Below are 288358 nucleotides of genomic sequence, written 5' to 3' on the forward strand. Positions count from 1 at the left end.
ATGAATCAAATGAATCAAATGAATCAAATGAATCAAATGAATCAAATGAATCAAATGAATCAAATGAATCAAATGAATCAAATGAATCAAATGAATCAAATGAATCAAATGAATCAAATGAACCAAATGAATCAAATGAATCAAATGAATCAAATGAATCAAATGAATCAAATGAATCAAATGAATTAAATGAATCAAATGAATCAAATGAATCAAACGAATCAAACGAATCAAATGAATCAAATGAATCAAATGAATCAAATGAATCAAATGAATCAAATGAATCAAATGAATCAAATGAATCAAATGAATCAAATGAATCAAATGAATCAAATGAATCAAATGAATCAAATGAATCAAATGAATCAAATGAATCAAATGAATCAAATGAATCAAATGAATCAAATGAATCAAATGAATCAAATGAATCAAATGAATCAAATGAATCAAATGAATCAAATGAATCAAATGAATCAAATGAATCAAATGAATCAAATGAATCAAATGAATCAAATGAATCAAATGAATCAAATGAATCAAATGAATCAAATGAATCAAATGAATCAAATGAATCAAATGAATCAAATGAATCAAATGAATCAAATGAATCAAATGAATCAAACGAATCATATGAATCATATTAGGTTTTTTACTGACACAGTTAACCTCACTTTTCTTGACAGTTCGCTTGAATTGTTTACATGGACTTGGAAAAATTTGTGGACGACTAGATTCGCTAGAAGCGAAGAATTTTTCTAAATACATGTAAACAGTACAAGCGAACTGTCAAAAATGAACACCCAGTTCATTTGTGATGTCACCGTAAAGCATTCAATGAATCAAATGAATCAAATGATTCAAATGAATCAAATGAATCAAATTAATTAAATGAATCAAATGAATCAAATGAATCAAATGAATCAAATGAATCAAATGAATCAAATGAATCAAATGAATCAAATGAATCAAATGAATCAAATGAATCAAATGAATCAAATGAATCAAATGAATCAAATGAATCAAATGAATCAAATGAATCAAATGAATCAAATGAATCAAATGAATCAAATGAATCAAATGAATCAAATGATTCAAATGAATCAAATGAATCAAATGAATCGAATGAATCAAATGAATCAAATGAATCAAATGAATCAAATGAATCAAATGAATCAAATGAATCAAATGAATCAAATGAATCAAATGAATCAAATGAATCAAATGAATCAAATATAACAAATGAGTCAAATGAATCAAATGAATCAAATGAATCAAATGAATCAAATGACTCAAATGAATCAAATGAATCAAATGAATCAAATGAATCAAATGAATCAAATGAATCAAATGAATCAAATGATTCAAATGAATCATAGGAATCAAATGAATCAAATGAATCAAATGAATCAAATGAATCAAATGAATCAAATGAATCAAATGAATCAAATGAATCAAATGAATCAAATGAATCAAATGAATCAAATGAATCAAATGAATCAAATGAATCAAATGAATCAAATGAATCAAATGAATCAAATGAATCAAATGAATCAAATGAATCAAATGAATCAAATGAATCAAATGAATCAAATGAATCAAATGAATCAAATGAATCAAATGAATCAAATGAATCAAATGAATCAAATGAATCAAATGAATCAAATGAATCAAATGAATCAAATGAATCAAATGAATCAAATGAATCAAATGAATCAAATGAATCAAATGAATCAAATGAATCAAATGAATCAAATGAATCAAATGAATCAAATGAATCAAACGAATCATATGAATCATATGAATCATATTAGGTTTTTTACTGACACAGTTAACCTCACTTTTCTTGACAGTTCGCTTGAATTGTTTACATGGAGTTGGAAAAATTTGTGGACGACTAGATTCGCTAGAAGCAAAGAATTTTTCTAAATACATGTAAACAGTACAAGCGAACTGTCAAAAATGAACACCCAGTTCATTTGTGATGTCACCGTAAAGCATTCAATGAATCAAATGATTCAAATGAATCAAATGAATCAAATTAATTAAATGAATCAAATGAATCAAATGAATCAAATGAATCAAATGAATCAAATGAATCAAATGAATCAAATGAATCAAATGAATCAAATGAATCAAATGAATCAAATGAATCAAATGAATCAAATGAATCAAACGAATCAAACGAATCAAATGAATCAAATGAATCAAATGAATCAAATGAATCAAATGAATCAAATGAATCAAATGAATCAAATGAATCAAATGAATCAAATGAATCAAATGAATCAAATGAATCAAATGAATCAAATGAATCAAATGAATCAAATGAATCAAATGAATCAAATGAATCAAATGAATCAAATGAATCAAATGAATCAAACGAATCAAACGAATCAAACGAATCAAATGAATCAAATGAATCAAATGAATCAAATGAATCAAATGAATCAAATGAATCAAATGAATCAAATGAATCAAATGAATCAAATGAATCAAATGAATCAAATGAATCAAATGAATCAAATGAATCAAATGAATCAAATGAATCAAATGAATCAAATGAATCAAATGAATCAAACGAATCAAATGAATCAAATGAACCAAAAGAATCAAATGAATCAAATGAATCAAATGAATCAAATGAATCAAATGAATCAAACGAAATCAAATGAATCAAATGAATCAAATGAATCAAATGAATCAAATGAATCAAATGAATCAAATGAATCAAATGAATCAAATGAATCAAATGAATCAAATGAATCAAATGAATCAAATGAATCAAACGAATCAAACGAATCAAATGAATCAAATGAATCAAATGAATCAAATGAATCAAATGAATCAAATGAATCAAATGAATCAAATGAATCAAATGAATCAAATGAATCAAATGAATCAAATGAATCAAATGAATCAAATGAATCAAATGAATCAAATGAATCAAATGAATCAAATGAATCAAATGAATCAAATGAATCAAACGAATCAAAAAATCAAATGAATCAAATGAATCAAATGAATCAAATGAATCAAATGAATCAAATGAATCAAATGAATCAAATGAATCAAATGAATCAAATGAATCAAATGAATCAAATGAATCAAATGAATCAAATGAATCAAATGAATCAAATGAATCAAATGAATCAAATGAATCAAATGAATCAAATGAATCAAATGAATCAAATGAATCAAATGAATCAAATGAATCAAATGAATCAAATGAATCAAATGAATCAAATGAATCAAATGAATCAAATGAATCAAATGAATCAAATGAATCAAATGAATCAAATGAATCAAGTGAATCAAACGAATCATATGAATCATATTAGGTTTTTTACTGACACAGTTAACCTCACTTTTCTTGACAGTTCGCTTGAATTGTTTACATGGACTTAGAAAAATTTGTGGACGACTGGATTCGCTCGAAGCAAAGAATTTTTCTAAGTACATGTAAACAGTACAAGCGAACTGTCAAAAATGAACACCCAGTTCGTTTGTGATGTCACCGTAAAGCATTCAATGAATCAAATGAATCAAATGAATCAAATGAATCAAATGAATCAAATGAATCAAATGAATCAAATGAATCATAGGAATCAAATGAATCACATGAATCAAATGAATCAAATGAATCAAATGAATCAAACGAATTAAATGAATCAAAAGAATCAAATGAATCAAATGAATCAAATGAATCAAATGAATCAAATGAATCAAATGAATCAAATGAATCAAATGAATCAAATGAATCAAATGAATCAAATGAATCAAATGAATCAAATGAATCAAATGAATCAAATGAATCAAATGAATCAAATGAATCAAATGAATCAAATGAATCAAATGAATCGAATGAACCAAATGAACCAAATGAATCAAATGAATCAAATGAATCAAATGAATCAAATGAATCAAATGAATCAAATGAATCAAATGAATCAAACGAATCAAACGAATCAAACGAATCAAATGAATCAAATGAATCAAATGAATCAAATGAATCAAATGAAACAAATGAATCAAATGAATCAAATGAATCAAATGAATCAAATGAATCAAATGAATCAAATGAATCAAATGAATCAAATGAATCAAATGAATCAAATGAATCAAATGAATCAAATGAATCAAATGAATCAAATGAATCAAATGAATCAAATGAATCAAATGAATCAAATGAATCAAATGAACCAAATGAATCAAATGAATCAAATGAATCAAATGAATCAAATGAATCAAATGAATTAAATGAATCAAATGAATCAAATGAATCAAATGAATCAAATGAATCAAACGAATCAAACGAATCAAATGAATCAAATGAATCAAATGAATCAAATGAGTCAAATGAATCAAATGAATCAAATGAATCAAATGAATCAAATGAATCAAATGAATCAAATGAATCAAATGAATCAAATGAATCAAATGAATCAAATGAATCAAATGAATCAAATGAATCAAATGAATCAAATGAATCAAATGAATCAAATGAATCAAATGAATCAAATGAATCAAATGAATCAAATGAATCAAATGAATCAAATGAATCAAATGAATCAAATGAATCAATTGAATCAAATGAATCAAATGAATCAAATGAATCAAATGAATCAAATGAATCAAATGAATCAAATGAATCAAATGAATCAAATGAATCAAATGAATCAAATGAATCAAACGAATCATATGAATCATATTAGGTTTTTTACTGACACAGTTAACCTCACTTTTCTTGACAGTTCGCTTGAATTGTTTACATGGACTTGGAAAAATTTGTGGACGACTAGATTCGCTAGAAGCAAAGAATTTTTCTAAATACATGTAAACAGTACAAGCGAACTGTCAAAAATGAACACCCAGTTCATTTGCGATGTCACCGTAAAGCATTCAATGAATCAAATGAATCAAATGATTCAAATGAATCAAATGAATCAAATTAATTAAATGAATCAAATGAATCAAATGAATCAAATGAATCAAATGAATCAAATGAATCAAATGAATCAAATGAATCAAATGAATCAAATGAATCAAATGAATCAAATGAATCAAATGAATCAAATGAATCAAATGAATCAAATGAATCAAATGAATCAAATGAATCAAATGAATCAAATGAATCAAATGAATCAAATGAATCAAATGAATCAAATGAATCAAATGATTCAAATGAATCAAATGAATCAAATTAATCAAATGAATCGAAAGAATCAAATGAATCAAATGAATCAAATGAATCAAATGAATCAAATGAATCAAATATATCAAATGAGTCAAATGAATCAAATGAATCAAATGAATCAAATGAATCAAATGACTCAAATGAATCAAATGAATCAAATGAATCAAATGAATCAAATGAATCAAATGAATCAAATGAATCAAATGAATCAAATGAATCAAATGAATCAAATGAATAAAATGAATAAAATGAATAAAATGAATCAAATGATTCAAATGAATCATAGGAATCAAATGAATCAAATGAATCAAATGAATCAAATGAATCAAATGAATCAAATGAATCAAATGAATTAAATGAATCAAATGAATCAAATGAATCAAATGAATGATATAAATCAAATGATTCAAATGATTCATTTGAATCAAATGAATCAAATGAATCAAATCAATTGAATGAATCAAATGAATTAAATGAATCAAATGAATTGAATAAATTACATGAATCAAGTGAATCAAATGAATCAAATGAATCAAATAAATCAAATGAATTAAATGAATCAAAAGAATCAAATGAATCAAATGAATCAAATGAATCAAATGAATCAAGTGAATCAAATGAATCAAATGAATCAAATGAATCAAATAAATCAAATGAATCAAATGAATCAAATGAATCAAATGAATCAAATGAATCAAATGAATCAAATGAATCAAATGAATCAAATGAATCAAATGAATCAAATGAATCAAATGAATCAAATGAATCAAATGAATCAAATGAATCAAATGAATCAAATGAATCAAATGAATCAAATGAATCAAATGAATCAAATGAATCAAATGAATCAAATGAATCAAATGAATCAAATGAATCAAATGAATCAAATGAATCAAATGAATCAAATGAATCAAATGAATCAAATGAATCAAATGAATCAAATGAATCAAATGAATCAAATGAATCAAATGAATCAAATGAATCAAATGAATCAAATGAATCAAATGAATCAAATGAATCAAATGAATCAAAAGAATCATATGAATTTTTTTACTGACACAGTTAACCTCACTTTTCTTGACAGTTCGCTTGTATTGTTTACATGGACTTAGAAAAATTTGTGGACGACTAGATTCGCTCGAAGCAAAGAATTTTTCTAAGTACATGTAAACAGTACAAGCGAACTGTCAAAAATGAACACCCAGTTCATTTGTGATGTCACCGTAAAGCATTCAATGAATCAAATGAATCAAATGAATCAAATGAATCAAATGAATCAAATGAATCAAATGAATCAAATGAATCAAATGAATCAAATGAATCAAATGAATCAAATGAGTCAAATGAATCAAATGAATCAAATGAATCAAATGAATCAATTGAATCAAATGAATCATATGAATCAAATGAATCAAATGAATCAAATGAATCAAATGAATCAAATAAATCACATGAATCAAATGAATCAAATGAATGAAATGAATCAAATGAATCAAATGATTCAAATGAATCAAATGAATCAAATGAATCAAATGAATCAAATGAATCAAATGAATCAAATGAATCAAATGAATCAAATGAATCAAATGAATCAAATGAATCAAATGAATCAAATGAATCAAATGAATCAAATGAATCAAATGAATCAAATGAATCAAATGAATCAAATGAATCAAATGAATCAAATGAATCAAATGAATCAAATGAATCAAATGAATCAAATGAATCAAATGAATCAAATGAATCAAATGAATCAAATGAATCAAACGAATCATATGAATCATATTAGGTTTTTTACTGACACAGTTAACCTCACTTTTCTTGACAGTTCGCTTGTATTGTTTCCATGGACTTAGAAAAATTTGTGGACGACTAGATTCGCTCGACGCAAAGAATTTTTCTAAGTACGTGTAAACAGTACAAGCGAACTGTCAAAAATGAACACCCAGTTCATTTGTGATGTCACCGTAAAGCATTCAATGAATCAAATGAATCAAATGATTCAAATGAATCAAATGAATCAAATGAATCAAATGAATCAATCGAATCAAATGAATCAAATGAATCAAATGAATCAAATGAATCAAATGAATCAAATGAATCAAATGAATCAAATGAATTAAATGAATCGATTGAATCAAATGAATCAAATGAATCAAATGAATCAAATGAATCAAATGAATCAAATGAATCAAATGAATCAAATGAATCAAATGAATCAAATGAATCAAATGAATCAAATGAATCAAATGAATCAAATGAATCAAATGAATCAAATGAATCAAATGAATCAAATGAATCAAATGAATCAAATGAATCAAATGAATCAAATGAATCAAATGAATCAAATGAATCAAATGAATCAAATGAATCAAATGAATCAAATGAATCAAATGAATCAAATGAATCAAATGAATCAAATGAATCAAATGAATCAAATGAATCAAATGAATCAAATGAATCAAATGAATCAAATGAATCAAATGAATCAAATGAATCAAATGAATCAAATGAATCAAATGAATCAAATGAATCAAATGAATCAAATGAATCAAATGAATCAAATGAATCAAATGAATCAAATGAATCAAATGAATCAAATGAATCAAATGAATCATAGGAATCAAATGAATCAAATGAATCAAATGAATCAAATGAATCAAATGAATCAAATGAATCAAATGAATCAAATGAATCAAATGAATCAAATGAATTAAATGAATCAAATGAATCAAATGAATCAAATGAATCAAATGAATCAAATGAATTAAATGAATCAAATGAATCAAATGAATGTAATAAATCAAATGATTCAAATGATTCATTTGAATCAAATGAATCAAATGAATCAAATCAATTGAATGAATCAAATGAATTAAATGAATCAAATGGATTGAATGAATTAAATGAATCAAGTGAATCAAATGAATCAAATGAATCAAATGAATCAAATGAATTAAATGAATCAAAAGAATCAAATGAATCAAATGAATCAAATGAATCAAATGAATCAAATGAATCAAGTGAATCAAATGGATCAAATGAATCAAATGAATCAAATAAATCAAATGAATCAAATGAATCAAATGAATCAAATGAATTAAATGAATTAAATGAATCAAATGAATCAAATGAATCAAATGAATCAAATGAATCAAATGAATCAAATGAATCAAATGAAACAAATGAATCAAATGAATCAAATGAATCAAATGAATCAAATGAATCAAATGAATCAAATGAATCAAATGAATCAAATGAATCAAATGAATCAAATGAATCAAATGAATCAAATGAATCAAATGAATCAAATGAATCAAATGAATCAAATGAATCAAATGAATCAAATGAATCAAATGAATCAAATGAATCAAACGAATCAAATGAATCAAATGAATTAAATGAATCAAATGAATCAAATGAATCAAATGAATCAAATGAATCAAATGAATCAAATGAATCAAATGAATCAAATGAATCAAATGAATCAAATGAATCAAATGAATCAAATGAATCAAATGAATCAAATGAATCAAATGAATCAAATGAATCAAATGAATCAAATGAATCAAATGAATCAAATGAATCAAATGAATCAAATGAATCAAATGAATCAAATGAATCAAATGAATGTAATAAATCAAATGATTCAAATGATTCATTTGAATCAAATGAATCAAATGAATTAAATCAATTGAATGAATCAAATGAATTAAATGAATCAAATGGATTGAATGAATTAAATGAATCAAGTGAATCAAATGAATCAAATGAATCAAATGAATCAAATGAATCAAATGAATCAAATGAATCAAATAAATCAAATGAATCAAATGAATTAAATGAATCAAAAGAATCAAATGAATCAAATGAATCAAATGAATCAAGTGAATCAAATGAATCAAATGAATCAAATGAATCAAATGAATCAAATGAATCAAATGAATCAAATGAATCAAATGAATCAAATGAATCAAATGAATCAAATAAATCAAATGAATCAAATGAATCAAATGAATCAAATGAATCAAATGAATCAAATGAATCAAATGAAACAAATGAATCAAATGAATCAAATGAATCAAATGAATCAAATGAATCAAATGAATCAAATGAATCAAATGAATCAAATGAATCAAATGAATCAAATGAATCAAATGAATCAAATGAATCAAATGAATCAAATGAATCAAATGAATCAAATGAATCAAATGAATCAAATGAATCAAATGAATCAAATGAATCAAATGAATCAAATGAATCAAATGAATCAAATGAATCAAATGAATCAAATGAATCAAATGAATCAAATGAATCAAATGAATAAAATGAATCAAATGAATCAAATGAATCAAATGAATCAAATGAATCAAATGAATCAAATGAATCAAATGAATCAAATGAATCAAATGAATCAAATGAATCAAACGAATCATATGAATCATATTAGGTTTTTTACTGACACAGTTAACCTCACTTTTCTTGACAGTTCGCTTGTATTGTTTACATGGACCTAGAAAAATTTGTGGACGACTGGATTCGCTCGAAGTAAAGAATTTTTCTAAGTACATGTAAACAGTACAAGCGAACTGTCAAAAATGAACACCCAGTTCATTTGTGATGTCACCGTAAAGCATTCAATGAATCAAATGAATCAAATGAATCAAATGAATCAAATGAATCAAATGAATCAAATGAATCAAATGAATCAAATGAGTCAAATGAATCAAATGAATCAAATGAATCAAATGAATCAAATGAATCAAATGAATCAAATGAATCAAATGAATCAAATGAATCAAATGAATCAAATGAATCAAATGAATCAAATGAATCAAATGAATCAAATGAATCAAATGAATCAAATGAATCAAATGAATCAAATGAATCAAATGAATCAAATGAATCAAATGAATCAAATGAATCAAATGAATCAAATGAATCAAATGAATCAAATGAATCAAATGAATCAAATGAATCAAATGAATCAAATGAATCAAATGTATCAAATTAATCAAATGAATCAAATGAATCAAATGAATCAAATGAATCAAATGAATCAAATGAAGCAAATGAATCAAATGAATCAAATGAATCAAATGAATCAAATGAATCAAATGAATCAAATGAATCAAATGAATCAAATGAATCAAATGAATCAAATGAATCAAATGAATCAAATGAATCAAATGAATCAAATGAATCAAATGAATCAAATGGATCAAATAAATCAAATGAATCAAATGAATCGAATGAATCAAATGAATCAAATGAATCAAATGAATCAAATGAATCAAATGAATCAAATGAATCAAATGAATCAAATGAATCAAATGAATCAAATGAATCATATGAATCATATTAGGTTTTTTACTGACACAGTTAACCTCACTTTTCTTGACAGTTCGCTTGTATTGTTTACATGGACTTAGAAAAATTTGTGGACGACTAGATTCGCTCGAAGCAAAGAATTTTTCTAAGTCCATTTAAACAGTACAGGCTAACTGTCAAAAATGAACACCCAGTTCATTTGTGATGTCACCGTAAAGGATTCAATGAATCAAATGATTCAAATGAATCAAATTAATTAAATGAATCAAATGAATCAAATGAATCAAATGAATCAAATGAATCAAATGAATCAAATAAATCAAAATGATTCATTTGATTCATTTGATTCATTTGATTCATTTGGTTCATTTGATTCATTTGATTCATTTGATTCATTTGATTCATTTGATTCATTTGATTCATTTGATTCATTTGATTCATTTGATTCATTTGATTCATTTGATTCATTTGATTCATTTGATTCATTTGATTCATTTGATTCATTTGATTCATTTGATTCATTTGATTCATTTGATTCATTTGATTCATTTGATTCATTTGATTCATTTGATTCATTTGATTCATTTGATTCATTTGATTCATTTGATTCATTTGATTCATTTGATTCATTTGATTCATTTGATTCATTTGATTCATTTGATTCATTTGATTCATTTGATTCATTTGATTCATTTGATTCATTTGATTCATTTGATTCATTTGATTCATTTGATTCATTTGATTCATTTGATTCATTTGATTCATTTGATTCATTTGATTCATTTGATTCATTTGATTCATTTAATTCATTTGATTCATTTGATTCATTTGATTCATTTGATTCATTTGATTCATTTGATTCATTTGATTCATTTGATTCATTTGATTCATTTGATTTATTTAATTTATTTGATTCATTTGATTCATTTAATTCATTTGATTCATTTGATTCATTCGATTCATTCGATTCATTTGATTCATTTGATTCATTCTTGATTCATTCTATTTATTTGATTCATTCAATTCATTTGATTAATTTGATTCATTTGAATCATTTGAATCATTTGATTTATTTGATTCATTTGATTCATTTGATTCATTTGATTCATTTGATTCATTTGATTCATTTGATTCATTTGATTCACTTGATTCATTTAATTCATTTGATTCATTTGATTCATTTGATTCATTTGATTCATTTGATTCATTTGATTCATTTGATTCTTTTGATTCATTTGATTCATTTGATTCATTTGATTCATTCTTGATTCATTCTATTTATTTGATTCATTCAATTCATTTGATTAATTTGATTCATTTGAATCATTTGAATCATTTGATTTATTTGATTCATTTAATTCATTTGATTCATTTGATTCATTTGATTCATTTGATTCATTTAATTCATTTGATTCATTTGATTCATTTGATTCATTTGATTCATTTGATTCATTTGATACGATGTAGATCAGTGATTCTCAACCTGGGGTCCGCGGACCCCTAGGGGGCCGCGAAGTCATTGCTGGGAGTCCGCGAAGAAAAATATATTTTCCGAGTGCATATTGAAATTGCAAGTCATGTTTCCTAACAAATTTAAAATAACATATTGATAGCATACAAAATTGATGTTTATCTATGGGGGTCCGCAGCAACTCAGTGTGATATCTAAGGAGTCCGTGGTACAAAAAAGGTTGAGAACCGCTGATGTAGATCATGACCGTTTTACAACGGAATGGACATCGAACAACGGTTTCGGGAGAGCAATCACCGCCAGGGAACTCTCCGCAGGAATAGCTAGATTCACCGCCGAGGACTAGTCGAGTAGACTGCAACAGAGCAGCGAGTATGAGTCGTCGAAACGCCAGCGATCCGGACGTCACGCTCCATGCGAATTCGTCAGACCGACCACGGCACCCCACCGGTTGTTCCGATAGAAAAACAGCGAAAACCAAAGAAGAATCGATATTGGGAGAACTTTTTTCGCCAGGGAACTCTCCGTTAGCGTAAGCTAGATTCACCGCTGGGGACTAGACTGAGTAGACAGCGACGAGACACCACTAGTCGCGGGTCATCGGCGCACCAGTGTACCGGACACCCTGCTTCACCAGAATCGCCGAACTGACCTCGGCACCTAGCTGATTAGCTCGATCTCGGAAGAACTTCTCTCGCCGGGGAATTCTCTGTCGGAGTAGGTCAGGTCCATCGTCGGGGACTAGACCGAATTGTTCGCGAACAAGTCGAGGAGCTGAATGGATCATCAAGGAAGTAGTGCTAAATGGCCCAAGAAGAGAACTAAAGGGCTTAAAGGAGTTGCGGTGCTAAATGGCACCGGTCACGGAGCCAAAGGGCTCAAGAAGTTGTAGTACTGAAGAATCGGTATCGGGAGAATTTCTTTCGTCTGGGACCTCTCCGTCAGCGTAGTCAGATTCACCGCCGGGAACGAGACCGCGTAGATCGCGACGATACACCACCAGCCGCGCCGGGGCTCCAGCAAACCGGATGCCCTACTCTACCGGAATCGCCGAACTGACCGCAGCACCTGGCTGGTAGGCTCGCTTTCAAACTTCTCTCGCCGGGGAACTTTTCGTCGGAGTAGGCTAGATCTATCGTCGGGGACTAGACCGAGTAGTTCGCGAACCAGTCGGAAGCTCAACGAAGAAGTGGTACTGAATTGCACAAGGGAACTGAAGGGCTCAGTAAATTAGACAGTCTGAAGTTTGCCGCCCAGATTGTCCTCGTAGGGGAAGAGTATTAATTCTATACCAACAGCTAGCTTTCCTACCTTGACTACCCAAACCCTTTCCCTGAGTTGTTGGTTTTGAACATTTTTTTCCTGCTCAGAATGTTTTTGAACATTTTTTCATGTATATATACAAAAAAAATTCATATATAACACCACCCACCCCCCCCCCCCCACCCGAAAAATTTTCTTACTATGCCACTGTCAGTTTTTCTTACAATATGTAACTATGAAACTATTGGATGGAAGTATAGTATAAGATATATCCAACAACTTTGCCGAAGACAGCATGGAACCCAGGCAAGAACCCCATATCAGAGTATCGATGACGAAACAGTAGATAGCAGACGTCTCGTGCTGCTTCTCGGACCACCGACGTTTGGCATGATTCTCGCTATTACGTTCGTTGCCTTCACCGACTTTTCACAGACGTTGTCGACGTGGTTGTTGAAGCTCAACCGGTCGTCGATTATCACTCCCAATTGCTTCCGTGCACGCTTCGATGCAATCATTTGCTTCCGACGTCGATCTGCATACGCTTTGCAGTTGCTGACCAACACTTCCGTCTTGTGGTGAGCTATTTGCAGCTTGGCCCCGTTCATTTAGCTCTCAATCGCGGCTATTGTCTCTGTCACCTCCACTTCTTCAAGTGAGACACTTCCCTTTGCCAGTCTAGATCAATAATAACTAACCAAAGTCGCTTTGACCACATTGGCCAACTTCGACAGTGATTCCATATAAGCAGGAACTGAAAAATGCTCAAAGGAAAATTTCAAAATCGAATTTGTATTGTTGGTGCCAAACGTCTTTAAAATGCATGGATATTTGATGTAATCTCGAAAAAAATTTGTTTGGCGAAAATTGACTTTTTGCAATTTGGCGTATTCTTTCCTTTCTCATATAGAAAGGTATGCAATCATTCTGAAAATCGCCAACCTAATCCCGAGGGCCATTTTTTTTTTTTGAATTATGTAGGTTTTCCGTATTTTAACAGGGGCTTAGCTAGGGGTATGCGCCGCCCACATTACACTCCACCCTTTCATAAACCCGCTCTCCGCACAAGCCACCCGCCCTCAAAGCCCCCCAACAGATTCCCCTCAAACGACCACCTCATTCATCCTCTTCAGACCCACCGCTCTCTCATCCTAATCACCTTCACCCAGTAGGCATACCGAGATAGGTTAGGGGTGGTTCGGTTGTGGGTTATTCATCCCCTTCACACGCACACCCTCGCATGATAATATAAGTTAGCCGAAAGGCAACATAGAGCTAGTGCTAATTAAGCTAATTAAATATATATTTTCGCTTCAAGCAGAGGCGTATCCAGAATAAAATTTCATAGGGGTCGTACACAAATGACGCAGCCTTTTTCGGCGATTTTGGACCCCTCCCTCTCCCCTCGTAGCATTTTGTGTGTGTTGTGTGTGTTAACCTTCCAAATCCCACTGGCAGGCAGCGGTATTATGAAAAAAAGTTTTCTGCATATGGTCTGGCTTCCCCACGTAAACAATTTGATTTCGGGATGTTGGAGGTGTTAGGTCTACCGATTTTCCAATGACCCATTTCAGAATGACAGAGACCTAGCGGTACCTTCCGAGGTCATTTTCCCGCCCCGCTCAACTATAATACGAGTATCAAATTTATATCAGAATTATTATAAAACTTTCGATTCCTTGTCACGAATAAGTGCGCATGGAATTGACGCGTTTTCAGTGCATCATAAAATTTTATTTAATTGCTTTCAAGGCTTACCGTTTTACCTTTATACCTTATACTGGTAGTCATTTATCTTTGAGTGGATTATATATAAGGAAAAGAAACGACCTAACACAATCCTGACGCTGCCAAGGATTCTAAGAAGCATACGTTCAACTGATATACTAAATATTGTTTGGTTGAATCCGAAGAGAAAATTTAATTAAGTTTCCAAACTAAGCTTACTAGTTAGCAAGATTAGCTAACTAATGTAGCAAGGGAAGTCCACATATAAAATCTTTTCGTTTTTTTTTGCTAGCTTGCAATTCCGCGAATCGATAAACTTACCACATGAAAAACCTCGTGAATAGTTACTTGTGTGGATTTAAATTTATTTCGCATAGGAATGGAGGAACAAAAAGTTGATTTATCAAGTTAATATGTTTTGATACCTGTCAAAAGAAATTAAACTTAATGCTACGTAGCACAACTTCTGACACTACCCTTCTCCTCATCACATGTTGTCACAAATTTGGTATACCCCTCCTACCCCCAAAATGCTACGTCATTTATGCATGGCCCCAGAAATTTCGATTTCAAAATGAACACATTACGTAATACACAATAAATGAATTTAATAAAAACCAGTGAAATTTAGTTTGAAATGATTTTGAGTTTTAACTTTTTTAAAATTGATACTATTTTAAAATTTCTTAACAAGTTGAAAATTTTCGGTGGGGTCCGGACCCCCCGGATCCTCCTCCTGGATCCGCTGCTGGTTTCAAGTGTTTCAGCGTCGATACATAGCATCTCGTACTGAATATGTAATATACATTTCCACCATTGCACAGTGGTCAAAATGTAAAGCAGCAAGAGAGCGTGTTTCGACAACCTGTGTGAGAGTGCCAACGCGAATCGGTGGGGTGACGCCGACCGGATTGTGATGACCAAGACCAAAGGGGGCTCCTCACCCCCAGAACGGTCTCCGGACCGGTTGGCAACGATTATCGAAGTACTCTTCCCGTCTCGAGCAACAAGCCTCTAGCCACCTGCACTACGAGACAGTGCGGGCACGGTCGAAATGGTGGCTACAGTGACGAATGAAGAACTACTCGCAGTGGCTAAATCCCTAGCAATGAACAAAACTCCAGGGCCGGATGGAGTTCCAAACAACGCTCTCAAGGCAGCTATCATAGCGAACCCGAACATGTTCAGGCTAGCTATGTAGAGATGCCTTGACGAGTGCCGTTTCCCCGATAGATGGAAAAGGCAGAAATTGGTGCTGTGGCCGAAGTCCGGGAAGCCGCCAGGCGACCCATCGGCGTACAGACCAATCTGTCTGATCGACACGACTGGCAAACTGCTTGTAAGGATCATCCTCAACAGGCTAACCCCGTACGCGGAAGATACGGACGGTCTGTCAAGCAACCAATTTGGCTTTCGGAAGGGTAAGTGCACAGTGGACGCTCTCAACTCAGTGATAAATACTGCCGAGATAGCGATCCAACGGAAAAGGCAAGGTATTCGATACTGTGCGTTAGTGACACTTGACGTGAAGAACGCATTCAACAGCGCAAGCTGGGATGTCATCGCGCTCTCGTTACACCGGCTTAACCTACCGGTGGGTCTGTACCGGATCTTGGAAAGTTACTTCCAGAACCGCGTACTGCTATACGAGACCGATGCCGGTCAAAAAAGGGTTCCGATTACCGCCGGAGTCCCGCAGGGCTCGATCCTAGGCCCGGTGCTATGGAACCTCATGTATGACGGGGTTCTGAGACTGAAGTTCCCTCCTGGTGTCAAGATCGTCGGCTTTGCTGACGACGTAACCTTGGAGGTCTACGAGGAGTCAATTCCTGAGGTAGAACTAACCGCAGAACACGCGATCAGCACGGTGGAGGAATGGATGAGCGCGAGAGGCCTGGAGCTCGCTCATCATAAGACGGAGGTAGTTATCGTCAACAACCGCAAGTCGGCACAACATGCAGTTATCCATGTGGGAGAAGTCGCGATCACTTCACAGCGAAGTCTGAAGTCTCTCGGAGTCATTATAGACGACAAGCTGACCTTCGGCAGCCATGTCGACTATACATGCAAGAGAGCGTCGACTGCTGTTGCGGCTCTATCGAGAATGAAGTCCAACAGCTCAAAGGTGTGCGCCAGTAGACGTAGGTTACTGGCAGGCGTTGCCGTATCTATCCTCAGGTACGGCGGCCCGTCATGGTCAAGAGCACTGAGGGTAACCAGTTACCTACAGAAACTGGAGAGCACCTACCGCGTGATGTGCCTCAGAGTGATATCTGCCTACCGCACGGTATCACACGATGTATCCTGCGTGATAGCGAGCATGATGCCAGTCGAGCTGGTCATTCGGGAAGATGAGGAGTGCTTTGAGCTACGTGGAAATAGGGGAGCCCGCGAGCGCACCAGGATGACCTCGGTCGCCAGATGGCAGCGTGAGTGGGACAACTCCTCGAAAGGTAGGTGGACCCACCGGCTGATACCTAGCATATCGAGCTGGGTGGGAAGACCCCATGGGGAAGTTCACTTCCACCTGACACAATTCCTGTCAGGCCATGGCTGTTTCCGACAGTACCTCCACAGGTTCGGGCTCGCGGAGGTCCCAGTCTGCCCGGACTGCCCAGGTGTAGACGAAACTGCCGAACACAAACTGTTCGTATGTCATCGGTTCGACGTCGAAAGAAGAGCAATGCTTGACGTCTGTGGCTGGGACACAACCCCTGATACCCTTATTCAGCGGAGGTGTCAATCGGTGGAGAAGTGGAACGCAGTCTCGGCTGCTACCATCCAGATTGCCAGTAGGCTACAGGTAATCTGGCGAACCGAGCAACAGACGACGGGCACGGCTAACTAGTGATTGGTTAGCTGGAGCGAAAAAGGCCAAGCGCAAAAAAGGGAGTGAATGGTCTGTTCATGCCGAGGCAGGTTTGGCGCAGCGAATGGCAACCGCGTAAGGGGTAAACCCAGCCACCCCGAAGCAAGACAGAAGAGTGAGTGTATAGGCGTATAAGTGGACTGTCTCATGCCAAGATGGGAGGGTCGTAGCGTAGTATGTTGGGACTTAGCTATCGATACCTCATGGCGTGGCAGAGGAGTGAAAGGGTGAGCATCCAAGTCAGTCTCACACGGCATGTTAAGGGTGAGCACAAAAGTCAGCCTCACATGGTATGGTAGAGGCTAGCACAAAAGTCAGCCTAGCAAGGAATGAAAAAGGTGAGCGCACAAGTCAGCCTCGCATGGTATGTCAGAAGTAGGGCCTAAGAAAAATGTCCCACATGGGATGCCAGGGGGAGTGACAAAGGTACAATAGAGTGGCACGATTGAGAGTGAATCAGGTGATAGGGTGAGCACCCAAGTCAGCCTCACATGGTATGGGTGGGGCGAGCACAAAAGTAAGCCTAGCAAGGAATGAGTAAGGTGAGCACACAAGTCAGCCTCGCATGGAACGTAAAAGGTGAGCACAAAAGTCAGCCTCATGTGCGAGTGTTTGAGAGTGAATCAAAGTGCGATTGAGAGAGCACCCAAGTAAGCCTCATACAGGATGTATGAACGCGTGAGTGAGTGAATGAGTACATTTAGTACAGCCATCCCCCAGAAGTTATTCCGAGAGGTAGTTCCTGGGCGGAATGGTGGCGAAGCCCAATGAAGTTTAGTAGGTATTAATGGCTGGTCACCATTCGAGCCCGACACGCCCCCAGTGCACCCCGTGTGGTAGATTGGACCCTACCAATAGCACGTGTACTGGGCTAGGACGTAAAGGTCTTCTCCATTGTAAAATAAAAAGCAGTGGTCAAAATATGCAAATTCATGCCTTTAATTAGTAAGGGTTAGTGGTTTGGTGACTTCAGACAAGTTTTTGGAGTTACTAAGACGAATTTTCAGAAGTAGACGGTCATGTTGCGAAATGAAGTGGAAAGGCATTACTGTAGTATAAATTTTTACTGGAAAGACATAGACAATTTGAGTCTTAAGTTAAGTTGTAGAGAATATTATTTTAAATAATCCAACTGATGATACTAACTCTCTAACTACAGCCGTTTCGTTGATATGAGATGTTTTCGTTAGCACCCTTCAAAAATCAGTTATTTTTTAAAATAACCTTTGTCGTATTCATTTCTCTACAACAATGTTCACTGCAATGTTTTAGGTATTATAAAAACCCACAATTATGTTGAACATTTTAAAACACTATGATGTTTATAGAAAGAATTAGAGGTGTTTCTTTGATAAAAATGTCATATTTCTTAGCCAATTTTGTAACAAATTTGGAAAATATGCAGATGAAATAGTGCCTCTCCCAGGTTGAGGGGTTTGACGGTATTGCAAACATCATCAAGCATATTGCGTACATCAGTGCTAAAGAACCTCTGACAGACAATTGCTTTTTGATGGTTATTGCATTACGCCACGATAGCGGTGCATCGTGTATAGATGCCTTGACGAGTGCCGTTTCCCCGATAGATGGAAAAGGCAGAAATTGGTGCTGTGGCCGAAGTCCGGGAAGCCGCCAGGCGACCCATCGGCGTACAGACCAATCTGTCTGATCGACACGACTGGCAAACTGCTTGTAAGGATCATCCTCAACAGGCTAACCCCGTACGCGGAAGGTACGGACGGTCTGTCAAGCAACCAGTTTGGCTTTCGGAAGGGTAAGTGCACAGTGGACGCTCTCAACTCAGTGATAAATACTGCCGAGATAGCGATCCAACGGAAAAGGCAAGGTATTCGATACTGTGCGTTAGTGACACTTGACGTGAAGAACGCATTCAACAGCGCAAGCTGGGATGTCATCGCGCTCTCGTTACACCGGCTTAGCCTACCGGTGGGTCTGTACCGGATCTTGGAAAGTTACTTCCAGAACCGCGTACTGCTATACGAGACCGATGCCGGTCAAAAAAGGGTTCCGATTACCGCCGGAGTCCCGCAGGGCTCGATCCTAGGCCCGGTGCTATGGAACCTCATGTATGACGGGGTTCTGAGACTGAAGTTCCCTCCTGGTGTCAAGATCGTCGGCTTTGCTGACGACGTAACCTTGGAGGTCTACGAGGAGTCAATTCCTGAGGTAGAACTAACCGCAGAACACGCGATCAGCACGGTGGAGGAATGGATGAGCGCGAGAGGCCTAGAGCTCGCTCATCATAAGACGGAGGTAGTTATCGTCAACAACCGCAAGTCGGCACAACATGCAGTTATCCATGTGGGAGAAGTCGCGATCACTTCACAGCGAAGTCTGAAGTCTCTCGGAGTCATTATAGACGACAAGCTGACCTTCGGCAGCCATGTCGACTATACATGCAAGAGAGCGTCGACTGCTGTTGCGAATCGAGAATGAAGTCCAACAGCTCAAAGGTGTGCGCCAGTAGACGTAGGTTACTGGCAGGCGTTGCCGTATCTATCCTCAGGTACGGCGGCCCGTCATGGTCAAGAGCACTGAGGGTAACCAGTTACCTACAGAAACTGGAGAGCACCTACCGCGTGATGTGCCTCAGAGTGATATCTGCCTACCGCACGGTATCACACGATGTATCCTGCGTGATAGCGAGCATGATGCCAGTCGAGCTGGTCATTCGGGAAGATGAGGAGTGCTTTGAGCTACGTGGAAATAGGGGAGCCCGCGAGCGCACCAGGATGACCTCGGTCGCCAGATGGCAGCGTGAGTGGGACAACTCCTCGAAAGGTAGGTGGACCCACCGGCTGATACCTAGCATATCGAGCTGGGTGGGAAGACCCCATGGGGAAGTTCACTTCCACCTGACACAATTCCTGTCAGGCCATGGCTGTTTCCGACAGTACCTCCACAGGTTCGGGCTCGCGGAGGTCCCAGTCTGCCCGGACTGCCCAGGTGTAGACGAAACTGCCGAACACAAACTGTTCGTATGTCATCGGTTCGACGTCGAAAGAAGAGCAATGCTTGGCGTCTGTGGCTGGGACACAACCCCTGATACCCTTATTCAGCGGAGGTGTCAATCGGTGGAGAAGTGGAACGCAGTCTCGGCTGCTACCATCCAGATTGCCAGTAGGCTACAGGTAATCTGGCGAACCGAGCAACAGACGACGGGCACGGCTAACTAGTGATTGGTTAGCTGGAGCGAAAAAGGCCAAGCGCAAAAAAGGGAGTGAATGGTCTGTTCATGCCGAGGCAGGTTTGGCGCAGCGAATGGCAACCGCGTAAGGGGTAAACCCAGCCACCCCGAAGCAAGACAGAAGAGTGAGTGTATAGGCGTATAAGTGGACTGTCTCATGCCAAGATGGGAGGGTCGTAGCGTAGTATGTTGGGACTTAGCTATCGATACCTCATGGCGTGGCAGAGGAGTGAAAGGGTGAGCATCCAAGTCAGTCTCACACGGCATGTTAAGGGTGAGCACAAAAGTCAGCCTCACATGGTATGGTAGAGGCTAGCACAAAAGTCAGCCTAGCAAGGAATGAAAAAGGTGAGCGCACAAGTCAGCCTCGCATGGTATGTCAGAAGTAGGGCCTAAGAAAAATGTCCCACATGGGATGCCAGGGGGAGTGACAAAGGTACAATAGAGTGGCACGATTGAGAGTGAATCAGGTGATAGGGTGAGCACCCAAGTCAGCCTCACATGGTATGGGTGGGGCGAGCACAAAAGTAAGCCTAGCAAGGAATGAGTAAGGTGAGCACACAAGTCAGCCTCGCATGGAACGTAAAAGGTGAGCACAAAAGTCAGCCTCATGTGGGAGTGTTTGAGAGTGAATCAAAGTGCGATTGAGAGAGCACCCAAGTAAGCCTCATACAGGATGTATGAACGCGTGAGTGAGTGAATGAGTACATTTAGTACAGCCATCCCCCCAGAAGTAATTCCGAGAGGTAGTTCCTGGGAGGAATGATGACGAAGCCCAATGGAGTTTAGTAGGTATTAATGGCTGGTCACCATTCGAGCCCGACACGCCCCCAGTGCACCCCGTGTGGTAGATTGGACCCTACCAATAGCACGTGTACTGGGCTAGGACGTAAAGGTCTTCTCCATTGTAAAATAAAAAGCAGTGGTCAAAATATGCAAATTCATGCCTTTAATTAGTAAGGGTTAGTGGTTTGGTGACTTCAGACAAGTTTTTGGAGTTACTAAGACGAATTTTCAGAAGTAGACGGTCATGTTGCGAAATGAAGTGGAAAGGCATTACTGTAGTATAAATTTTTACTGAAAAGACATAGACAATTTGAGTCTTAAGTTAAGTTGTAGAGAATATTATTTTAAATAATCCAACTGATGATACTAACTCTCTAACTACAGCCGTTTCGTTGATATGAGATGTTTTCGTTTGCACCCTTCAAAAATCAGTTATTTTTTAAAATAACCTTTGTCGTATTCATTTCTCTACAACAATGTTCACTGCAATGTTTTAGGTATTATAAAAACCCACAATTATGTTGAACATTTTAAAACACTATGATGTTTATAGAAAGAATTAGAGGTGTTTCTTTGATAAAAATGTCATATTTCTTAGCCAATTTTGTAACAAATTTGGAAAATATGCAGATGAAATAGTGCCTCTCCCAGGTTGAGGGGTTTGACGGTATTGCAAACATCATCAAGCATATTGCGTACATCAGTGCTAAAGAACCTCTGACAGACAATTGCTTTTTGATGGTTATTGCATTACGCCACGATAGTGGTGCATCGAGGAGACTAAGAGTGCTTAAGGGCCTTTTTATGTTTTGTGTTTTTTCATACTCTGTACCTCCCCATATTAACGCTCAACCACTAGCCTGTGCGCGCTGGGCCGTGTTTGATGACATTGTTCCACAGTTTAATGGCAGTGTTGGTGGACGGGGCTTACAGTGGAGGTCATTGTGTGTCCATTTATTGGTCGATTTCGTCATCGTGCACACCCTAATAAAAGTCTTATGGCTTTAGTTGGACCAATAAAAAATGACTCTCATATTCACTAGACAACACGTTCCATGGGGACATGACCGGGAATTCCAGTGATATGGGGAAACTGGCTCTCTTCTATTCGTAATCTAACGCTTGATATCTACCGCCAGATGGTAAATTTCTTTTTACATCACTAAAAAATCGTTCTTCCGGGTTCAGTTGCTACTAAAATGATTGAAATCTCGATAGAAAACACGATAGTGGGCGAAAATCACTGGATTAAAGAGAGCAGGTGTTGGCAATCGAGATTATCCACTGATAAATCCAATTTCCAGGTAAACATTTTCCGTATCTAAAACAACCAACCTTGTCTCAACAATACATAAATAATTCTGGATCTCAATAGTTCGCAATAAAATATCGAGTTCGACTGAATGTTTCGGTGTCAAACGAAAGAACGAGTGTTTTCTTATCACTTGCAATTAAACTTTTTGTGAAACAATGTAATGTTTATCTTAAAACAATTAACATAGAATAACCATCCTATTTCATCAATGCAAGAAAATATTTTCATCACCATTTGACTAGTACTAAAAATGAGGTCTAGTTGGCACATCGAGCGAAAAAGTTTCACGTTTGAGAGCCAATCATCTGTACCATACACTAAAAATTAAGCATCAGATTCACGATCCGTGCGCGATCATTCAAGAATACAAGAATCAAGAATGATTATAAAATCGAATTTATACACGCGAAGTCACATTTACGCGACAAACACGTTAACATACAAATGCTTGATCTCTTCGTGACCATCCACGGCACATACACCCGCGATCTCGCAAACATGATAACATCCCGGTGCTAAGGTAAAAGTCTAAGCGCATATAAATTTTCAAACGCGTTTTCAAGCGTGAACCTAAAAACTCCCGTGCTCCCACGACCATGAATCGATTACTTCCGGAAGTCTCTATCCTTGTTATCAGCAGACTAGGTCCATACATTCAATTGGACCAATTCAAAAAAGAAAGCTCTCATGTCCACTGGACAATACGTTTCATGGCAGCATGACCGGGAGCTCCATTCCCTGTCAGAATGTAACTCACTCCCTGTCAGAATGTGAATTGTACACCAAAAACTAAATATCAGAATGACGGTCCGAGTGACCATCCAAGAACGCACGCGAATATGTGAATGGCCACACGGTTACAAAATCGAATTTATACACCCGAAGTTACGCGAGCACACGCGACAAACACGTTAACATACAAACGCTTAAGCCCTTCGCGATTAACAATGAACACCTACGTCCGCGATCGCGCAAACTTGATAACACTCCGGTAATAAGGTGAACGTTTTAGCACTTACGAAGTTTAGGTCCATACATTCAGTTGGGCCAATCAAAAAATAAAGCTCATATCCACTAGACAACACCTTCCATGGCGACATGACCGGGAACTCTAGTGATATGGAAGATCTCACTTTCTTCTAGTATTTGAGCCGTACACCAAAAATTAAGTATTTGCTTCATGATCCGCGCGCGGTCATCCAAGAACACACACGTTTTTACTCTAAAACTGGAACAGCTTACGTTTATTAATATCGATTATAAACAAAATTCTTAACTAGTAAACAGCTACATGAGAAAGTTTGAAAAATAAAAATGGAATACTGGAATGCCCAACATAAAATTTACTGTCAGTAATATATAGCTCAAAAAGAAAGTATCCGATCAAGATTCATTCGGTGATTCATTGCTTTCACTAGTTTTTAAAGATACACAGAGTGTTGGTTACTGCAGTCAATTTCCCTATAATAATGCAACATTTGAACTTAATTTCCCTAATTTTCATTTCAAAATATTGAAAATAATTGAAAGTGAAGCTTCAGGGAAGACTTTACGAAAATCGGTGTGCATCATAACTCACAATCCACTGGACCAATTGTTTCGAAATTTTGTACAGTTCTTCTTTACAAAATTCCTAATGGAACAATGAAAAGCTTATTGTTTAATTATTATATTACTTTTGCAATACATAACTCATTAACCGATTTTTAAAACAATTTTTTTGGATTCAGTGCATATACAATACAATGGTTGAATATAATTTATTTATATATATATATATATATATATATATATATATATATATATATATATATATATATATATATATATATATATATATATATATATATATATATATATATATATATATATATATATATATATATATATATATATATATATATATATATATATATATATATATATATATATATATATATATATATATATATATATATATATATATATATATATATATATATATATATATATATATATATATATATATATATATATATATATATATATATATATATATATATATATATATATATATATATATATATATATATATATATATATATATATATATATATATATATATATATATATATATATAGTTCCAAATCAGTTTCTTTTTTCTTTAATTTTTTTTATTTAATAACGCAACGGATGGTAGCTTGGTCAGCAGAATGTCATACATTTGCGTTAGGAGATGGTGTAAAGCTTAACACAAGCGACAAGCCAGATTGCGCCGCCGACAAAACTCAAATACTCGCAGTTTCATTCTTTCATAACATTCTTGGATACTAACGGATACAAACAACTCTTTCAGAATTTTGTAGTAGATTGTTCGTACTTCTAAGATAACACTATTTTATATACATATTTTTGCAACTTTTTAAGAAAACTGGTTAAGATATATGACGTTTTCAATCAAAGATACAGCTCTAACTCTTTCTATAACCATCGTAGCGTCTTAAAATATTCTACAAAGTTGTTGGTTTTTATAATACCTAAAACATTGCAGAGAACATTGTTGTAGAGAAAGGAATACGACAAAAGTTATTTTTAAAAAACTGATTTTTAAGGGATAAAACATCACATAACAACTAAACGGCTGTTGTTAGAGATAGTATCTTAAGATAAATTGCTAAAAATAATATTTTCAACAACTTTGCTGAAGATTCAAACTGTCTATCTCCTTCCACTAAAAAGTTACATTTCAGAAATGCCTCTACACTTCATTTCGGAACAAGGGCGCCTACTTCTGAAAATCTTATGGTTTAGCCGCAAAATAATTAAAGGTATGAATTTGCACATTTTGACCACTGTGCATTATATTGAACATAACCAGCTACGGAATCGTAATTTGGACAAATGAAAAAGGCACAATTGCACCTGGTGGATTAAAACTAGTTTTTCATAGGGCAATGGAAAATGACCCCTGAAGGAATAATGAAACAATCCGATGAAGCCTGTAGCTCTTTATCGCATAACTAATCCTGAAGTTTTAGTTCTTTGTACGTATTTTAAAAAATATAAGAATCCTGCGCACCACGCAGCCGCTTGTTCCTTATACCACTCTAAAACTTTTAAATTTGAACCAAAGTCGGTCAATAATTTCAGATGTCTAAAAAGTTTGTATAGGAAAAAATTATCAAAATAGGCGGAGAACGCTAAACGGTCTGAGTTAATCTAAAAACTGATTGGGATTTTACTGAAGTTATGTCTGGCGGATAGTAATAATGAGCTTAGCACACTAATACACAAATCCCCCTACCCCATAACTCACAATCTTGCCACATACGACCATCATGGACCTCTGTTGGTTCCGGGGTGGAAATCGATGGTGTGCGGTATGAGGTTGTCGACGAATTCATATATATTGGAACACTAGTGGCGAATAGGACTTTCTATGGTTTGCGTAGTCAACTATAGTCCCGTAGCCTACAGACGCGCATAAAACTTACTCTATACAAAACGTTGATACTCCCTGTTGCTGAAGCAGACTATCGAGTACCCGATGTGTTTGAGCAAAGAATTCTGCGTTCAATACACGGCGGCACAGTAGAAAATGAAGAATTGCGCAGGCGCATGAACAACGAGCTGTACCAAGTATACAAACATGCTGAAATCGAAAGGCTGATAAAACACGGCAGACTAAAGTGGGCTGGACATCTAGTACGAATACCGGAAGAGAGAGAAAATTTTCCGATTGGGTGCTTAAAGATCAACTTTAAACAGTTCTGGCAGTTGAACATTCCTGACATTTTTGACAATAAACTGACGTATTTCTTAAAACTTTCTTACAGGATGGCTTTCAAGTATCAGTATCTCAACAATGAAAACAATGAACACCCTGAAGAAAAAAATGAGCCAAGAATTAGACATAAAAGAGCCGCTCCATCAGGAGAGGCAGATACAAAATTCAAAGTGACAATGGATACAATATTGCAATCGACAGGCCAATCTCCTTGTACTTCGTTTCAACAAGTCATTAATCCGGTGAATCTGTCAAAAAAAAATTATAACTAGTAAGTATGAAACTGTATTAATTTTAGCAGTCTCTATTTGAAAAATGTTAACCCTATATGTGGGTGTCGAACTAGCTGAGCTGGGTCAAGGTAATCTATGCTATGTTCACCCTTATTTTACCTTAACATTCAGGGCTCTATTCTCACAGTCAGAAATTTTCATCTAGTCACTAGGTGACGTGACTGTGAGAATAGGGCCATCAGTCTAAGGCCGTTCTCAGGTTCCCTACACTTGGTCAATCTATCTTGCTCGTTGTGTATTTTTCCTCCTTGTACTTGTCGGATTAGTTTCAAGAAGGGTTGCCATTCTGACGACATGCCCAGCCTACCGCAGCCACTCAATTTTTTGCAGTAGCCAGCAAAATGTAAGGCGCCGTCCATTTACCACGTGTTAAAGTTAAAGCGTAGGTAGGAGGTACGAAAAAGTCCACGCTTGTCAATGAAGAGGGGGGTGGGGGTATGAAAATTGTCCACGCGGACTTGATTTTTTTTATACTTTTTTAGAATGTAGAACAAATTTTCACCTTCATTGGCATAAGCGCTTGCTTTTTTCCTTCCAATTTTTCCCAACAATAAGAAACATTTAATGCAGTTCTGTAGCTGATATCACATACTTTTTCTCTCAGAAACATTCGATTGAATCTTCTGTAATTTTGTTACTTCCCATTTGTTACAATTTTTTGATAACTTGTTACACGGCTCAATCCAAAAATTCAATGTTGCTTTCATTTTGCGTTATTATGTGTGTTTTAGACACAAAAATTTCAAGACCTTTTTTAAAACTGATTTTGTTAAAAAAAAACTACAATTGTATGGATAAAGTTTAAACGAAATATATGTTTTTAGGATAACACTCAGAGTTAATGTAGCCCAATACGTTGGAAAAATCAATAATTTCCTGGAATTTAAAAATCTGTTAGGAAATGACTGGTAAAAAATGGGAAAAGTCCACGTGGACATTGTGGGTTAGCGGGCGGGGGGTAGGTGTTACTACAAAGCCCCTCGTCCACAATAATTCTTCTTTACCCGTACCGTACATGTAAACTAAACGTCAGCCAATAGGCAATGACTCATGAGAATGTCAAATCATAGAATTATAAAAACGGTCTTAGCTTACGTCTTAGAATCTAGTGATCGGTGGTGTTAAAGTGGTAAATTTACTACTAAACTTAAAACTATTTGAAATATTATACTACATCTAACTTATAGTCTACAAGTGAACTAAAATCTAGTGGTATTTAAAGACGGTATTTAAAGTGGATTTAAAGATATTTCTTTATTGAATTGAGGCACAAAACGTGAATTAATTAAACTAAAACTTTATGAACTTACGATCTACTTAAAATTAATGTAGGTATTAAATAGCGGACTGAATTATTTCTATCTCCCCTAAGATATTTGGTCTAGCCTAGAACACGACCAGATTAGAGGTAACATAAAACATGACACAGCAATCCTGTGAATAAACGCTAAAACCTAACCTAACTTACAGTGGCTAATACGTGGAGTAAACTACCAAGGAGGAAACAATTAGAAGCCTAAAAGGGCACTAAACGTAAGAATTTACCTATTGAACTAAATACTAACTAATGTAAATCTAAAATTTTAGGGATTTTGTAATCCTCGTAGAATAAAGATTATAAAATCGTAAAGGCCGTGGTTTCTCTGCAACAACTTATAAAATCCGTTAAAAATGCCATCAAAGAAAGATGGCAACAAATCGGCAAAGATTCCGCCGCCGACGAACGTGAGCTGCAATATGTGCAATTCTCCGGACAATAGTCGAATGGTGCAGTAAGACGACTGCAACAAGTGGTATCACTACAGCTGTGTACATGTAGATGAAGGGATCGCTGATTACGACTGGTGCTGTGACGAATGCGTGACGAAAAAGTCCCAGCCAGCGGGAGCTTCAACTCCAGTCTCCTCTAATGGGCAGGAGCTGCCTGTTACCATCGTAGATGAATCATTGACGGTCGCGCCAACAACAAAAGCTACTAACGTTGGTGATAACGCTCTATCTGCCACCGGGGCCACAGGGCCAACGCTACAATGTACGGATATTTTGACAACGCAAAACTACGTCAAGAAATCGAAGAATTACGCTGCATGTTTCAGACACAGCGTACCAATTTTGAACATCAGATCAATATGCTAGAGGAGCAGAAAAGCACATCGATGAACGAGCGGATCTACAAACTCCAAGCACAATGGAGTGTACGTGAGAATCAGCTACAAAAGGAGATCGCACTTCTCAAGTGAAAGCCTGACAATGTTGCTATAGAGACAAAGTCACAGAGTGAAACAAAGTAAATCGTGTCATCAAAACGAACGACAAAAGACCGTGAACGTCGTCTAATAGCTCTAAAAGAACGGCAAGCTTTGGAAATGAGACACCTTGAAGAACAACTTGTGCTGATGGAAGAATGCAGTAGGGAATACGAGTTCGCAAACGAAGAAGAGGAAAATATCAGCTGTAAGGACTGTCTAAAAGACAAAGCCTTCGATGCAACGCGAAGCTTGCTACTACACCCAGACAATGTGGGTACGGTGGTGTCTACGCTGAAAACCTTGTTCGGGCGACCTAACCTTATCGTTGGGGCAATGATCCAGAAGATTCGAGACATACCACCACCGAGAATCGAAAAACTGAATACAATGATCAATTTCGGCGTATCAGTACAGAACTTATGCGCTACTATACAGGCCTGCGAGTTAGACGAGTATTACTATAACGTAACAATCCTTCAGGAACTAGAAGAAAAACTTCCACCAACAGTTAAACTAAGCTGGGCGCTAACCCGCAAACCTATTCAGAGAGTGAAACTCACAGATTTTAATGAATGGCTTAAAACAATCGTGGAAGCTGCTTGTGAAGTTACTACCCCGGATATGGACATAGTTGGGAAAACAGAGAAGAAGAAGAACCAAGGATTTTTAAACGTCCACTCCGAATGCCTGTCGGAATGCCCGCGTGAGCCAGCGACAGATGATTGTATCGTCTGCAAATCGGATTGCGAGACCGCTGCCAAATGCAAACGTTTTTTGTCTATGAACGTATATATGCGCTGGAAAGTATTAAGAGCCTGCAAACTTTGTCGTAGGTGCCTAAGAAAGCATTTCACGTCCTGCGACGCCAAAGATCCATGTGAGCAAAATGGTTGCACATTTTTACATCACAAATTGTCGCACAATGATAACAAGCACAGGGACGCAAGATTAGCGCCACCATCTCCACCTACAGATTTAAATCAGTGTTGCAACATTCATCGCAGTGGCGTCGGTTCTGTATTCTCTCGGTACGTACCGGTTATTATAAAAGGAAAAGGGAAATCAATTGCAACGTTTGCGTTCCTTGATGATGGGTCATCATCAACCCTGATGGAACAAGAGCTTTACAACGAACTAGGGTTGGAAGGAACCTCCCAGCCACTCTGCCTGAATTGGACGGGGGAAACAAGAGGTGGGAAAAGAACTCGGTTAAGCTATCGGTCGACATATCAAGTGTGCACAGCCCTGATAAATAATATCGCCTATCCGGAGTTCATACAGTCGCAGAACTCAGACTACCAGAACAGACATAGTCGATCGAAGATCTGAGTTAGAGATATAAGCACCTCGAAGGACTTCCTATTCAATCATATTCCAGAATCGCTCCCAGAAAATTAATCCGGATGAACAACTATCGACTCGGGCATGTACTAGATAGTAGAGAAGGCAGAGATAACGAGCCTTCAGCAGCTAAAACTCGACTGGGTTGGATTGTATACGGTCCGTGCTTCAGCTCATCACAACCAAATACAATTATCGATCACGCCGTTCATCGTTCGTATCATATCTGTGCTTGCAACAAAGGCCATGACGAGGACTTACACGCAGCCGTTAAAGAGTACTTCGCTTTAGACAGTATGGGAATAATTTCACCCCGCAAAATTTTACAATCAAAGAAGGATGAGCGCGCCATACGTGCACCACTCTAAATAACGGAAGATACGAAAGCGGTCTTCTTTGGAAGTACAACGACGTCCGGCTTCCGAACACCAGATCAATGGCACTCACGAGAACGAAATGTCTAGAGAAACGAATGGAAAGTGAACCAGAACTAGCTAGTATGCTCAAATCTAAAATAAGCGAATATGAGAAGAAAGGTTATGTACGAAAGTTGACCTCTACAGAACTGAAAATTCATCGCAATCGAGTGTGGTATCTACCGGTTTTTCTGGTTGTCAACCCAAACAAACCAGGCAAGATTCGCATTTTCTGGGATGTAGCAGCGGAGGTTCGCGGAATATCTCTGAACTCGCAACTTTTGAAAGGACCCGACCTACTCAATTCTCTAGTTTCGGTACTGTATAAGTTTCGAGAATATTAGATCGCCATTACGGCGGACATACGCGAGATGTTCCACCAAGTGAGAATGAACGAGAATGATCAACACTGCCAGAGATTTTTTTGACCCGCCGAAGAACCCGGAGGCAAGCCTCATGAATATATTATGACCGTCCTGGGCTTCGGGACAACCTGCTCCCCAGCCACAACCGAATACTGCATGAACCTTAATGCCCAGCGATTCGCCAAAGAATTTCCACGTTCTGTAGAGGCCATCACGAAACAGCACTATGTGGACGATATGCTTACGAGCGTGGAGGAAGTCGAACAGGCCGTTAAGATGGCGTAAGAAGTCCGCCACATTCATTCTCACGCAGGATTCGAGATAAGAAACTGGCACTCAAATTCCGATCACCTACTGAAAACCTATTTTAATCCACCTAGCGGTGCAATTGTGCCTTTCTCAATCATGAATCACGAGAATGTGTGCGTTGTTTATATTCATTAAAAGCTTTTAAATGCATATATTACATTTTATTATTATACATCACATGACAACTATATACAGGAAAATAAATCATAATTCGAGTTCTAAAATTTTGAAAAAGAAAAAACAGCCACGGTAACATTGAACTGAAAAAAGGTGCGAAATCGTCAAAGTCCCAAAAAGTCGATTTGTATAAAAAATTTTTTTTCGAGATAACATAAAATCTCGACGTTTCATGCATTTTAAAGATGTTTGGCATCAAAAATACGAATTCGATTTCTGAAATTTCATGAGGTCCCCCCTTTGAAAAAAAAATTTGAGTTCCGGCTTATATGGGAATTTCATATGTGACCGGACGGTTTAGTCTATATGTCCGGAACCATATAAGCGATCCGTATGAAATTTTATAGACATCTATGGGGATATTATAGCTATCATTTGGGACTAAGTTTGTGAAAATCGGCCCAACCATTTCAGGGAAACTGATGTGAGTTCGTAAATTTTGAAAGATGGCCGCTTTTCCCGGGCACTTCCGGAACCGTCTATGGTGGTCAATGTAGTCAACGAAAGTTTGGTTGGCCGTTGGTGACCTAGAACAGCAAATTTAAGTTGTTTGAGAGACATTTTAGCGAAATTTTTACCTTTTTGCTTTCATCGGAGTATCGGTTTGAATCACAATTTGCTATGTGATCGCACGCCACAACCTGTAACTCTGGAACCGGAAGTCGGATCGGGATGAAATTAAATAGCCATTTACGGGGACGCAATACCTTTCATTTGAGGCCAAGTTTAGTCGAATCGGTCTAGCCATCTCCGAGAAACCGATGTGACTGTTATTCTGAATTTAGATACTTCCGCCGGGGCTTCCGGAACCGATGATGGTGGCCAATGTGGCCAAATAGACTTTAAATGGATGTTAGTGACCTAATACTACAAATCGAAGCAGTTTTGGTCATATTTTGGAAAAAATTTCACCTTTATACATTCATTGCAGAATTTCTTAAAATCGACATTTTCTGCGTGTTCGTACTTATCACCCTGTAATTCCGGAACCGGAAGTCGGATCCATTAGAAATTCAATAGCAGCCTATGGGAATGTTGCACCTTTCATTTGAGACTAAGTTTGTCAAAATCGGTTCAGCCATCTCTGAGAAAAATGAGTGACATTTTTGGTCACATACACACACACATACACACACATACATACATACACACATACATACACACACAGACATTTGCCGAACTCGACGAACTGAATCGAATGGTATATGTTACTCGGCCCTTCGGGCCTCCGTTAAAAAGTCGGTTTTCAGAGCAATTGCAATACCTTTCTATTGAGAAAGGCAAAAAGGTGCGAAATCGGCAAAGTCCCAAAAAGTCGATTTTTATAAAAAAAATTTTTTTCGAGATAACATAAAATCTCGACGTTTCATGCATTTTAAAGATGTATGGCATCAAAAATACGAATTCGATTTCTGAAATGTCATGTGGTCCCCCCTTTGAAAAAAAATTTGAGTTCCGGCTTATATGGGAATTTCATATGTGACCGGACGGTTTAGTCTATATGTCCGGAACCATATAAGCGATCCGTATGAAATTTTATAGACATCTATGGGGATATTATAGCTATCATTTGGGACTAAGTTTGTGAAAATCGGCCCAACCATTTCAGGGAAACTGATGTGAGTTCGTAAATTTTGAAAGATGGCCGCTTTTCCCGGGCACTTCCGGAACCGTCTATGGTGGTCAATGTAGTCAACGAAAGTTTGGTTGGCCGTTGGTGACCTAGAACAGCAAATTTAAGTTGTTTGAGAGACATTTTAGCGAAATTTTTACCTTTTTGCTTTCATCGGAGTATCGGTTTGAATCACAATTTGCTATGTGATCGCACGCCACAACCTGTAACTCCGGAACCGGAAGTCGGATCGGGATGAAATTAAATAGCCATTTACGGGGACGCAATACCTTTCATTTGAGGCCAAGTTTAGTCGAATCCGTCTAGCCATCTCCGAGAAACCGATGTGACTGTTATTCTGAATTTAGATACTTCCGCCGGGGCTTCCGGAACCGATGATGGTGGCCAATGTGGCCAAATAGACTTTGAATGGATGTTAGTGACCTAATACTACAAATCGAAGTAGTTGTGGTCATATTTTGGAAAATTTTTCACCTTTATACATTCATTGCAGAATTTATTAAAATCGACATTTTCGGCGTGTTCGTACTTATCACCCTGTAATTCCGGAACCGGAAGTCGGATCCATTAGAAATTCAATAGCAGCCTATGGGAATGTTGCACCTTTCATTTGAGACTAAGTTTGTCAAAATCAGCCATCTCTGAGAAAAATGAGTGACATTTTTGGTCACATACACACACACATACACACACACATACATGCATACACACATACATACACACACAGACATTTGCCGAACTCGACGAACTGAATCGAATGGTATATGTCACTCGGCCCTCCGGGCCTCCGTTAAAAAGTCGGTTTTCAGAGCAATTGCAATACCTTTCTATTGAGAAAGGCAAAAAGGTGCGAAATCGGCAAAGTCCCAAAAAGTCGATTTTTATAAAAAAAAATTTTTTCGAGATAACATAAAATCTCGACGTTTCATGCATTTTAAAGATGTTTGGCATCAAAAATACGAATTCGATTTCTGAAATTTCATGAGGTCCCCCCTTTGAAAAAAAAATTGAGTTCCGGCTTATATGGGAATTTCATATGTGACCGGTTTAGTCTATATTTCCGGAACCATATAAGCGATCCGTACGAAATTTTATAGACATCTATGGAGATATTATAGCTATCATTTGGGACTAAGTTTGTGAAAATTGGCCCAACCATTTCCGGGAAACTGATGTGAGTTCGTAAATTTTGAAAGATGGCCGCTTTTCCCGGGCACTTCCGGAACCGTCTATGGTGGTTAATGTAGTCAACGAAAGTTTGGTTGGCCGTCGGTGACCTAGAACAGCAAATTTAAGTTGTTTTAGAGACATTTTAGCGAAATTTTTACCTTTTTTGCTTTCATCGGAGTATCGGTTTGAATCACAATTTGCTATGTGATCGCACGCCACAACCTGTAACTCCGGAACCGGAAGTCGGATCGGGATGAAATTAAATAGCCATTTACGGGGACGCAATACCTTTCATTTGAGGCCAAGTTTAGTCGAATCGGTCTAGCCATCTCCGAGAAACCGATGTGATTGTTATTCTGAATTTAGATACTTCCGCCGGGGCTTCCGGAACCGAGGATGGTGGCCAATGTGGCCAAATAGACTTTGAATGGATGTTAGTGACCTAATACTACAAATCGAAGCAGTTGTGGTCATATTTTGGAAAATTTTTCACCTTTATACATTCATTGCAGAATTTATTAAAATCGACATTTTCGGCGTGTTCGTACTTATCACCCTGTAATTCTGGAACCGGAAGTCGGATCCATTAGAAATTCAATAGCAGCCTATGGGAATGTTGCACCTTTCATTTGAGACTAAGTTTGTCAAAATCGGTTCAGCCATCTCTGAGAAAAATGAGTGACATTTTTGGTCACATACACACACACATATACACACACACATACATACACACATACATAAACAGACGGAGGTGCCAAACCCCTTCGCAAGAGGTGGTTTGGCGAGGTCTCCCCCCCGTGGGGAGAGTAGTGGAACGATGAGTGCTGCACTCGAAAGCACCAGTGACCCCCCAGCAGCGGTAGGCAATACCCCTACCAATGCATCGGAGGGGCCAATAGCTGCGATGCGCAAAGTAGCGAAGCAACTCGATGCTATAATCGACTTCGCTAGCGCAAAGCAGAACATAGCCAAGGAGTTGAAGTTGAGCCTTCTGGAGCTCCGGAAAGCTGTTCGTGTCGCAAGACAGGAACAGCAGGCATATGTTGAGAGGGTGGAATGTCGGGAGAGGCCCGACAGAGAAACCCAGACAGTGGCCTCCAATAGGGAGGAAAGAGAGAAGGTTAATAGAGGTTCACAGACAGTGGCCTTTACCTTCTACGGAGCAGCCACGTCGATCGGAGCGGCGACCGAGTTCCCCTCGAAGGGAAAGGGAAAGGGCAATCGCAAGACGGCATCGAATGCGAAGCGCCCTAGGAAGTCGCCAGGAGGGGGTGCCAAAACCGACACCACTCGGCGTGCAACCGTCAAGGTCAAACGCCGCCTGGGTGAGGTAAGCGAGGGCGAGAGTGACCTCGCTGTGGAGAGCGATGGTACCAGCAACCCGACACGACCGGGGCAGGGGGGCTCAAACCCCTGGACGCTGGTTACCAAGAAAAAGCCGGCACCGAAACCGGAGGTACCGCGGCCTGCGAGGAAGGCCAAGGACAGAGGCGAAGCCTTGTGGTTAAAAACCGACAAGGACAAATACGCCGATGTCCTTAAATCGATGAAGGCGGCCGAAAGCCTCTCGGCCCTTGGGCAGGATGTGCGTAGCGTAAGACGCACCAACACGGGAGAGATGCTCCTGGTGCTGAAGCGAGGCGCACAATCAAGTGCAATATATAAGGCCTTGGCTCAAGAGGTCCTTGGCGAGGGCGCCCAAATCAGGTCGCTAGGTGCGGAAACAACTCTCCAGTGCAAGCACTTGGACGAGTTCACGACCGCAGAAGACGTCGTCGCAGCCGTCAAGGAGCAATGCGGCGTCACAATCGAGCGGGCCTCTGTGCGATTGAGGGACGGACCCTCTGGCACCCAAGTAGCCTACCTCAGGCTACTGAATGCGGATGCCAAAAAGGTAACCGAGAAAGGGAAGCTGAAGATCGGCTGGTCGGTATGCCCTATTAGTATACCCCAGCCGCCTTCAGTGGACAGGTGCTATCGGTGCCTAGAATCCGGCCATAAAGCTTATGAATGCAAAGGCTTAGACAGGAGTAAGCTATGTCGTCGATGCGGCGAGGAGGGGCATAAAGAGCGGGGGTGCACTAAGGTATATAAGTGCCTTATCTGCACCTCTAAGAAGCAAGCCCATAAACATGCTATGGGCGGACCTTCGTGTCCCTTCGGCGAGTTAAATAAGAAGAAGCCGTGAGAGTCACACAGCTAAATCTTAACCATTGTGCAGCAGCCCAACAGCTGCTGTGGCAGTCGGTCTCGGAGTCGAGGACAGATGTCGCCCTCTTATCAGACCCGTACAGCATCCCCGCCGGCAACGGCAATTGGGTGTCGGACGGGTCTGGAATGGTGGCAATCTGTACAACGGGAAGGTTCCCGGTTCAAGAGGTAATACACCCCTCCGCCGAGGGTGTGGCGATTGCCAAGATCAATGGTGTGTTCTATTGCAGCTGCTACGCCCCACCAAGGTGGCCAATAGAACAGTTCTACCAGATGATCGACAGGCTCTCGTCGGACCTCGTGGGCCGGAAACCGGTAGTAATAGCGGGAGACTTCAACGCTTGGGCAGTGGAGTGGGGCAGCCGCTGTACAAATAGCAGGGGTCAAGCGCTAATGGAAGCGTTTGCGAAACTCGATACTGTGCTAGCTAATGATGGCTCCGCTAGTACATTCCGTAGAAACGGAGTGGAGGCGTGGATTGATTTGACCTTTGCCAGCCCGAGTCTGGCTCCAGGCATGGAATGGAGGGTAGACGAAGGCTACACCCATAGTGATCATTTAGCAATCCGCTTTAAGATCAACTATGGTGTGCAGCATCCGAGGGCGGGAGATCCCTGTCAGGTACGCGGGTGGAAGTCCAATCACTTCGACAGCGAAGCTTTCACCGCGGCCCTGGGACTGGACACCGACAGTCTAAGCGGGGATGCGCTGGTAGCTGTTCTATCACGCGCGTGCGACGCCACTATGCCGAGAAAAACACTGCCAAGAAACGGTAGATGCCCGGTATACTGGTGGAGTGCCGAGATTGCGGCTCTACGGTCAGCCTGTCTCAGAGCTAGACGTAGGATGCAAAGAGCTCGCACCGAGGATGCAAGAGAGAACCGCCGTGAAGTGTTTCGAGCTGCGAAATTAGCCCTTAACAAGGCTATTAAAAGCAGCAAGAGAGCGTGTTTCGACAACCTGTGTGAGAGTGCCAACGCGAATCCGTGGGGTGACGCCTACCGGATTGTGATGGCCAAGACCAAAGGGGGCTCCTCACCCCCAGAACGGTCTCCGGACCGGTTGGCAACGATTATCGAAGTACTCTTCCCGTCTCGAGCCACAAGCCCCTGGCCACCTGCACTACGAGACAGTGCGGGCACGGTCGAAATGGTGGCTCCAGTGACGAATGAAGAACTACTCGCAGTGGCTAAATCCCTAGCAATGAACAAAGCTCCAGGGCCGGATGGAGTTCCAAACAACGCTCTCAAGGCAGCGATCATAGCGAACCCGAACATGTTCAGGCTAGCTATGCAGAGATGCCTTGACGAGTGCCGTTTCCCCGATAGATGGAAAAGGCAGAAACTGGTGCTGTTGCCGAAGCCCGGGAAGCCGCCAGGCGACCCATCGGCGTACAGACCAATCTGTCTGATAGACACGACTGGCAAACTGCTTGAGAGGATCATCCTCAACAGGCTCACCCCGTACGCGGAAGGTACGGACGGTCTGTCAAGCAACCAGTTTGGCTTTCGGAAGGGTAAGTCCACAGTGGACGCTCTCAACTCAGTGATAAATACTGCCGAGATAGCGATCCAACGAAAAAGGCGAGGTATTCGATACTGTGCGTTAGTGACACTTGACGTGAAGAACGCATTCAACAGCGCAAGCTGGGATGCCATCGCGCTCTCGTTACACCGGCTTAGCCTACCGGTGGGTCTGTACCGGATCCTGGAAAGTTACTTCCAAAACCGCGTACTGCTATACGAGACCGATGCTGGTCAGAAAAGGGTTCCGATTACCGCCGGGGTCCCGCAGGGCTCGATCCTAGGCCCGGTGCTATGGAACCTCATGTATGACGGGGTTCTGAGACTGAAGTTCCCTCCTGGGGTCAAGATCGTCGGCTTTGCCGACGACGTAACCTTGGAGGTCTACGGGGAGTCAATTCCTGAGATAGAACTAACCGCAGAACACGCGATTAGCACGGTGGAGGAATGGATGAGCGCGAGAGGCCTGGAGCTCGCTCATCATAAGACGGAGGTAGTTATCGTTAACAACCGCAAGTCGGCACAACATGCAGTTATCCATGTGGGAGAAGTCGCGATCACTTCACAGCGAAGTCTGAAGTCTCTCGGAGTCATTATAGACGACAAGCTGACCTTCGGCAGCCATGTCGACTATACGTGCAAGAGAGCGTCGACTGCTGTTGCGGCACTATCGAGAATGATGTCCAACAGCTCAAAGGTGTGCGCCAGTAGACGTAGGTTACTGGCAGGCGTTGCCGTATCTATCCTCAGGTACGGCGGCCCGTCATGGTCAAGAGCACTGAGGGTAACCAGTTACCTACAGAAACTGGAGAGCACCTACCGCGTGATGTGCCTCAGAGTGATATCTGCCTACCGCACGGTATCACACGATGCATCCTGCGTGATAGCGAGCATGATGCCAGTCGGGCTGGTCATTCGGGAAGATGAGGAGTGCTTTGAGCTACGTGGAAATAGGGGAGCCCGCGAGCGCACCAGGGTGACCTCGGTCGCCAGATGGCAGCGTGAGTGGGACAACTCCTCGAAAGGTAGGTGGACCCACCGGCTGATACCTAGCATATCGAGCTGGGTGGGAAGACCCCATGGGGAAGTTCACTTCCACCTGACACAATTCCTGTCAGGCCATGGCTGTTTCCGTCAGTACCTCCACAGGTTCGGACACGCGGAGGTCCCAGTCTGCCCGGACTGCCCAGGTGTAGATGAAACTGCCGAACACATACTGTTCGTATGTCATCGGTTCGACGTCGAAAGAAGAGCAATGCTTGACGTCTGTGGCTGGGACACAACCCCGGATACCATTATCCAGCGGATGTGTCAAACGGTGGAGAAGTGGAACGCAGTCTCGGCTGCTACCATCCAGATTGCCAGTAGGCTACAGGTAATCTGGCGAACCGAGCAACAGACGGCGGGCACGGCTAACTAGTGATTGGTTAGCTGGTGCGAAAAAGGCCAAGCGCAAAATAAGAGAGTGAATGGTCTGTTCATGCCGAGGTAGGTTGGCGCAGCGAATGGCAACCGCGTAAGGGGTAAACCCAGCCACCCCGAAGCAAGACAGAAGAGTGAGTATATAGGCGTATAAGTGGACTGCCTCATGCCAAGACGGGAGGGTCGTAGCGTAGTATGTTGGAACTAAGCTATCGATGCATCATGGCGTGGCAGAGGAGTGAAAGGGTGAGCATCCAAGTCAGTCTCACACTGCATGTTAAGGGTGAGCATAAAAGTCAGCCTCACAGGTTGGTAGAGGCTAGCACAAAAGTCAGCCTAGCAAGGAATGAAAAAGGTGAGCACACAAGTCAGCCTCGCATGGTATGTCAGAAGTGGGGCCTAAGAAAAATGTCCCATATGGGATGCCAGAGGGAGTGACAAAGGTACAATAGAGTGGCACGATTGAGAGTGAATCAGGTGATAGGGTGAGCACCCAAGTAAGCCTCACATGTATGGGTAGGGCGAGCACAAAAGTAAGCCTAGCAAGGAATGAGTAAGGTGAGCACACACGTCAGCCTCGCATGGAACGTAAAAGGTGAGCACAAAAGTCAGCCTCATGTGGGAGTGTTTGAGAGTGAATCAAAGTGTGATTGAGAGAGCACCCAAGTAAGCCTCATACAGGATGTATGATCGCGTGAGTGAGAGTGAATGAGTACATTTAGTACAGCCATCCCCCCAGAAGTAATACCGAGAGGTAGTTCCTGGGAGGAATGATGGCGGAGCCCAATGGAGTTTAGTCGGTATTAATGGCTGGTCACCATTCGAGTCCGACACGCCCCCAGTGCACCCCGTGTGGTAGATTGGACCCTACCGTTAGCACGTGTACTGGGCTAGGACATAAAGGTCTTCTCCATTGTAAAAAAAAAAAAAAAAACACATACATACACACACACAGACATTTGCCGAACTCGACGAACTGAATCGAATGGTATATGTCACTCGGCCCTCCGGGCCGCCGTTAAAAAGTCGGTTTTCAGAGCAATTGCAATACCTTTCTATTGAGAAAGGCAAAAAGGTGCGAAATCGGCAAAGTTCCAAAAAGTCGATTTTTATAAAAAAAATTTTTTCGAGATAACATAAAATCTCGACGTTTCATGCATTTTAAAGATGTTTGGCATCAAAAATACGAATTCGATTTCTGAAATTTCATGAGGTCCCCCCTTTGAAAAAAAATTGAGTTCCGGCTTATATGGGAATTTCATATGTGACCGGACGGTTTAGTCTATATTTCTGGAACCATATAAGCGATCCGTACGAAATTTTATAGACATCCGTGGAGATATTATTCTACATGACATGACAACTATATACAAGAAAAGAAATCATTCGAGTTCTAAAATTTTGCAAAAGAAAAAAAACAGCCACGGTAATATTGAATTGAAAAAAAATGTGCGAAATCGGCAAAGTCCCAAAAAGTCGATTTTTATAAAAAAAATTTTTTCGAGATAACATAAAATCTCGACGTTTCATGCATTTTAAAGATGTTTGGCATCAAAAATACGAATTCGATTTCTGAAATTTCATGAGGTCCCCCCTTTGAAAAAAAAATTGAGTTCCGGCTTATATGGGAATTTCATATGTGACCGGACGGTTTAGTCTATATTTCTGGAACCATATAAGCGATCCGTACGAAATTTTATAGACATCCGTGGAGATATTATTCTACATGACATGACAACTATATACAAGAAAAGAAATCATTCGAGTTCTAAAATTTTGCAAAAGAAAAAAAACAGCCACGGTAATATTGAATTGAAAAAAAATGTGCGAAATCGGCAAAGTCCCAAAAAGTCGATTTTTATAAAAAAAATTTTTTTCGAGATAACATAAAATCTCGACGTTTCATGCATTTTAAAGATGTTTGGCATCAAAAATACGAATTCGATTTCTGAAATTTCATGAGGTCCCCCCTTTGAAAAAAAATTTGTGTTCCGGCTTATATGGGAATTTCATATGTGACCGGACGGTTTAGTCTATATTTCCGGAACCATATAAGCGATCCGTACGACATTTTATAGACATCTATGGGGATATTATAGCTATCATTTGGGACTAAGTTTGTGAAAATTGGCCCAACCATTTCCGGGAAACTGATGTGAGTTCGTAAATTTTGAAAGATGGCCGCTTTTCCCGGGCACTTCCGGAACCGTCTATGGTGGTTAATGTAGTCAACGAAAGTTTGGTTGGCCGTCGGTGACCTAGAACAGCAAATTTAAGTTGTTTGAGAGACATTTTAGCGAAATTTTTACCTTTTTTGCTTTCATCGGAGTATCGGTTTGAATCACAATTTGCTATGTGATCGCACGCCACAACCTGTAACTCCGGAACCGGAAGTCGGATCGGGATGAAATTAAATAGCCATTTACGGGGATGCAATACCTTTCATTTGAGGCCAAGTTTAGTCGAATCGGTCTAGCCATCTCCGAGAAACCGATGTGACTGTTATTCTGAATTTAGATACTTCCGCCGGGGCTTCCGGAACCGAGGATGGTGGCCAATGTGGCCAAATAGACTTTAAATGGATGTTAGTGACCTAATACTACAAATCGAAGCAGTTGTGGTCATATTTTGGAAAAAATTTCACCTTTATACATTCATTGCAGAATTTCTTAAAATCGACATTTTCTGCGTGTTCGTACTCATCACCCTGTAATTCCGGAACCGGAAGTCCATTAGAAATTCAATAGCAGCCTATGGGAACTAAGTTTGTCAAAATCGGTTCAGCCATCTCTGAGAAAAATGAGTGACATTTTTGGTCACATACACACACACATACACACACACATACATACATACACACACAGACATTTGCCGAACTCGACGAACTGAATCGAATGGTATATGTCACTCGGCCCTCCGGGCCTCCGTTAAAAAGTCGGTTTTCAGAGCAATTGCAATACCTTTCTATTGAGAAAGGCAAAAACTTGACGTTAAACCGCACATCGAAACGAGCCTCAGCATAGATTCAGAGACAGCCATCGAAAAAATACTCGCCTCAGAAAGAAATGTTCCCCAAATACTATTCACTGGCTTTACACCCTATCAAAGCAAATACACAAAAGCGTCCCAAAGAAAAAGGTCAGCTGTCAAAACTACATCCCATAATGGACGAAAGCCAAGTTTTACGCATTCCAAGGAAGAATAGACGAATGTAACTTTGTTGGCGATCTCGCTAAACGACCAATATTCTTGCCCCGGCAACACCACATAACAACACTTATAGTTCGTGAGGTTCATAAGCTCCATCACCATCAAAATCATCAAACGGTTCTGAACGAACTGAAGCAGAAATACTATATTCCCAAAGTACGTACACAGTGCGATCGCGTTAGGCGAAACTGTCAATTTTGTAAAATACGAAATACAACGCCACAGCCACCAATGATGGGCAGTCTCCCTGCAGCCAGGTTAGCAGCCTACGCGCAACCTTTTTCGTAGATAGGTATAGACTACTTTGGCCCACAAGAAGTACTAGTAGGGCGCCGTGTTGAAAAACGATGGGGTGTGCTAATAACATGCCTCACTATGCGCGCCATCCACATTGAAATAGCACACAGTCTTACGACGGACTCCTGTATCATGGTCATACGCAATTTCATGTCTAGAAGGGAAGTTCCGCTCAAAATTTATAGTGATCGAGGGACGAACTTCATCGGTGCAGATCGGGAGCTGAAAGAAATTTTGAAAACAGTTGACCAGGATCACATGGTGAGAAGTTTTACAACATGTTCTACGCGTTGGATCTTCAATCCACCTGCCTCTTCCCATATGGGAGGGAGTTGGGAATGACTGATACAGTCGGTCAAGAAAGGACTGGCGCAGATAAAGCCACGAAGACTGCCTGCGGACGAGGTTTATCTGAATATGCTAATGGAAGTTGAGATGGTCGTAAATTCTAGGCCATTGACATACGTTTCAGCCGACAATGAATCAGCACCAGCTCTAACACCAAACCATTCCTCTTGGGAACATCGAATGGCCTTAAACCCTTCATCCTATTCGACGACGGCACACAAGGGATGTCCGATTAGTTCTCGATTAATCGAACCAATCGATTATTACGGAAACTAATCGATTAATTATTAATCGATTAACGCATTTAACGATTATCGGATAATCGATTAGTTAGCGTCGATTATTGGTCGATTACATTTTTTTTAATACGTGTAAAATATCAATAGTGTGCTGCCAATTATAACTTTTAGGGGGTTTTGAAACACCAAAAACTTACGTTTTTATAATTACGCTTTACATTCACGATCATATGTTTGAATTTTGAACAAATCAGTTGGAAAGATTAGATCAATCGCGGGATTACGAATTGAACGTTGGCATTCGCGCCGGATTCGCTCTATAATTACTCTTAGGTTGTCTTGAGTTCAAGCAAGGAAAGGCTTAAAACAGTACCGCCAGTAAACGGTCTGAGGAGAAGGAATGGTTTAGATACACTATATGCGTTTTCCAGCAGACGCTATATCTATGAGCAGTTCTATGAATTCTGGTAAAGGGTTCTTTAAATTAAACTTGGTAGAATCAGTACCGTATTTACGCGTGGGCACACTGGGTCAAGGCCAGGGACCCCGGGATTTTGGGGGCCCACACCTAGCATATAAAATCATTCTAAAGACTATATTTAAAAAAAACGTCTCACTAAAATCAGTACAAGTTTCAATTTATTTTTAATAAAAATGCAACGTTTGGGACTCCACGTATACAAAGATTGAAAGTAACCGGACTTTAGCCAACCAGCAAAAAACAAGCGAACTGCGGATGTGGCAAGCTATCCATTTCTCAATCGCATCTTGGTCTTTCAACGGACATATCCACCTAGAAGCGTCAAAACGCAATTTCTTGAGGTCTTACGAAGACTCGACACTTTTTGGACGGATTTGGCATGTTTCACTCTGCCCGGTCAGTCTTAGACTGGTACAGAACCACTACTGTTATTTTTGTATAACGCTGCCGTACAAAAAGCCGTCATGAAGGTAAACGTTCGTGAAATCCCAAAAAAGAAGTTAAATAGAGCCCTTGTGCAAGGGTCTTTACGTATCTACCCTAGCTTTACCCTAGATTTGACTAAATAGGTCATGACAAATGTGCATGCATTTTGAGGATATTTGAAGAACCTTGGCCATTGGGTAGCGTAAATATTTTTATAAATATTGAAAGTATGCTTCACACAAGCAAAATATTCTTGTAGTGCTGAAATAAAATGTATTTAATTTAGCTTCCCTTGCTAAATTCAAAACCTCCGTTGATGGATTCTCGGCATCTCTTATATTCCGACTGTTTTACATTACTGGTTCAAGGGAATGATACCGATCATACTGATGGATTTGAGTAATTTTTATGTTTCGTTTTAAAAGTCATTTTAAACAAACTTTACGCGACAACTACAGTATTGACCTCTTCTAATATCGAATAGTGATCATGTTATGGCTGTCTTCGACACAAAAGTTTGTTGAATAGGGATACTGTTATTAGTATATCACATTCGGCCATCTGTAAACGACGTGGAATACTGGTTGGATGCTCAAATTACACCGTCTGGGAAGACTATAGCGTAGTTGGTATGTCAACTACACTGTACGCGGCTCACCCGAGTTTGAACTCCCACCATCGCATATAGTGTGTTTGGCCGTTTGCCACTACCGGTCAGATCGGTCAGGAAAACAAATATCTTTTTAAGATGCACTCAGATTACCTTTCTTTTTAGATGATATTTGGACATCAGCAACACCAGGTTGAGAAAATCTGGAATAGTCTTTGTTCTCCATATATTTTGAATACCACATATTTTGTTAAATATGTTCAACGCGGTTGACTGATTTGGGTCAAACATGAAAGAGTGTCTCAGCATGGCATAAGATAGAAGTGGTTCCTTAAGGTTGGACAGAGAAAGGGTAAAATTCGCAAACGAAAAATGCAGTTTTTTCCACATTTATGAAGATCTGACATACGGTGTGGAAAAAACTGCTTTTTTCGTTTGCGAATTTTGTGCATTCTCTGTCCAACCTTAATACTGGGAATCAGTTTTGGATCATACTCATTCTCGACAGTTTTTTTACCTATTTAATAAAAGGGACTTCTTAGCTCAATAGTGCTCAGGAGCCCCGAATAATCTGGGAGCCCTGGGTAGAATATTGTGAAGCCAGCGTCAGCCATTCGCCGAAATTCTACTATATTCCGAATTCAATACGATCGTCATAATCACAATCACACAACAATAACAAAATCCTAGCTACAGAAAACATTCATGTTCGTACAAATAAGTTTTTAATATTTGTGTAAACAATTGAATGAACATCCGTTAAAACAGTAGCGCTGCCATATCATCATATCGCTACTAGCTTATTGTTTTTTAATCTCTATGCGATCAGCTGCGAATTCAATCAAGTTCACTAGCGCACCTGACAGTGATCTTCCATACACTTTCAAATAAGACGCTAACTTTTACACAACTTTAACGCTCGAGATGAACGTTTTTGATTTCTGGAATTGCTCTCAGTAAAACTTTTAAACTAATCGATTACTTCGATTAATCGATTATTTCTTGGTTTTAATCGATTACGATTAATAGCGATGTAAAAAATAATCGATTAGCTACTAATCGATTAATTGAAAAAATCGGACATCCCTCAGATACCTTACGCAAAACCTGGAAAATGTCTCAAGTTTACGCAAACATTTTTTGGAAACGTTGGAAAACGGAATATCTTCCCAGCATTACGCGCAAGACTAAATGGTTCCAGCCGGTAAAACCTATTAAGACGGGAGACATCGTAGTCATCGTGGACCCCGCATTACCAAGGAACTGCTGGCCCAAGGGTCGTGTGGTTTCCATTTCCCAATCGAAGGACGGGCAGGTACGAGGTGCTACAATCCAAACATCCGGACGGTTGCTGGAACGGCCCGCTGTAAAGATTGCAGTTCTGGACGTTGGACCAACATAGAGTAGGCTGCTTCCACGACAGCATACTGGGGGGGAGGGGATTGTTACTACAAAGCCCCTCGTCCGCAATTAATCTTCTTTACCCGTACCGTACATGTAAACTAAACGTCAGCCAATAGGCAATGACTCATAAGAATGTCAAATCATAGAATTATAAAAACGGTCTTAGCTTACGTCTTAGAATCTAGTGATCGATGGTGTTAAAGCGGTAAATTTACTACTAAACTTAAAACTATTTGAAATATTATACTACATCTAACTTATAGGCTACAAGTGAACTAAAATCTGGTATTTAAAGACGGTATTTAAAGTGGATTTAAAGATATTTCGATATTGAATTGAGGTACAAAACGTGAATTACTTAAACTAAAACTTTATGAACTTACGATCTACTTAAAATTAATGTAGGTATTAAATAGCGGACTGTATTATTTCTATCCCCCCTAATATACTTGGTCTAGCCTAGAACACGACCAGATTAGAGGTAACATAAAACATGACACAGCAATCCTGTGAATAATCGCTAAAACCTAATCGCTAAATTTACCTATTCAACTAAATACTAACTAATGTAAATCTAAAATTTTAGGGATTTTATAATCCTCGAAGAATAAAGATTATAAAATCGGAAAGGCTGTGTTTTCTCTGCAACAGTAGGGATACAGATATTGTCCACAGAGGGGCAGGAGGGGGTCGAAACCCAAAGTATTTCTGTCCACGTGGTATATGAACGGCCCCAAAACACAAATGAACACTCTGGATGGACCTATTGTCAATTGACATTTCGACGATTTTTGATTCGAGCCAATAATAGGGGCCCGTTAACTCAGCAAAAGGATAGGGGCCAAGATGGAAGAATGGAAGGTATTGTAATTTTAACTCAATTTCTTAAAATAAATTCTCCGCCAATTTACGTAAAAACGTTAAAAAAGCTCTTTACGTCAGCTGTATAGCAATAGCTTAGCTAAACTTAGATAGACTGCCCGTAGTTGCACTTCGTGATTGATCGAATGAGTGAAAATGCACAATGAACCAAAAAAATGATGCTTGGCATAAGCAAATCATTCTCACTGTGCATGTTTCATTGACTCAAAACATTCATATAAATTGTCAATAACGACGCCGACCACGAACAGCATTCTACTGAGGAAGGGGAGGAATGTTAGTTTGACACTCGTTGTTGATAGAGCTTTAACGTCAGCTGTATTGTAATGTATGTACCAAAAACAGCACATGGCTTAATTACCCAATTGGACTTGATTAAGGGGTCGCGCAGATCGGCCAAAGTCAAAAAAATACCCGTGAAAAATCATAAAATATTGCCCTTCTGAAACTTGGAATTTTGAGTTGAGATTAGACTTGAGTTTGGAAGATGGGTGATGTCTGGGATATAACCGGAGTGTCGTGACTACACTTTGGGCTGTCAATTAAAATCTAATGATATTCAACTGAATCATGTTTGAATTTTCAAATGATTATGATAATTATGATGCCAGATTGTTTGGCCTGAACATCGGTTTCGATATCGTAAAATTGTCTACAAAATAGAACAAATCGAGCTAAACAATTTTACATTGATACGCATTGCCATTTAATTAATTACCTATTGTGATTGCAAAAATAGAAATGAATTGCATGTTTTTAAATGAAATGCAAAATTGTTTTACATTCATAGAGTGATCTGCCCTACATTTGTAACGTCTAGTTTATATAGCGGAAAAAATTGTATTTTATTCAAATATTACTATTTCAGTTCCATCAAAGATTCTTTCCGGAAATATCTTAAGCAAAGCTACTGTGAAACAGGAACAGACTCCAGTTATTGCGCACACTGTTAACACTTCATCTTCCTCGAGAGTTTTGTCGTTTGGGCACGGAGAAGAGCGACCGAAGGATGCTACTCAAGAAAACGTCACACTACAGCTACTTATGGAAAAATTGACAACAATGGGTAAGCGTAATTTCTTTCAGCTCTCATCCAAATTTGACCGTTGCACAAACTTCCAAAAATAATTTTACATCATATGTTTTTGTCTATTAAGTGCTTACAAGTCATAATAGTTTTTGCAACCGGCTGAGACGGTTGTGCCTCCAGCTGTAAAGTTTTGTTCTCGAGAGAACGGCAGATTACGAGACGCTATACGCGTTAGTGAAGTGTGAAAGAGATAAAAGTTCGTTAATTGTGAGTCGACAGTTGACACGTCATCGGCAACATTCTCGACAAAAGGTGTTTCAACAGCAAACCGCGGGTAGACACATTAGCCTACCGCGGTAGCAGAATTCGAGTTATCGCGCCTGTAGTATTGGTGTCGTCAGGCAACTGTGTCACAAGTAGATCCATTGGCTCTATTTGTCTACCGCAGAAGCGGCACGACGAGGAAGGCAAGCACTGACAGGTGGGTTTCCACAGCAAGCCACAGGTAACCACATTTGTCTACCGCGGTGGTGGAAACGGAGAGAGCGCGCTAGTGGTGGTGATAACGACTAACAGCTCAAAGGAAAGAGATTGAATGTGTCGCAGGTAGACCTATTTGCCTACCGCAGAAGCAACGCGACAAAGAAGGACAGCAGGTGACACGAAAAAGTGTCACATTATTATAACAGGTAAACGGCGGCTCCACCTTGGTAGTGGTGGTTGAGCTGCGTTCAGGCCGAGCGAGTGAGAGAGGGAGACAGCGTGAAACTGCAGCTCTTCGAAGGAACAGGTAGATTTGTTGTATAATTTTGCTAGGGTTAGTATTTAATCAACTTATTGTGTATGGTAGGCAAGATGGAGGATAGTGAGATGGAATCCTCCATTTCACAAGAACAAAATTCTTCTGATCCCCCTCCCTCAACTCCCCCTAGCATTAAGTTATTCCCTCAAGGGTCTTCTGGACCTTGGCAAGTTTTCTTCAGACGGAAAGGAAAGCCACTAAACCTTGTGCAAATTGCACGGGATCTGACTTCACGATTTTCTGCTGTAACAGAGATCGTGAAAGTAAACAAAGACAAACTTCGAGTTAGCATTGATAACATTAGACAAGCTAACGAGATAGTTGCCTCACTGTCGAGGATATACTTAAGCATGGTGTTGGTTGTTTCAAGAACACCCTGCTTAATACAGTTAAAATATTCGATTGTAAGCAATTGCACTCAGTATCACTTGAAGAAGAGAAAAAAGTTTACCAACCATCCTATTCATTTCGCGTAACTTTTACTGGGTCTGCTTTGCCTAGCCACGTTCTTATTAATAAAATTCGTCTCCCTCGTTCGCCTTTTCGTCCCTCGTGTAATGGATTGCCTTAATTGCAAACAGCTTGGCCACCCAGCCACTTACTGTTCCAATAAGGCACGGTGTGGCAAAATGTGGGGGGCCTCATCAAGATATATATATATATATATATATATATATATATATATATATATATATATATATATATATATATATATATATATATATATATATATATATATATATATATATATATATATATATATATATATATATATATATATATATATATATATATATATATATATATATATATATATATATATATATATATATATATATATATATATATATATATATATATATATATATATATACATATATATATATATATATATATATATATATATATATATATATACATATATATATATATATATATATATATATATATATATATATATATATATATATATATATATATATATATATATATATATATATATATATATATATATATATATATATATATATATATATATATATATATATCACGTATTTTACAGAACATTTCTTTATTTTCCATTGTAACTTTAAATTTTCACAATGAATATCGCATTTCATTATATCAAAATGTTCGCATTTATGTGTTAGACGTGTTTTCAGAACATTATTCATAGTTTTAAAATCACTGCACAAAATAACGTATTCCATAGAACATTTCTTTATTTTCCATTGTAGCTTGAAATTTTCACAATGAATATCGCATTTTATGATGCTAAAATATTTGCATTTACGAAATAGACAAGTTTCGAGAAGATTGTTCATACGTTTTAATTCAATGAACTACAATATCTTCACAAAATCACGTATTTTACGGAACATTTCATTATTTTGAAAACATTGTAGTTCAAATTAAATTAAATTCAATCAACAATGTTCTACAAACTTGGCTACCATATATATACAAACATTTTGGTGTCGTAGCATTATTCATTGTAAAAATTTCAAGCTACCCATGAAAAAAGTGTTCTGTAAAATACGTGATGTTGTGCAGATTGTGTATTTCATTGAATTCAAATATACGGACAATGTTCCACAAACTTGACGACGTCTCGACAATTGATTGTCTGGCGCTACTTTCGTCAGAAATCCAACTAGCTTACGCAAAAAAACAACAAATGGCGCCTGTGTTCTTAGACATAAAAGGAGCATTCGATTCTGTTCCCATTGATGTTCTCTCAGAGAAACTGCATCAATGTGGTCTTTCACCAATATTAAATAATTATTTATACAACTTATTGTCAGAAAAGCACATGCATTTTTCATATGGCGATTTGGCAACATTCAGAATAAGTTACATGGGCCTCCCACAAGGTTCTTGTTGAAGCTCCCTTCTATACAATTTTTACGTGAATGACATTGATAATTGTATTGTCAGTTCATGCACTCTAAGGCAACTTGCAGATGATGGCGTGATTTCTGTTACAGGACCAAAAGCCATAAGTTTACAACAACCATTGCAAGATAGTTTGGATAATTTATCAAGTTGGGCTTTGAAGCTAGGCATCGATTTCTCTACGGAGAAAACAGAGTTGGTTGTTTTTTCAAAGAAGCGTGATCCAGCTCAGCTTTAGCTTCAGTTGGTTGGTAGAACCAGATACAAATATAATAATTTGTATTTGGTAGAACGATAGCCCAAGTCATGACCTTCAAATATCTCGGAATTTGGTTCGATTCTAAAGGTACATAGGGAGGCCACATCAGGTATCTGATAACGAAATGCCAACAAAGGATAAATTTTTTCCGAACAATAACCGGATCTTGGTGGGATGCTCATCCAAGTGACCTGATAAGATTCAAACAACGATACTTTTAGTATTGAAATATTGGTGCTTCTGTTTCCGTTCAGCTGCAAACACTCACATTATTAAATTGGAACGAATACAGTATCGTTGTTTACGAATCACCTTAGGTTCCATGCAATCGACACATACGATGAGTCTTGAAGTACTAACGGGAGTTCTTCCCTTAAAAGATCGATTCTGGGATCTCTCCTCTCGTTTACTTATACGATGTGAGGTTATGAATCCACTGGTAATTGAAAATTTTGAAAGACTTGTCGAGCTTCAATCCCAAACCAGATTCATGACAGTGTACTTCAATCACATGTCACAAGAAATAACGCCTTCTAGTTATGTTATGACATGTGATAATATACTAGATACTCCCGATTCCACTTTATTTTTCGACACGTCCGTGCAAGAGGAAATTCGTGAAATCCCGGATTACCTGCGCTCTCTGGAGATCCCTAAAATATTCATAAGTAAATACCAACACATTGACTACCATAAAATCCAGATCGTATCAATCACTCGGAGTGATTAGTTGAGTTTTTTCTCTGACTCCGTGTTCCATCGAATAAACAAGTGCTCGGCCTACGCCACCAGCCTTTTTTTTTTTAGGGGGGTCTCTGCCATCCGGCACAAATCATCGCGACATTTCGCTAGCTCAGCGATAGTTTACGCAAGTGCAGTGCTCCGAAACCCGATTAGTAGTGTGAAAAACAAGTGTTTCGCAACTCGATCCCCGACGGGTCTCCGGTGCCCTGAGGGACGGATTATCCGCCAAGGCGCTGATTCCTACCGAATTTCGAAGCATACTACGGTTTTTCCGCGGGAAAAAGTGTTGTGAAAATCGTAGCAGGTATCAGGAGTACAGACTTTTAAGAAGGTAAACAACTCGCGCCTCCATCAAATCTCCCGCGTTAAATCGGTGAACTGATCGCGCCTCCACCTAGGCGAAGATTCAAATCAGTAAAAGACTTGCGCCTCCATTGACCTACCGACCGCCGGCGATTTAAACGCGTGTGAAGTATCGAACAGAAAAATCGAATTGGTGTGCGCCTGCGAAGTGACCTCCACGATAGTAAAGTGACGAAAACCAAACGACAATAATGCCACGCCCTCCTCCCCCGGACTGGGGTGAGGAACCCCCCCTAAGTCGATCGCTCCCCGGTTACATGAATTCCGGGGATGTGATAGATCAGCAGACCCTATTATTAAGGGCCGTCAACGAACCAGGAAACGAGGAACAACGACTCCCCGCGGATCCTTTCCTTATTCTAAAATCTGTACAGTCAGTGCTCGGTATCGATCCAAGAAATCTGGTGAGTGCGACAAAGGAGGCAAAGGGATCCAGATATGTGTTGAGAACCCGATCGAAGAAAGCTTTTCTAGCCCTACAGAAGTTGAATCAGCTTATAGGCGGTCAGAAGGTGGAGATTATTCCCCACCCAACCCTCAATAAAGTCCAGGGTGTCATCTACGATCCTGACACCAAAGATTTGGAAGAAGCCAGACTGCTGGAAGAACTAAAGACCCAGGGGGTCACGGAGGTTCGCCGAATATCAAAAAAGATTGAAGGTAAGCCGGTCAACACACCACTGGTCATCCTCTCCTTCTCTGGTTCTGCACTTCCGGAACACGTTTTCATTGGCCTACTCCGCACCAGTATCCGCCCATACTATCCACTACCGATTATGTGTTTCAAGTGCGGCAAATTTGGGCATGGTAGTCGTCCCTGTCCCAACCCCGCCGCTTGCTTGAACTGCAGTGAACAACATGAAACATCCAAAGATAACCCATGTACCAAGACAAGCGTTTGCATCAACTGTGGACAAGGTCACTCCACCCGTAGTAGGACGTATCCCAAGTTTATCGAGGAAGAACAGATAACCAAAATCAGAGTTGACAAAAATCTTACCTTCCCCGAGGCCAGAGCTTTGATAACGAAACGCCAACAAGGTCCCAGTTATGCCAGCGTAGCCACAGGTAACACCAAGGACGACGAACGGGACAAAATCATAGCACAGCTACAGAATGAACTAGTGACTCTGAAAGAAAGCAAGGCCCAAAGTTCAGTTGACGGTAAAGATCAGGAAATTAAACGGCTGAAGGAATATTGTTCCAAGCTTCAAAAACAGCTTCAAGCGGCTACAGCAGATATAGCGAAACTGCGGCATGCCTTCTCCGAGCTTCACCAAAAGTCGTCTATCCACCCTAGGGAGAACACTTCCACCAACGAAAACACCCCAACGGGAACAAAAGCTAAGAAGACTATATTTTTAGAACCAACCTCTGTTGCCGGAGCTCCTGCCGGCCCGGCCAACCAACCAGAACCCAGAAGGTCCAGTCGCCAAAAAGTAAAGGATACCAGAAAAAGTGGTACCGATAAATCCAGAAGCCCCAACTTCAAAACAACTCCCGATATGACCTTGCTTACACCCGATCTTGAAGCCATCATGCCCTGGTCCCGATCCAGTTCAACAACAGCACTCAACACGTCAGGCCAAGAACCTCCAACAACCGTTGACTACTCGGACGTCATCTCAGAGTAACACAACGCACAAACGCTCAACCCAGCAGTCAGCAGAAATCAAAAGCAACAACATTCAATAGCCGAAACCAAACAAACAAACCTCCCGCGTCGACCCCGACCGGGGACGTTCCGGGTTCTCCCGATGCACCCCCGGCGGCTGTTGGCGCGGGCCCGAGTTTAACTCAGGCAAGTACTCATACACAAAATATAACAGAAAACAACCGACTGCCCTCAAGTCCTTCCAGCCAATGCTTACTAGACGTCACCTTGCCGCCAACCATACAAATACAAAAAATAATCAGCAAACGTAGTGCTATGACATCGACCCCTGGACGCAGGGACAACAGCGACACCGATCGGCTCCGCAGCCTCAGCCCCATCGCTGGTTGCTCTTGGCATCCAGTTCGGTTCCACCACAGGAACAGTGACACCAATACTATAGAACGCAACATGTACACCTATTCCACAAGTATAATAGTGGAAGCTACCCACTCACAATCACACCGAGACATCACTAACAAAACCTGCTCTCCGTGCATCAACAAAGCCTCCCTCCCCGCGTCGCCCCCGACTCGGGAGGTACCGGAAACATCCGATGAGTCCCCGACGGTTGCCGGCGCGGGGAACCCGGGGGTTTCCCGGGTAAGTTCCATCAATCCCATAGTTCGATCGTATCCATCTGCCGCACTTTACTCTCGTACAGGATCCTATGGTACATCAACCGAATCAACACCAAGTACTAGAGACTCCGAAGAAAACATCAAAACCTGCTCCCCTTGCATGAGCAAAGCCTCCCTCCCCGCGTCGCCCCCGACTCGGGAAGTACCGGAAATATCCGAAGAGTCCCCGACGGTTGCCGGCGCGGGGAACCCGGGGGTTTCCCGGGTAAGTTCCACCAACGCGTATCCACGATCATATCCATCTGTCGCTTTCTGCTCTCCCTCAGAACCCTATTGCATCAACACAGCTGAACAAACATCAAGCATCGGAGAAAACATACAGCCTTCGGAGGGATACGAACCAAGTAAGGAGCAGCCTTTGCATACACAGGCAGTCGAAAGAGAAGGTTGCGTCCTGGCATTGCAGTGGAATATTAACGGCCTGAATGGAAACCTAGGAGATTTACAAATCCACATTGCAAACAGAACTCCCATATGTCTGGCCATACAAGAGACTCACACAAGAAGCACCACAGACCCGTCTCCATGGTTTGGGCACAAGTATACTTGGGACACATGTCAAGGGAACAACATCTTCCAGACGGTCGGTCTGGGGATCAGGGCGGACATCCCATCGAAAACTATACCACTCGATACAGACCTGATAGCAGCAGCTCGCAGGATCACGTACCCTGTCGAATGTACAGTTGTATCCGTATACATCCCGAGTGGGGTTCGGGAATTGCGAAACAAACTTCTGAACTTAATAAACCAGCTTCCGCCACCCTTCATACTTATGGGTGACTTCAACGCACACCATTGCGAGTGGGGCTCCCAAAGTAGCAATCGGCGTGGAAATGAAATCCTGGAAGTAGCTGAAAAATGCAACGCCATCATCCTCAACACTGGAGAAACCACATTTCTCAGAGCAAGCTCCTCATCAGCCATCGATTTGACGATTTGCTCCAGCTCTATTGCCAATACCTGTGGTTGGTCGGTGGATCTCGACAAAGGAGGTAGTGATCATTTCCCTATATGGATCACTCACGCCAGTCGCCCTATTTCAACAACACGACGTAGGCGATGGCTGTACGAGCGAGCCGACTGGGAGGCGTACGAAGATGCAATCGAAACAGCTCTCGAATTTAACGAGACTCACACACCTGAGGCCATTGCAAAGCTTATTGTTCAAGCCGCCTCCACAAGCATCCCCCGAACTAGCGGAACCCCCCCGCGAAGAGCAATCCACTGGTGGAACGACGAGGTCGCAGCTGTTCTGAAAGCCCGAAGAAAAGCCCTCAGACTTTTTCGAAGAACCCCACAGGAACACCAACTATGGGAGGAACGCGCAGCCAACTACCGAAGGCTTAGAAACCAGGGAAGAAAGGCGATTGAGGAAGCTAAAGCAGCAAGTTGGGGAGAGTTCCTCGATGGCATTAATCCGACTTCCTCCACCAAGGAACTGTGGAGAAGGGTCAACGCACTTAGCGGTAAACGCCGACATACTGGATTTTCCCTTAATATCCATGGAACGACTACCGTGGACCCTACTGAAATAGCAAACCAGATCGGGAAATATTTTCAGGAGCTTTCATCCGACGAATCTCTACCGGCATCCTTTAGGAGGTGGAAAGCCGGCATAGAAGCACACCCAACGAGCTTCGGACTCGACTGTAGTGTACCGTACAATCAACCTTTTTCTGGAATGGAACTCGCCACTGTACTAAGTGCGACACGCGGGAAATCGGCTGGACCCGATGAAGTGGGCTACCCTATGCTCAGACACCTCCCACCAAGGGCGAAAAGAGCCTTACTAGAATGCTTGAACATAGTCTGGGAAGGTGGAGACTTCCCAGAAGCTTGGCGCGAGGCACTGGTCATTCCTATTCCCAAAAAAAGTAGCGGAAGAAAGGAGCCCAGCGACTTCCGCCCTATAAACTTGATTAGCTGTATAGCTAAAACGATGGAGAGACTAGTAAATCGGCGCCTTGTGACCTATCTGGAGGAGGGAAACTTCCTCGACCTCCGGCAGTTTGCTTTCAGAAAAGGACTCGGCTCAGGTATCCATCTCGGTTCGTTTGGAGAGGTAGTCGGTCAGGCACTCGAGGAAAACAAGCACACTGATATCGCGATCCTCGACCTCGCCAAGGCCTACAATACGGTCTGGCGAGAGGGTGTACTGCGACAATTGCATCAGTGGGGAATAAGAGGGAACATGGGCCGCTTCGTCCAGGAATTTCTCAGGAACAGAACCTTCCGAGTGTGCATAGGAGGAAACAAATCTGATACCTTCCGGGAAGCCAATGGGGTCCCGCAAGGATCCGTGTTGGCAGTCACCCTCTTTCTCGTAAGCATGAATACTCTATTCGATGCTTTACCGAAAGGAGTATTTATATTCTTATATGCTGATGATATCATTTTGGTGGCGATCGGAAAAACAAAAGCTAGAACCAGGATAAAATTGCAGGCTGCTGTTAACGCCGTAGGCCGGTGGGCCGAAGCAACCGGTTTCAATATTGCCCCAGAAAAATGCGCTATTGCACACTGCTGCAACTCCCACCACGTTGCTTTCGATCGACCCGTGAAACTCGCCGGTGCAACTATACCATTTCGCAAGGAACCGAAAATTCTCGGAATTAAGGTAGACCGGAGAATGACCTTCACATCCCACTTCCAGCAAATAAAAAAGGATTGCGAAAGCAGGAAAAGACTAGTTCGCACCATAAGCTCCCGCCACACCAAGTGCAACAGAAAAACAGCTCTAAATGTGAGTCAAGCCCTAATACACTCAAAAATATTCTATGGCCTTGAGCTCACCTGCCGAAACTGGGAGGGTCTGGCCACCACACTAGCACCTGTCTACCACGGTGCGGTTAGATTCGCATCCAACCTGCTCCCTAGCACACCGGCGGAAGCCGCCTGCATGGAGGCAGGTATTTTACCATGTCGATGGGCGACAGCGATCAACGTTGTGAAACGAGCACTGAGTTTCCTAGAAAAAACGACAGGGGGAGAATGTCAAATATTAGATATAGCTAAACATATATACTCAGAATTCACTAATACCCAACTCCCTGCAATTGCCAGCATGCGCAGCGTCAGGAATCGCCCCTGGAACAAACGCTGCCCAAACCTGGACACCAAACTGACACGTATCGTAAAAAAAGATGATCCTCACAGCGCAACGCAAGCAAAGTTTCTGCACTTGGTCAACCGCAAATACCAAAATCACCACAAAATCTTCACTGACGGATCAAAGCTAGAAGAAGAAGTTGGAATAGGGATACACGGTATCTGTGAAGGATTAGCTCTACGTCTGCCTCCAGAATGCTCGGTATTTTCCGCAGAAGCAGCCGCGATCGCCGTTGCCATACGCAGAAAATCCGAAGGTATACCAACGGTAATTTTTTCCGATTCTCTCTCGGTCATCTTGGCACTCGAGACCGGAGAATCGAAGCATCCGTACATCCAGGAAATCGAAGATACCTGTGATATTCTCACTACGATTTGCTGGGTTCCGGGCCATTGTGGAATCAAGGGCAACGAGACCGCTGACCATCTGGCCTCTATCGGTCGGCGAACGAGGTCAATGGTTACCCGAGAAGTCCCGGTAAATGATATCACTAAATCATTCAAGCAGAAAGCCTCCAACCACTTCATCGACCACTGGACGAACCTGCGAGGACACCCACAGAAAATCAAGGGATCTCTCCAAAGATGGGAAGACAGAGAGAGCAGAATAGAGCAAAAGGTACTCTCGCGACTCCGTGTAGGACACACCAGAATTACCCACGCCCACACTATCTCACGAGTAAATCCACCACTATGTTCCACATGCAACAGCAGGTTAACAGTCGAACATATACTCGTCAACTGCCCCGTCTACGAGGACCTTCGTCGGCAACACGATGTATCATCATCCATAAAGGATATACTTGGAAATGACCCGTCACGAGAGGAGAAACTACTAATATTCTTAAAAAACGCCAACTTGTTCGCAGAGATTTGAAGAGAAGGGACTACCATGACCGCCTCGGGACCTGGTGCGCATCTCTAGCAATGACTCCCGACTTTAAATAGATGTCCTTAACTGTAACAAATAAAATAGACTAAGAGGTTACATAGAATATAAGCTCCCTTTGGTAGGCGAATGACCACTTCGGTTAAAGCCTATAAATAAATAAATATATAATAAATACCATAAAATGTTCTACACTGATGGGTCACGAATCAATGAGGCCACTGGCTTCGGTATTTTTAACAATAACACCTCGATCTCTTTCAAGCTTGCAGAACCTTGCTCTGTTTACACAGCCGAACTAGCAGCAGTTCACTATAATCTGGACATCATTGATACTTTACTCCCGGGCCATTATTTCATCCTCACAGATAGCCTCAGCACAATTAATGCACTACGCTCATCAAAGCTTGATAATCACGCTCCATTCTTTTTGAAGAAGATACGAGAATACTTAACTAAATTAACAAATAAATCTTATCAATTTACCTTAGTGTGGATTCCCGCTCATTGCTCCATACCGGGTAATGAGAGAGCGGATAATTTAGCCAAAATAGGGGCACTGGACGGTGACATCTATGAAAGACCTGTTGCCTTCAATCAGTGCTGCATTCGCTAAGCGAATTGTTGAATTTGCGTGGTAGATAAAAAGGAAAGAATAATTATCATTGTTTTGTCACTTGACTCGGCTGTCTGCGTACCGTCAATTTTTTTTCTCACTCTCCCTCGTCACTCTTGTTGGTACTCACTAGGGTTCGTCGCGGCGCGGATGTGGGCGGTAAATGGATTGTCCGCACCGCAACCGCAAAAAAAAAAATAATAAAACCGCACCGCTTACCGCAACCGCACTTTATTTACCGCACCGCACCGCGCGGAAATGCGGTAAAATTTTTATATTTTTAAAAAATAGTGTTGGAAAATTGTTCATTTGTGTAACAGTATATAATAAAAAGTTATTTTTATTCACACGAAATTTAACTTTAAGAGATTCCTCAGAATGTGATGTTTATGAAAAAATCAACTTTTGCATTTTCTATTAATAAAATTCCGTTCATTTTAAGGCAAACATTATACATTCAAAAAAGGTTCTACTGCAGTAATAGGAAAACTTTTATTTTAGCAACCCTTCAGTTAATTGAAAAAAAGGGGAATAAAAATGTAATAAGAAATGAAGTTGCATATTTTTTTCTTTAAATTTTCTTATTTTCAATGCTTTTGACATATGAAAATAAAATGGATGATTTTCGCATTTACGTAGTAAAACCACCTTTCATTCTTAAAGGAATTTCACCAACAAAAATTTAAAGTCGAAATACCAGTACTTCTATATAGTAGCGCATATATTCCAATACAGTGAAATAAAAACATATTGTATTTCATCAATAAGAACAGTGGCGTAGTAAGAAAATTTTTCGGGCGGGGGGGATATGAATTTTTATATATATATATATATATATATATATATATATATATATATATATATATATATATATATATATATATATATATATATATATATATATATATATCTATATATATATATATATATATATATATATATATATATATATATATATATATATATATATATATATATATATATATATATATATATATATATATATATATATATATATATATATATATATATATATATATATATATATATATATATATATATATATATATATATATATATATATATATATATATATATATATATATATATATATATATATATATATATATATATATGAAAAAATGTTCAAAACCAACAACTCAAGGAACGGATTTGGGTAGTCAAGGTAGTAAAGCTGTTGGTATAGAATTAATGCTCTTCCCCTACGAGGACAATCTGGGCGGCAAACTTCAGACTGTCTAATTTACTGAGCCCTTCAGTTCCCTTGTGCCATTCAGTACCACTTCCTCGTTGAGCTTCCGACTGGTTCGCGAACTACTCGGTCTAGTCCCCGGCGATAGATCTAGCCTACTCCGACGAAAAGTTCCCCGGCGAGAGAAGTTCGAAAGCAAGCCAAGGACCCAGGTGCTGCGAGCAGTTCGGCGATTCCGGTAGAGTAGGGCATCCGGTTTGCTGGAGCCCCGGCGCGGCAGGTGGTGTATCGTCGCGATCTACGCGGTCTCGTTCCCGGCGGTGAATCTGACTACGCTGACGGAGAGGTCCCAGACGAAAGAAGTTCTCCCGATACCGATTCTTATTTGGTTTCAGTACTACAACTTCTTGAGCTCTTTGGCTCCGTGGCCAGTGCCATTTACCGCCCCAACTCCTTTAAGCCCTTTAGTTCTCTTCTTGGGCCATTTAGCACTACTTCCTTGATGATTCATTCAGCTCCTCAACTTGTTCGCGAAAAACTCGGTCTATTCCCCGACGATGGACCTGACCTACTCTGACAGAGAATTCCTCGGCGCGAGAAGTTCTCCCGAGATCGAGCTAATCAGCTAGGTGCCAAGGTCAGCTCGGCGATTCTGGTGAAGCAGGGTGTCCGGTGCACTCGTGCGCCGATGACCCGAGACTAGTGGTGCCTCGTCGCTGTCTACTCAGTCTAGTCCCCAGCGGTGAATCTAGCTTACGCTACCGGAGAGTTCCCTGGCGAAAAAAGGTCTCCCAATATCGATTCTTCTTTGGTTTTCGCTGTTTTTCTATCGGAACAACCGGTGGGGTGCCGTGGTCGGTCTAACGAATTCGCATGGAGCGTGACGTCCGGTTCGCTGGCGTTTCGACGACTCATACTCGCTGCTCTGTTGCAGTCTACTCGACTAGTCCTCGGAGGTTCGATGTCTATTCCGTTGTAAGACGGTCATGATCTACATCAGCGGTTCTCAACCTTTTTCGTACCAATGACTCCTTAGATATCATACTGGGTTGATGCGGACCCCCATAGTTAAACATCAATTTTGTATGCTATCAATATGTTATTTTCAATTTGTTAGGAAACATGACTTGAAATTTCAATATGCACTCGGAAAATATATTTTTCTTCGCGGACTCCCAGCAATGACTTCGTGGCCCCCTAGGGGTCCGCGGACCCCTGGTTGAGAATCACTGATCTACATCATATCTCTGTTTACTGCGTTCCACGTCTTTACGTTGCTTGTCATTCTGTAGGCTACATTATCCGGGTTGCTGATGGTGAGGACCGTTTTAAGTAGCTCCCTGCACATCACTCCAAACCTCGGACATTCAAAGACTCTCCTCGGACATTCAAAGACTTCAAACCTCGGATATTCAAAGACGCTTTGGTGTCTCCTCGACGATCTCACACTCCAAGCACAGTGTTGACGTTGCGTACCCACACCGGTGAAGATACTCCTTAAGCAGCCGTGGCTCGGTAGGAGCTGTGTCAGGTGGAAGGTCATCTCTCCGTGCTTTCTATTGACCCACGCCGATAGGTTTGGATGAGCCGGTAGGTCCACTTTCCTTTCTCCGTATTGTCCCATTCCTGCTGCCACGTCACCATCGAATCGATTCTCATCATCTTCCTCGCGTTTCTGGCGTTTCATTGTTTGTAGCACTTGATATCCTCCGTCAGGGTAATGCAGATGGGGATCATATCGGCGACAAAGCATACTGCCTCCGGTACGCAATCGCAACTTGTACGACCAGCTAACGAAACATCCTGTTCAACTTTTCGCGGTTTCATTGTCTCCGTCACCGACACCTCCATTTCTTCAAGTGTCTCACCGTTAGTGACACATCGTCCACGAAACCAACGATTTTCACTTTCCTAGGAAGCCGCAGTGTTAAGACCCCATCGTACATCCCATTCCAAAGTGTTGGACAGAGAATGGAGCCCTGAGGAACGCCCGCTGTGACTCGCATTGCATATTGCCCGTTTGTTCGTCTGGTACAGCAGTGCTCTACTCTGGTAGTAGCTCTTCAGGATCTGGCTCATTCTTTTATGTCACGCTGCAGCATTGGTCTATTCGAGGCTGGATGGCCCGGTGACTTCCCTGACTTTAGCAGCAACATCAGTTTCTGCACCTTCCTCATTTCGGGGATTACCATCATCTAAAGACTTCAGCAGTAGCATCCTGAATATGTCCGGATATGCCAGGATCGCAGCTTTCAGCGCCACGGTTGGTATTTCATCCGGACAGGGGGTTTTCTCTGATTTTAGTCACATCGACGCTTCTTTGAGCTCGTCGTTAGTCACTTACCACTCGGCTGTGTTACCTCCTTCTTCTTCGCCGTACGGTGTCGGTGACCGGGTAGTTGAATCGTGATTCGGGAAGAGACCCTCAACGATTATCTTTAGCTTTCCCGGGTATATTTCAGCTGGTGTCGACGGACCCTCGTCTTCGTCATGACGACTCAGTACGCGTCCCCCAGGGATTGGCGTTTATTTCTCAGCACAGCTACTTATGGCAATTGGCTTGCTAAGCTTGATCTCCCGTTTTAAAGAGTCCCTACCTTGTCGAAACGTCGCTTGCGCTCCTCTCTCACTCTCCGTTCTTACGATCTGAGCCTGCCTTCTGGATCTAAGACAAGAAGCGTGTACGCCGTCTACTGCATGGCCCTAGTTTTCGTGACATTGTATCGTCACAAGCCGTCACAATCCTTCTTGTTAGATCAGCCGCATCAACGTACTTGATTACGTTGTTCGCCGAAGTAACTAGGTTTTCGTTAAAGTCTTTCGTCTTCCACTTTAGCTTGCGGCCCGTCCTTCTTCATGCTGCAGCAGGGTTCCATTGGCTGATGCGGTAGCGAATCGCCTGGTGGTCTCTATGGGGATACTTCTCTCACACTCTCCAGTCCATGTTCGCCGTCAGTCAAGGACTACAGAATGTGGCGAAATTTCTCTCGGTACCGATATCCGTTTCGTGAACCAATAAGCTCCCAGCTCCTCGCTTCGCCGCGATCTACTTGTTATAGTCCTCGGCGGTTGAGGTAGCCTCCACACTATGCCGTCAGGTAGGTGTCGAGTCTGCAGCCAATTTTCACTACAAGGAAATATTTTCACAAGATAAATTTAGCAAATGAAGCTTTGAGAATTTTATTTAAAATTTTAGGCATATTTTTGTTTAACATATTGAATTTTTGCAAAGTAACGGGGGGGGGGGGTTTCGTCCCCAAACCCCCCCCCCCCGTTACTACGCCACTGGTTCATCTCTAATTCCTTTAAATTAGTCAAAATTAGCAATTGAAAAATTGATATCGAATACGATTCATAATTCCACGATTACCAACAGAAATCGGGAGAAGTGATGCACTTTTAAATTGGATTTAAGAGTACAAATTTATTGTTTTTAAATGATCTAATAATTTTGTCTCTATTTGGATCTTGCATTTCATGTATTTGAAGTGGTTAGTTTGTGAATTTTTACTTAGAAGTATCAAATAACTAGTCCAAAATATGTCGTAAAAATAATAGCGTCAAAATATTTCGGACACAGCTAGATTTTCTTTCGTAATAGCAGTCTGTTTATCAATTTAGAATAATCAAAATTATCACTTTATCAATAATTTTTTGCGGCGCGGTTGCGGTAAAACCGCGCGGTAAAAGCTCTTTCCCGCACCGCATCTGCGGGAAAAAGCGTCTCACCGCACCGCAGATTTTGCGGTGCGGATGCGGTAAATACCGCGCGGTTGCAGTAATTACCGCAACCGCGACGAACCCTAGTACTCACTATGCTCAGTTTCGGTTGCTCAAGTTCTCTCAACTGAAAAAGACGATCATTTTGATTTGTGACCGAAGCTTTGCGTACATTTTGAAGAAAAAGTGATAGTCATGATTTTGTGCAACTCTGCTTTGCGAAACCGTAAACAGAAAACCTTCCTACACGGTCGCAAGTACTCATATTCGACTCTTTTTCGTATAAGTTCTCACACTGTGACAGCAACATATAGTCTCAGTCATACTACGTGAGTTCCATTGCGAAAAAATGTTCTGTCTTTTCGCTCTTTTGTTCAGTGTTCACTCAGTTTGACTGAAGCCTCTCGATGACAGTCAGTTTTGAAAATTATTGTCATTAAGCCTAGCAAAGGAAATTTTTAATTCTGCACGATGCAAGTCTTGAATTCAATATTACAGGTCTCCGTCACCATTTTGATAAGAGTTGCAAGCCACGTAAATTGCTCATGTAATGTCATATTTATTAATATAATATTCATTCAGTATTCTATGGGATTCCCCAGTAACATAAAACTAACTTCTGTTTATTCGCTGTCTAGAACACCCAATCTCAGTAGGCAGGGGTAAACTGCAAGGAAATCAAAAGAAATATATGTTGTGTTTTGATCATATTCATGTGTTCGGTTAGTTAAAATATGCTCTGTATGTTGATAAATATTTTTTGCAGTAAACCAGGTCAAAAACATGCATTACTAGCAATTCAGGAGTATATAAACTATAAGTATCTTTCAAGTTTAACTAGCAGTTTGTTACTGATTTCGATCGAATTTAAGGCAAGTGCGAAGGGTCAATAAACACTGGCTAGTGATTGAATCGTATATGGTGATTATTTAGTGAATAAAAACTACGCTTGTTGAATTTGCGTGGTAGACAAAAAGGAAAGAATAATTATTATTGTGTTGTCACTTGACTCGGCTGTCTGCGTACCGTCAATTTTTTTTTCTCACTCTCCCTCGTCACTCTTGTTGGTACTCACTATGCTCAGTTTCGGTTGCTCAAGTTCTCTCAACTGAAAAAGACGATCATTTTGATTCGTGACCGAAGCTTTGCGTACATTTTGAAGAAAAAGTGATAGTCATGATTTTGTGCAACTCTGCTTTGCGAAATCGAAAATGAGACAACGGGCTAGGACAAAGCCAGCATGTAGCAGAGCGTTTTCACTATTCTCTCCGCACGCTCGTTTTCGCTTTGAGATTCAGAATGATATAGGTAACTTCGATGTTGAGCTTACTGCTGGGGAAACGAAAATACACTAGTTGTTGGCTGCGGTACACCGACCGACGAGCCCCACACGCCCCACATATAAAACAACCCACACCGACAGTGTACCAAATAAACCCTTGCCAAGGGATCGTTAGCGAATCTGAAGGTGACCCGCCAGGGGATGGCAAGCTGAACGAGCGACCAACGAGAGGAAAAGACAATTGGCAAAGCGAGTGCAGCGTGTTAGCAGACCGTCTCAAAATTATTTTCTTAAATCTAACTTAATTATTATACTACCTAGTGGATTAACTAAAACTTATATCTAAAATGTTACTACTTAGGTGAGAAATGATTATTGAACTTAAATTACTTGAATTAAACCTACAACTTAAACCTAATTACAAAAATTACAGCTAGGGTGTATACCAATCACGAGTATAGTACGGATAGGTTAGTGATTAGTACGTACATGGTTCAAGGTCAGCTTTCTTTAAAATTGCTATTAGTGCTGAGGGTTAAATAATTTCTCCGCATATTTCGAATACAGCAGGATCATATATCGCACGTTAAGGTGCTTACGACTGATTAGGAAAACCACTGTACTAGAGCTACGTCATATCTGCGGGTTAGGATACGCCGTTGCCCGATAGCTAGAAATACTAAGCGTAAGTGAAATTAATCTATACTTAACCTAAATCTTACATTGTTTACTTATATACTAGGAATTTTATAATCCTAATAAAGGAATTCGAGGATTTATAAAACTTAATTATTTCCTGTCGCTGTCGAGCAACATTATAAAATTCGCTTACGCGAAGGATACAGTAGGCTCAATTACTGGTCGTAGCGGGAACAACACTCCACAAATCGCGACAGCACAAACGAACGCTGTACAGCTACAGGAACTAAATTCTCGTCGCAGTGCTGACGCCCCCGTCACAGAGCAAATAACTGCTGTTGAGCTATTTCCTCCGATTATGGACATGAATAGATACACATTCAATAACCCAAAGGGTAACTTTGAGCAAGGAGCAATTCGCAAGTCAACTAGACCGACCTCCGAGCACATTGCTATGCCCACCATCAACAGCTCAAAAATAATTAACGTTAGGCGTAACCCACCACGCCGAGCTCGGAAAGATCATCACTGCGCTCTGTGCTACGAACGAGATAATAGTAGAATGGTTCAGTGTGACAGATGCGATGAGTGGTACCATTTCTCTTGCGTTGAAGTATCTGCTGGAATTGCCGAGGAAAACTGGACCTGTTTAAGTTGCCAGGCAGCGCATACTAACACTCTACCCAAACAACGCGCTGCAGCGGAAACTCAACTCCACTCATCAAATGTTCAACGAGATCCTGTCACACAATAAACTCAATCTGGAAAACTAAAATCTAAGTCAAGATCGAGCAGTAGCTGCTGTTCTAGAAAAATAGTTGAACTGCAGCTGAAAAAAATAGAGGAAAAACGGAAATTCTTCGACGAAGAAGTACGATCTTCTCCAAGAGTTACAAAGCGACGATTCCACATTGGCAAGTGACGTCGACTCAGTGAGCGAGAGAATGTCGAAGATTGGTCAGTGGATAGCCGACACCGACCGTTGTGGTGTAGATGCGGATTCTGGCCTTGCGGGAGAGGAGATCGAATTTCAGCCAGCAGCACCGAAGTCACAAACGGCCACAGAGCACATGGCGCAGAACCTCAGACGGACATCTTCTCGAACCGTCAAACAATCTCAACAAACTATCGGTCAGCTTACTGCCTCTAACTGCCTCGAAACACAACCACCGGGCCCTATTTTTTTCCATGTTTAACACATCAACACAAATGTGTGGCTTCTCGAACGAGGAGAATATGTTGAGACTTCGGAAATGCCTAAAAGGAAATGCCTTGGAGGCAGTTCGATGTCGTTTACTCCATCTTTCCAACGTGACAGGGGTAATATCTACACTAAAAATGTTGTACGGCAGACCAGAGCAATTGTTCAAGCTATCATTAAAAAAATTCGTAGCTTACCGTTCCCTAATATCGAAAAGCTGGAGACGGTAGTCAACTTCGCACTGACGGTAGAAAACTTGGTATCAACCATCCAGGCGTGTGAGGTTAACGATTTCGTGTATAACGCTTCCTTGAGGTACGAACTGATTGAAAGACTACCATCAACGCTGAAGCTTGATTGGGCAAAGCATTCTAGAAACACACCGACATCAAACCTTCTAGACTTCAGCAGATGGCTCTATTCCACCGCAGAAGATGCAAGTGCGGTTATGCACTCTACAAGCAGCGAACAAAGATCTCGCAGTAGCAAAAAAGGCGGATTTCTAAATCTCCACTCAGAAACAGAATCCGATAACTCTGAGCTACCTAAAATCCCGACGAGCCAAGAACTAATCTCCGCGAATGCGTCAAGCCGAGTATGCATTGTCTGCAAGGGAAACTGCCCCTATATAGCAAAATGCCACCGCTTCATTGAGTTTAACTACGACTCCAGATGGGGTACAGTAAGAGAATACAAACTCTGCCGCACATGTCTACGTAAGCATAACGGTTCCTGTAAACTAAAAAGACCGTGTGGTACTAACGGATGTTCCTATTTCCACCACCCTCTTCTTCACGACGAAAAGCAAGGAGCGAGTACATCCATACCGGAAATAACCTCTTTGATGGCAAATTCAGAAACGAGCTGCAATGTTCACCAGGCGCAGTCGGAGATCATGTTTAGGATCGTACCCATTATCGCATACGGCCCGACCAAAGGAATCCGAACATATGCCTTCCTCGACGACGGCTCCGAGTTGACGCTAACGGAGCAAGGCCTAGCTGATGAGCTAGGAGTGAAGGGACCAACTAAATCACTCTGTCTAAAATGGACTGGCGGTACGCGAAGAACCGAAAACATGTCCCAGAAGGTAGGGCTAGAAGTATCCAGCGTAAATAATTCTACGGTAAAATACACACTCTCCGGAGTACAAACTATAGAATCTTTGCAACTTCGCTCTCAGACTCTGCTAGCCGCAAATTTACAGGAAAAATATGAACACCTCTCCAACCTACCCATTGAATCATACTACAATGTTAGCCCGCGAATACTTATTGGCATGGATCACGCAAACCTTGTTCACGCTTTGAAGACTCGCGAGGGAAAGTTGCATGAACCAATTGCCGTAAAAACAAGGCTGGGTTGGGTCGTCTACGGTAGTTGTTCTGAAGATAGACAGCCAGACTACTTCATAAACTACCATAGTTTGAACAAATGCCAATGCCGTAAAGGCCTTGACGAGGATCTTCACCGCACCATGAAAGAGTATTTTTCACTCGATAGCCTAGGAATTATACGTACGGAAAAACCACTTTTATCAAACGATGAGCAACGAGCCTCGAATATGCTGGATACGCTCACTCGACAGAAGGACGGTCGTTTCGAATCTGGACTCCTCTGGAAGTACGACAACATTAGGCTTCCGGATAGCAAGGAAATGGCACTAAGGCGATGGGAGTGTCTTGATCGGAGAATGCAGAGGGACCCCACCAACACACTGAACTAAAAAATCACAGATTATGTGGAAAAGGGATATATCCGGAAGCTGAGCCAAGATGAACTAAAGGCTCCACATTCTCGTACGTGGTATCTCCCTGTGTTTCCCGTCGTTAATCCAAACAAACCTGGAAAAACTAGGCTCTTCTGGGATGCAGCAGCTACCGTTAATGGCGTCTCACTTAATTCAGTTCTTCTAAAAGGTCCCGACCAACTTGTATCTCTACTATCAGTCTTGGTTCAGTTTCGGGAATTTCGAACAGCTATCACTGGAGACATTCGTGAGATGTATCACCAAGTTTTAATGAAGGAAGATGACCAGCACTGTCAGATATTCTTTTGGAGGGAGAACAAGAATGATACGAACCCAAGTTCCTATGTCATGCAGGTCACATTTGGGGCATGCTGCTCACCAAGTACCGCTCAATATGTGAAAAACCGAAATGCATTTAGGTTTCAGCAGTATCATCCTGCAGCCGTTCAGGCTATAACTAAGCGTCATTATGTCGATGATATGCTCGTAAGTGTAGAGTCAGAAGAAGATGCCATAAGTGTAGCTCGTGACGTAAAAATAATCCACAACGCAGCTGGTTTCGAAATGCGAAATTGGATTTCAAACTCACAGGTTGTACTCTCTGCATTAAACGAAGCTACTACAAATGAAAAAGACCTTAGTGTTGGCGAAGATACCAGTACAGAAAAGGTGCTCGGTATGTGGTGGAATACATCCTCGGATAGTTTCACCTACAAAATTTCTCGAGGGACGTGCTCTGTTGGCTTCATTCAGACCATCGAAGATATAGCCAATTCGTCGCGGCCCGTATTAGCGAAATTCTCGAAACAATTAACGTTCATGAGTGGCGCTGAGTACCAACGAAGTTGAATGTTGCAGATGAAGGCACAAAATGGAAAAAGCAACCAGATCTGCGTCCTTCTAGTCGCTGGTTTCGTGGTCCCGACTTTCTTTGGATGTTCGAAGCAGAATGGCCAGCTATTCCAAGAAATGTTGGGTCTACACCTGAAGAGATCCGCCCCCATCTACTCGTCCACAGCGTGGAGACAGAACCAATAATTACCATCGAAAATTTCTCTCAATGGATGTCATTGCTACGACGAATGGCCTACGTTTTCCGAACCGTGGACAACTTTAAAAATAACGCCCAACGAAAGCCACGTACACATGGACCTCTGCAGCAAGTCGAGCTGATCAGATCCGAAACATTCCTGTACCGGTTAGCCCAAGGTAGCGCCTTTGCAGAAGAAATTGCAATTCTTTCACGAAACCGATCCGAAGGCCGCTCAATGCTCCAGATTCCCGGAAATAGCACGATCATCAGCTTCAATCCGTATCTAGACGAAAACGATGTCATGAGAGCAAGAGGTAGAAACAAACTGTGCATGCACATAAACGCGAGTGCGTCCCACCCAGTTATTCTTCCACGCCACCATCATATAACGAGGCTGATCATTTCGGAATCACATCAAAAATATCATCATCAAAACTCGAACCGTAATCGAGCTAAATCAGCGCTACTGCATTCCTCGACTGAAAGCGACCTACCAAAACATACGAACAAACTGTCAGCGATGTAAAATCGAGCGAGCAGCTCCTCAACCCCCGTTGATGGGCACTCTACCTCCAGCTAGACTTGCCGCCTATAGCCCCCCTTTTACACACATGGGAGTGGACTACTTTGGGCCAATGACGGTACAAATCGGGCGAAGAAGTGAAAAGCGTTGGGGGGTCTTAGCGACTTGCCTTACCACTCGCGCCGTTGCAAGTTGCTCATACGTTGACTACAGGATCTTGCATTATGGCCATACGCAATATAATGGCAAGAAGAGGAGTGCCAGCAGTCATATATAGTGATCGTGGAACTAATTTCCAAGGAGCGAGCAAGGAACTACACATCGCCATGCAAAACCTCGACATGGAATGCCTGTCGAAAAAATTCACCACTACACACACTGAATGGAAGTTCATTCCGCCGACCTCCCCACATATGGGGGGAGCATGGGAGCGCCTTATACGCAGCGTTAAACAAAATTTGTACAAGCTGCAAACCAAGGGAGCCCTAACTGACGAAGTGCTTGCTAATATGCTGGCAGAGGTGGAAAATATTATCAACTCGCGACCGCTTACTGACCTTCCCGTAGATGATGATCAATCACCGGTGTTGACTTCTAATAATTTTTTACTGGGATCATCGAATGGCTTACGAGCATGGGTTCCCCATGACGATACAGCCATCACACTCAAAAACAACTGGCAGTTTTCACAAGTCCTAGCAAACTCCTTCTGGAAGCTGTGGCTCCAGGATTATTTACCAACGCTTACACGCAGGACAAAATGGTTCGTAGAAATAAGCTTGCCATCCCATGGTGGGTCACCTTCAGATTCGCTGGCAAGGGTTTATTTGGTACACTGTCGGTGTGTGTTGTTTTATATGTGGGGCGTGTGGGGCACGCAGGACAGGTTCGTAGAAATAAAGCCCATCCAGGTGAACGATATAGTTATTATCACTGATCCAAAACTTCCTCGTAATTGTTGGCCGAAGGAAAGGGTCATCGCCACCACACCATCAGCAGATGGGCAAGTTAGACGAGCAACAGTCCAGACAACCAGCGGTATCTATGAAAGGCCAGCAGTGAAGCTCGCTGTACTCTATGTAGGCGTTCCTAATAATGCGCCATCGAAGGATTCTCAACGCATTGCGGGGGGGGGAGTGTTGGCTGCGCTACACCGACCGACGAGCCCCACACGCCCCACATATAAAACAACACACACCGACAGTGTACCAAATAAACCCTTGCCAGCGAATCTGAAGGTGACCCACCATGGGATGGCAAGCTGAACGAGCGACCAACGAGAGGAAAAGACAATTGGCAAAGCGAGTGCAGCGTGTTAGCAGACCGTCTCAAAATTATTTTCTTAAATCTAACTTAATTAATTATATTATACTACCTAGTGGATTAACTAAAACTTATATCTAAATTGTTACTACTCAGGTGAGAAATGATTATTGAACTTAAATTACTTGAATTAAACCTACAACTTAAACCTAATAAAAAATTACAGCTAGGGTGTATACCAATCACGAGTATAGTACGGATAGGTTAGTGATTAGTACGTACATAGTTCAAGGTCAGCTTTCTTTAAAATTGCTATTAGTGCTGAGGATTAAATAATTACTCCGCATATTTCGAATACAGCAGGATCATATATCGCACGTTCAGGTGCTTACGACTGATTAGGAAAACCACTGTACTAGAGCTACGTCATATCTGCGGGTTAGGATACGCCGTTGCTCGACAGCTAGAAATACTAAGCGTAAGTGAAATTAATCTATACTTAACCTAAATCTTACATTGTTTACTTATATACTAGGAATTTTATAATCCTAATAAAGGAATTCGAGGATTTATAAAACTTAATTATTTCCTGTCGCTGTCGAGCAACACTAGTAATGATATTTCTTTGTCGATACTCGATTCTGTAGATTTGCGAGCTAATGATGGTCTTGTAAGATGGAATCCTGATCAGCGTGCATATTTCTCATTTTAACTATGTTCTAGTTGCATTATTAGATGCACATTGCATTAATTTCATTTAATGAATGAGAATCGCAAATTACTGAGCATGCATCAAAACGAAATTGAAATTTCGGATTGTCATAGGAAAACGAAAGCTGCTGCTGCTACTCGTTTTCGTAGAATCGAGAGAGGAAGGGACATCGCCTTTATTGTTTTATTTTTTCATGTATTTAGCGACGAAAGAGGCAAGGAAAGGACGAAGATGAATTCTCTGAATTTCGTCGTTCATTGAATAGGTATGAGAATTTTAGGCTCTGCTTGTGTCACATCTTTATGTTTGTTATACACACTAATAGCGATAAGCTTGAAGCTAGTTGGTACCGCCACACGGTACTATCTTTGATTTTAAGGGCCCCACACACGTTCAGTTTTCCGGTCAGTTTTTCATGTGTGACGTCATGTCTGTACGATTAACTGAAGTAACTGCGCAGTTCTATCCGGCGAAGCGTCCGGTATTCGGCCTGACGCTTTTGAGCTCAGTTCACTCCGGTTAACTGATAGTTCATTCAGGCAATCGCTCAGTCCTGTTGCATTGAATATTCACGATGTGTACATCAAAATTGAACCGTCTTTTTTCATTCTTGAGTGTACATAATGTGCTATTGGCCGCCTTTTACTGTACAGATTTCTTCTTTCAGGCAATGCTTGTCGCAGGAATGTTTATTTTCGAATCATCGGCAATAAAAAAATCGCTAGGAGGTTTATGTGATTTCGATAAATTGAGGGGGCGGTGGTCAATTATTTCGTCCGCGGCAATATACGGTACTTTTATTAGTAAATATTTTGTACTTGACCAGGTTTATCATTTAAAGCCATTGGATATGCAAATAATTAATATAACTACGCCGTCGGGGATGCTTTAAAGTACTTAAATCGAACCGCTTAGTGTAAATGAATCCATCATTGAACGATAACAAGTAATATCACAATTTCAATATCAATGTTTATTTTTACGTGTGGTGTCTCCGGTAAAGTTACCTCGGGATTTTAGGCGACATTAGATGGCTTACAATTATTGAGGGTTAACGGAGAGACTAATATGAAAGTGGTCCATTAGATAGCATTAATGAATTGTTCGGTTAGTTGAGTCCACTAACAACAACCAAGGAGGTAGTATAGATTGCAGTGATTCTCAACCTGGGGTCCGCAGACCCCTAGGGGCCCGTGAAGACGTTGCTGGGGGTCCGCGAAGAAAAATAAAATTTGCTAGTGCATATTGAAATTTCAAGCCTTGTTTCCTAACCAATTGAAAATAACGTATATATTGATAGCAACCAAAATCAATGTTTATCCGTGGAGGTCCGCCGCAACCCAGGGTGTTTGCCAAGGGGTACGAAAAAGGTTGAGAACTGCTGGATTAGAAAATACAATCACTCAAACCTTGAACTATTATCTGTCTGACAATCAACATGAATTTAATATTTGATGGGGCTTTGGTCCACTACGAGGGTGGCACCAGACTGTGGACAAAACCAACATAGGCTAGGGATTTAGCCACTGCGAGTAGTTCTTCATTCGTCACTGGAGCCACCATTTCGACCGTGCCCGCACTGTCTCGTAGTGCAGGTGGCTTGTGGCTCGAGACGGGAAGAGTACTTCGATAATCGTTGCCAACCGGTCCGGAGACCGTTCTGGGGGTGAGGAGCCCCCTTTGGTCTTGGCCATCACAATCCGGTAGGCGTCACCCCACGGATTCGCGTTGGCACTCTCACACAGGTTGTCGAAACACGCTCTCTTGCTGCTTTTAATAGCCTTGTTAAGGGCTAATTTCGCAGCTCGAAACACTTCACGGCGGTTCTCTCTTGCATCCTCGGTGCGAGCTCTTTGCATCCTACGTCTAGCTCTGAGACAGGCTGACCGTAGAGCTGCAATCTCGGCACTCCACCAGTATACCGGGCATCTACCGTTTCTTGGCAGTGTTTTTCTCGGCATAGTGGCGTCGCACGCGCGTCATAGAACAGCTACCAGCGCATCCCCGCTTAGACTGTCGGTGTTGGCCTCCAGTCCCAGGGCCGCGGTGAAAGCTTCGCTGTCGAAGTGATTGGACTTCCACCCGCGTACCTGACAGGGATCTCCCGCCCTCGGATGCTGCACACCATAGTTGATCTTAAAGCGGATTGCTAAATGATCGCTATGGGTGTAGCCTTCGTCTACCCTCCATTCCATGCCTGGAGCCAGACTCGGGCTGGCAAAGGTCAAATCAATCCACGCCTCCACTCCGTTTCTACGGAATGTACTAGCGGAGCCATCATTAGCTAGCACAGTATCGAGTTTCGCAAACGCTTCCATTAGCGCTTGACCCCTGCTATTTGTGCAGCGGCTGCCCCACTCCACTGCCCAAGCGTTGAAGTCTCCCGCTATTACTACCGGTTTCCGGCCCACGAGGTCCGACGAGAGCCTGTCGATCATCTGGTAGAACTGTTCTATTGGCCACCTTGGTGGGGCGTAGCAGCTGCAATAGAACACACCATTGATCTTGGCAATCGCCACACCCTCGGCGGAGGGGTGTATTACCTCTTGAACCGGGAACCTTCCCGTTGTACAGATTGCCACCATTCCAGACCCGTCCGACACCCAATTGCCGTTGCCGGCAGGGATGCTGTACGGGTCTGATAAGAGGGCGACATCTGTCCTCGACTCCGAGACCGACTGCCACAGCAGCTGTTGGGCTGCTGCACAATGGTTAAGATTTAGCTGTGTGACTCTCACGGCTTCTTCTTATTTAACTCGCCGAAGGGACACGAAGGTCCGCCCATAGCATGTTTATGGGCTTGCTTCTTAGCGGTGCAGATAAGGCACTTATATGCCTTATTGCACCCCCGCTCTTTATGCCCCTCCTCGCCGCATCGACGACATAGCTTGCTCCTGTCTATGCCTTTGCATTCGTAAGCTTTATGGCCGGATTCTAGGCACCGATAGCACCTGTCCACTGAAGGCGGCTGGGGTATACTAATAGGGCATACCGACCAGCCGATCTTCAGCTTCCCTTTCTCGGTTACCTTTTTGGCATCCGCATTCAGTAGCCTGAGGTAGGCTACTTGGGTGCCAGAGGGTCCGTCCCTCAATCGCACAGAGGCCCGCTCGATTGTGACGCCGCATTGCTCCTTGACGGCTGCGACGACGTCTTCTGCGGGCGCGAACTCGTCCAAGTGCTTGCACTGGAGAGTTGTTTCCGCACCTAGCGACCTGATTTGGGCGCCCTCACCAAGGACCTCTTGGGCCAAGGCCTTATATACTGCACTTGATTGTGCGCCTCGCTTCAGCACCAGGAGCATCTCTCCCGTATTGGTGCGTCTTACGCTACGCACATCCTGCCCAAGGGCCGAGAGACTTTCGGCCGCCTTCATCGATTTAAGGACATCGGCGTATTTGTCCTTGTCGGTTTTTAACCACAAGGCTTCGCCTCTGTCCTTGGCCTTCCTCGCAGGCCGCGGTACCTCCGGTTTCGGTGCCGGCTTTTTCTTGGTAACCAGCGTCCAGGGGTTTGAGCCCCCCTGCCCCGGTCGTGTCGGGTTGCTGGTACCATCGCTCTCCACAGCGAGGTCACTCTCGCCCTCGCTTACCTCACCCAGGCGGCGTTTGACCTTGACGGTTGCTCGCCGAGTGGTGTCGGTTTTGGCACCCTCTCCTGGCGACTTCCTAGGGCGCTTCGCATTCGATGCCGTCTTGCGATTGCCCTTTCCTTTTCCCTTCGAGGGGAACTCGGTCGCCGCTCCGATCGACGTGGCTGCTCCGTAGAAGGTAAAGGCCACTGTCTGTGAACCTCTATTGACCTTCTCTCTTTCCTCCCTATTGGAGGCCACTGTCTGGGTTTCTCTGTCGGGCCTCTCCCGACATTCCACCCTCTCAACATATGCCTGCTGTTCCTGTCTTGCGACACGAACAGCTTTCCGGAGCTCCAGAAGGCTCAACTTCAACTCCTTGGCTCTGTTCTGCTTTGCGCTAGCGAAGTCGATTATAGAATCGAGTTGCTTCGCTACTTTGCGCATCGCAGCTATTGGCCCCTCCGATGCATTGGTAGGGGTATTGCCTACCGCTGCTGGGGGGTCACTGGTGCTTTCGGGCGCAGCACTCATCGTTCCACTACTCTCCCCACGGGGGGGAGACCTCGCCAAACCACCTCTTGCGAAGGGGTTTGGCACCTCCGTTTGTTTGTTTTTATTTTTATTTGCCTCCATGTATAGTCCCACGAGTAGCGCGAGAAATATATGTCCGCCACGCCAGAGCTCCGCATTAGCGTGGTAAGGGACGCTTACTGTGGGGGTTGCCCAGGTACCCCACAGGCTCCGTTAACGATCGAGCATCTTTTTCACCCCCTCGATCACTCATCCCTCGGCACGGGTCGCTTCACGCCTTGGAATTGGGGTTATGCCCTACCTTGCTTTACGTGGTGATCTCGGCCCGGATCATCACAACCATCCTCCATTACCAGGGCTTTGGACCTGTAGCTCTGGTTCTCAATAGTTCCATGTACGTATGTTATTACAGACATGCTACTATTGGGATCCGTCATTCGCTAGCGGAGTTGTGTGTATGTATGTATGTGTGTATGTGCGTATGTGTGTGTATGTGTGTATGCATGAAACGTCGAGATTTTATTTTATCTCGAAACATTTTTTTATAAAAATCGACTTTTTGGGACTTTGCTTTTTTTTAATTCAATATTACCGTGGCTGGTTTTTCTTTTGCAAAATTTTAGAACTCGAATAATGATTTCTTTTCTTGTATATAGTTGTCAAGTCATGTATAATAAAATTGTAATGTGTACATTTAAAAGCATTTAATAAATATAAGCAACTAAAAAATTCTCGTGTTCATGATTGAGAAAGGCACAATTGCACCGCTAGGTGGATTAAAACAGGTTTTATTTGTTGTTTTTGATGTCTAGAACGAGAATTTATAATGTTTTCTCGAACAGGACAACCCCAGAAATTCGGTTTATGATTTTCGCTACAATTAGCGCATTTGAACCTTTTTGTCGTTTTTTTCACCGGACAAGTATCGTTCGTGTGCGAGTTGTCACCACAGATCATACATTTGGAATCCAAATGACATTTTTTGTGCCGTGCCCAAAGCCTTGGCATCTACGACACTGGGTCAGATTTTGAATTCTGCCCCCATGTCGTCTATAATGTTGCCACTTTACTCGCACGTGGAACATAAAACGTGCTTTTGCAAATACTTTAAAATTATTAACCTCATTACGGTTAAAATGAATTAAATAAAGCTCCTGGATAATTTCAGAGCGTACAGGCGTGTTATCGCCGCTAGCCTTTCTCTTCATAAAAATAGCTTGTGAAGGAGAAAAGCCACGTAAATTTTTCAATTCGTTGGATATTTCATCCAAACTTTGACCTTGTGGTAGCCTTTCCAGGCCAGCCTTGAATGGTCTATCTGTCTTGAAATCATATGAATAAAATTTAGATAACTTCTCCGTAAGATACTGGAGTAGTCGTTTGTGGCCAATCAGTTCCTCCGCTGTAACTCGACATTCTCCCCAAGTAGCAATTGCAACTTGTTGAAAGTTTTAAATGTTGCACAACTGCTACACAATATTTTTTATTGTTGGATATATTTGAAAAGAATTTCCACGGGTTTTTAAACTGATTGTGCAACTGTATGTGTAATGTAACTATTGACCTGGCCAATAGTGTTAAGTATGCAAACATCAATAACAGTTGTGAAACTAATCCGAAACTTTGCTAACTTGCACAAACAGTCCAACAAGTTGCGAATATCTTTGTTTGCCATTTCACCCTAAAACAGAACTGTCCAACTACCCAGTGCTCGACAAATGGCACAGTCATTGTTTTCATTATTTTGCTGCAATTAGAAACATGTTGCAAAACATACAAACAAAGTGCGCTTTTTCCATAACATAGTTGTTGCCAAGAGAGTTACAAATACTATACAGTAACAAAGCGTGCTACTTGGGTCCTCTTCGGTTAATCTGAAAAGAGACTTTCACGTCCGGAACGAACGTCGAAAGCTCAGTTCGAAAGGCTTTAAAGTCGGAGATCATCACTGTTATAGGCGGAGGTGATTGCGTTTTCTTCTCATTGGCATTATGCACAATGCGAGGAAATTTAGAAATTTCATCACATTCGTATAAAACATCGAATGAGTTGCTGCAGTCAATTGAATTTTCGGGTGGAGAAGATACCCTTTTTCGTTTAGCTTTAATTTTTGGCACACGGCCTTTCTGGGAGGACTCAGGCATGTTGGAAGAATTAAATATTTCTTTAGGTTGAATTATTCTTGGAAAATGTTTTTGTCTTGAAAAAGGCTGATTGAATAGAAAAAGTAGGTAGTCTTGAGAAAGACTGATTGTCAAAAAAATATAGGTAGTCTTGAGAAAGACTGATCGAGCGAAAATATAGGTAGTCTTAAGAAAGACTGTTGCTGTTGAAAAACTCTAGGTAAACCAGGAGCTATCAAGATTTGTGACCGGTTCGAACGAAGGTTCAAGCCGGTATGATTTCTTATGATGTTGATGTGTTTTTCACACCATGTTCGTATGAATTTCATTTGAAAATCATATTTCCCACACTCGAATGGATATTCAAGTGGCAACCGTTGGCATTTCATGTGTTTGTGGTTTCAAATAATTTAATAGATTTCCATATGATGTTAATGTGTTAAGTTTGTTCAGTGTATGATACTGATCAAGGTGCGGAAAACTCGCTCACCGCCATGAGCGTACATGAATTTGTTTCCTTATACATCGTCGGGGGTTTACGCTCTCGTTAAAAAGATACACCCACACAACTCGTTCCACATCACACCGTATGCGATTACGAAGAGAGAGAGAATCGGAAATCGCAAAATTTTTTAACGCGTTCCGCATTTCCGATGCAGTGAGGTAATGAGTGCCATCGAACATGTTCGGCAGCGAACATGTTCGTTCGGAAAAATGATCCAAATCTTCGTGAGCAATCCTGAAACTAAACGATTGAAATATATGGCTGGCCTGAAAATATCGGTAGGAGTCAGTGTCCGCCTGGACACCGCACGAAGTGGCAGTTTCTGCTGTGTGGCAGTCATTTTCTTGCTGCGTGTTAATTCTATCATGCGCATGTTATCACTCGAGTTCAACTCTACCATTGTATGTACAAATGCCGTACTTGCGATGTAAACAAGATGTGTGGTAATGTACATTGGTTTAGATTTGTTCGGATTTAGTTTAATTTTCAATGTTCAGGCGCGTTCGGCTCCTTCCATGCGCTGCATTCGAGAGGAAACTTAGATTTGTCTTCTTTTCTATGCCAATAAATAATCTCGAAAGTTGTGCGTTTTATAGCGTATCATTGCGCGAATATAGCTCACTACTTCCGGTGATATGCATTTGCATAAAATTGACAAAATATCGATTGTCCCTGATCAATTTTCTTGTTTTTAACTGTAATGATAATATCTTTTGCTTCAATCATATGATTATCCACGTTTAGGTGGTTTTGGCTTGAGACGAAGCTGGCCCAGGTTATAACTCAAATTGATGTCAAAATAAATTAAGTGATAACAGTTTCGGTTGAAACCTGACTCAGTTTCGAGATCAAATAAAAACGCATTCGTGCTAGGGCATACGAGTCCGGCGCATAAAATTCATACCTTTTTGTGTGCATGAAATTAGGTGTGAATAAACAGATAGAAAGGGAATCATATGTATCAACTAATAACAATATAATAAAATATAATAGATAAATCGAAATTTTAAAAACAGTTTACCAAGCGAAATTTTCACTGAAATGCTGTTAAGTTTATTAAGTTTCTTGTAACTAATAATTGGAATGTGGATTGCGTGATATTTAGTAACAAGTATCACCGTTCTGGCGGAGTAACTATTGGTGTTTGTTTCAGGCAAGATTTGTTCACAAAATAAATGAGGCTAGTAACTAGGACTATAACCATCAAGAGGGTGAATGTTTTGACGTTTCTTTGAAAAATGAGTGAAGCCAACATAAGCTGGCTTCCTGGCTCGGATAGTTGCCAAAAATGACAGCGAACGCGCTTTAAGCAACGTTCACATCACTAGGAGCCAATGTTGCTAACTCGAAATGAATCTTATCGAATACAAACAAACGTCATTTTAATGTGCTTAACTGGTACTGAGGTGATAAAAGCATTCGGATTTTGTGAAGGAACAACGATGAAAGAGAAAGCGATGATTTCTCATATATTGTTATTAATTACTTGTTTTGAATCCAACTTTTAAACAGTGTCGTACAGTTCATGTGAACAGACCTTGAACATTTGAAGCGTAGCTAGCGCTACTGGCACTTGGTGGCAGCTTCAGGCAACAAACAGTTTTCACGGGGCTGATAACCATTCATGTATGCGCTTACAGTTGTATTATCTATAGAATTGCAGTTATTGATATTAGTCTGAAAGGATTCCGCTGGAGCAGTGCTGCCAAGAACATTTTCAGTTAGCAGTGAAAATGATATTTGTAAAGATATTTTCGTTATATTGCATTATTATTGAAAACTGATAAAAACACATAAATGTAAACAATCTTTGTCTATCTTTCCTGTGCTATGGGCTATTGAACAATTGGGCAGGTCATAGCACTCTGATAGAAGCATCACTCTTGATAATCAGAGGTTTTTAGTGTTTTTTGATACAAACAAACCAAAAAAAGTTTAGCATAAAAGGTTTCGAGTGATCGGTGTGAATGAATTTGTTTATAGACATCATTCAAAAACCGGGGATGGAACACGTGTGCAACTTTCGTAGCCATATATTTTTCCAATCATAATAACTGGCCAACAACATTCGTTTTCGAGCTCTCCATCGAGACAGAGGTTGTTTTTTCTAGTCCGTAGTGCTGTGTGAGGCGATAAAGAATAGTTTTAATCCGCATTCAAGGTTATTTTGCCAGTTCGGTTCGGTCCTCAGTCTTTTGTTCGCGTGTGAGGATTAAACAATAGCCAGCTGTATAAGCTGGATCGGTTCGTCGTTGGACACCAGTTTAAAGCTAAGTGGTTTTTGTCTTTTGTAACACATTTATTGCTTTCTTCCGTCTGCGCGGGCGCATCTGTATCGAATGAGCCAACAAACACGGGACCTACGGCACGAACATAACACGCTTAACTCGAAATGTAGCCGATCCACATCTGAGCCGTACTACGAAATCGTCTGGAAAAACCCCTGCCATCTTGAGGAGGACCACCCGGCGTCCCAGTACATGATTCCCCTGATGAAGGCCACCCGAGTTTGTAATCCATCCGTTGATCACACGATGCCTGAAACTGAAATAATTTTCTCTCCCTGCCATCTTTGTCTACCCTCCCTCCCCTGACTCTTATACCCAGAAGTAACACCCCTACCCCCCCCAATATCATCACGAAGCATTTAGCTCTTCTTGTCTCTTCTAGTTTTAACTATTATATTATATAATCTCGTTGAAATTGCCCAACTCTACTACCCACAAAAATAACTATAATTACGAATCTTTACAAAATTCAATCATGCCCTCTAGTTATGCCTAGTTTTAAGTTAGTCGTAAAAAAATGTCCCCCTTAATTAAACATTATTTGCTCCAATAATCTCACTGATAAAAATGTCAAACCATATTGCCACAAAAACTAAATGACCCCCCTAATCTTACGAAAACAATATTATCCCCTTGTGTAGATATATAAGATAGCTATAAAATCGCATTAGTTTCTTTTTAAAAAAATCAATATGTAATCCCCTAGTTTTAAGCAATTTAAAATGTAAAACAAAACAAAATTGGCACCTTTAAGCTAACGCAACGTGCCTTATCAAATAAACGATTTGAATAAAAAAAACTGGCCAACAACATTTCGATCCGCTTCAAATTGTTTAAAATCACAGTATTTTCAAATCGATTGGAATTTCTGAATCGGACAAGATCAGTTGAGTTTGAATCTAATATTAATAGTAGACCCCATGTTATATAATACTTTCAGAGAAAATTGGTTAAATCTCACGGTATAAAGATACTTTCCTAAGATTCAAATTTGAAAAAATGTTCCATGGTTAATTGTACGAATATGCGAATTTTAATCCAGGTCGCAATTCTATGATTGTGAGTATTGTGTGAATTATATAAGAATTTAAACTAAACTGTTCTCATTAAGTTCAGCCCCAAAAAAATGTGAAAAGCCTTCAGGCAGCATAGAAAAGCTGTTAGGAAAACTTGGAGTCTCAAACCGAATTACATCTTTGAGTTTATATAAAAAAATGTATGTTTAATAATGCTCTTGTGTGGTGTCAGATGGAAGAAGTGATGACAATCCTGCAAAAGCTTAGCTATCTGCTGAGAATGGTGTTCATTGCGATAACTGGGACACTTACGACACAGAACTGCGTAGAACTGAAAAACTTATAAATACTATCAATTTGACCAGTCTTCGGCTATATTTTCCAAGCAACTGGATTTTTGCAAAGATTCTAGGGCAATTCTATTGTGCTTCGGAAAGTAAACATTGAGTAGTGGCTTATTACTGAAAGAGAAGCACATACCACAGAGAACAGACGTCCATCTTTAGCGTTCAACTTGTGTAAAAATCACTAACGTTGTCGAAGCTAATTGGGATATCTCCACCCGGTGCGTTACTGTCGTCATGTTTTTAGTGACCGAGTTCGATAGATTGAAAATCGAATTGTAATGCCTGAAGATATTTAGGTTTGACGAAAACCATTTTTGTTGTAAAAATCACTTTCAACTGTCCAAACAAAAGGTTCTTTTGAAAATTTTCTCCATAAATAATCTTATTATCTAGTGTAGCGCATTCCTCTGTATTTGACTCCTAAAGTGCACAGACTCTGGGTCTTACTATAAAAATTGATTCCGTCAGACACTAGTTACACTATTACCAGTTATATTATACATAAATAATACATTTCTATGCATTGTAATCAATAAATATAACACGTATAGCATAAAATATAGTTAACCCTTAAATGCATAACGCTGTTTTAAAACAATATTACGCAAAGCATCTCAAAATTATTACAGTAATGTATTGAAATTAGGAAACAATTTTCACAAAATTTAAAAAAAAAATATTTGCACCTTTGAGGGTAATATGACTTCCATGTTTGGGAATAAAGTAAAATGTGATATCAATTGATAGAAAAAATATCTATAGCACATTTTTAAAAGACCTATTATGTACAACAATAATGTTGCCAAAAACGGAACCGATTTGTTGCCAAAATCTGAGTGTACCGAAAAGGGAGCATGCAAAAATCGGAACGTGCCAAAAACGGAATCTTACTGTACTATCATTGAACAGCCTCCAAGAAACATAAAAAACACATATCGTCAATACTTCCCCATTCCATTACACGTTGAAAAACCTTGTCAATACGCTCCAGTATTGACAAAACAACTGAACGTGTAAGGACCGCTAATACGGAACACAAACAAGATCAAACATTCTTTACTAGTATATATGATGATTGACAGCAGAAATAACAAAAAGCGCCACAAAAAGCATAAGCAATCAAAACATCGGGAAAAGAATATTTATAACAGATGGATAAATCGTCGTACCCGGAACATCACGTTCCAAATCCATTCTTGACCGCTCATCATTCCGAATTAGATCCACATGACATCACTGTGAACAGCCTAGTGAAAGAAACTGATTCCACGCACCCCGGCTTGGCCACAAAGTCAACTTACTGTACTATCATACTACAAATTATGCAAAACATCAAACTGTCTTGTAAACAAAAACTCCAAAGTCTGTTAATGATTAGCGGTTCTTAAGCGTTCAATAATCCATTGTGGTATTGGCTCTCAAACGTGAAACTTTTTCGCTCGATGCGCCAACTGGATTTCATTTGGCACTAGTCAAATGATGATGAAAACATTTTCTTGCATTGATGGTATAGGATGGTTGTTCTATTTTAATTGTTTTAAAATAAATATCACATAGTTACACAAAAAGCTTGATTACAGATGATAAGAAAACACTCGTTCTTTCGTTTGACACCAAAACATTCAGTTGAACTCAATATTTTATTACGAATTATTGAGATCGGGAATTATTTTTGTATTGTTGAGGTTAGGTTGTTTGTTTTAGACATGGAAAATGTTTATCTAGAAATTGGACTTATCAGTGGATAACCTCGACTACCAACAACTACACTCTTTAATCCAGTGATTTTTGCCCACCATCGTGTTTTCTATCGAAATTTCAATCTCTGAATTTCATTTTAGTATAAATTGAAACCGGAAGAACAAATGTGAGTGAAGTAACAAGAAATTTTCCATCTGGATATTTTTCAGAGGTAGGAAACATATTTTCTTCATCAATATTACTTTTCATTAGAAGAAATAACATTTAATTATAATATTGATTAAATTTAAAAAAATCAGAATTTACTTTCCAATGTGTTTTGACAGACGAAAATAAAAACATCATCATTGCACTTCCATGCTCTCTGGCGGTCGACAACTAGCGTTAGATCACGAATAACAAAGTTGGATTGATGATGTGCATCAAAAATATTGAACGCGTAAAGTCTGCTATTCATTTATACCTATGTGGAATATGAATGATATACAAAGGGACAATCTGCTCGCTTAGCAAATTACAAACACGCACATGCACTCGACTGACACTACACCACTCCATCGATACAAAACACCGCGGCAGCGTCAATGCAAACAATCGCAAGCACCGCTCCCGCTCGCATGCGGTGGGAATTGAATCGATTTTCGATTTAGGCGAACATAGATCGCGATCCAAATTTTTGAGGAAGAATCGCATTGCCGAACGAATCCGATCATCATTGTTCGGATACAGTTCCGAACATGTATCGGAAAGAACCTAAATCACAGCGATCCAAGGTGAGCGTAAGAGAGAAAAAATACGAACGTGTGAGATACCATATTAACTTGGCTTTGGCCGATCGGGCGCTCAACAGATGCACACTCATAAATAAGAAAAACAGAATAAAGCATCGGAGGTAGGTGAGTGCGCATGAGCCTTGAGTGAGCGTAAAACGATGCGATTCTTCCTATCCTTGATACTGATCCAATGTTATTAGTTTGTGAACTTTCAAAATTTATAAAATTAAACATTTTTTCTAGATTCCTTGATTCATTTCCTTCAAAATGCATCTAATCGATTGTTTATAGATCAAATTAAACAAAGATATGAATAAAAGTTAATAATTGATGAAATATGACACATGTGAGTGCGACGTTTGTTTACATTTTTAGTAAAAAATCGCAATGTAGTCCACCAATCTTCATAATATTTGAGAGATTAATACAGAATAAATAGAAACATCAATTGTCTTCTCTGAATTGTTTCTACCGTTTATAAGTTTAAAGATATTCAATCTTAAGTATTAAAAATCGTTTTTCTCGAAATGTGCTAAATGGTGCTTGTCATAAGATAGCACAACAGCGACGATATGAAAAAATATCAAATAAAAACCTGTTTTAATCCACCTAGAGGTGCAATTGTGCCTTTCTCATTTCTCCAAACTATGATTTAATAGCTGGTTCGTACAATATAACATTATGGAAATGTCTTTCATTCTAATTACACTTGGTAAGTATATATAAGAGCACCTTACGTATCACCCTGTAATTCAGGAACCAGAACTCGGATCCACACAAAATTCAACAGCAGCTGACGGACCTTTCATTTAAAATCAAGTTCGTCAAAATCGGTTCAGAAAATTCCGAGAAACCGATGTGGACAAATCAACAAATTTTGTTTTGTAAAAATACTCTTCAACTCGTAGTCCGGAACAAGATGTCGGTTGAAAATGAAATTCAATAGCAACCTATGGGAATATTATACCTTTCATTTGAATCTTAGTTTGTAAAAATCTGTTCAGCCATCTCCGAGAAACCGATGTGGACATCTTGTTAACAAATCCGCACATACATACATACATACATACATACATACATACATACATACATACATACATACATACATACATACATACATACATACATACATACATACATACATACATACATACATACATACATACATACATACATACATACATACATACATACATACATACATACATACATACATACATACATACATACATACATACATACATACATACATACATACATACATACATACATACATACATACATACATACATACATACATACATACATACATACATACATACATACATACATACATACATACATACATACATACATACATACATACATACATACATACATACATACAAACATACATACGTACATACATACATACATACATACATACATACATACATACATACATACATACATACATACATACATACATACATACATACATACATACATACATACATACATACATACATACATACATACATACATACATACATACATACATACATACATACATACATACATACATACATACATACATACATACATACATACATACATACATACATACATACATACATACATACATACATACATACATACATACATACATACATACATACATACATACATACATACATACATACATACATACATACATACATACATATATACACACATACATACACACCGATATTTTGCGATTTCGGCGAACTGAGTCGAATGTTATATGAGACTCGGCCCTCCGGGCCTCGATTGGAAAGTCGGTTTTTGGAGCAACTGCATATTTTGCCTTCCATTTGAGACTTGGTTTGAGAAAATCGGTTCAGTCATCACCGAAGAACCGATGTGACTTTAATTGTAGAATATGCCCGGAATTCCGGACTTCCGGAATCGTCGATAGTGGACAATATATTCATAGAATGTTTGTTGGGCAATCAGTTATCTAGATCTGCGATTAGAAGTAATTTGGTGACACATACACACACAGACATTTGCCGATCTCGACGAACTGAATCGAATGGTGTATGACACGGTTAAAAAGTCGATTTTTACAGTGATTGCGTAGCCTTTCTTTATATGAAAATGGCAAAAAAAGTTGCGTTGTTAAATGAGCTTACCGAAACAAACTACATTTTTGCCTTTCTCATATAAAGAAAGGCTATGCAATCACTGTAAAAATCGACTTTTTAACCGAGGCCCGGAGGGCCGAGTGTCATACACCATTCGATTCAGTTCGTCGAGATCGGCAAATGTCTGTGTGTGTATTAGAGTGACAGGAAAAAAATTACCCCTATCGGCCCACCCCTGAGTCGATTCCTAGTCCCACCAGGAGTACTTGTTCCAAATTTGAAGCGAATCGGACAAGTCTAGCTACCGGACCAACGTGCCTGAAGTTTGTATGAGATTTTTCGACAATTTACATGGAGAAAACCCATTAACTCGCATTTTTGCCACTAGATGGCACTGTATGCATCGTATTATCATTATAAGTGAAAATAAGAAAGATAATTTAATTGTCTACAGCTTTGCCGAAGACTGCTAATCAATCCGGTTTTGTTAAAAGAAGTTATTCAACTTTTAACGAAGTGATGTCTGAGTCAGTTTTCTATGGGGCCTAGCAGTGCATGGTTGTGTATCAGTACTCGATTCCCACGAACTAAACATTTTTGTGAAATAATCGGTGAATTTAGCTCAATAGAATGTTCAAAAGAGTTGTAGTAAATAATACGAGTCATGTTTTGGTTAGAAAATTTTAGTTCCACATTGTACCGCATAGAGGGCACCAACACTAACTTTTCAACGGAAAGAGATAGATATTAGGTGCCTTCTACAAAGTTGTAGAGCAGGCATTTTTCAATAATTCTTCCGAACATTTAGATATTCTATCTCTCTTCTATGAAAAGTTAGTGTTGGCGCCCTCTATGCGGTCACAGTTGGAACTAACATTTTTCAACCAAAACATGACTCGTATTATTTACTACAACTATTCTGAACATACTAATGAGCTACATCTAACGGTTATTTCACAAAAATGTATATTTCGTGGGAATCGAGTACTGATACACAACCAAGCACAACTAGGCCCCATAGAAAACTAACTCAGACATCACTTCGTTAAAAGTTCAATAACTTCTTTTAACAAAGCCGGATTGACTAGTAGTCTTCGGCAAAGTTGTAGACAATTAAATTATCTTTCTTATTTTTACTTATAGTGATAATACGATGCATACAGTGCCATCTAGCGGAAAAAATGCGAGTTAGTGGGTTTCCTCCAAGTAAATTGTCGAAAAATCCCATATAAACTTCAGTAGCGTTGGTCCGGTAGCTAGACTTGTCTGATTTGCTTCAAATTTGGTGCCAGTACTCCTGGTGGCACTAGTAATCGAATCAGGGGTGGGCCGATTGAGTTTTCAAAAATTCATTATTTTTCTGGGCAGTCTAGTGTGTATGTGTGTGTGTGTATGTGCGTGTGTCATTTAAACTCACACAATTTTCTCAGAGATGGCTGAAACGATTTTCGCAAACTTAGTTTCATCTGAAAGGTATAACGCTCCCATAAGCTGCTATTGAATTTTTAGTTGATTCGACTTCCGGTTCCGGAGTTACGGGTTGAAGAGTGCGGTCACACAGCAAATTCCCATATAAACTGGCACCACCATGATGTTCAAATGATGTAAAACATATTAAAATTGATGTAAAATTACTCCAGTTTGCGGGTCTGGATCACTAATGATCAATCAAAGCAGCTTTGACCACATTGGCCACCTATGACGGTTCATAACGCCCCCGGGGAACCCGCCAAGTTCCTAAGCTAATATCACACCCATTCCACAACGAATTCTCTACCGACTTTCACAAACTTGATTTCAAATGAAAGATACAGTAATGCCATTGACTGCTGCTGAATTTCATTCGGTTCTGACTCTTGCTTCCGGAGTTACAGGGGTGTTAGTAAGAATACACTGGAATTTCCCATATAAATCGGTACAATCGTAATACCTCAGAGGCTAAAATGGTCACCAAATTACTTCTAATCGCAGATCTAGATCACTGATTGCCAATCAAACATTCTTTGAATATATTGTCCACGATCGACGATTCCGGAAGTCCGGAATTCCGGGCATATTCCACAATTAAAGTCACATCGGTTCATCGGTGATGACTGAACCGATTTTCTCAAACCAAGTCTCAAATGGAAGGCAAAATATGCAGTTGAGTATTGCGTCGCCGCCCCTCCCTCCCCCGCCTTGCCCTTACACCTCCCTCCTTCATCACTCCCCTCCTCTTGGACCACCCTCACGCCCGCATTTCCTTCATCCACCTCGTATACCGAAATAAGATGAAGGATTTCTGACGCATCCTCCATTCCCAATCTACTAACCCCCCATTCCCTAGACGTTCAAACCCATTCCACCAACACTTCAAATTATAATCACATGAAGATAACATTGAACTCATGCTTATTAAGCTAATTAAATATTATTCTTTTGCCTTTCTCATATAGAAAGGTTATGCAATTGCTCCAAAAACCGACTGTCTAACCGAGGCCCGGAGGGCCGAGTCTCATATAACATTCGACTCAGTTCGCCGAGATCGCAAAATATCTGTGTGTATGTATGTTTTTTTACAATGGAGAAAACCTTTATGTCCTAGCCCAGTACACGTGCTATTGGTAGGGTCCAATCTACCGCACGGGGTGCACTGGGGGCGTGTCGGACTCGAATGGTGACCAGCCATTAATACCGACTAAACTCCATTGGGCTCCGCCATCATTCCTCCCAGGAACTACCTCTCGGTATTACTTCTGGGGGGATGGCTGTACTAAATGTACTCATTTACTCTCACTCACGCGTTCATACATCCTGTATGAGGCTTACTTGGGTACTCTCTCAATCGCACTTTGATTCACTCTCAAACACTCCCACATGAGGCTGACTTTTGTGCTCACCTTTTACGTTCCATGCGAGGCTGACTTGTGTGCTCACCTTACTCATTCCTTGCTAGGCTTACTTTTGTGCTCGCCCTACCCATACAATGTGAGGCTGACTTGGGTGCTCACCCTATCACCTGATTCACTCTCAATCGTGCCACTCTATTGTACCTTTGTCACTCCCCCTGGCATCCCATGTGGGACATTTTTCTTAGGCCCCACTTCTGACATACCATGCGAGGCTGACTTGTGTGCTCACCTTTTTCATTCCTTGCTAGGCTGACTTTTGTGCTAGCCTCTACCAACCTGTGAGGCTGACTTTTATGCTCACCCTTAACATGCAGTGTGAGACTGACTTGGATGCTCACCCTTTCACTCCTCTGCCACGCCATGAGGCATCGATAGCTTTGTTCCAACATACTACGCTACGACCCTCCCGTCTTGGCATGAGGCAGTCCACTTATACGCCTATACACTCACTCTTCTGTCTTGCTTCGGGGTGGCTGGGTTTACCCCTTACGCGGTTGCCATTCGCTGCGCCAACCTACCTCGGCATGAACAGACCATTCACTCTCTTATTTTGCGCTTGGCCTTTTTCGCTCCAGCTAACCAATCACTAGTTAGCCGTGCCCGCCGTCTGTTGCTCGGTTCGCCAGATTACCTGTAGCCTACTGGCAATCTGGATGGTAGCAGCCGAGACTGCGTTCCACTTCTCCACCGATTGACACATCCGCTGAATAAGGGTATCAGGGGTTGTGTCCCAGCCACAGACGTCAAGCATTGCTCTTCTTTCGACGTCGAACCGATGACATACGAACAGTATGTGTTCGGCAGTTTCATCTACACCTGGGCAGTCCAGGCAGACTGGGACCTCCGCGTGCCCGAACTTGTGGAGGTACTGACGGAAACAGCCATGGCCTGACAGGAATTGTGTCAGGTGGAAGTGAACTTCCCCATGGGGTCTTCCCACCCAGCTCGATATGCTAGGTATCAGCCGGTGGGTCCACCTACCTTTCGAGGAGTTGTCCCACTCACGCTGCCATCTGGCGACCGAGGTCACCCTGGTGCGCTCGCGGGCTCCCCTATTTCCACGTAGCTCAAAGCACTCCTCATCTTCCCGAATGACCAGCCCGACTGGCATCATGCTCGCTATCACGCAGGATGCATCGTGTGATACCGTGCGGTAGGCAGATATCACTCTGAGGCACATCACGCGGTAGGTGCTCTCCAGTTTCTGTAGGTAACTGGTTACCCTCAGTGCTCTTGACCATGACGGGCCGCCGTACCTGAGGATAGATACGGCAACGCCTGCCAGTAACCTACGTCTACTGGCGCACACCTTTGAGCTGTTGGACATCATTCTCGATAGTGCCGCAACAGCAGTCGACGCTCTCTTGCACGTATAGTCGACATGGCTGCCGAAGGTCAGCTTGTCGTCTATAATGACTCCGAGAGACTTCAGACTTCGCTGTGAAGTGATCGCGACTTCTCCCACATGGATAACTGCATGTTGTGCCGACTTGCGGTTGTTGACGATAACTACCTCCGTCTTATGATGAGCGAGCTCCAGGCCTCTCGCGCTCATCCATTCCTCCACCGTGCTAATCGCGTGTTCTGCGGTTAGTTCTACCTCAGGAATTGACTCCTCGTAGACCTCCAAGGTTACGTCGTCGGCAAAGCCGACGATCTTGACCCCAGGAGGGAACTTCAGTCTCAGAACCCCGTCATACATGAGGTTCCATAGCACCGGGCCTAGGATCGAGCCCTGCGGGACTCCGGCGGTAATCGGAACCCTTTTCTGACCGGCATCGGTCTCGTATAGCAGTACGCGGTTTTGGAAGTAACTTTCCAGGATCCGGTACAGACCCACCGGTAGGCTAAGCTGGTGTAACGAGAGCGCGATGGCATCCCAGCTTGCGCTGTTGAATGCGTTCTTCACGTCAAGTGTCACTAACGCACAGTATCGAATACCTCGCCTTTTTCGTTGGATCGCTATCTCGGCAGTATTTATCACTGAGTTGAGAGCGTCCACTGTGGACTTACCCTTTCGAAAGCCAAACTGGTTGCTTGACAGACCGTCCGTACCTTCCGCGTACGGGGTGAGCCTGTTGAGGATGATCCTCTCAAGCAGTTTGCCAGTCGTGTCTATCAGACAGATTGGTCTGTACGCCGATGGGTCGCCTGGCGGCTTCCCGGGCTTCGGCAACAGCACCAGTTTCTGCCTTTTCCATCTATCGGGGAAACGGCACTCGTCAAGGCATCTCTGCATAGCTAGCCTGAACATGTTCGGGTTCGCTATAATCGCTGCCTTGAGAGCGTTGTTTGGAACTCCATCCGGCCCTGGAGCTTTATTCATTGCTAGGGATTTAGCCACTGCGAGTAGTTCTTCATTCGTAACTGGAGCCACCATTTCGACCGTGCCCGCACTGTCTCGTAGTGCAGGTGGCTTGTGGCTCGAGACGGGAAGAGTACTTCGATAATCGTTGCCAACCGGTCCGGAGACCGTTCTGGGGGTGAGGAGCCCCCTTTGGTCTTGGCCATCACAATCCGGTAGGCGTCACCCCACGGATTCGCGTTGGCACTCTCACACAGGTTGTCGAAACACGCTCTCTTGCTGCTCTTAATAGCCTTGTTAAGGGCCAATTTCGCAGCTCGAAACACTTCACGGCGGTTCTCTCTTGCATCCTCGGTGCGAGCTCTTTGCATCCTACGTCTAGCTCTGAGACAGGCTGACCGTAAAGCTGCAATCTCGGCACTCCACCAGTATACCGGGCATCTACCGTTTCTTGGCAGTGTTTTTCTCGGTATAGTGGCGTCGCACGCGCGTGATAGAACAGCTACCAGCGCATCCCCGCTTAGACTGTCGGTGTTGGCCTCCAGTCCCAGGGCCGCGGTGAAAGCTTCGCTGTCGAAGTGATTGGACTTCCACCCGCTTACCTGACAGGGATCTCCCGCCCTCGGATGCTGCACACCATAGTTGATCTTAAAGCGGATTGCTAAATGATCGCTATGGGTGTAGCCTTCGTCTACCCTCCATTTCATGTCTGGAGCCAGACTCGGGCTGGCAAAGGTCCCATCAATCCACGCCTCCACTCCATTTCTACGGAATGTACTAGCGGAGCCATTATTAGCTAGCACAGTATCGAGTTTCGCAAGCGCTTCCATTAGCGCTTGACCCCTGCTATTTGTACAGCGGCTGCCCCACTCCACTGCCCAAGCGTTAAAGTCTCCCGCTATTACTACCGGTTTCCGGCCCACTAGGTCCGACGAGAGCCTGTCGATCATCTGGTAGAACTGTTCTATTGGCTACCTTGGTGGGGCGTAGCAGCTGCAATAGAACACACCATTGATCTTGGCAATCGCCACACCCTCGGCGGAGGGGTGTATTACCTCTTGAACCGGGAACCGTCCCGTTGTACAGATTGCCACCATTCCAGACCCGTCCGACACCCAATTGCCGTTGCCGGCAGGGATGCTGTACGGGTCTGATAAGAGGGCGACATCTGTCCTCGACTCCGAGACCGACTGCCACAGCAGCTGTTGGGCTGCTGCACAATGGTTAAGATTTAGCTGTGTGACGTTCACGGCTTCTTCTTATTTAACTCACCGAAGGGACACGAAGGCCGCCCATAGCATGTTTATGGGCTTGCTTCTTAGCGGTGCAGATAAGGCACTTGTATGCCTTAGTGCAACCCCGCTCTTTATGTCCCTCCTCGCCGCAGCGACGACATAGTTTGCTCCTATCTATGCCTTTGCATTCGTATGCTTTGTGGCCGGATTCAAGGCACCGATAGCACCTATCCACTGAAGGCGGCTGGGGTATACTAATAGGGCATACCGACCAGCCGATCTTCAGCTTCCCTTTCTTGGTTACCTTTTTGGCATCCGCCTTCAGTAGCCTGAGGTAGGCTACTTGGGTGCCAGAGGGTCCATCTCTCAATCGCACAGAGGCCCGCTCGATTGTGACGTCGCATTGCTCCTTGACGGCTGCGACGACGTCTTCTGCGGTCGTGAACTCGTCCAAGTGCTTGCACTGGAGAGTTGTTTCCGCACCTAGCGACCTGATTTGGGTGCCCTCACCAAGGACCTCTTGGGCCAAGGCCTTGTATACTGCACTTGATTGTGCGCCTCGCTTCAGCACCAGAAGCATCTCTCCCGTGTTGGTGCGTCTTACGCTACGCACATCCTGCCCAAGGGCCGAGAGGCTTTCGGCCGCCTTCATCGATTTAAGGACATCGGCGTATTTGTCCTTGTCGGTTTTTAACCACAAGGCTTCGCCTCTGTCCTTGGCCTTCTTCGCAGGCCGCGGTACCTCCGGTTTCGGTGCCGGCTTTTTCTTGGTGACCAGCGTCCAGGGGTTTGAGCCCCCTTGCCCCGGTCGTGCCGGGTTGCTGGTACCATCGCTCTCCACAGCGAGGTCACTCTCGCCCTCACTTACCTCGCCCAAACGGCGTTTGACCTTGACGGTTGCACGCCGAGTGGTGTCGGTTTTGGCACCCTCGCCTGGCGACTTCCTAAGGCGCTTCGCGTTCGATGCCGTCTTGCGATTGCCCTTTCCTTTTCCCTTCGAGGGGAACTCGGTCGCCGCTCCGATCGACGTGGCTGCTCCGTAGAAGGTAAAGGCCACTGTCTGTGAACCTCTATCGACCTTCTCTCTTTCCTCCCTATTGGAGGCCACTGTCTGGGTTTCTCTGTCGGGCCTCTCCCGACATTCCACCCTCTTAGCATAGGCCTGCTGTTCCTGTCTTGCGACACGAACAGCTTTCCGGAGCTCCAGGAGGCTCAACTTCAACTCCTTGGCTATATTCTGCTTTGCGCTAACGAAGTCGATTATTGAATCGAGTTGCTTCGCTACTTTGCGCATCGCAGATATTGGCCCCTCCGGTGCATTGGTAGGGCTATTGCCTACCGCTGCTGGGGGGTCACTGGTGCTTTCAGATGCAGCACTCATCGCTCCACTACTCTCCCCACGGGAGGAGACCTCGCCAAACCACCTCTAGCGAAGGGGTTTGGCACCTCCGACTGTTTGTTGTTTTTATTTTTGTTCTCCATGTAAGTACCCACGAGTCGCGCGAGAATAAATGTCCGCCACGCCAGAGCTCCGCATTAACGTGGTAAGGGACGCTTACTGTGGGGGTTGCCCAGGTACCCCACAGGCTCCGTTAACGATCGAGCATCTTTTCACCCCCTCGATCACTCATCCCTCGGCACGGGTCGCTTCACGACTTGGAATTGGGGTTATGACCTACCTTGCTTTACGTGGTGATCTCGGCCCAGATCATCACAACCATCCTCCTTTACCAGGGCTTTGGATCTGTAGCTCTGGTTCTCAATAGTTCCATGTACGTATGTTATTACAGACATGCTACTATTGAGATCCTTCATTCGCTAGCAGAGTTGTGTGTATGTATGTATGTATGTATTTGTGTATGTATGTATGTATGTATGTATGTATGTATGTATGTATGTATGTATGTATGTATGTATGTATGTATGTATGTATGTATGTATGTATGTATGTATGTATGTATGTATGTATGTATGTATGTATGTATGTATGTATGTATGTATGTATGTATGTATGTATGTATGTATGTATGTATGTATGTATGTATGTATGTATGTATGTATGTATGTACGTTTTTTTTTTTACAATGGAGAAGACCTTTATGTCCTAGCCCAATACACGTGCTATTGGTAGGGTCCAATCTACCGCACGGGGTGCACTGGGGGCGTGTCGGACTCAAATGGTGACCAGCCATTAATACCGACTAAACTCCATTGGGCTCCGCCATCATTCCTCCCAGGAACTACCTCTCGGTATTACTTCTGGGGGGATGGCTGTACTCAATGTACTCATTCATTCTCACTCACGCGTTCATACATCCTGTATGAGGCTTACTTGGGTGCTCTCTCAATCGCACTTTGATTCACTCTCAAACACTCCCACATGAGGCTGACTTTTGTGCTCACCTTTTACGTTCCATGCGAGGCTGACTTGTGTGCTCACCTTACTCATTCCTTGCTAGGCTTACTTTTGTGCTCGCCCTACCCATCCATGTGAGGCTGACTTGGGTGCTCACCCTATCACCTGATTCACTCTCAATCGTGCCACTCTATTATACCTTTGTCACTCCCTCTGGCATCCCATGTGGGACATTTTCCTTAGGCCCCACTTCTGACATACCATGCGAGGCTGACTTTTGTGCTCACCTTTTTCATTCCTTGCTAGGCTGACTTTTGTGCTAGCCTCTACCAACCTGTGAGGCTGACTTTTATGCTCACCCTTAACATGCAGTGTGAGACTGACTTGGATGCTCACCCTTTCACTCCTCTGCCACGCCATGAGGCATCGATAGCTTAGTTCCAACATACTACGCTACGACCCTCCCGTCTTGGCATGAGGCAGTCCACTTATACGCCTATACACTCACTCTTCTGTCTTGCTTCGGGGTGGCTGGGTTTACCCCTTACGCGGTTGCCATTCGCTGCGCCAACCTACCTCGGCATGAACAGACCATTCACTCTCTTATTTTGCGCTTGGCCTTTTTCGCTCCAGCTAACCAATCACTAGTTAGCCGTGCCCGTCGTCTGTTGCTCGGTTCGCCAGATTACCTGTAGCCTACTGGCAATCTGGATGGTAGCAGCCGAGACTGCCTTCCACTTCTCCACCGTTTGGCACATCCGCTGAATAAGGGTATCCGGGGTTGTGTCCCAGCCACAGACTTCAAGCATTGCTCTTCTTTCGACGTCGAACCGATGACATACGAACAGTATGTGTTCGGCAGTTTCATCTACACCTGGGCAGTCCGGGCAGACTGGGACCTCCGCGTGCCCGAACCTGTGGAGGTACTGGCGGAAACAGCCATGGCCTGACAGGAATTGTGTCAGGTGGAAGTGAACTTCCCCATGGGGTCTTCCCACCCAGCTCGATATGCTAGGTATCAGCCGGTGGGTCCACCTACCTTTCGAGAAGTTGTCCCACTCACGCTGCCACCTGGCGACCGAGGTCACCCTGGTGCGCTCGCGGGCTCCCCTATTTCCACGTAGCTCAAAGCACTCCTCATCTTCCCGAATGACCAGCCCGACTGGCATCATGCTCGCTATCACGCAGGATGCATCGTGTGATACCGTGCGGTAGGCAGATATCACTCTGAGGCACATCACGCGGTAGGTGCTCTCCAGTTTCTGTAGGTAACTGGTTACCCTCAGTGCTCTTGACCATGACGGGCCGCCGTACCTGAGGATAGATACGGCAACGCCTGCCAGTAACCTACGTCTACTGGCGCACACCTTTGAGCTGTTTGACATCATTCTCGATAGTGCCGCAACAGCAGTCGACGCTCTCTTGCACGTATAGTCGACATGGCTGCCGAAGGTCAGCTTGTCGTCTATAATGACTCCGAGAGACTTCAGACTTCGCTGTGAAGTGATCGCGACTTCTCCCACATGGATAACTGCATGTTGTGCCGACTTGCGGTTGTTGACGATAACTACCTCCGTCTTATGATGAGCGAGCTCCAGGCCTCTCGCGCTCATCCATTCCTCCACCGTGCTAATCGCGTGTTCTGCGGTTAGTTCTACCTCAGGAATTGACTCCCCGTAGACCTCCAAGGTTACCCCAGGAGGGAACTTCAGTCTCAGAACCCCGTCATACATGAGGTTCCATAGCACCGGGCCTAGGATCGAGCCCTGCGGGACTCCGGCGGTAATCGGAACCCTTTTCTGACCGGCATCGGTCTCGTATATCAGTACGCGGTTTTGGAAGTAACTTTCCAGGATCCGGTACAGACCCACCGGTAGGCTAAGCCGGTGTAACGAGAGCGCGATGGCATCCCAGCTTGCGCTGTTAAATGCGTTCTTCACGTCAAGTGTCACTAACGCACAGTATCGAATACCTCGCCTTTTTCGTAGGATCGCTATCTCGGCAGTATTTATCACTGAGTTGAGAGCGTCCACTGTGGACTTAACCTTCCAAAAGCCAAACTGGTTGCTTGACAGACCGTCCGTACCTTCCGCGTACGGGGTGAGCCTGTTGAGGATGATCCTCTCAAGCAGTTTGTCAGTCGTGTCTATCAGACAGATTGGTCTGTACGCCGATGGATCGCCTGGCGGCTTCCCGGTCTTCGGCAACAGCACCAGTTTCTGCCTTTTCCATCTATCGGGGAAACGGCACTCGTCAAGGCATCTCTGCATAGCTAGCCTGAACATGTTCGGGTTCGCTATGATCGCTGCCTTGAGAGCGTTGTTTGGAACTCCATCCGGCCCTGGAGCTTTATTCATTGCTAGGGATTTAGCCACTGCGAGTAGTTCTTCATTCGTCACTGGAGCCACTATTTCGACCGTGCCCGCACTGTCTCGTAGTGCAGGTGGCTTGTGGCTCGAGACGGGAAGAGTACTTCGATAATCGTTGCCAACCGGTCCGGAGACCGTTCTGGGGGTGAGGAGCCCCCTTTGGTCTTGGCCATCACAATCCGGTAGGCGTCAACCCAAGGATTCGCGTTGGCACTCTCACACAGGTTGTCGAAACACGCTCTCTTGCTGCTCTTAATAGCCTTGTTAAGGGCCAATTTCGCAGCTCGAAACACTTCACGGCGGTTCTCTCTTGCATCCTCGGTGCGAGCTCTTTGCATCCTACGTCTAGCTCTGAGACTGGCTGACCGTAAAGCTGCAATCTCGGCACTCCACCAGTATACCGGGCATCTTCCGTTTCTTGGCAGTGTTTTTCTCGGCATAGTGGCGTCGCACGCGCGTGATAGAACAGCTACCAGCGCATCCCCGCTTAGACTGTCGGTGTTGGCCTCCAGTCCCAGGGCCGCGGTGAAAGCTTTGCTGTCGAAGTGATTGGACTTCCACCCGCGTACCTGACAGGGATCTCCCGCCCTCGGATGCTGCACACCATAGTTGATCTTAAAGCGGATTGCTAAATGATCGCTATGGGTGTAGCCTTCGTCTACCCCCCATTTCATGTCTGGAGCCAGACTCGGGCTGGCAAAGGTCCCATCAATCCACGCCTCCACTCCGTTTCTACGGAATGTACTAGCGGAGCCATCATTAGCTAGCACAGTATCGAGTTTCGCAAACGCTTCCATTAGCGCTATTTGTGCAGCGGCTGCCCCACTCCACTGCCCAAGCGTTAAAGTCTCCCGCTATTACTACCGGTTTCCGGCCCACGAGGTCCGACGAGAGCCTCGATCATCTGGTAGAACTGTTCTATTGGCCACCTTGGTGGGGCGTAGCAGCTGCAATAGAACACACCATTGATCTTGGCAATCGCCACACCCTCGGCGGAGGGGTGTATTACCTCTTGAACCGGGAACCTTCCCGTTGTACAGATTGCCACCATTCCAGACCCGACACCCAATTGCCGTTGCCGGCAGGGATGCTGTACGGGTCTGATAAGAGGGCGACATCTGTGTATGTATGTATGTATGTATGTATGTATGTATGTATGTATGTATGTATGTATGTATGTATGTATGTATGTATGTATGTATGTATGTATGTATGTATGTATGTATGTATGTATGTATGTATGTATGTATGTATGTATGTATGTATGTATGTATGTATGTATGTATGTATGTATGTATGTATGTATGTATGTATGTATGTATGTATGTATGTTTTTTTTTTTTACAATGGAGAAGACCTTTATGTCCTAGCCCAGTACACGTGCTAACGGTTGGGTCCAATCTACCACACGGGGTGCACTGGGGGCGTGTCGGACTCGAATGGTGACCAGCCATTAATACCGACTAAACTCCATTGGGCTCCGCCATCATTCCTCCCAGGAACTACCTCTCGGTATTACTTCTGGGGGGATAGCTGTACTGAATGTGCACATTCACTCTCACTCACGCGATCATACATCCTGTATGAGGCTTACTTGGGTGCTCTCTCAATCACTCTTTGATTCACTCTCAAACACTCCCACATGAGGCTGACTTTTGTGCTCACCTTTTACGTTCCATGCGAGGCTGACTTGTGTGCTCACCTTACTCATTCCTTGCTAGGCTTACTTTTGTGCTCGCCCTACCCATCCATGTGAGGCCGACTTGGGTGCTCACCCTATCACCTGATTCACTCTCAATCGTGCCACTCTATTGTACCTTTGTCACTCCCTCTGGCATCCCATGTGGGACATTTTCCTTAGGCCCCACTTCTGACATACCATGCGAGGCTGACTTTTGTGCTCACCTTTTTCATTCCTTGCTAGGCTGACTTTTGTGCTAGCCTCTACCAACCTGTGAGACTGACTTTTATGCTCACCCTTAACATGCAATGTGAGACTGACTTGGATGCTCACCCTTTCACTCCTCTGCCACGCCATGAGGCAACGATAGCTTAGTTCCAACATACTACGCCAGGACCCTCCCGTCTTGGCATGAGGCAGTCAACTTATACGCCTATACACTCACTCTTCTGTCTTGCTTCGGGGTGGCTGGGTTTACCCCTTACGCGGTTGCCATTCGCTGCGCCAACCTACCTCGGCATGAACAGACCATTCACTCTCTTATTTTGCGCTTGGCCTTTTTCGCTCCAGCTAACCAATCACTAGTTAGCCGTGCCCGCCGTCTGTTGCTCGGTTCGCCAGATTACCTGTAGCCTACTGGCAATCTGGATGGTAGCAGCCGAGACTGCGTTCCACTTCTCCACCGTTTGACACATCCGCTGAATAAGGGTATCCGGGGTTGTGTCCCAGCCACAGACGTCAAGCATTGCTCTTCTTTCGACGTCGAACCGATGACATACGAACAGTATGTGTTCGGCAGTTTCATCTACACCTGGGCAGTCCGGGCAGACTGGGACCTCCGCGTGCCCGAACCTGTGGAGGTACTGACGGAAACAGCCATGGCCTGACAGGAATTGTGTCAGGTGGAAGTGAACTTCCCCATGGGGTCTTCCCACCCAGCTCGATATGCTAGGTATCAGCCGGTGGGTCCACCTACCTTTCGAGGAGTTGTCCCACTCACGCTGCCATCTGGCGACCGAGGTCACCCTGGTGCGCTCGCGGGCTCCCCTATTTCCACGTAGCTCAAAGCACTCCTCATCTTCCCGAATGACCAGCCCGACTGGCATCATGCTCGCTATCACGCAGGATGCATCGTGTGATACCGTGCGGTAGGCAGATATCACTCTGAGGCACATCACGCGGTAGGTGCTCTCCAGTTTCTGTAGGTAACTGGTTACCCTCAGTGCTCTTGACCATGACGGGCCGCCGTACCTGAGGATAGATACGGCAACGCCTGCCAGTAACCTACGTCTACTGGCGCACACTTTTGAGCTGTTGGACATCATTCTCGATAGTGCCGCAACAGCAGTCGACGCTCTCTTGCACGTATAGTCGACATGGCTGCCGAAGGTCAGCTTGTCGTCTATAATGACTCCGAGAGACTTCAGACTTCGCTGTGAAGTGATCGCGACTTCTCCCACATGGATAACTGCATGTTGTGCCGACTTGCGGTTGTTGACGATAACTACCTCCGTCTTATGATGAGCGAGCTCCAGGCCTCTCGCGCTCATCCATTCCTCCACCGTGCTAATCGCGTGTTCTGCGGTTAGTTCTACCTCAGGAATTGACTCCCCGTAGACCTCCAAGGTTACGTCGTCGGCAAAGCCGACGATCTTGACCCCAGGAGGGAACTTCAGTCTCAGAACCCCGTCATACATGAGGTTCCATAGCACCGGGCCTAGGATCGAGCCCTGCGGGACTCCGGCGGTAATCGGAACCCTTTTCTGACCGGCATCGGTCTCGTATATCAGTACGCGGTTTTGGAAGTAACTTTCCAGGATCCGGTACAGACCCACCGGTAGGCTAAGCCGGTGTAACGAGAGCGCGATGGCATCCCAGCTTGCGCTGTTAAATGCGTTCTTCACGTCAAGTGTCACTAACGCACAGTATCGAATACCTCGCCTTTTTCGTTGGATCGCTATCTCGGCAGTATTTATCACTGAGTTGAGAGCGTCCACTGTGGACTTACCCTTCCGAAAGCCAAACTGGTTGCTTGACAGACCGTCCGTACCTTCCGCGTACGGGGTGAGCCTGTTGAGGATGATACTCTCAAGCAGTTTGCCAGTCGTGTCTATCAGACAGATTGGTCTGTACGCCGATGGGTCGCCTGGCGGCTTCCCGGGCTTCGGCAACAGCACCAGTTTCTGCCTTTTCCATCTATCGGGGAAACGGCACTCGTCAAGGCATCTCTGCATAGCTAGCCTGAACATGTTCGGGTTCGCTATGATCGCTGCCTTGAGAGCGTTGTTCGGAACTCCATCCGGCCCTGGAGCTTTGTTCATTGCTAGGGATTTAGCCACTGCGAGTAGTTCTTCGTTCGTCACTGGAGCCACCATTTCAACCGTGCCCGCACTGTTTCGTAGTGCAGGTGGCTTGTGGCTCGAGACGGGAAGAGTACTTCGATAATCGTTGCCAACCGGTCCGGAGACCGTTCTGGGGGTGAGGAGCCCCCTTTGGTCTTGGCCATCACAATCCGGTAGGCGTCACCCCACGGATTCGCGTTGGCACTCTCACACAGGTTGTCGAAACACGCTCTCTTGCTGCTTTTAATAGCCTTGTTAAGGGCTAATTTCGCAGCTCGAAACGCTTCACGGCGGTTCTCTCTTGCATCCTCGGTGCGAGCTCTTTGCATCCTACGTCTAGCTCTGAGACAGGCTGACCGTAGAGCTGCAATCTCGGCACTCCACCAGTATACCGGGCATCTACCGTTTCTTGGCAGTGTTTTTCTCGGCATAGTGGCGTCGCACGCGCGTGATAGAACAGCTACCAGCGCATCCCCGCTTAGACTGTCGGTGTTGGCCTCCAGTCCCAGGGCCGCGGTGAAAGCTTCGCTGTCGAAGTGATTGGACTTCCACCCGCGTACCTGACAGGGATCTCCCGCCCTCGGATGCTGCACACCATAGTTGATCTTAAAGCGGATCGCTAAATGATCGCTATGGGTGTAGCCTTCGTCTACCCTCCATTCCATGCCTGGAGCCAGACTCGGGCTGGCAAAGGTCAAATCAATCCACGCCTCCACTCCGTTTCTACGGAATGTACTAGCGGAGCCATCATTAGCTAGCACAGTATCGAGTTTCGCAAACGCTTCCATTAGCGCTTGACCCCTGCTATTTGTACAGCGGCTGCCCCACTCCACTGCCCAAGCGTTGAAGTCTCCCGCTATTACTACCGGTTTCCGGCCCACGAGGTCCGACGAGAGCCTGTCGATCATCTGGTAGAACTGTTCTATTGGCCACCTTGGTGGGGCGTAGCAGCTGCAATAGAACACACCATTGATCTTGGCAATCGCCACACCCTCGGCGGAGGGGTGTATTACCTCTTGAACCGGGAACCTTCCCGTTGTACAGATTGCCACCATTCCAGACCCGTCCGACACCCAATTGCCGTTGCCGGCAGGGATGCTGTACGGGTCTGATAAGAGGGCGACATCTGTCCTCGACTCCGAGACCGACTGCCACAGCAGCTGTTGGGCTGCTGCACAATGGTTAAGATTTAGCTGTGTGACTCTCACGGCTTCTTCTTATTTAACTCGCCGAAGGGACACGAAGGTCCGCTCATAGCATGTTTATGGGCTTGCTTCTTAGCGGTGCAGATAAGGCACTTATATGCCTTAGTGCACCCCCGCTCTTTATGTCCCTCCTCGCCGCAGCGACGACATAGCTTGCTCCTGTCGATGCCTTTGCATTCGTATGCTTTATGGCCGGATTCAAGGCACCGATAGCACCTATCCACTGAAGGCGGCTGGGGTATACTAATAGGGCATACCGACCAGCCGATCTTCAGCTTCCCTTTCTCGGTTACCTTTTTGGCATCCGCATTCAGTAGCCTGAGGTAGGCTACTTGGGTGCCAGAGGGTCCGTCCCTCAATCGCACAGAGGCCCGCTCGATTGTGACGCCGCAGTGCTCCTTGACGGCTGCGACGACGTCTTCTGCGGTCGTGAACTCGTCCAAGTGCTTGCACTGGAGAGTTGTTTCCGCACCTAGCGACCTGATTTGGGCGCCCTCGCCAAGGACCTCTTGGGCCAAGGCCTTATATACTGCACTTGATTGTGCGCCTCGCTTCAGCACCAGGAGCATCTCTCCCGTGTTGGTGCGTCTTACGCTACGCACATCCTGCCCAAGGGCCGAGAGGCTTTCGGCCGCCTTCATCGATTTAAGGACATCGGCGTATTTGTCCTTGTCGGTTTTTAACCACAAGGCTTCGCCTCTGTCCTTGGCCTTCCTCGCAGGCCGCGGTACCTCCGGTTTCGGTGCCGGCTTTTTCTTGGTGACCAGCGTCCAGGGGTTTGAGCCCCCCTGCCCCGGTCGTGCCGGGTTGCTGGTACCATCGCTCTCCACAGCGAGGTCACTCTCGCCCTCGCTTACCTCACCCAGACGGCGTTTGACCTTGACGGTTGCACGCCGAGTGGTGTCGGTTTTGGCACCCTCGCCTGGCGACTTCCTAGGGCGCTTCGCATTCGATGCCGTCTTGCGATTGCCCTTTCCTTTTCCCTTCGAGGGGAACTCAGTCGCCGCTCCGATCGACGTGGCTGCTCCGTAGAAGGTAAAGGCCACTGTCTGTGAACCTCTATCGACCTTCTCTCTTTCCTCCCTATTGGAGGCCACTGTCTGGGTTTCTCTGTCGGGCCTCTCCCGACATTCCACCCTCTCAACATAGGCCTGCTGTTCCTGTCTTGCGACACGAACAGCTTTCCGGAGCTCCAGAAGGCTCAACTTCAACTCCTTGGCTATGTTCTGCTTTGCGCTAGCGAAGTCGATTATAGAATCGAGTTGCTTCGCTACTTTGCGCATCGCAGCTATTGGCCCCTCCGATGCATTGGTAGGGTTATTGCCTACCGCCGCTGGGGGGTCACTGGTGCTTTCGGATGCAGCACTCATCGCTCCACTACTCTCCTCACGGGGGGGGGGAGACCTCGCCAAACCACCTCTAGCGAAGGGGTTTGGCACCTCCGTCTGTTTGTTTTTATTTTTATTCATCTCCATGTATAGCCCCACGAGTAGCGCGAGAAATATATGTCCGCCACGCCAGAGCTCCGCATTAGCGTGGTAAGGGACGCTTACTGTGGGGGTTGCCCAGGTACCCCACAGGCTCCGTTAACGATCGAGCATCTTTTTCACCCCCTCGATCACTCATCCCTCGGCACGGGTCGCTTCACGCCTTGGAATTGGGGTTATGCCCTACCTTGCTTTACGTGGTGATCTCGGCCAGGATCATCACAACCATCCTCCTTTACCAGGGCTTTGGACCTGTAGCTCTGGTTCTCAATAGTTCCATGTACGTATGTTATTACAGACATGCTACTATTGGGATCCGTCATTCGCTAGCGGAGTTATATGTATGTATGTATGTATGTATGTATGTATGTATGTATGTTTTTTTTTTTACAATGGAGAAGACCTTTATGTCCTAGCCCAGTACACGTGCTAACGGTAGGGTCCAATCTACCACACTGGGTGCACTGGGGGCGTGTCGGACTCGAATGGTGACCAGCCATTAATACCGACTAAACTCCATTGGGCTCCGCCATCATTCCTCCCAGGAACTACCTCTCGGTATTACTTCTGGGGGGATTGCTGTACTAACTGTACTCATTCACTCTCACTCACGCGATCATACATCCTGTATGAGGCTTACTTGGGTGCTCTCTCAATCACACTTTGATTCACTCTCAAACACTCCCACATGAGGCTGACTTTTGTGCTCACCTTTTACGTTCCATGCGAGGCTGACTTGTGTGCTCACCTAACTCATTCCTTGCTAGGCTTACTTTTGTGCTCGCCCTACCCATCCATGTGAGGCTGACTTGGGTGCTCACCCTATCACCTGATTCACTCTCAATCGTGCCACTCTATTGTACCTTTGTCACTCCCTCTGGCATCCCATGTGGGACATTTTTCTTAGGCCCCACTTCTGACATACCATGCGAGGCTGACTTTTGTGCTCACCTTTTTCATTCCTTGCTAGGCTGACTTTTGTGCTAGCCTCTACCAACCTGTGAGGCTGACTTTTATGCTCACCCTTAACATGCAGTGTGAGACTGACTTGGATGCTTACCCTTTCACTCCTCTGCCACGCCATGAGGCATCGATAGCTTAGTTCCAACATACTACGCTACGACCCTCCTGAACCGATCTTAATGAAATTAGTTTCAAATGAAAGGCCTAACGTTGCCATTTCGTCACTGTTGTTCTATCTTATGACAAACGCCATTTTGGGGTAAACTGAGTTAGATATGCCACATTACTTGTTTGAAAAATCTCTACAAAGTGGCGTTTTCAGAATTTATAAATTCTACTTAGTTACTTAGATATAGCTAGAAACATGATGAGAAATTGCGAGTTTTTTGCTTCAAATCACTATATTTAGGGATTGGCTCAAGTTATATTGAAGTTTTAAACGGTTTTATGTGTGAAAATATCTGAGGAACACAATGGCATAAACATTTTCGAAAAAAAAATATACGAGTTGTGAGAAAAACACAGTTTTAGTTTTGAACTGGAAATAAAAGATATTTGGCAACACTGTAATCAAGAATAAAATTTTTTTCTAGATTCCCCGACTCATTTCCTTTAAAATGCATTTCATCTAATGTTTATAGACCATATGAACCCAAAGATATGAATAAAAGTTAAAAAGTGATGAATTTTTTCTATGGAAAATTTTCCATGCACGATTATGACACGTCACACAGAGGAGTAACTAGAACAAATTCTTGGCCAAAAACCAAAATATTTTTTTTTCGATCTTTTTGTTTCGTTATATTTTTTTTACTTACCTAAGAACCTACTGTATAACGTGGAAAAATTAGGAGTATATCAAAAATTGTTAAAGAATTTTTGCATGTATGCCCAATGGGGATATTTTAAGGGATATTTTAATCGTTTTCGTTATATATTCAGCAATCTAGTGATGATGACTGTATTAAATAAGATAATATTATAACAAACGTAGTTCAACACAACCGTTTGTTTAACTTCAGCTTAACACTAACTAAAAAAGTAAACTTGCTGTGTATTGCACCAATTTTAAAAAATACCTTGTTTTAACATTTTATTCTAAATTTGAATTATAAAAAAGTTACATTATACGGCTAGATCCGGCAAAGTTGCTGAAGCAGTATTACAAAACAAGATTTCAGCTATACAAAAAATATTCGAACTTCCGATCTTGTCCGATCCACCAATGCCAAGCGATTTGAAAATATTGAAATTTTGACTAATTTGAGGTACACCGAAATGCTGTAGGGCCAAATATTATGTTTGCCAACATGTATCTCTATGAAAATATGCACAGGCGTCTCTTTTCTTCTCCCTTTCCCACTGATCAAATGTTTATGCAACTGGAAAAATAATCAAATGTTTATGCAACTGGAAAAGATCACCTAGAAATTACTAGTATTTGAAAGGATATAGAAAATTGGCCTCTGCACTGGTAAGTGGGTAGATGCCAAATTGTTCCAAAAACTAGTAATTGTCTAGTTTTAGTTCATATTAAGGCTTAATAACAACAATTGCATCAGCAAATAATTTTGGCCAGGATTCGACCCCAACTACTCCCCTGTGCGTCATACAAATTTTGTCATCAATACACGCCTATGACACATGTGGGTGCGACTTTTGTTTACATTCATAGTAAAAACTCGCAAGATAGTCAACCGATCTTCGTAATATTTGAGAGATTAATGCAGAATAGATAGAAGCATCAATTGTCTTCTTTGGATTGTTTATACAATTCATAAATTTCAAGATATTCAATCTCAAACTTTAAAAATCGTTTTTCTCGATATGTGCTAAATGGCGCTTGTCGTAAGATAGCAGAATAGCGACGATTTGACACTATTATTTTTGATTTTCGATATGTTGTTTACTTTCTGAGATCTGGGCGATTTTGTCAAAATACAGAAGGTTTTTTGCAAATAACTTTCGAACAGTACAATATTATCCCACAAACTGCACATAAATAGAAAGCTTGTTAAAATACCTTTCTATTAAGCTATAGACTGTCCGTGCACGAGCGGTGGAGATATTAAACATTTTGTATTTTTAGTCCTCGCTCTCCAATTTTCTCTAACTATAAATGAGATTGTTTCATACAGAGTATTGCTTTACTGGTGTTTTAGGGGCAAAACTAAACCGATTTTGAATATCGGGGTATGAAAACATATCTGCGTGGAATTCAATGTTGAGAACATTTTGTGAATTACTTTTATAATAAATTAACTATTTCTCAAATCAATATATAAGTTCACTTCAAAGACAAAATAATGTGTTGATAAAGAAACAGTGAGTTCTAGTATTTATCCCTTGGATTAGGCATTGCGTTGAATCATGAGGTAAATGTTGGATTGTATAGCAATACACAGATCAACAAGTAATTCACCTAGTAGTGAGATAAAAGATTTCTCATATAATTATACTCGTGGCGTCACCGAAAGCAACTGTATGTTTGAAGCCCAAAAATGTAGCGAAAATTTAGCTCTTTTGCAAAATTTAGATTATACTGGTTATGGTGCAAAAATCACTACTTACATTATTTATGATAAGAATTTAAGAAATCAATATATCATAATAATATACCTATAAAAATAATGTCACTGCATTAACCATCATTTGACATTCCTCACACGCCCCCCCCATCTCTCTCTCTCTCTCTCTCTCTCTCTCTCTGTCTCTCTTCTATCGCATCTATCTAGCTATTTCTGTATCCATTTCTAAGTTGTGTGATAAGATCTTCTGCCAATCTGAAATATTTGTTAATTATAATTGCGAAGGTTTGAGAAAACAAAACTATTTTTTGTGTGCTGCTACATCAACTCAATTTTAATTCAATTGTATTCAAAGCCTGTATCTACACTATAATTAAGGAAATTCATGGCTATATCAGAAAAATATTTGGCTTAACTGGGTAATATGAAAGTTTGACGATGGAAATTTTCAAAAGAGACATTCCACGTGCGATATTTAAACTATTCGTATCTCTATTGAATTTTGAATAAAATATATGCTCAAAGACTGAAAGGTGAGGCCAGCAGGATTGGACTTGCCATCAACGTTTCGAAGACAAAATACATGAGAGGAAGAGGTTCTAGAGACGACAATGTGAACCTCCCACCCGAGTTCGGATTGACGGTGACGAAATCAAGATGGTCGACGAATTCATGTATTTGGGCTCACTGGTAACCGACGACAATGATAACAGCAGAGAAATTCAGAGACGGATCTTGGCGGGAAACCGTGCCTACTTTGGACTCCGAAGGACGCTCCGGCCGAACAAAATTCGCCGCCGCACGAAGTTGATTATCTACAAGACGCTGATTAGATCGGTGGTCCTCTACGGCCACGAGACCTGGACTATGCTCGTGGAGGACCAACGCGCCCTTGTAGTTTTCGAACGAAATGTGTTGCGTACCATCTATGGTGGCGTGCAGATGGAAGACGGAACGTGGCGCAGGCGAATGAACCATGAGTTGTATCAGCTGCACATTCGTTGTATTGGTACGAACTTTCATGAAAAATAACTGATCAAAGACCAAAAATATCCACAAATTAGATCCAGGAAAAGAAGTCTCCCAAAGTACCCACTCTCGATGGGGGATGCAACTACAATGTGTCTTCTAACTTATCGTCGTTCATATCTGGATATACAGAGTGGTTTGAACCATTTCTTTTTCACAGTATTGGTCTGTATAGGACTTATTTATCCATATTTCCTGCACGAGGATTCCGAACGAAACAATATGAATATGGATGTAGGATGAATGGAAATAGACTGCATTGCAATCAACTGAATGCACGGCTTTTATGCTACCGACATAGCCTAGACATTTCACACTATTTACTTCAATGCAAATAAAAACTTTGAAATATCTAAAAACTTTGAAATATCTAAAAACTTTGAAATATCTGTCTCATTCACGAATAGCGTTCTCCCTGTCGTTCTCTGTTCAAGGAACTTGAAAGCACATGTGGCCTTGTCTCACTTCTGTATATTCAATTGCGCGTTAAAATACTGGACCAGTAAATTCTATTCTGTACATAAATCTTTTTTTCGGGAATATGTAACCAAAAAGTAAACTTCGAATTCCAAAGCAAATTGAACGTTCCATGTTCCTGATAACTAATTAAGGTCCAACAATAAAGTAGAAACACCAGATAATCTTAAACGATGTCGTCAAGTAAAGAAGCATGAAAACAAAAAGAATAAAACCAAAAAAAATGAAACCCTAGAAAGTCCATTGCATATTTATTAACCTTTTCTCAGAAGATGGGATTTTCAAAAACATTTCAAAACTTTCTGATGCAATGGTTCTCAAATTCGTACAACCCGGTTTATTCATTTTCTTAATTCAAAAATGTTTTTTAACTTTAAATATATGATCATTTCATTTTAATTAATTATTTCATTCCGCATCTATTTATTCGTTTTGTTCATCTGCGTTCATTTTACTTATTCTATTCGTTTCATTCTTTGGATTCACTCTGATCAGTTTATTCTTTTTGTGCATTTTACTCATATCATGTATTTAACTTATTTTATTCATTGTTTTCATTGTATGCATTTTATTCATTTTTTCCAGTTTATTCATTTTGTTCAGTTTCTTCATTTTAATAATCTGACTACTTTTTCAGTTTTTATCATTTCATCCAAATAATTTATTTGATTCAATTTATTTCTTAATATAAATTTATAACCTTTTACCATTGTTCAATTTTTCATTTTAATCAATGCATTTAATTCTGCTCATTTTCTTCATTTTATTCATTTTATCACTTCAGCTCATTTTGTTTATTTGATTCGTTTGTTTTATTTATGCATTTCATTTATTTTTTACTTTATTCATTTTGTTCATCCATTCTTTTTATTCATTTGATCCATTTCATTAATTTGATTCATTGTATTCACTGGATGAATTAACTCAATTTGATTCATTTAATTCATTTGATTTATTTGATTTTAGGAGAAAATTTTCAATAGGACGTAAGTAACATTGAGAGCCTCTTTTTGTTTACTTTTTCTTTCGTTTATTACGACGTCATTACAACACTTTGTATTAATTTTCCAGTACATATCGAAAGCCGACGGTTTTTACTACAATATTATGCAAAGAGTAGAGTAGTAAATGTTGAAATGGCCGAGTAATGAACAGAAGAGAAAGACCCCAAAGAGAATCTCTCATTGTTACTTACGTCCTATTGAAAATTTTCTCTAGATTTATTTGATTCACGTGATTCATTTGATTCATTTGATTCATTTGATTCATTTGATTCATTTGATTCATTTGATTCATTTGATTCATTTGATTCATTTGATTCATTTGATTCATTTGATTCATTTGATTCATTTGATTCATTTGATTCATTTGATTCATTTGATTCATTTGATTCATTTGATTCATTTGATTCATTTGATTCATTTGATTCATTTGATTCATTTGATTCATTTGATTCATTTGATTCATTTGATTCATTTGATTCATTTGATTCATTTGATTAAATTTATTTATTTAATTCGTTTGATTCATGTGATTCATTTGATTCACGTGATTCATTTGATTCATTTGATTCATTTTCATCCCACTTCTAGTTGGGTGCCTACTTCTCGTGAATTCTGCAAACTAATCCAATAGTGAAATGTGTAAGAAATGTCTCATCTCACTGCTAGGTGGATTAAATCGGTTTTTTACTTATTGTTTTTTTTTAAATATTAAGATACATGCTAAAATGATTTTATAAAAATATTGGAGTGGTATTCAAAATAATTTGCGAGATATTACAATTATAAACTTAAAACAAGGCAATTTTACGCTAAACGCCCAGTGATAGGCCTGTTATAATTGAAATATCTCATGAAATATTTAAAGTTTCATTCTAAAAATTTATGCAAACTCCTCTCGATACAATCATAAATTATTTTAAAACGCCAAAAAAGTAAGGATAGACCCAGGACAATCCGTGCGCAACTGGCATATTTTAGTCCTACCCAGCCATTCAATCCTCTGCACGTTAAAACACCTGGACTGGAGCACTCCTGTTTACAGTCGCCTCTTACGACATTGGAGTAGGATCCAGTGGATAAATTCTTGCTCAGATACTTCAACCCGCCGGATGCCACACGGCCTCTAGCAATGAACAAAGCTCCAGGGCCGGATGGAGTTCCAAACAACGCTCTCAAGGCAGCGATCATAGCGAACCCGAACATGTTCAGGCTAGCTATGCAGAGATGCCTTGACGAGTGCCGTTTCCCCGATAGATGGAAAAGGCAGAAACTGGTGCTGTTGCCGAAGCCCGGGAAGCCGCCAGGCGACCCATCGGCGTACAGACCAATCTGTCTGATAGACACGACTGGCAAACTGCTTGAGAGGATCATCCTCAACAGGCTAACCCCGTACGCGGAAGGTACGGACGGTCTGTCAAGCAACCAGTTTGGCTTTCGAAAGGGTAAGTCCACAGTGGACGCTCTCAACTCAGTGATAAATACTGCCGAGATAGCGATCCAACGAAAAAGGCGAGGTATTCGATACTGTGCGTTAGTGACACTTGACGTGAAGAACGCATTCAACAGCGCAAGCTGGGATGCCATCGCGCTCTCGTTACACCGGCTTAGCCTACCGGTGGGTCTGTACCGGATCCTGGAAAGTTACTTCCAAAACCGCGTACTGATATACGAGACCGATGCCGGTCAGAAAAGGGTTCCGATTACCGCCGGAGTCCCGCAGGGCTCGATCCTAGGCCCGGTGCTATGGAACCTCATGTATGACGGGGTTCTGAGACTGAAGTTCCCTCCTGGGGTCAAGATCGTCGGCTTTGCCGACGACGTAACCTTGGAGGTCTACGGGGAGTCAATTCCTGAGGTAGAACTAACCGCAGAACACGCGATTAGCACGGTGGAGGAATGGATGAGCGCGAGAGGCCTGGAGCTCGCTCATCATAAGACGGAGGTAGTTATCGTCAACAATCGCAAGTCGGCACAACATGCAGTTATCCATGTGGGAGAAGTCGCGATCACTTCACAGCGAAGTCTGAAGTCTCTCGGAGTCATTATAGACGACAAGCTGACCTTCGGCAGCCATGTCGACTATACGTGCAAGAGAGCGTCGACTGCTGTTGCGGCACTATCGAGAATGATGTCCAACAGCTCAAAGGTGTGCGCCAGTAGACGTAGGTTACTGGCAGGCGTTGCCGTATCTATCCTCAGGTACGGCGGCCCGTCATGGTCAAGAGCACTGAGGGTAACCAGTTACCTACAGAAACTGGAGAGCACCTACCGCGTGATGTGCCTCAGAGTGATATCTGCCTACCGCACGGTATCACACGATGCATCCTGCGTGATAGCGAGCATGATGCCAGTCGGGCTGGTCATTCGGGAAGATGAGGAGTGCTTTGAGCTACGTGGAAATAGGGGAGCCCGCGAGCGCACCAGGGTGACCTCGGTCGTCAGATGGCAGCGTGAGTGGGACAACTCCTCGAAAGGTAGGTGGACCCACCGGCTGATAACCAGCATATCGAGCTGGGTGGGAAGACCCCATGGGGAAGTTCACTTCCACCTGACACAATTCCTGTCAGGCCATGGCTGTTTCCGTCAGTACCTCCACAGGTTCGGACACGCGGAGGTCCCAGTCTGCCCGGACTGCCCAGGTGTAGATGAAACTGCCGAACACATACTGTTCGTATGTCATCGGTTCGACGTCGAAAGAAGAGCAATGCTTGACGTCTGTGGCTGGGACACAACCCCGGATACCCTTATTCAGCGGATGTGTCAAACGGTGGAGAAGTGGAATGCAGTCTCGGCTGCTACCATCCAGATTGCCAGTAGGCTACAGGTAATCTGGCGAACCGAGCAACAGACGACGGGCACGGCTAACTAGTGATACCCTTATTCAGCGGATGTGTCAATCGGTGGAGAAGTGGAACGCAGTCTCGGCTGCTACCACCCAGAATGCCTGTAGGCTACAGGTAATCTGGCGAACCGAGCAACAGACGACGGGCACGGCTAACTAGTGATTGGTTAGTTGGAGCGAAAAAGGCCAAGCGCAAAAAAGGGAGTGAATGGTCTGTTCATGCTGAGGCAGGTTTGGCGCAGCGACTGGCAACCGCGTAAGGGGTAAATCCAGCCACCCCGAAGCAAGACAGAAGAGTGAGTGTATAGGCGTATAAGTGGACTGCCTCATGCCAAGACGGGAGGGTCGTAGCGTAGTATGTTGGAACTAAGCTATCGATGCCTCATGGCGTGGCAGAGGAGTGAAAGGGTGAGCATCCAAGTCAGTCTCACACTGCATGTTAAGGGTGAGCATAAAAGTCAGCCTCACAGGTTGGTAGAGGCTAGCACAAAAGTCAGCCTAGCAAGGAATGAAAAAGGTGAGCACAAAAGTCAGCCTCGCATGGTATGTCAGAAGTGGGGCCTAAGAAAAATGTCCCACATGGGATGCCAGAGGGAGTGACAAAGGTACAATAGAGTGGCACGATTGAGAGTGAATCAGGTGATAGGGTGAGCACCCAAGTCAGCCTCACATGGATGGGTAGGGCGAGCACAAAAGTAAGCCTAGCAAGGAATGAGTAAGGTGAGCACACAAGTCAGCCTCGCATGGAACGTAAAAGGTGAGCACAAAAGTCAGCCTCATGTGGGAGTGTTTGAGAGTGAATCAAAGTGTGATTGAGAGAGCACCCAAGTAAGCCTCATACAGGATGTATGATCGCGTGAGTGAGAGTGAATGAGTACATTCAGTACAGCCATCCCCCCAGAAGTAATACCGAGAGGTAGTTCCTGGGAGGAATGATGGCGGAGCCCAATGGAGTTTAGTCGGTATTAATGGCTGGTCACCATTCGAGTCCGACACGCCCCCAGTGCACCCCGTGTGGTAGATTGGACCCTACCGTTAGCACGTGTACTGGGCTAGGACATAAAGGTCTTCTCCATTGTAAAAAAAAAAAATACATACACACACAGACATTTGTCGAATTCGACGAACTGAATCGAATGGTATATGTCACTCGGTCGGTTTTCAGAGCAATTGCAATACCTTTCTATTGAGAATGGCAAAAAGGTGCGAAATCGGCAATCCCAAAAAGTCGATTTTTATAAAAAAAAAAATTTCGTGATGACATAAAATCTCGACGTTTCATGCATTTTAAAGATGTTTGCATCAAAAATACGAATTCGATTTCTGAAATTTCATGGGGTCCCCCCCTTGAAAAAAAATTTTGAGTTCCAGCTTTTATGGGAATTTCATATGTGACCGGACGATTTAGTCTATATTTCCGGACCCACATAAGCGATCCGTACGCAATTTTATAGGCATCTGTGGGGATATTATAGCTATCATTTGGGACTAAAAATCGACCCAACCATTTACGGGAAACTGATGTGAGTTCGTAAATTTTGAAAGATGGCCGCTTTTCCCGGGCACTTCCGGAACCGTCTATGGTGGTCAATGTAATCAACGAAAGTTTGGTTGGCCGTCGGTGACCCAGAACAGCAAATTTAAGTTGTTTGAGAGACATTTTAGCGAAATTTTTACCTTTTTTGCTTTCATCGGAGTATTGGTTTGAATCACAATTTGCTATGTGATCGCCCGCCACAACCTGTAAACCCGGAACCGGAAGTCGGATCGGGATGAAATTAAATAGCCATTTACGGGGACGCAACATCTTTCATTTGAGATCAAGTTTAGTTTAATCGGTCTAGCCATCTCCGAGAAACCGATGTGACTGTTATTCTGAATTTAGATACTTCCGCCGGGGCTTCCGGAACCGATGATGGTGGCCAATGTGGTCAAATAGACTTTGAATGGATTGTAGTGACCTAATACTACAAATCCAAGCAGTTGTGATCATATTTTGGAAAAAAATTCACCTTTATACATTCATTGCAGAATTTATTAAAATCGACATTTTCTGCGTGTTCGTACTCATCACCCTGTAATTCCGGAACCGGAAGTCGGATCCATTAGAAATTCAATAGCAGCCTATGGGAACGTTGCACCTTTCATTTGAGACTAAGTTTGTCAAAATCGGTTCAGCCATCTCTGAGAAAAATGAGTGACATTTTTGGTCACATACACACACAGACGCACACACATACACACATACATACATACATACACACATACATACACAACTCCGCTAGCGAATGATGGATCTCAATAGTAGCATGTCTGTAATAATATACGTACCTGGAACTATTGAGAACCAGAGCTACAGGCCCAAAGCCCTGGTAAAGGAGGATGGTTGTGATGATGTGGGCCGCGGTCACCACGTAAAACAAGATAGGTCATAACCCCAATTCCAAGGCGTGAAGCGACCCGTGCCGAGGGATGAGCGTTCGAGGGGGTGAAAAAGATGCTCGATCGTTAACGGAGCCTGTGGGGTACCTGGGCAACCCCTACAGTAAGCGTCCCTTACCACGTTTCTGCGGAGCTCTGGCGTGGCGGACATTTATTCTCGCGCAACTCGTGGGTATTACTATGAAGATGAACAAAAACAAAACAAATAAACAAACGGAGGTGCTAAATCCCTTTGCTAGAGGTGGTTTGGCGAGGTCCCCGTGGGGAGAGTAGTGGAGCAACGAGTGGTGCATCTGATAGCACCAGTGACCCCTCAGCAGCGGTAGGAAATAGCCCTACCAACGCACTGGACGGGCCACTATCCGCGATGCGCAAAGTGGTGGAGCAGCTCGATTCAATAATCGAGTACACTAGTGCAAAGCAAAACATAAGCAAGGAACTGAAGCAGAGCCTCCTAGTGCTCCGGAAAGCTGTTCGTGACGCAAGACAGGAACAGCAGGCTTACGCCAAGAGGGTGGAATGTCGGGAGAAGTCCGACAGAGAAACCCAGACAGTGGCCTCCAAGAGGGAGGGAAGAGAGAAGATCGACATAGGTACCTTCTATGGAGCAGCCATGTCGCTCGAAGCGGCAGCCGAGTTCCCCTCGAAGGGAAAATGCAAGGGTAGTCGCAAGACGGCGTCGAACGCGAAGCGCCCTAGGAAGTCGCCAGGAGAGGGTGTAAAAACCGAGACCACACGGCGTGCAACCGTCAAGGCCAAACGCCGTTTGGTCGAGGTAAGCGAGGGCGAGAGTGACCTTGCTGGGCAGAGCGGTGGTACCAGCAACCCGGCGCAACCGGGACAGGGGGCGTAAACCCCTGGACGCTGGTCACCAAGAAGTCATCACCGACACCGGAGGTACCGCGGCCCGCGAAGAAGGCCAAGGACAGAGGCGAGGCCTTTTGGTTAAAAATACGCTGACGTCCTAAAGTCGATGAAGGCGGCCAAAAACCTTTCGGCCCTTGGGCAGGATGTGCGTAGCGTGAGACGCACCAACACAGGAGAAATGCTTCTGGTGCTGAAGCGAGGCACACAATCTAGCGCGGTGTACAAGGCCTTGGCCCAAGAGGTACTTGGTGAAGGCGCCCAGGTCAGGTCGCTAGGGGCGGAAACAACTCTCCAGTGCAAGCATCTGGACGAGTTCACGACCGCAGAAGATGTCGTCGCAGCCGTCAAGGAGCAATGCGACGTGAAAATCAAGCAGGCCTCTGTGCGTTTTAGAGGGGGACCCTCTGGCACCCAAGTAGCCTACCTCAGGCTACTGAAGGCGGATGCCAAAAAGGTAAGCTGAAGATCGGCTGATCGGTATGCCCATTTAGCATACCCCAGCCGCCTTCAGTGGATAGGTGCTATCGGTGCCTGGAGTCCGGCCACAAATCCTACGAGTGCAAGGGCATAGACAGGAGCAAACTATGTCGTCGCTGCGGCGAGGAGGGGCATAAGGAGCGGGGTTGCACTAAGGCGCACAAGTGCCTTATCTGCACCGCTAAGAAGCAAGCCCATAAACATGCTATGGGTGGACCTTCGTGTCCCTTCGGTGAGGTAAATAAGAAGAAACCGTGAACGTCACACAGCTAAATCTTAACGATTGTGCAGCAGTCCAACAGCTGCTGTGGCAGTCGGTCTCGGAGTCGAGGACAGATGTCGCCCTCCTATCAGACCCGTACAACATCCCTGCCAGCAACGGCAATTGGGTTACGGGCGGGTCTGGAATGGTGGCAATCTGTACAACGGAACGGTTCCCGGTTCAAGAGGTAATACACCCCTCCGCCGAGGGTGTGGCGATTGCCAAGATCAATGGTGTGTTCTATTGCAGCTGCTACGCCCCACCAAGGTGGCCAATAGAACAGTTCAACCAGATGATCGACAGGCTCTCGTCAGACCTAGTGGGCCGGAAACCGGTAGTCATAGCGGGAGACTTTAACGCTTGGGCAGTGGAGTGGGGCAGCCGTTGTACAAATAGCAGGGGTCAAGCGCTAATGGAGGCGCTTGCGAAACTCGATACTGTGCTAGCTAATAATGGCTCCGCTATTACATTCCGTAGAAACGGGGTGGAGGCGTGGATTGACGTAACATTTGCCAGCCCGAGTCTGGTTCTAGGCATGGAATGGCCACTATGCCGAGAAAAACACTGCCAAGAAACGGCAGATGCTCGGTATATTGGTGGAGCGCCGAGATTGCAGCTCTACGGTCAGCCACGCGGAGGTCGCAGTCTACCCGGACTGCCCAGGTGTAGACGAAACTGCCGAACACATACTGTTCGTATGTCCTCGGTTCGACGTCGAAAGAAAAGCAATACTTGACGTCTGTGACTGGGACACAACCCCTGATACCCTTATTCAGCAGATGTGTCAATCGGTGAAGAAGTGGAATGCAGTCTCGGCTGCTAACACCCAGATTGCCTGTAGGCTACAGGTAATCTGGCGAACCGAGCAACAGACGACGGGCACGGCTAACTAGTGATACCCTTATTCAGCGGATGTGTCAATCGGTGGAGAAGTGGAACGCAGTCTCGGCTGCTACCACCCAGAATGCCTGTAGGCTACAGGTAATCTGGCGAACCGAGCAACAGACGACGGGCACGGCTAACTAGTGATTGGTTAGTTGGAGCGAAAAAGGCCAAGCGCAAAAAAGGGAGTGAATGGTCTGTTCATGCTGAGGCAGGTTTGGCGCAGCGACTGGCAACCGCGTAAGGGGTAAATCCAGCCACCCCGAAGCAAGACAGAAGAGTGAGTGTATAGGCGTATAAGTGGACTGCCTCATGCCAAGACGGGAGGGTCGTAGCGTAGTATGTTGGGACTTAGCTATCGATGCCTCATGGCGTGGCAGAGGAGTGAAAGGGTGAGTATCCAAGTCAGTCTCACACGGCATGTTAAGGGTGAGCACAAAAGTCAGCCTCACATGGTATGGTAGAGGCTAGCACAAAAGTAAGCCTAGCAAGGAATGAAAAAGGTGAGCACACAAGTCAGCCTCGCATGGTATGTCAGAAGTGGGGCCTAAGAAAAATGTCCCACATGGGATCCCAGGGGGAGTGATAGAGGTACAATAGAGTGGCGCGATCGAGAGTGAACCAGGTGATAGGGTGAGCACCCAAGTTAGCCTCACATGGTATGGGTGGGGCGAGCACAAAAGCAAGCCTAGCAAGGAATGAGTAAGGTGAGCATACAAGTCAGCCTCGCAAGGAACGAAAAAGGTGAGCACAAAAGTCAGCCTCATATGGAGTGTTTGAGAGTGAATCAAGGTGCGATAGAGAGAGAGCACCCAAGTAAGCCTCATACAGGACGTATGAACGCTTGAGTGAGAGTGAATGAGTACATTAAGTACAGCCATCCCCCCAGAAGTAATACCGAGAGGTAGATCCTGGGAGGAATGATGGCGGAGCCCAATGGAGTTTAGTCGGTATTAATGGCTGGTCACCATTCGAGCCCGACACGCCCCCAGTACACCCCGTGTGGTAGCTGGGACACCTACCAATAGCACGTGTACTGGGCTAGGACGTAAAGGTCTTCTCCATTGTAAAGAAACACATACATACACACACAGACATTTGCCGAACTCGACGAACTGAATCGAATGGTATATGTCACTCGGCCCTCCGGGCCTTCATTAAAAAGTTGGTTTTCAGAGCACTTGCAATACCTTTCTATTGAGAAAGGCAAAAATGTACCTGCTTCTTCAGGTACACTTCAAGAAAACACGTCCAAACGATTCAAAATAGATTAACAACTTCTTCTACCTCCGTTACACCATCCTGCAATGCACAGTGGTCCGAATCCAGAATTTAGGATGACAAAAACATTTGTGACTAAACTACTGGTTCTAGAAATTTCATGTCTTCGGAACAAATAATCTGTGTCAATTGGTGCATCTTTTGAGATGGGTGCTATTAGTGTGGTCCTTATTGTTTGTACGATCTAGAAATTACTTTCGAAATAAGAAGAGATAGAACAATGAAGTCTTCCGCAAAATTGTAGTACAACCTTTTTCAAGCAACTTTGCTGAGGACGTCATATTTGTAACTTTAATGGTTTTAATTTTACAGCTATTAAAATGTTGTGTGATAGGGTATCCCTAACAAAATCAGTTTTTTCGTTATAACTTTTTTTTCCGTCAATAGCGTCTTCACAAAACTTTTTGAGCTTATTGAGACGAATATTATTTACATAGACATATTTGAGATAGCTCATTTAGTTCAAAAGTTATGAGCATTTTTAGCAAAAAAAACACAACCTTTTCAAATGTTCAAATGGAGCAAGTGAAATTGATCTCTTCTTTTTGCATTCGAAAGATCACAATTGATAGTATGTTTTATGAAAAAATTTCAGAGGTCATTTTTGTTTAACTCATTTTGTTTTAGTTTGAATATTGAGAATATGACTACTATTTGTAGCCTTAAAAGTAAAACGGTCAGTGTAACCTAGCAACTATTTTTAAAATAAGAGCAGATAGATAAACAAAATCTCAAATAAAACTGCCCGAATGTGGCAAAGGGCCCACTGAGTTATTGTTTCTAATGTAGTCGTGTAGCAATCCATCTGAACAGCGGAGAACGTAGTGTGATGTTTGGCTAGCCATCCTAGTCACACATATTTTAATTTACAGTATCAACTTTGTTAGCTATTTTCGGAAAATTTATGAATAAGAGAAACGAAAGATGTTAAAATCGAAAAACAGATAGGTATTCTAAAGTTAATTATTCGTAAACTTAGAACGGAAAGCTAGAGCTAGACAGGATCATATGGGCATGATCGAAAGTAAATGTTAAGAATCGGTGGTCGATGACGACGTTTTGAGAAGGAAACACCAAAGTGGCGTGTTGGAAAGACGACAAATCGTCAAAGAAAAGATCGAGCCTTCAAATTAATGAGCCATTACCCAGTGGAGGCAATTGATGGCAACGCGACAAGAAAAGTTTTTGCTGAATGGAGTTTGTGAGATCACGGGTTTGAATGCAGATTTATTGGAACGATTGCGTATCATTCTCGCCGTTATCAATAGCAAAGCAAAAATATACGCCCAAGTTTTTGCAGGCTACTTGGAAGCAACGAGAATGATTTACGATCACGAGTACGGTTGGTTCCTCTATCTCCAACCCTTCATAAATTTTTGGTACTTAGTTCGTCAATCGTCAAGCATGCTTTTCTTCCTGTTGGTAGCGTATATTCCATGTTGATGTCCGAATCTTTTTCAAAAACAAAAATACCAAAAAACCAACACAATACTCTTGTTCAACATTATTTTTACGTAAGAAACAACTCACTTGATGTTTTTTACGTAGATTAAATGTAATGTACTGAGGACGAAAGACAATTCGTTTCCACAGAACAACACGTGAAAACCTAAACGACGTCGTAACTAATACAGCTGCTTCACGGCAACAGCCGAAATGATAGACGTCAACGATGCTCTCTACCGTGTATCTAATTCACGCAACACGAGCTACCTCTTCAATAACAATGCAAAGATACTGCTCTATACTTATTGTACACCCGTACCTGTTTGACCCCATTGTACTCTATTTATTTCTATGGTTTTCCCGAAACCTGCGGATAGACTTATTCCTCGTTTCTAAGGCCTTTTCACTGATGCATTAGAAACGAGGAATAAGTCAATCGGCAATCGGTTTCGAGAAAACCATTCAAGAAAATTTAGCAGCATTGCCAATATTGAAGATGTATTAAAAAAATTGCTGCTTACTTCGGACCCTATGATCTTGTTGAAAAATAGGTAAAATATTGTTCCAGATTTCTAGATCTTCGGGATGCTACCCGGATCTTGATTACTCGTGACAAATTAACAGCATGCATGGGCCTTTCGCCGCACCTAAGGAAATTTTAAAACAAAACTGTTCGAAATTATAGAAAAGGATTGTTGGGGGACCCCTCGTCGCGGATGATGCAGTTATCGTGTGCTTTCAAGTGAAAACAAAAAAACGAGTTTTTATAGTGTTTATACGGTTAAAAATAGTTGAATTGTGATATAAAAGTTGAGTTTTGCATCGAGCACAAGAGGAATGTGAGGTCGTGGTTATCGAGTGCATTTGTATAGAAAATAGTTCTTATCATTTGACTCACCAACATAACCTCTATCCAGAGACTGTCCCACCGGAGGATCCATTAAACGGGGGAGTATAATTAAACACACTACAAATACGTTCAATTTCAGCCATTATATAAAACGTCATGATCAAATGAATTTATAATGCCTGGCCGAAAAAAAAACTACCAATATTTGATTGAAATCGGGAAAACGGGAGAAATATAGTACATCTCATGACAAAGTTTTTTTTGCATGGAAGATTGCATGCAAGTTACGACTTTGTTTTATACGGTAGTCCTCGATTATTACCGATAGTAAAAAAAAAACCGTTTGCACACCCCTCCCATGACAACTGGTGTCTCCCATCAAAATGTCAATCCACTCCTCCGTAGCAACAGGGTGACCAGAGGTACCGAGTTTAGAACTGCTACCGATTATCAGAAAATGTTTTTTTTGTTCCTGAGTGAGTTACATATTATTATTGCCATAGGGCACCGACGACGCTAGAATTAGTTTTTCGCTTCTGTTAGACATAAAATCTTACAGACCCAACAATATTAAAACTTACCAAAACATTTAGTGGATCTACTGAAATTAAAAAGACTAATCTGGTCACTCTGTGCATAAGTTTTGTTTATCTTTTGACACAGTTATGGAATTAATTTGTGAATGAAGAACTTAACTTTTGATTTAAGTAGATTAGTTCATCATAAATGAAATATTTTTTTTCTGATTGCAGAAGGTGTGAGTGTTTGGTGATCGCTGGATAATGCGTGTAAAAATGGCAAGAAAAAGTGCGGGTGGCTGTGTTTGTATAGGACTGGTGGATTTGTTTTGTGTGAATGTATTTGTTTTGTGTGAATGTGCGATAGATCATCTTTTATAGTAATTATTATTGTTTAAGGGAAATTGCAATTTATTTAAGCAAGATATAACCGAAGACTCCATATCAAGAGGACTGGCAACTCTGTCCAGAATCCGGAGACAGTAACAGCAACGCCACTTGCGGGTAAAGGTGGTACTTTCCATAGTGATGCACACACACATATACATTTATACATAAAGCTTCCTCCCTTCTTCCAATAGAGGCGCTGTAACCTCTGTCGCTTCTCGTTTGTATGGGGGAAGGAAAGAGATGTCAGTCTTCTTGATATGGAGTCTTCGATATAACGGTAATTTCTTTTGTATTTCTACACTAATATTAATAGTATTTTTCAAAGGTCATGGATATCCTCCTCCGTTTCTGTAAGTAATTAAGTAAGGAAATAAGACAAAATAAGAAGTTACTACCCCATCCACTGCTCTCAGATTCCTCTTTATCATAAATGTCCCGAAGTTTTATATGAAACCGTTCTCGGTCTTGAGATAGCGCTTTCCATTCATCGTATGTGAGATCACCATATCTTTCGATATTTTTATTAATACTGTCCCACCAAGTGAAACCAGGGCGACATCGTCGGAGCTTTTCAGGCTTCAAACGAGCAGCAGCATGAAGTGGATGAGTTCTAGGTTGTCTTCTAACGTGTCCCCACCATCTCATCTGATACATTCGAACTTTTTTCGTTATGCGACGTTTTTCAAGCAATAAATTAACCGATTTTGATATATTCGTATCATGGCGACAAAGCACGGCCATTGCTCGCACTATTTGGTGCTCATAGCCTCTAATAGATCTACGGCTGTAGTTCCAATCAATTGATGTATAAATATGTATATGTCATCGCATTGAATTTAAAGTTATAGGGTGAATAAAGGCGTACCAGGCTTGCTTACCGCGGTTCCATTGATTATTCTTTGATAATGCGACAAAACCTGCAGCAGATATGTTGGTCCATGCGGAGTTGCCGGAACGCTAGCTGTTTATGTCTTCAATCCGTTATTTGAAATCCGTGCGCGGCGACGTTCGGCGTGGGATAACTTAGTTACAAATGGGCCATTTTTTCTTTTTTTTTTCTCGACGGCATATTGTTAGTTATTAAAAGTAGTATATGTGGTATTTTTTTTTCGAACCAAAAAGATGCGCAGAACACTTTTTTATTTCATTTTCTTATAAACAATTGTTTAAAAAATATACAAAATTGTAACTTTTTGGATCGGAAAAAATCATGAAGAATCTGTGTCTCACGACAATTTCATTGCTGCTTAGTTCGTTAAAATCGGTCAATTAGTTCGCCCGTAGTGATTTTTAAAAAATAAACGGACTAAAAACTTCAAATGTCAATATTATGGCCAAAAAAAAATTTTTTTTTTCGCTGCATCCATCTGGACTTAGTTTTGCAATGCTAAATACTACCAAAAAATTAGATCTTCTATCGAAATTGCTATATCACCTAATTTGGGTGGCCCACTTGAGAAGTTTTGACTCTATACCATTTCTTATAATAATACCAAAGTTTATGCACCATCAATAATTACACAGGTATTAGCATATCTATTTCGATAAATGTCGCGAGACAGTAAAGGGAATCACGTTTCACTATATCATATTACTCTTGGAATGTCGTGTTTCGCCGGTGTACAAAAATATAGAATAATAAAATCGTTCACATTTTATTCACGTTTGATTCAACTAAACATAAGCAACACTCCCGACAGCCGGCTGTCCGGAGTTAAAGTTGTATCTTTTATAAACTTTGAATTTCCAAATTGAATAAGAAAACGATAAATGATCGAGAAGGTCCATTTGGGTAAACTGGGGGAGTATGAGATGTTCTCGCATGGTGTTGGTTAGGTTTAGAAATGAAAGTTTTAAATGATTGTGTGTTTCGTGAGAAGGACGTATTCATAGTGCAGTGATGAGCGTATTGTGTCTTGTGAAGTTTTGGTAGTGAAATCGGATTCCTAGAGTAGATTGAGTTTCGCTTTATGATCAAATATGGCATTCCTGAGGATCTGATAGTATGCGTGCGCTATGAAATTCCGTTTGAACTAATACCACTACAATTACATAGCATATGTGTTACCATTGGAATGCCTTCCTGTGATGGTGTGCACCGTCCCATATTTAAAGAGGGGAAGACAATTCCAACAGGTCATAACAGTTTTTGCAACCGGCCGAGACGGTTGTGCCTCCAGGTGGAAGGTTTTGTTCTCGAGAGAGTGACGGAGTGCGAGACGCTGTATGCGTTTTTGTGGGAGAGAGAGAGAGACCAGTTTGTTAAGTGTGAGTCGACAGTTGATACGTCGGAGGCGTGGTCAACGGCATCCTCGGTGTTTTGACAGCAAACCGCGGGTAGACGAATTTGCCTACCGCGGTGGCAGAAATCGACAGTGATCGTGCCTGTACACACAGAAAAAATATATTGTATTGGTGTCGTCGGGCAATTCTAATCGACGAGAGGGGAAGCGTCACAGGTAGACCCATTTGCTCTATTCGTCTACCGCAGAAGTGGTACGACGAATAAGGAAAACAAGTGGCACCGAAAAGTGCCGCATCGACAGTGGGATTTTCGCAGCAAGCCACAGGTAGCCACATTTGTTTACCGCGGCGGTGGAAACGGAGAGAGCGCGCTTGTGGTGGTGATACCGACGAGCAGCTTAACCGGAGAGAGTTTTGAAGTGTTGCAGGTAGGCCTATTTCTCTACTGAAGAAGCAACGCGACGAAGAAGGACAGCAAGTGTCACATTGTCAAACAATTCCAACAGGATTATCTATGACATTGCATTAAGTTTCATTCAGCAAAAAATAGGACTTACTAGTGTATTGTGATGCTCGTGTGTTTAATTTCAATAGAACGTGAAACGCACCGGCGAAGGCTACGCGAACGTGAACGAAATTCACACCTTTCCGATCCGATTCAGTGGCGGTACGGTAACGTGTGCGGGTGCCGGTATTCTTTCGTGCGGGACTTGTCCGGGACGGTGTCATATCGGACAGGTGTGGATGCTCGCATTTGAGTTGTATGGACGGCGTCTATGGGCGGTGCTGGACCGGGACTGGGACGGATCGAATAGGTATGAATACAGTTTAAAAGTATAGATTGGGTGTAATTGTTCCATTTCATGCACACCGATTAAGTTGTTTACAGCGTCTGGCGAGAATTCGACGAATTTCTACACGCCGACAGTTATATGCACAGGGTTTCTATTAAAGATAATGCGGTGTTCAATTGTAAGAAATAATGTCACTCACTTTTCTCAGAGATGACTGGGCAAATTTGAATTTTATTTCGATCGGAGTTGTATGAATCGAGTATGACGCCACATAACATATGCTTTGTAGATAATTTTTTTCTTTCTTGTCGAATTTTGGCCATATTCCGCCGTAGGCACTTGAAGCTGAGATTTATTTCTCTTACCAAGATACGTTTCAGATCGTCGAATTGCAATAAACACCTGAATCGCGCGCGGAAATAAGTGCATATAACCCCAAATCTAGAAGATTAACATGTTATGTGCAAAAACGCTGTCATGACACGAAAAAAAATTTAAAAAAATCTATTAGCGTAAAAACTATATGCGTGCGTAGTTGATTGTATGTCCGACGTACAAACTCGGTTGTTTTGGGTACTTGGGTAGTGCTTATTTTATACCACTCAAAGTGTAGTTCAGTCAGCATAATAATTCGCGCAAACATTGATCGCATAAGAGTTGGCATTTTATTCTATCGTTAGTAGAGAAACAGCAATGAAAGTGCATATTAAAAATACTCTTGACTTGTGTTCCTACTAAACAATTCTCAAACGAATATTGATATCAGACTAGCCCGCGCTTTTAGCAATACTCCTACGGCCGGCTGTTTGGAGTTCAAATTGCTGTAGTTTAGGGAAAAACTAAATCACTCTCGATGGCCGGCTATCCAGAGTTTAAATACAAGAAAAATCATAACTAAATATCTTTTTGTTCTGAGAATACGTGTACTCGGAGATTAACCATCCCACCGCATAAAACAAATTCATTTTGTGGTCGCATTGCCTGCTTGTGGCGAATCCTAGACCTGTACCTGTCCTTCAATCCAACTCCGTAATACCTATGGAAGCGTCGCTGAGTCGGGGGCCTTCCTTAAGTAGGTATTACCTCAACATTTCCTACCCTATCCTAAGTATCGGTGAAGATGGTCGTGGCCGGCAATAACGATTCTCATGCTATTGGTTTACTGAACTCATAAGAGATATAGTTCATTCCCGATCATTTATCTCACAAGCAAGATGAGTTGAGCTACCTATAGGCAACATGATAATCGTTAGTATGCAATCTACGAATAGCACCGTGCTTCGCAACGCAACGCACCGCAACGCAACGCATGGGCCTTTCGCCGCACCTAAGCAGGGTACTGGTAACTCCGCTAGCGAATGACGGATCTCAATAGTAGCACGTCTGTAATAACATACGTGCATGGAACTATTGAGAACCAGAGCTACAGGTCCAAAGCCCTGGTAAAGGAGGATGGTTGTGATGATCCGGGCCGAGATCACCACGTAAAGCAAGGTAGGGCATAACCCCAATTCCAAGGCGTGAAGCGACCCGTGCCGAGGGATGAGTGATCGAGGGGGTGAAAAAGATGCTCGATCGTTAACGGAGCCTGTGGGGTACCTGGGCAACCCCCACAGTAAGCGTCCCTTACCACGCTAATGCGGAGCTCTGGCGTGGCGGACATATATTTCTTGCGCTACTCGTGGGACTATACATGGAGGTAAATAAAAATAATAAAAACAAACAGACGGAGGTGCCAAACCCCTTCGCAAGAGGTGGTTTGGCGAGGTCTCCCCCGCGTGGGGAGAGTAGTGGAGCGATGAGTGCTGCACCCGAAAGCACTAGCGACCCCCCAGCAGCGGTAGGCAATATCCCTACCAATGCATCGGAGGGGCCAATAGCTGCGATGCGCAAAGTAGCGAAGCAACTCGATTCTATAATCGACTTCGCTAGCGCAAAGCAGAACATAGCCAAGGAGTTGAAGTTGAGCCTTCTGGAGCTCCGGAAAGCTGTTCGTGTCGCAAGACAGGAACAGCAGGCATATGTTGAGAGGGTGGAATGTCGGGAGAGGCCCGACAGAGAAACCCAGACAATGGCCTGCAATAGGGAGGAAAGAGAGAAGGTCAATAGAGGTTCACAGACAGTGGCCTTTACCTTCTACGGAGCAGCCACGTCGATCGGAGCGGCGACCGAGTTCCCCTCGAAGGGAAAAGGAAAGGGCAATCGCAAGACGGCATCGAATGCGAAGCGCCCTAGGAAGTCGCCAGGAGAGGGTGCCAAAACCGACACCACTCGGCGTGCAACCGTCAAGGTCAAACGCCGCCTGGGTGAGGTAAGCGAGGGCGAGAGTGACCTCGCTGTGGAGAGCGATGGTACCAGCAACCCGGCACGACCGGGGCAAGGGGGCTCAAACCCCTGGACGCTGGTCACCAAGAAAAAGCCGGCACCGAAACCGGAGGTACCGCGGCCTGCGAGGAAGGCCAAGGACAGAGGCGAAGCCTTGTGGTTAAAAACCGACAAGGACAAATACGCCGATGTCCTTAAATCGATGAAGGCGGCCGAAAGCCTCTCGGCCCTTGGGCAGGATGTGCGTAGCGTGAGACGCACCAACACGGGAGAGATGCTCCTGGTGCTGAAGCGAGGCGCACAATCAAGTGCAGTATATAAGGCCTTGGCCCAAGAGGTCCTTGGTGAGGGCGCCCAAATCAGGTCGCTAGGTGCGGAAACAACTCTCCAGTGCAAGCACTTGGACGAGTTCACGACCGCAGAAGACGTCGTCGCAGCCGTCAAGGAGCAATGCGGCGTCACAATCGAGCGGGCCTCTGTGCGATTGAGGGACGGACCCTCTGGCACCCAAGTAGCCTACCTCAGGCTACTGAATGCGGATGCCAAAAAGGTAACCGAGAAAGGGAAGCTGAAGATCGGCTGGTCGGTATGCCCTATTAGTATACCCCAGCCGCCTTCAGTGGACAGGTGCTATCGGTGCCTAGAATCCGGCCATAAAGCTTACGAATGCAAAGGCATAGACAGGAGCAAGCTATGTCGTAGATGCGGCGAGGAGGGGCATAAAGAGCGGGGGTGCACTAAGGCATATAAGTGCCTTATCTGCACCGCTAAGAAGCAAGCCCATAAACATGCTATGGGCGGACCTTCGTGTCACTTCGGCGAGTTAAATAAGAAGAAGCCGTGAACGTCACACAGCTAAATCTTAAGCATTGTGCAGCAGCCCAACAGCTGCTGTGGCAGTCGGTCTCGGAGTCGAGGACAGATGTCGCCCTCTTATCAGACCCGTACAGCATCCCTGCCGGCAACGGCAATTGGGTGTCGGACGGGTCTGGAATGGTGGCAATCTGTACAACGGGAAGGTTCCCGGTTCAAGAGGTAATACACACCTCCGCCGAGGGTGTGGCGATTGCCAAGATCAATGGTGTGTTCTATTGCAGCTGCTACGCCCCACCAAGGTGGCCAATAGAACAGTTCTACCAGATGATCGACAGGCTCTCGTGGGCCGGAAACCGGTAGTAATAGCGGGAGACTTCAACGCTTGGGCAGTGGAGTGGGGCAGCCGCTGTACAAATAGCAGGGGTCAAGCGCTAATGGAAGCGTTTGCGAAACTCGATACTGTGCTAGCTAATGATGGTTCCGCTAGTACATTCCGTAGAAACGGAGTGGAGGCGTGGATTGATTTGACCTTTGCCAGCCCGAGTCTGGCTCCAGGCATGGAATGGAGGATAGACGAAGGCTACACCCATAGCGATCATTTAGCGATCCGCTTTAAGATCAACTATGGTGTGCAGCATCCGAGGGCGGGAGATCCCTGTCAGGTACGCGGGTGGAAGTCCAATCACTTCGACAGCGAAGCTTTCACCGCGGCCCTGGGACTGGAGGCCAACACCGACAGTCTAAGCGGGGATGCGCTGGTAGCTGTTCTATCACGCGCGTGCGACGCCACTATGCCGAGAAAAACACTGCCAAGAAACGGTAGATGCCCGGTATACTGGTGGAGTGCCGAGATTGCAGCTCTACGGTCAGCCTGTCTCAGAGCTAGACGTAGGATGCAAAGAGCTCGCACCGAGGATGCAAGAGAGAACCGCCGTGAAGCGTTTCGAGCTGCGAAATTAGCCCTTAACAAGGCTATTAAAAGCAGCAAGAGAGCGTGTTTCGACAACCTGTGTGAGAGTGCCAACGCGAATCCGTGGGGTGACGCCTACCGGATTGTGATGGCCAAGACCAAAGGGGGCTCCTCAACCCCTGAACGGTCTCCGGACCGGTTGGCAACGATTATCGAAGTACTCTTCCTGTCTCGAGCCACAAGCCCCTGGCCACCTGCACTACGAGACAGTGCGGGCACGGTCGAAATGGTGGCTCCAGTGACGAATGAAGAACTACTCGCAGTGGCTAAATCCCTAGCAATGAACAAAGCTCCAGGGCCGGATGGAGTTCCAAACAACGCTCTCAAGGCAGCGATCATAGCGAACCCGAACATGTTCAGGCTAGCTATGCAGAGATGCCTTGACGAGTGCCGTTTCCCCGATAGATGGAAAAGGCAGAAACTGGTGCTGTTGCCGAAGCCCGGGAAGCCGCCAGGCGACCCATCGGCGTACAGACCAATCTGTCTGATAGACACGACTGGCAAACTGCTTGAGAGGATCATCCTCAACAGGCTCACCCCGTACGCGGAAGGTACGGACGGTCTGTCAAGCAACCAGTTTGGCTTTCGGAAGGGTAAGTCCACAGTGGACGCTCTCAACTCAGTGATAAATACTGCCGAGATAGCGATCCAACGAAAAAGGCGAGGTATTCGATACTGTGCGTTAGTGACACTTGACGTGAAGAACGCATTCAACAGCGCAAGCTGGGATGCCATCGTGCTTGCGTTACACTGGCTTAGCCTACCGGTGGGTCTGTACCGGATCCTGGAAAGTTACTTCCAAAACCGCGTACTGCTATACGAGACCGATGCCGGTCAGAAAAGGGTTCCGATTACCGCCGGAGTCCCGCAGGGCTCGATCCTAGGCCCGGTGCTATGGAACCTCATGTATGACGGGGTTCTGAGACTGAAGTTCTCTCCTGGGGTCAAGATCGTCGGCTTTGCTGACGACGTAACCTTGGAGGTCTACGGGGAGTCAATTCCTGAGGTAGAACTAACCGCAGAACACGCGATTAGCACGGTGGAGGAATGGATGAGCGCGAGAGGCCTGGAGCTCGCTCATCATAAGACGGAGGTAGTTATCGTCAACAACCGCAAGTCGGCACAACATGCAGTTATCCATGTGGGAGAAGTCGCGATCACTTCACAGCGAAGTCTGAAGTCTCTCGGAGTCATTATAGACGACAAGCTGACCTTCGGCAGCCATGTCGACTATACGTGCAAGAGAGCGTCGACTGCTGTTGCGGCACTATCGAGAATGATGTCCAACAGCTCAAAGGTGTGCGCCAGTAGACGTAGGTTACTGGCAGGCGTTGCCGTATCTATCCTCAGGTACGGCGGCCCGTCATGGTCAAGAGCACTGAGGGTAACCAGTTACCTACAGAAACTGGAGAGCACCTACCGCGTGATGTGCCTCAGAGTGATATCTGCCTACCGCACGGTATCACACGATGCATCCTGCGTGATAGCGAGCATGATGCCAGTCGGGCTGGTCATTCGGGAAGATGAGGAGTGCTTTGAGCTACGTGGAAATAGGGGAGCCCGCGAGCGCACCAGGGTGACCTCGGTCGCCAGATGGCAGCGTGAGTGGGACAACTCCTCGAAAGGTAGGTGGACCCACCGGCTGATACCTAGCATATCGAGCTGGGTGGGAAGACCCCATGGGGAAGTTCACTTCCACCTGACACAATTCCTGTCAGGCCATGGCTGTTTCCGTCAGTACCTCCACAGGTTCGGGCACGCGGAGGTCCCAGTCTGCCCGGACTGCCCAGGTGTAGATGAAACTGCCGAACACATACTGTTCGTATGTCATCGGTTCGACGTCGAAAGAAGAGCAATGCTTGACGTCTGTGGCTGGGACACAACCCCGGATACCCTTATTCAGCGGATGTGTCAAACGGTGGAGAAGTGGAACGTAGTCTCGGCTGCTACCATCCAGATTGCCAGTAGGCTACAGGTAATCTGGCGAACCGAGCAACAGATGGCGGGCACGGCTAACTAGTGATTGGTTAGCTGGAGCGAAAAAGGCCAAGCGCAAAATAAGAGAGTGAATGGTCTGCTCATGCCGAGGTAGGTTGGCGCAGCGAATGGCAACCGCGTAAGGGGTAAATCCAGCCACCCCGAAGCAAGACAGAAGAGTGAGTGTATAGGCGTATAAGTGGACTGCCTCATGCCAAGACGGGAGGGTCGTAGCGTAGTATGTTGGAACTAAGCTATCGATGCCTCATGGCGTGGCAGAGGAGTGAAAGGGTGAGCATCCAAGTCAGTCTCACATTGCATGTTAAGGGTGAGCATAAAAGTCAGCCTCACAGGTTGGTAGAGGCTAGCACAAAATTCAGCCTAGCAAGGAATGAAAAAGGTGAGCACAAAAGTCAGCCTTGCATGGTATGTCAGAAGTGGGGCCTAAGGAAAATGTCCCACATGGGATGCCAGAGGGAGTGACAAAGGTACAATAGAGTGGCACGATTGAGAGTGAATCAGGTGATAGGGTGAGCACCCAAGTCAGCCTCACATGGATGGGTAGGGCGAGCACAAAAGTAAGCCTAGCAAGGAATGAGTAAGGTGAGCACACAAGTCAGCCTCGCATGGAACGTAAAAGGTGAGCACAAAAGTCAGCCTCATGTGGGAGTGTTTGAGAGTGAATCAAAGTGTAATTGAGAGAGCACCCAAGTAAGCCTCATACAGGATGTATGATCGCGCGAGTGAGAGTGAATGAGTACATTCAGTACAGCCATCCCCCCAGAAGTAATACCGAGAGGTAGTTCCTGGGAGGAATGATGGCGGAGCCCAATGGAGTTTAGTCGGTATTAATGGCTGGTCACCATTCGAGTCCGACACGCCCCCAGTGCACCCCGTGTGGTAGATTGGACCCTACCGTTAGCACGTGTACTGGGCTAGGACATAAAGGTCTTCTCCATTGTAAAAAAAAAAGCAGGGTGCTGGGAAGGTTTTCCGATTTACGAATGGATTCTACCAAGGCTGTGACTAAAATAATAATTCAGCGGACTCTTCGCCACATTACTTTACGTAGTGCTGGAAAGGTTTTCCCAGAGGCGACGCGTGGTTTCACCGTTAACCTGGTCAATGTACCACAAAGGCCCTCAAAACGTCACAATCATCTCTAATTCGACTCCATGAGGCGTTTTTAGATAAGCTGAGTATTTATTGTTTATCTCTTCTGACGTTACTCGGGTGGGTTCGACGTCCGAAAAAATCGTCGATTCCATCCAACATCTAAAGAATAGGACCAATGAAAGGTGTTCGTCGACGGGTTTTCTGTTCGCAAGAGCTAAGCAAAACAAATTTGTTGTCAGAACCCACCGGTGAATTCTCTTACAAACGTCTGGTAGAATGTTTAAAAGAGCAAAAAGTACACTGAGTGAATATATTTGAAAATCTGCTACGAACAGGTTTCGTACAGAAAACTTTCGTAAAATATATTAATTTTTCGTGCATATGATGAATCATTCGTAGTTCTACGGAAACGTTTTTATTTTCATTAAGAGTTTTTCGTAAAAACCACGAAAAGACTTTCGAACGCTTATTACGAATCTGTTACATTATTCAAACGAATTGTTCCATAAAATACACGAATGTCTTTATAATATCGAACAATTTTTTCTGAAGAATCCCCAACATAAATATGAACCAAAAATTCATATCACTGAACGAATTTATTCGTATATCTGCTAAAAATAAATTAGATGCTTTAATTTTGTGAACTAACTGAAAACATGGCGACTTGATGGACGAAAATTTTCGTAATTTTAAATATTTTATGTACATTGCACGAAATTCATGGTAGAAAACGAAACAACGATGAATTTCTTGAGCAGCTATAAATCATGGTATGATATGAATCAACTTGAATTGTAGAATCTTGTGTTCTATACACAAAGAAATATTCGTCCTTCTGTATAATAAAGATTGAAATATTTGTCAACCGGTTTAAAGTCTTCCCTTAAATATTTCAAATGGGCTATAACTTTAAATGTTCCTCGTGCAATTCATTGAATCTAGAAAAAAAATATTTTTCTCGTGAAATGTCGTAGGAAATAGCGAAGGTACTTTTATCGAGCCAAACGAACTGTCAAAATCCGGAGCCAAACGAGCATGACGTCATTCAATGCAAACAAGCAGAACAAGTATTGCGATTTTATTTAAAAAAAATATATTTTGTTATTCACAGTAGGCTTCATTTTTCGTGTTCGTATTAGTATTTCACAATGTTATTTAGAAAGATATTTATTTTGTTCAATATAACTACACAAAAAGTATTATACTTATGCTCTTTTTCATCAACTTTGTGTTTCTGAAGAAATTGGATTTTTTTCTTTCTTTTCTCAATTTCTTGTTGCTCAGTATCAAACATATAACTTCTCTTTTGATTCATATATTGAGCCACTTGAAAAATGATTTTGATAAAAACAGATGATCGAATACAGTCGAGCACGTTCGAGCTTGCACATTTTTGGGTGATTCCAGTTTAAAATGCTTGTTTTTCTAGTTGCCAGTTTTGCGGTTTTTACATCCGCGAGTCTATTACTATGAGTGTTTATAGTAGAAAACAGTTAGCAGCAAGCTTCCGTGCTGATCGGTTGATTTATCTCGCGTTAAACCGAAAGTTTGCTCACGAACTATACCACTCGTTTATTTGCCAATTTTTCATCGGTGCTTTAAAGCATTGCGCTTTCATCGCGACAGTGCCTCTCCGCCATGCGCGAAAACACGTTTCGCGTAGACTATTCGCAGTTTCCGAAACACCTTTCCCACGATGTAATCTTAAAACTCGTCGGGAAAGAACTCGGTCTCACGCGAGATAATGGGCTGTACCTTCGTGAAGGTCAACAACCTTGCCCTGGCAGAAAAGATCGTCGAAGAACACGATAGTAAACACGAGTTTACAATCGACGGCAAAACACACAAGCTGCGGATTATGATGGAGGACGGGGTGGTGGTGGTGCAGATCTTTGACCTACCCGAAGACATCACTAACGAACAAATATCGGCTTTCCTAGCCGAATACGGTGAAGTACTCAACGTTCGTGACCTCCTGTGGGACAATCGCTATGGCCCTTTCGAAGGTGTGAAGACCGGCGTTCGTGTCGCTCGGATGGTGGTGAAGAAGAATTTTCCTTCTCTCGTCACGATCCAGGGAGAAGACACCGCAGTCGGATACAAGGGGCAGCGGCAAACTTGCCTACACTGCCGAGAATTTGCACACATCGGCATTCCATGTGTGCAAAATAAAAAACTGCTTGTACGGAAACTTTCAGCCGACCAGTCATACGCAAACGTGGCAAAAATGCATGTATAGCAGAAAGGACCGGTAAAACCGAACAAAAACCTACCCAAGTCGGGCGAACCACTACAATCATCGGGATCAAAACCCCCGACACGAGAGCCGTTGACAGCCAGTCAAACAAAACCTCGAGAAGCCATCGAGACACGATCTGCAGCCGCACAGCAGAAAAACACCATGCCTCCCCCTGCGGCGCCAACCACCACCAATCAGAAACCCACAGCAACTCAAGCGACCATTCAACATCTCTCGGCCCTAGCCACAATCGCAAACGTCGTCACACAGCGCAAAAGCGATGGAAACGAGACAGACAGCTCTCAAGCTTCGGTTAGCAACCGACGCTCACGCAGACTGCCGCCGCGGAAGAAAATGCGACACGGCGAAGACGATTTCACTACCATCGAACACGGACGCGTCCAGATCTCCGACGAAGAAATGTAAACAATGGACTTCGTCAGTTGTAACATCGGAACCATCAACATCAACACAATCACCAACACTACCAAACTCAACGCTCTACGCACATTTGTTCGCTCGATGGACCTTGACATCGTGTTCCTACAGGAGGTTGAAAACGAACAACTCACCATACTCGGCTACAACGTCGTCTGCAACGTTTACCATGCGAGGAGAGGAACGGCAATTGCGCTCAAAGAACACATTAAATTCTCACACGTAGAGAAGAGCCTGGACGGAAGATTGCTTGCTTTGCGCGCAAATAACATCACACTGTGCAATTTGTATGCCCCGTCGGGATCTGCTCAACGAGCCGAACGAGAGCGCTTCTTCAACACAACGATCGCCTACTACCTTCGCCACCGAACCGCACACACCATCCTGGGAGGCGATTTCAACAGCGTGCTGCGAGCGTGCGACGCGACGGGAAATAATTCCAGCCCCGCTCTACAAGCGACCATCCAACCGCTACATCTACAAGACGTGTGGCAGCAACTCCGACCCCGAGAGATCGAATACACTTACATTACACACAACTCTTCCTCCAGACTCGATCGCATATACGCCAGCGCAGGGCTTAGAAATCAGCTGAGAACAACAGCCGCCCATGTCTGCTGTTTCTCAGACCACAAAGCAGTCACAGTGAGAATATGCTTTCCTCTCCCCGACCGAGCACATGGTCGCGGGTTTTGGTCTCTCCGTCCCCATCTCTTGAGCACCGCAAATATCGACGAGTTCCAAATTCAATGGCAATATTGGACTCGCCAGCGCCGTAACTTTCCGTCGTGGATGGATTGGTGGCTGTCGTGTGCCAAACCTAAAATAAAATCATTTTTTCGATGGAAATCAAAAATCGCATTCAACATTTTCCATTGCGAGCAACAACGTATTTACGGGTTACTACGGCAGGCATACGACAGCTACCAAAACAATCGTGCAATGCTTCCCACCATCAACCGACTAAAAGCTGAAATGCTTTCACATCAGCGCCACTTCTCAGAGATGTTCGTGAGAATCAACGAAATACGCGTGGCGGGAGAACCTATCTCAACCTACCAGCTGGGGGAGCGAGAAAAACGAAGAACAATCATCGAACACTTACGGAATGAGAGAGACGAAATCATCGACAATTCAACTGCCATCCAGAACCACATGGTTCAATATTTTACTGACCTATACGCACCAGCCGATGTGGAAGAACCACAAAGCGACAGTCCCTTCCAATGCGAACGAGTCATCCCAGAGACCGATATCGAAAATGAAGCCACCATGAATGAAATCACGACTGTTGAAATTCTAACTGCAATCCGCACCAGTGCCTCCAGAAAATCGCCAGGGCCTGATAGATTGCAGAAAGAATTCTACCTACGAACTTTTGACGTCATCCACCGTGAATTAAACTTGGTATTGAATGAGGCTATCAGATCAAACATTCCAGCCCAGTTCGTCGATGGGGTAATCGTACTGGCGAAAAAACGAGGGGCAGGCGACACCGCTCGTGCGTACAGGCCAATAAGTCTGATAAATTACGACTATAAAATTCTCTCTCGGATCCTCAAACAGTGTCTTGAAAACGTTCTTCGTTCCCAAAGCGTGCTGACCGACGTGCAAAAATGTTCAAACCCAAACAGGAATATTTTTCAAGCCACCCTGGCCTTGAAAGATAAGATCGCTCAACTAAAAGCCAACAAGCGAGGAGGAAAATTGGTTTCATTCGACCTCGACCACGCGTTTGACCGAGTCAATCACAACTTTCTGTTTCACACCATGCGATCGCTGGGTTTCAACGCGACTCTGGTAGAGCTACTTTCCCGCATAGCAGCAGCATCATCATCGAGGCTGCTAATCAATGGACACCTGTCGGCACCCTTCCCCATCCAGCGATCAGTTCGGCAGGGTAATCCTCTGGTCAGCCATCTCTTTGGAATCTACCTGGAACCGCTTCTACGACGCCTAAAACAGGTGTGTGGAACGGATCTAATGGTTGCATATGCAGACGACATCAGCGCCATCGTCAGTACCGCAAACCAGCTGAACGAAATGCGGGCTTTGTTCAAGCGATTCGAACGAGTCGCAGGCGCCCACTTGAACGAATCAAAAACAACAGCAATTGATGTGGGGTTCACGGTAAATCAAATATCAGTACCGTGGCTCAGGACCGAAAACAGTATAAAAATCATGGGTATAATTTTTACCAACTCGGTCAGGGAAATGACATCGCCAAACTGGGACATCCTCACGACGAATTTTGCTCGCCAAGTATGGATGCACTCGCTGCGCATGCTGACCCTACACCAAAAAGTCACACTACTAAATACCTTCATTTCATCGAAGATGTGGTACATGGCAGCAAATTTACAACCGACAACAGCTCAAGTGGCTAAACTTACAGCTACCATGCGGTCCTACCTCTTCCGTGGCGCATGTGCGACAGTACCTATGCAGCAACTAGCACGCAGCAAAGATCACGGCGGTTTAAAACTACAACTGCCTGCGATAAAATGTAAAGCGCTGCTGATAAATTGCCACTTACAAGAGATTGAATCCCTCCCCTATTACTCTTCCTTCCTTTACCAAGCAAATCCACCGCGAGCAATTTCTCTTCCCTGCCTAAAAACTATCCTAGCAAACATCCCAACACTTCCTATCCAAATTCTCCAAAGCCCAACCACCGATCTAATTACCCGCTTCTTCATTGAGCGCACCGACAGAGCCAAAGTGGCAATTTCCAACCCGGGAGCAAACTGGAGACGCATATGGAAGAATATATCCTCCCGTGCGCTTCTTCCCGAGCAACGCAGTATATTGTTCATGTGGGTAAACCAAAAAGTCTCACACAGACGACTACTACACACTATGAGGAGAACAGAAGGTGAGAACTGCCTGTACTGTGTAGAACCAGTGGAAACCATACAGCATAAATTTTTCGAGTGCGACAGAGTACAAGAGGTTTACACACTACTACGAGAAAAAGTGCTGGTGGTGACCGGCGGACGGCGTTTACAAAACGACGAATTGATGAGACCTTCATTAGAACGATTTACGGCGACAACAAGAACAAAAGTCCTCAAACTTTTGTTTTGCTACATTTCCTTCATTCAGAACAACCTAGACGTTAGGGTGAATGCAAGTAATTTGGACTTCGAGTTCCAAATTCTTAATTAACATCAAAACAGTTTATTTTGTGATAACATTTTAACTATAACAAAACCGACAAATAAACATATTTTACAAAAAAAATAAGATATTTAACATCAACCCGTTCATTATACCAATAGAACACGAGATCATTCGAACAATCCCTGGTTTGAGTTTATGTCCTTTTCCACTCTCAGTACCAAGAAAGATAAAGAAAGCGTTCGACCGACTATTATGAACATACGGCGCCACGCGCTCAAAAATTATAAATCGCTCTCTCTTGCACACAACTCTAACGCCCATATGGACGCTATAGCAATGCACGCTGGTTCAATATTTGACTTGAACCGGTGAACAAGGAAATAGAAAAAGCCGTCACCCATCGCTGCTGTTCCACCCGTCGCTCATGCAGCTGCTCTATCCAGAGCATGCGGTGAGAGTACGAGATGCGTGCATGGCTGAGATTGAACCGGTCATGGACAGAAAGACAATTTTTGAAATGTACTTGCTTGGTATGCTAGGTTGGTTTTGTCGTTTGGATCAAACTGTCGAACCAACCTTGGGTAGACTATTACTTTCATTTAAATTAATTTGAGTGCTGCTGCTATTAATTTTGACTGAAATGGATTTCGGGTCAGTTTTTGTTTACCTGTTCAATGAACAGGTTGAATGTACCGACGCGTCGCCTCTGGGTTTTCCGCGGATCAGGCGGAACGAAATACATCGGAAACAACTCAGCGGGCCCTTCGCCAAACTCGAGAGGTTTTATTTGAGATGATGTTTATCTATCTGATCTTATTTTAAAAATAGTTGCTAGGTTACACTGACCGTTTTGCTTTTAAGGCTACAAATAGTAGTAATATTCTCAATATTCAAACTAAAATAAAATGAGTTAAACAAAAATGACCTCTGAGATTTTTTCATAAAACATACTACCAATTGTGGTCTTTCGAATGCAAAAAGTATAAATCAATTTCATTTGCTCCATTTTAAGATATCAACATTTGAAAAGGCTGTGTTTTTTTGCTAAAAATGCTCATAACTTTTGAACTAAATGAGCTATCTCAAATATGTCTATGTAAATAATATTCGTCTCAATAAGCTCAAAAAGTTTTGTGAAGACGCTATTGACGGAAAAAATTATTTAAAAAGTTATAACGAAAAAACTTATTTTGTTAGGGATACCCTATCACACAACATTTTAATAGCTGTAAAATTAAAACCATTAAAGTTACAAATATGACGTCCTTAGCAAAGTTGCTTGAAAAAGGTTGTACTACAATTTTGCGGAACACTTCATTGTTCTATCTCTTATTATTTCGAAAATAATTTTCAGATCGTACAAACAATAAGGACCACCCTAATAGCACCCATCTCAAAAAATGCCCAAATTAACACAGATTATTTGTTCCGAAGACATGAAATTTCTAGAACCAGTAGTTTAGTCACAAATGTTTTTGTCATCCTAAACACTGTGCAATGGTGTTTCATATTCTGCATCAGAGGAAGGTAACAAGGCCAAAATAATGGCTGCCGTTACCACGCTCACAAACTCGTTTGCACCCAACGCTTCCTTTCGTCCAATGGATCTAGGTAGCGCAACGGAAGAAAAATTAAAATACTTGCAAGACTCAATTTTACCTATGATGATTGCTATGTTGAATTCTACCTCCATGTTTGAAGCTTTTCAAGCGGCTTGGGAATTTGCTAACAAAATTGTAATGAAATTGAAGTTTAACAATGACTTTAAATAATCATTTAAATTTATTAAATTGGAATGCTCGTTCATTAAAAACGTGCGAAGACGAATTTGTCAACTTCTTGAGGATACATAATGTGTAGGATCAAACATTCCGTTACGCCGTCTCTGCTGCAGCCTATTTGCCTTTTCAGTGCACTGGTGAGCAAATTAATTTCTTGAAAGGAGACTTACAAAAACTTACAAGAAATCGGTCGAAATTCTCCATAATCAGTGATTTTACGCAAAACACCGAGCTTGGAATAATGCTCAAAGCAATTCCAACGGTAAACTAGTTTTTAATGATTGCTCTGCTGGTTATTATTCAATTTTGTTCCCGAATGGTCCTACGTGCTATTCGTCTGTAAGGAATCCATCAACAATTGATTTGGTTTTGACAGATCAAAGTCACCTTATTAGCGAATTGATTACACATGCTGACTTTGATTCCGATCATCGTCCAGTAACTTTTTCACTTTCTGCTGTTTCCAATCCCATTAGCTCATTGTTCAATTATCACAAAGCGAATTGGGAAAGGCACAAAACTTATATTGAGAATAATTTTAATCATGACCTTGATTTACCAAATAAAGCTGACATTGATACGGCATTTCAAAATTTAAGTAATTCTATAGTTGATGCTAGAAATTTATCAGTACAAACAACACAGAAAAAAATTAATACTCCTATTATTGACAACGATCTTCAACTTCTGATTCGCTTGAAGAATGTTCGAAGACGTCAATATCAACGTTCTCGTGATCCTGCTATGAAATGTATCTATCAGGATCTACGAAAAGAAATTAAGCATAGATTCACACTCTTAAGAAATGAAAATTTCGCGAAAGAGGTTGAACAAATCAAGCCAAATTCTAAACCTTTCTGGAAACTTTCTAAGGTTCTTAAGAAACCTCAGAAACCAATTCCAGCTTTGAAGGAAGGTGACCACATACTTCTTATAAATGAAGAAAAAGCTCAAAAACTTGCTCAGCAGTTTGAAAGCGTCCATAATTTTAATCTCAACGTTGTGAGTTGTGAGTTGAGTTGAAACCGAAGTCTTACAAAAATATGAAAACGTTTGAAATCAAGTATTGTCTCTAGACGATATTGTTGAAACAAACTGTGATGAGATCAAATCCATCATGAAAAAGTTAAAAAATATGAAAGCTCCAGGTTATGATGGAATTTTCAACATCCTTCTTAAAAACCTTCCCGAAATCACCATGAGATACTTGGTCAAAATATTCAACAAATAAATGTTTTGAATTAGCATACTTCCCTGAAAGATGGAAAAATGCCAAGGTTATTCCTATTTTGAAGCCAGCTAAAAACCCAGCAGAAGCATCTAGCTATCGACCAATTAGTCTCTTCTATTAGTAAATTATTTGAAAAAATCATCCTAACTAGAATGATGTCACATATCAATGAGAATTCTATTTTTCTTCCTGAGCAGTTTGGATTTCGTATTGGACCTACTCATCAATTTGTGAGAGTAGCATCATCAACATGATAAAGGCAATTATCTCAGAGGGCTATTCCACTGGAGTTGCTCTTCTAGATATCAAAAAAGCTTTCGACAGTATTTGGCACAAAGGTTTAATTGCCAAAATGTGGGATTTCGATTTTCCAATTTACATAATAGAGATAATTAAAAATTCACCAAAAAGCGCCAGCAGAAAGACCGAGATCGCGAAGCGATGGAGCAGCTGTACCGCGCTAAAGACACACGGAAATTCTACGAGAAGTTGAACCGCTCTCGCAGGGGCCACGTACCACAGGCCGACATGTGCAGAGATACAAACGGGAATCTTCTCACGGACCAGTGTGAGGTGATCCAGAGGTGGCGGAGCACTACGAAGAACACCTGAACGGCGATGCAGCAGACGACGAGGATGGCACGGCAACGTACCTGGGAGCACGCGCGGCTCCGGCTCCGGATCTCCAAGAAATCCAGAAGGAGATTAGCCGGCTCAAAAATAATAAAGTCGCTGGGGTTGACCAAATACCAAGCGAGCTACTAAAACACGGTGGCGAGCCACTGGCTAAAGCGCTGCACTGGGTGATTACCAAGATTTGGGAGGAGGAGATTTTACCGGAGGAGTGGATGGAAGGTGTCGTGTGTCCTATCTACAAAAAGGGCGACAAGCTGGATTGCTGTAATTACCGAGCAATCACCCTGCTGAACGCCGCCTACAAGGTACTCTCCCAAATACTATGCCGTCGACTATCACCAATTGCAAGAGAGTTCGTGGGGCAGTACCAGGCGGGTTTCATGAGCGAACGATCTACCACGGACCAGGTGTTCGCTCTTCGTCAAGTACTGCAGAAATGCCGCGAGTACAATGTGCCAAACACCTCATTTGTTCATCGACTTCAAAGCCGCATACGACACTATCGATCGAGATCAGCTATGGCAGATTATGCACGAGTACGGATTCCCGGACAAACTGACGCGATTAGTGAAGGCGACGATGGATCGGGTGATGTGCGTAGTACGTGTCTCAGGGACGCTCTCGAGTCCCTTCGAATCACGCAGAGGGTTACGGCAAGGTGATGGTCTCTCGTGTCTGTTATTCAACATCGCGCTGGAAGGTGTAATAAGAAGAGCAGGGATCGACACGAGTGGTACGATTTTCACAAAGTCCGTTCAGCTACTTGGCTTCGCCGATGACGTTGATATTATTGCACGAAACTTTGAGAAGATGGAGGAAGCCTACATCAGACTGAAAAGAGAAGCCAAGCGCGTCGGACTTGCCATCAACACGTCGAAGACAAAGTACATGATAGGAAGAGGTTCACGAGAAGAGAATGAGAACCGCCCGCTTCGAGTTTGCATCGGTGGCGACGAAATCGAGGTGGTTGAAGAGTTCGTGTACTTGGGCTCACTGCTGACTGCCGACAATGATACCAGCAGAGAGATTCGTAGACGCATCGTGGCAGGAAATCGTGCTTACTTTGGCCTCCGCAAGACACTTCGGTCGAACAGAATTCGCCGTCACACGAAGTTGACCATCTACAAGACGCTGATTAGACCGGTAGTTCTCTACGGGCACGAGACCTGGACCATGCTCGTGGAGGACCAACGCGCACTTGGTGTCTTCGAACGGAAAGTGCTGCGTACCATCTACGGTGGAGTGCAGATGGAAGACGGCACATGGAGACGGCGAATGAACCATGAGCTGCATCAGCTGTTGGGGGAGCCGCCCATCTGTCATACCGCGAAAATCGGACGACTACGGTGGGCCGGGCACGTAGCCAGAATGTCGGACAATAGCCCGGTGAAAACGGTTCTCAATTGCAATCCGACCGGTACAAGAAGACGTGGCGCGCAGCGAGCACGATGGATCGACCAGGTGGAAGACGATTTGCGGACCCTTCGCAGACTGCGTGGCTGGCGACGCGCGACCATGGACCGAGTGGAATGGAGGAATCTTTTGTATACGCACAGGCCACTTCGGCCTTAATATGTTAATAAATAAAATAAATAGATAATTAAAAATTATCTTACTTACCGTACCCTACACGTTTCTTATCAGAATTGTAAATCTAATAAGCTACCCGTTAAGCCTGGCGTCCCTCAAGGATCAAGCGTCGCACCAATCCTATACAATATTTTTACCTCTGATCTTCCAAATCTACCTACAGGCTGTAAAAAGTCACTTTTCTGTGATGATACTAGCATCTCAGCCACTGGTAGGAGTCTTCGTATTATCTGCAGTCGACTGCAACGAAGCTTGAATATTTTCAATGATTACCTGAAAAAATGGAAAATTTCCACTAATGCGACAAAAACACAATTGATTGTGTTTCCGCATAAGCCAAGAGTTTCTTCTCTTAAACCAAATAATAACCATATTATTAAATTTAATGGTTTGAATTTAACGTGGTCAGATCAAGTTAAATACTTTGATTTACGATAAAAAAAAACTCACTTTTAAGGATCATATTGAAGGAATCCAAACAAAATACAACAAATATATAAAATGTTTATACCCTCTTATAAATAGGAATTCTAGGCGCTGCCTAAAGAACAATCTATTATTTATAAACAAATATTTAGACCAGCAATGCTATATGCAGTGCCAATCTGGGCAAATTATTGTGCTACTAGGAAGAAAACGCTTCAAAGGATTCAGAATAAAATTCTGAAAATGTTTTTGAAGCGTCCTCCCTGGTTTAACACAAATGAGTTGCACAGACTCGCAAACATAGAAACATTAGAAATTATGACGAACAGTATTATAAGCAATTTCCGACAAAAATCAATTACAACGCTCTCTTTATAGTTAGTTTGTAAGATTTGTTTAGCTCCTGATTCACAAGACAAGTAGGTTTACAACATCCTACTGAAAAAAAGACTTAACTGCGAAAGCATATTATATCTTAATAATAATTAACTGAATAATGTAAACAATAGGGACGAACAATCACAACGTGTGGCTGAACACCCAATATACTAAATTAGAAATGTAATGCAATCAAAACAATATATTCAAATAGAAAATATTATATAAAAAAAATCATCATAAAAATACCATTGACTAAAATTTAAAAATGAATTACACGTGAGTATCACATTGTTTTACTTATAGATTTCATTGGTAGAAGAACATGTAGAAATGCACTACATGATTTTCAGGCGAAAGTCATGTGTAAAGTTCATACTTTACGATTCAATAGCATGGCAATGAACATTCAATGGATAAATATGTCGTATTCACATGGAATTCGTTTGAATTTAATTTTAAACACCGTGAAATGCATTTTAATGAATTTTCATGTGAAATTTAAAGGGAAATCATTTTTTTTTAGTTTTTAACATGGAAACGTACATGAAAGTGATGTTGAATTGAAAAAGGTTTTATCGTGTCGATTATTTTCAGTGTACTCATCCAAAACAACCCACTGAGAGGCCCAAAAAATTGTTTCAAAATCGTTCAACACGGGTCCAACGATGGACGTTCGTTATTTATTTGGACATTGTCCAAATTGGTCCAACGAACGTCCTTCATTGGACGATTTTGAATCCAACCGTTCTTAGGGGGGAAAATATGTGTCAGTTATTTTTACACTGATAAAAATCCGAACGCTAATTCTATTTGCTTCAAACCACTTAAAATCCATGTGAAGAAGAAATACTAATGTTATCACGCGCACACATATCTTCTATGTATCAGCCAAGGTATCAGCTGTATAAACTATGTATGCAACCACATAAGATATATGTCCGAATTGTTATAGAATCGGGTTTTATGCGCCTTAGTTTTGAAATATGAATGTGGGATTAATATTTCTTAAATTTTAATACACACATTAGGTTTATGAGCCAGGAAATTGCGTGTCTATGCCACCGCTAATTACAAAAATCTGTATAAAATCATTAAACATAACGTCTACATTTTTATCAATGTATGCTACCGCGTTTGTTGCGTGCATGTGACTTCGTGTGCATAAATTCGATTTTGTAACCGTGTGGCCATTCACATATTCGTTTTTGGATGGTCAGTGACCATTGGTCACGCGGATCGTTATTCTGATATTAGGGTTTTCGGTGTACAATTCCCATTCTGACGGAGTGAGTTACCCAGATGCGACGCGTGGTTTCACCGTTAACCTGTTCAATGTACCACAAAGGCCCTCAAAACGTCACAATCATCTCTAATTCGACTCCATGAGGCGTTTTTAGATAAACTGAGTATTTATTGTTTATCTCTTCTGACGTTACTCGGGTGGGTTCGACGTCCGACAAAATCGTCGATTCCATCCAACATCTAAAGAATAGGACCAATGAAAGATGTTCGTCGACGGGTTTTCTGTTCGCAAGAGCTAAGCAAAACAAATTTGTTGTCAGAACCCACCGGTGAATTCTCTTACAAACGTCTGATAGAATGTTTAAAAGAGCAAAAAGTACACTGAGTGAATATATTTGAAAATCTGCTACGAATAGGTTTCGTACAGAAAACTTTCGTAAAATATATGAATTTTCGTGCATATGATGAATCATTCGTAGTTCTACGGAAACGTTTTTATTTTCATTAAGAGTTTTTCGTAAAAAACCACGAAAAGACTTTTGAACGCTTATTACGAATCTGTTACATTATTCAAACGAATTGTTCCATAAAATACACGAATGTCTTTATAATATCGAACAATTTTTTCTGAAGAATCCCCAACATAAATATGAACCAAAAATTCATATCACTCAACGAATTTATTCGTATATCTGCTAAAAATAAATTAGATGCTTTAATTTTGTGAACTAACTGAAAACATGGCGACTTGATGGACGAAAATTTTCGTAATTTTAAATATTTTATGTACATTGCACGAAATTCATAGTAGAAAACGAAACTACGATGAATTTCTTGAGCAGTTATAAATCATGGTATGACATGAATCAACTTGAAATGTAGAATCTTGTGTTCTATACACAAAGAAATATTCGTCCTTCTGTATAATAAAGATTGAAACATTTTTTTTTCAATTTGTTTATTTGATAAGGCACGTATGCGTTAGCTTAAAGGTGCCATTTTTCATTGTTTTACATTTTGAATTTCTTAAAACTAGGGGATTACACATTTCAATGTTATTTTGTTTTATATAATGAAACTAAAAAAAAACTTTACAGCTAACTTATACATATAAAAGAGGGGATAATATAATATTCGTAAGATCAGGGGGACGGGTCATTTTGTGTGTTTTTTGTATAGCAATTCACTTTATGATTTTTAGAAGGGAGATTGTTGGAGAAATTAATTATTAACTAAGCGGAACATTTTACAAGCTTATTAACTAGAAATAACTAGAGAGAGTGGTTCAAGGTTAGGGGGAATTAATTAGGGCTATTTTAAAGTAAAAAAAAAGTGGTGGTACTGTTGTGCATTTCTTAACGAGATTAAATATTGATCAACTAAAACTAGAAGATAGGGGGGCACATAAGTATTGGGAAGATATTCAAGGGGAGAAGGGGGTGAAGTCATATATCTGTGTATCAGAGACATGGGAGGGAGGGTGGACAAGGCTGAAGGGGGAGGGGGAGATATAAACTTTCAGTTTCCGGCATCAGGAATCAACGGCCAAGATTACAGATTCGAACGGATTGATCAACTAAAACTAGAATATAGGGGGGCACATAAGTTTTGGGAAGATATTCAAGGGGAGAAGGGGTGAAGTCATACATCTGTGTATCAGAGACATGGGAGAGAGGGTGGACAAGGCTGAAGGGGGGGGGGCATATAAACTTTCAGTTTCCGGCATCAGGAATCAACGGCCAGGATTACAGATTCATTTATTTATTTATTTATTTATTGTCGTCAAACAAGAGTAGACCGTTTTGTTACAACGATAAAATATAGTATACACTTAAAACATAAAATACTAATAACTAAACTAAACACTATCTGGTTTACATACCACTACTTTAGGATGTTCTTTATAAGCGAATAGAATTGAAATATTTTTTTAATTTGCTTTTTGTCATTGTTAAGTCAATAGCTTCGCAGTGCTTGTTGTAAGTTGCCATCATCTGATTTAATGGTTAAAACTTGGCATAATTTGTACGATAATTGTTTGTTATAAATGTATTTCGGATTCGTAACTGCCGGGAAGGTATATAAAAATTAAGTTTAGATAGAAGTTCGACTGAATCAATACGACACGAAATTATATCGTTTAGAAATGAAACCATTGCATATTCTCGGCGCTCTTTTAGTGTTTGGATGTTAATGAGCATACAGCGAGCTTTATAAGATGGGAGAGGAAATCGTGTCCAACCTATTTTGCGAAGTGCAAACAATAAAAATTGCCTTTGTACTGATTCTATTCTTTCTTCATGTGTGATTGAGAAAGGTGACCAAACTATGCTACAATATTCCAGTATTGACCTTACATACGAGATGTATAATGTTTTAATTGTATATGGATCATTAAAATTGTAACTAAAACGCTTTATAAATCCAAGCATGTTATTTGCTCTATTGATGATTGTGTTGTAATGGTCAATGAATGTTAATTTTGAATCTAGAATGACTCCCAAATCTTTAACTCTTTCGCACTTTTGTACCACTTGATTTCCTAGAGTGATTGAAATGTCAGGTGTATTTCGTTTCCTACTAAAAGTTATTGCATTACATTTTTTTACGTTTAGTTGCAGAAGGCTTTTGTTACACCAGAGGTAAAACATATGTATTTCTTCCTGTAATATCTTTATGTCTTGTTCGTTCCTAATTTCTAAAAAGAGCTTCATGTCGTCGGCATAGATAAGAACTTTTATGTTTTTGAGAATGTATGATATGTCGTTTACGAATAAAATGAACAAAAGAGGGCCTAGATGGGAGCCTTGAGGAACTCCTGATGTGACTTGAATGGGATTCGATTTCTTTCCTTTAAATCTAACTATTTGTTGACGGTTAGTTAAATATGATTCGAGCCATTTTAGAAGACCTGATTCAATTCCTAATTTTTTCAGTTTGAATAATAGCAAGGGTATGTCGATACGATCAAATGCCTTGCTAAAGTCCGTGTAAAGAGCTTCAGTGTAGTTTCCATTCTCCATTGCAATCAATGAGTAGTTAACGAATTCTAGTAAATTTGTATTAGTTGAACGTCCTTTGAAGAACCCATGCTGCATGTTAGTAATTCTGTTTTTGATTTGATTGAATAGTTTTTCGTTAACGATTGCTTCAAAGAGTTTAGGCATACATGACATAATGGCAATTCCACGGTAGTTACATATGTCAGATTTTTAGCCACTTTTAAAAATGGGTACCAGGTACGAGCTTTTCCATAAATTGGGGAAAATGCCAGATTCAAGCGACATGTTAAAAAGCCAAAACAGAGGAGCTGTGAGTTCCAACGCTAAGTTCTTCATAAATACGGGTGGGATCCCGTCAGGTCCAGAACCTTTGGAGGCATCTAGTTTGTTTAGAGCCTCCATAATATCTTGCACACTGACATGATTGACGCCAATGTCTGTGGTGAATTCTGGGAAGAAACCGAAATATTCGCGATCACGATCTTCTTCAGAAAATGTGGTATAGATGTCTTGAAAGAAGGTTGCGAAAAGATTGCAGATTTGTTCCGCGTTGACACCGACATTTTCTTTAAGTTTCATTTTTGAAGGGAAGTTTTCCGATTTTAAATTATTTTTAACATGATTAAAGAAATTTTTTGGGCAAGATTTTATTTGAAGTTCGGTTTTTGAGTTATACTCTTCAAATGCTATTTTAATGGATAGGTTTAGTTGATCGCAAATGTCCAAATAGTTAAATAAGTTCCTTTCATTTCTGATTTTTTTATACTTTTTGTGGGCCTTTTGTTTGCGATTTTTTAAATTTTTAATTTGCTCGTTATACCAAACTGGATATTTTGTGTTGCCTTGTCGCCTAATTTTTTTCAGTGGTACTTGTTCAACTATAATATCAAACAATTTTGTGTAAAAGACGTCTACTGAATTTTCGATACTTGTTTCATTTCTAAACAACGTTTGCCAATCTATACTGCTTAGTCTTTGTTTTATGTTGTCAAAATTTGCCAATTGAAATTGAAAGGCCTCTTCGTACTCGCAGTCATCGGGTCTTTTGTTATCATGTACAAATACAGAAAACTCTATTGCTGTATGAAACGCTTCATTTTTCCATAGTGGAGTTAATGATTCGGTGACACAGAAGTCTTCAAGAATGTTTGTGAATAATAAATCTAAATAACAGTTTTGCTGATTTCTAACATGATTAATTTGGTTAAGTCCTAAACTTGCAGTTTTGTCAAATATGGCCTGCAGAGTTTCGTTATCCCCAACGACTGGAAGTAGAATGCTTTCATTTTCAGTGTCTGGAAAGAAGTCAATGCTTCGTTGATTGAAGTCACCATAAATATGAACTTTTACCTCTGGGGGGAGCTTGGTTATAATGTCTTCGGCAATAAGAAAAAACTTTTCAAATGTATCTTTGCGGGCATTATTTGGGGGAAAGTACACAGAGGCAAATATATGTGTTTCACCTGCCAGATGGGTTTTAACCCACACATGCTCAAATTCTTTAAATTTCCTTGTAGTAATGATTTCTGCATTAAATTTTGATGTAATTGCTATTAAAACTCCCCCTCCTGACTTCTTTTCAGACATATGAATGTCTCGGTCAGCTCTAAACACATTGTAGCTGTTCCCGAAAACTTCTTCACTTCTAACACTTTCGTCCCAACTAGTTTCTGTAGCCAAAATAATTGTATAGGAGCTACTTAAAATATTCTTGTGAATTTCATTCATTTTCGATACACTTTTCATTCTATTAAAATTTTGACAGTAAATTAAAATTTCTACTGACGACTCTACTTGAGGAATCGAGATTACCTCTTTTTGTTGTCGTTCAAATGGCGTCGAATCTTGGCAAACTGCGGTGTCCTCGTCATTTTCTTCTTCTAGGGAATGCGTCAATGTCGTCGAAAACACGAATGTTGAGAATGGCACGCCTTACACAAAACTGTTGACAAGCGCTCCGATGTTGGGTGCATTTGCATCGTCGACCGTGGTAAATCATCCACTGGATAGGGATTCAATGTCGGTCCTCTTTGAAACTGAATTGTTGGCCTATAGTTCGTGGGGGGTCCTGAGAAATGATCTTTTGCAGCCGCAAGAAGCACTCTATCCGGTGGCAGGAAACTATTGTTGTAGTGACTACTCGTATGGTTTTTGTTATAGTGGGTGTTGCCGGCCCTAAACGTGATTCTGCGATTGGTATTACTCGTATGGTTACTATTAACTGGCTGTCGTGAGTGGCGCGCTGCTTGCTCTTGATCAGGTCGAGGAAAATTTGTGGTGCTTTTGTTTTTTTCATTAACGTTATTATTATTATTTCGCCTCAATCTTTTTTTACGTCTTCTAGCCTTTTCGGCCTGTTTTTGCTGGTTCAGGTTTCTTAATTTGCGTGCATCGTAATCGCTCCAGTCTGCTTTCCATACTTTTCTTGTACCCAAAAAGCGCCAACCTGAGTTATCGATATTTTTGTCGTTATTTAATTCGGCTTCCAAACTGGGGCATGAATCAAGCGATGATGTAGCGTTTTGACTTGCCGTTATGTTTAATGAAAGCGCCTTAAGTTCGTCGAGGATATCAATAGTTAGCGCAGAATTTGTGAAGTTTTGACTGGTGGATATGTTCGCTGACAGAGACTTAAGCTCGTCAAGAATATCAATCCCCAGCGTCGGGTTTGACGTCATAGTAATACTAGCCGCTGTGTCCAGAGACAGTTGATTAAGCTGGTTTATTTCATCATTCATGGTGCGCAGTTCAGCTGATAGCTCTGACGTTACCGTTTTCAGCGTGCTATAGACATTATTTTTCGTTGTCGTCATTGCTGTATCGAATAGCGAGGTAATGTGATTTTTAATGCTAACAACACTTCCAGTCAAACTGCTGTTTTTGTTTATTGCTATCAATTCCTGTTTTATTGTTGTAAGCAAAATTTCTAGGCCATCGATCGCTTCGTGAACTATGTTAGGCTTCTCCAGTTGAAACGCGAGCCGGTGCATTACTTCCGTATTGGCTTGCAGTTGTGATTCCAGAAGTTGTTGTTGTTCAATAAGCCCTTTGAACTCAATCTTGGCCTGCATCAATTCTTGACATGATTCACAGCACGGTAATAGATACGAGTTGATGTCCACCCTCTTGTCATTCTTCCGCAGTGATCCCCTCGGAACAGTCACTCCAATGCAAGCGGCGTGGAATTTTCTTGGGCAACCTATACACGTCCACATAACTGTATCGGCGGAAGTGTCGAAAGTGCAAATTTCGCAACTCATTATGATTGATGTACACACACGAAAAGCTGAATTAATAAAAAACTAAATGAAATATCGCGCACGGCACCTGGATCGAACGATAAAAGCGTGCGAACTTGACGACGACTTGTTGTGAACTCCACCACCACCAGATTATCCATTTAAACCTTTTCAAAACTCTGCTGGAAAAACCATCGGCTTAGCTGGATGGTGCTTTTGAAAAAGTGGATGTATCAAGTAGTGGGACGCCGGGCGGTTTTCCTCGAGCCGCCAGGGGTTCCTCCAGACGATTTCGTAGTACGGCTCAGATACGGATCGGAAACACACCGCGCTACGCGTGTGATGTTGTACTGTAGAACTCGTGTTGTTGGTTCATTCGACAGATGTTTTGTCTCGTCTTGGAGTCGTATCAAACCATTGTTGGGGTACGGTAGGTGGAAGAGGGCACTTCTGGGAATGATAAGAGAAAAGATAGGCGCATTTAAATTTGGATATTGATGGTTTTGAGGAACGTGTATATAAGGGACACGTAGAGAATATCGCGGCTTGCTAGTACATCTCGAACCGGGACATTGGGTGATCTTCCTCGGGCCCGAAGGGAATCGAATAGTTGAGATCTGGCAGAACAGTACTCGGCGCATGCCCAGACAACATGTTCGATTTCGTGATAACCGTTACCACAAGCGCAGATACCGCTATCCACGAGCCCAATACGCCGGAGATGTGCGTCCAGCGTGTAGTGATTGGACATGAGCCGAGACATCACGCGAATGAAATCCCGACCCACATCCATCCCCCTGAACCAAGGTTTCGTCGATACCTTAGGGATTATCGAATATAGCCACCTTCCTAGTTCACCATTGCTCCATGAAGTTTGCCAACTTTCGAGGGTTCTCTGATGTGTAATACTGAAAAATTCGCTGAAGCTAATTGGTCTTTCATATATGTCACCTTGTAAAGCGCCCGCCTTAGCTAAAGAGTCCGCTTCTTCATTACCTGGAATGGAGCAATGCGAGGGAACCCAAACTAAGGTAATCTTGTACGATCTTACAGACAAAGCACGCAGGCGCTCCCAGATTTTCCCCAGAAAATATGGAATGTGCTTACTAGGTTTCATTGAACGGAGAGCCTCGATTGAGCTGAGGCTATCCGAGACAATAAAGTAATGATCGGTGGGCAAAGTATCAATGATCCCAAGGGTATACTGAATAGCAGCAAGTTCTGCGACGTAAACTGAAGCAGGATCATTGAGTTTGAATGAGGCGGTGAGGTTTTGATTGAATATACCGAAGCCAGTGGAGCCGTCGAGGCTTGACCCGTCGGTGTAAAACATCTTGTTGCAGTCGACTTCTCGAAATTTACTATGAAAGATGCTTGGGATCACTTGCGGACGTATGTGATCCGGGATTCCACGAATCTCGTCTTTCATGGATGTGTCGAAGAATACAGTTGAATCAGAAGCATGAAAGAGATTGACACGGTTGGGATAGTATGAAGAAGGATTGATATTTTGTGCCATGTAATCGAAGTACAAGGACATAAATCGGGTTTGAGAATTGAGCTCGACAAGCCTTTCGAAATTTGCAATTACTAACGGGTTCAAGATATCGCATCGGATGAGCAATCGATATGAGAGGTCCCAAAATCGATTTTTCAGCGGAAGGACGCCCGCCAGCACTTCTAAACTCATCGTATGTGTCGAGTGCATGCAACCCAAAGCAATACGCAAACAACAATATTGGATACGCTCTAGTTTGATGAAATGTATGTTCGCAGCGGAGCGGAAACAGAAACTCCCGTACTCCATCACCGACAATATTGTTGTTTGGTAAAGCCTGATCAGGTCTCCTGGGTGGGCACCCCACCATGTTCCGGTTATTGTACGGAGAAAGTTGATCCTTTGTTGGCACTTCTGTTTCAGATACCTAATGTGACATCCCCAGGTTCCTTTAGAGTCGAACCAGACCCCGAGATATTTGAAAGTTGAAACCTGAGCAAAAGTTTGACCTATTAATTGAAGCTGTAGTTGCGCTGGTTCACGCTTCCTTGAAAATACGACTAGCTCAGTTTTCTCCGTGGAGAACTCGATACCTAGCTGTTCGTGTTTTCCAGTTTCTGTTCGTGTTTTCCAGTGGATATGAGAGTTTTCTTTTTTTAATTGGTCGATTTGAAGGCATGAGCCTGCTGATACCAAGGATAGAAACTTCCGGAAGTGACCAATTCATGGTCGTGCAAGTGCGGCAGTTTTTAGGTTTTGGTATACATGAGTAATGGAAAAGCAAATTAACAGAAGTATATATATATATATATATATATATATATATATATATATATATATATATATATATATATATATATATATATATATATATATATATATATATATATATATATATATATATATATATATATATATATATATATATATACATATATATATATATATATATATATATATATATATATATATATATATATATATATATATATATATATATATATATATATATATATATATATATATATATAATCTTAAAAAGAGTTTTTAAATTATATACATATCTTTTACAGTTTTTTTTTTGTAATCGTGTACGGAATGTTGTTCTTAATACTCCGAGGAACTCGCCAAGTTTCTGAGCTAATTTTCCAGCAAGCTCTTAACCCTTAAATGCATGAAACTCATTTTTCCTCGGTGTTCATTTTTTAGTTGCATGCGATATATTCCTCTTGTTGAGGCTTTATATCACATAATTCGGTACCTTGCCAAATGGCAACAGTATGCATTTAAGGGTTAACCGATTTTTACAAACTTGATTTCAAATGAAAGATAATACTACTTCCGTTGACTGCTATTGAATTTCATTCAGTTCTGACTTCTGGTTCCGGAGTTACAGTTGTGATTCCTTGGTTGGGCCGCATCCTTTGACCAACTAACGAATTTAATTCGCTAGTTGGACCAACTGACAAATGTCAAAAACTTTCCAAAGAAGACATTAGTAGTGTAAAAGATTGTCAGATGGACTTTTGACAGTCAATTTGACATGAGATTTTGACGCTCAGACGTTTTCTAGTTGGACTATAGTCCAACTAGCGGAGGTTCAACTAAAAAGCGGTCCAATTAAAAAGTGTCCAACCAGCGAATCACGACTGTATAGGTCGGTTAATGCGGTAACATAGAAATTGCTCATATAAACTGGCACAATCGTAATACCTCTTAGGTTAAAAAACTATTTTAATGAACATCAAATTACTTTGATTTGCAGGCCTAGATCACTGATGGGGAATCAAAGATTCTTGGAATATATTGTCCACTATCGATAATTCTAGAAGTCCCGGGTTGCGGGCATATTCCAGGACTAAAGTCACTCAGGTGATGACTAACCTAGTCTCAAATGGAAGGTATAATATGCAGTTCGGTATTGGACCCCCATCTACCCCTCCCTTTCGTTTCTCTCACACTCCTCCCTCCCCTCACTCCTTCACCCCTCTCTCAGACTTACGCCAGCATTTCTTTCATCCACCCCGCATACCAAAATAAGTTGTGTGGTTCCCGACGCATCCTCCCTCTCCCATTAATTATACCCCTTCCCTCCTCAATCACCCGCCCCATTTCAACGAATGTTAATGTGTTTTTGAAACGAATGTTAATGTGTTTTTGAAACGAATGTTAATGTGTTTTTGAAAATATCCTTACAAACACACCTCATTTGAAACTCTGGAAACACATAAACTACATTTTTGGCCGTTCCAAGTCTACAGATCCCATAAGTTTAGTATGCGATGGAATTAGAATAAACGAGACTAGCGCGGTATGCGAAGCGATGAATGACTACTTCGTCAATGTAGGGAAAAAATTGGCCGATAATATACCCACAGCAGATCTCTTTTCTAATACTCAACGTATTTGTGAAACCATCTATTTGCGTCCCACAACTGTTAATGAAGTCATTTTACTAATCAACGGTCTCAAGAAAATCCATAGCAGTGGTCCTGATAATATACCTGTTAATATTCTGAAAAACAACTGTATAGCTTTTGCAAAAATCCTTACCCAAATTTTTAATTTAATGCTCGACACCGGTCAATACCCAATTTTTTAAAAATTGCCAAAGTAATTCCCATTTTCAAATCTGGAAATCCCTGTGATTCGTGCAACTATCGTCCTATTTCAACAGTATCAGTATTTAATAAAGTGCTTGAAAAATTGTTGATCTCTAGGTTACTCGATTTCTTAAACAAACACAATATAATCTATAATTTTCAGTAAGTTTTAGGCAGGGTTGTAGCGCGTTGATTGCAATGACTGAATTAGTTGAGTCTATTGTTGATGAAATTGATCAGAGAAAAGTTGTTGGTGCTCTCTTTCTGGATTTAAAAAAAACATTTGATACATTAGATCACTCTATATTGCTAGGAAAATTAGAACGATATGGCATAAAAGGCTTAGCTAATAATCTAATTCGTAGCTACTTATCTAACAGACTTCAATGCGTGTCTATTGGCAATGTAACTAGTTCGTACAGAGACGTTGAAATAGGAGTACCACAGGGAAGCAATATTGGACCGTTACTATTTCTTCTTTATATCAACGACCTAGGAAGACTTAAATTGAAAGGCACACCACGTCTATTCGCAGATGATACAGCTTTGTTCTATCCAAACAATAGCTCTAGAAACATAGTTTGTGATATGGAATATGATTTGAAATTACTCATCGGATATTTCAACGATAATCTCCTCTCCCCAAATTTATCAAAAACCAAATACATGTTATTTCATTCATCTAGAAAATCCATAGAAGATCATTCGCATCCAATAGCTGAACACTACGAAATTGAGGAAACGAAATGTTTCAAATATTTAGGTCTTTGGTTAGATTCTACACTCTCCTGGAACGACCATCTAAAATCTCTCGAAAAAAAAGTGGCTGCATTATGTGGGGCTATGCGTCTGGTTTGTACTTTTGTACCTCTGCACGTGCTATTAAAGTTTTACTATGCACACATTCATTCATTACTAAACTATCTTGTTTCAGTATGGGGGCGTGCCAGCATATCAAATCTAAAAAAACTACAAACTCTTCAAAATCGATGTCATCTTGCCAATGCTTGGTTTGACGGAATTCCAAACAGCAATGTATGTTTTTAATGCTCTGCATAACCCAATAGCGCATAATAATTTACACTTCACCACAGGCACTCGTGTGTATAGTACCAGGCAAGCCAATAGTTTACAACGCTCCAGGGCCTCCACTAACCTTGGTCAAAAACGTATTTCATTTATCGGGCCAACGGTCTATAATCGGCTTCCTACTGAGTTAATACAAATAACAAATCGCATCCAATTCGAAACAAGGCTGAAATGTTTTTTAAAAATAAAATTAGAGAATTTGTAATATAGAATTAGTTATTCATCAAAAAGTTTTCTTTATGTGCATTATTATAATAATAATTATACCTACTAGAATTTAGAAAAAAATACTTTCTGTATCTATCATAAATACTGTAGCGGGCCCCTTAAAAGGAACATCGTTCCACTGGGTGCTCGATGCAGTTATTTTTCTTGCATTTAACTCTAATATCTTTATTGTGCCGGTTACTTTCACGTATATTTTTTTGTCTTTTTTGTTCTCAGCGTATTCGCGAATAGTTTTTTCTTCTTGTGTTGCCTTTTTTGTCGCTGAGAACTGATGTGTCCACTACCAAGGGGCTCTCTGTGCGAGCCTTTTGGTGTGGGGGTGAGAGGCGGGCCATTAAAAAAAAGAAAAAAAAAAGAAAAATAAAAACTAAAAGACAACATTAAGCTCACGCCGATTAAGAAAATTAAATATTATATTTTTGTTCGAGAATTGATGTAATTGGAAAACAATTTCACGAAAATTTACTTTTTCGGATTTTGACACATTTTTGTCTTTCTCCTACTGCCTCTGAAAATTGTCAACCTAATCCCGACCACATTTGTTTTCGGATGAGGTAGGGTTACTGGATATTCCCCGTTTAAACTCCCCTTGGATCACTGCTTATTACGGCCTTCTCAGACCACCACCATCCCTCTCCTCTCAACCCCGCCCCTCTATCTTTATAGCTCCGCTCTATCACCAGGATTACCAAAATAAGCTAGGGAGTAGTTTGGTTGTGGGTTATTCACCTCCCTCACATACCCACCCCCGCATACGTTAGCAGGAAGACAACCTTGAAATAATGCTGATTAGGTTAATTAAGTATGATATATGTTTGTTTCAAGTATTTCACTGTCGACACGTACCTCATCAAGTTCGTGGCTGGCGAGTGTATGAGTGCAACGTGTACTAAGAATGTTATTATTTTGACATTTCCACAATTATATTGCGCAATTGCACCACTAGATGGATTAAGACAGTTTTTTTGTTGAAAAGCTTTTTAGAATATGTTGACCCATCATTTCTCGAAAATTTAATAATTAGTATTTTTGGGGCAATTAAAAACAGAAAACTTCTATACTTTCTTCAAAAAACATTAACATCTCATGCCTGGTTTCCTTTAATTTGATTTTTTTCTTTAAAGCCCATTTTATAAAAACCATATTTTTCAACATTCCGTACACGATTACAAAAAAAAACTGTAAAAGATATGTATATAATTTAAAAACTCTTTTTAAGATTATATATATATATATATATATATATATATATATATATATATATATATATATATATATATATATATATATATATATATATATATATATATATATATATATATATATATATATATATATATATATATATATATATATATATATATATATATATATATATATATATATATATATATATATATATATATATATATATATATATATATATATATATATATATATATATATATATATATATATATATATATATATATATATATATATATATATATATATATATATATAATCTTAAAAAGAGTTTTTAAATTATATACATATCTTTTACAGTTTTTTTTTGTAATCGTGTACGGAATGTTGAAAAATATGGTTTTTATAAAATGGGCTTTAAAGAAAAAAATCAAATTAAAGGAAACCAGGCATGAGATGTTAATGTTTTTTGAAGAAAGTATAGAAGTTTTCTGTTTTTAATTGCCCCAAAAATACTAATTATTAAATTTTCGAGAAATGATGGGTCAACATATTCTAAAAAGCTTTTCAACAAAAAAACTGTCTTAATCCATCTAGTGGTGCAATTGCGCAATATAATTGTGGAAATGTCAAAATAATAACATTCTTAGTACACGTTGCACTCATACACTCGCCAGCCACGAACTTGATGAGGTACGTGTCGACAGTGAAATACTTGAAACAAACATATATCATACTTAATTAACCTAATCAGCATTATTTCAAGGTTGTCTTCCTGCTAACGTATGCGGGGGTGGGTATGTGAGGGAGGTGAATAACCCACAACCAAACTACTCCCTAGCTTGTTTTGGTAATCCTGGTGATAGAGCGGAGCTATAAAGATAGAGGGGCGGGGTTGAGAGGAGAGGGATGGTGGTGGTCTGAGAAGGCCGTAATAAGCAGTGATCCAAGGGGAGTTTAAACGGGGAATATCCAGTAACCCTACCTCATCCGAAAACAAATGTGGTCGGGATTAGGTTGACAATTTTCAGAGGCAGTAGGAGAAAGACAAAAATGTGTCAAAATCCGAAAAAGTAAATTTTCGTGAAATTGTTTTCCAATTACATCAATTCTCGAACAAAAATATAATATTTAATTTTCTTAATCGGCGTGAGCTTAATGTTGTCTTTTAGTTTTTATTTTTCTTTTTTTTTTCTTTTTTTTAATGGCCCGCCTCTCACCCCCACACCAAAAGGCTCGCACAGAGAGCCCCTTGGTAGTGGACACATCAGTTCTCAGCGACAAAAAAGGCAACACAAGAAGAAAAAACTATTCGCGAATACGCTGAGAACAAAAAAGACAAAAAAATATACGTGAAAGTAACCGGCACAATAAAGATATTAGAGTTAAATGCAAGAAAAATAACTGCATCGAGCACCCAGTGGAACGATGTTCCTTTTAAGGGGCCCGCTACAGTATTTATGATAGATACAGAAAGTATTTTTTTCTAAATTCTAGTAGGTATAATTATTATTATAATAATGCACATAAAGAAAACTTTTTGATGAATAACTAATTCTATATTACAAATTCTCTAATTTTATTTTTAAAAAACATTTCAGCCTTGTTTCGAATTGGATGCGATTTGTTATTTGTATTAACTCAGTAGGAAGCCGATTATAGACCGTTGGCCCGATAAATGAAATACGTTTTTGACCAAGGTTAGTGGAGGCCCTGGAGCGTTGTAAACTATTGGCTTGCCTGGTACTATACACACGAGTGCCTGTGGTGAAGTGTAAATTATTATGCGCTATTGGGTTATGCAGAGCATTAAAAACATACATTGCTGTTTGGAATTCCGTCAAACCAAGCATTGGCAAGATGACATCGATTTTGAAGAGTTTGTAGTTTTTTTAGATTTGATATGCTGGCACGCCCCCATACTGAAACAAGATAGTTTAGTAATGAATGAATGTGTGCATAGTAAAACTTTAATAGCACGTGCAGAGGTACAAAAGTACAAACCAGACGCATAGCCCCACATAATGCAGCCACTTTTTTTTCGAGAGATTTTAGATGGTCGTTCCAGGAGAGTGTAGAATCTAACCAAAGACCTAAATATTTGAAACATTTCGTTTCCTCAATTTCGTAGTGTTCAGCTATTGGATGCGAATGATCTTCTATGGATTTTCTAGATGAATGAAATAACATGTATTTGGTTTTTGATAAATTTGGGGAGAGGAGATTATCGTTGAAATATCCGATGAGTAATTTCAAATCATATTCCATATCACAAACTATGTTTCTAGAGCTATTGTTTGGATAGAACAAAGCTGTATCATCTGCGAATAGACGTGGTGTGCCTTTCAATTTAAGTCTTCCTAGGTCGTTGATATAAAGAAGAAATAGTAACGGTCCAATATTGCTTCCCTGTGGTACTCCTATTTCAACGTCTCTGTACGAACTAGTTACATTGCCAATAGACACGCATTGAAGTCTGTTAGATAAGTAGCTACGAATTAGATTATTAGCTAAGCCTTTTATGCCATATCGTTCTAATTTTCCTAGCAATATAGAGTGATCTAATGTATCAAATGTTTTTTTTAAATCCAGAAAGAGAGCACCAACAACTTTTCTCTGATCAATGTCATCAACAATAGACTCAACTAATTCAGTCATTGCAATCAACGCGCTACAACCCTGCCTAAAACTTACTGAAAATTATAGATTATATTGTGTTTGTTTAAGAAATCGAGTAACCTAGAGATCAACAATTTTTCAAGCACTTTATTAAATACTGATACTGTTGAAATAGGACGATAGTTGCACGAATCACAGGGATTTCCAGATTTGAAAATGGGAATTACTTTGGCAATTTTTAAAAAATTGGGTATTGACCGGTGTCGAGCATTAAATTAAAAATTTGGGTAAGGATTTTTGCAAAAGCTATACAGTTGTTTTTCAGAATATTAACAGGTATATTATCAGGACCACTGCTATGGATTTTCTTGAGACCGTTGATTAGTAAAATGACTTCATTAACAGTTGTGGGACGCAAATAGATGGTTTCACAAATACGTTGAGTATTAGAAAAGAGATCTGCTGTGGGGCTGGTGGGTATATTATCGGCCAATTTTTTCCCTACATTGACGAAGTAGTCATTCATCGCTTCGCATACCGCGCTAGTCTCGTTTATTCTAATTCCATCGCATACTAAACTTATGGGATCTGTAGACTTGGAACGGCCAAAAATGTAGTTTATGTGTTTCCAGAGTTTCAAATGAGGTGTGTTTGTAAGGATATTTTCAAAAACACATTAACATTCGTTTCAAAAACACATTAACATTCGTTTCAAAAACACATTAACATTCGTTGAAATGGGGCGGGTGATTGAGGAGGGAAGGGGTATAATTAATGGGAGAGGGAGGATGCGTCGGGAACCACACAACTTATTTTGGTATGCGGGGTGGATGAAAGAAATGCTGGCGTAAGTCTGAGAGAGGGGTGAAGGAGTGAGGGGAGGGAGGAGTGTGAGAGAAACGAAAGGGAGGGGTAGATGGGGGTCCAATACCGAACTGCATATTATACCTTCCATTTGAGACTAGGTTAGTCATCACCTGAGTGACTTTAGTCCTGGAATATGCCCGCAACCCGGGACTTCTAGAATTATCGATAGTGGACAATATATTCCAAGAATCTTTGATTCCCCATCAGTGATCTAGGCCTGCAAATCAAAGTAATTTGATGTTCATTAAAATAGTTTTTTAACCTAAGAGGTATTACGATTGTGCCAGTTTATATGAGCAATTTCTATGTTACCGCATTAACCGACCTATACAGTCGTGATTCGCTGGTTGGACACTTTTTAATTGGACCGCTTTTTAGTTGAACCTCCGCTAGTTGGACTATAGTCCAACTAGAAAACGTCTGAGCGTCAAAATCTCATGTCAAATTGACTGTCAAAGTCCATCTGACAATCTTTTACACTACTAATGTCTTCTTTGGAAAGTTTTTGACATTTGTCAGTTGGTCCAACTAGCGAATTAAATTCGTTAGTTGGTCAAAGGATGCGGCCCAACCAAGGAATCACAACTGTAACTCCGGAACCAGAAGTCAGAACTGAATGAAATTCAATAGCAGTCAACGGAAGTAGTATTATCTTTCATTTGAAATCAAGTTTGTAAAAATCGGTTAACCCTTAAATGCATACTGTTGCCATTTGGCAAGGTACCGAATTATGTGATATAAAGCCTCAACAAGAGGAATATATCGCATGCAACTAAAAAATGAACACCGAGGAAAAATGAGTTTCATGCATTTAAGGGTTAAGAGCTTGCTGGAAAATTAGCTCAGAAACTTGGCGAGTTCCTCGGAGTATTAAGAACCGTCCTAGGTGGCACCTACTTTGGTGGGTCATTAGCATATATGGGAATTTGATGTGACCACACTCTTTAACCCGTAACTCCGGAACCAAAAGTCCGATCAACTAAAAATGCTACAGCGTCTTATGGGAGCGGTATACCGTTCATTTGAAACTAAGTATGTGCAATTCGGTCTAGCCATCTATGAGAAAATTGAGTGACATTTTTTTGCAACAAACATACAGACGTTTTGCAATCCCGACGAACTGAATCGAATGGTGTTTGATACTCGGCCCTCCGCGCCTCGATTGGAAAGATTTTTGGAGTGATTGCATAACCTGTCTTTATATGAGAAAGGAAAAACATGACGGGGCAATCTTGAACGGTTCTTGAGATAGTCATGGAACCGACCTCGAAACAATGGTTTCGAGAATAAACTTGTGTACGGGTTCTTAAAGTAACCAGTGCGTTCAAAATTATGCATCTCCATAATTAATGGTTCGATTTGCTTGAAATTTTCAGAGAATATTTTCAATATATCCTTATTTTAGAAAACATAAAAAAAATTGTTCAAATTTTTAACTTGGCTCTCAATATTGGGTTCAACGATTTTGTTTGCTTTGTAGTTATATTTGCCTAGGCGGAGCTTGGCACCAACAGCTGCAACTTTGTAATAGTTCGAATTTCCCCAAACGATTTTATTTAATTATTTATTATTGTGCTAAACAAACTGTAAATATGCAAAGAAAAAATTGTTTTTTATGACAAACGCCCCCTAATAATTCTACGCTATAAGTGTAAGTTCCATTTTGGTGAAACTAGGGCTAGTAATAACAAAATATTCTACGCCTTTTAAGCTATTTCAGAATGACTGCGTAGAATGTTGCTGTCTAACTTTGAAAACTAGAATAAAACTAAATTCTTCACTTGTGCTGCATTACATATTACTCAGTGGAAATAAAGAATAAAATACGATTTTTGCCTTTCTCATATAAAGAAAGGCTATGCAATCACTGTAAAAATCGACTTTTTAACCGAGGCCCGGAGGGCCGAGTGTCATACACCATTCTATTCAGTTCGTCGAGATCGGCAAATGCCTGTGTGTGTATTTATGTGTGTGTGTGTGTCATTTAAACTCACACAATTTTCTCAGAGATGGCTGAACCGATTTTCGCAAACTTAGTTTCATCTGAAAGGTATAACGCTCCCATAAGCTGCTATTGAATTTTTAGTTGATCCGACTTCCGGTTCGGGAGTTACGGGTTAAAGAGTGCGGTCACACAGCAAATTCCCATATAAACTGGTACCACCATGATGTTCAAATGATGTAAAACATATTAAAATTGATGTAACATTACTCTAGTTTGTGGGTCTGGATCACTAATGATCAATCAAAGCAGCTTTGACCACATTGGCCAACTATGACGGTTCATGACGCCCCCGGAGAACCCGCCAAGTTCCTAAGCTAATATCACACCCATTCCCCAACGAATTCTCTACCGATTTTTACAAACTTGATTTCAAATGAAAGATACAGTAATACCATTGACTGCTGCTGAATTTCATTCGGTTCTGACTTTTGCTTCCGGAGTTACAGGGGTGTTAGTAAGGATACACTGGAATTTCCCATATAAATCGGTACAATCGTAATACCTCAGAGGCTAAAAACTATTGAAATGGTCACCAAATTACTTCTAATCGCAGATCTAGATCACTGATTGCCAATCAAACATTCTTTGAATATATTGTCCACGATCGACGATTCCGGAAGTCCGGAATTTCGGGCATATTCCACAATTAAAGTCACATCGGTTCTTCGGTGATGACTGAACCGATTTTCTCAAACCAAGTCTTAAATGAACGGCAAAATATGCAGTTGAGTATTGCGTCGCCGCCCCTCCCCCCCACCTTGCCCGGACACCACCCTTCTTCATCACTCCCCTCCCCTTGGACCACCCTCACGCCCGCATTTCCTTCATCCACCCCGTATACCGAAATAAGATGAAGGATTTCTGACGCATCCGCCACTCCCACTCTACTAACCCCCCATTCCCACCACTTTCAAACCCATTCCACCAACATTTCAAAATATAATCACATGAAGATAACATTGAACTCATGCTGATTAAGCTAATTAAATAGTATTCTTTTGCCTTTCTCATATTGAAAGGTTATGCAATTGCTTCAAAAACCGACTGTCTAACCGAGGCCCGGAGGGCCGAGTCTCATATAACATTCGACTCAGTTCGCCGAGATCGCAAAATATCTGTGTGAATGTATGTATGTGTATGTATGTGTGTATGTATGGGTGTTTTTTTTTACAATGGAGAAGACCTTTATGTCCTAGCCCAGTACACGTGCTATTGGTAGGGTCCAATCTACCGCACGGGGTGCACTGGGGGCGTGTCGGACTCGAATGGTGACCAGCCATTAATACCGACTAAACTCCATTGGGCTCCGCCATCATTCCTCCCAGGAACTACCTCTCGGTATTACTTCTGGGGGGATGGCTGTACTAAGTGTACTCATTCACTCTCGCTCACGCGTTCATACATCCTGTATGAGGCTTACTTGGATGCTCTCTCAATCGCACTTTGATTCACTCTCAAACACTCCCACATGAGGCTAACTTTTGTGCTCACCTTTTACGTTCCATGCGAGGCTGACTTGTGTGCTCACCTTACTCATTCCTTGCTAGGCTTACTTTTGTGCTCGCCCTACCCATACCATGTGAGGCTGACTTGGGTGCTCACCCTATCACCTGATTCACTCTGAATCGTGCCACTCTATTGTACCTTTGTCACTCCCCCTGGCATCCCATGTGGGACATTTTTCTTAGGCCCCACTTCTGACATACCATGCGAGGCTGACTTTTGTGCTCACCTTTTTCATTCCTTGCTAGGCTGACTTTTGTGCTAGCCTCTACCAACCTGTGAGGCTGACTTTTATGCTCACCCTTAACGTGCAGTGTGAGACTGACTTGGATGCTCACCCTTTCACTCCTCTGCCACGCCATGAGGCATCGATAGCTTAGTTCCAACATACTACGCTACGACCCTCCCGTCTTGGCATGAGGCAGTCCACTTATACGCCTATACACTCACTCTTCTGTCTTGCTTCGGGGTGGCTGGGTTTACCCCTTACGCGGTTGCCATTCGCTGCGCCAAACCTGCCTCGACATGAACAGACCATCCACTCCCTTTTTTGCGCTTGGCCTTTTTTGCTCCAGCTAACCAATCACTAGTTAGCCGTGCCCGCCGTCTGTTGCTCGGTTCGCCAGATTACCTGTAGCCTACTGGCAATCTGGATGGTAGCAACCGAGACTGCATTCCAGTTCTCCACCGTTTGACACATCCGCTGAATAAGGGTATCCGGGGTTGTGTCCCAGCCACAGACGTCAAGCATTGCTCTTCTTTCGACGTCGAACCGATGACATACGAACAGTATGTGTTCGGCAGTTTCATCTACACCTGGGCAGTCCGGGCAGACTGGGACCTCCGCGTGCCCGAACCTGTGGAGGTACTGACGGAAACAGCCATGGCCTGACAGGAATTGTGTCAGGTGGAACTTCCCCATGGGGTTTTCCCACCCAGCTCGATATGCTAGGTATCAGCCGGTGGGTCCACCTACCTTTCGAGGAGTTGTCCCACTCACGCTGTCATCTGGCAACCGAGGTCACCCTGGTGCGCTCGCGGGCTCCCCTATTCCCACGTAGCTCAAAGCACTCCTCATCTTCCCGAATGACCAGCCCGACTGGCATCATGCTCGCTATCACGCAGGATGCATCGTGTGATACCGTGCGGTAGGCAGATATCACTCTGAGGCACATCACGCGGTAGGTGCTCTCCAGTTTCTGTAGGTAACTGGTTACCCTCAGTGCTGTTGACCATGACGGGCCGCCGTACCTGAGGATAGATACGGCAACGCCTGCCAGTAACCTACGTCTACTGGCGCACACCTTTGAGCTGTTGGACATCATTCTCGATAGTGCCGCAACAGCAGTCGACGCTCTCTTGCACGTATAGTCGACATGGCTGCCGAAGGTCAGCTTGTCGTCTATAATGACTCCGGGAGACTTCAGACTTCGCTGTGAAGTGATCGCGACTTCTCCCACATGGATAACTGCATGTTATGCCGACTTGCGGTTGTTGACGATAACTACCTCCGTCTTATGATGAGCGAGCTCCAGGCCTCTCGCACTCATCCATTCCTCCACCGTGCTAATCGCGTGTTCTGCGGTTAGTTCTACCTCAGGAATTGACTCCCCGTAGACCTCCAAGGTTACGTCGTCGGCAAAGCCGACGATCTTGACCCCAGGAGGGAACTTCAGTCTCAGAACCACGTCATACATGAGGTTTCATAGCACCGGGCCTAGGATCGAGCCCTGCGGGACTCCGGCGGTAATCGGAACCCTTTTCTGACCGGCATCGGTCTCGTATAGCAGTACGCGGTTTTGGAAGTAACTTTCCAGGATCCGGTACAGACCCACCGGTAGGCTAAGCCGGTGTAACGAGAGCGCGATGGCATCCCAGCTTGCGCTATTGAATGCGTTCTTCACGTCAAGTGTCACTAACGCACAGTATCGAATACCTCGCCTTTTTCGTTGGATCGCTATCTCGGCAGTATTTATCACTGAGTTGAGAGCGTCCACTGTGGACTTATCCTTCCGAAAGCCAAACTGGTTGCTTGACAGACCGTCCGTACCTTCCGCGTACGGGGTGAGCCTGTTGAGGATGATCCTCTCAAGCAGTTTGCCAGTCGTGTCTATCAGACAGATTGGTCTGTACGCCGATGGGTCGCCTGGCGGCTTCCCGGGCTTCGGCAACAGCACCAGTTTCTGCCTTTTCCATCTATCGGGGAAACGGCACTCGTCAAGGCATCTCTGCATAGCTAGCCTGAACATGTTCGGGTTCGCTATGATCGCTGCCTTGAGAGCGTTGTTTGGAACTCCATCCGGCCCTGGAGCTTTGTTCATTGCTAGGGATTTAGCCACTGCGAGTAGTTCTTCATTCGTCACTGGAGCCACCATTTCGACCGTGCCCGCACTGTTTCGTAATGCAGGTGGCCAGGGGCTTGTGGCTCGAGACGGGAAGAGTACTTCGATAATCGTTGCCAACCGGTCCGGAGACCGTTCTGGGGATGAGGAGCCCCCTTTGGTCTTGGCCATCACAATCCGGTAGGCGTCACCCCACGGATTCGCGTTGGCACTCTCACACAGGTTGTCGAAACACGCTCTCTTGCTGCTTTTAATAGCCTTGTTAAGGGCTAATTTCGCAGCTCGAAACACTTCACGGCGGTTCTCTCTTGCATCCTCGGTGCGAGCTCTTTGCATCCTACGTCTAGCTTTGAGGCAGGCTGACCGTAGAGCTGCAATCTCGGCACTCCACCAGTATACCGGGCATCTACCGTTTCTTGGCAGTGTTTTTCTCGGCATAGTGGCGTCGCACGCGCGTGATAGAACAGCTACCAGCGCATCCCCGCTTAGACTGTCGGTGTTGTATTCCAGTCCCAGGGCCGCGGTGAAAGCTTCGCTGTCGAAGTGATTGGACTTCCACCCGCTTACCTGACAGGGATCTCCCGCCCTCGGATGCTGCACACCATAGTTGATCTTAAAGCGGATTGCTAAATGATCGCTATGGGTGTAGCCTTCGTCTACCCTCCATTCCATGCCAGGAGTCAGACTCGGGCTGGCAAAGGTCACATCAATCCACGCCTCCACTCCGTTTCTACGGAATGTACTAGCGGAGCCATTATTAGCTAGCACAGTATCGAGTTTCGCAAGCGCTTCCATTAGCGCTTGACCCCTGCTATTTGTACAGCGGCTGCCCCACTCCACTGCCCAAGCGTTAAAGTCTCCCGCTATTACTACCGGTTTCCGGCCCACGAGGTCCCACGAGAGCCTGTCAATCATCTGGTAGAACTGTTCTATTGGCCACAGCTGCAATAGAACACACCATTGATCTTGGCAATCGCCACACCCTCGGCGGAGGGGTGTATTACCTCTTGAACCGGGAACCTTCCCGTTGTACAGATTGCCACCATTCCAGACCCGACACCCAATTGCCGTTGCCGGCAGGGATGCTGTACGGGTCTGATAAGAGGGCGACATCTGTCCTCGACTCCGAAACCGACTGCCACAGCAGCTGTTGGGCTGCTGCACAATGGTTAAGATTTAGCTGTGTAACGTTCACGGCTTCTTCTTATTTAACTCGCCGAAGTGACACGAAGGTCCGCCCATAGCATGTTTATGGGCTTGCTTCTTAGCGGTGCAGATAAGGCACTTATATGCCTTAGTGCACCCCCGCTCTTTATGTCCCTCCTCGCCGCAGCGACGACATAGCTTGCTCCTGTCTATGCCTTTGCATTCGTACGCTTTGTGGCCGGATTCAAGGCACCGATAGCACCTATCCACTGAAGGCGGCTGGGGTATACTAATAGGGCATACCGACCAGCCGATCTTCAGCTTCCCTTTCTCGGTTACCTTTTTGGCATCCGCATTCAGTAGCCTGAGGTAGGCTACTTGGGTGCCAGAGGGTCCGTCTCTCAATCGCACAGAGGCCCGCTCGATTGTGACGCCGCAGTGCTCCTTGACGGCTGCGACGACGTCTTCTGCGGTCGTGAACTCGTCCAAGTGCTTGCACTGGAGAGTTGTTTCCGCACCTAGCGACCTGATTTGGGCGCCCTCACCAAGGACCTCGTGGGCCAAGGCCTTATATACTGCACTTGATTGTGCGCCTCGCTTCAGCACCAGGAGCATCTCTCCCGTGTTGGTGCGTCTTACGCTACGCACATCCTGCCCAAGGGCCGAGAGGCTTTCGGCCGCCTTCATCGATTTAAGGACATCGGCGTATTTGTCCTTGTCGGTTTTTAACCACAAGGCTTCGCCTCTGTCCTTGGCCTTCCTCGCAGGCCGCGGTACCTCCGGTTTCGGTGCCGGCTTTTTCTTGGTGACCAGCGTCCAGGAGTTTGAGCCCCCCTGCCCCGGTCGTGCCGGGTTGCTGGTACCATCGCTCTCCACAGCGAGGTCACTCTCGCCCTCACTTACCTCACCCAGGCGGCGTTTGACCTTGACGGTTGCACGCCGAGTGGTGTCGGTTTTGGCACCCTCGCCTGGCGACTTCCTAGGGCGCTTCGCATTCGATGCCGTCTTGCGATTGCCCTTTCCTTTTCCCTTCGAGGGGAACTCGGTCGCCGCTCCGATCGACGTGGCTGCTCCGTAGAAGGTAAAGGCCACTGTCTGTGAACCTCTATCGACCTTCTCTCTTTCCTCCCTATTGGAGGCCACTGTCTGGGTTTCTCTGTCGGGCCTCTCCCGACATTCCACCCTCTCAACATATGCCTGCTGTTCCTGTCTTGCGACACGAACAGCTTTCCGGAGCTCCAGGAGGCTCAACTTCAACTCCTTGGCTATATTCTGCTTTCCGCTAGCGAAGTCGATTATAGAATCGAGTTGCTTCGCTACTTTGCGCATCGCAGATATTGGCCCCTCCGATGCATTGGTAGGGTTATTGCCTACCGCCGCTGGGGGGTCACTGGTGCTTTCGGATGCAGCACTCATCGCTCTACTACTCTCCCCACGGGGGGAGACCTCGCCAAACCACCTCTAGCGAAGGGGTTTGGCACCTCCGTCTGTTTGTGTTTATTTTTATTTATCTCCATGTATAGTACCACGAGTAGCACGAGAAATATATGTCCGCCACGCCAGAGCTCCGCATTAGCGTGGTAAGGGACGCTTACTGTGGGGGTTGCCCAGGTACCCCACAGGCTCCGTTAACGATCGAGCATCTTTTTCACCCCCTCGATCACTCATCCCTCGGCACGGGTCGCTTCACGCCTTGGAATTGGGGTTATGCCCTACCTTGCTTTACGTGGTGATCTCGGCCTGGATCATCACAACCATCCTCCTTTACCAGGGCTTTGGACCTGTAGCTCTGGTTCTCAATAGTTCCATGTACGTATGTTATTACAGACATGCTACTATTGAGATCCGTCATTCGCTAGCGGAGTATGGGTGTATGTATGTATGTATGTATGTATGTATGTATGTATGTATGTATTTATGTATGTATGTATGTATGTATGTATGTATGTATGTATGTATGTATGTTTGTATGTATGTATGTATGTATGTGTGTGCATGTGCGGATTTGTTAACAAAATGTCCACATCGGTTTCTCGGAGATGGCTAAACCGATTTTTACAAACTAAGATTCAAATGAAAGGTATAATATTCCCATAGGTTGCTAGTGAATTTCATTTTCAACCGACATCTTGTTCCGGATTACGAGTTGAAGAGAATGGTTACAAAACAAAATTTGTTGATTTGTCCACATCGGTTTCTTAGAATTTTCTGAACCGATTTTGACAAACTTGATTTTAAATGAAAGGTGCATCAGCTGCTGTTGAATTTTGTGTGGATCCGAGTTCTGGTTCCTGAATTACAGGGTGATACGTACGATCACGCAGCAAATCCCGATTCTAACGAATTCTGCGATGAATGTAAAAAGGTGAATCCAGAATGTAAACACAACTGTTGAATTTGAAGATCTAGGTCACCAACAGTCATTCAAAGTCTCTTTGGCCACACTGGCCACCATCGACGGATCCGGAAGCATCCAAATTCAGAATAACGGTTATATTGGTTTCTCGAAAATGGCTGGACCGATTTGATCAACTTAGTCTTAAATGAAAGGTGTTGCGTCCCCGGAAACTGATATTAAATTCCATCTTCATCCGACTTCCGGCTCCGGAGTTACGGATTGTGGATGATACCGCGATGAATGCAAAAAGGTGCTTTTGTATATACTTGCCAAGAGTAATAAGAATGAAAGACATTTCCATAATGTTATATTGTACGAACCAGCTATTAAATAATATTAATATTATTATTATTTATTGGGCTTTAACCACACAGGGTCATTCGCCATAAGAAAGGAGATAGTTGTAATACATTTCACTGATTAAGATTTTCTTCTTTGAGATCAATTGGCTATTGAATTGATGAGGTGTTGAGCTCCGGAATGAAGGCAGCTTGCCAGGGCCGCGGGAGAGCCTCCCCAGCGCCCGGTTTTGGTATGTCAGTGGACCCACTGAACGATGGTGGTGGGTGACTTGTTTATTTGCGGTTAGTCGAGAGACCTCCCCAGCACCCGGTTCGGATGTGGCGGGAGGCCCGCTGAGCGTTCCTGATTGATGAGCTGGCAGATTGTCGCAGTCGAAGGGCCGCGAGAGAACCTCCTCAGCACCCGATCGGGGTGTGGCGAAGGGCCCCACTGGGCGTTAATAGCAATTGGGCTGATGAATTGCGATTGTAGAAGGGCCGCGGGAGAACCTCCCCAGCACCCGGTCCGGGCGGTGGCTGAGGGCCCGCTGGGCGGTGGTAGTAGTTGGGCTGACGGATTTCGATTGTAGAGGGGCCGCGGGAGAACCTCCCCAGCACCCGGTCCGGGCGGTGGTGGAGGGCCCGCTGGGCGGTGGTAGTAGTTGGGCTGACGGGTTGCCATTGTAGAAGGGCCGCGGGAGAACCTCCCCAGCACCCGGTCCGGGTGTGGCGGAGGCGCCCGCTGGGCGGTGGTGGTAGTTGGGCTGACGGGTTGCCATTGTAGAAGGGCCGCGGGAGAACCTTCCCAGCATCCGGTCCGAGTCTGGCGGAGGGCCCGCTGAGCAGTAGTGATAGTGGTTGCAGTAGAGGATGGTGTGAAGTTGGCCGGTTCGCGGTCTGTCTTAGATAGATTCGAGAAGATTGGCATCTTTCAGGAAGGCAAGTAGTGACTCTTCGTGCACTGGGTCGTTTGCCAGTGTTTCTCGAATCGTGGAGGGCAAGTTGTGATATCGTCGTAGGTTGTTGAACTCCCTGCAGTTTATTAGTAGATGCTCCACCGTGAGTCTAGTGCTGCAAGATGTACATATTGGAGGGTCGACGCGGGTAATGGTGTGGGCATGGGTGAGCCTCGTATGTCCCACGCGGAGGCGGGATAGTGCTCTTTGTTCGACTCGGTTTTCGCGGTCTGTCCACTTTTCGAGGTCTCCCTTTACCTTTTGAGGGTAGCCTCGGAGAGTCCTCCAGTGAGTGATGAAGTGCTCAGAGGTCTTCGCCTTGAATTCCCTGATGATGTCGGATGACGGTACCTCATTAGAGAGCAGGGCGCGAGAGCGTCGGCCGAGCGCGACCAAGTGGTCAGCATCCTCGTTACCGCGGATTCCGCTGTGTCCGGGTACCCAGCATATGGTAGTTAATGAGTCACAGGATTGTTCTATGGCTTGGACATAGGGGTGCTTGGACTCCCCTGATTCCAGCGCTTTGATGACTAAGAAGGAATCGGAGAAGATCACTGTGGGTGTGTCTTCAGGTTTGTTGGTAACCGCAATGACGATGGCGGCGGCTTCCGCGGAGAACACGGAACACACGGAGAGTAGACGACGGGCGAGGCCCGCTCCGATTCCGCTCACACCCGCGCCCACCCCCTCGCCAAGTTTCGAGCCGTCGGTGTAGATGTGCAGATGGTTTGAGTATTTTTGTTCGACCATCTGTAGGAATTTGGCTCTGGCAGCCCGGGGAGGATCTCCTGCTCTGGTGGATACAGCCAGACTGATGTCTATGTTTGGACCGCGCTCGTGCCAGGCGCGGTTGTTGACCCGATGTAGCTGGGCAACTGTGGGAAGAGGGGCATTGGCAAACATGGTGTGTATGCTCTTAGCTGTCTGTAGTAGATGGCATTCATCACCCGATGTTTTTTCTAGGAACCCCATGGCTCGTTTTAGAACGGCTACTGCCACTGCCCACCGACAGGGAAGGACGCCGGTTTCGACGCAGGCAGCTTCGGCGGGGGTGCTTGGCAGCAGGTTTGAGGCTGATCTGATTGCTCCGTGATACAGCGGTGCGAGGGTATCGATTAAACCCTCCCAGTTACGACTGGTTATTTCAAGGCCATAGAACAGACGACTGTGGATGAGGGCCTGGCTGATGTTAAGTGCGCTTTGCCTGTTCCACCTTGGGTGTCTCGAGCTGATAGTGCGGACAAGACGTTTCCTGCTTTCGCAATCCTTTTTCACCCGTCGAAAGTTTGGAAGGAAAGTCATCTTATGGTCGATTATCACGCCAAGGATTTTTGGCTCCTTACGGAATGGTATTACTGTTCCAGCGAGTTTGACCGGCCGGATGGTGGCTAAGTGGTAAGAGTTGCAACAGTGTGAAATAGCGCATTTTGGGGCGGAGATGCTGAAACCGACCGAGTTGGCCCACCGACCAACGGCGTTTACGGCAGCCTGCAGCTTCAATCTGGTGCGGCCGGTCGTTTTCCCAATCACTACAAGAATCACGTCATCTGCGTAGATGAATACGAATATGTCTTTCGGGAGCGTGGCAAAGAGGGAGTTCATGCTGACTAGGAATAGTGTAACTGCCAGCGCCGATCCTTGGGGTACCCCGTTTGCCTCCCAAAATAGGTCCGATTGGTTTCCTCCAATACCCACCCTGAAGCTTCGATCACTAAGGTATTGTTTTATGAAGCAGCCGAGGTTTCCGCGGATGCCCCATTGATTCAGCTGGCGAAGCACTCCTTCGCGCCATACAGTGTTGTATGCCTTGGCGAGATCAAGGATGGCAATGTCCGCATGAAGGTCGTTGGCTATGGCGTCGCTTAAAATTTCGCCGAGGCAGCCTAAATGAACACTTGTACCGAGTCCCTTTCGGAAAGCGAACTGCCGACGATCAAGAAGATCTTGTTCCTCGAGGAGGGTTAACAGGCGTCTGTTCACCATTTTTTCCATCGTTTTCCCAATGCAGGGGAGGAGACTGATGGGTCGGAAGTCATTCAGGCTTCTGGTTCCTTCGCATTTCTTCGGGATGGGGATCTTGAGGGCAGTTCTCCCGTTGTCTGGTAGAGGCTCGCCTCCCCAGATCCTGCTGAAACCGTCTAGTAGCGCTCGTTTGGCAACTGAAGGTAGATGTCTTAACAGGGGATAATCGACGTCGTCGAGTCCGGCAGAGTTGCCTTTTGCTGTGCTTAGTGCAGTGGCAAGTTCCACCCCGGAGAAAGGTATGTTGTAATTTTGACTCGCATCTGGCGTGAAGATTGTAGGAGTAGCTTCTGTGGCCGTCTTCGTTTTGAGAAAGGAGGGTGGGAGGGAAGAGTCCCCCGAGATCAATGCGAAGTGCTTCCCGATTTCGTTTGCAATTTCGGAAGGTTCAACTGTCGTGGTACCATTGAGCGATAGTGCAAAACCGTTTTGTCTTCTTTTGCCACTAAGGGCATTTACCCTTCTCCACAGTTCCGCGGTCGACGATTCGGAACTTATCCCGCCCAGGAAGGCTGTCCAGCTGGCCTCCTTGGCTTTCGCGATGGCTTGTCTGGCCTGATTCCTAAAATGTCGAAAAACCGCCGATCGCTCATTCCATTGATGATGGTCAGGGGGAGTATTTTTAAGAGCTCGAAGAGCTTTTCGTCGTTCTTTGATTGCCTTCGCTACTTCTGGGTTCTACCAGTGAACCGACCGGTTTGGTGGTGCTCCGCTAGTTCGCGGGATGCATGATTTTGCGGCCTGAGTCATAACTTCTACGAGTTCCTCTGGGGAGTAATTGCGGTCTCGATCGAGGGCATCCGAAATGTTGTCTTCGTAGGTGGGCCAATCCGCTCGATCGTAGATCCAACGGCGGCGTCGCGACGTTAATGGGGGCAATCTACCATGAGAGATTGTGATAGGAAGATGATCACTGTTCCCGATGTCGGCTAGGACCGACCATCCGCAGGCTCCGGCGATGGAGCTAGAGCATATAGTGAAGTCTATGGCGGATGTGGATCGGCCCCGGAGAAAGGTTATACTGCCATCGTTTAGAGTCACGGCATCGCTATCTTCAACTGCGTCGATAATGGCGTTGCCGCGATGGCAACACCTTTTTGATCCCCACACTGTGTGATGCGCGTTGAAGTCACCCATTAGTATGAACGGGGTCTGCAGTTGCTTGAACAGATTCCGCAATTTGTTTCCGACGTCTTTTACTTCTTGGGGGATGTATATGGATGCCACCGTGCATTTTTGAATTGATTGAAATTGAAAATTGATCTTTCTCGCGACGACGATCAGGTCGGTGTCCAGTTTTACCAGCTCGGACGGAAGGTCAGCTCTGGTTCCTAGGCCGACCGTCTGGTAGAGGTTCGATCCTTTAGCTGAATCCCAGGTGTAACGGTACCCGAACCACGGTGATGGATCCGTATCACCTTTTATGTGTGTCTCTTGGATAGCGAGATAGATGGGCGCTGAGCGAGCAATCATGTGTTGGAGGTCACCTAGGTTTGTTCTCAGGCCGTTGGTGTTCCACTGAATGGCGAAGGTGTAGTTTGTTCGTACGGGTAGAGGGTCAGAGCTATGGTTGGAACCACGATTCCTCGCCGGTCGACTGCTGGGCCTTGTCGAAGTTGGTAGAACGGGCGGTGGGGGGACCGCCGGTGTTTTGCTTATAGGGAGCGTTTGGCCTGTTTGTGCTTTTGTGGAAAGGGTAGAGGCGACAGCAATTGGGATCTGTTGAGTTATAGTATGGTGGGGACTTACCCGGGAGGGACCCGGGTTCGCCGCGCCGGCAACCGTCGGGGACTCTTTGGATGTCACCGGCACTTCCCGAGTCGGGGGCGGCGTGGGGAGGTGGGCTTTTTTGATGCACGATGAGCAAGTTGTGTTGTAGGTGGATTGAAGTCTGTTGCTTTCTTTGGTAACGCTGGCGTTCTGCAATGATGCGGCTGATTTTGTACCGTGGGACTCTGTAGAGGAGATGAGTGCGACAGATGGATCCGGTCGGGTTACGGGGTTGGTAGAACTTACCCGAGGAAGCCCCGGGTTCCCCGCGCCGGCAACCGTCGGGGACTCATCGGGTGTTTCCGGCACCTCCCGAGTCGGGGGCGGCGCGAGGAGGGGGGCTTTTTTGATATATGCGTTTTTGTTGTTATTGCTGATCTGGTGTGAATCCAAACAAACGGATTCTGCTGACGAACTAGTGGAACAGGCATTGATGTTCCGTTGCGGCTCGTTCGAATCGCTGTTCCCGTAGTGAAACCGTACTGGGTGCCACGAGCATCCGGCTATAGGGCTTGGGTGGCGGGGATAACGGTTGATGTTGCTGTGGTCTAGGCTTTTGGGGGTGGAGTCCAAGTTGTTGAGTTCTTTGTGTGCTATTGATTGTGTTGGCGTGTCGGGCGAGTGATAGTTCAGGGTTTCGATGATTGACGGCCGGGTGCCGTCTGGTAGGTGTTGGCTGGAAGGGTTTAGGGGCAGTCGGTTGTTTGCTGTTGCATTTAGTCTAAAAGTACTTGCCTGGATAAAACCCGGGCCCGCGTTAACAGCCGCCGGGGGTGCATCGGGAGGACCCGGAACGTCCCCGGTCGGGGTCGACGCGGGAGGGTTGTTTGTTTTGTTTCGGCTGTTGAATTTAATTGCTTTTGTTGTTTGCTGACTACCGGGTTAGGCGTTTGCGAGCTGTTGTGTTTATTCCGAGATGGTGAATGGGTTGTCAGGGTTCGATGAGGGTACCTGATTTAGGTTATTCAGTGATGCTGTTGAGCTGGAGCGGGACCAAGACATTGCGGAGTCATTGTTGGGTGTTAGCAGAGTCATGTCGGGAGTTGCTTTGGAGTTGGGGCTTCTGGATTTATCAGTGCCACTTTTTCGGGAGTGTTTTTCTTTTTGGCGATTGAATCTTCTAGGTTCGGACAGGCTGAACGGGCCGATAGAAGTACCCGCTACGGAGGTTGGTTCAATAAACTTGCCCTTTTTGGCTTACGTTCCCGTGAAAACGTTTTCGTTGGTGTTCTCCGAGGGGTGAGCGGACTGATGTTTGTAGAGCTCGGTTACAGCTTGTCGGAGTTTGGCTATTTCGGCGGAGGCTGCTTGCAGCTGTTTGGCCTGCTTGGCACAGTGTTCCTTAAGAATATTGATTACCTGGTCTTTATTGTCTTCCGCGCTTTGAGCTTTGCTTTCCTTCAGGGTTGCTAGTTCTTTTTGTAGCTGGGCTATGATTGTGTCCTTTTCGTCGTCCTTGGTGTTTTCTTTGATGGTACTGGCATAGGTTGGGATTTGCGATCGTTTGGTTATTAGGGCTCTGGCTTCGGGATAGGTGATGTTGTTGTCGATTTTTGCTTTGGTGATCATTTCCTCCTCAATGAATTTGGGACACTCTCGGCTACGTGTCGAGTGTCCTTGTCCGCAGTTGATACAGAGGCTTGGGTTGACACAGGGGTTTTCCTTTGATGTTTCGTGTTCTTGGCTGCAGTTCAGGCAGGCGGCGGGGTTGGGGCAGAAACGACTGCCGTGCCCGAAGTGCCCGCACTTGAATCACATCATCGGCAGTGGGTAGTACGGGCGAATACTGGTGCGCAGTAGACCAATATACACGTGCTCCGGAAGGATGGAACCAGAGAATGGTTGGTCGGTTTTTTGTCGACCATTTATGTAATTCTCCGAACGTTCGTGACCCCCTGAGTCTTCAGCTCTTCCAGAAGTCTAGCTTCTTCTACGTCTTTTGTGTCGGGATCGTAGATAACGCCTTGTACTATGTTGAGTGTTGGGTGGGGGATGATCTCCACCTTTTGGCCGCCTATGAGCTGGTTCATTTTCTGTAGTGCTATATAGGTTTTCTTGGATCGGGTTCTCAATACGTATCTGTATCGTATTGCCTCTTTTGTTGCGCTCACCAGGTTTCTGGGATCAGTCTCAAGCACTGCCTGTACCGATTTCAGGATAAAGAAGGGATTGGCGGAGAGACGTTGTTCCGTGTTTCCTGGCTCGTCGATTGCTCTTAATAGTAGGGTCTGTTGGTCAATTACGTCCTCGGAGTTCATGTAGCCGGGGAGAGATCGACTAAGGGGTGGTTCCCCGCCCCAATCGGGGGGAGGGGGCGCGGCATTTTGTTATTGTTGGTGGGGTTCGTCACAAAACTCTCGTACAAGTCACTACACACACGAGCACCGGTTTGACTCGAGGGTTCGCTGCTTCACACTCATACAAATCGCCGACGGTCGGCAATTTAATGGGGGCGCAAGTTTTTCACTAGGTTTGAAAATTCGATTTGGTGGAGACGCAAGTTTTTCACTTAGTTTGAATATTTGGTTTGGTGGAGGCGCGGTCGCGTTTATCGATTTGAAATTGAAGTTTCGTTGGAGGCGCGAGTTGTTTACCTACTTGTGAGTCTGCGCTTCTGTTACCTGGTACAACTTTCGATGTCCAATTTTCTCGCGGAAATGCCGTAATAGGCTTGGAATTTTGCTAAATTGGCTCGGGAGTGACCCTTTGGCGGCTCCGCGGCCCCTTGGGGTGGGACGGACCCGTAGGGAAGCGACTTTCGATGCACTTGATATTCGCACCACTGATCGGGAGAATTAACACTGCCCTCGCGTGAACTATCGCTGGGGTAGCGAAATACGATTGGAGCCGGATGGCTGTGGCCGAGATTGAAAGAAAGATCCGGGTGGCGTAGGCCGAGCACTTATTTTCCAGGCAATCACGGGCCAGAACGAGAAAAAGATAAACTCAACCGATCACTCCGAGTGATTGGTACGATCTGAGTTATTAAATAATAGTTTGGATAAATGAGAAAGGCACAATTGCACCACTAGGTGGATTAAAACAGGTTTTATCTTCTTAGCTCAATTGGTGAATATTAAAGTTGAAACAGTTTTTGACAAATCGTTTATAGTAAGGCCACTTCATCAATGGAGAAATTTCTTGCGATGTGGGTATGGACAGAATAACAGTAGAATAATAATTGGATTAAATCATGCTTCACCGATACAGAAGGACATAATGACAGAATTTCCACTAGTGATTTTGAATAACTCGTTCCAGCAGCAGTGGATCGATATTCAATTGAATCTCAATATAAGTCGGATTTTTATGTAAACTGGTTCACTTTTCGTAAATGTCGCATTATCGACAAATTAAAATAAATCGAAAAGTTTACGTAACGTTTTCGGCAGGGGAGTGTGGGGGGGGGGGGGGGTCGGGAGGTTCTGAAACACGGAATTTTAGAAAAAGGGATTAATTCTTTTGAAAACAATCCTAAATTAATTTCACAAAAAATATTTAAAAATCGGAAGGAAGGCTCTAAAATATTTTATAATAAATTTACAAAAACACAACTAACCATACTAACGATGATATAGCGCTCGAGAAACTGACGTTATGGGCGAAGTTAGTATGATGGAACTTATGGCCGCATAGCCGAATTCAATATAATTACGCCACGTCGCTTTTTTGGTGTGCTGTTCGACTTCGTTACCGCTTAGACGGACTCAAACTAGCCGTATGTTTGGGTATAACGGGATAACGAGTGGATCACAGTTATGCTTTCACTTCCGACGACGGGTTTGAGTCCACCTCGTCCGACGGGTCTTCAGCGGTTTTGCGCCGTTTCGGAGCCTTAGATCCTGCTATGCGGCCAAGCCGTATCACACTAATTTCATCCATAACGTCACTTTCACGATCACAATACCACTGTTTATAAGGTTAATTGGAACCACTTATATTCTTATTCCCCCCGATTTATTTCCATTAGTTTTTGTCCTATACCAAAAAGAATCAAACCCATGATCCGAAAAAAACGCAATTCGGAAGAATAATTAACAAATTTAACAAGAAAACAATGTTTTCTATAACAAAAGTGTTGATAAACAAGAATCAGGTAAAGAGTAAACAATGTTTGAAAATTGTTTTCATGTGCCTCCGCTTCTGGTCTCAATTCCCGACATCAACAACGGCAAAGAAAACTGGCAGAACTGAAGTGAAAACTGATGAAACTGAACGCAAAACTGCTGTAGGGCTACACACGCTCAGTTCAGTTAATCGCTCAGTTTTTTCATCCGATCAGGGTTCAGTCCAACTGACCGGAAAACTGAACGTGTGTGGGGCCCTTTAGATGCGGATCGCCAACCACATCCATGCAGAGCACTGTTGGATTGTGGTTCCCAGGTAAATTTTCTCTCCCATTCCTTGGCAAACGTCTTGAACATTAATGTAGAAGAAGTGAGTGTACCAATATCTGGCATTGGTAATATAAGGTGTACAGTGAAGCAATGAGGAACCGATCAAGTGCGTTCCAGGTGCGCAAAATTCTCATTCGCGTTAAATTGTCTAATTTCATCTAATATAACTGGCAATATTCCGCCAGTTCCAATAGAAATCGAAAATTGGAATATACCCTCTGGCATTAAGTTAGCAGATCCGCGTTTTAACAAACCTGACCAAGTGGATATGCTTATTGGTATGGAAATGTTTTACGAGTTAATGCAACCTGGTTACTTGAGACTTTCTGATGAGCTACCCATCTTGCACAATTCCCACCTTGGATGGATAATTGGTGGAAAGTATCGTGAAAATATGCATTCTGAAGTGGTCCTTAGATCGTACGTGGTGAGTGTAGATCCAATTGAAGAGTTAGTTCAAAAGTTCTGGGAAGTAGAAGGTTTATCTTCAGAAGTCGTCCCATCGACAGAAGCGGAGGACTGCGAAAGGTATTTTCAAGCAACACATCGCCGTGATTCCCTTGGCCGATTTATTGTTCAATTGCCTTTGAAAGACACTGTCTCCCAGTTAAGGCCATCGTCTAAAATGGGTGCGCGCGGGTGGTTTTTTGGAAATCTTGATGGTAAATTTGAAGAAAATCTTAAAACCAAAAACATAGCCATCTGCCGTATAAATTTGGCTATCATTTGGTGAAAAAATATTTGGAAAATTCTAAAGATTTTCCGAGAGTTATGCCCTGGAGTGAAGAAAAAATCATTTCCCCGGTTTTCTTTAGCAATTATCTAAAAAATCAAAGCGGTGACATATACTTTTTCATATATAAAAGTTCATTATGTACTATAAGGAGTACATTCCGCTACATTTTTGAGAAAAATTTCCACATTTTCCACGAAAATTTTCCATTTTAGCTATAATATAGGTAATACGTTTTCTCGCGATCTGAAAGTTCCGAATAAAATAAAAATTGTATCAAAACGTAGGGTATAAGTTTTACAGATGGAAAATATGTTGTTTTGGGGAAATTTTTTACGATTTTCTCATGAAAACTCAAGATTTCCAATCAATTTCAAAAATCCATTCGATTCTGTGCGTGGAGCTGAAATTGAAAACTAGAAGTTTTCCATTCAAGCTCTTGGATACAAGATTTTGTCTCATTGGTTGCAGCGCTTCAGGCTCTATAAATATTGGGCATGAAATGTTATGTCATGCATGTGAAATTTTTGAAAATTTTTTTTTATTATTCATTTATACATAATTACATATCACGTTTGCGTAGTATATTCATCAGAATCTACACTTTGGTAGATTTCCGTATATAGAATTCCATAATAGAACTTCGAAAGTAAATTTTGTATTTGTAAATATGAGTTTTCTGGACTATCAAACATTTTTGCGAGACAATAACAATGTTCATTTTTGTCTTTTGGTAAAATATAATTGCCAATAGAAACAAGACGTGTTTTGACATAAAAAAAACTTGTACAGCTACACTTTTTCACAATTTTCGTATTTCCCATATAACAAGTTCATGTGAACCGTGACGGCGAGGACATATATTATTGGTATAATTTGACTAAGCTCAGTATGAATCTAGTATGAATCAACCATTGGTCATTTGAATGAGTATTCGGATGATAGAGTTTCCATTGATTCATAAAAAATATACCACTAAATAATTGAACTGTATATGTCTGCATGTAGGAATGGCGCCTCATATATATGCATATATACATTATGTGCATCGTTCTTTTATGTGCTTATAAATTGAGGCCATTATGATGTAAATGAGAATCCAAATCTATCAACAATAATTGGAACTCTAAATCTAGCTTCCGGTTGCCATAAACAGGTCATATCTGATTACGTCAACATTTCTTAGAGCTTGCATAGTCGTCAGAGGAGGCCAATATGACCAAGATATCACTAATGTCGAGCTACGAAAGAATAACTTTGATACTACCCAAGTAACAAAATAAGTTTTATAACACACTACAAGTTCAATCGCTCTTAGACTTCAAGAGTGTCATAAAACCTCCATTGTTACTAGGGTAGTCACTTGTATCAATAGATCGTCTCCAAATAACCGAGTCAATGGATGATCGTCGAAAGCTCTTCAGGACAGGAAGACTCCTTGAATATTCTCCAAGCTTGGTTGGGGGCACCGTCCAAGGTCATAACGTCCGGGACATTATGATGCACATTCAATTTCGGATCTTCTCTCGCAGTCGATTTGGATATTATGACGCATAAGAACTGCGTCATAATGTCCCTGGTCATATCGTCCCAAAATAATGTGTGTCATAACGTTCGAGACATTGTGACGTACGAGGGTGCGTCGTAAAATCCGAAAATAGATGTACGTCATAAAGTCCGCAATCATTCTAGTATCACAACGTCCTAAATCCGTACTGCGTCATAAAATCTAAGATTATATGACTCACATGATATTGGGATGTTATGACGCAGAAGCACTGCATCAAAAAGTCGAATATTCTATGACGCACTGATTGTTTCGGACATTATGACGTCCAAATATATTGAAAAGTACATCAAATTACTTTGATTTACAGGTCTAGATCACTGGTGGCCTATAAATGATTCTTTGGATATATTGCCCACTATCGATAATTAAAGTTAAAGTCACATCGGTTCTTCGGTGCTGACTAGACCAATTTGCACTATCCTTTTATTATGTTTCTTCTTTTTCAAAATTTTAGCACTCGAATATTAAAATATAATTATTTGTGTTCTTGAATGTAGTTGTCATGTACAATAAAAATGTAATATCTCGACAAACATATGATTTGGTCTCAAAAGCCAACTGTCTAAATACACTTTTATGAACAATTCAGGACGAACCGTTAAGCGCCCTGTACAGCCGTTGATAGCAAACAAAAGAGAACAGTTTTCTTTTCCGTTAACTGCTATGCACCGTGCTTAGGTAATAACGGTTTCTTGAGAATTTTTCCTCAAAGTTAATTTTGACATTTTGCTTTGGAGCCCTAATCATATGTTTGTCGAGATATATGCATTTGAAAATTTATAATGAATGTAACCAACCATAAAATCCTAGTGTTCATGATTGAGAAGGTACTAGGTGGATTAAAACAGCTTTTTAGTTTCGCGGACGTCATCGATATCATTGGATTCGATCACAGTATAGTGGACTGACCATAAAGTTTGGTGGACAGTGTTCTCCGTGGCAGATAGTAAAGATCGAGGCATCAAAAACGATGTTGAAGGTAGAAATTGATTGAGTACAGTATGACTTTGTCGGAGAGTTCTAATATCATGGATAACACTAGTGCAGTGGTTCGGAAATGACTGAATCGATTTACACAAAAAAAATTTCAACTGAAAGGTATAACGCTCCTATAAGCTGCTATTGAATTTTTAGTTGACCCAACTTCCGGTTCCGAAGTTACGGGTTGAAAAGTGCGGTCACACAGCAAATTTCCATATAAACTGGTACCTCCATGATGTCTAAATGATGTAATATATATCAAAATTTATGCAAAATAACTTGGATTTGTGGTCCTAGATCATAAATAAACAATCAAAGTAGCTTTGACTAGAGTTGGCACTATTTTTCAAAGAAAATCTGGCAATTCAACTAAAAATATCTGGCAAAATCTGGCACTTGACAGCGACCTCAAAGTCATCGAAATTTGGCATACATTTTAGTTTTCATCAATCGATTTTTGTAAAATTTTGGACATTATTACTCAAATTTCCAAAATGTGTGTATATGTAGTAACTTCTAAAGCTTAAAAATCTGGCAGAATGAGAGATTTTTCTTTTTGTCAGGAAGCTGCCAAAACATCTGGCTATGCCAGATAACTCTGGCATAATTGCATCCCTGGCTTTGACCACATTGACCACCCATTATGGTTCATGAGGTCCCCAGGGAGCTCATCATGTTCCTAAGCTAGTGTCACATCCATTTCCCAGCGAATTCTTGACCAATTTTTACAAACTTGATTTCAAATGAAAGATACAGTAATGTCATTGATTGCTATTGAATTTTATTCGGTTCCGATTTTTCGGAGTTACAGGTTGATTAGTAAGGTCACACTGGAATTTCCCATATAAACCGTTACAATCGTAATACCTAAGAGGTTAAAACTATTGAAATGGTCACCAAACTATTTCGATTCGCAGGTCTAGATCACGGAATGCCAATCAATGAGTCAGTGGCGTAGCCAGAAATTTGGTTTGGGGGGGGGGGGATGATAAAGAACGGTTTTTTTTTTTTGGAAAATGCTAAAATTTAATATGAGTTTCATAAATTATTGAAAATTCAGAAACGTAAGTAGTCTAACAGATGTCGTTCGAGGCTGCAAATAAGGAGAATCAACAGTTTTCAAACCTTTATAGATCATTTTAATGCATAATATGTCAATAATGTCAAAGAATCTTTTAAAGTGGGATATGTGTTCGAAAAAATTTTCAACGTTCAAGATCACTTAATTAGAAAATCCTTAACTTTGAAGGTTTGACACGTGCGAGAAATTTTCTAACATAAAATAGCGTATACTTTGATATAAACATTTTAGTGATTAATTCGCATAGAGGTAATTACGGAGAAGTAACTTCAAAAATAGAGACTTGGCACTTTCAGTAAAGTTATTGATAATGTCATTTTAAACAATTTTGTTGAAAATATAAAGGATACATGAATGCAGCATATCGGGATATGAAACAACATGCTATATTTCTACTTAGTGGAGTAAAATTTAGGGAAAAATTATTTTTTCTGAACTCAGAAGCCTTTGTTTAAAACCATCATTGCTGGTTGAGGAGACAAAACCTATAACTAAATTAGTTATGAAATTTGCGTTTCGACAGACTTCTCATCTAAATTCGACACTAACTTAGTGACAGGACTAAGCTAGCGCCGAATTTATGCTATCTCCAAAAAACGGAAACACTCTTTGTGTTTCTGGGCAAACCCCTAGTCCTTTTAATATTTGGGAATTTTTTTTAAAACTAGTTCACTTAAATATATCTTTTTTGTAAGCTTCAGAGACTCATACCTTGAATGCAATGTGAATTTTATTGTTTAAAAATCGCAGACGAATGTTTTCAAATACAGTAATATCAGAATAAGTTATTGTAAAGGTTTTCTACCAATACATTTCGATACTCTGAATGTATTTGATATTCATGTCTTCAACAAAATTGTTTGAAATAGCATTTTTGAAAACTTTGCTGGAGACATTAAATCTCGACCTAAATTTACTTGAAGATCATATTCTCTTTAACTACTTCTAGGAGGATTAACCGCCAAAATTATTTTATTATCAAATGGCCAGTTTTCTATTCTGAACTTATTCAATGTAACTTAATATTGAAATTTGACAGTTTCGAATGAAAGTGATCGTGACCGTTAAAAATTTATCGAGAATTTATTTTACTTTTCTTCATTATTCAAGCTCACAGCTTGACAACGAGTCCTAGTACCTAATTCACAAAATTTTGTTACACCATTCAATTAAGCACTCAAATATACACCAGTAAAAAACCAATCCTGCTTAGAGGCTATTCATATAACTGATAATACAATAAAAATCAAATGCTCATAAAAACCTAGCCTAATCTGGTAGAGACAAACTGTAAACGTCAGCATCTTCCAACTATTTTCCGAAATGTTATTCTTGTTATTAACCATATTAAATTTTTGTCTGAACTCTACGCAATCTTAAAAAAACACATTTTCAGCAAATGTTGAAATGTATGCAAATTTTCGGCGAGCAAGTTTATATGTTTCATAGACAATCAACTTATTCAAACTTAGTTTTCCATTCGAAAATTTTTCTCTAATCCATATTTTGCAGCATCTTTTAAAAATGAGCTCTTGATAATTCAGGCTGTTATTTTATTTTACATTGAAGTAAATTGATAACTATGGAATTTCATCTAAGAGATAAATTACATGATCCTCTTCCCACAATTTTCCAAAAGTCCTCATGATGCTTAAAATACGGTTCTCAATATAGTGATCAGAGAATATTCTTCCAAAAATGTTTTGTAGAACATTTATTTAAATTAATCAGCATCAACAATTTTTTTTCAATCCAATTAATTTTGGTTTGTGGGGGGGGGGGGGTCAACCCCCTAAACCTTCCCCCCTCCCCCTGGCTACGCCACTGCTTTAAGTATATTGTCCACTATCGACAATTCCGGAAGTCCCGTACTTCGGGCATATTCCACAATTAAAGTCGCATCGCTTTTTCGGTGATGATTGATCCGATTTTCTCAAACCAAGCCCCAAATGGCTCGCCCAACGATTCGTAAAGTGGAGCAATTGTTGAAGGTGAACATGAAGCTCAACATAGCAGAAGTAAATAATATGCAATTCCATCATTTACGACAAGCCGTATAGATTACGTTTAAAAAATTTAGCCAAGCAGAATCATTCGCTTCGCAGAACAACTTGAAACACGTCGTCGAATGTAATGACATTTTACACAGCATCCCAACGTATGTTGATAATGGCAGTATTGAACGCAGAGCCGCTATCAAACAATTCATGTCAAAATTCGGAGAGGAGGACAGTGTTAAGGAAGATACTTGGAGGAATTTCTTCCCAGGACTTCGCAACAGCGTTCGTGTAGTGTGAATGTGGCCAACAAAACCTATTCCCTCCTATTTGACCATCTCATGCAGATCACTTCAAGGCATTGCATATTCTCAACTAACACCAGTCACGTACCCAGGGCAGATTCCTACGTGCCAATATTGCATCAGCCGCTACACCACGGAAAACCTTGCGCAGAGGCTGCTAAGGAAATTCCCCCTGCTACGACCAAAGCCGGCATATAGTCGTCGTATGCTAAACCACAACCAGTTGGTAAACCAACGACTGCGGACCAGGCAGTAACAACCACCACCTCAACAATGATCGGGCCCAGTACCGCTAAACCAACTGAATATCAATATCGAAGTAACAACGATTAGATCAAATGTCTCCAAACCAACAACCAACAACCACAGTGGCGGATCCAGGATTTCATATTACGTATTGCACAATGAACATTTCAAAGTTGAAATTTTGGACCCCCTCCGAAATTTTTTTCTGGATCCGCTCCTGAACAACCAACACCACTGATAAAGCATCAAACACCGATGAAGGATTTACAACAGCGACCCGGAAGTACAAGAAACAAACAAGAACATCCGACCGTGAGCATCATGAATGCAGTACCGATGACGACATAGACGCGAACGAAAACGCGAAAGCAGACGGACCGAATGATCCCTAATGTGCGGCATACAACGCACCTAATGTCTCACCACCTAGGAAGAAGATCTCACCACGCAGCAGCAAGCTGCATCAACAAGACCCTACGGACAGTTGAATGTTTATTTTAATTTCTACATATTGTAAAAATCTTTAAAAACCCACGGCCCAGTTATGCTAACGCATTGAGCGGTGTCATATGAACAAAAAAAGAAGATAACGTAGAAGTCCTGCTGATTACGTTAATCAAATCTTATACTTTTATATTTAAAGTCAGTCAGCGTCGACTTTTGAGGTAGTCGTCGGATACGTGCTAAGCGTAATAATAATGTAATAGACATTGCCACAATTATATTGAACATAACCAGCTAATGAATGAATAGTTTGGATAAATGAGAAAGGCATAATCGCACCACTAGGTGGATTAAACCAGTTTTTATATATCGGTTCAGTGTGTCAAGAATTGAGCTGCTTACTGAAAGCGCTCAAGAGTAGGTATCTGGTGGTTTGTTAGATTGGTGCAAAACTTTCCAGCATAACTGGTTCCAGGCATGCGAGAACTACACGACTCTACATAATTGTCGACTGAGGGTATTGTCGACGAATATTGCCGAAAGCGCAACGCTGTGTTCATTCCGTAGTTTGTCCGACGAAACTGCAACCGCCGCAAATTCCTGTTCCTCGGTGCTCTGGGGAGCACATTAATTGAATTTTCCTGCAAAACGGCGGAGCAGTCGATTCTATTCTGTAGAACGTCTGCCAAGAAGAGCGCTTTCAAAAGAACTCGTCGGGTTTTCAGGGTTTCCAGATCGATAAGTAAACACCGGCTTCCGTAGCCAGGTAGCTGATACGGATTAAGCCACGGTAACCTGCGCAATGCAAATCGAATAAACCGCCGTTGAATGGATTCGATTAAAGTAGATAGAACTCCACACTGCAGAGCTGTAGTATAGCGACTTTAGGCAATATACGTCGGTGAAGTCTCTAGCTATACGTATGATGAGGCCCAGCGTTTGTGATGCTTTACCGACGATGAACGAGACGTGTTGCTTGAAAGTGAGTTGGTTATCCAGTATGACTCCAAGATCTTTAACGTGAGTGACACGATCGATTTGAACATCCCCCAAGGCATATTGGAAACGAATCGGTTGCTTTTTCCTTGTGAAGGAAATCACCGAGCACTTTCTCGGGTTGACGATCATTCGATTCAAATCGCACTAAGCTGCGAAACTGTCCAGTTGATTTTGCAGGAAATGGGCATCAGCAATCGAACGAATCTGCATATACATTTTCAGATCGTCCGCAAATGACATAATTCACATAGTTGAAAAACAGTACAAAAATTATCGGACCAAGGTGACTTCCCTGTGGGATACCGGAGGTAGCATTGAAACTGTCTGATTGAAAATCGCCTATAGTGACACTCATCGACCGGTCGGTAAAATAGCTGTTGAACCACCTAAGGAGTGAGCCGTGTAGTCCTAGTCTCTGCAGCTTTGCAACAGTTATATCGTGATTAAAGGGCGAACACGAAATTATTGCGACACCGAAAATGTCATGCCAATTTTTTTATAATGTTTAAAATCAAACCAAAATTTTAGGGTAGTTTTATACATATATTTACTTAAAAAATCAAAAGAAAAGTTAATCGATGGAGCCTTGAGTGTAAAATTGAAAGCATTTTCGCTTGATGCCCTCGTCAAAGTCTGTACAGTGTCATTCGGTACCAGTTTATCAGTTTTTTTTTTCATTTTCTTAACATGTCCTTCTCGTCTTTGACTGTCTTCTTGCTCTTCCGAAGTTCCCGCTTCATCATTGCCCAGTACTGCTCCACCGGGCGCAGCTCCGGACAGTTTGGCGGATTCATGTCCTTTGGAACAAAATGGACAGAATTGGCCTCATTCCACTCCAGGACACTTTTAGAATAGTGGCATGATGCCAATTCTGGCCAAAATAGCGGAGCTTCGTCGTGCTGCTGCAAGAACGGCAAAAGGCGCTTCTCGAGACACTCAGATTTGTAAATCTCGCCATTTACTGTGCCCTTTGTCACGAAAGGCTCACTCCTCAGTCCGCAAGAGCAGATGGCCTGCCAAGTGAGATATTGCTAGAACTTGCTCTTGCCGGTGAAAAACTCCAACCCCGGAATTTTAATTTAATAATTTCAAATACTTTATGAAGTTTTGGGTTTCGATCACTGAATCATGCAATTATATACAGGAAACATATGCGTATATTTCCATAAGGGAAAACCCCCTTGGATAAGGACAGTTGGAAAAGGTGACGGAGTGGAGACAGCAAGTAGTCGATATGATGCTTCAAAATAAGGGGCGGTATTCCATCTGGTCCTGGTTTGTGAATTGACTTCAGTTGGCGGGCTGCTCTCGTAATCATCGTATCATCCACGTCCATTTGGCCAAAAGTCTGTATTTGCAAAGGGACGTTTCTAGCGGTGGTGAAAACATGCTCGGGAGTTAATACTTCTGCTTTAAAAACACTGGCAAACTTAATGGAAAAGAGACGACATTTTTCATTTCTATCGGTAGCCATTTAACCATTTAGAGTCATCGACGACGGAAGGCCAGACTCTTTGCGTTGCTCGTTGATATAACTCCAAAAATCGACTGGATGTGAGCATCGATCAACGTATTGTCCCGAATGCGATCCGGAGGAAAATAAACTGCACACAGGAAAACGGTTCGATCACCAAGCTCAATAGCAACCCAGATTTGTTCAACACATTTACATGCATCGTCCTCGACAACTCTAGCTTTCAGTTGTTTGTCCACAGCGACAGCGATGAGGAAGCCTTGCTAGAAACGACATATGAAAGTTTAACAATATGAGGAGAAAGAAGCACCTCGGTGCCGATCACGAATAACGACTTGGGGCGGGAATCTGTTGGCGTTTGGTACAGGAACGGTTGCCAGGTGGAGTTGCTAGTGAACATACAAACGACTAGAATGGCATCAAATGGAGGAAGCAGATTATATGATACCCATGATCGCATATTTGTTCCATTTTCTATGCATTTCTTATATTTATGGGACTGACTTGCGATCATAGGCAGTACAATGCACGGTGTTTGACACTGATAAAAAAACGGCAAACTACAGTAGTCTGAACAAGTAGCGCGAATGGCAGAAGAGAGATCAGCTAAAGTTAGTCTCAGCAGAGAACCTGGAAGAGGTCGTCGATTTCGGGGCAAACCCCGCATTCGTTGGCTGAGTGCTATAGAGGACGACGCGAGTGCGGCGAGCGTTTAAGGAGGCTGCAGCATGGCGACCGAAAATTGAGTAACCTGAAAATCTAGAATTCATTCGGTAATGATTCCGAGCACCCATATTGTTCGAGCACGATGATGATATATTTACGTATTTATGTACTTATGCATTTATGTATTTATGTATTTATATATTTATGTATTTATGTATTTATGTATTTATGTATTTATGTATTAATGTATTTATGTATTTATGTATTTATGTATTTATGTATTTATGTATTTATGTATTTATGTATTTATGTATTTATGTATTTATGTATTTATGTATTTATGTATTCATGTATTTATGTATTTATGTATTTATGTATTTATATATTTATGTATTTATGCATTTATGCATTTATGTATTTATGTATTTATATATTTATGTAATTATGTATTTATGTATTTCTATATGTATGTATTTATGTATTTCTTTATGTATGTATTTATGTCTTTATCTGTTCATGTATTTATGTATTTATGTATTTATGTGTTCCCTTAGAACCTAATCGGTAAATCTGGTAAATGTGAAAGAACGAGTATGCATTGTTTCAGAAGCTCACTTGGTACAAGAAAGGTCCCGCTTGGCCTAACATGTTGAATTCTCAGCACTGAATGTCTTAGATTATGAAACAATATAAAGGAGATGTCGCTAAGACTGACAACGATTTTCGCTTTCAGTATACAATATTCCATCTCGCGAATACTCGGTCGAAATGTACATAAATTGATACCCAAAACCATCGTATGGGATCAGCGCAATGCTTTTTCGTCAACTTCACGGTCCTTCGTTCTCAATACACTAGCTCTAGCCAATGTCAGTTATCGTTCACGTAGCTATTCTGGGGTATAGCCGCTGCAAGCATTCAGTTTCTAGTTTGGTTTTTCTTGTAAGTTGTTCTTTGGCTCTCAGCACCGAACTAACCGTGCCTGTCAGAGTTTATAGTCAGTCGTACTGCTCCTCTGTGATCGACTCCAATGATGTCGCTCTCGATCGCGAAACCAAAAAGATATGTGAGATGTTATCACACCTTCTAGTAATATGTAGCTTTGGTATTGGTACCGTTGCGAAACTTGACCTTCTGTTTTGACAGACTAAGCAATCAGAGCTACAAATATTCAATTTCATTGAATGAAAATTGATCATATTCTGCAACATTCATTTTCATTATTCAGTAACGCTATCGAAAACGTCAAACGAACCAACTGCCAATACTTTCAATGCAAATGCAAGCTAGTTGGTTGCTTCGTTCGTTAGTGAATCGATTGAATACCCAAGCCAACCTGCCTTTGAATTTCGGAAAGCATTACGAGACTCCGATGAAAAAGGTGTGTAAAACTGATCCGGTAGGAGATTAGTGCAACGAGTAAAATGACATAACCAAGTTTGAAAAATATTCAAGGAGTCTTCCTGTCCTGAAGAGCTTTCGACGATCATCCATTGACTCGGTTATTTGGAGACGATCTATTGATACAAGTGACTACCCTAGTAACAATGGAGGTTTTATGACACTCTTGAAGTCTAAGAGCGATTGAACTTGTAGTGTGCTATAAAACTTAATTTGTTACTTGGGTAGTATCAAAGTTATTCTTTCGTAGCTCGACATTAGTGATATCTTGGTCATATTGGCCTCCTCTGACGACTATGCAAGCTCTAAGAAATGTTGACGTAATCAGATATGACCTGTTTATGGCAACCGGAAGCTAGATTTAGAGTTCCAATTATTGTTGATAGATTTGGATTCTCATTTACATCATAATGGCCTCAATTTATAAGCACATAAAAGAACGATGCACATAATGTATATATGCATATATATGAGGCGCCATTCCTACATGCAGACATATACAGTTCAATTATTTAGTGGTATATTTTTTATGAATCAATGGAAACTCTATCATCCGAATACTCATTCAAATGACCAATGGTTGATTCATACTAGATTCATACTGAGCTTAGTCAAATTATACCAATAATATATGTCCTCGCCGTCACGGTTCACATGAACTTGTTATATGGGAAATACGAAAATTGTGAAAAAGTGTAGCTGTACAAGTTTTTTTTATGTCAAAACACGTCTTGTTTCTATTGGCAATTATATTTTACCAAAAGACAAAAATGAACATTGTTATTGTCTCGCAAAAATGTTTGATAGTCCAGAAAACTCATATTTACAAATACAAAATTTACTTTCGAAGTTCTATTACGGAATTCTATATACGGAAATCTACCAAAGTGTAGATTCTGATGAATATACTACGCAAACGTGATATGTAATTATGTATAAATGAATAATAAAAAAAAACTTTCAAAAATTCCACATGCATGACATAACATTTCATGCCCAATATTTATAGAGCCTGAAGCGCTGCAACCAATGAGACAAAATCTTGTATCCAAGAGCTTGAATGGAAAACTTCTAGTTTTCAATTACAGTTTCAATACTATATAAGCAAACAGAATGGAGTGGATTTTTAGAGAATTTTCCTGGAAAATGTGAAAATTTTTATCAAAAATGTAACGGAGCGTGTTCCTTATGGTACAGGATGTACTTTTATATAGGAAAAAGTATATGTCACCGCTTTGATTTTGAAGATAATTGCTAAAGAAAACCGGGAAAATGAATTTTTCTGCACTCCAGAGCATAACTCTCGGAAAATCTTTAGAATTTTCCAAATATTTTTTCATCAAATGATAGCCAAATTTATACGGCAGATCGCTATGTTTTTGGTTTTAAGATTTTCTTCAAATTTTCCAGAAAACCATTTCCAGAAAACCACCCGCGCGCACCCATTTTAGACGATGGCCTTAAAGGATTCACGTTCACTTGCACTGCGTAGATTTTATCTTTTGGAGTCTAAACTGATTCGGCAACCTGATTTGAAATTTCAATATGACAGTTTCATGGACGAGTATGAATCCTTAGAGCATTGTAAAGAAGTTAAAGAATCCAATGATCCACCCCATTTGCTCAAATGGTATCTTCCGCACCATGCCGTTCTCCGTCCTGGTAATTCGACAACGAAGTGTAGGGTCGTGTTCGATGGCTTTGCCAAGATCAATGGTTATTCGCTTATTGATGCATTATTGGTTGTGCCTACCGTGCAGAGTGAATATCTGTCTATCATTCTCTGCTTTCGAAAATATCGGTATGTTCAAAGTGCTGATATAGCCAAGATGTATCGACAAATTCTTGTTGATTCCTGTCATTGTCCACTACAGAGAATCTTCTGGAGAAAGTCACCTAGCGAACCACTTAAAATTTTGGAACTCAACACTGTAACTTATGGAACGGCATCAGCTCCATATTTGGCAACCAGGTCCCTTTTACAATTGGCTTATGATGAAAGAGACAAGTATCCACTTGCGGCGCGAGTGGTGGAGAAGAATTTCTATGTTGATAATGCATTATTTGGCTCCGATACTTTTGAGGAAGCACGCGAGTACTGCTTAGAGTTAATAGAGCTACTGAAATCTGGTGGTATGCATCTTCATAAATGGTTATCCAACGATGAAAAATTATTACAGCCTATAGCTCTCGAAGACAGAGATAGCTATATAGCAGTTGGTGATTGCGGAGCAAAAGACATCATAAAAACTCTTGGGCTAATGTGGAATCATGTAAGTGATGAATTTATTTTTGTTTGTCAGCCGCCAATCGAATGCGATAGGCCAACTAAACGGCAAGTACTTTCTACAATAGCAAAAATCTTCGATCCTCTAGGGCTAATTTCACCAGTCGTTGTACTTGCCAAAATTCTTATGCAAAAACTTTGGATAAGTAAGCTTGGATGGGATGATTTATTAGATGGAGAACACAATGGAAACATTTTTTGACATCACTCCCAATTTCTGATCAGATTCGTATTCCGCGGCAAGTGTTGATAAGTGGAGCGGTATCTTACCAACTGGCGGTTGCGTATACATACGATCTCTACAACAGGACGGTACCGCAACGATGAGACTGGTAAGCAGCAAGTCTAAGATAGCTCCCATTACACCTATGACTATTCCGAGAAAGGAACTATTAGCTGCACTACTCCTTTCGCGATTGACGAGAATGATTTTAACCTCAATTGATCTGTGCATAGTATCAGTCAACCATTGGTGTGATAGTCAAGTTGTATTAGCATGGTTACGAAAGTCCCCACAAAGTTTGCCCATATTCGTTCGTAATATAACTGCCGAAATAAATACATAATAGCCAGGAATTTGTGTGGAGATACGTCAGGAAAACAGATAATCCAGCTGATATTGTTTCGCATGGGCAATCTGCTGCCGAACTGGCGGTGAATGATACTTGGTGGAACGGGCCAGATTTCCTTAGATATATTGATTATCAGATGTGTACTCCTGAGCCCTTGCAAGACTGTGATATTCCTGAGTTGAAAGCTCCGGTTATTGTTCACATTGCCATGAACTACGATGAGTTTCCTATATTGACAAAATATGAATCATTCCGCAAAACCCAGAGAATAGTCGCCTATATGCTTCGATTTGCTTCGAACGCGAGAAAGAACAGAGAAAATCGTATTATCAACCCTTTTCCTACTGTTGTTGAGTTGAGAGAAGCGTTAAAAACGATTGTTGGAGCAATTCAATCTCATGAATTCGCTAAGGAAATTGAATGTGTAGCTAGAGGTGACCCTGAACATCGTCTAAACAACTTAAATCCTTTCATTGATGAAAATCTGGTAAGAGTTGGCGGTAGGATAAGACACGCTTCTCATCTACCTTATGATAGTAAACACCAGTTGCTCCTCCCCAATACGAGCTAAGTAACTCGGAGTCTGATCTCGGCAATTCATCGAGAAAACCTACACGTTGGACCAGCTGGAGTACTCGCCATTCTCAAACACCAGTTCTGGGTACTGAAACCTAGGTCAACGATCAGACAAGTTCTTCGAAAATGCATTGTCTGTTTTAATAGTAAACCATACACCATTGATCAACAGATGGGAGATTTGCCATTTTACCGTTTGAATCCTTCTCCAACATTCTAAAGGGTTGGAATTGATTTTGCTGGCCCTATTCTTATAAAGCAATCAGCACGAAAAGCGGTTCCAGTTAAAGGCTATATCTGCGTATTTGTATGCATGGCAACCAAGGCAATGCATCTTGAAGCGGTTGAAGATTTGTTGACAGAAGCCTTTTTGTCTGCCTTTAAACGTTTTGTTGCCCGAAGAGGTATACCGGAAGCAGTGTTCAGCGATAATGGCACAAATTTTATTGGTGCAAAGTCTGAATTGCACCAACTGTACATATTGTTCAAGGAAGACTCTACCCAGCAGAAGATTTTCGAATATTGCCAGCTGAAGGAAATTGAGTGGAAAACAATACCCCCTAGCGCACCACATTTTGGAGGGATCTGGGAAGCCGGCGTTAAAAGTGTCAAATCGGTCCTTAAGAAGGTGCACAAATCCGCTTCCTTGCATATTATGGAGTTTTCTACTCGCTTGTGTCAAATTGAGGCCATTCTTAATTCTAGACCACTGTTTGCTCACTCCAGCGATCCAAATGATCTGGAAGCGTTAACTCCAGGACACTTTATTGTCAACCGCCCATTAACAAGTGTTCCAGAACCATCTTGTGTGGAAATTCCAACAAATCGATTGTCCCGTTGGCAACATATCCAGAAACTTCGTGAACATTTTTGGAAACGTTGGTCTAGAGAATACGTAACAGAACTACAAGTAAGAACTAAATGGATATCGCAAAGGACGAATGTTCAACCTAACATGGTTGTATTGGTAAAGGAAGACAATCTTCTTCCACAAAGCTGGCGAGTTGGGCGTGTAACAAATGTGTACCCTGGTCCGGATGGTTTAGTGCGTGTAGTAGATGTTAAAACCAAAACCGGAATTTTCCGGCGTCCCATTCATAAACTTGCTCCTTTACCCATAATCGATAATACCGCTCCCATTGAGTTAGAATCGAATAATTCGACGTTTGCCAAGTTTTCTGTGGGGGAGAATGTTCAGTCCGAACGCGGTCTGAAGAAACCGAGCAGCAGCATTTCTAAAACCAGATGATGAACGAAATACACCCTCCACCAGCTATCATCATTGGCGTCATCAAGGCTGATGAAATCTCGGATTAGCATTGCATCATCGTACAGGTATAAAGGTCGCAGTAGCTGCTGCGGGAGATTGATTGTTTTTTCTACCTTTGTGACGAGCGGAACATAAGAATAAATAAGAAATTCCATACAAAGAGTTTAAGCTTTCCATTCAAAGAATAAGAAATTCCTTCCATGTCAAAGAATTCAATTTAGAAATTTTCCATTTATTCTACAAGAAGTACAGTCCACTTGCAGACCAGCCTGCCATTGGTCGACAGTTCCAGCCGGGACTGTTGGAAAAATATTCCGCTGAGCAATTTCACCGAGAGAGAAGCATCAGCAGCGGCAGCGCCGGTTCTCCACCCAGAGGTTTTTTCCTACATGGTCAAGTGTTCGTGAGCGAACAGCAGTAGAAATGTAAGTAAACTTCCACTTGCTTATTGTGTTCTTTGTGAGAAAATATAACTAGAAAGGGGTACAAATTGTGATTATATATTCTTTTCTTTCCTCTTGTTAAACTAAATAAAAAATTGTGGTCAAATTAAACTGCCTCACTCATTTTGATAGCCATAAGTAAACCAACAAACGAAATCAATTTTTAATTAATGCATATCTGCATCCAATTATAAAATTTTGTTCTACAGTTTGTTTCAAAATGATTCGACTTCTGCTAACCTGCAATATAACTCTTCGACGTGGCGTTTTGAAATGAGCGTGTAGCACCTTATAGATAGGACAATGAAGAATATTAGAAAAAAGTAGCATTTAAAACTCGATTATACCTGTTTTTCATACGGAATAAAACTTGCTTACTTGCCCTCATATGGTTTGTGTGCAACGTAGGCCATAATGTTGCACATAAAGGTCGAAAAGTTGATTCAAATTATTGAGATGTATGCAAGAGGAACATGGGGGCCTTTTACATTGTTTTCGTTTGGCTTCAGGATGCAGCCATTTTTGCAATGACAGGTACTAACGTCTTAAGGGCCCCACACTTTCAGTTTTCCGGTCAGTTGGACTGAACCCTGATCGGATGAAAAAACTGAGCGATTAACTGAACTGAGCGTGTGTAGCCCTACAGCAGTTTTGCGTTCAGTTTCATCAGTTTTCACTTCAGTTCTGCCAGTTTTCTTTGCCGTTGTTGATGTCGGGAATTGAGACCAGAAGCGGAGGCACATGAAAACAATTTTCAAACATTGTTTACTCTTTACCTGATTCTTGTTTATCAACACTTTTGTTATAGAAAACATTGTTTTCTTGTTAAATTTGTTAATTATTCTTCCGAATTGCGTTTTTTTCGGATCATGGGTTTGATTCTTTTTGGTATAGGACAAAAACTAATGGAAATAAATCGGGGGGAATAAGAATATAAGTGGTTCCAATTAACCTTATAAACAGTGGTATTGTGATCGTGAAAGTGACGTTATGGATGAAATTAGTGTGATACGGCTTGGCCGCATAGCAGGATCTAAGGCTCCGAAACGGCGCAAAACCGCTGAAGACCCGTCGGACGAGGTGGACTCAAACCCGTCGTCGGAAGTGAAAGCATAACTGTGATCCACTCGTTATCCCGTTATACCCAAACATACGGCTAGTTTGAGTCCGTCTAAGCGGTAACGAAGTCGAACAGCACACCAAAAAAGCGACGTGGCGTAATTATATTGAATTCGGCTATGCGGCCATAAGTTCCATCATACTAACTTCGCCCATAACGTCAGTTTCTCGAGCGCTATATCATCGTTAGTATGGTTAGTTGTGTTTTTGTAAATTTATTATAAAATATTTTAGAGCCTTCCTTCCGATTTTTAAATATTTTTTGTGAAATTAATTTAGGACTGTTTTCAAAAGAATTAATCCCTTTTTCTAAAATTCCGTGTTTCAGAATTTCCCGACCCCCCCACACTCCTCTGCCGAAAACGTTACGTAAACTTTTCGATTTATTTTAATTTGTCGATAATGCGACATTTACGAAAAGTGAACCAGTTTACATAAAAATCCGACTTATATTGAGATTCAATTGAATATCGATCCACTGCTGCTGGAACGAGTTATTCAAAATCACTAGTGGAAATTCTGTCATTATGTCCTTCTGTATCGGTGAAGCATGATTTAATCCAATTATTATTCTACTGTTATTCCGTCCATACCCACATCGCAAGAAATTTCACCATTGATGAAGTGGCCTTACTATAAACGATTTGTCAAAAACTGTTTCAACTTTAATATTCACCAATTGAGCTAAGAAGATAAAACCTGTTTTAATCCACCTAGTGGTGCAATTGTGCCTTTCTCATTTATCCAAACTATTATTTAATAACTCAGATCATACCAATCACTCGGAGTGATCGGTTGAGTTTATCTTTTTCTCGTTCTGGCCCGTGATTGCCTGGAAAATAAGTGCTCGGCCTACGCCACCCGGATCTTTCTTTCAATCTCGGCCACAGCCATCCGGCTCCAATCGTATTTCGCTACCCCAGCGATAGTTCACGCGAGTGCAGTGTTAATTCTCCCGATCAGTGGTGCGAATATCAAGTGCATCGAAAGTCGCTTCCCTACGGGTCCGTCCCACTCCAAGGGGCCGCGGAGCCGCCAAAGGGTCACTCCCGAGCCAATTTAGCAAAATTCCAAGCCTATTACGGCATTTCCGCGAGAAAATTGGACATCGAAAGTTGTACCAGGTAACAGAAGCGCAGACTCACAAGTAGGTAAACAACTCGCTCCTCCAACGAAACTTCAATTTCAAATCGATAAACGCGACCGCGCCTCCACCAAACCAAATATTCAAACTAAGTGAAAAACTTACGTCTCCACCAAATCGAATTTTCAAACCTAGTGAAAAACTTGCGCCCCCATTAAATTGCCGACCGTCGGCGATTTGTATGAGTGTGAAGCAGCGAACCCTCGAGTCAAACCGGTGCTCGTGTGTGTAGTGACTTGTACGAGAGTTTTGTGACGAACCCCATTAACAATAACAAAATGCCGCGCCCCCTCCCCCCGATTGGGGCGGGGAACCACCCCTTAGTCGATCTCTCCCCGGCTACATGAACTCCGAGGACGTAATTGACCAACAGACCCTACTATTAAGAGCAATCGACGAGCCAGGAAACACGGAACAACGTCTCTCCGCCGATCCCTTCTTTATCCTGAAATCGGTACAGGCAGTGCTTGAGACTGATCCCAGAAACCTGGTGAGCGCAACAAAAGAGGCAAAGAGATACAGATACGTATTGAGAACCCGATCCAAGAAAACCTATATAGCACTACAGAAAATGAACCAGCTCATAGGCGGCCAAAAGGTGGAGATCATCCCCCACCCAACACTCAACATAGTACAAGGCGTTATCTACGATCCCGACACAAAAGACGTAGAAGAAGCTAGACTTCTGGAAGAGCTGAAGACTCAGGGGATCACGAACGTTCGGAGAATTACATAAATGGTCGACAAAAAACCGACCAACACACCACTGGTTATCCTATCATTCTCTGGTTCCATCCTTCCGGAGCACGTGTATATTGGTCTACTGCGCACTAGTATTCGCCCGTACTACCCACTGCCGATGATGTGATTCAAGTGCGGACACTTCGGGCACGGCAGTCGTTTCTGCCCCAACCCCGCCGCCTGCCTGAACTGCAGCCAAGAACACGAAACATCAAAGGAAAACCCCTGTGTCAACCCAAGCCTCTGTATCAACTGCGGACAAGGACACTCGACACGTAGCCGAGAGTGTCCCAAATTCATTGAGGAGGAAATGATCACCAAAGCAAAAATCGACAACAACATCACCTATCCCGAAGCCAGAGCCCTAATAACCAAACGATCGCAAATCCCAACCTATGCCAGTACCATCAAAGAAAACACCAAGGACGACGAAAAGGACACAATCATAGCCCAGCTACAAAAAGAACTAGCAACCCTGAAGGAAAGCAAAGCTCAAAGCGCGGAAGACAATAAAGACCAGGTAATCAATATTCTTAAGGAACACTGTGCCAAGCAGGCCAAACAGCTGCAAGCAGCCTCCGCCGAAATAGCCAAACTCCGACAAGCTGTAACCGAGCTCTACAAACATCAGTCCGCTCACCCCTCGGAGAACACCAACGAAAACGCTTTTACGGGAACGTAAGCCAAAAAGGGCAAGTTTATTGAACCAACCTCCGTAGCGGGTACTTCTATCGGCCCGTTCAGCCTGTCCGAACCTAGAAGATTCAATCGCCAAAAAGAAAAACACTCCCGAAAAAGTGGCACTGATAAATCCAGAAGCCCCAGCTCCAAAGCAACTCCCGACATGACTCTGCTAACACCCAACAATGACTCCGCAATGTCTTGGTCCCGCTCCAGCTCAACAGCATCACTGAATAACCTAAATCAGGTACCCTCATCGAACCCTGACAACCCATTCACCATCTCGGAATAAACACAACAGCTGCCCCTAAACCCTTCCAGCCAACATCTACCAGACGGCACCCGGCCGTCAATCAACGAAACCCTGAACTACAATCACTCGCCCGACACGCCAACACAATCAATAGCACACAAAGAACTCAACAACTTGGACTCCACCCCCAAAAGCCTAGACCACAGTAACATCAACCGTTATCCCCGCCACCCAAGCCCTATAGCCGGATGCTCGTGGCACCCAGTACGGTTTCACTACGGGAACAGCGATTCGAACGAGCTGCACGGAACATCAATGCCTGTTCCACTAGTTCGTCAGCAGAATCCGTTTGTTTGGATTCACACCAGATCAGCAATAACAACAAAAACGCATACATCAAAAAAGCCCCCCTCCTCGCGCCGCCCCCTACTCGGGAGGTGCCGGAAACACCCGATGAGTCCCCGACGGTTGCCGGCGCGGGGAACCCGGGGCTTCCTCGGGTAAGTTCTACCAACCCCGTAACCCGACCGGATCCATCTGTCGCACTCTTCTCCTCTACAGAGTCCCACGGTACAAAATCAGCCGCATCATTGCAGAACGCCAGCGTTACCAAAGAAAGCAACAGACTTCAATCCACCTACAACACAACTTGCTCATCGTGCATCAAAAAAGCCCACCTCCCCACGCCGCCCCCGACTCGGGAAGTGCCGGTGACATCCGAAGAGTCCCCGACGGTTGCCGGCGCGGCGAACCCGGGTCCCTCCCGGGTAAGTCCCCACCATACTATAACTCAACAGATCCCAATTGCTGTCGCCTCTACCCTTTCCACAAAAGCACAAACAGGCCAAACGCTCCCTATAAGCAAAACACCGGCGGTCCCCCCACCGCCCGTTCTACCAACTTCGACAAGGCCCAGCAGCCGACCGGCGAGGAATCGTGGTTCCAACCATAGCTCTGACCCTCTACCCGTACGAACAAACTACACCTTCGCCATTCAGTGGAACACCAACGGCCTGAGAACAAACCTAGGTGACCTCCAACACATGATTGCTCGATCAGCGCCCATCTATCTCGCTATCCAAGAGACACACATAAAAGGTGATACGGATCCATCACCGTGGTTCGGGTACCGTTACACCTGGGATTCAGCTAAAGGATCGAACCTCTACCAGACGGTCGGCCTAGCAACCAGAGCTGACCTTCCGTCCGAGCTGGTAAAACTGGACACCGACCTGATCGTCGTCGCGAGAAAGATCAATTTTCCTATAAAATGCACGGTGGCATCCATATACATCCCCCAAGAAGTAAAAGACATCGGAAACAAATTGCGGAATCTGTTCAAGCAACTGCAGACTCCGTTCATACTAATTGGTGACTTCAACGCGCATCACACAGTGTGGGGATCAAAAAGGTGTTACCATCGCGGCATTATCGACGCAGTTGAAGATAGCGATGCCGTGACTCTAAACGATGGCAGTATAACCTTTCTCCGGGGCCGATCCACATCCGCCATAGACTTCACTATATGCTCTAGCTCCATCGCCGGAGCCTGCGGATGGTCGGTCCTAGCCGACATCGGGAACAGTGATCATCTTCCTATCACAATCTCTCATGGTAGATTGCCCCCATTAACGTCGCGACGCCGCCGTTGGATCTACGATCGAGCGGATTGGCCCACCTACGAAGACAACATTTCGGATGCCCTCAATCGAGACCGCAATTACTCCCCAGAGGAACTCGTAGAAGTTATGACTCAGGCCGCAAAATCATGCATCCCGCGAACTAGCGGAGCACCACCAAACCGGTCGGTTCACTGGTGGAACCCAGAAGTAGCGAAGGCAATCAAAGAACGACGAAAAGCTCTTCGAGCTCTTAAAAATACTCCCCCTGACCATCATCAATGGGATGAGCGATCGGCGGTTTTTCGACATTTTAGGAATCAGGCCAGACAAGCCATCGCGAAAGCCAAGGAGGCCAGCTGGACAGCCTTCCTGGGCGGGATAAGTTCCGAATCGTCGACCGCGGAACTGTGGAGAAGGGTAAATGCCCTTAGTGGCAAAAGAAGACAAAACGGTTTTGCACTATCGCTCAATGGTACCACGACAGTTGAACCTTCCGAAATTGCAAACGAAATTGGGAAGCACTTCGCATTGATCTCGGGGGACTCTTCCCTCCCACCCTCCTTTCTCAAAACGAAGACGGCCACAGAAGCTACTTCTACAATCTTCACGCCAGATGCGAGTCAAAATTACAACATACCTTTCTCCGGGGTGGAACTTGCCACTGCACTAAGCACAGCAAAAGGCAACTCTGCCGGACTCGACGACGTCGGTTATCCCCTGTTAAGACATCTACCTTCAGTTGCCAAACGAGCGCTACTAGACGGTTTCAACAGGATCTGGGGAGGCGAGCCTCTACCAGACAACTGGAGAACCGCCCTCATGATCCCCATCCCGAAGAAATGCGAAGGAACCAAAAGCCTGAATGACTTTCGACCCATCAGTCTCCTCCCCTGCATTGGGAAAACGATGGAAAAAATGGTGAACAGACGCCTGTTAACCCTCCTCGAGGAACAAGATCTTCTTGATCGTCGGCAGTTCGTTTTCCGAAAGGGACTCGGTACAAGTGTTCATTTAGGCTGCCTCGGCGAAATTTTAAGCGACGCCATAGCCAACGACCTTCATGCGGACATTGCCATCCTTGATCTCGCCAAGGCATACAACACTGTATGGCGCGAAGGAGTGCTTCGCCAGCTGAATCAATGGGGCATCCGCGGAAACCTCGGCTGCTTCATAAAACAATACCTTAGTGATCGAAGCTTCAGGGTGGGTATCGGAGGAAACCAATCGGACCTATTTTGGGAGGCAAACGGGGTACCCCAAGGATCGGCGCTGGCAGTTACACTATTCCTAGTCAGCATGAACTCCCTCTTTGCCACGCTCCCGAAAGACATATTCGTATTCATCTACGCAGATGACGTGATTCTTGTAGTGATTGGGAAAACGACCGGCCGCACCAGATTGAAGCTGCAGGCTGCCGTAAACGCCGTTGGTCGGTGGGCCAACTCGGTCGGTTTCAGCATCTCCGCCCCAAAATGCGCTATTTCACACTGTTGCAACTCTTACCACTTAGCCACCGACCGGCCGGTCAAACTCGCTGGAACAGTAATACCATTTCGTAAGGAGCCAAAAATCCTTGGCGTGATAATCGACCGTAAGATGACTTTCCTTCCACACTTTCGACGGGTGAAAAAGGATTGCGAAAGCAGGAAACGTCTTGTCCGCACTATCAGCTCGAGACACCCAAGGTGGAACAGGCAAAGCGCACTTAACATCAGCCAGGCCCTCATCCACAGTCGTCTGTTCTATGGCCTTGAAATAACCAGTCGTAGCTGGGAGGGTTTAATCGATACCCTCGCACCGCTGTATCACGGAGCAATCAGATCAGCCTCAAACCTGCTGCCAAGCACCCCCGCCGAAGCTGCCTGCGTCGAAACCGGCGTCCTTCCCTGTCGGTGGGCAGTGGCAGTAGCCGTTCTAAAACGAGCCATGGGGTTCCTAGAAAAAACATCGGGTGATGAATGCCATCTACTACAGACAGCTAAGAGCATACACACCATGTTTGCCAATGCCCCTCTTCCCACAGTTGCCCAGCTACATCGGGTCAACAACCGCGCCTGGCACGAGCGCGGTCCAAACATAGACATCAGTCTGGCTGTATCCACCAGAGCAGGAGATCCTCCCCGGGCTGCCAGAGCCAAATTCCTACAGATGGTCGAACAAAAATACTCAAACCATCTGCACATCTACACCGACGGCTCGAAACTTGGCGAGGGGGTGGGCGCGGGTGTGAGCGGAATCGGAGCGGGCCTCGCCCGTCGTCTACTCTCCGTGTGTTCCGTGTTCTCCGCGGAAGCCGCCGCCATCGTCATTGCGGTTACCAACAAACCTGAAGACACACCCACAGTGATCTTCTCCGATTCCTTCTTAGTCATCAAAGCGCTGGAATCAGGGGAGTCCAAGCACCCCTATGTCCAAGCCATAGAACAATCCTGCGACTCATTAACTACCATATGCTGGGTACCCGGACACAGCGGAATCCGCGGTAACGAGGATGCTGACTTGGTCGCGCTCGGCCGACGCTCTCGCGCCCTGTTCTCTAATGAAGTACCGTCATCCGACATCATCAGGGAATTCAAGGCGAAGACCTCTGAGCACTTCATCACTCACTGGAGGACTCTCCGAGGCTACCCTCAAAAGGTAAAGGGAGACCTCGAAAAGTGGACAGACCGCGAAAACCGAGTCGAACAAAGAGCACTATCCCGCCTCCGCGTGGGACATACGAGGCTCACCCATGCCCACACCATTACCCGCGTCGACCCTCCAATATGTACATCTTGCAGCACTAGACTCACGGTGGAGCATCTACTAATAAACTGCAGGGAGTTCGACAACCTACGATGACATCACAACTTGCCCTCCTCGATTCGAGAAACACTGGCAAACGACCCAGTGCACGAAGAGTCACTACTTGCCTTCCTGAAAGATGCCAATCTTCTCGAATCTATCTAAGACAGACCGCGAACCGGCCAACTTCACACCATCCTCTACTGCAACCACTACCACTACTGCTCAGCGGGCCCTCCGCCACACCCGGACCGGGTGCCGGGGAGGTTCTCCCGCTGCCCTTCTACAACCGCAATCCGTTAGACCAACTACTACCACCGCCCAGCGGGCCCTCCGCCACACCCGGACCGGGTGCTGGGGAGGTTCTCCCGCGGCCCTTCTACAATGGCAACCCGTCAGCCCAACTACTACCACCGCCCGGACCGGGTGCTGGGGAGGTTTTCCCGCGGCTCTCCTTTAACCGCAATCTGCCAGCCCAATTACCACCACCGTCCAGCGGGCCCTCCGCCACACCCGGACCGGGTGCTGGGGAGGTTCTCCCGCGGCACTTCTACAACTGCAATCCATCAGCACTATTACTACCACCGCCCTGCGGGCCCTCTGCCACACTCGGACCGGGTGCTGGGGAGGTTCTCCCGCGGCCCTTCTACAATGGCAACCCGTCAGCCCAACTACTACCACCGCCCAGCGGGCCCTCCACCACCGCCCGGACCGGGTGCTGGGGAGGTTCTCCCGCGGCCCCTCTACAATCGAAATCCGTCAGCCCAACTACTACCACCGCCCAGCGGGCCCTCAGCCACCGCCCGGACCGGGTGCTGGGGAGGTTCTCCCGCGGCCCTTCTACAATCGCAATTCATCAGCCCAATTGCTATTAACGCCCAGTGGGGCCCTTCGCCACACCCCGATCGGGTGCTGAGGAGGTTCTCTCGCGGCCCTTCGACTGCGACAATCTGCCAGCTCATCAATCAGGAACGCTCAGCGGGCCTCCCGCCACATCCGAACCGGGTGCTGGGGAGGTCTCTCGACTAACCGCAAATAAACAAGTCACCCACCACCATCGTTCAGTGGGTCCACTGACATACCAAAACCGGGCGCTGGGGAGGCTCTCCCGCGGCCCTGGTAAGCTGCCTTCATTCCGGAGCTCAACACCTCATCAATTCAATAGCCAATTGATCTCAAAGAAGAAAATCTTAATCAGTGAAATGTATTACAACTATCTCCTTTCTTATGGCGAATGACCCTGTGTGGTTAAAGCCCAATAAATAATAATAATAATAATATTATTTAATAGCTGGTTCGTACAATATAACATTATGGAAATGTCTTTCATTCTTATTACTCTTGGCAAGTATATACAAAAGCACCTTTTTGCATTCATCGCGGTGTCATCCACAATCCGTAACTCCGGAGCCGGAAGTCGGATGAAGATGGAGTTTAATATCAGTTTCCGGGGACGCAACACCTTTCATTTAAGACTAAGTTGATCAAATCGGTCCAGCCATTTTCGAGAAACCAATATAACCGTTATTCTGAATTTGGATGCTTCCGGATCCGTCGATGGTGGCCAGTGTGGCCAAAGAGACTTTGAATGACTGTTGGTGACCTAGATCTACAAATTGAACAGTTGTGTTTACATTTTGGAAAAAAATCACCTTTTTACATTCATCGCAGAATTCGTTAGAATCGGGATTTGCTGCGTGATCGTACGTATCACCCTGTAATTCAGGAACCAGAACTCGGATCCACACAAAATTCAACAGCAGCTGATGCACCTTTCATTTAAAATCAAGTTTGTCAAAATCGGTTCAGAAAATTCCGAGAAACCGATGTGGACAAATCAACAAATTTTGTTTTGTAACCATTCTCTTCAACTCGTAATCCGGAACAAGATGTCGGTTGAAAATGAAATTCACTAGCAACCTATGGGAATATTATACCTTTCATTTGAATCTTAGTTTGTAAAAATCGGTTTAGCCATCTCCGAGAAACCGATGTGGACATTTTGTTAACAAATCCGCACATGCACACACATACATACATACATACATACATACATACAAACATACATACATACATACATACATACATACATACATACATACATACATACATACATACATACATACATACATACATACATACATACATACATACATACATACATACATACATACATACATACATACATACATACATACATACATACATACATACATACACCCATACATACACACATACATACACATACATACATACCCACAGATATTTTGCGATCTCGGCGAACTGAGTCGAATGTTATATGAGACTCGGCCCTCCGGGCCTCGGTTAGACAGTCGGTTTTTGGAGCAATTGCATAACCTTTCAATATGAGAAAGGCAAAAGAATAATATTTAATTAGCTTAATCAGCATGAGTTCAATGTTATTTTCATGTGATTATATTTTGAAATGTTGGTGGAATGGGTTTGAAAGTGGTGGGAATGGGGGGTTAGTAGAGTGGGAGTGGCGGATGCGTCAGAAATCCTTCATCTTATTTCGGTATACGGGGTGGATGAAGGAAATGCGGGCGTGAGGGTGGTCCAAGGGGAGGGGAGTGATGAAGAAGGGTGGTGTCCGGGCAAGATGGTGGGGAGGGGCGGCGACGCAATACTCAACTGCATATTTTGCCGTCCATTTAAGACTTGGTTTGAGAAAATCGGTTCAGTCATCACCGAAGAACCGATGTGACTTTAATTGTGGAATATGCCCGAAATTCCGGACTTCCGGAATCGTCGATCGTGGACAATATATTCAAAGAATGTTTGATTGGCAATCAGTGATCTAGATCTGCGATTAGAAGTAATTTGGTGACCATTTCAATAGTTTTTAGCCTCTGAGGTATTACGATTGTACCGATTTATATGGGAAATTCCAGTGTATCCTTACTAACACCCCTGTAACTCCGGAAGCAAAAGTCAGAACCGAATGAAATTCAGCAGCAGTCAATGGTATTACTGTATCTTTCATTTGAAATCAAGTTTGTAAAAATCGGTAGAGAATTCGTTGGGGAATGGGTGTGATATTAGCTTAGGAACTTGGCGGGTTCTCCGGGGGCGTCATGAACCGGCATAGTTGGCCAATGTGGTCAAAGCTGCTTTGATTGATCATTAGTGATCCAGACCCACAAACTAGAGTAATGTTACATCAATTTTAATATGTTTTACATCATTTGAACATCATGGTGGTACCAGTTTATATGGGAATTTGCTGTGTGACCGCACTCTTCAACCCGTAACTCCGGAACCGGAAGTCGGATCAACTAAAAATTCAATAGCAGCTTATGGGAGCGTTATACCTTTCAGATGAAACTAAGTTTGCGAAAATCGGTTCAGCCATCTCTGAGAAAATTGTGTGAGTTTAAATGACACACACACACATAAATACACACACAGACATTTGCCGATCTCGACGAACTGAATAGAATGGTGTATGACACTCGGCCCTCCGGGCCTCGGTTAAAAAGTCGATTTTTACAGTGATTGCATAGCCTTTCTTTATATGAGAAAGGCAAAAATCGTATTTTATTCTTTATTTCCACTGAGTAATATGTAATGCAGCACAAGTGAAGAATTTAGTTTTATTCTAGTTTTCAAAGTTAGACAGCAACATTCTACGCAGTCATTCTGAAATCGCTTAAAAGGCGTAGAATATTTTGTTATTACTAGCCCTAGTTTCACCAAAATGGAACTTACACTTATAGCGTAGAATTATTAGGGGGCGTTTGTCATAAAAAACAATTTTTTCTTTGCATATTTACAGTTTGTTTAGCACAATAATAAATAATTAAATAAAATCGTTTGGGGAAATTCGAACTATTCCAAAGTTGCAGCTGTTGGTGCCAAGCTCCGCCTAGGCAAATATAACTACAAAGCAAACAAAATCGTTGAACCCAATATTGAGAGCCGAGTTAAAAATTTGAACATTTTTTTTATGTTTTCTAAAATAAGGATATATTGAAAATATTCTCTGAAAATTTCAAACAAATCGAACCATTAATTATGGAGATGCATAATTTTGAACGTACTGGTTACTTTAAGAACCCGTACACAAGTTTATTCTCGAAACCATTGTTTCGAGGTCGGTTCCATGACTATCTCAAGAACCGTTCAAGATTGCCCCGTCATGTTTTTCCTTTCTCATATAAAGACAAGTTATGCAATCACTCCAAAAATCTTTCCAATCGAGGCGCGGAGGGCCGAGTATCAAACACCATTCGATTCAGTTCGTCGAGATTGCAAAACGTCTGTATGTTTGTTGCAAAAAATGTCACTCAATTTTCTCATAGATGGCTAGACCGAATTGCACATACTTAGTTTCAAATGAACGGTATACCGCTCCCATAAGACGCTGTAGCATTTTTAGTTGATCGGACTTTTGGTTCCGGAGTTACGGGTTAAAGAGTGTGGTCACATCAAATTCCCATATATGCTAATGACCCACCAAAGTAGGTGCCACCTAGGACGGTTCTTAATACTCCGAGGAACTCGCCAAGTTTCTGAGCTAATTTCCCAGCAAGCTCTTAACCCTTAAATGCATGAAACTCATTTTTCCTCGGTGTTCATTTTTTAGTTGCATGCGATATATTCCTCTTGTTAAGGCTTTATATCACATAATTCGGTACCTTGCCAAATGGCAACAGTATGCATTTAAGGGTTAACCGATTTTTACAAACTTGATTTCAAATGAAAGATAATACTACTTCCGTTGACTGCTATTGAATTTCATTCAGTTCTGACTTCTGGTTCCGGAGTTACAGTTGTGATTCGTTGGTTGGGCCGCAGCCTTTGACCAACTAACGAATTTAATTCGCTAGTTGGACCAACTGACAAATGTCAAAAACTTTCCAAAGAAGACATTAGTAGTGTAAAAGATTGTCAGATGGACTTTGACAGTCAATTTGACATGAGATTTTGACGCTCAGACGTTTTCTAGTTGGACTATAGTCCAACTAGCGGAGGTCCAACTAAAAAGCGGTCCAATTAAAAAGTGTCCAACCAGCGAATCACGACTGTATAGGTCGGTTAATGCGGTAACATAGAAATTGCTCATATAAACTGGCACAATCGTAATACCTCTTAGGTTAAAAAACTATTTTAATGAACATCAAATTACTTTGATTTGCAGGCCTAGATCACTGATGGGAAATCAAAGATTCTTGGAATATATTGTCCACTATCGATAATTCTAGAAGTCCCGGGTTGCGGGCATATTCCAAGACTAAAGTCACTCAGGTGATGACTAACCTAGTCTCAAATGGAAGGTATAATATGCAGTTCGGTATTGGACCCCCATCTACCCCTCCCTTTCGTTTCTCTCACACTCCTCCCTCCCCTCACTCCTTCACCCCTCTCTCAGACTTACGCCTGCATTTCCTTCATCCACCCCGCATACCAAAATAAGTTGTGTGGTTCCCGACGCATCCTCCCTCTCCCATTAATTATACCCCTTCCCTCCTCAATCACCCGCCCCATTTCAACGAATGTTAATGTGTTTTTGAAACGAATGTTAATGTGTTTTTGAAACGAATGTTAATGTGTTTTTGAAAATATCCTTACAAACACACCTCATTCGAAACTCTGGAAACACATAAACTACATTTTTGGCCGTTCCAAGTCTACAGATCCCATAAGTTTAGTATGCGATGGAATTAGAATAAACGAGACTAGCGCGGTATGCGAAGCGATGAATGACTACTTCGTCAATGTAGGGAAAAAATTGGCCGATAATATACCCACCAGCCCCACAGCAGATCTCTTTTCTAATACTCAACGTATTTGTGAAACCATCTATTTGCGTCCCACAACTGTTAATGAAGTCATTTTACTAATCAACGGTCTCAAGAAAATCCATAGCAGTGGTCCTGATAATATACCTGTTAATATTCTGAAAAACAACTGTATAGCTTTTGCAAAAATCCTTACCCAAATTTTTAATTTAATGCTCGACACCGGTCAATACCCAATTTTTTAAAAATTGCCAAAGTAATTCCCATTTTCAAATCTGGAAATCCCTGTGATTCGTGCAACTATCGTCCTATTTCAACAGTATCAGTATTTAATAAAGTGCTTGAAAAATTGTTGATCTCTAGGTTACTCGATTTCTTAAACAAACACAATATAATCTATAATTTTCAGTACGGTTTTAGGCAGGGTTGTAGCGCGTTGATTGCAATGACTGAATTAGTTGAGTCTATTGTTGATGAAATTGATCAGAGAAAAGTTGTTGGTGCTCTCTTTCTGGATTTAAAAAAAACATTTGATACATTAGATCACTCTATATTGCTAGGAAAATTAGAACGATATGGCATAAGAGGCTTAGCTAATAATCTAATTCGTAGCTACTTATCTAACAAACTTCAATGCGTGTCTATTGGCAATGTAACTAGTTCGTACAGAGACGTTGAAATAGGAGTACCACAGGGAAGCAATATTGGACCGTTACTATTTCTTCTTTATATCAACGACCTAGGAAGACTTAAATTGAAAGGCACACCACGTCTATTCGCAGATGATACAGCTTTGTTCTATCCAAACAATAGCTCTAGAAACATAGTTTGTGATATGGAATATGATTTGAAATTACTCATCGGATATTTCAACGATAATCTCCTCTCCCCAAATTTATCAAAAACCAAATACATGTTATTTCATTCATCTAGAAAATCCATAGAAGATCATTCGCATCCAATAGCTGAACACTACGAAATTGAGGAAACGAAATGTTTCAAATATTTAGGTCTTTGGTTAGATTCTACACTCTCCTGGAACGACCATCTAAAATCTCTCGAAAAAAAGTGGCTGCATTATGTGGGGCTATGCGTCTGGTTTGTACTTTTGTACCTCTGCACGTGCTATTAAAGTTTTACTATGCACACATTCATTCATTACTAAACTATCTTGTTTCAGTATGGGGGCGTGCCAGCATATCAAATCTAAAAAAACTACAAACTCTTCAAAATCGATGTCATCTTGCCATTGCTTGGTTTGACAGAATTCCAAACAGCAATGTATGATTTTAATGCTCTGCATAACCCAATAGCGCATAATAATTTACACTTCACCACAGGCACTCGTGTGTATAGTACCAGGCAAGCCAATAGTTTACAACGCTCCAGGGCCTCCACTAACCTTGGTCAAAAACGTATTTCATTTATCGGGCCAACGGTCTATAATCGGCTTCCTACTGAGTTAATACAAATAACAAATCGCATCCAATTCGAAACAAGGCTGAAATGTTTTTGCCTGCTAATATCACACCCATTCCACAACGAATTCTCTACCGATTTTTACGAACTTAATTTCAAATGAAAGATACAGTAATGCCATTGACTGCTGCTGAATTTCATTCGGTTCTGACTCTTGCTTCCGGAGTTACAGGGGTGTTAGTAAGGATACCTCAGAGGCTAAAAACTATTGAAATGGTCACCAAATTACTTCTAATCGTAGATCTAGATCACTGATTGCCAATCAAACATTCTTTGAATATATTGTCCACTATCGACGATTCCGGAAGTCCGGAATTCCGGGCATATTCCACAATTAAAGTCACATCGGTTCATCGGTGATGACTGAACCGATTTTCTCAAACCAAGTCTCAAATGGAAGGCAAAATATGCAGTTGAGTATTGCGTAGCCGCCCCTTCCCCCCCTCCTCTCCACCTTGCCCTTACACCTCCCTCCTTCATTACTCCCCTCTTCTTGGATCACCCTCACGCCCAGATTTCCTTCATCCACCCCGTATACCGAAATAAGATGAAGGATTTCTGACGCATCCTCCACACCCACTCTACTAAACCCCCATTCCCTACACGTTCAAAAGCATTCCACCAACCTTTGCAAATTATAATCACATGAAGATAACATTGAACTCATGCTTATTAAGCTAATTAAATATTATTCTTTTGCCTTTCTTATATAGAAAGGTTATGCAATTGCTCCAAAAAGCGACTTTCTAACCGAGGCCCGGAGGGCCGAGTCTCATATAACATTCGACTCAGTTCGCCGAGATCGCAAAATATCTGTGTGTATGTATGTGTGTATGTATGTATGTGTGTATGTGTATGTGTGTATGTATGTGTGTGTATGTGCGGATTTGTTAACAAAATGTCCACATCGGTTACTCGGAGATGGCTGAACCGATTTTTACAAACTAAGATTCAAATGAAAGGTATAATATTCCCATAGGTTGCTATTGAATTTCATTTTCAACCGACATCTTGTTCCGAATTACGAGTTGAAGAGTATGGTTACAAAACAAAATTTGTTGATTTTTCCAAATCGGTTTCTCGGAATTTTCTGAACCGATTTTGACAAACTTAATTTTAAATGAAAGGTCCATCAGCTGCTGTTGAATTTTGTGTGGATCCGAGTTCTGGTTCCTGAATTACAGGGTGATACGTACGATCACGCAGCAAATCCCGATTCTAACGATATCTGCGATGAATGTAAAAAGGTGATTTTTTCCAAAATGTAAACACAACTGTTGAATTTGTAGATCTAGGTCCCCAACAGTCATTCAAAGTCTCTTTGGCCACACTGGCCACCATCGACGGATCCGGAAGCATCCAAAGTCAGAATAACGGTTATATTGGTTTCTCGAAAATGGCTAGATTTGCTCAACTTAGTCTCAAATGAAAGGTGTTGCGTCCCCAGAAACTTATATTAAATTCCATCTCCATCCGACTTCCAGCACCGGAGTTACGGGTTGTGGAGGTCGATCACATAGAAAACTCCGATTCAAACCGATACCGCGATGAATGCAAAAAGGTGCTCTTATATATACTTACCAAGTGTAATAAGAATGAAAGACATTTCCATAATGTTATATTGTACGAACCAGCTACTAGATCATAGTTAGGAAAAATGAGAAAGGCACAATTGCACCTCTAGGTGGATTAAAACAGGTTTTTAAAAATAAAATTAGAGAATTTGTAATATAGAATTAGTTATTCATCAAAAAGTTTTCTTTATGTGCATTATTATAATAATAATTATACCTACTAGAATTTAGAAAAAAATACTTTCTGTATCTATCATAAATACTGTAGCGGGCCCCTTAAAAGGAACATCGTTCCACTGGGTGCTCGATGCAGTTATTTTTCTTGCATTTAACTCTAATATCTTTATTGTGCCGGTTACTTTCACGTATATTTTTTTTTGTCTTTTTTGTTCTCAGCGTATTCGCGAATAGTTTTTTCTTCTTGTGTTGCCTTTTTTGTCGCTGAGAACTGATGTGTCCACTACCAAGGGGCTCTCTGTGCGAGCCTTTTGGTGTGGGGGTGAGAGGCGGGCCATTAAAAAAAAGAAAAAAAAGAAAAATAAAAACTAAAAGACAACATTAAGCTCACGCCGATTAAGAAAATTAAATGTTATATTTTTGTTTGCATCAAGTATGGCAGCGTCGACATTAGAGTGGCTTGACATAATTTTTTCAAAATGTCCTTAAAATGCATGAAACGTCGAGAATTGATGTAATTGGAAAACAATTTCACGAAAATTTACTTTTTCGGATTTTAACACATTTTTGTCTTTCTCCTTCTGCCTCTGAAAATTGTCAACCTAATCCCGACCACATTTGTTTTCGGATGACGTAGGGTTACTGGATATTCCCCGTTTAAACTCCCCTTGGATCACTGCTTATTACGGCCTTCTCAGACCACCACCATCCCTCTCCTCTCAACCCCGCCCCTCTATCTTTATAGCTCCGCTCTATCACCAGGATTACCAAAATAAGCTAGGGAGTGGTTTGGTTGTGGGTTATTCACCTCCCTCACATACCCACCCCCGCATACGTTAGCAGGAAGACAACCTTGAAATAATGCTGATTAGGTTAATTAAGTATGATATATGTTTGTTTCAAGTATTTCACTGTCGACACGTACCTCATCAAGTTCGTGGCTGGCGAGTGTATGAGTGCAACGTGTACTAAGAATGTTATTATTTTGACATTTCCACAATTATATTGCGCAATTGCACCACTAGATGGATTAAGACAGTTTTTTTGTTGAAAAGCTTTTTAGAATATGTTGACCCATCATTTCTCGAAAATTTAATAATTAGTATTTTTGGGGCAATTAAAAACAGAAAACTTCTATACTTTCTTCAAAAATCATTAACATCTCATGCCTGGTTTCCTTTAATTTGATTTTTTTCTTTAAAGCCCATTTTATAAAAACCATATTTTTCAACATTCCGTACACGATTACAAAAAAAACTGTAAAAGATATGTATATAATTTAAAAACTCTTTTTAAGATTATATATATATATATATATATATATATATATATATATATATATATATATATATATATATATATATATATATATATATATATATATATATATATATATATATATATATATATATATATATATATATATATATATATATATATATATATATATATATATATATATATATATATATATATATATATATATATATATATATATATATATATATATATATATATATATATATATATATATATATATATATATATATATATATATATATATATATATATATATATATATATATATATATATATATATATATATATATATATATACATATATATATACTTCTGTTAATTTGCTTTTCCATTACTCATGTATACCAAAACCTAAACCATGAACCTAAAAACTGCCGCACTTGCACGACCATGAATTGGTCACTTCCGGAAGTTTCTATCCTTGGTATCAGCAGGCTCATGCCTTCAAATCGACCAATTAAAAAAAGAAAACTCTCATATTCACTGGAAAACACGAACAAAAACTGGAAAACACGAACAGTTAGGTATCGAGTTCTCCACGGAGAAAACTGAGCTAGTCGTATTTTCAAGGAAGCGTGAACCAGCTAGCAACTACAGCTTCAATTAATGGGTCAAACTTTTGCTCAGGTTTCAACTTTCAAATATCTCGGGGTCTGGTTCGACTCTAAAGGAACCTGGGGATGTCACATTAGGTATCTGAAACAGAAGTGCCAACAAAGGATCAACTTTCTCCGTACAATAACCGGAACATGGTGGGGTGCTCACCCAGGAGACCTGATCAGGCTTTACCAAACAACAATATTGTCGGTGATGGAGTACGGGAGTTTCTGTTTCCGCTCCGCTGCGAACATACATTTCATCAAACTAGAGCGTATCCAATATTGTTGTTTGCGTATTGCTTTGGGTTGCATGCACTCGACACATACGATGAGTTTAGAAGTGCTGGCGGGCGTCCTTCCGCTGAAAAATCGATTTTGGGACCTCTCATATCGATTGCTCATCCGATGCGATATCTTGAACCCGTTAGTAATTGCAAATTTCGAAAGGCTTGTCGAGCTCAATTCTCAAACCCGATTTATGTCCTTGTACTTCGATTACATGGCACAAAATATCAATCCTTCTTCATACTATCCCAACCGTGTCAATCTCTTTCATGCTTCTGATTCAACTGTATTCTTCGACACATCCATGAAAGACGAGATTCGTGGAATCCCGGATCACATACGTCCGCAAGTGATCCCAAGCATCTTTCATAGTAAATTTCGAGAAGTCGACTGCAACAAGATGTTTTACACCGACGGGTCAAGCCTCGACGGCTCCACTGGCTTCGGTATATTCAATCAAAACCTCACCGCCTCATTCAAACTCAATGATCCTGCTTCAGTTTACGTCGCAGAACTTGCTGCTATTCAGTATACCCTTGGGATCATTGATACTTTGCCCACCGATCATTACTTTATTGTCTCGGATAGCCTCAGCTCAATCGAGGCTCTCCGTTCAATGAAACCTAGTAAGCACATTCCATATTTTCTGGGGAAAATCTGGGAGCGCCTGCGTGCTTTGTCTGTAAGATCGTACAAGATTACCTTAGTTTGGGTTCCCTCGCATTGCTCCATTCCAGGTAATTAAGAAGCGGACTCTTTAGCTAAGGCGGGCGCTTTACAAGGTGACATATATGAAAGACCAATTAGCTTCAGCGAATTTTTCAGTATTACACATCAGAGAACCCTCGAAAGTTGGCAAACTTCATGGAGCAATGGTGAACTAGGAAGGTGGCTATATTCGATAATCCCTAAGGTATCGACGAAACCTTGGTTCAGGGGGATGGATGTGGGTCGGGATTTCATTCGCGTGATGTCTCGGCTCATGTCCAATCACTACACGCTGGACGCACATCTCCGGCGTATTGGGCTCGTGGATAGCGGTATCTGCGCTTGTGGTAACGGTTATCACGAAATCGAACATGTTGTCTGGGCATGCGCCGAGTACTGTTCTGCCAGATCTCAACTATTCGATTCCCTTCGGGCCCGAGGAAGATCACCCAATGTCCCGGTTCGAGATGTACTAGCAAGCCGCGATATTCTCTACGTGTCCCTTATATACACGTTCCTCAAAACCATCAATATCCAAATTTAAATGCGCCTATCTTTTCTCTTATCATTCCCAGAAGTGCCCTCTTCCACCTACCGTACCCCAACGATGGTTTGATACGACTCCAACACGAGACAAAACATCTGTCGAATGAACCAACAACACGAGTTCTACAGTACAACATAACACGCGTAGCGCGGTGTGTTTCCGATCCGTATCTGAGCCGTACTACGAAATCGTCTGGAGGAACCCCTGGCGGCTCGAGGAAAACCGCCCGGCGTCCCAATACTTGATACATCCGTTCGAATCTGTAATCCTGGCCGTTGATTCCTGATGCCGGAAACTGAAAGTTTATATCCCCCCCCCGTTCAGCCTTGTCCACCCTCTCTCCCATGTCTCTGATACACAGATGTATGACTTCACCCCTTCTCCCCTTGAATATCTTCCCAAAACTTATGTGCCCCCCTATCTTCTAGTTTTAGTTGATCAATCCGTTCGAATCTGTAATCTTGGCCGTTGATTCCTGATGCCGGGAACTGAAAGTTTATATCTCCCCCCCCCCCTTCAGCCTTGTCCACCCTCCCTCCCATGTCTCTGATACACAGATATATGACTTCACCCCCTTCTCCCCTTGAATATCTTCCCAATACTTATGTGCCCCCCTATCTTCTAGTTTTAGTTGATCAATATTTAATCTCGTTAAGAAATGCATAACAGTACCACCACTTTTTTTGCTTTAAAATAGCCCTAATTAATTCCCCCTAACCTTGAACCACTCTCTCTAGTTATTTCTAGTTAATAAGCTTGTAAAATGTTCCGCTTAGTTAATAATTAATTTCTCCTACAATCTCCTTTCTAAAAATCATAAAGTGAATTGCTATACAAAGAACACACAAAATGACCCGTCCCCCTGATCTTACGAATATTATATTATCCCCTCTTTTATATGTATAAGTTAGCTGTAAAGTTTTTTTTTAGTTTCATTATATAAAACAAAATAACATTGAAATGTGTAATCCCCTAGTTTTAAGAAATTCAAAATGTAAAACAATGAAAAAATGGCACCTTTAAGCTAACGCATACGTGCCTTATCAAATAAACAAATTGAAAAAAAATGTTTCAATCTTTATTATACAGAAGGACGAGTATTTCTTTGTGTATAGAACACAAGATTCTACATTTCAAGTTGATTCATATCATACCATGATTTATAACTGCTCAAGAAATTCATCGTAGTTTCGTTTTCTACCATGAATTTCGTGCAATGTACATAAAATATTTAAAATTACGAAAATTTTCGTCCATCAAGTCGCCATGTTTTCAGTTAGTTCACAAAATTAAAGCATCTAATTTATTTTTAGCAGATATACGACTAAATTCGTTGAGTGATATGAATTTTTGGTTCATATTTATGTTGGGGATTCTTCAGAAAAAATTGTTCGATATTATAAAGACATTCGTGTATTTTATGGAACAATTCGTTTGAATAATGTAACAGATTCGTAATAAGCGTTCGAAAGTCTTTTCGTGGTTTTTTACGAAAAACTCTTAATGAAAATAAAAACGTTTCCGTAGAACTACGAATGATTCATCATATGCACGAAAATTCATATATTTTACGAAAGTTTTCTGTACGAAACCTATTCGTAGCAGATTTTCAAATATATTCACTCAGTGTACTTTTTGCTCTTTTAAACATTCTATCAGACGTTTGTAAGAGAATTCACCGGTGGGTTCTGACAACAAATTTGCTTTGCTTAGCTCTTGCGAACAGAAAACCCGTCGACGAACATCTTTCATTGGTCCTATTCTTTAGATGTTGGATGGAATCGACGATTTTGTCGGACGTCGAACCCACCCGAGTAACGTCAGAAGAGATAAACAATAAATACTCAGCTTATCTAAAAACGCCTCATGGAGTCGAATTAGAGTTGATTGTGACGTTTTGAGGGCCTTTGTGGTACATTGAACAGGTTAACGGTGAAACCACGCGTCGCATCTGGGTAACTCACTCCCTGTCAGAATGGGAATTGTACACCGAAAACCCTAATATCACAATAACGATCCGCGTGACCAATGGTCACTGACCACCCAAAAAGGCAGACGAATATGTGAATGGTCACACGGTTACAAAATCGAATTTATACACACGAAGTCACACGCACGCAACAAACGCGGTAGCATACATTGATAAAAATGTAGATGTTTAATGATTTTATACAGATTTTTGCAATTAGCGATGGCATAGACACGCAATTTCCTGGCTCATAAACCTGATGTGTGTATTAAAATTTAAGAAATATTAATCCCACATTCATTCCCCTCCTCGCATGGTCAACGTTGCAGACGACGTTGTAGCCGGGTATGGTGAGTTGTTCGTTTTCAACCTCCTGTAGGAACACGATGTCAAGGTCCATCGAGCGAACAAATGTGCGTAGGGCGTTGAGTTTGGTAGTGTTGGTGATTGTGTTGATGTTGATGGTTCCGATGTTACAACTGACGAAGTCCATTGTTTACATTTCTTCGTCGGAGATCTGGACGCGTCCGTGTTCGATGGTGGTGAAATCGTCTTCGCCGTGTCGCATTTTCTTCTTCGGTGGCAGTCTGCGTGAGCGTCGGTTGCTAACCGAAGCTTGAGAGCTGTCTGTCTCGTTTCCATCGCTTTTGCGCTGTGTGACGACGTTTGCGATTGTGGCTAGGGCCGAGAGATGTTGAATGGTCGCTTGAGTTGCTGTGGGTTTCTGATTGGTGGTGGTTGGCGCCGCAGGGGGAGGTGTTTTTCTGCTGTGCGGCTGCAGATCGTGTCTCGATGGCTTCTCGAGGTTTTGTTTGACTGGCTGTCAACGGCTCTCGTGTCGGGGGTTTTGATCCCGATGATTGTAGTGGTTCGCCCGACTTGGGTAGGTTTTTGTTCGGTTTTACCGGTCCTTTCTGCTATACATGCATTTTTGCCACGTTTGCGTATGACTGGTCGGCTGAAAGTTTCTGTACAAGCAGTTTTTTATTTTGCACAGATGGAATGCCGATGTGTGCAAATTCTCGGCAGTGTAGGCAAGTTTGCCGCTGCCCCTTGTATCCGACTGCGGTGTCTTCTCCCTGGATCGGGACGAGAGAAGGAAAATTCTTCTTCACCACCATCCGAGCGACACAAACGCCGGTCTTCACACCTTCGAAAGGGCCATAGCGATTGTCCCACAGGAGGTCACGAACGTTGAGTACTTCACCGTATTCGGCTAGGAAAGCCGATATTTGTTCGTTAGTGATGTCTTCGGGTAGGTCAAAGATCTGCACCACCACCACCCCGTCCTCCATCATAATCCGCAGCTTGTGTGTTTTGCCGTCGATTGTAAACTCGTATTTACTATCGTGTTCTTCGACGATCTTTTCTGCCAGGGCAAGGTTGTTGACCTTCACGAAGGTACAGCCCAGCCTTCTGCTTGGCTGAATTTGTAACACATTATCTCGCGTGAGACCGAGTTCTTTCCCGACGAGTTTTAAGATTACATCGTGGGAAAGGTGTTTCGGAAACTGCGAATAGTCTACGCGAAACGTGTTTTCGCGCATGGCGGAGAGGCACTGTCGCGATGAAAGCGCAATGCTTTAAAGCACCGATGAAAAATTGGCAAATAAACGAGTGGTATAGTTCGTGAGCAAACTTTCGGTTTAACGCGTCCGAGATAAATCGACCGATCAGCACGGAAGCTTGCTGCTAACTGTTTCCTACTATAAACACTCATAGTAATAGACTCGCGGATGTAAAAACCGCAAAACTGGCAACTAGAAAAACAAGCATTTTAAACTGGAATCACCCAAAAATGTGCAAGCTCGAACGTGCTCGACTGTATTCGATCATCTGTTTTTATCAAAATCATTTTTCAAGTGGCTCAATATATGAATCAAAAGAGAAGTTATATGTTTGATACTGAGCAACAAGAAATTGAGAAAAGAAAGAAAAAAATCCAATTTCTTCAGAAACACAAAGTTGATGAAAAAGAGCATAAGTATAATACTTTTTGTGTAGTTATATTGAACAAAATAAATATCTTTCTAAATAACATTGTGAAATACTAATACGAACACGAAAAATGAAGCCTACTGTGAATAATAAAATATATTTTTTTTAAATAAAATCGCAATACTTGTTCTGCTTGTTTGCATTGAATGACGTCATGCTCGTTTGGCTCCGGATTTTGACAGTTCGTTTGGCTAGATAAAAGTACCTTCGCTGGTCTATTACTATGAGTGTCTATATTTCCTACGACATTTCACGAGAAAAATATTTTTTTTCTAGATTCAATGAATTGCACGAGGAACATTTAAAGTTATAGCCCATTTGAAATATTTAAGGGAAGACTTTAAACCGGTTGACAAATATTTCAATCTTTATTATACAGAAGGACGAATATTTCTTTGTGTATAGAACACAAGATTCTACATTTCAAGTTGATTCATATCATACCATGATTTATAACTGCTCAAGAAATTCATCGTTGTTTCGTTTTCTACCATGAATTTCGTGCAATGTACATAAAATATTTAAAATTACGAAAATTTTCGTCCATCAAGTCGCCATGTTTTCAGTTAGTTCACAAAATTAAAGCATCTAATTTATTTTTAGCAGATAAATTTAGCGAATAAATTCGTTCAGTGATATGAATTTTTGGTTCATATTTATGTTGGGGATTCTTCAGAAAAAATTGTTCGATATTATAAAGACATTCGTGTATTTTATGGAACAATTCGTTTGAATAATGTAACAGATTCGTAATAAGCGTTCGAAAGTCTTTTCGTGGTTTTTACGAAAAACTCTTAATGAAAATAAAAACGTTTCCGTAGAACTACGAATGATTCATCATATGCGGCTGTTCGCCCATCTAAATATGGAAGCTGTTCTTCAATGTCAGCTTCTTTCACCGAACAGCCTAGATAAGCCGTGTAGTGTCGGTAGTGGTTGTTTCAACCGACTAAGAATTACACTACGGACTACCTGTTTCAGTGGTAAAAATCTACCAAACAGGGAACCCCAATTCCATAGTGTCATGCGACCCGTGCTATGGGTAAAATTGTTGGGGGGGTTTAAAACATTCTCAATGGCGAACGGAGCCTGGGAAGAGTCGGGCGAACTCCCCAGTATGCTGCATTACGCAGCGGAACGTTCACTCTACACACCGATTTTTTTTCACCGATGATCCACTTAATTTTGCCGAATTTTTGTTGGCTGGGGGTTTGCTGAGACTCTCGGCTGATGGTAGTTCGGTGAAGTTTTGTTGAGTTTCGATTATCAAATTTCGATGTGTACAGATGAACCTGCCCAGAGGCCGTGTGGTATCCGGCCTAGAATTGAGCCACTAAATCGACTAGGGGAACCCCTTGGTGGAGGGCTGAGCTTGAAAGAATGAAGAAAGTTATGAGAAGAGCATGAAACCGGCGTCAGTGTGATGACTCCAGGGCTTTCAGGTCAGCTCGTAGTGCATATAAGAAATGTCTTAGATCTGCAGAACGGGCTGGCTGGCAAAGCCTATGCACTAATGTCTCTAGTCTGAACGAGGCTAGCAGATTAAATAAAATTCTCTCCAAATCGAATGATTTTCAGATGAACTCCTTGGAAACCAGAGATGGTGTTTATGTGACGGACGAAAAAGATGTTCTTAATTGTCTCTTCGACACACACTTTCCAGGTTGTATCGATCCGGAGTTGAACAATGTTCACCGATCTCATTCTGGTGATTTGGACTCGTGGGCGTTAGCACGCACATTGGTTTCCACTGAATCGGTCAAGTGGGCGGTTGACAGCTTTGCTCCATACAAATCACCCGGAAAAGATGGAATACTTCCCGTGCTACTGCAAAAGGGATTTGATATTCTTAAACATGTCTTGAAAAAGATTTTGCTTTCCAGTCTTGCTACCGGGTATATCCCGAAAGCATGGCGAGAAATAACCTTTAGATTTATTCCCAAAGGGGGGCGCTCAAGCTATGAAGAAGCCAAGAGTTTTAGGCCTATCAGCTTAAGTTCTTTTCTTCTGAAAGCTTTGGAACGGATAATCGATCATCACATCAGGAACGTTAGTTTAGTTGAATATCCACTGCACAAAATGCAACATGCATATCAGTGTGGGAAATCCACGATCACTTTGCTTCACGATGTTGTTTACAACATTGAGAAGGCCTTCTCGCTCAAGCAATCTAGCTTGGGTGTATTTCTAGATATTGAGGGTGCTTTTGACAATGTGTCCTTCCAGTCTATTCTGGAAGCTACGCACGGTCATGGGATACCTGCATGTATCTCAGGTTGGATAAACGCAATGCTTAGTAACCGCATACTATGCTCGTCACTGCGACAGGCTGAGATACGGAAGTTGAGTATTTGCGGTTGTCCTCAGGGCGGCGTTCTGTCACCTTTGTTATGGAACTTAGTAGCTGACGGCTTGTTGAAGAAACTCAATGAGCTTGGATTTCCAACCTACGGGTTTGCTGACGATTACCAAATACTAATTACTGGATTTTGCATCGGAACAATCTTTGACTTAATGCAACAGGCATTAAGAGCTGTCGAACAGTGGTGTCGACAAGTTAAACTATCAGTTAACCCAAGCAAAACTTCAATGGTTCTTTTCACGAAGAAGCGAATAACAACCGGGGTTCGTCCCTTGCAGTTCTTTGATTCTGAGCTGCTGTGTGCAGATCAAGTCAAATACGTTGGAGTCATATTGGATTCCAAACTGAATTGGTCTGCTCACATTGAGTTCAGAGTCAAGAAAGCGTGCATGGCCTTCGGGCAGTGCAGACGAACTTTTGGAAAGACCTGGGGTCTCAAACCTAAATACATCTATTGGATTTACACGACAATTGTACGTCCAATACTATCATACGGATGCCTTGTGTGGTGGCAGAGGGGAGAGGTGGTGACAGTCCAGTCAAAGCTAAACCATCTGCAAAGAATGGCGCTCATGGCGTTGACTGGTGCTTTCACCACGACTCCAACTGCTGCTCTTGAGGCACTTCTAAACATCAAACCATTACACATACACTTAAAACAAGAAGCACTATCATGTGCATACAGATTGCAGGTTACTGGGCTTTGGAACAGTAATCATGTTGATCTTGCTACCAGTCATACACGATTGTGGTCACAAATGGTTACATGGGGTGAAGATATTCTTGCTCCCAGCGATATTACACTCACTTGTAGTTTTCCTTACAGGACATTCCATGTGAAGATTCCCTCTCGAGAGGAGTGGTTGTCTGGCTTTATGGAAAGACAACAACAAACGCAAGTGGTTTGCTACACTGACGGTTCTCTGATGGAGGGACGTGCTGGTGCTGGTGTCTACTGTCGTGAAATGAGATTGGAACAATCTCACTCACTAGGTAGATACTGTACTGTATTCCAAGCAGAAATCTTTGCGATTATGTGCGGGGTGCAATCGGCCCTTCAACTGAGTTTATCCGGCAGATTTATAAACTTCTGCTCCGATAGTCAGGCTGCAATTAAGGCCCTTAGCTCAGACAAATCCCGGTCCAAGCTAGTGATCGCGTGCCGAACCCAAATCGAAGAACTAAGCATTGTCAACACTATCTACCTTGTCTGGGTGCCCGGACATTGCGGTATTACTGGAAATGAATGGGCTGACGAATTGGCCAGGGCAGGTTCAGCGATTGACTTCGTTGGTCCTGAGCCCGCGCTGCCAATTTCGACAAGTTGGATAAGGGAAAAAATACGGTCCTGGGCTTCGTCCGAGCACCGCAATTATTGGAGAAATCTACAAACGTGTCGCCAAACAAAGGCGTTTCTAGAACAACCATGCCCAGTGGTTTCGAAAAATCTCTTACATTTTTCAAAGCTCCACTGCGGCATGCTGACCAGGGCTTTAACCGGCCACTGCAAACTCAATTATCACATGGCAACTATTCAGCGCGCTGGGTCTTTTTCATGTGATCTTTGTGAATCCGACTACGGAACCTCATATCATCTGATATGCAACTGTCCAGCGGTAGCGCAATTGCGATTTCGGGTCTTCAGCCGTCCTTATATAGACGAAACCATGTTTGGTCGACTGAAACTCAGAGACATACTATAGTTTCTTGTCCAATGTGGTAAAGAGCTTTAGGCTTATTCGCAGGCAAGTTGAACTACTTGTGAGTTTAACTTACCTGTTGTTTATTTTTGTTTTGTGCTGTTATTTTTCCCACCCTTCCAATTCTACTTCCCCACACGTCCTTGTCCTTTCCTTCCGCTCAGGAAATGATGAAACACACGGTAAGGCACAAATCCCCGACTATGTACGGGGAACGTGCCATTTGAGCCAATATATTCTGATAATGAAAATAAAAACGTTTCCGTAGAACTACGAATGATTCATCATATGCACGAAAAATTCATATATTTTACGAAAGTTTTCTGTACGAAACCTATTCGTAGCAGATTTTCAAATATATTCACTCAGTATACTTTTTGCTCTTTTAAACATTCTACCAGACGTTTGTAAGAGAATTCACCGGTGGGTTCTGACAACAATTTTGTTTTGCTTAGCTCTTGCGAACAGAAAACCCGTCGACGAACATCTTTCATTGGTCCTATTCTTTAGATGTTGGATGGAATCGACGATTTTGTCGGACGTCGAACCCACCCGAGTAACGTCAGAAGAGATAAACAATAAATACTCAGCTTATCTAACAACGCCTCATGGAGTCGAATTAGAGATGATTGTGACGTTTTGAGGACCTTTGTGGTACATTGACCAGGTTAACGGTGAAACCACGCGTCGCCTCTGGGAAAACCTTTCCAGCACTACGTAAAGTAATGTGGCGAAGAGTCCGCTGAATTATTATTATTTTAGTCACAGCCTTGGTAGAATCCATTCGGAAATCGGAAAACCTTCCCAGCACCCTGCTTAGGTGCGGCGAAAGGCCCATGCATGCTGTTAATTTGTCACGAGTAATCAAGATCCGGGTAGCATCCCGAAGATCTAGAAATCTGGAACAATATTTTACCTATTTTTCAACAAGATCATAGGGTCCGAAGTAAGCAGCAATTTTTTTAATACATCTTCAATATTGGCAATGCTGCTAAATTTTCTTGAATGGTTTTCTCGAAACCGATTGCCGATAGACTTATTCCTCGTTTCTAATGCATCAGTGAAAAGGCCTTAGAAACGAGGAATAAGTCTATCCGCAAGTTTCGGGAAAACCATAGAAATACATAGAGTACAATGGGGTCAAACAGGTACGGGTGTACAATAAGTATAGAGCAGTATCTTTGCATTGTTATTGCAGAGGTAGCTCGTGTTGCGTGAATTAGATACACGGTTGAGAGCATCGTTGACGTCTATCATTTCGGCTGTTGCCGTGAAGCAGCTGTATTAGTTACGACGTCGTTTAGGTTTTCGCGTGTTGTTCTGTGGAAACGAATTGTCTTTCGTCCTCAGTACATTACATTTAATCTACGTAAAAAACATCAAGTGAGTTGTTTCTTACGTAAAAATAATGTTGAACAAGAGTATTGTGTTGGTTTTTTGGTATTTTTGTTTTTGAAAAAGATTCGGACATCAACATGGAATATACGCTACCAACAGGAAGAAAAGCATGCTTGACGATTGACGAACCAAGTACCAAAAGTTTATGAAGGGTTGGAGATAGAGGAACCAACCGTACTCGTGATCGTAAATCATTCTCGTTGCTTCCAAGTAGCCTGCAAAAACTTAGGCGTTTATTTTTGCTTTGCTATTGATAACGGCGAGAATGATACGCAATCGTTCCAATAAATCTGCATTCAAACCCGTGATCTCACAAACTCCATTCAGCAAAAACTTTTCTTGTCGCGTTGCCATCAATTGCCTCCACTGGGTAATGGCTCATTAATTTGAAGGCTCGATCTTTTCTTTGACGATTTGTCGTCTTTCCAACACGCCACTTTGGTGTTTCCTTCTCAAAACGTCGTCATCGACCACCGATTCTTAACATTTCCTTTCGATCATGCCCATATGATCCTGTCTAGCTCTAGCTTTCCGTTCTAAGTTTACGAATAATTAACTTTAGAATACCTATCTGTTTTTCGATTTTAACATCTTTCGTTTCTCTTATTCATAAATTTTCCGAAAATAGCTAACAAAGTTGATACTGTAAATTAAAATATGTGTGACTAGGATGGCTAGCCAAACATCACACTACGTTCTCCGCTGTTCAGATGGATTGCTACACGACTACATTAGAAACAATAACTCAGTGGGCCCTTTGCCACATTCGGGCAGTTTTATTTGAGATTTTGTTTATCTATCTGCTCTTATTTTAAAAATAGTTGCTAGGTTACACTGACCGTTTTACTTTTAAGGCTACAAATAGTAGTCATATTCTCAATATTCAAACCAAAACAAAATGAGTTAAACAAAAATGACCTCTGAGATTTTTTCATAAAACATACTATCAATTGTGATCTTTCGAATGCAAAAAGAAGAGATCAATTTCACTTGCTCCATTTGAACATTTGAAAAGGTTGTGTTTTTTTTTTGCTAAAAATGCTCATAACTTTTGAACTAAATGAGCTATCTCAAATATGTCTATGTAAATAATATTCGTCTCAATAAGCTCAAAAAGTTTTGTGAAGACGCTATTGACGGAAAAAAAAGTTATAACGAAAAAACTGATTTTGTTAGGGATACCCTATCACACAACATTTTAATAGCTGTAAAATTAAAACCATTAAAGTTACAAATATGACGTTCTCAGCAAAGTTGCTTGAAAAAGGTTGTACTATAATTTTGCGGAAGACTTCATTGTTCTATCTCTTCTTATTTCGAAAGTAATTTCTACATCGTACAAACAATAAGGACCACACTAATAGCACCCGTCTCAAAAGATGCACCAATTGACACAGATTATTTGTTCCGAAGACATGAAATTTCTAGAACCAGTAGTTTAGTCACAAATGTTTTTGTCATCCTAAATTCTGGATTCGGACCACTGTGCATTGCAGGATGGTGTAACGGAGGTAGAAGAAGTTGTTAATCTATTTTGAATCGGGTTAACACGTTTGGACGTGTTTTCTTGAAGTGTACCTGAAGAAGCAGGTACATTTTTGCCTTTGTCAATAGAAAGGTATTGCAATTGCTCTGAAAACCGACTTTTTAACGAAGGCCCGGAGGGCCGAGTGACATATACCATTCGATTCAGTTCGTCGAGTTCGGCAAATGTCTGTGTGTGTATGTATGTGTTTCTTTACAATGGAGAAGACCTTTACGTCCTAGCCCAGTACACGTGCTATTGGTAGGTGTCCAAGCTACCACACGGGGTGTACTGGGGGCGTGTCGGGCTCGAATGGTGACGCTGCCATTAATACCGACTAAACTCCATTGGGCTCCGCCATCATTCCTCCCAGGATCTACCTCTCGGTATTACTTCTGGGGGGATGGCTGTACTTAATGTACTCATTCACTCTCACTCAAGCGTTCATACGTCCTGTATGAGGCTTACTTGGGTGCTCTCTCTCTCTATCGCACCTTGATTCACTCTCAAACACTCCATATGAGGCTGACTTTTGTGCTCACCTTTTTCGTTCCTTGCGAGGCTGACTTGTATGCTCACCTTACTCATTCCTTGCTAGGCTTGCTTTTGTGCTCGCCCCACCCATACCATGTGAGGCTAACTTGGGTGCTCACCCTATCACCTGGTTCACTCTCGATCGTGCCACTCTATTGTACCTCTATCACTCCCCCTGGGATCCCATGTGGGACATTTTTCTTGGGCCCCACTTCTGACATACCATGCGAGGCTGACTTGTGTGCTCACATTTTCATTCCTTGCTAGGCTTACTTTTGTGCTAGCCTCTACCATACCATGTGAGGCTGACTTTTGTGCTCACCCTTAACATGCCGTGTGAGACTGACTTGGATACTCACCCTTCCACTCCTCTGCCACGCCATGAGGCATCGATAGCTAAGTCCCAACATACTACGCTACGACCCTCCTGTCTTGGCATGAGGCAGTCCACTTATACGCCTATACACTCACTCTTCTGTCTTGCTTCGGGGTGGCTGGGTTTACCCCTTACGCGGTTGCCAGTCGCTGCGCCAAACCTGCCTCAGCATGAACAGACCATTCACTCCCTTTTTTGCGCTTGGCCTTTTTCGCTCCAACTAACCAATCACTAGTTAGCCGTGCCCGTCGTCTGTTGCTCGGTTCGCCAGATTACCTGTAGCCTACAGGCAATGTGGGTGGTAGCAGCCGAGACTGCGTTCCACTTCTCCACCGATTGACACATCCGCTGAATAAGGGTATCACTAGTTAGCCGTGCCCGTCGTCTGTTGCTCGGTTCGCCAGATTACCTGTAGCCTACAGGCAATCTGGGTGTTTGCAGCCGAGACTGCATTCCACTTCTCCACCGATTGACACATCTGCTGAATAAGGGTATCAGGGGTTGTGTCCCAGCTACAGACGTCAAGTATTGCTTTTCTTTCGACGTCGAACCGAGGACATACGAACAGTATGTGTTCGGCAGTTTCGTCTACACCTGGGCAGTCCGGGTAGACTGCGACCTCCGCGTGGCTGACCGTAGAGCTGCAATCTCGGCGCTCCACCAATATACCGGGCATCTGCCGTTTCTTGGTAGTGTTTTTCTCGGCATAGTGGCCATTCCATGCCTAGAACCAGACTCGGGCTGGCAAATGTTACGTCAATCCACGCCTCCACCCCGTTTCTACGGAATGTACTAGCGGAGCCATTATTAGCTAGCACAGTATCGAGTTTCGCAAGCGCCTCCATTAGCGCTTGACCCCTGCTATTTGTACAGCGGCTGCCCCACTCCACTGCCCAAGCGTTAAAGTCTCCCGCTATGACTACCGGTTTCCGGCCCACTAGGTCTGACGAGAGTCTGTCGATCATCTGGTTGAACTGTTCTATTGGCCACCTTGGTGGGGCGTAGCAGCTGCAATAGAACACACCATTGATCTTGGCAATCGCCACACCCTCGGCGGAGGGGTGTATTACCTCTTGAACCGGGAACCGTTCCGTTGTACAGATTGCCACCATTCCAGACCCGCCCGTAACCCAATTGCCGTTGCTGGCAGGGATGTTGTACGGGTCTGATAGGAGGGCGACATCTGTCCTCGACTCCGAGACCGACTGCCACAGCAGCTGTTGGACTGCTGCACAATCGTTAAGATTTAGCTGTGTGACGTTCACGGTTTCTTCTTATTTACCTCACCGAAGGGACACGAAGGTCCACCCATAGCATGTTTATGGGCTTGCTTCTTAGCGGTGCAGATAAGGCACTTGTGCGCCTTAGTGCAACCCCGCTCCTTATGCCCCTCCTCGCCGCAGCGACGACATAGTTTGCTCCTGTCTATGCCCTTGCACTCGTAGGATTTGTGGCCGGACTCCAGGCACCGATAGCACCTATCCACTGAAGGCGGCTGGGGTATGCTAAATGGGCATACCGACCAGCCGATCTTCAGCTTACCTTTTTGGCATCCGCCTTCAGTAGCCTGAGGTAGGCTACTTGGGTGCCAGAGGGTCCCCCTCTAAAACGCACAGAGGCCTGCTTGATTTTCACGTCGCATTGCTCCTTGACGGCTGCGACGACATCTTCTGCGGTCGTGAACTCGTCCAGATGCTTGCACTGGAGAGTTATTTCCGCCCCTAGCGACCTGACCTGGGCGCCTTCACCAAGTTCCTCTTGGGCCAAGGCCTTGTACACCGCGCTAGATTGTGTGCCTCGCTTCAGCACCAGAAGCATTTCTCCTGTGTTGGTGCGTCTCACGCTACGCACATCCTGCCCAAGGGCCGAAAGGTTTTTGGCCGCCTTCATCGACTTTAGGACGTCAGCGTATTTTTAACCAAAAGGCCTCGCCTCTGTCCTTGGCCTTCTTCGCGGGCCGCGGTACCTCCGGTGTCGGTGATGACTTCTTGGTGACCAGCGTCCAGGGGTTTACGCCCCCTGTCCCGGTTGCGCCGGGTTGCTGGTACCACCGCTCTGCCCAGCGAGGTCACTCTCGCCCTCGCTTACCTCGACCAAACGGCGTTTGGCCTTAACGGTTGCACGCCGTGTGGTCTCGGTTTTTACACCCTCGCCTGGCGACTTCCTAGGGCGCTTCGCGTTCGACGCCGTCTTGCGACTACCCTTGCCTTTTCCCTTCGAGGGGAACTCGGCTGCCGCTTCGAGCGACATGGCTGCTCCATAGAAGGTGAAGACCCCTGTCTAGGTACCTATGTCGACCTTCTCTCTTCCCTCCCTCTTGGAGGCCACTGTCTGGGTTTCTCTGTCGGACTTCTCCCGACATTCCACCCTCTTGGCGTAAGCCTGCTGTTCCTGTCTTGCGACACGAACAGCTTTCCGGAGCACCAGGAGGCTCTGCTTCAGCTCCTTGCTTATATTTTGCTTTGCACTAGTGAACTCGATTATTGAATCGAGCTGCTCCACCACTTTGCGCATCGCGGATAGTGGCCCGTCCAGTGCGTTGGTAGGGCTATTTCCTACCACTGCTGAGGGGTCACTGGTGCTATCAGATGCACCACTCGTCGCTCCACTACTCTCCTCACGGGGGGGAGACCTCGCCAAACCACCTCTAGCAAAGGGATTTAGCACCTCCGTTTGTTTATTTGTTTTGTTTTTGTTCATCTTCATAGTAATACCCACGAGTTGCGCGAGAATAAATGTCCGCCACGCCAGAGCTCCGCAGAAACGTGGTAAGGGACGCTTACTGTAGGGGTTGCCCAGGTACCCCACAGGCTCCGTTAACGATCGAGCATCTTTTTCACCCCCTCGAACGCTCATCCCTCGGCACGGGTCGCTTCACGCCTTGGAATTGGGGTTATGACCTATCTTGTTTTACGTGGTGACCGCGGCCCAGATCATCACAACCATCCTCCTTTACCAGGGCTTTGGACCTGTAGCTCTGGTTCTCAATAGTTCCAGGTACGTATATTATTACAGACATGCTACTATTGAGATCCATCATTCGCTAGCGAAGTTGTGTATGTATGTGTGTATGTATGTATGTATGTGTGTGTGCGTCTGTGTGTGTATGTGACCAAAAATGTCACTCATTTTTCTCAGAGATGGCTGAACCGATTTTGACAAACTTAGTCTCAAATGAAAGGTGCAACGTTCCCATAGGCTGCTATTGAATTTCTAATGGATCCGACTTCCGGTTCCGAAATTACAGGGTGATGAGTACGAACACGCAGAAAATGTCGATTTTAATAAATTCTGCAATGAATGTATAAAGGTGAATTTTTTTTCCAAAATATGATCACAACTGCTTGGATTTGTAGTATTAGGTCACTACAATCCATTCAAAGTCTATTTGGCCACATTGGCCACCATCATCGGTTCCGGAAGCCCCGGCGGAAGTATCTAAATTCAGAATAACAGTCACATCGGTTTCTCGGAGATGGCTAGACCGATTAAACTAAACTTGATCTCAAATGAAAGATGTTGCGTCCCCGTAAATGGCTATTTAATTTCATCCCGATCCGACTTCCGGTTCCGGGTTTACAGGTTGTGGCGGGCGATCACATAGCAAATTGTGATTCAAACCAATACTCCGATGAAAGCAAAAAAGGTAAAAATTTCGCTAAAATGTCTCTCAAACAACTTAAATTTGCTGTTCTGGGTCACCGACGGCCAACCAAACTTTCGTTGACTACATTGACCACCATAGACGGTTCCGGAAGTGCCCGGGAAAAGCGGCCATCTTTCAAAATTTACGAACTCACATCAGTTTCCCGAAAATGGTTGGGTCGATTTTTAGTCCCAAATGATAGCTATAATATCCCCACAGATGCCTATAAAATTGCGTACGGATCGCTTATGTGGGTCCGGAAATATAGACTAAATCGTCCGGTCACATATGAAATTCCCATATAAGCCGGAAATTTTTTTTCAAAGGGGGGACCCCATGAAATTTCAGAAATCGAATTCGTATTTTTGATGCAAACATCTTTAAAATGCATGAAACGTCGAGATTTTATGTCACCACGAAATTTTTTTTTATAAAAATCGACTTTTTGGGACTGCCGATTTCGCACCTTTTTGCCATTCTCAATAGAAAGGTATTGCAATTGCTCTGAAAACCGACCGAGTGACATATACCATTCGATTCAGTTTGTCGAATTCGACAAATGTCTGTGTGTGTATGTATGTATGCGTGTATGTGCGTATGTGTGTGTATGTGTGTATGCATGAAACGTCGAGATTTTATTTTAGCTCGAAACATTTTTTTATAAAAATCGACTTTTTGGGACTTTGCTTTTTTTTAATTCAATATTACCGTGGCTGGTTTTTCTTTTGCAAAATTTTAGAACTCGAATAATGATTTCTTTTCTTGTATGTAGTTGTCAAGTCATGTATAATAAAATTGTAATGCATTTAATAAATATAAGCAACTAAAAAATTCTCGTGTTCATGATTGAGAAAGGCACAATTGCACCGCTAGGTGGATTAAAACAGGTTTTATTTGTTGATTTTGTTGTCTAGAACGAGAATTTATAATGTTTTCTCGAACAGGACAACCCCAGAAATTCGGTTTATGATTTTCGCTACAATTAGCGCATTTGAACCTTTTTGTCGTTTTTTTCACCGGACAAGTATCGTTCGTGTGCGAGTTGTCACCACAGATCATACATTTGGAATCCAAATGACATTTTTTGTGCCGTGCCCAAAGCCTTGGCATCTACGACACTGGGTCAGATTTTGAATTCTGCCCCCATGTCGTCTATAATGTTGCCACTTTACTCGCACGTGGAACATAAAACGTGCTTTTGCAAATACTTTAAAATTATTAACCTCATTACGGTTAAAATGAATTAAATAAAGCTCCTGGATAATTTCAGAGCGTACAGGCGTGTTATCGCCGCTAGCCTTTCTCTTCATAAAAATAGCTTGTGAAGGAGAAAAGCCACGTAAATTTTTCAATTCGTTGGATATTTCATCCAAACTTTGACCTTGTGGTAGCCTTTCCAGGCCAGCCTTGAATGGTCTATCTGTCTTGAAATCATATGAATAAAATTTAGATAACTTCTCCGTAAGATACTGGAGTAGTCGTTTGTGGCCAATCAGTTCCTCCGCTGTAACTCGACATTCTTCCCAAGTAGCAATTGCAACTTGTTGAAAGTTTTAAATGTTGCACAACAGCTACACAATATTTTTTATTGTTGGATATATTTGAAAAGAATTTCCACGGGTTTTTAAACTGATTGTGCAACTATGTAACTATTGACCTGGCCAATAGTGTTAAGTATGCAAACATCAATAACAGTTGTGAAACTAATCCGAAACTTTGCTAACTTGCACAAACAGTCCAACAAGTTGCGAATATCTTTGTTTGCCATTTCACCCTAAAACAGAACTGTCCAACTACCCAGTGCTCGACAAATGGCACAGTCATTGTTTTCATTATTTTGCTGCAATTAGGAACATGTTGCAAAACATACAAACAAAGTGCGCTTTTTCCATAACATAGTTGTTACCAAGAGAGTTACAAATACTATACAGTAACAAAGCGTGCTACTTGGGTCCTCTTCGGTTAATCTGAAAAGAGACTTTCACGTCCGGAACGAACGTCGAAAGCTCAGTTCGAAAGGCTTTAAAGTCGGAGATCATCACTGTTATAGGCGGAGGTGATTGCGTTTTCTTCTCATTGGCATTATGCACAATGCGAGGAAATTTAGAAATTTCATCACATTCGTATAAAACATCGAATGAGTTGCTGCAGTCAATTGAATTTTCGGGTGGAGAAGATACCCTTTTTCGTTTAGCTTTAATTTTTGGCACACGGCCTTTCTGGGAGGACTCAGGCATGTTGGAAGAATTAAATATTTCTTTAGGTTGAATTATTCTTGGAAAATGTTTTTGTCTTGAAAAAGGCTGATTGAATAGAAAAAGTAGGTAGTCTTGAGAAAGACTGATTGTCAAAAAAATATAGGTAGTCTTGAGAAAGACTGATCGAGCGAAAATATAGGTAGTCTTAAGAAAGACTGTTGCTGTTGAAAAACTCTAGGTAAACCAGGAGCTATCAAGATTTGTGACCGGTTCGAACGAAGGTTCAAGTCGGTATGATTTCTTATGATGTTGATGTGCTTTTCACACCATGTTCGTATGAATTTCATTTGAAAATCATATTTCCCACATTCGAATGGATATTCAAGTGGCAACCGTTGGCATTTCATGTGTTTGTGGTTTCAAATAATTTAATAGATTTCCATATGATGTTAATGTGTTGAGTTTGTTCAGTGTATGATACTGATCAAGGTGCGGAAAACTCGCTCACCGCCATGAGCGTACATGAATTTGTTTCCTTATACATCGTCGGGGGTTTACGCTCTCGTTAAAAAGATACAGACCCACACAACTCGTTCCACATCACACCGTATGCGATTACGAAGAGAGAGAGAATCGGAAATCGCAAAATTTTTTAACGCGTTCCGCATTTCCGATGCAGTGAGGTAATGAGTGCCATCGAACATATTCGGCAGCAAACATGTTCGTTCGGAAAAATGATCCAAATCTTCGTGCGCAATCCTGAAACTAAACGATTGAAATATATGGCTGGCCTGAAAATATCGGTAGGAGTCAGTGTCCGCCTGGACACCGCACGGAGTGGCAGTTTCTGCTGGCAGTCATTTTCTTGCTGCGTGTTAATTCTATCATGCGCATGTTATCGCTCGAGTTCAACTCTACCATTGTATGTACAAATGCCGTACTTGCGATGTAAACAAGATGTGTGGTAATGTACATTGGTTTAGATTTGTTCGGATTTAGTTTAATTTTCAATGTTCAGGCGCGTTCGGCTCCTTCCATGCGCTGCATTCGAGAGGAAACTTAGATTTGTCTTCTTTTCTATGCCAATAAATAGTCTCGAAAGTTGTGCGTTTTATAGCGTATCATTGCGCGAATATAGCTCACTACTTCCGGTGATATGCATTTGCATAAAATTAACAAAATATCGATTGTCCCTGATCAATTTTCTTGTTTTTAACTGTAATGATAATATCTTTTGCTTCAATCATATGATTATCCACGTTTAGGTGGTTTTGGCTTGAGACGAAGCTGGCCCAGGTTATAACTCAAATTGATGTCAAAATAAATTAAGTGATAACAGTTTCGGTTGAAACCTGACTCAGTTTCGAGATCAAATAAAAACGCATTCGTGCTAGGGCATACGAGTCCGGCGCATAAAATTCATACCTTTTTGTGTGCATGAAATTAGGTGTGAATAAACAGATAGAAAGGGAATCATATGTATCAACTAATAACAATATAATAAAATATAATAGATAAATCGAAATTTTAAAAACAGTTTACCAAGCGAAATTTTCACTGAAATGCTGTTAAGTTTATTAAGTTTCTTGTAACTAATAATTGGAATGTGGATTGCGTGATATTTAGTAACAAGTATCACCGTTCTGGCGGAGTAACTATTGGTGTTTGTTTCAGGCAAGATTTGTTCACAAAATAAATAAGGCTAGTAACTAGGACTATAACCATCAAGAGGGTGAATGTTTTGACGTTTCTTTGAAAAATGAGTGAAGCCAACATAAGCTGGCTTCCTGGCTCGGATAGTTGCCAAAAATGACAGCGAACGCGCTTTAAGCAACGTTCACATCACTAGGAGCCAATGTTGCTAACTCGAAATGAATCTTATCGAATACAAACAAACGTCATTTTAATGTGCTTAACTGGTACTGAGGTGATAAAAGCATTCGGATTTTGTGGAGGAACAACGATGAAAGAGAAAGCGATGATTTCTCATATATTGTTATTAATTACTTGTTTTGAATCCAACTTTTAAACAGTGTCGTACAGTTCATGAGAACAGACCTTGAACATTTGAAGCGTAGCTAGCGCTACTGGCACTTGGTGGCAGCTTCAGGCAACAAACAGTTTTCACGGGGCTGATAACCATTCATGTATGCGCTTACAGTTGTATTATCTATAGAATTGCAGTTATTGATATTAGTCTGAAAGGATTCCGCTGGAGCAGTGCTGCCAAGAACATTTTCAGTTAGCAGTGAAAATGATATTTGTAAAGATATTTTCGTTATATTGCATTATTATTGAAAACTGATAAAAACACATAAATGTAAACAATCTTTGTCTATCTTTCCTGTGCTATGAGCTATTGAACAATTGGGCAGGTCATAGCACTCTGATAGAAGCATCACTCTTGATAATCAGAGGTTTTTAGTGTTTCTTGATACAAACAAACCAAAAAAAGTTTAGCATAAAAGGTTTCGAGTGATCGGTGTGAATGAATTTGTTTATAGACATCATTCAAAAACCGGGGATGGAAAACGTGTGCAACTTTCGTAGCCATATATTTTTCCAATCATAATAACTGGCCAACAACATTTCGATCCGCCTCAAATTGTTTAAAATCACAGTATTTTCAAATCGATTGGAATTTCTGAATCGGATAAGATCAGTTGAGTTTGAATCTAATATTAATAGTAGACCCCATGTTATATAATACTTTCAGAGAAAATTGGTTAAATCTCACGGTATAAAGATACTTTCCTTAGATTCAAATTTGAAAAAATGTTACATGGTTAATTGTACGAATATGCGAATTTTAATCCAGGTCGCAATTCTATGATTGTGAGTATTGTGTGAATTATATAAGAATTTAAACTAAACTGTTCTCATTAAGTTCAGCCCCAAAAAAAATGTGAAAAGCCTTCAGGCAGCATAGAAAAGCTGTTAGGAAAACTTGGAGTCTCAAACCGAATTACATCTTTGAGTTTATATAAAAAAATGTATGTTTAATAATGCTCTTGTGTGGTGTCAGATGGAAGAAGTGATGACAATCCTGCAAAAGCTTAGCTATCTGCTGAGAATGGTGTTCATTGCGATAACTGGGACACTTACGACACAGAACTGCGTAGAACTGAAAAACTTATAAATACTATCAATTTGACCAGTCTTCGGCTATATTTTCCAAGCAACTGGATTTTTGCAAAGATTCTAGGGCAATTCTATTGTGCTTCGGAAAGTAAACATTGAGTAGTGGCTTATTACTGAAAGAGAAGCACATACCACAGAGAACAGACGTCCATCTTTAGCGTTCAACTTGTGTAAAAATCACTAACGTTGTCGAAGCTAATTGGGATATCTCCACCCGGTGCGTTACTGTCGTCATGTTTTTAGTGACCGAGTTCGATAGATTGAAAATCGAATTTTTGTTGTAAAAATCACTTTCAACTGTCCAAACAAAAGGTTCTTTTGAAAATTTTCTCCATAAATAATCTTATTATCTAGTGTAGCGCATTCCTCTGTATTTGACTCCTAAAGTGCACAGACTCTGGGTCTTACTATAAAAATTGATTCCGTCAGACACTAGTTACACTGTTACCAGTTATATTATACATAAATAATACATTTCTATGCATTGTAATCAATAAATATAACACATATAGCATAAAATATAGTTAACCCTTAAATGCATAACGCTGTTTTAAAACAATATTACGCAAAGCATCTCAAAATAATTACAGTAATGTATTGAAATTAGGAAACAATTTTCACAAAATTTAAAAAAAAATTATTTGCACCTTTGACTTTGACTTCCATGTTTGGAAATAAAGTAAAATGTGATATCAATTGATAGAAAAAATATCTATTGCACATTTTTAAAAGACCTATTATGTACAACAATAATGTTGCCAAAAACGGAACCGATTTGTTTCCAAAATCTGAGTGTACCGAAAAGGGAGCATGCAAAAATCGGAACGTGCCAAAAACGGAATCTTACTGTACTATCATTGAACAGCCTCCAAGAAACATAAAAAACACATATCGTCAATACTTCCCCATTCCATTACACGTTGAAAAACCTTGCCAATACGCTTCAGTATTGACAAAACAACTGAACGTGTAAGGACCGCTAATACGGAACACAAACAAGATCAAACATTCTTTACTAGTATATATGATGATTGACAGCAGAAATAACAAAAAGCGCCACAAAAAGCATAAGCAATCAAAACATCGGGAAAACAATATTTATAACAGATGGATAAATCGTCGTACCCGGAACATCACGTTCCAAATCCATTCTTGACCGCTCATCATTCCGAATTAGATCCACATGACATCACTGTGAACAGCCTAGTGAAAGAAACTGATTCCACGCACCCCGGCTTGGCCACAAAGTCAACTTACTGTACTATCATACTACAAATTATGCAAAACATCAAACTGTCTTGTAAACAAAAACTCCAAAGTCTGTTAATGATTAGCGGTTCTTAAGCGTTCAATAATCCATTGTGGTATTGGCTCTCAAACGTGAAACTTTTTCGCTCGATGCGCCAACTGGATTTCATTTGGCACTAGTCAAATGATGATGAAAACATTTTCTTGCATTGATGGTATAGGATGGTTGTTCTATTTTAATTGTTTTAAAATAAATATCACATAGTTACACAAAAAGCTTGATTACAGATGATAAGAAAACACTCGTTCTTTCGTTTGACACCAAAACATTCAGTTGAACTCAATATTTTATTACGAATTATTGAGATCGGGAATTAATGAGATCGGGAATCTTTAATCCAGTGATTTTTGCCCACCATCGTGTTTTCTATCGAAATTTCAATCTCTGAATTTCATTTTAGTATAAATTGAAACCGGAAGAACAAATGTGAGTGAAGTAACAAGAAATTTACCATCTGGATATTTTTCAGAGGTAGGAAACATATTTTCTTCATCAATATTACTTTTCATTAGAAGAAATAACATTTAGTTATAATATTGATTAAATTTAAAAAAATCAGAATTTACTTTCCAATGTGTTTTGACAGACGAAAAAAAAACATCATCATTTCCTTGCTCTCTGGCGGTCGACAACTAGCGTTAGATCACGAATAACAAAGTTGGATTGATGATGTGCATCAAAAATATTGAACGCGTAAAGTCTGCTATTCATTTATACCTATGTGGAATATGAATGATATACAAAGGGACAATCTGCTCGCTTAGCAAATTACAAACACGCACATGCACTCGACTGACACTACACCACTCCATCGATACAAAACACCGCGGCAGCGTCAATGCAAACAATCGCAAGCACCGCTCCCGCTCGCATGCGGTGGGAATTGAATCGATTTTCGATTTAGGCGAACATAGATCGCGATCCAAATTTTTGAGGAAGAATCGCATTGCCGAACGAATCCGATCATCATTGTTCGGATACAGTTCCGAACATGTATCGGAAAGAACCTAAATCACAGCGATCCAAGGTGAGCGTAAGAGAGAAAAAATACGAACATGTGAGATACCATATTAACTTGGCTTTGGCCGATCGGGCGCTCAACAGATGCACACTCATAAATAAGAAAAACAGAATAAAGCATCGGAGGTAGGTGAGTGCGCATGAGCCTTGAGTGAGCGTAAAACGATGCGATTCTTCCTATCCTTGATACTGATCCAATGTTATTAGTTTGTGAACTTTCAAAATTTATAAAATTAAACATTTTTTCTAGATTCCTTGATTCATTTCCTTCAAAATGCATCTAATCGATTGTTTATAGATCAAATTAAACAAAGATATGAATAAAAGTTAATAATTGATGAAATATGACACATGTGAGTGCGACGTTTGTTTACATTTTTAGTAAAAATTCGCAATGTAGTCCACCAATCTTCATAATATTTGAGAGATTAATACAGAATAAATAGAAACATCAATTGTCTTCTCTGAATTGTTTCTACCGTTTATAAGTTTAAAGATATTCAATCTTAAGTATTAAAAATCGTTTTTCTCGAAATGTGCTAAATGGTGCTTGTCATAAGATAGCACAACAGCGACGATATGAAAAAAATATCAAATAAAAACCTGTTTTAATCCACCTAGAGGTGCAATTGTGCCTTTCTCATTTCTCCAAACTATGATTTAATAGCTGGTTCGTACAATATAACATTATGGAAATGTCTTTCATTCTAATTACACTTGGTAAGTATATATAAGAGCACCTTACGTATCACCCTGTAATTCAGGAACCAGAACTCGGATCCACACAAAATTCAACAGCAGCTGACGGACCTTTCATTTAAAATCAAGTTCGTCAAAATCGGTTCAGAAAATTCCGAGAAACCGATGTGGACAAATCAACAAATTTTGTTTTGTAAAAATACTCTTCAACTCGTAGTCCGGAACAAGATGTCGGTTGAAAATGAAATTCAATAGCAACCTACGGGAATATTATACCTTTCATTTGAATCTTAGTTTGTAAAAATCTGTTCAGCCATCTCCGAGAAACCGATGTGGACATCTTGTTAACAAATCCGCACATACATACATACATACATACATACATACATACACACATACATACATACATACATACATACATACATACATACATACATACATACATACATACATACATACATACATACATACATACATACATCCATACATACATACATACATACATACATACATACATACATACATACATACATACATACATACATACATACATACATACATACATACATACATACATACATACATACATACATACATACATACATACATACATACATACATACATACATACATACATACATACATACATACATACATACATACATACATACATACATACATACATACATACATACATACATACATACATACATACATACATACATACATACATACATACATACATACATACATACATACATACATACATACATACATACATACATATATACACACATACATATACACCGATATTTTGCGATTTCGGCGAACTGAGTCGAATGTTATATGAGACTCGGCCCTCCGGGCCTCGATTGGAAAGTCGGTTTTTGGAGCAACTGTATATTTTGCCTTCCATTTGAGACTTGGTTTGAGAAAATCGGTTCAGTCATCACCGAAGAACCGATGTGACTTTAATTGTAGAATATGCCCGGAATTCCGGACTTCCGGAATCGTCGATAGTGGACAATATATTCATAGAATGTTTGTTGGGCAATCAGTTATCTAGATCTGCGATTAGAAGTAATTTGGTGACACATACACACAGACATTTGCCGATCTCGACGAACTGAATCGAATGGTGTATGACACGGTTAAAAAGTCGATTTTTACAGTGATTGCATAGCCTTTCTTTATATGAAAATGGCAAAAAAAGTTGCGTTGTTAAATGAGCTTACCGAAACAAACTACATTTTTTAAAGAAAGGCTATGCAATCACTGTAAAAATCGACTTTTTAACAGAGGCCCGGAGGACCGAGTGTCATACACTATTCGATTCAGTTCGTCGAGATCGGCAAATGTCTGTGTGTGTATTAGAGTGACAGGAAAAAAATTACCCCTATCGGCCCACCCCTGAGTCGATTCCTAGTCCCACCAGGAGTACTTGTTCCAAATTTAAAGCGAATCGGACAAGTCTAGCTACCGGACCAACGTGCCTGAAGTTTGTATGAGATTTTTCGACAATTTACATGGAGAAAACCCATTAACTCGCATTTTTGCCACTAGATGGCACTGTATGCATCGTATTATCATTATAAGTGAAAATAAGAAAGATAATTTAATTGTCTACAGCTTTGCCGAAGACTGCTAATCAATCCGGTTTTGTTAAAAGAAGTTATTCAACTTTTAACGAAGTGATGTCTGAGTCAGTCTTCTATGGGGCCTAGCAGTGCATGGTTGTGTATCAGTACTCGATTCCCACGAACTAAACATTTTTGTGAAATAATCGGTGAATTTAGCTCAATAGAATGTTCAAAAGAGTTGTAGTAAATAATACGAGTCATGTTTTAGTTAGAAAATTTTAGTTCCACATTGTACCGCATAGAGGGTGCCAACACTAACTTTTCAACGGAAAGAGATAGATATTAGGTGCCTTCTACAAAGTTGTAGAGCAGGCATTTTTCAATAATTCTTCCGAACATTTAGATATTCTATCTCTCTTCTATGAAAAGTTGGCGCCCTCTATGCGGTCACAGTTGGAACTAAAATTTTTCAACCAAAACATGACTCGTATTATTTACTACAACTCTTCTGAACATACTAATGAGCTACATCTAACAATTATTTCACAAAAATGTATATTTCGTGGGAATCGAGTACTGATACACAACCAAGCACAACTAGGCCCCATAGAAAACTGACTCAGACATCACTTCGTTAAAAGTTCAATAACTTCTTTTAACAAAGCCGGATTGACTAGTAGTCTTCGGCAAAGTTGTAGACAATTAAATTATCTTTCTTATTTTTACTTATAGTGATAATACGATGCATACAGTGCCATCTAGCGGAAAAAATGCGAGTTAGTGGGTTTTCTCCAAGTAAATTGTCGAATAATCCCATACAAACTTCAGTAGCGTTGGTCCGGTAGCTAGACTTGTCTGATTTGCTTCAAATTTGGTGCCAGTACTCCTGGTGGCACTAGTAATCGAATCAGGGGTGGGCCGATTGAGTTTTCAAAAATTCATTATTTTTCTGGGCAGTCTAGTGTGTATGTATGTGTGTGTGTGTGTATGTGTGTGTGTCATTTAAACTCACACAATTTTCTCAGAGATGGCTGAAACGATTTTCGCAAACTTAGTTTCATCTGAAAGGTATAACGCTCCCATAAGCTGCTATTGAATTTTTAGTTGATTCGACTTCCGGTTCCGGAGTTACGGGTTGAAGAGTGCGGTCACACAGCAAATTCCCATATAAACTGGCACCACCATGATGTTCAAATGATGTAAAACATATTAAAATTGATGTAACATTACTCTAGTTTGCGGGTCTGGATCACTAATGATCAATCAAAGCAGCTTTGACCACATTGGCCACCTATGACGGTTCATAACGCCCCCGGAGAACCCGCCAAGTTCCTAAGCTAATATCACACCCATTCACAACGACTTTTACAAACTTGATTTCAAATGAAAGATACAGTAATGCCATTGACTGCTGCTGAATTTCATTCGGTTCTGACTCTTGCTTCCGGAGTTACAGGGGTGTTAGTAAGGATTCACTGGAATTTCCCATATAAATCGGTACAATCGTAATACCTCAGAGGCTAAAATGGTCACCAAATTACTTCTAATCGCAGATCTAGATCACTGATTGCCAATCAAACATTCTTTGAATATATTGTCCACGATCGACGATTCCGGAAGTCCGGAATTCCGGGCATATTCCACAATTAAAGTCACATCGGTTCATCGGTGATGACTGAACCGATTTTCTCAAACCAAGTCTCAAATGGAAGGCAAAATATGCAGTTGAGTATTGCGTCGCCGCCCCTTCCTCCCCCGCCTTGCCCTTACACCTCCCTCCTTCATCACTCCCCTCCTCTTGGACCACCCTCACGCCCGCATTTCCTTCATCCACCTCGTATACCGAAATAAGATGAAGGATTTCTGACGCATCCTCCATTCCCAATCTACTAACCCCCCATTCCCTAGACGTTCAAACCCATTCCACCAACACTTCAAATTATAATCACATGAAGATAACATTGAACTCATGCTTATTAAGCTAATTAAATATTATTCTTTTGCCTTTCTCATATAGAAAGGTTATGCAATTGCTCCAAAAACCGACTTTCTAACCGAGGCCCGGAGGGCCGAGTCTCATATAACATTCGACTCAGTTCGCCGAGATCGCAAAATATCTGTGTGTATGTATGTTTTTTTTATAATGGAGAAGACCTTTATGTCCTAGCCCAGTACACGTGCTATTGGTAGGGTCCAATCTACCGCACGGGGTGCACTGGGGGCGTGTCGGACTCGAATGGTGACCAGCCATTAATACCGACTAAACTCCATTGGGCTCCGCCATCATTCCTCCCAGGAACTACCTCTCGGTATTACTTCTGGGGGGATGGCTGTACTAAATGTACTCATTCACTCTCACTCACGCGTTCATACATCCTGTATGAGGCTTACTTGGGTACTCTCTCAATCGCACTTTGATTCACTCTCAAACACTCCCACATGAGGCTGACTTTTGTGCTCACCTTTTACGTTCCATGCGAGGCTGACTTGTGTGCTCACCTTACTCATTCCTTGCTAGGCTTACTTTTGTGCTCGCCCTACCCACCTGATTCACTCTCAATCGTGCCACTCTATTGTACCTTTGTCACTCCCCCTGGCATCCCATGTGGGACATTTTTCTTAGGCCCCCCTTCTGACATACCATGCGAGGCTGACTTGTGTGCTCACCTTTTTCATTCCTTGCTAGGCTGACTTTTGTGCTAGCCTCTACCAACCTGTGAGGCTGACTTTTATGCTCACCCTTAACATGCAGTGTGAGACTGACTTGGATGCTCACCCTTTCACTCCTCTGCCACGCCATGAGGCATCGATAGCTTAGTTCCAACATACTACGCTACGACCCTCCCGTCTTGGCATGAGGCAGTCCACTTATACGCCTATACACTCACTCTTCTGTCTTGCTTCGGGGTGGCTGGGTTTACCCCTTACGCGGTTGCCATTCGCTGCGCCAACCTGCCTCGGCATGAACAGACCATTCACTCTCTTTTTTGCGCTTGGCCTTTTTCGCTCCAGCTAACCAATCACTAGTTAGCCGTGCCCGTCGTCTGTTGCTCGGTTCGCCAGATTACCTGTAGCCTGGTACTGACGGAAACAGCCATGGCCTGACAGGAATTGTGTCAGGTGGAAGTGAACTTCCCCATGGGGTCTTCCAACCCAGCTCGATATGATAGGTATCAGCCGGTGGGTCCACCTACCTTTCGAGGAGTTGTCCCACTCACGCTGCCATCTGGCGAACGAGGTCACCCTGGTGCGCTCGCGGGCTCCCCTATTTCCACGTAGCTCAAAGCACTCCTCATCTTCTCGAATGACCAGCCCGACTGGCATCATGCTCGCTATCACGCAGGATGCATCGTGTGATACCGTGCGGTAGGCAGATATCACTCTGAGGCACATCACGCGGTAGGTGCTCTCCAGTTTCTGTAGGTAACTGGTTACCCTCAGTGCTCTTGACCATGACGGGCCGCCGTACCTGAGGATAGATACGGCAACGCCTGCCAGTAACCTACGTCTACTGGCGCACACCTTTGAGCTGTTGGACATCATTCTCGATAGTGCCGCAACAGCAGTCGACGCTCTCTTGCACGTATAGTCGACATGGCTGCCGAAGGTCAGCTTGTCGTCTATAATGACTCCGAGAGACTTCAGACTTCGCTGTGAAGTGATCGCGACTTCTCCCACATGGATAACTGCATGTTGTGCCGACTTGCGGTTGTTGACGATAACTACCTCCGTCTTATGATGAGCGAGCTCCAGGCCTCTCGCGCTCATCCATTCCTCCACCGTGCTAATCGCGTGTTCTGCGGTTAGTTCTACCTCAGGAATTGATTCCCCGTAGACCTCCAAGGTTACGTCGTCGGCAAAGCCGACGATCTTGACCCCAGGAGGGAACTTCAGTCTCAGAACCCCGTCATACATGAGGTTCCATAGCACCGGGCCTAGGATCGAGCCCTGCGGGACTCCGGCGGTAATCGGAACCCTTTTCTGACCGGCATCGGTCTCGTATAGCAGTACGCGGTTTTGGAAGTAACTTTCCAGGATCCGGTACAGACCCACCGGTAGGCTAAGCTGGTGTAACGAGAGCGCGATGGCATCCCAGCTTGCGCTGTTGAATGTGTTCTTCACGTCAAGTGTCACTAACGCACAGTATCGAATACCTCGCCTTTTTCGTTGGATCGCTATCTCGGCAGTATTTATCACTGAGTTGAGAGCGTCCACTACCTCTCGGTATTACTTCTGGGGGGATGGCTGTACTAAATGTACTCATTCACTCTCACTCACGCGTTCATACATCCTGTATGAGGCTTACTTGGGTGCTCTCTCAATCGCACTTTGATTCACTCTCAAACACTCCCACATGAGGCTGACTTTTGTGCTCACCTTTTACGTTCCATGCGAGGCTGACTTGTGTGCTCACCTTACTCGTTCCTTGCTAGGCTTACTTTTGTGCTCGCCCTACCCATACCATGTGAGGCTGACTTGGGTGCTCACCCTATCACCTGATTCACTCTCAATCGTGCCACTCTATTATACCTTTGTCACTCCCTCTGGCATCCCATGTGGGACATTTTTCTTAGGCCCCATTTCTGACATACCATGCGAGGCTGACTTTTGTGCTCACCTTTTTCATTCCTTGCTAGGCTGACTTTTGTGCTAGCCTCTACCAACCTGTGAGGCTGACTTTTATGCTCACCCTTAACATGCAGTGTGAGACTGACTTGGATGCTCACCCTTTCACTCCTCTGCCACGCCATGAGGCATCGATAGCTTAGTTCCAACATACTACGCTACGACCCTCCTGAACCGATCTTAATGAAATTAGTTTCAAATGAAAGGCCTAACGTTGCCATTTCGTCACTGTTGTTCTATCTTATGACAAACGCCATTTTGGGGTAAACTGAGTTAGATATGCCACATTACTTGTTTGAAAAATCTCTACAAAGTGGCGTTTCCAGAATTTATAAATTCTACTTAGTTACTTAGATATAGCTAGAAACATGATGAGAAATTGTGAGTTTTTTGCTTCAAATCACTATATCTAGGGATTGGCTCAAGTTATATTGAAGTTTTAAACGGTTTTATGTGTGAAAATATCTGAGGAACACAATGGCATAAACATTTTCGAAAAAAAAAATATGCGAGTTGTGAGAAAAACACAGTTTTAGTTTTGAACTGGAAATAAAAGATATTTGGCAACACTGTAATCAAGAATAACATTTTTTTCTAGATTCCCCGACTCATTTCCTTTAAAATGCATTTCACCTAATGTTTATAGACCATATGAACCCAAAGATATGAATAAAAGTTAAAAAGTGATGAATTTTTTCTATGGAAAATTTTCCATGCACGATTATGACACGTCACACAGAGGAGTAACTAGAACAAATTCTTCATACGTCTCCCAACCTTTGAACGGAACGGATCGTTATATTTCACAGTGGTGTTCGGTGTGTAAATTTTAGTGAATCAAGGTCATCCTTTGTTCGTTCTTTAGCTGCCGTTCTGCTGGTGCCGACAGTAAATCCAGTACATTGTTTTCGCTGGTGCGGAACAATCGACGTTGTTTGCAGATAAGTTTTGCTTTATTTTTTTTTCCTCGTTTGCTTTCTTTCCTTTTCCCTACCTTTACTCTACCTTGTAATCAAATAATAAGACACATTCCCGTTTATATAACGCTCTGCCCTCGTGCTTAAATGGCCGAGGGCGAAATACCATCTGATGTAATCATGGAAGTCCCTGATCCCCCTAATACTCGCATTGCTCCCCGTATAAAGCAGTACCCAGAAGGTTCCTCTGGGCCATGGGTGGTATATTTTCGGACCGGAGAGAAACCGGTTAATATATTAAAACTTTCTCGAGATCTGACTGCTAATTACCCGGCTGTAGCTCAGATAACACGTGTTCGGGCAAACAAGATACGTGTTCTAGTGAATGATCTCGGCCAGGCAAACGCGATTGCTTGCTGTGAGCGCTTTACACGGGAATTTAAAGCGTACGTGCCTTGTGTGGCCTGTGAAATCGATGGGGTAGTGTCCGAACCGGGCCTGAAATGCGAAGAACTGTTGGAGCACGGGGTTGGCTGCTTTAAGGACCCCTCTCTTGAACAGATTAAGATCTTAGAATGCAAACAATTGTATACCGCAAACACCGAGGGAGGTAAGACTACCTACTCTCTATCAGGCTCGCTTCGGGTGACATTCGCCGGGTCCTCTCTTCCCAACTACATCCTCCTTGACAGGGTTCGCCTACCAGTTCGCCTACCAGTTTGTACCGCGGGTCATGAGCTGCAGCAATTGCAAGCAGTTGGGCCACACAGCCACATATTGTGGAAATAAGAAACGATGCGGCAAATGCGAAGGAGAGCATGAGGATGACTCTTGCGACAAAGAAACTGAAAAGTGTATTTGCTGCGGGGGCCCTTCACATGCTCTTAAATCTTGTCCTGCGTACAAGCAGCGCGGGGATAAAATTAAGCGCTCCCTTAAGGAACGCTCAAGGCGTTCTTATGCAGAAATGCTAAAGAATGCTTCGCCATCTGTCCTGTCCGAAAATCCCTATGCTGGTTTGGCTAACGCTGAGCAAGAATCTGACGACCCACGAGAGGGAACATCTTTGGTTAACCCAGGGGAATCCAGGAAGAGGAGAAATCCAGCCTCCCCTACATTGCCTCGTAAGGGTGCCAAGGTGTCGTCCACTCAGAGTGTGCCATCTACAACCAATAAATCCAACGGAAGTGATGCACAAAAGCCGAAGCAATTTGCTCCAGGACTTGGAAATATTAATTCTAACAAGGAGTACCCACCACTTCCAGGGACATCCAAAACCCCAAGTGTCCCCTTTTTTCAAACAGATACTCAGTCCAGTAGCAGACTAATGAAATTTTCTGACATAGTGGACTTAATTTTCACAGCTTTCAATGTTACTGATCCTCTTAAAAGCCTTCTGATACGTTTTCTCCCTATAGTGCAAACATTTTTGAAGCAGTTGACTACTAAATGGCCCCTCCTTGCAGCGATCGTATCCTTCGATGGCTAAGTCATCGAACGAGGTCACCGATTCGATCACTGTTCTACAGTGGAACAGCAGAAGTATCCTCCCGAAAATCGATTCCTTTAAATTTTTACTAAATAGTTTAAAATGTGATGCTTTCGCATTATGTGAAACTTGGTTAACTTCCGATATGAATCTCAACTTCCACGACTTTAATATAATTCGTCTGGATCGAGAAAACCCCTATGGAGGAGTACTTTTGGGGATCAAAAAGTGCTATTCTTTCAACCGAATTAACCTCCCTTCGACACCAGGCATTGAAATTGTCGCTTGTCAAGTTTTAATCAAAGGTAAAGACCTTTGCATTGCTTCCATCTACATTCCTCCTAGAGCCTCGGTAGGGCACCGAACGCTTTATAATATCACGGAATCCTTACCGGCACCGCGGCTAGTTCTGGGAGACTTTAACTCGCACGGTACGGTATGGGGCTGTCTTCATGATGATAATAGATCAACATTAATCCAAGATCTTTGCGATAATTTCAACATGACCATCTTAAACACGGGAGAAATGACGCGGATTCCTACACCACCAACACGCGCAAGCGCGTTGGATTTATCGCTTTGCTCGACATCGCTACAGTTAGATTGCATGTGGAAGGTGATCCCTGATCCCCACGGTAGCGATCATTTGCCTATCGTGATTTCAATTGCTAACGGTTCAAGACCATCGGAAACAATCAATGTATCGTATGACCTCACACGGAACATTGATTGGAAGAGTTACGCGACCGCGATATCCGTTAAAATCGAATCCACTCAAGAACTTCCTCCGGAGGAAGAGTACAGGCCAGCCGGCTTGATTCTCGACAGTGCGAATCAAGCTCAGACTAAACCAGTACCCAGCGCGAATACCCATGGACGGTCTCCCACCCTGTGGTGGGATAAAGAGTGCTCAGAGCTGTACGCGGAAAAGTCCACTGCATATAAGGCCTTCCGGGAAGACGGGTTACCCGCTAGCTATCAACAGTACGCGTCGTTAGAAAGGCGAATGAAGAGTCTAATGAAAGCCAAAAAACGCAGTTATTGGCGCCGGTTCGTCGACGGGTTAACGAGAGAAACAGCGATGAGCACTCTTTGGGGTACGGCTCGACGTATGCGTAACCGTAATAGTACCAACGAGAACGTGGAATATTCAAACCGTTGGATATTCGCTTTCGCCAAGAAGATCTGTCCGGACTCTGTCCCGGTACAGAAAACGTACTGCGCCGCGTCTTCTCACGATACCGCGAACGAAACACCGTTTTCGATGGTGGAGTTCTCACTTGCTCTCTTATCGTGCAACAATAACGCCCCAGGGTTAGACAGAATCAAATTCAACTTGCTGAAGAATCTGCCTGACACTGCAAAAAGGCGCCTGTTGAATTTATTTAACAAGTTTCTTGAGGGTAACATTGTCCCTTATGAATGGAGGCAAGTGAAGGTCATCGCCATCCAAAAACCAGGAAAACCAGCCTCCGACCACAACTCGTATCGGCCGATTGCAATGCTGTCCTGTATTCGGAAGTTGTTCGAGAAAATGATCATGTTTCGCCTCGACAATTGGGTTGAAGCAAATGGCTTACTGTCAGATACACAATTTGGCTTCCGCAAAGGCAAAGGGACGAACGATTGCCTTGCGTTGCTTTCTACAGAAATCCAAATGGCCTATGCTAACAAAGAGCAGATGGCATCAGTCTTCTTGGATATTAAGGGGGCTTTTGACTCAGTTTCTATCAACATTCTGTCAGAGAAGCTGCACCAGCATGGTCTTTCACCAATTTTAAATAACTTTTTGCTAAATCTGTTGTCTGAAAAGCACATGCGTTTTTCGCATGGCGATTTAACAACATTGCGATTTAGCTACATGGGTCTTCCCCAGGGCTCATGTCTAAGTCCCCTGCTCTACAATTTTTACGTGAATGACATTGACATTGTCTTGCCAATTCATGCACGCTAAGGCAACTTGCAGACGACGGGGTGGTCTCTGTTACAGGGCCCAAAGCTGCCGACTTGCAAGGACCATTACAAAATACCTTGGACAATTTGTCTGCTTGGGCTCTTCAGCTGGGTATTGAGTTCTCCACGGAGAAAACTGAGTTGGTTGTTTTTTCTAGGAAGCGTGAGCCGGCGCAACTCCAGCTTTTATTAATGGGTGCAACGATCAACCAGGTTTTCAGATTTAAATATCTCGGGGTCTGGTTCGACTCTAAAGGTACCTGGGGATGTCACATTAGGTATCTGAAACAGAAATGCCAACAAAGGATCAATTTTCTCCGAACAATAACTGGAACATGGTGGGGTGCTCACCCAGGAGACCTGATCAGGTTGTACCAAACAACGATATTGTCGGTGATGGAGTACGGGTGTTTCTGTTTCCGCTCCGCTGCGAACATACACTTCATCAAACTGGAGAGAATCCAGTATCGTTGCTTGCGCATTGCCTTGGGTTGCATGCACTCGACCCATACGATGAGTCTCGAAGTGCTGGCGGGCGTTCTTCCGCTAAAAAATCGATTTTGGGAACTCTCATATCGATTGCTCATCCGATGCGACATTCTGAACCCGTTGGTAATTGAAAACTTCGAGAGGCTCGTCGAGCTTAATTCTCAAACCCGATTTATGTCCTTGTACTTCGACTACATGGCACAGAGCATCAATCCTTCTTCGTACAATCCCAACCGTGACCGTTTCCTAGATACTTCTGATTCTACTGCATTCTTCGACACATCCATGAAGGAAGAGATTCGTGGAATCCCGGACCATATACGCCCGCAGGTGATCCCCAATATATTTTACAATAAATTCCGAGAAGTCGACTGCGACAAAATGTTTTACACTGACGGATCAAATCTCGATGGGTCCACTGGCTTCGGTATCTTCAACAATACTATCACCGCTTCATTCAAGCTCAATGATCCCGCTTCAGTTTACGTCGCAGAGTTAGCTGCAATTCAGTACACCCTTGGGATCATCGACACTCTGCCCACAGATCACTACTTCATCGTTTCGGACAGCCTCAGCTCTATCGAGGCTCTTCGTGCGGTGAAACCTAAAAAGCAATTACCGTATTTTCTGGGGAAGATACAGGAGTCCTTGTGTACGTTATCTGAAAAATCTTATCAGATTACCTTTGTTTGGGTCCCCTCTCATTGTTCTATCCCGGGCAATGAAAAGGCCGACTCATTAGCAAAGGTGGGCGCATTAAATGGTGACATATACGAAAGACCAATCTGCTTCAACAAATTTTTTAGTATTTGTCGTCAGAGGACGCTCAACAGTTGGCAAACCTCGTGGAGCAATGGGGAACTTGGACGATGGCTACATTCGATTATCCCAAAGGTATCAACGAAGCCTTGGTTCGGGGGGATGGATGTGGGTCGGGATTTTATTCGTGTAATGTCCCGACTTATGTCCAATCACTACACCATGGATGCGCATTTGCGGCGTATTGGGCTTGCGGAGAGTAGTCTGTGCGCTTGTGACGAGGGCTATCACGACATCGAACACGTTGTCTGGGTGTGCGCCGGGTATTGTGACGCCAGGTCTCAGTTAAAGGAATCCCTTCGGGCCCGAGGTAGACCACCCAATGTACCAGTCCGAGATATGCTGGCAACTCGTGATTTCCCCTATATGTCCCTTATTTATACCTTCATAAAAACGATAAATATCCCAATTTAGCCCCTCTCTTTTATTTCTCGTTTTTAGAGTTTCCTCCTGCCTTGTGGAACCGATCAGCTCCAGAGTGCCACTATGTAACCGCCATCGCCCTTACCACTACGCCTGCATAGAAGGAAACTGAAGCGAGAGCGACTCGAGGTCCGATGACTTTTGAAAGATTCCCCGCGGGTCCGAAGAATACCATCCGCCAATCCGGTACTCGACGACTTACTATACTGAGGCGCAAATTTGATACGCTGATCCCCCTCCCCCCCCCCCGCCGTTCGAGCGAAAGTTGCAAGTTTTGCTCTTCTTTCCCTGTCTCTCCCCTGTCCTTGATACAACTGCTGCTACACTGATGCGGAAATAAGCCTAATATCTTGACCAAGCATAAGTTTTAGTTAAAAAATTCAAATTAGTATTCTGTATTCCTAGTTTTAAGATAGCTATAATTTTTACTCTTGTCCTCCATCTTGTAAATAGAATTGAATCCCTAGTTTTAAGATTTCTGTGAAATTTCTCATAAATATTTGTTCCCCCTTTTGTGTACTAAACTATATTGTTAGTTTTAAGATAACCGTAAAATATTTCGTAAAATACTATTACTCCCCCTCTTGTATATCAAAGTGAATCCCTTGTTTTAAATTTTTTCATAAAAAAAATCTTTTGGCCCTCTTTTGTATATTGAATCTTATTTCTAGTCTTAAGAAAGCTGTAAACTTTCTTTTCCTTTGTAAAAAAAATATTTCAACATTGTAACCTCCTAGTTTTAAGATATCCAAAATGTAAAAACAAAAGCATTTGGCACCGCCAAGCTAACGCATTTGTGCCTATCAAATAAACGAAATGAATAAAAAAAAAATAGAACAAATTCTTGGCCAAAAACCAAAATATTTTTTTTTTCGATCTTTTTGTTTCGTTATATTTTTTTTACTTACCTAAGAACCTACTGTATAACGTGGAAAAATTAGGAGTATATCAAAAATTGTTAAAGAATTTTTGCATGTATGCCCAATGGGGATATTTTAAGGGATATTTTAATCGTTTTCGTTATATATTCAGCAAAATCGCTTTCTAGTGATGATGACTGTATTAAATAAGATAATATTATTACAAACGTAGTTCAACACAACCGTTTGTTTAACTTCAGCTTAACACTAACTAAAAAAAGTAAACTTGCTGTGTATTGCACCAATTTTAAAAAATACCTTGTTTTAACATTTTATTCCATATTTGAATTATAAAAAAGTTACATTATACGGCTAGATCCGGCAAAGTTGCTGAAGCAGTATTACAAAACAAGATTTCAGCTATACAAAAAATATTCGAACTCTTCCGATCTTGTCCGATCCACCAATTCCAAGCGATTTGAAAATATTGAAATTTTGACTAATTTGAGGTACTCCGAAATGCTGTAGGGCCAAATATTATGTTTGCCAACATGTATCTCTATGAAAATATGCACAGGAGTCTCTTTTCTTCTCCCTTTCCCACTGATCAAATGTTTATGCAACTGGAAAAATAATCAAATGTTTATGCAACTGGAAAAGATTACCTAGAAATTACTAGTATTTGAAAGGATATAGAAAATTGGCCTCTGCACTGGTAAGTGGGTAGATGCCAAATTGTTCCAAAAACTAGTAATTGTCTATTTTTAGTTCATATTAAGGCTTAATAACAACAATTGCATCAGCAAATAATTTTGGCCAGGATTCGACCCCAACTACTCCCCTGTGCGTCATACAAATTTTGTCATCAATACACGCCTATGACACGTGTGGGTGCGACTTTTGTTTACATTCATAGTAAAAACTCGCAAGATAGTCAACCGATCTTCGTAATATTTGAGAGTTTAATGCAGAATAGATAGAAGCATCAATTGTCTTCTTTGGATTGTTTATACAATTCATAAATTTCAAGATATTCAATCTCAAACTTTAAAAATCGTTTTTCTCGATATGTGCTAAATGGCGCTTGTCGTAAGATAGCAGAATAGCGACGATTTGACACTATTATTTTTGATTTTCGATATGTTGTTTACTTTCTGAGATTTGGGCGATTTTGTCAAAATACAGCAGGTTTTTTGCAAATAACTTTCGAACAATACAATATTATCCCACAAACTGCACATAAATAGAAAGCTTGTTAAAATACCTTTCTACTAAGCTATATACTGTCTAAATCCGTGCACGAGCGGTGGAGATATTAAACATTTTGTATTTTTAGTCCTCGCTCTCCAATTTCCTCTAACTATAAATGAGATTGTTTCATATAGAGTATTGCTTTACTGGTGTTTTAGGGGCAAAACTAAACCGATTTTGAATATCGGGGTATGAAAACATATCTGCGTGGAATTCAATGTTGAGAACATTTTGTGAATTACTTTTATAATAAATTAACTATTTCTCAAAAATCAATATATAAGTTCACTTCAAAGACAAAATAATGTGTTGATAAAGAAACAGTGAGTTCTAGTATTTATCCCTTGGATTAGGCATTGCGTTCAATCATGAGGTAAATGTTGGATTGTATAGAAATACACAGATCAACAAGTAATTCACCTAGTAGTGAGATAAAAGATTTCTCATATAATTATACTCGTGGCGTCACCGAAAGCAACTGTATGTTTGAAGCCCAAAAATCTAGCGAAAATTTAGCTCTTTTGCAAGATTTAGGTTATACTGGTTATGGTGCAAAAATCACTACTTACATTATTTATGATAAGAATTTAAGAAATCAATATATCATAATAATATACTTATAAAAATAATGTCACTGCATTAACCATCATTTGACATTCCTCACACGCCCCCCCCCCCCATCTCTCTCTCTCTCTCTCTTTTTTTTCTCTCTCTCTGTCTCTCTTCTATCGCATCTATCTAGCTATTTCTGTATCCATTTCTAAGTTGTGTGATAAGATCTTCTGCCAATCTGAAATATTTGTTAATTGTATTTGCGAAGGTTTGAAAAAACAAAACTATTTTTTGTGTGCTGCTACATCAACTCAATTTTAATTCAATTGTATTCAAAGCCTGTATCTACACTATAATTAAGGAAATTCATGGCAATATCAGAAAAATATTTGGCTTAACTGGGTAATATGAAAGTTTGACGATGGAAATTTTCAAAAGAGACATTCCACGTGACATATTTAAACTATTTAAACTATTCGTATCTCTATTGAATTTTGAATAAAATATATGCTCAAAGACTGAAAGCTGAGGCCAGCAGGATTGGACTTGCCATCAACGTTTCGAAGACAAAATACATGAGAGGAAGAGGTTCTAGAGACGACAATGTGAACCTCCCACCCGAGTTCGGATTGACGGTGACGAAATCAAGATGGTCGACGAATTCATGTATTTGGGCTCACTGGTAACCGACGACAATGATAACAGCAGAGAAATTCAGAGACGGATCTTGGCGGGAAACCGTGCCTACTTTGGACTCCGAAGGACGCTCCGGCCGAACAAAATTCGCCGCCGCACGAAGTTGATTATCTACAAGACGCTGATTAGATCGGTGGTCCTCTACGGCCACGAGACCTGGACTATGCTCGTGGAGGACCAACGCGCCCTTGTAGTTTTCGAACGAAATGTGTTGCGTACCATCTATGGTGGCGTGCAGATGGAAGACGGAACGTGGCGCAGGCGAATGAACCATGAGTTGTATCAGCTGCACATTCGTTGTATTGGTACGAACTTTCATGAAAAATAACTGATCAAAGACCAAAAATATCCACAAATTAGATCCAGGAAAAGAAGTCTCCCAAAGTACCCACTCTCGATGGGGGATGCAACTACAATGTGTCTTCAAACTTATCGTCGTTCATATCTGGATATACTGAGTAGTTTGAACCATTTCTTTTTCACAGTATTGGTCTGTATAGGACTTATTTATCCATATTTCCTGCACGAGGATTCCGAACGAAACAATATGAATATGGATGTAGGATGAATGGAAATAGACTGCATTGCAATCAACTGAATGCACGGCTTTTATGCTACCGACATAGCCTAGACATTTCACACTATTTACTTCAATGCAAATAAAAACTTTGAAATATCTAAAAACTTTGAAATATCTAAAAACGTTGAAATATCTGTCTCATTCACGAATAGCGTTCTCCCTGTCGTTCTCTGTTCAAGGAACTTGAAAGCACATGTGGCCTTGTCTCACTTCTGTATATTCAATTGCGCGTTAAAATACTGGACCAGTAAATTCTATTCTGTACATAAATCTTTTTTTCGGGAATATGTAACCAAAAAGTAAACTTCGAATTCCAAAGCAAATTGAACGTTCCAGGTTCCTGATAACTAATTAAGGTCCAACAATAAAGTAGAAACACCAGATAATCTTAAACGACGTCGTCAAGTAAAGAAGCATGAAAACAAAAAGAATAAAACCAAAAAAAATTGAAACCCTAGAAAGTCCATTGCATATTTATTAACCTTTTCTGAGAAGATGGGATTTTCAAAAACATTTCAAAACTTTCTGATGCAATGGTTCTCAAATTCGTACAACCCGGTTTATTCATTTTCTTAATTCAAAAATGTTTTTTAACTTTAAATATATGATCATTTCATTTTAATTAATTATTTCATTCCGCATCTATTTATTCGTTTTGTTCATCTGCGTTCATTTTACTTATTCTATTCGTTTCATTCTTTGGATTCACTCTGATCAGTTTATTCTTTTTGTGCATTTTACTCATATCATTTATTTAACTTATTTTATTCATTGTTTTCATTGTATGCATTTTATTCATTTTTTCCAGTTTATTCATTTTGTTCAGTTTCTTCATTTTAATAATCTGACTACTTTTTCAGTTTTTATCATTTCATCCAAATAATTTATTTGATTCAATTTATTTCTTTATATAAATTTATAACCTTTTACCATTGTTCAATTTTTCATTTTAATCAATGCATTTAATTCTGCTCATTTTCTTCATTTTATTCATTTTATCACTTCAGCTCATTTTGTTTATTTGATTCGTTTGTTTTATTTATGCATTTCATTTATTTTTTACTTTATTCATTTTGTTCATCCATTCTTTTTATTCATTTGATCCATTTCATTAATTTGATTCATTGTATTCACTGGATGAATTAACTCAATTTGATTCATTTAATTCATTTGATTCATTTGATTTATTTGATTTCTAGAGAAAATTTTCAATAGGACGTAAGTAACATTGAGAGCCTCTCCTTATTTACTTTTTCTTTCGTTTATTACGACGTCATTACAACACTTTGTATTAATTTTCCAGTACATATCGAAAGCCGACGGTTTTTACTACAATATTATGCAAAGAGTAGAGTAGTAAATGTTGAAATGGCCGAGTAATGAACAGAAGAGAAAGACCCCAGAATCTCTCATTGTTACTTACGTCCTATTGAAAATTTTCTCTAGATTTATTTGATTCACGTGATTCATTTGATTCATTTGATTCATTTGATTCATTTGATTCATTTGATTCATTTGATTCATTTGATGCATTTGATTCATTTGATTCATTTGATTCATTTGATTCATTTGATTCATTTGATTCATTTGATTCATTTGATTCATTTGATTCATTTGATTCATTTGATTCATTTGATTCATTTGATTCATTTGATTCATTTGATTCATTTGATTCATTTGATTCATTTGATTCATTTGATTCATTTGATTCATTTGATTCATTTGATTCATTTGATTCATTTGATTCATTTGATTCATTTGATTCATTTGATTCATTTGATTCATTTGATTCATTTGATTCATTTGATTCATTTGATTCATTTGATTCATTTGATTCATTTGATTCATTTGATTCATTTGATTCATTTGATTCATTTTGTTGCCGCGCAAATGAGTTAATTATACAATGTCAGCAGTGCATAAGAAATGCATCACTGCTACGCGTAGGGAAGGTTGATGTTGATCTTAAAAACCCGAAAATGAAATGAAAAGAACACAGAAAAAGGGATCACTGTCTATTTATCAACCTCCCGCGCCTAATATACATAAGCGTGCCATACGCAGTCCGATTAGCTAGCTTTGGTTTTTCCTTCTCACTTACTCTGCGGTTAGGATAGTAATAAAATCTTAGAAAGCGGTACAAATGTAACCGCATATTTTGTGAGCCCTTGCGGGACTGGACTAGGATTGAATAGCAGGAATCCGTATTGTGGTTAAATACGTCAGTCATGAAGAGGCAGGGCCAAATATATAAGTAAACAAATAGGAATTGCGCCCTTCTAAGGCCATAGGAAATCTACTCCGTATCTCAGGAGAATAGGGAAAAACTTAAGGACTAAAAGGGACAAATTTTCCCGTAGCGATATATGAATCGCGCGGGCAACATGTAGCTTTAAGATAACTTTTGTAAATATTTTCTGAATAAATTAAGTTTCAAGTTTCAAAGTTCTAAAACTCCAGACGTCCTTCTAAGAAAGAAAACCCAACCACGGAAGCAGGACCACAGCCCAAGGAACATTAGGTGAGATATAAAGTCCACGGCCTCGCTGTGGTAAGCAAAGTGTTGGGAAAACATTCCCGTTGTTTCATGGTGGCTCCAGAGAGGAGCACTGGAGAGTGATAGTTGAAATCTATCACTGAACACTGAAACTTCCGGACAGTCGAAACCTGGCCGATAACCAGAAATAGTGTGATAAGTATAAACGGTGTACAGCATAGAAAGCATTCTCCCAGGATTAAGTGCGATTAGGGAGGTTGCGCGGATGAAGTGGCAGCTTCTGAGGATACAAATGTAAACTAAAGTTCTAATACAGTGTTACAAATACAAGATCCCTAGAAAGTAAACATACATACCAAGTGTATAGTGACTGTAGTGGAAAGTATAAGAGACGCAGCAGACACCTTAGACAAGGGGAATTTGCTGAACCTTTTGACAGCACGCATATTAACACTGATAGACGTGGGTGCGCGGAATCTACATTTGATGCAGTCTGACATTTGTAGTAGTGTTGTGATGTAAAACGTAGGATAACTATCCGTGAAAACGCAAAAGTTGAGTAGTATTTCTTCACGGAAAACTGGAGACAAAAGTTATGTTTTACTGCAACTAGTTAATAGGAAGGAAGAACACAGTCGGTCTCGCGCCGGCACCTGCAGATTAGAAGAACACAGTCGGTCTCGCGCCGGCACCTGCAGATTGGAAGAACACCGTCGGTATCGCACCGGCACCTGCGGACTACGAAGAACACCGTCGGTCCAACACAGAAAAGGAAACAAGTAAGCTAATTTTAAGAGCGTAGCTATGGAGTATAATTTTGTACAAAATCCAAATGGCAACTGTCGCCTATGTGTTAAAGCTAATGATGTAGACAATATGGTGGCCTGCGACGATTGCGATCGCTGGTTCCACCTGAGTTGCGTAGGGTTGAAACATAAGCCAAAGAAGAGCGAGCTTTGGCTTTGTAGGAAGTGCCAGAAAATTAGAGACTCTCTCGCGGAGAAAGAGAGGCAATTAAGAAAATTTAAAGAGAGAAGTCAATTAGAAAATCCCCAAGCGGAAATTTTTGACTTATTAATTCAAAAAATTAATAAAATCAACGTCGGTAACCAGACTACCGCAAATAAGTACGCCCTAAGGCAGTCTCTAATGGACTTGCCTTATTTTGATGGGTCCTGTAAGATGTGGCCCAGATTTAAACAAACCTTCTACGAAACAACTCGTGAAGGGGAATTCACTGATTTAGAAAACCTGCATCGATTGCAAAGATGCTTGAAGGGAGGCGCACTACAAGCAGTTAACGCGCTGCTTTTAGACTCGCGCAACGTAAACAAAATTATCCAAAAATTAGAGGATCAGTTCGGAAGCATCGAGCTGATATATGCAGGCCTTTTACGAGACGTGTTAGAAATTAGGAATCCACGTTTCGAACAACCACAAACCATGGTAGACTTCGTATCTCGAATTGGTAACCTCGTCACCAATATGGACTGTTTGGGACGTAAGGAATATCTCAATGACCAACGTTTAGTCCGTGATTTAGTCAGCAGATTACCACAGGGACTGCACTTAAAATGGCTAACTCACGTTAATGAGGAAAGGGCGCTTTCAACCACTGCAAATCCCTTTGTCGCTCCAACGGTAAGCGATTTATTTGATTGGTTACAGCCCCAGCAAAAGCTAGCTACCATGTTGATAGCTGAGCGGGGATTACAAGATGATAAACCCGTTAGAATAGAAAAATCTAACAGGATTAATTATCACGCTACAAGCTACCAAAAGTGCTTGTTATGCGAGCTTGACCACAGGATAATAGATTGTGGTAAATTTAGAGAACTCTCTCCCGACCAACGGAGGAAGATCGTTAAGGAGAAGAATTTATGCTTCTCGTGCTGCAGACCGAATCACTCGGTAAAGAATTGTAGAACCACTAAAATTTGTAACATAGAAGGGTGCAAAAGTAGACATCACCAACTGTTACATGTTATGGCACAGGAAAAAAGGTCTGATGAAAGCGACAATGAAAATATAAATTACCACCATTCTGGTAAAATAATCCATTATCAAATAATTCCCGTCACTCTTAAGAACGGACCGCATGAAGTAGAAACCTTTGCCTTCATGGATACAGGGTCCTCAGTAAGTCTAGTACAAAGTGACATAGTAGAAAAACTACATTTAAAAGGAATTGAACGTCCTATGACATTAGCATGGACGAATGGTAAGACTCAAAAAGAAAAATCGAGTCAAGAAATTCGTATGAAAATAAGAGGTCAGTTTGATAAAACTTATTCGTTAAATGGCTTGAGAACGATAAAGCAATTATCGTTACCTACTCAAACTCAAGCGCGAGACAAACTGATTAACAAATACTCTTACTTAGAAAGTACAGAGTTACCGCATTATGAAAATGCAACTCCTACATTATTACTTGGATTGCCACATGCGTACTTAATGACTGGATTAGAGGAAAAATCCAGAGGGTTCAATGAACCGGTAGCTAAGAAAACTAAATTAGGTTGGGTTCTTCATGGCACAACACAACGTGGAAAGTTTTCGCCAAAGCATGATGTAGGTCCAAAAAGGGAAAACAAAAAAGAAATGATCCTAAGTCATTTCTGTATTGAATCTGTCAGGGTCAAAGAACCTGAGAAGCCGTTCATCTCAAAGGGCGATGAACAGGCAAAGAGAACAAAGTATGACGATACTTCAGGTCGTCTTCAGAAGTCGGAACAAGGGTTAGGTAGAAAGCCCTACCGACAAACAAAGCAGAAAGAATATTTTAAAAACAAATATTCAAATTCTGAGATGAAACAAGTCGTGTCGGGCGTTGACCCACAGCCTTATACTTTATCGACAACACGTGTTTTGCCAACACACCCTAAAAATGTTAAGAATAAGAATAAGGCACATGAAAGATTGAATAGCCATAAAATTGAAGACAGAAAACAAAAGACCAAAGAGCGAGAGAAAACAAAGGCAGACGCTGCCGTAAATAAACAAATTTGGCTGGGTATTGATTCCAGAACTAGATCACATACCAGATCAGCAGTAAAATTAGTGGGATCGGATTTCAATCCTCCAAACAAAAATCAGCCGGAACTTATCAGGAATAAAAACCAGGCGCTTAAGCAGGTACCTTTTCCGCAAAACATAAATAACGAAGGGTACAAGAAACACTTTATCGAAACGTTGAATGAAATAAAAGAACCTTATGTCTACCGCACACGCAAGCGGGTAGACATTGGGAAAACTAAACAAATTGTGGAAGGAATACTACCACCAAACCCTAGGAAAATGAAGAGCATAACTAGACCTCGTATAAGGGCCAAAGCACTTCCAAGTAGGTGCGCTGATACTCTTCGTATCAGTAGATCAAGTACCAACCTGACGTTTAATGAACAGTTTCGAAGAACTTGTAGTTAAATAGAATAACGTCATGATTTACACCCGTAAGAATAATACTAAGATTTTTGCGCGGTAAAGCGATAATTTGAGTAAACCACTAGGATGATTTACGGGCCCTGGAATGTTGCCGCGCAAATGAGTTAATTATACAATGTCAGCAGTGCATAAGAAATGCATCACTGCTACGCGTAGGGAAGGTTGATGTTGATCTTAAAAACCCGAAAATGAAATGAAAAGAACACAGAAAAAGGGATCACTGTCTATTTATCAACCTCCCGCGCCTAATATACATAAGCGTGCCATACGCAGTCCGATTAGCTAGCTTTGGTTTTTCCTTCTCACTTACTCTGCGGTTAGGATAGTAATAAAATCTTAGAAAGCGGTACAAATGTAACCGCATATTTTGTGAGACCTTGCGGGACTGGACTAGGATTGAATAGCAGGAATCCGTATTGTGGTTAAATACGTCAGTCATGAAGAGGCAGGGCCAAATATATAAGTAAACAAATAGGAATTGCGCCCTTCTAAGGCCATAGGAAATCTACTCCGTATCTCAGGAGAATAGGGAAAAACTTAAGGACTAAAAGGGACAAATTTTCCCGTAGCGATATATGAATCGCGCGGGCAACATGTAGCTTTAAGATAACTTTTGTAAATATTTTCTGAATAAATTAAGTTTCAAGTTTCAAAGTTCTAAAACTCCAGACGTCCTTCTAAGAAAGAAAACCCAACCACGGAAGCAGGACCACAGCCCAAGGAACATTAGGTGAGATATAAAGTCCACGGCCTCGCTGTGGTAAGCAAAGTGTTGGGAAAACATTCCCGTTGTTTCACATTTGATTCATTTGATTCATTTGATTCATTTGATTCATTTGATTCATTTGATTCATTTGATTCATTTGATTCATTTGATTCATTTGATTCATTTGATTCATTTGATTCATTTGATTCATTTGATTCATTTGATTCATTTGATTCATTTGATTCATTTGATTCATTTGATTCATTTGATTCAATTTATTTATTTATTTCATTTGATTCATGTGATTCATTTGATTCACGTGATTCATTTGATTCATTTGATTCATTTTCATCCCACCTCTAGTTGGGTGCCTACTTCTCGTGAATTCTGCAAACTAATCCAATAGTGAAATGTGTAAGAAATGTCTCATCTCACTGCTAGGTGGATTAAATCGGTTTTTTACTTATTGTTTTTTTTAAATATTAAGATACATGCTAAAATGATTTTATAAAAATATTGGAGTGGTATTCAAAATAATTTGCGAGATATTACAATTATAAACTTAAAACAAGGCAATTTTACACTAAACGCCCAGTGATAGGCCTGTTATAATTGAAATATCTCATGAAATATTTAAAGTTTCATTCTAAAAATTTATACAAACTCCTCTCGATACAATCATAAATTATTTTAAAACGCCAAAAAAGTAAGGATAGACCCAGGACAATCCGTGCGCAACTGGCATATTTTAGTCCTACCCAGCCATTCAATCCTCTGCACGTTAAAACACCTGGACTGGAGCACTCCTGTTTACAGTCGCCTCTTACGACATTGGAGTAGGATCCAGTGGATAAATTCTTGTCTCAGATACTTCAACCCGCCGGATGCCACACGGCCTCTATGTTGGTTTTGTCCACAGTCTGTTGCCACCCTCGTAGTGGACCAAAGCCCCATCAAATATTAAATTCATGTTGATTGTCAGACAGATAATAGTTCAAGGTTTGAGTGATTGTATTTTCTAATCCAGCAGTTCTCAACCTTTTTCGTACCCCTTGGCAAACACCCTGGGTTGCGGCGGACCTCCACGGATAAACATTGATTTTGGTTGCTATCAATATATACGTTATTTTCAATTGGTTAGGAAACAAGGCTTGAAATTTCAATATGCACTAGCAAATTTTATTATTCTTCGCGGACCCCCAGCAACGTCTTCACGGGCCCCTAGGGGTCTGCGGACCCCAGGTTGAGAATCACTGCAATCTATACTACCTCCTTGGTTGTTGTTAGTGGACTCAACTAACCGAACAATTCATTAATGCTATCTAATGGACCACTTTCATATTAGTCTGTCCGTTAACCCTCAATAATTGTAAGCCATCTTATGTCGCCTAAAATCCCGAGGTAACTTTACCGGAGACACCACACGTAAAAATAAACATTGATATTGAAATTGTGATATTACTTGTTATCGTTCAATGATGGATTCATTTACACTAAGCGGTTCGATTTAAGTACTTTAAAGCATCCCCGACGGCGTAGTTATATTAATTATTTGCATATCCAATGGCTTTAAATGATAAACCTGGCCAAGTACAAAATATTTACTAATGAAAGTACCGCACTGTATATTGCCGCGGACGAAATAATTGACCACCGCCCCCTCAATTTATCGAAATCACATAAACCTCCTAGCGATTTTTTTATTGCCGATGATTCGAAAATAAACATTCCTGCGACAAGCATTGCCTGAAAGAAGAAATCTGTACAGTAAAAGGCGGCCAATAGCACATTATGTACACTCAAGAATGAAAAAAGACGGCTCAATTTTGATGTACACATCGTGAATATTCAATGCAACTGACAGGACTGAGCGATTGCCTGAATGAACTATCAGTTAACCGGAGTGAACTGAGCTCAAAAGCGTCAGGCCGAATACCAGACGCTTCGCCCGATAGAACTGCACAGTTACTTCAGTTAATCGTACAGACATGACGTCACACATGAAAAACTGACCGGAAAACTGAACGTGTGTGGGGCCCTTAAAACATCGACCAAGGCGGTTAGCAACACCACCTGCGTTGCTGGCTTCGCTGGATGCTGGGTATGTGCCGCAGTTACTGACGAGTGAACCTCCGATTGATGAACTGGGACTGGTAGTGGCGCTATTGAATTCGCTGGTGTCTCCGACGCTTGTTAACCAGGTTCATTTGTAACAGTCGGGGATATAGAATTGACATCGTGATGGAGCAGTGTGTGATGCTTTCTTTAACATTTGGCACATAATCTTTTCGACTGGCAGTCGGTCACGCGATGTCCACGACGCAAACAATTGAAACACACGTTTTTTTCTCGCGCTTTCTCCAGACGTTCGCCAACAGAAAGGTTGTTGAAAATTTGGCACTTAAAAGTCAGTAATCATCACAGAATTCACAACGTAGCTCAGAAGTAGGGGAAACGGTTGCCGCATTGACTTTTGCTAGTGGTTTGCTCATTTTTGACGAACTTCGCAGTTGCTTTGAATGCTGACTTTCGCTCGGTGCATCGCATCGTTCCAACACTGACACACAGTCCTTCTGGAATCTTATAGTAGTTTCATATGACGGTAATTCTCCTTTTTTCACGATTGATTCCCACGCTTTTTTTTGTTTCTTCGTCTAGAGCTTGTGCAATCAGGTACACCACAATTTGCTCCGAAATTCCGGTGAATTCCTGTCCTAGAAATTTCAGGTTCTAGATGTTACTGGTAGCTCTCTCGACCAAAGTTCTAAGCTCGATATGGCTTTCCTTGCCACACTTTTTGATTCTCAAAAGGCCACCAATATGTAGATCGATGAGTCGTCTTTTGTCTTCATATTTTTCTTCGAGCAATTTCCATGCGTGCTCGTAGTTACCGTCGCTAATGGTTTTGGCATCTATTAGCCCGGCAGCATTTCCAACTAGAGCTTTCTCTAAATGGTATAGTTTTATCCGTGGCGATTCACTGGACTTATCCACCACGTCCCGAAACATAACTTTGAACTTCTCCCACTGCTCATAGCAACCATCGAATGAAGGAATGACACGAGGGCGAGATTGCTGTATGATTACCGGTTGGTTTCTGGAAGTTGAATCCGGTACAGTTGTTGAAATGTTCTCGAGCCAGGTTTCGAGAAATAAAGACACTTCATCATGCAGAGCATCACATTCTAAATAGTGTTGGTCGTGCTCCTCACGTTCGTCAGGGGAGAGTTGTTCAACAATGCGCTGATGTACGTCAATAAATTCTGCGTAAGCGGCTTCTAATTTTTTCAAATACACATTCACTTGCGGTTGGTTCAACTCTGGTTGGTCCCCATCCATAAGCGCATTACGAATTCTTGTGACTTTTCCTTAAGCTGTGCCTCGGAGGTGAATAAGTACCCCAAGAGCAGCAGCGTTATCATCTTCGTTATTGGCATCCTTCTTCTTCACTGGTGTCTTTTTTGGCGGCGTTCTTTTTGTCGGCATTTTTAATCACTTTTTTACACTTGCTAGTCAATTGTCACTGTTGCATTCAACGAACGTGTTCGAACACGTATGTTTCCGAACCAACAAGTCCTTTGCACTTTTCACTCACGACGCGTTTCCTCTGGATGACGCCAATGATGATAGCTGGTGGAGGGGGTATTTCGTTCATCATCTGGTTTCAGAAATGCTGCTGCTCGGTTTCTTCAGACCGCGTTCGGACTGAACAACTGCTTTCGAGAGTCCATACTATGATTAAATAAAAGATTGTTATTAAAGCCAAGCCATACAACCTAAGTAATACTTTTAAATATGACGGCAACAATCTGCTACAAATATTCTCATTTTGATCGTTATTTAAATAATATCGAAGCTTGCTTATATTGTTTCACTATTTATAATTTTCCATCAGATCTTGGACGATTAGCACTGTAGAATAAATTGTCGTTTAATTCTTAGTGATAGAACAGAAATGCACAGGGTATGAAAGAAGTTGTGAACGTTGAGACTGGACAGATGACTTGGCAAAATGACACAAAAAGATGTATGCGGAAGAATCGCCTAAATCGTGTCGGAACTTAAGGATGGTTGTGTAAGGTATTATCAGCAAAAAATGGATTCCATTATTTTTTTCGATATAAAGATTGTTTGTCCTTTCAGTCAGGTGCCACGCCGAAAACTAGTTTTGCGGTGTACACAATAACTCAAAATCTGCTGGACCAATCGTTGATACATTTGCATAGTTGTTTTTCACGTCACTCTACAAGTAACTAATGGAGCTCTTATTTCTTGGCCGATTTTCGAACTTTTCGTAGCACTTATTGCTAAAAAAAACGATGAAAATGCTATTGAAAAAATAATAATATAAGACATTTTGCAAAAAGCTCTTGTAGTTACCTGGGCAATGATGTGAAGAAGAAAAACTGTGCAAAATTCAGTACGATTGGTCCAGGAAATTTGGGGTTACGGTTTACACAGCATTTTGTCGAGATGTTTCCTGAAGATTCACTGTCTGCATCAAGTGTCAGGTTCAATTTGTTAAATGATATCTGTCAATTGATTATCAGACAGATTGCAGACTATAGGAAGTAATTAATTGTAATTTATTATTTTGTAACCGGTATTTGAAGCTTTCTCAATTTGTGCATGACGCCGCAAAATTTCGTTGAACTGAACGTTTTAGCAATCCAAGATGTTGACAGCTCAGCAATTTGGATAACCCATTTGACACATTTACTTCGCTGAAAATTAGCGTTTGAAATTGTCAAATTCTCAGCTCAATTACTGAACTTTTGGAATTTCAGGATTGATTAGGTAATCGTACTGATAATTTGAATTGCTTCATTTTCAGCAAAGTAGGTCTGCCAAATTCTATATGCATGGTTAGTGGAATAGTTGGGTAGGATGGTATAATAAGTCCCACCAGGCTAAAATGTCAGATTTCTTTTCCAAGGACTACATAATTATCTGAAACAAATAAATTATTGTTTTTGGCTTTTTCATGTGCTGCAGAACAGCAACTAATACAAACGTTTCCAAAAAAGGTAAGCTTCCATTATTGTTCTGTAAGCATTTGATTTGATTTGAAATAGTCAGATTTGGCTGAACTGTCTGACTCTAAATATAACATTAGAGAAGCTCTTTCAATCCTTGGAGTGGCTAGCGACTAACAATACAACTCTATAACATTCACGATAGTATGCACCATTATTAGCAAAATAGCGAAATAACGTTTTATACCACGTTCACACTACGGAGTTAAAACATGTTATAATAATTAGTAACAAAAAACATTTCATCAAAATAGCGTTAAAACACGTTTTAAGTCGTAGTGTGAACGTAGTATTAGCCATTTAGATCTTAAATAATTCTAATATTACTTTGTTTAAGCTAAATCGAGGATTCCAAAATTGAATTAAAAATATAAATACATCAGACTATCAAATGGCATAAACAGTGAATTTTCAATTAACCTCATTGTACGGTTTTTAACACTGCCGTGTATTGCGGATCAGAACACAGTAATGCAAATGGCAGCATGATGTTACCGGTAGAAGACAAAAATTTGTCATACTTCTTTTGCGCATACTTCGTTATTTTCAACACTCTCTGCGACTTTCTTCTGGATAAATATGGCTCTCTTTGCTCGCAATAAAGATTGCAATAAATAAGCCAGTTTATCAGGTAGGAAAGACAAGCACCGTCGAACTATATTTACCCGGCATTCGAAAGGCAAACAGAGATGAACAGCAGCAATCATCATTGATTGATGCAAATCGTCGAAAGGTTTTCAGTGGTGATCTTGCGTGGCTTAGTTTTTGTCGGTTGTCACGGTAAAGATGGACACGTCTATCTATACCAGGACACATGCTAGTGAACTCGGGTGATTCGCAGTTATGCTGCCTAAGCTCGACCCTTATTAGCAGAAGACAAAGTTTAAGCCCGTACGATATTAAGCCTGCTCTAATGACCCTGCCACTTCTAGTTTTCCAATCTGTTTACTTCACATCCTTGCTCTCACTTGAGTACTATAGTACTAATTTTCTTAACTTTCCCTACCCAGTAATCTCTAGCTAATTAAAATGTCGTTAAAATGTAAAAAAGAAAATGTGACCAACATAGTCGAAATAAAAAAGGAAAAAAGAAAAAGGAACTGATGGGAAACCATCGGGAGCGTTGGGTAGCCGCTGTAGACACAGCCATTGCACAGTGGCAGAAATCCAACCAAAAAGGCAATTAATTGGAAGCCGCTGAAAATGTATCACAATATACATAACAAAAGTTGCGATTTTTTTTAGGTAATAAAATGCAATCAAATTTGTTCACCGCACGCAACTGTGACCGGAGATATGATGCTTTAAAGATCCGGAATATTACCGGTTTTCTTCAAATCTGAGGCCTAATTCGGAAGCCGCTGTAAAAGTACAAATAATTATACCTTTAAAGTTGTGTAAAACTCCAGCGATCAAAATGCAATCAAATTTGTTCACCGCACGCACTTGCGACCGGAGATATGAAGCTTTGAATATCCGGAACATTACCGATATTTATCAAATCTGAGGCCTAATTCAGAAGTCGCTGAAAAAGTTTAAAGGATTTTACCTTAAAGTTGTGGAAAGCTGTATCGAGCAAGATGCAATCAAATTTCTTCACCGCACGCACCTGTGACCGGAGTTATGGGGCTTTAAAGATCCGGAACATTACCGGTTTTTAACAAATCAGAGGCCTAATTCAGAAGCTGCTGAAAAAGTACAAAAAGTTATACCCTTAAAGTTTCAGAAAGCTCTAGCGATCAAGATGCAATCAAATTTGTTCAATTTGTATCTCTTTGAACTTTTTCAGCGGCTTCTGAATTAGGCCTGAGATTTGATGAATACCGATCATGTTCCGGATTTTCAAAGCCCCATATTTCCGGTCGCAAGTGCGTGCGGTGAACAAATTTGATTGCATTTTATTTCCTAAAAATTCCGCAGCTTTTGGTGTATATATTGTCATACTTTTTCAGCGGCTTCCAATTAATTGCCTATTTTGTCGGATTTCTTCCACTGTGCATTGCCTTACACAATATAGCAAACCAGCTACGACTGTAAGCACAGTGACAATAGTCTAATAAAAATCTATCCCGGCATTCGAAAGGCCCAAATAAAAGTATTTTAAAATTGATTGCGAACGCAACGGTGATCAATATATTTGTTCGTAAAAATATATTACTAGGATGCTTAAAAGTTTCATTTCTGTTTTAATGTACTTATTATTTTATTTATAAAATCGTAGAAACTTTGTTAGCAAATGAAATCGTTCCAATCTGCATTGATGTATTACAGAAATATATCTATATTCTCTGTCTGCCACATTGCAAACAAAAATATGAAATATAACACTTGTGAATTTAAAATGATCATTCTGTCAAAGTTTAATTTTTTGTTTGACCTTTGTTTACTTTTTATTTAAGCTTCGCTGAAAAAAAAACGCGTACATGAGTATGATCTAACCTTTTTACATTTCTTATAAAAGAAATGTATAGAATTCGCTCAAACTTTCAAGATTTTTTCCGAGGCCCGGAGGGCCGAGTCTTATATACCAATCGACTCAGCTCGACGATTTGGGACAATGTCTGTGTGTGTGTCTGTGTGTGTGTGTATGTAACGGACAAATTCTCATTCGTGTTTCTCAGCAATGGCTGAACCGATCTTATCCAAACCAATTTTAAATGAAAGAACTACAAAACAGTATGAACGCTATTAATTTGTTTTTGATTCTGATGTTTAGTTTCCAAGATATGAATGTTTGAATGCGTAAAAATGGCTTTTTTTGCAGTTTTTTTGAATTATCTGCCGAAACTGACATGACAGAATAACAATTTATATACTTTTAGACAGCTTTAACGAATACCTTTCGAACAAGCTATAGATTGTTGAAATCGGACTATTATCAAAAGAGATATTAAACATTAAATACGGACGAAAGATTTTTATCATTTCCCATTGCCAGAAATATGACCAAAAACATGTAATCTATTATTAACGCCAAAACGGCTTATTTTAGGTCAATAGTATCTTCGGAGAATTTAATGGAGGTAATATGCCCTTTCTTTTGGTATTGTGCTGTTGCTGATTAATCCCCCTATGAGTGAGATATTTTCACAAATTTTCTTGGAAGTGATTATATCGAAATGATGCCTTCAGCAAATTTGTAGCTCTTACTTTTGCGAATAACTTTACTGAAGACTTCAAATATCTATTTTGAATACTTTAAAAGTTATGGCTTGTTGTTTGTTGCTTACTCTTTGTTGGCTATTTATTGTTCAATATAGTAATAATCCATTGAAATAAGCCAAACATTATTTCGATAAAACGAATTTTGTATTTCATATTTCTATCTACAACCGCTAGAAATAATCACCGAACACTTCCAAGTTGTCTGGAAGGAACTTGATAACTTATCAGTGTAAAAATGTTCATTTGTGCGAACTTTCTGACTGCAATTTTTCTAACTTATAACCATCGGATCGATCTGAAACATATCGAAAAAAGAAAAGCGAAATAAATAACCCCAAGCAACGGCATAGCCAAGAGAAGGTTTGGGAGTTTAACACCATACAACCCACCCCCCACCACACCCAAAAAAAATATTGGATTGAAGTTGAAAATTTATTGATGCAGACTGATTTAATTCAGTAATACAATAACAATTATCTGATCCGTAGATTGATAACCTGTTGTTGTAAACATCATGAGGACTTTTGATAAATTGTCGGAATGGGGTCCTGATATGTAACTGATCTATTGGTCTTGATTTCACAGTTGTCTAATAGCATCAATATCAAATTCCTGCCTGAAAACATTCCAATAGAAAATTCCAGAGTTCTGTAATCAATAATAATCCTCAGATTTCTTTTCAAATTGAGCTCGCTTTTGTAGAGATGTACTGTAATAAGGGTCTTTATTTAATAGAAAGCGAAGTTAAAATTGATTTAATGTCTATGAAACATAGAACTGCTCACCAAAACATTGCATAACTTTCAACATTTGCTAAAAATGTTCTTACCTTTCTCATTCACTCTAAAATTCGTCAATCTAATCCCGACCCGGAGGGCCGAGTGTCATATGCCAATCGACTCAGTTCGTCGAGATCGGAAAATGTCTGTGTGTATGTATATGTCTGTATGCGTGTATGTGTATATGTGGAAAAAAAATTTGACCTCTGTTTCTCAGAGATGGCCAGACCGATTTGCACAAAGTTAGTCTCAAATGAAAGGTACAACCTTCCCATCGGCTGCTATTGAATTTTGTATTGATTGGACTTCCGGTTCCGGAGTTACGAGTTGAAGAGTGCAATCATACAGCAAATTCCCATATAAACTGAAATGAAAATTTTTCAAAATCAAATTTGTATTTTGGATGCCAAATGGCTTTAAAATGCATGAAACATTAAAATGCATGACAAAAATTGACTTTTTTGGACTTTGGTACATTTTTGCCTTTCTCATATAAAAAGGTTATGCAATCACTCTAAAAATCGTCAATCATACCGGCCCGGAGAGAATATGCAGTGAGGGGTTGCTACTTTAAAATTAAAACTAGTTTAAAATTTGTAACAAGTTGAAAATTTTCGGCAGGACCCGGATCTCCCGGATCTTTCTCCATAATCCGCCGCTGGTTTCAAGCGATGTTTCAGTATCACATAGTATCTCAAGATCGTGGCTGTCGATCCGTTGTATGTATGTGCAAATCGTACTGAACATGTAATATTCATTTCCACCATTGTATTGAACATAACCAGCCAAGGAATCGTAGTCTGGACAAATGAGAAAAGCACAATCGCACCACTAGGTGGATTAAAACAGATTTTTATTTTGGGAATGCGTCGAGTTGAGACGAAAACGTAATATGATTAATAACGAGGATAACACTTTCCGAATGTAGAGAGAAATTTATGAAAAATGACGATTTCCATTCGACTCTAGCAGGTCCTGATCGATTTTGATGGGCATTTGATTTTTGTTGTATGACCAATTATATGTATAGGTCAAATGTTCAAAAACAGTAATTTAAGGTCAAGATAGCATCATTTTGAAACCGCCAATTTCGGAGGTTTAGTATCTTCAATGAGTTTTACAAACGTTAAACAGCGCATCATTTGATAAAATAATTTTGACGATATATCGTCCAAGAAGTATTTATGGTGAATTTTCTCGGGTTAATATTCATGACAAGTCTCAACAAATTCGCTAAAGACACGAACTCTGTTACTATTTTCTGAAAAATAATTTCTGCATAATTTTATAACTTCAAAAATTACGGTTTCGGAATTATGCTGTTTGGACAGTAAGATCGATTTTCACCAAACCCCCACCAAACCGAATTTCTGGCTACGCCGCTGACTTCCAGTAAGTAAAAACAAAGTCGTTCTACACTCGTTCACAAGAAACGTCTTCGAATGCTGAATATCTATTATAATACATTAAAACCCCGATTTTATCAGCCAAATATGAACATCTGTTTGATGGGCTCTAGCAGACGAACAAGACAGAATTCGAGTAAATGCTTTCTTGAGCACGTTTTCCTTATCATGGAGATGGAAATATGTAAAGTAAAAAGTTCATCATAATCAGAAATATTTTTCAGACTACATCAAGGGACGGGAAGAATATTTTAACAGCTTCAGTTTATTATAAAGAAAAAAATTGCCCGATTTAGTCAATGTCCCCATTTTGTCAGCCTAAAATGCACCATGAGACTGATAAAAATGGGTCTTTATTGCATGTATTATTCACTGTGTTTCACATTAATAGGTATATTTCACTTTTGGGGATTTTTTATTGCATCGAACTACAACAATTTTTAGGTAGTTTTCAAGGGGTTCTTCCAAAATTTGGCGAACCTATTCCAATTCGTATACCCAGGCCCGACGAGAGGGGGGGTCAGGGGGGGCAACTACCCTGGGGCCCGGGTCTGTTTTGGGGGCCCGCATTTTTAACTGAATTAAATTTATTTTAATTTAATTGATGAAGTTTATTGTTTCTGTCGACACTGCAAATATATTACAATCAACTACTTCAACTTTAGCGGCATTAATTGGGTTCGCAATAATACATCATTTCTGTACCCACACTCATCACACTCATCAACTAACACGTGTATCACTCAGCTACTCGACGGTTACAGCACCGCGGGGCTAGTTCAACTATGTGACGTCACTAATGACAACAACTGTATTTTGGATCTTTGCTTTGGAAGCCAGGAGCTCTCCGATCACTTTGCCGTTTGTCGTGCTCCAGCTCCTCTCGTTAAACTATGCCAACACCACCCTGCTCTTCATTGTTTTCTCCGAAAATGTGTACCTTGTACATTCGAAGATACCACTGAGAAACTGACATATGCCTATCGCAAGACAGATTTTCGAGGAATGCACCTTTTCTTGTCTCGTATCAATTGGAATGAAATCTTGTCACAATCTGATGCAAACGCAGCGGCTGAAATTGTTTCGAACGTACTGATTTATGCTATCGACCAGTTTACTCCTAAAAAACTCAATCATGGCTGTGAATATCCTCCATGGTCGAATCGTACACTAAAAAAGTTTAAATTGGCCAAAAGGTCAGCTCTAAAAAAGTTTTCGAAATACCGAACCGATATGCTAAAGAATCAGAATATTTTTAAATCATTGTTACAAGAGACTTAATAAGCCTCTCTTCAATTCCTACCTTCATTCAGAGCCACCTTCGTAACAATCCAAAAAAGTTTTGGAATTACGTTAATGAACAGAGGCGTGAGTCAGGTTTACCCACTTCTATGTCGCTGGGTGATTTAGAAGCGACTTCATTGCCGGACATCTGTGAGTTATTTCGCCAACAATTCAGCAGTGTTTTTACCAATGATACTCTTAATAATCAACAAGTCTCCGCAGCAGCCGACAACATTCCCCGTAGGACTAGTATTGGACCTCATTTCACGATATCTTCCGATATTGTACAAAAAGCTTGCACAAAACTCAAGTGTTCTAACACTCCTAGACCTGACGGAATCCCATCATCTATCATTAAAAAATGCTCGTCGTCGCTTTGCCTACCTCTGTCCGTCGTTTTCAATATATCGTTAAGTTCCGGAGTGTTTCCTACCATCTGGAAATCATCTTACGTTTTTCCGGTTTATAAAAAAGGATCCAAAAGCGAAGTTCCCAATTACCGAGGAATCGCATCTTTATGTGCACTAACGAAATTATTGGAGCTCATCGTTCTCGAGTTTTTGACACATTGTTGTTCTAGATACATCTCAGAAGCTCAACACGGTTTCATTCCCAGGCGATCTACTTGCACTAATTTAGTAGCCTACACCTCATTTATCGCTCGCTCGCTACAGGATCGATTGCAGGGTGATGCAATATACACCGATCTGTCGGCCGCCTTCAATAAAATCAACCAATGGCTTCGATCTTACTTGTCAGGCCGTAAAATGTCTGTTAAAATCGGGAATCATTTATCCTCATCCTTCGACGTAACGTCCGGCGTACCTCAAGGCAGCCATATCGGTCCTTATATTTTCCTTCTATACATAAACGATCTGGATTCATTGATTAAGTGCTTCAAGGTGTCTTATGCCGATGATTATAAGTTATTCCATATAGTTAAAAGTTACTCTGATGCTTTGTTTTTGCAATCTCAGTTAGACATTTTCGCTAATTGGTGCATGACTAACAGGATGGTTTTGAATGCCTCGAAGTGTTCTGTGATTACGTTTGCACGAAAACGCTCCATCGTAACATTCGACTACACTATCTTGCAAAACAAATTAAAAAGAGAAACTACAGTGAAAGATTTAATGGTTCTTATGGATTCAAAGCTTACATTTAAGGATCACATTGCTTTTATCTCGTCTAAGGCTTCGCGTAATCTAGGAGTTATTTTTAGGGTTACTAAGCATTTCACTAACGTACAGTGCTTAAAAACGTTGTACTGCTCGCTCGTTCGTTCCACACTGGAATACGCCGCCGTTGTTTGGGCTCCTTTCTACAAGAACAGCATTCAACGCATCGAGAGTATTGAGCGTAAATTTGTGCGTTTTGCGCTGCGCCACCTGCCTTGGAGCGATCCCTACAATCTGCCCAGATACGAAGATCGTTGCAACCTCATTGGTCTTGAAACACTGTCTTTGCGTCGCAATGTGACCAAAGCGTCTTTTGTCTCTGATCTGTTATTGTCTCGCATTGACTGCCCTGATTTACTGTCTTCTCAACATTGATATTCGCCTCCGAAACCTTCGTTCCTACTCTTTTGTCCGTCTTCCAGTGTCTCGTACTAATTATGGCAAAAATGAACCCGTCAGTAGCATGTGTAGTGTTCAATCAATGTTACAATGTCTTTGACTTCAATTTGTCTCGCACTTCTTTAAAAAAATTGTTTTCGCGCACACTTTCCCAAACCTGATAGTGTTAGCCAATTTTTTATGTTAATGTTAATACTTTACCTATGTAAGATAGAGTTTAAGAAGTGTTTATTTTAAGCAGTGTTTAGTGTTAGTCATTGTATCATTTGGTTTGTTTGTTAAATGTTGATACCTAAAAGATAGAGGTTTTGTGCCTACGGGAGAAGGAGCTTTTGAAAATCCACTCCCGCGGGTTTTTCCCTCTCAATAATAATAACTACGTTCCAATCGTTCCAATGGTTTTCTGAAGTACGTGAACGTAACCCAATTAGATTCATTCAACAGTGCAATAGAACCATTCTGGTTTCGTTTATCGCAAGTGTTTGTCAAAGTGTACAGTATGAAGTTGTTTACAATTTATCATATTCTTAGCTAATGTTACTAATAAAAGTTGGATATTTTCGGAATGGGGTTGACGAGTAGATGACGAAAATCAATGAATGAAGCCACTTTGAAAACCAAGATGGCGAATTCCAGTTAAGACATCTCTATAACCTAAAATATTGACATTTTCGAAAAAAGATAATCATAGAATAGATATAGGTATATTGATTTGTGATGCGGATGATATGATTATAGAAAACTTCTCTGAACCGCTCATCTACTCGGCAAACCCGCTTAAAAATACCCTCATAGTTTATACAGATATTGTTTGAAATAGCTCCAAGGTACCATTTCTATCATCTACTCATTAAGCCCGTTTCAAAAATTCCCAAATTGTTAGGGTTATCGAGATTATTGTTCAATCGGAAGTCTCCATCCTGGATTTCAAAAAGGTGCCAAATATCCATTTTCATCATGTACTTGTCAAGCCCGTTCCGGAAATACCCATATTGTTAGGGTTATCGATAATGTTGCTCAACTAACGAATTTTGATAAGAATGTGAAGCGAATTTTTTACGATCTAAATCCCAAAAAACGAACTAATTCAATTTACGAACCCTTGGCTTGGTCCGTAAATAGAGGTTCCAGTGTACACATTTGATGCAGAAAAATGTGGGAATTGAACTAGATACTTATTCTACCTATTAGTATTCACCAAAAGTTGAAACTCTTTCTCTCACAACTCTCTGTCTCAGTCTTTCTAACAGCAGACTTCGCTGTTGGATCCCATTCATCGCATTCGGAATGTTTTCTCTCTGAATGTTGGCGCAAATGTAACAACTGATTCCAAAACCGATTTTACCATGTTCAGAAACCAATAAAGAAAATTCGTTCAGGTCATAGTGACAACTGCAATAGCTGCATCCAGTGCCTCAAAATCATCAACATGTACCAACAATAAGAAACAAGGCAGCATCAGTGGTGCGAAATTTTACATTCAGTTGCCTATTTCTGATTAATTTGCTGAATTCAATATTCAGTTTCAATGCTTCCCTCATTCATTCACTTCCAAACTGACTGAAATTTTATGCAGAATCGAATGGTTGAGTGCAGAGGAAATATAAATTCATTCACAAACCAAAGCATTCATTTGTTATTATGTGGACAGTTTGAAGGCAGAAGTTCTTTTACATTTTCGAGCATAACTGAACTGCATAATCTATATCTGGTGCACTTTTGCTTGATGATCTCAGAGCGGACGGACGAGGAAAACAAACAAACCTTCAATTCATCGCGGCGGGCATAAATAGAATTTTATTTCTCTTTCAAGCTCACGAAGGGATGTCAATTTTTCTAAGCTCGGATTCTGAGCAGCATTAACGATGGTAGCATTAACGTGCGTCAAGGGAGCATGAACGATGGCGATATGGACTGTATGGCAATGTCGCAAAAAAGGTTTCCAATTGCAATGGCAAATCGGACGCAAGTCATTCTAATGGCCAGCCACAAACAAATATTCCTTTATTATTTTTATTTTTTTCATCTATTACTTATTTAAAATACTGACGACTCTGGTAAGCTAACGCATTGAATCGTATCAAATAAACAATTTTCATAAAAAATAGTTTAATTGAAACGGTTGCATTTGTATAGTTCCTCTAATCGATGTTGAAATAAGAAGTCATATATGGTACGGCCCGTCAGTACTTCGAACCCCGGGGCCAGGCGCGGCTCTCGACGGCCCTGGTATACCAATTAATCGGTATACTTAAGGGTTTATATGTTGCAGATAGAGAAAATACTGAAATTTTCAGCTTTTTCCTACTCAATAATACGAAAGCAATTTTTCCTAATAAGTTTGTGAAAATTATAAACTATTTGAAATTTTTAAATAGTTTTATTTTTTATTTAACCGTGATTTTTTAATAAATAGTGACCATCGCTTCACAACGTAGTCTATTTTTCATGGCTTACGGTGAGCACGATCTCTCGAATTGTTGAACTGAAAATTATGGAATAGAAATTATTTTTTAGTATTCTTTACAGATTTAACTCGCCGCGCAGATAGCTCTGAATTAGACCCGCTGGTGCCCTAAGACGGTTTCGCTAGATTTTCAGAGCACTGTGCACCCAGTGCATTAACGCAAGTGACGGAAGGTTATCGAAAAGTTTCGTGAAAATGAAAATTTCAGTAATGATGATGATTTTCCCAAACGGTTCGTTTTCGAGAGGTTTTTATTTGTTCTTTGGCATTAGGATTAGCGATAATAATTCCAATCAAGGATACTACTGGGAAGTCACCTTTAGAAAAAGTCGATGTCGAAGTAAAATTTGGAACTATGCACGCATGCACTTCAAAGATAGCGTGATATCAGGAGCTGCGATTTCATTAAATTTTCTTAGTTCTCAGTAGCGTTGGAAATTTGAGTAAAGTATAAACTTCAAATCGATTCAAAAAAAAATTCGATTTTTTTGGCTCAGTGCAATATATAAATTCAGTTTTCCCACCACAATTTAGATATTTAGATATTTTATGGGCTATTTTTTCGCTTTCCCATTGATTTGGTTTGAGATTTCTAGCACTGATGTTGTCCTATGCTGATTTGAGCGATTCTCTGAGTCCTGCCACTATCCCATGTAATATGTGTTATCAAAAACATCGCGAAGCATCACGTTCTAAATGTTCTCAAACGATATAATATCCGAAGAGAGTGATAAGAGTTATAAGAAATGTCTCATCACACTGTTAGGTGGATTAAAAGCGTTTTTATAATTAATATTTATTCCTAACTTGTGAAACTTTGAAACGAATTTAAATATCCTCCCCCTGTGTCGACAGGTATCGTGTTCAATTAGAATGACATTCACAGTTCATTTTGAATTCAAATTGAAATATTTCAACCAATTTTTTAATCAAAGATTAAAATAACTATCATTGCACCAGTTAAAAACCATGGTTCAACCACCTCAAACTTATTTTCTTTTGCGCATTGAATATTATGTCACTACAAAATGCTGTACATCATCGGCCAACTATAAACTATCCACCAAGTTAAAGCTCTAATATCAGAAACATATCGGTTACATGTTGACAAAATTGTTCTCACACGCTATGGAACGAGACATATGACGAAGAAAAGCTATTTTACTGCAAGAAAATATCGGAATGAAAAACAATTATCCATGTTGTCTAATTCACTCATTTTCTTTAACATGAATTTGTTGTTTTTTAACATTGTCGTGTATCGCAGATCAGAACGCAGCCATATAAATGACAGCATCGTTTGGTTAAAGCTTACCAAATAGTTTAGGCCGGTTTAAAAGTTAGTCCGGTTTAAAAATAGTTAGTACGCGTTTGAGCTTACGGCTATAAAATAATACCAAATCATGTAATGTGATGACCGGAAGATTAGAGAAGAAACTTCCCCCCACCCCCTCCCTGCCCACCAAACTAAGCACTTGTTTATTAAATATTAAAATACTTCATGTCTTCCCGTCCCTTGCTATTTGATTGTCGTTAAAATATAAAAAATCAAATTAAAGGTAATTTCAAGCTCTTCAATGTGAATCTTAAATCATTTTTTTAGTTCTTTTTATCGTTCTTGGTTAAAAATATATTTTTGAGATTTACATTGAAGAGCTTACTTTTAATTTGATATAAATTTCATGAAAATCGAATAAGCTGTTGTGTTGCAATTCGGGTCGCCAACTGAAAAAACATGTTGACTTTGCGCGCTGATATCTCTCAAATGAACGAATAGATATATTTTAACGTAAAAATAAAATTAACATGTTTATACTAAAGTTTCCATATAAAAAGTCTAAGCCTTAAACATGGAAACTTTTTTTAACTATCTGTAAAGATTCAGAATGATTTTGAATGTTTATATGATAATCCCCACTAAAGGTCGGTTCTGCCAATGCTTAGATAATTACAGCACGTTTATATGGATTTTACATTTCAAATTAGACATATTGACATATTTTTGTGAAAAATGAATATTGAAACGTAACTCATATTAAAGGGTCTACGAAAAAACGGCAAATCAGCAAGTACAAATGCTTGATATAAATATACACTTACCTGCCGACTTTTTCTCGTTTTGCACATGATATTTTCTGGCTTCAAATCTAAATGCACTACTTGCATACTGTGCATGTATTGGACAGCTTCACATATTTGATTAATAAATATAACACAATCTTGTTCGGTGAGCGTAAAGTCATCTGCAGCTACTCGTTCGAAAAGCTCTCCTCCACTAATAAATTCAAAAATCAAAATTGTTTCTCGAGAAGTATCAAAACATTCCAACAGATGCAGTAATTTAGGATGTTGTAGCAAACGCATGATATGAATTTCATCGCGTATTTTCTTCTTGGTGTTATTTCTAATACATTTCATAAACTTGGCAGCGTATACGTAGCCTGTGTCAATTTTATAGACTTTATGTACCACTCCAAATCTTCCTCTTCCAAGCTCTTCCAACAAACCATACCTTAGCTTAAATTCATTACCGCAAAGAATTTCGAAATTTTCATATGAGGACAAGGAATCCATATTCTGGATTGCTTCAACAGATGTCAATAAAATAGTTTTGCTTTCAATGCTTGGTTCACTTTCACCATATGTATTTTGCGCGCGAATTCTGAATCGATATCGTCGTAACGGCAACAGATTTTGAACAGTATATGACAGAGCATTAAACACATTGGCTACAAATAACCATTCACTATCATCGCATTGCATTTCCATTCTGTAAAAGAGAAAAATAAAATATCATCAAATATATGAGGCTGCAAAAAAGTTTACATTCGAGATTTGTTGTTTCAACTTTTTAAACAGAGCTGCTATTAGTTGAATCCTTACAGGCTCGGCCATGCTCCAACTAATAACCAACTGATACAAACACTGAAGAAGATTACAAGTAATAATCGAAATACTGGTATCTGTTAAATAGTGAAGTGCAGGTGCATTTAACTATAAATAAACATAGTGGAATTAAATAGTAGAAAACCTATGTGAAATATGAAGAATTCAAGTTTACCGTCACATCGTTTTATGTCCCTCCCATTGAAACTATGAGATATATTAATTTGAAGAAAACGGTTGATCCCATACCAACCCAATAATGATTTTAGAAGATTTTTATTCTCGCGAGTGTGCTTGGGGCGAAGCAGCAGATGATTGTAGAGCAAGGGTGTTGAATGAATTGACTTTCGAATTGACCTTTTTAAACACTGGAGAGATAACCAGAATAGCCTGTCCATCAAGGCATAATAGCAGACTGGATATCTCCATGTGTTCAATCGGTCTTGCACTGAACTGTGATTGGAGAGTTATTTAAGGACATGGGACTGTCTTGCGATTATGGGCAGTGGAGCCTATCATCTAATGTGCAAGATCTACAATCCGTCGAAAACTATGATTTGACTAAACACATATTGTTTATTGCTTTGAAAGTTGGATTTTTGATGAACTTCGCTATCACACTTTGTAAAAACGTTTTTAATCCACCTAATAGTGTGATGAGACATTTCTTATAACTCTTATCACTGTCTTCGGATATTTTATCGATTGAGAACATTTAGAACTTGATGCTTCGCGATGTTTTTGATAACACATACTACATGGGATAGTGGAAGGACTCAGAGAATCGCTCAAATCAGCATAGGACAACATCAGTGCTAGAAATCTCAAAGCTACACCAAATCAACGCAAAAGTGGAAAAATGGCCCATAAAATATACATGAAAACGAATTATTCCTAATGCTCTGTTAATAATATATCTAAATTCTTCAATCAATGCATTGTGTAGTGAAAACTGAATTTTCATAAAGAGGTTATATATTAGGCTGGCCGCGATTTGTCAGAAGAAAATTGAAGATAGCCATATCAACGAGCTAAACCACCTGTACAATTTGAAACCGATCCAAGAAAAATTAGTGGACCCGAAAATGTCAATTCAAAGAACCAAAGGCAATTTTATTGAAATTTTGCCTTTTTTGTTCTTTTCGTTACATAAATTATTTCAAAACCACTAAAATTAATATAAAATTGTAAATATAATGTTTTTATTGATGTGAGAAACAAACCACAAAATTTAAAAATTCGCGCGGAGTCGATCATTCCTAACCAGGGGATGTTTTAATGTTACAGGTTTTAAATGTTGACTTGAAAAAAATAAACGAAGTGTCACATTCGAAATGTAAATGTCATACAGTCTCTTGTATGATTCTGCATTATTTGAGTATTGATCGTCGTGTGACAAAGAAATTATGCGAAACTAATTTTGTTTATTTTAAAAATGGCGAAAGCAATGGGCAACAACCAACATGCTCTCGTTCACAACATATTGTGACCCCCAGACGTAAAATGAAAGTCAAAAGTTAGGTAGTGAAAAACAATAAACAAAAAGTCGCGCCGAAAAAAGTAACTGAGAAATCTCCGACGAAAAATGACAAGTAATTTCTTCCGAGGAAAAATGAAACTCAAAAATGTTTGGACAAAAACGATAAACAAAAAGTCGCGATGGAAATTGTTATTGAGAAAGCTTCGAAGAAAACTGTCGATCAGATTCTCCCGAGGAAAAATGAGGCTCGAAAAAATTCGAAGAAAATCGATAGCCAAAATGTCGCGTAGAAAATAGTTTCTGAGAAAGTTTCAACGATCACCGACGATTTGGAACCTTTTTCCAGGTATTTCAAGATTTTGTAGAACCTCTGTCCTACCAAAATAATAGTTCTAGTATAGTGTTACCTAAAAATGAGTAAAAATTCTCTCTACTTGACTCAAGGTCCTGCATGCTGTTAACAGTACGGGGAAGACTAGGATGGGTATAACGGACAACACTGATTAGTATATCGAATAAGAAAAATAGATCGAAAACTCGGAACCTATTTTATTCTAAAGGAATGAATGTCTGTTTGAACAGAAATATGTCCTACAATTAATTACAATAAATTTGTATCTCTAGCAAATTCAGTTTAAGATAACCGATTTGATGCCGCTCAAATTAACTAATTGATCGACTTTTAATGGGAAATAATTGGATCACCCTGTTACATAATACAGGTGTGGAGTAAAATTAGGTGATTTACGAAATTCAACGTAATGTAAAATTAAAATCAAATTTAAAAGTAAGTCATTTTTGATGCTCCATGTCAGGAGAAGTAATT

The sequence above is a fragment of the Topomyia yanbarensis genome, chromosome 2 (assembly GCF_030247195.1).
Source record: "Topomyia yanbarensis strain Yona2022 chromosome 2, ASM3024719v1, whole genome shotgun sequence".
In the NCBI taxonomy this organism is placed as follows: domain Eukaryota; kingdom Metazoa; phylum Arthropoda; class Insecta; order Diptera; family Culicidae; genus Topomyia; species Topomyia yanbarensis.